The sequence below is a fragment of the Ranitomeya imitator genome, chromosome 1 (genome assembly GCF_032444005.1).
Source record: "Ranitomeya imitator isolate aRanImi1 chromosome 1, aRanImi1.pri, whole genome shotgun sequence".
Taxonomy (NCBI): domain Eukaryota; kingdom Metazoa; phylum Chordata; class Amphibia; order Anura; family Dendrobatidae; genus Ranitomeya; species Ranitomeya imitator.
In genome coordinates, this window is record NC_091282.1 from 1,247,513,532 (window position 1) to 1,247,801,889 (window position 288,358).

At 44.0% G+C, this 288,358-nt stretch overlaps 3 protein-coding genes across 3 annotated transcripts; 1 reads left to right on the forward strand and 2 right to left on the reverse strand.

Moving 5' to 3' along the window:
- The first annotated feature begins 1,349 nt into the window (after nucleotides 1-1,349).
- Nucleotides 1,350-146,537, forward strand: LOC138657402 (vomeronasal type-2 receptor 26-like). Its single transcript, XM_069745168.1, has 9 exons — nucleotides 1,350-1,474; nucleotides 2,112-2,162; nucleotides 25,722-26,013; nucleotides 69,764-70,570; nucleotides 79,824-79,939; nucleotides 81,589-81,845; nucleotides 143,316-144,166; nucleotides 145,921-145,973; nucleotides 146,486-146,537. The coding sequence occupies exons 1-9, from the start codon at nucleotides 1,350-1,352 to the stop codon at nucleotides 146,535-146,537; spliced, it is 2,604 nt and encodes an 867-aa protein (XP_069601269.1).
- A 41,300-nt stretch (nucleotides 146,538-187,837) lies between these two features.
- Nucleotides 187,838-206,634, reverse strand: LOC138657408 (vomeronasal type-2 receptor 26-like). Its single transcript, XM_069745177.1, has 5 exons — nucleotides 206,587-206,634; nucleotides 205,708-206,523; nucleotides 195,215-195,241; nucleotides 190,958-191,081; nucleotides 187,838-188,763 (listed from the first exon to the last, which is right to left on the reverse strand). Exons 1-5 carry the CDS (start codon nucleotides 206,632-206,634, stop codon nucleotides 187,838-187,840), a joined length of 1,941 nt encoding a protein of 646 aa, XP_069601278.1.
- Nucleotides 206,635-258,587: 51,953 nt separating this feature from the next.
- Nucleotides 258,588-263,631, reverse strand: LOC138657413 (vomeronasal type-2 receptor 26-like). Its single transcript, XM_069745191.1, has 2 exons — nucleotides 263,559-263,631; nucleotides 258,588-259,489 (listed from the first exon to the last, which is right to left on the reverse strand). Exons 1-2 carry the CDS (start codon nucleotides 263,629-263,631, stop codon nucleotides 258,588-258,590), a joined length of 975 nt encoding a protein of 324 aa, XP_069601292.1.
- Between the last annotated feature and the right edge of the window lie 24,727 nt (nucleotides 263,632-288,358).

Genomic DNA, 288,358 nt, shown 5'->3' on the forward strand with positions numbered 1-288,358 from the left:
TTTCTTTCCCGTCCCTTCCTTCTTTCCTTTACTTTCCTTCTTTCCTTTCCCGTTCCTTCCCTCTTTCCTTTCCCATCCCTTCCTTCTTTCCTTTCTTGCCCCTTCCTTCTTTCCTTTCCCATCCCTCCCTTCTTTCCTTTCCCGCCCCTCCCTTCTTTCCTTTCCCGTCCCTTCCTTCTTTCCTTTCCCGCCCCTTCCTTCTTTCCTTTCCCATCCCTTCCTTCTTTCCTTTCCTTTCCTTTCCTTTCCCTTCCCTTCCATTCCATTCTTTCCTTACCCTTGCCCTCCTTTTTTCCATTCATCTTCCTTCCTTCCTTCTTTTTTTGCTGTGTGTTATCCTAGCTCTAAACACTATTTTGGGGCAAAAAATGTAAAAATACAGGTCACATATTGAACAGTCTGCCATCGCTGTCAGACACCTTCACATTGTGGCCTACACATTGTGGCAATTCAGGCCTACATTCCACTGTGTTTGATGTCTGTTACCCTAGTTCTGTACACTATTTTGGGCAAAAAATACAGGCCACATATTGAACAGTCTGTTATCTCTATCAGATTCCTGCTCTATCTGTGATCTACAAATAGTTGCTTTTCAGGCCTACATTCATTTTTTTTTTGCTTTCTGCTACCCTAGGTCTATACAATATTTTGGGGTAAAAAGTAAAAAAATACAGACTACATATTGAACAGTCTGATATCTGTGTGATATGCATCATCTCTCTGTGGGCTACAAAGTATGCTTTTGATGCTTCCATTCACCTTTTTTTGCTGTGTTTTACCCTAGCTCTAAAAACTATTTTGGGGTAAAAAGACCACTTATTGAACAGTCTGGTATCTACGTCAGACGCTTGGTCTATCTGTGCTCTACAAATTGTGGCATTAGATTAGAGGCTTGCATTCACCTTTTTTTTTTAAATGGTCAAGGCGCAAGGCAAGGGACGGGGAAGTGGACATGATGGTGATGGTGGATGCAGAGGTCGAGGCCGTGGGCTAGCTGAAAGTGGGCCACAACAAACACCCACATCTTATCGCTCGACCTTCATGTTCCTTCAGGTTGAAAAGGTTGCTGGTTGGATAGCGGATAATACTTCCAGTTACTTTGCCACCACCCCCAGCACGCTATCTTCCACACGGTCAAGTCTGAGTACCCATGAGTCTGGACCGCATATTCCTCACCCTGTTCCTCCTTCCTCACACAGTGCTGAGTGCCATGAGACAACTGATCCAACACTTGTACACTCTGAAGAGCTGTTCAATTTTCCATTTATCGATTCGGGCCTCTCACCCGGTCCACTTAAAGTGGGGCAAGATGAGATTCCATGTAGCAATGCCAATGTATTTGAGCAGCCATGGTCAGGTCACACAAAGGCGATGGTGGGAATCAGTCACAAGAGGTGGACAATGATGAGACACAATTGCCAGAAACTCAGGAGGATGACCAGGATGTAGAAGTGGAAGAAGAGGAGGTGATACAGTAACTGACCCAACCTGGCAGGAGGACTCACAGAGCGAGGACAGCAGCACACAAGGGAAGGGAGGCTCAGCATCCCAACAGGCAGGAAGAAGCAGTGTGGTGGCCACAGACAGAAGACAGGCAACTGTTCCCCGCAACACCAGCATGATGGAAGTTGCCAGTCCAACTCTTAGGTCTTCCCGAGTCTGGTTGTTTTTTAAAGACTCTGACGATAACCTCAAACAGGCAATTTGCACCACCTGCCTAGCCCGCATCAGCAGGGGTAGATCAACTACCAACCTGACCACTACCAGCATGATCAGGCACATGGCAGCAAAGTACCCGACTTTGTGGGCCGAACCACAGGCACCAGGAACAGTGTTTGCGGGTAACACTACTGCTTCTTCCACTGTAATGCGTGAAAGCCAATCATTCCTTGTCCTGGTGCATGCAAAGATGCCTCCTGCCCTGCACCTGTCATTACCCACGCTCAACTAGCACCATCATCAAACATGTCCACGTCCTTGTTTCGCAGCCATCAGTTGTCCATACCACAGTCATTGGAATGCAAGGGGAAGTAAGCATTCAACGGCTCACAGGCCACAGTACTGAATTCAAACATTTCTCGCCTGCTTGTGCTCGAAATGTTGTCTTTTAGGCTCATGGAGATGGAAGCTTTCTGCAACCTGATGGCGACAGCTGTCCCAAGGTATTCGGCCCCCAGCTGCAATTATTTCTCCCTGTGTCCCGTCTTGGAATTACACAAGCACATGTCTCACAATATTACCCATACCTTCAACAATACTGTTACTGGGAAAGTCCACCTACCCACTGACATGTGGACAAGTGCTTGTGAGCAAGGAAGGTACATCTTGTTGATGGCACACTGGGTTAACATAGTGGAAGCTGGGACCCAGTTGGACCTTGGGATGGTGCACTTCCTCCCAACACCGAGGATTGCGGGCCATATGTCAGTCTGGGTTGCCCCAACAGTCTACAGCTCCTGCACTTCCTCCTCCTCCTTGTCAGCCTCCATCTCCGAAAGTAACACATCAGTCACAAGCTAGAAGCACTGCAGCATTGCCTCAGCCAAGCGCCAACAGGCCGTGCTGAAGCTAATATGCTTAGGTGACAAACCACACAATGCTGAAGAGTTATGGACAGCTCTGAAAGAGCTGGCAGATCTATGGCTGACACTGCTGAACCTACAGCCAGGCATGGTTGTGTGCGACAATGAATCTGGTGGCAGCTTTGAGGTGAGGTGAGCTCACACACGTGCCATGCCTGGCCCATGTGCTTAACTTCGTGGTTCAGCGGTTTCTCAAAACCTACCCAGATCTGCCGGATCTGCTTGTGAAAGTAGGCTGCCTGTGTGCTCATTTTAAAAAGTCAGCTACAGCACCAGCTGCCCTTGCCATGCTTAAAGGGAAGGTACCGCATTTGTAGATCATTAATTAATCAATGTAATGTAACATAACATGCTGTTATAACCCAGATTTGAATGCATGTAAAACAGATTTCTTGTGTTATTTGAGTAGAAAGAAGGAACTGGGGGCTGACATCTTGGTTTTGCAGCAGTAGCACATCACTATCAGTGTCAGATTACGGCACCCCATGGACATAGGAGATAATAGACCAGCTCGGACCCTATCTGTAACATTGCAGCAGCATTAGCAGTGAGCTGGGCACGCCTCTGTGGGCTGCACAACTCACTGCTGTAGGTGTGACTAGCTGCCATTTTATTATAGTCCAGTGCTATTTGTTGAGCTCCACTTACTCTCTATCACAGGACAGAAGCACTGACTGCTCCTCTGTACTCCAGGCACTGCAGGTTCTGGGCAGACATCCTTTGCTCCTCACACGCTGCCCTGTGTGCTTCTCCTGCTCTGTCTCCGCCTCCCCACTTGTACACAGTCCCAGTGATCTCCGGTAAGCTGCACTCTCCCCCTGTGTCGCTCTCCTTCTCTGTGCAGCGTGGGGGGTCTCTGTGCGGCGTGGGGGGTCTCTGTGTGGCGTGGGGGGGTCTCTGTGTAGCGTGGGGGGTCTCTGTGTGCGGCGTGGGGGGGTCTCTGTGCGGCGTGGGGGGGGTCTCTGCGGCATGGGGGGGTCTCTGTGCGGCATGGGGGGGTCTCTGTGCGCTGTGGGGGGTCTCTGTGCGCTGTGGGGGGTCTCTGTGCGACGTGGGGGTCTCTGTGCGGCGTGGGGGGCTCTGTGCGGCGTGGAGGGGTCTCTATGCGTGTGTGCAAGCATCGTCCGATGGGACTACAAGTCCCATCGGACGATGCCTGCTATAAGGATGCCTGCTACATGCATGCTACCTACATACATACTGCATACATACTCCATACATGCTACATACATGCTACATACATGCTACATACATGCTACATACATGCTACATACAATACATTCATACGTACATTACATACATATAGACATACAGTACATTAAACATAGATTTCTGTTATGACCTGGTGGTTAGGAGCACCCGGAATGACCTGATAGTTAAACCTCATACAGGACGAGCTCTGGGATGTGGGAGCTCTGCTGACAACAAGCCCTAATCCTATCACACACACTAGAAATAGCCGTGGAGCGCTCCTGACCAGACCTAGGCGCCTCGTCACAGCCTAAGAACTATCTAGTCCTAGAGAAGAAAATAAAGCCTACCTTGCCTCAGAGAAATTCCCCAAAGGTAAAGGAAGCCCCCCACATATATTGACTGTGAGTAAAGATGAAAGTCACAAACGCAGAAATGAAACAGGTTTCAGCAAAGGGAGGAAAGGTAACTTTGCGATCAGCACAAAAACCTACAAAAGACCACGCAGAGTGTGCAAAAAAGACCTCCGCACCGACTCACAGTGCGGAGGGACCACTCTGCCTCCCAGAGCTTCCAGCTAGCAAGACAAAATCATGAAAACCAGCTGGACAAGAAAACAGTGAACAAATAATGACTATCAGGAACTTAGCTTCTGCAGGAGAAGGCAGGTCACCAGAGAGATCCAGGAGCAAACTGAACCAATGCAAAAACATTGACAGCTGGCATGGAGTAACGATCTGAGAGGAGTTAAATAGAACAGCCAACCAAAGGATAAACCACGTCACCTGTGTAAGGAACCCCAGAAGCAGCAGCTTCACTCACAGCCACCAGAGGGAGCCCATAGACAGAACTCGCCGAAGTACCATTCACGACCACAGGACGGAATTCGACAACAGAATTCACAACAGATTTCATACTCACCATTACTTGTCATTTTGTTCCCCGAAGCCAGTGTCATCTGTAAAAAAATATGAAAAAAACAAACAACCAATATACTCCCTGTCCGCAGAAATCCACGAGTGTCCCACGACGATCTAACGTGGAGAGCAGCAGCATCAGATAATGTGACTGCTCTCCAGGGGCTCCAGGAACACAATGATGGCAGGAAGGTATCCTTGCACCACTGTAAAAAAAATGTCCCTAGTCTCACTTTATGCCATTGCTGTATGAGAAATTTTCCCAGGCAGCAATTGCCATAAAGTGAGACTTTGTCCAAAGGTAACCTCTCAGTGATGCACTGCAGGAGCCATTGTCTCCTGTCAGTGTGTCACTGAGGGTCCTATAGAGCAGCGACATCACCCGATGTCACTGTTCTGTAGGGGAGATCATAGTAACATAGTAACATAGTAACATAGTTAGTAAGGCCGAAAAAAGACATTTGTCCATCCAGTTCAGCCTATATTCCATCATAATAAATACCCAGATCTACGTCCTTCTACAGAACCTAATAATTGTATGATACAATATTGTTCTGCTCCAGGAAGACATCCAGGCCTCTCTTGAACCCCTCGACTGAGTTCGCCATCACCACCTCCTCAGGCAAGCAATTCCAGATTCTCACTGCCCTAACAGTAAAGAATCCTCTTCTATGTTGGTGGAAAAACCTTCTCTCCTCCAGACGCAAAGAATGCCCCCTTGTGCCCGTCACCTTCCTTGGTATAAACAGATCCTCAGCGAGATATCTGTATTGTCCCCTTATATACTTATACATGGTTATTAGATCGCCCCTCAGTCGTCTTTTTTCTAGACTAAATAATCCTAATTTCGCTAATCTATCTGGGTATTGTAGTTCTCCCATCCCCTTTATTAATTTTGTTGCCCTCCTTTGTACTCTCTCTAGTTCCATTATATCCTTCCTGAGCACCGGTGCCCAAAACTGGACACAGTACTCCATGTGCGGTCTAACTAGGGATTTGTACAGAGGCAGTATAATGCTCTCATCATGTGTATCCAGACCTCTTTTAATGCACCCCATGATCCTGTTTGCCTTGGCAGCTGCTGCCTGGCACTGGCTGCTCCAGATCGTCATGGGACACTCGATATTAATTGGACTACGGCGGACAGGGAGTATACGGTTTATTATTTTACGTTTTTTGCAGGCGCTGAAGTATGGTAAGTATGGTTAAATGAAGAATATTAAAATACTTTTTTCCTAATGTGTGCGTGTTTTTTTTAACCCTTTCTTACTATTGGATTAATAACGGATAGGCGTCTTATTGACGCCTCTCCGTTATTAACCCGGCTTAATGTCACCTTACAATAGCAAGGTGACATTAAGCCCTTATTACCCCATATCCCACCGCTACACGGGAGTGGGAAGAGAGGGGCTATGTGCCGGAATTGGCTCATCCTACAGATGCGCCATTTCTGGGGCGGCTGCGGACTGGTATTTGTAGCCGGGGGGGATGGCAATATCCATGGCCCCTCTCTAGGCTATGAATATCAGCCTGCAACTGTCTGTGTAGCCTTTCTGGCTATAAAATATAAGGGGACCCCACGCAATTTTTTTTGGGGGGTCCCCCTATTTTAATAGCCAGTAAAGGCTATGCAGACAGCTGCGGGCTGATATTCATAGCAGGCAACAGATATTGGCCCCCGGCCGTCGGCTTTCCCCCTCTGGCGCAGAAAATTGCACGGGCGCCCACGTGTTTTTTTTTTGTTTTTTTTTTATTCAACCCTCATAAAGGCCTCTTTCACACTTGCGTCGGTACGAGTCCGTCGCTATGCGTCGGGCCGACGTACCGACACACGTTGTGAAATTTGTGCCCGATCTGGGCAGCGGATGCTGTTTTTCAACACTTCCACTGCCCATTCTGAAGTTTGGAAGGAGGGGGCGGAGTTTTGGCAGCCCATGCGCGGTAGAAAATGCCAGACGCGCTGGACAAAAAAAGTTCACTTGAACGTTTTTTCGTGCCGACGGTCCGCCAAAACACAACAGATCCGTTGCATGACGGACGCGACCACACGACGTGTGGCCATCCGTCACGATCCGTTGCTAATACAAGTTTATGGGGAAAAAAAGCATCCTGCGAGCACATTTGCAGAATCTGATTTTTTCCGCCAGATCCGTTTTTTCCACCGGATCCATTTTTTCCCGCCGGATCCGATTTTTCTCCACCAGATCCAATTTTTTTCCGCCTGATCCGTTTTTTCCACCACATCCGTTTTTCCCAGCCGGATCCATTTTTCCTGCCGGATCCGTTAATTCCCGCCGGATCCACTATTTTCCTGCCGGATCCATTTTTTCTTGCCGGATCCGTTTTTTTCCGCCGGATCCGATTTTTCTCCACCGGATCCAATTTTTTTCCGCCGGATCCGTTTTTTCCCCGCCGGATCCATTTTTCCTGCCGGATCCATTAATTCCCACCGGATCCACTTTTTTCCTGCCGGATCCGGTTTTTCCCGCCGGATCCGTTTTTTTTCCAAAATTTCCTTTTTTTTCTGCCAGATCAGTTTTTTTTCCATCATATCCTTTTTTCCCGCCTGATCCGTTTTTTCCCGCCGGATCCGTCTTTTTCCACAATTTCCTTTTTTTTCTGCCAGATCAGTTTTTTCCATCGGATCCTTTTTTTCCCGCCTGATCCGTTTTTTCCCGCCGGATCCATTTTTTCCCGCCGGATCCATTTTTTTCCACAATTTCCTTTTTTTTCTGCCAGATCAGTTTTTTCCATCGGATCCTTTTTTTCCTGCCTGATCCGTTTTTTCCCACTGGATCTGTTTTTTTCCACAATTTCCTTTTTTTTCTGCCAGATCAGTTTTTTTTCCATCGGATCCTTTTTTCCCCGCCTGATCTGTTTTTTCCCGCCGGATCCGGTTTTTCCCGCCGGATCTGGTTTTTCCCGCCGGATCCGGTTTTTTCCACAAGTTCCTATTTTTTATCTGCCAGTTCTGTTTTTTCCCGCCGAATCCGTTTTTTTTTACACAATTTCCTTTTTTTTCTGCCAGATCAGTTTTTTTTCCATCGGATCCCTTTTTTCCCGCCTGATCCGTTTTTTTCCGCCGGATCCGTTTTTTTCCACAATTTCCTTTTTTTTCTGCCAGATCAGTTTTTTTTCCACCGGATACTTTTTTTCCCGCCTGATCCGTTTTTTTCCGCCGGATCCGTTTTTTTTCCACAATTTCCTTTTTTTTCTGCCAGATCAGTTTTTTTTCCATCGGATCCTTTTTTTCCCTCCTGACCCGTTTTTTTCCGCCGGATCCGTTTTTTTCCACAAGTTCCTTTTTTTTCTGCCAGATCAGTTTTTTTTTCATCGGATCCTTTTTTCCCGCCTGATCCGTTTTTTTTCCGCCGGATCCGTTTTTTTCCACAAGTTCCTTTTTTTCTGCCAGATCAGTTTTTTTCTGCCGGATCCGTTTTTTCCCGCCAGATCCGTTTTTTTCCACAAGTTCCTTTTTTTTTCTGCCAGATCAGTTTTTTTTCCGCCGGATCTGTTTTTTCCCGCCGGATCCGTTATTTTCTCATTGAGTTGTATTAGCGCCGGATGGCCACACGTTTCATCCGTTTTTTGCAGGATCCGTCAAAACAGCTGTTTCCGCCGGACGGAAAACACATACAGAGGAACGGTTGAATCGCGATTTCACCCGCTGCTATTACGGGCACATGTCAGCTGTTCAAAACAACTGACATGTCCCAGCTTTGATGCGGGCTCAGCGCCGGAACCCGCATCAAAGAGGGGTTTCTGACCTCGGACGTACTATCCCATCCAAGGTCAGAAAGGGGTTAATAAATCAATGTAATGTAGCATAACATGCTGTTATAACCAAGATTTCATTGCATTTTTATTGCATTTGCACAATTCACAGCAGTGGGAGTGTTCGTCTACCACAGAGGTCCCCAACTCCAGTCCTCAAGGCCCACCAACAGGTCATGTTTTCAGGATTTCCTTAGTCTTGCCCAGGTAATAATTGCATCACCTGTGCAATGCAAAGGAAATCCTGAAAACATGACCTGTTGGTGGGCCTTGAGGACTGGAGTTGGGGACCTCTGGTCTACCATATTCATAGAGCCCTCCTCTGTCGATTTGTCTCCTGTCATTAGGGTCTGCTAACAGAAGCATTAAGGTACCGTCACACTACGCGACGCTGCAGCGATACCGACAACGATCCGGATCGCTGCAGCGTCGCTGTTTGGTCGCTGGAGAGCTGTCACACAGACCGCTCTCCAGCGACCAACGATCCCGAGGTCCCCGGTAACCAGGGTAAACATCGGGTTACTAAGCGCAGGGCCGCGCTTAGTAACCCGATGTTTACCCTGGTTACCATCCTAAAAGTAAAAAAACAAACGCTACATACTTACCTACCGCTGTCTGTCCTCGGCGCTCTGCTTCTCTGGTCTGGCTGTGAGCGCCGGGCAGCCGGAAAGCAGAGCGGTGACGTCACCGCTCTGCTTTCCGGCCACTGTGCTCACAGCCAGACCAGAGAAGCAGAGCGCCGAGGACAGACAGCGGTAGGTAAGTATGTAGCGGTTGTTTTTTTTACTTTAACGATGGTAACCAGGGTAAACATCGGGTTACTAAGCGCGGCCCTGCGCTTAGTAACCCGATGTTTACCCTGGTTACCAGCGAAGACATCGCTGAATCGGTGTCACACACGCCGATTCAGCGATGTCTACGGGGAGTCCAGCGACGAAACAAAGTTCTGGACTTTCTTCCCCGACCAGCGACAGCACAGCAGGGGCCTGATCGCTGCTGCGTGTCACACTGGACGATATCGCTAGCGAGGACGCTGCAACGTCACGGATCGCTAGCGATATCGTCTAGTGTGACGGTACCTTTACTGCTTCAGAACAGATCCTAGATTGAGAGGAGTAAAATGCATGAGAAAAGCCCGGGCGCTGCAGGCAGACTATCAGAGACTGCAAAGACATCAAGGAGGCACAGTGTGGGAGCAGCATTATCAGAGTGGAGCTGTCACTCATCCCTCAAGAAGATAAGAAGGAGATCTAGGTATGCAGAGAATAGCCAGGCATTATGGAGGGAGGGGAGAGATACTTTAAGGTACCTTCACACATAACGATTTCGTTAACGATATCGCTGCTTTTTGTGACGTAGCAACGATATCGTTGACGAAATCGTTAAGCGTGACAGCGACCAACGATCAGGCTCCTGCTGGGAGATCGTTGGTCGCTGGGGAATGATCAGGACCTTTTTTTGGTCGCTGATCACCCGCTGTCATCGCTGGATCGGTGTGTGTGACGCCGATCCAGCGATGTGTTCACTGGTACCCAGGGTAAATATCGGGTTACTAAGCCTTTTTTACTGCGTTTTTTACTGCGATGCGTTTTTTCCCCAGAAAAAATGCAACATATGCACAAAAATTGCGGAATGCATTATAAATGATGGGATGCATATGTATGCATTTTTAAATTGTTTTTATCGCATTTTTATAGCGAACAAATGCAAAAAAAATGCAAAAAATCCTGAACGTGTGCACACAACCTCAATGTGTATCTCCCCATCACACTCCATATGTGTCTCACTCATCATACTTCATGCCTCTTTCTCTCCCATCAGTCACTCTTAGCCATACAATGTATCTCTCCCCTCCCTCCATAATGCCTGGCTATTCACTGCAGACCTGGAGCTCCTTCTTATCTTCTTGAAGGATGAGTCCCAGACAGCTCCTAATGCTGCTCCATGCACACCAGATGTCTTCACTCTTCTTGGGTCCAGATGCTGCTGAGTCCACTGTGTTCTGCTCCTCTGTAAACAAGTTGTGACTCTGATGTAGTAACTGCTGGTAATAGCAGATCACAGGGCAGTCACACACAAAATGGCGCTGCCCTGTGATGCTGCTCTTCATTCTGCCCCAGGGATATTAGACCACCCAAAACGGGAGGGAAATGGTGATGTCATCAGTTACTGCCCCAATTTTGCTGCTGGTAAATCTTACTATAGCTGCTTGAGGTCTAAAACGGAAAATGCTCCCCCTAGTGGTAAATATGTACAGTTAGGTCCATATATATTTGGACAGAGACAACATTTTTCTAATTTTGGTTATAGACATTACCACAATGAATTTTAAACAAAACAATTCAGATGCAGTTGAAGTTCAGACTTTCAGCTTTCATTTGAGGGTATCCACATTAAAATTGGATGAAGGGTTTAGGAGTTTCAGCTCCTTAACATGTGCCACCCTGTTTTTAAAGGAACCAAAAGTAATTGGACAATTGACTCCAAGGCTATTTCATGGACAGGTGTGGGCAATCCCTTCATTACGTCATTCTCAATTAAGCAGATAAAAGGCCTGGAGTTGATTTGAGGTGTGGTGCTGCATTTGGAAGGTTTTGCTGTGAAGTAAACATGCGGTCAAAGGAGCTCTCCATGCAGGTGAAACAAGCCATCCTAAAGCTGCGAAAACAGAAAAAACCCATCCGAGAAATTGCTACAATATTAGGAGTGGCAAAATCTACAGTTTGGTACATCCTGAGAAAGAAAGAAAGCCTGGTGAACTCATCAATGCAAAAAGACCTGGGTGCCCACGGAAGACAACAGTGGTGGATGATCGCAGAATAATCTCCATGGTGAAGAGAAACCCCTTCACAACAGCCAACCAAGTAACCAACACTCTCCAGGAGGTCGGCGTATCAATATCCAAATCTACCATAAAGAGAAGACTGCATGAAAGTAAATACAGAGGGTTCACTGCACGGTGCAAGCCACTCATAAGCATCAAGAATAAAAAGGCTAGACTGGACTTTGTTAAAAAACATCTAAAAAAGCCAGCAAAGTTCTGGAAGAACATTTTTTGGACAGATGAAGCCAAGATCAACCTCTACCAGAATGATGGAAAGAGAAAAGTATGGCGAAGGCGTGGTACATCTCATGATCACAAAGCATACCACATCATCTGTAAAACACGGCGGAGGCAGTGTGATGGCTTAGGCATGCATGGTTGCCAGTGGCACTGGGTCACTAGTGTTTATTGATGATGTGACACAGGACAGAAGCAGCCGAATGAATTCTGAGGTCTTCAGAGCCGCCATACTGTGTGCTCAGATCCAGCCAAATGCAGCCAAACTGATTGGTCGTAGTTTCATACTACAGATGGACCATGACCCAAAACATAAAGTCAAAGCAACCCAGGAGTTTATTAAAGCAAAGAAGTGGAATATTCTTGAATGTCCAAGTCAGTCACTGGATCTTAACCCAATTGAGCAGCATTTCACTTGTTAAAGACTAAACTTCAGACAGAAAGGCCCACAAACAAACAGCAACTGAAAACCACCGCAGTGAAGGCCTGGCAGAGCATCAAAAAGGAGGAAACACAGCGTCTGGTGATATCCATGAGTCCAAGACTTCAGGCAGTCATAGCCCACAAAGGGTTTTCAACGAAGTACTAAAAATGAACATTTTATTTAAAATTATTGAATCTGTCCAATTACTTTTGGTCCCTTTAAAAACAGGGTGGCACATGTTAAGGAGCTGAAACTCCTAAACCCTTCATCCAATTTTAACGTGGATACCCTCAAATGAAAGCTGAAAGTCTGAACTTCAACTGCATCTGAATTGTTTTGCTTAAAATTCATTGTGGTAATGTCTATAACCAAAATTAGAAAAATGTTGTCTCTGTCCAAATATATATGGACCTAACTGTATATTTGTAGAAAAATATATAATATTTTTCATATAGAAATGTTTGCAAACAGTGCAAACATTGCAATAATACATTTTAATTACTATTTTAAGCTTAATTTCACAAAAAAAAATACAAGAAAACTGGTGGCACCTTCCCTTTAAGCAGCGATTGCAGCTTCCGGCTCACTGACTGGTGTATGATGTCCCCTCGCATTGGAACTCTACACTGCCTATTTTGGAAAGGATTTGTGAGCAGAAGAGGGCAGTTGATGACTACCAAAATCAGCAAGGCAGTTGTTATTTAGTCAGACTCCACACATAAGACCTCAGGAGTGGACATAGATATCAGACATATGTACCATCCTATAACCATTCAAATTCCCCATATAGATAATGGAAAAAATAGAGGCAAAAACCAAAAATAACGTCTCATTAGAATATAATATTTATTTAACAAACAACATTTAAAATTTCAAGGGAATATCATAAAAAATGCTTGAGGGTAGTACAAAGACTAAGAAGTAGGTACGATGAACATATATAATAATAGTAAGTATCAAGACAGGCATGTCTCCCTGTTGAGGAAGCAATTATGGCGAAACGGCGCTGTCTGGGTACCTGAGGGTGTACACACGAGGTCAAAGACTTTATGTACGTAGCAGGTTTTGATACTGTAACAGGCACAAGCCTCAGACTCCTTTTCTCCTTAATTACGGCCAGCATCCGCGTGTCCCTGTGCCCATGCCCATGTCATCCACCGATTCTAGGGTGGCAGACTGGGCGGTGGAGGCAAGTGACATCTGTGACCACACTCAGGATGCCATCCGGGTTTCCAAGGAGAGAATGAGGGTTTCGGTTGATACACACCGGCGCCCCGCTCCGACCTTTGCTCCTGGTGACTTAGTGTGGCTCTCCGCCCGTAACATCAGGCTGCGAGTTGAGTCCACTAAGTTTGCGCCTCACTACATTGTCCCGTTCAAGGTTCTGGAACAGGTCAACCCTGTGGTCTACCGTTTGGCTATTCTTCCACACCTTGGTATCACCGATACTTTTCACATTTCCCTCTTAAAGCCCGTTCATTTGTCCCGGTTCTCTGAGTCATCTGCTGGGACATCGGGTTCATCCACGGATGAGTTTGAGGTGAATGCTATCGTGGGGTCCAAGGTGGTACGTGGCAAGAAATTTTATCTGGTGGACAGGAAGGGTCATGGCCCAGAGGATAGAACCAGGGAGCCTGTGGAGCAGATTCGGGCTCCGCTGCTCTTGAGCTTTTGAGCGTAGCGAGGCTCAGGGGGAGCTGGGCCATGTGAGGAGTCGAGTTTCCTCTGCTGCACAGGGGGAATCTCGATCCCTGTCTGCTGCGGTCTCCCATTCTGCATCGGCCGCAGTGGAGCCTGCTCAGCGAAGACGTCGCTCCCAGCGTCTCGCTGAGACTGGTATGGTGCAAAGGGTTACTACTGCCTCTCCTATTGTACCCTGCACTGATCTGCAGTGAGCAGGCTTTTCTGAGTCTAAGTCCTACTTTGCACACACTGAGCATGCCCAGGGCAAGATCTCTCAGTGGAGATCTAGGGTCACATGCTCAGGAAGGTCCTGAAGGTGCTAGGACTAAATCCTGCTTTGCTCACACTGAGCATGCCCAGGGCAAGATCTCTCAGTGGAGATCTAGGGTCACATGCTCAGGTACTGCTGCAACTCCATTGGTCCTTCTTTGAAGGGTCCTGAACGTGCTGCAGCTATATAAGTTTCGCATGACCGCACGGACGTGCGCTAGTATACTATTGTTATCGTGTGTGTGTTGATGAGTGCAAGTCGTTCCTTAAAAAACCCATCCCTTGTGTATGACTGTTCGCGTAAGGTGTATGGCTGCAATCTAGCGCCTGGCTGAACTCACAGCTTTAACACACGAAGCAGCGTCTACTGCTGTGACCGCCAGTGCAGCGCCGTGCGCTATTAGTGCGCTTACCTTACCCAAGTCTGGGTGGTTAGTGGCGTCCACTAGTGTGGCACAGCATGCACTTCTGTGCATAATAGTTACCGCAGATACCCCAATTGTGGTGTCGATCGCAAGAGGTCTACACTAACTCTAATCCTGTGTCCTGGGATAGAGTTCTGTGGTTCCTTGCTTGCGCTCTCTGTGCGGTACCGCGACCCTGTGACTTAACAGTGATCGCTTCCTTCACACAGGGTGAAGTTAACCCGCGTGTGAAATCTCATTGTACCGCCATATAGTGCCGCCATTCACTTAGCAGCAGGTTCTTTCCTGCACGGTGGATCCCGGGTGGCGAACGCACCAATCTTACCTAATAAATATATTCGGTGCGTTCCGCCAACCCTAACAGGGTGCATGTAACTTTAGGACAGGCATGGCTTGCATTCAATGCATAAACAAACAGTATGGGAGACACACTTTCTTCTAATGGAACAATTTTGTCATGTGGCCCTTAAGTACATTTCCTGAAAGGCTTTTTGGGGTGCATGTAACTTTGGTTCAGGGCAGGCCTTGCATTCAATGCAGCATTTTTTCAGGAGGCTCTCCTGTACATCTCGTGAAAGGGGTATTGGGGGCGTCCTAATTTTTGGCAGCCCAGCCACTCACTGCATAGGCATTAACAGTATAGGAGACCCAATGTTTAATAATGGCCCTTTAAGAATAATAATGCCACCTGATGCCCCTCATAGTAACATAGTAACATAGTAACATAGTTAGTAAGGCCGAAAAAAGACATTTGTCCATCCAGTTCAGCCTATATTCCATCATAATAAATACCCAGATCTACGTCCTTCTACAGAACCTAATAATTGTATGATACAATATTGTTCTGCTCCAGGAAGACATCCAGGCCTCTCTTGAACCCCTCGACTGAGTTCGCCATCACCACCTCCTCAGGCAAGCAATTCCAGATTCTCACTGCCCTAACAGTAAAGAATCCTCTTCTATGTTGGTGGAAAAACCTTCTCTCCTCCAGACGCAAAGAATGCCCCCTTGTGCCCGTCACCTTCCTTGGTATAAACAGATCCTCAGCGAGATATTTGTATTGTCCCCTTATATACTTATACATGGTTATTAGATCGCCCCTCAGTCGTCTTTTTTCTAGACTAAATAATCCTAATTTCGCTAATCTATCTGGGTATTGTAGTTCTCCCATCCCCTTTATTAATTTTGTTGCCCTCCTTTGTACTCTCTCTAGTTCCATTATATCCTTCCTGAGCACCGGTGCCCAAAACTGGACACAGTACTCCATGTGCGGTCTAACTAGGGATTTGTACAGAGGCAGTATAATGCTCTCATCATGTGTATCCAGACCTCTTTTAATGCACCCCATGATCCTGTTTGCCTTGGCAGCTGCTGCCTGGCACTGGCTGCTCCAGGTAAGTTTATCATTAACTAGGATCCCCAAGTCCTTCTCCCTGTCAGATTTACCCAGTGGTTTCCCGTTCAGTGTGTAATGGTGATATTGATTCCCTCTTCCCATGTGTATAACCTTACATTTATCATTGTTAAACCTCATCTGCCACCTTTCAGCCCAAGTTTCCAACTTATCCAGATCCATCTGTAGCAGAATACTATCTTCTCTTGTATTAACTGCTTTACATAGTTTTGTATCATCTGCAAATATCGATATTTTACTGTGTAAATCTTCTACCAGATCATTAATGAATATGTTGAAGAGAACAGGTCCCAATACTGACCCCTGCGGTACCCCACTGGTCACAGCGACCCAGTTAGAGACTATACCATTTATAACCACCCTCTGCTTTCTATCACTAAGCCAGTTACTAACCCATTTACACACATTTTCCCCCAGACCAAGCATTCTCATTTTGTGTACCAACCTCTTGTGCGGCACGGTATCAAACGCTTTGGAAAAATCGAGATATACCACTTCCAATGACTCACCGTGGTCCAGCCTATAGCTTACCTCTTCATAAAAACTGATTAGATTGGTTTGACAGGAGCGATTTCTTATAAACCCATGCTGATATGGAGTTAAACAGTTATTCTCATTGAGATAATCCAGAATAACATCCCTCAGAAACCCTTCAAATATTTTACCAACAATAGAGGTTAGACTTACTGGCCTATAATTTCCAGGTTCACTTTTAGAGCCCTTTTTGAATATTGGCACCACATTTGCTATGCGCCAGTCCTGCGGAACAGACCCTGTCGCTATAGAGTCACTAAAAATAAGAAATAATGGTTTATCTATTACATTACTTAGTTCTCTTAGTACTCGTGGGTGTATGCCATCCGGACCCGGAGATTTATCTATTTTGATCTTATTTAGCCGGTTTCGCACCTCTTCTTGGGTTAGATTGGTGACCCTTAATATAGGGTTTCCATTGTTTCTTGGGATTTCACCTAGCATTTCATTTTCCACCGTGAATACCGTGGAGAAGAAGGTGTTTAATATGTTAGCTTTTTCCTCGTCATCTACAACCATTCTTTCCTCACTATTTTTTAAGGGGCCTACATTTTCAGTTTTTATTCTTTTACTATTGATATAGTTGAAGAACAGTTTGGGATTAGTTTTACTCTCCTTAGCAATGTGCTTCTCTGTTTCCTTTTTGGCAGCTTTAATTAGTTTTTTAGATAAAGTATTTTTCTCCCTATAGTTTTTTAGAGCTTCAATGGTGCCATCCTGCTTTAGTAGTGCAAATGCTTTCTTTTTACTGTTAATTGCCTGTCTTACTTCTTTGTTTAGCCACATTGGGTTTTTCCTATTTCTAGTCCTTTTATTCCCACAAGGTATAAACCGCTTACACTGCCTATTTAGGATGTTCTTAAACATTTCCCATTTATTATCTGTATTCTTATTTCTGAGGATATTGTCCCAGTCTACCAGATTAAGGGCATCTCTAAGCTGGTCAAACTTTGCCTTCCTAAAGTTCAATGTTTTTGTGACTCCCTGACAAGTCCCCCTAGTGAAAGACAGGTGAAACTGTACAATATTGTGGTCGCTATTTCCTAGATGCCCGACCAACTGCAGATTTGTTATTCTGTCAGGTCTATTAGATAGTATTAGGTCTAAAAGTGCTGCTCCTCTGGTTGGATTCTGCACCAATTGTGAAAGATAATTTTTCTTGGTTATTAGCAGAAACCTGTTGCCTTTATGGGTTTCACAGGTTTCTGTTTCCCAGTTAATATCCGGGTAGTTAAAGTCCCCCATAACCAGGACCTCATTATGGGTTGCAGCTTCATCTATCTGCTTTAGAAGTAGACTTTCCATGGTTTCTGTTATATTTGGGGGTTTGTAACAGACCCCAATGAGAATTTTGTTACCATTTTTCCCTCCATGAATTTCAACCCATATGGACTCGACATCCTCATTCCCTTCGCTAATATCCTCCCTTAAAGTGGACTTTAGACAAGACTTTACATAGAGACAAACCCCTCCTCCTCTCCGATTTTTACGATCCTTTCTAAACAGACTGTAACCCTGTAAGTTAACTGCCCAGTCATAGCTTTCATCTAACCATGTCTCGGTTATTCCCACTATGTCAAAGTTACCTGTAGATATTTCTGCTTCTAGTTCTTCCATCTTGTTTGTCAGGCTTCTGGCGTTTGCGAGCATGCAGTTTAGAGGATTTTGTTTTGTTCCAATCTCCTCACTGTGGATTGTTTTAGAAATGTTCTTACCTCCCTTCTGAGTATGTTTTCCTGGGTCGTCTTTGTTCGAGTCTAATGTTTTTCTTCCCGTCCCCTCTTCTTCTAGTTTAACGCCCTCCTGATGCCCTCGAAAAATAATTTTAAGAGTCCCTCCTTCATAAATGAAACAAGATGTGTCTTCTTATGTGTCACACACCACATGGCCAGCAAATGTTGTTAAATGTTACGATGACATTTCCCAGTGAATGCATTTGCATTGGTTGAAAGCAATGTTAAAGTTGAAATACGCATCAAAAACGCTGCATGTGAACATAGCCCAAGTGTTGGAGGAACATTTTTTGGGGGTTAATTTCTTGACTTATGTACAAGTCATTACCCTGGAAGCAATGTTCCTTAACATATTTCTCAGCAAAATCCATTTTGGTTTCGTTTTTGTATGCTTTTTGGTTCACCTATAAAAATGGTGTGAAACTCTGACAACATTGTTTACATCTATGACCTAAGATTTAGAAATGCTTCCAGGTGCGATCCCCATGATGTCCCTGTGTCATTTGAGTAGTCTTTCCATCATTTTCAGATGTTTTTAGACCTTAAAAGGACCCCTGGGGATGATCGCAGTAAAAATGCTCAGGTCTCCCATAGACTTACATTGGGCTTGTTGTTCTGTCCCAGTACCCGAGTATTGCAAATTGCTCAACCCGAGCAATGAGCAACCAAGCATTTAGTGCTCACTAATCATCACTGTTGACGCTTCACTGGAGCAGTGCTGCAGAGCTTCCAGCTTATGACTGATGTGGACAACGTGCTCTGAGATAGCACAATGGAAATGAATATGAGGAGGAGCAAGAGAGGGTCTTGGAACTGCGGTAGAAAGTGGATGAAACATGGATTGTAGTACAAACCGCTATCCTCGGTGTTGGGAGCTCAAGCATCATGCCAGGGTATGACTCAGCCCTGGCCTTCTCAATGTTCACCAAGTGTGCCGACAGGAAAATGTAGTCTCCCTATCCAAAGGCACTTGTCCACGTATCAGTTGTTGAGTGGACAATGCCAGCAAGTGCGTTGCTGGAAGTGGCGACTGGAGACTGATTACCAAGGAATGGCTGCCATCATGAGTCAGCGGAAATCCTCCGTGTCTACCATATTAAATGGAACATTTCCACGGTAAGCAGCCTGGAAATGTGCCCATTTAACATTTGGGCCTGTGAATGGGTGGCTGGGAACTTGCTTTTTCATTCCAAGATCTGGGGCAAGGACAGCAGAACGCTGGGCTGGGACAAGGATTTAGAAGTGTCTGATGATGTTAAGTCAGAATGTGCAAGAATAAATGAAGGGCAAGGGACATCTGCACCAATGTTTTGGACAGGGAATTAGGAAGCACCTAGTACAGGGAAAGAGGCAGTGGTGTCACTCGAAGGCACCAAGGATGGATCCAGGCGTACAGTACACCAGGAGCTTAGATGACATGTGCCTGATCATGCTGGTGGTGGTTAGGTTCAAATTGTTCATGCCCCTGCTGATCTTGGCATGGCATAGGTTGAAAATTGCAATATTATTAGTCTAAGAACTCTCTTTAAAAAATTCCCACACTGAGGAACACCTAACTTGTTGACGGAGAAAAGCAGAATTGTCTGTGTTTTGTGGAACAGTTTCCCGCCTTGTCAATCTGGTCACCCCTCTGCCTCTTGCTGTCTGTTTTGGTAATGCCGATCTCTCCCCTTAGCGCTGCTGGCCTCGCTATGCATGCCAGCTTCATCGGTTGGATCGGTGACTTTGTCATCCATCACCTCGCCTTCCACCATCGCACACTGGCCCTCCTGACTTTGTGACTTAACAACAACAAAAATTAGCGGCAACTGTGCCTCATCATCATCTTCCTTCTTATCCCAAATTTGCTGTTCCCCACCATCATGTTCTTGAGACCATGGCTGCTTTATGGTTTATGCATCACTAATCAGCATGTCCTCCTGTCCCTCTTGGAACATGCAGGTTGAGAGTCCACAATGAAGAAATGATGTTGTAAAATGCTCCTCGGAGTGTCCTAGTCTCCTGGGACTCCACATAGTGGAAGGAAGGAAGATGAGGGTGAGCATTAAATGATCCAGACTTTAGGTTTGTGATACTGGACCGTGTGCAAGACTGGGTGGTTTTGCCAAGAATGCTTAAAGCATTATCTGCTATCACACCGACCACTGGTTTCCACTGCTCTGGCTTCACAAGTGGTATACCATGCCTCTCTGCAAACTGGGACAGGAACCTATGGGTCATGTTGAGGTATGGTGGTTGTGCTGAGTGACAAGCATAGTTGCAGCTACCCCACGTCCTTGGCATCTGCGGGCACTATCATCATCACCTCCACTTTCTTGTCCCTTAACACAAGATTCCTGCATTTTTTAATTGCTAGGTTTCTTGAAACCAAGTATATTTTCAATAAAAGAAAACATTGCCCACCTGCAGCAATCAAAGCTGGTTTTGTGAGTTTACTCCACCGTAATGTACGAGAAATAGCGCAAAAGTGTATGAATGTCAATCAAATTTAATGCAGAAAAATGTTTCATTGCTTTATAGATCACAGAATTTTTAAACATTTTTCTCAGTTTTAGAGATCACAGAAATGTGATAATCGAGTCATAACCGGCTATCATCGAGCATGTTCTGTCATCCTTATTAGATACTGCTATGGCCGTCGTCACACTTGCGAGTTTTACGGACGTAAGAGCGCAGAAACTACGTCAGTAAAACTCGCAAAAAATACGGCACAATTATTCTCTATGCCCCTGCTCCTATCTGCCGTATTAAACTGATCCGTATTATACGGCTTTCTACGGCCGTAGAAAATCGCAGCATGCTGCGTTTGTCACCGTATTGCGCAAATAAAATGTCAATGAAAGTCTATGGAAGCCCCAAAAATACGGATCACACACGGACCAGCAGTGTGACTTGCGAGAAATACGCAGCGGTGTTAGCGAGAAAAGCCGGTAATTCATTGCGGTGTACAGTAAAATCACACTGACAGGTTACAATACAATAGGTAGAATAAATGTGTACACATAGAATAGGTATATACAGTGGGGCAAAAAAGTATTTAGTCAGTCAGCAATAGTGCAAGTTCCACCACTTAAAAAGATGAGAGGCGTCTGTAATTTACATCATAGGTAGACCTCAACTATGGGAGACAAACTGAGAAAAAAAAATCCAGAAAATCACATTGTCTGTTTTTTTTAACATTTTATTTGCATATTATGGTGGAAAATAAGTATTTGGTCAGAAACAAAATTTCATCTCAATACTTTGTAATATATCCTTTGTTGGCAATGACAGAGGTCAAACGTTTTCTGTAAGTCTGCCACACACTGTTGTTGGTATGTTGGCCCATTCCTCCATGCAGATCTCCTCTAGAGCAGTGATGTTTTTGGCTTTTCGCTTGGCAACACGGACTTTCAACTCCCTCCAAAGGTTTTCTATAGGGTTGAGATCTGGAGACTGGCTAGGCCACTCCAGGACCTTGAAATGCTTCTTACGAAGCCACTCCTTCATTGCCCTGGTGGTGTGCTTTGGATCATTGTCATGTTGAAAGTCCCAGCCACGTTTCATCTTCAATGCCCTTGCTGATGGAAGGAGGTTTGCACTCAAAATCTCACGATACATGGCCCCATTCATTCCTTCATGTACCCGGATCAGTCGTCCTGGCCCCTTTGCAGAGAAACAGCCCCAAAGCATGATGTTTCCACCACCATGCTTTACAGTAGGTATGGTGTTTGATGGATGCAACTCAGTATTCTTTTTCCTCCAAACACGACAAGTTGTGTTTCTACCAAACAGTTCCAGTTTGGTTTCATCAGACCATAGGACATTCTCCCAAAACTCCTCTGGATCATCCAAATGCTCTCTAGCAAACTTCAGATGGGCCCGGACATGTACTGGCTTAAGCAGTGGGACACGTCTGGCACTGCAGGATCTGAGTTCATGGTGGCGTAGTGTGTTACTTATGGTAGGCCTTGTTACATTGGTCCCAGCTCTCTGCAGTTCATTCACTAGGTCCCCCCGCGTGGTTCTGGGATTTTTGCTCACCGTTCTTGTGATCATTCTGACCCCACGGGGTGGGATTTTGCGTGGAGCCCCAGATCGAGGGAGATTATCAGTGGTCTTGTATGTCTTCCATTTTCTAATTATTGCTCCCACTGTTGATTTCTTCACTCCAAGCTGGATGGCTATTGCAGATTCAGTCTTCCCAGCCTGGTGCAGGGCTACAATTTTGTTTCTGGTGTCCTTTGACAGCTCTTTGGTCTTCACCATAGTGGAGTTTGGAGTCAGACTGTTTGAGGGTGTGCACAGGTGTCTTTTTATACTGATAACAAGTTTAAACAGGTGCCATTACTACAGGTAATGAGTGGAGGAAAGAGGAGACTCTTAAAGAAGAAGTTACAGGTCTGTGAGAGCCAGAAATCTTGATTGTTTGTTTCTGACCAAATACTTATTTTCCACCATAATATGCAAAAAAAATGATAAAAAAACAGACAATGTGATTTTCTGGATTTTTTTTTCTCAGTTTGTCTCCCATAGTTGAGGTCTACCTATGATGTAAATTACAGACGCCTCTCATCTTTTTAAGTGGTGGAACTTGCACTATTGCTGACTGACTAAATACTTTTTTGCCCCACTGTATATATATATATGTCAGTGAGACACATATATGTATATATATTAATATTTCTTCCAGCGCTAGACAGCTTTAAAGCCGGTAATTCAATTACCGGCTTTTGCTATCTCCTTCCTAAACCTGACATGATATGAGACATGGTTACATACAGTAAACCATCTCATATCACCATTTTTTTTGCAGATTCCACACTACTAATGTCAGTAGTGTGTATAAGCAAAATTTGGCCGTTCTAGCTAGTAAATTAAGGGGTTAAATGGCGGAAAAAATTGGCGTGGGCTCCCGCACAATTTTCTCCGCCAGAGTAGTAAAGCCAGAGACTGAGGGCAGATATTAATAGCCTGGAGAGGGTCCACGGTTATTGGCCCCCCCTGGCTAAAAACATCTGCCCCCAGCCACCCCAGAAAAGGCACATCTGGAAGATGCGCCTATTCTGGCACTTGGCCACTCTCTTCCCATTCCCGTGTAGCGGTGGGATATGGGGTAATGAAGGGTTAATGCCACCTTGCTATTGTAAGGTGACATTAAGCCAAATTAATAATGGAGAGGCGTCAATTATGACACCTATCCATTATTAATCCAATACTAGTGAAGGGTTAAAAAAACACAAACACATTATTAAAAATTATTTTAATGAAATAAAAACAAAGGTTGTTGTATTATTTTATTTAATGCCCAATCCAATCACTGAAGACCCTCGTTCTGTAACAAAAAAAACATAATAAACCAACAATATCCTTACCTTCTGCAGATCTGTAAAGTCCAACGATGTAAATCCATCTGAAGGGGTTAAAATATTTTGCAGGCAGGAGTTCTGCTAATGCAGCGCTACTCCGGCCTGCAAAATCCCAGCGAATGAAGTTAAAGTAGGTCAATGACCTATATTTACCTTCATTTGCGGTGAGGCGCCCTCTACTGGCTGTTCCTAGATCGTGGGAACTTTCCTAGAAAGCTCCCAGGCTCGAGTTCATAAGAGGCGCCCTCTGCTGGTTGTGCTCTTATGATCTCGAGCCTGGGAGCTTTCTAGGAAAGTTCCCACAATCTAGGAACAGCCAGCAGAGGGCGCCTCACCGCAAATGCAGGTAATTATAGGTCATTGACCTACTTTACCTTCATTCGCTGGGATTTTGCAGGCCGGAGTAGCGCTGCATTAGCAGAACTCCTGCCTGCAAAATATTATAACCCCTTCAGATGGATTTACATCGTTGGACTTTACAGATCTGCGGAAGGTAAGGATATTCTTGTTTTATTATTTTTTTTTTATTTACAGATCGAGGGTCTTCAGTAGTGTTGAGCATTCCGATACCGCAAGTATCGGGTATCGGCCGATACTTGCGGTATCGGAATTCCGATACCGAGATCCGATACTTTTGTGGTATCGGGTATCGGTATCGGATCCATAGGGATGTGTAAAATAAAGAAATAAAATAAAAAATATTGATAGATTCACCTCTCCGGCGGCCCCTGTATATCACGCTGCTAACCGGCAGGCTTCTTTGTTTAAAATGAGCGCGTTTAGGGCCTGCGAATGACGTCGCGGCTTCTCATGTGACCGCCACGTGACCAATCAGAAGCCGCGACGTCATTCTCATTCACTAAACTCCTAATTCTAGGAATTTAGGACCTGCGAATGATGTCGCGGCTTCTGATTGGTTGCGTGGCGGTCACATGAGCTTCCTCTCCTTCAGACCCTGGGAACCATCAGGATACCTTCCGATACTTGGTGTCCCATTGACTTGTATTGGTATTGGATATCGGTATCGGCGATATCCGATATTTTTCGGGTATCGGCCGATACTATCCGATACCGATACTTTCAAATATCGGACGGTATCGCTCAACACTAGTCTTCAGTGAGTGGATTGAGAGTAGAATAAATTAATACAACAACCTTTGTGTTTTTTTCCATTAAATTATTTTTTAATAATGTGTGTGTGTGTTTAATTTTTTTTTAACCCTTTACTAGTATTGGATTAATAATGGATAGGTGTCATAATTGACGCCTCTCCATTATTAATTTGGCTTAATGTCACCTTACAATAGCAAGGTGGCATTAACCCTTCATTACCCCATATCCCACCGCTACACGGGAATGGGAAGAGAGTGGCCAAGTGCCAGAATAGGCGCATCTTCCAGATGTGCCTTTTCTGGGGTGGCTGGGGGCAGGTGTTTTTAGCCAGGGGGGGGGGGGGGGCAATAACCATGGACCCTCTCCAGGCTATTAATATCTGCCCTCAGTCACTGGCTTTACTACTCCGGTGGAGAAAATTGCGTGGGAGCCCACGCCATTTTTTTCCGCCATTTAACCCTTTAATTTACTAGCTAGAACTGCCAAATTTTGCATAGACACACTACTAACATTAGTAGTGTGGAATATGCAAAAAAAATGGTGATATGAGATGGTTTACTGTATGTAAACCAGGTCTCATATCATGTCGAGTTTTAGGAAGGAGAAAGCAAAAGCTGGTAATTGAATTACCGGCTTTCTGCTATATCGCGCTGGATGAAATATTAATATGTATACACATATGTGTCTACTGACATATATATATATATAGACAGTATATATGTTTTGTTTTGTTTTTTTTAAACATGGATCCCTTGTATAGCCGTATGTCGGTTTTGCAAGCCTGCGATAAAAACACGCAGTACGGCTGCCATACGGATTACATACGGAGGATGCCATGCGCAAAAAATGGTGACACACCCTGCCTACGGAGGAGATACGGACCACTATTTTCGGGACTTTTCAGCGTATTACGGCTGTAATATACGGACCGTATTTTCATACGCTGTGTGTGACGCCGGCCTAAAGCTGTATTTATGTTATAGAGCTTGAAAAGAGTTCAGTAAAGCTCTTGGAGTTCTCACAGTGTTACACACTTCTCAATCGGGCAAGTGATGTCTGGGCAGTAAATGCTAAGCTGGTAAATTTGAATTAAAATATGCTAATTTCTTTCTTTCTTTTCTTCTTTCCTTCCTTCCTTTCATTCCTTTCTTTTTATTTTCATTTTTTTTTAATTTCTATATCTCTTTCTTTTGTTCATAATTTCTTTTAGAACTTTATTTTTATAAAGTCTCCTTTTTTAATCTTTCTACAGGCCTCTGCCTCGTTTCTACAGATATCTTATGGCCTTTATTTTTGCCATTGATGAAATTAACAAGAATCCTGATATTTTACCAAATCTGACTCTGGGATACCATGTGTACGACTCTTGTAACTCTGTAAATAATGCTGTATATAGTGTTCTACAGATTCTGTCTGGTCCTGGAGATCCAATTCCTAATTACTTTTGTAAGAAGTTTGGAAACTTGGCTGGTGTTATTGGAGATCTGAATCCAGGCATATCTTTAACCTTAGCACAGGTATTGGGTGTTCTCGGATACTCACAGGTGAGTTACATAACAACATGATGGCTCTCTTACTATTATCTTTGGAAAATGGATTAAGTCCATATATTTTTGAACATTAAGGACATAAACAAGACAGAGCAATGATTTCAGGCAATAGTTTATTCTGAAGAAATATTTGTATTGCCATTAATGGGAATTTTGAAGAGGGTAAAAGTCATGTCTGAATGAGGCCTAACAGCTCACTAAGTTATTAATCAATTATTTTTCTCTTCCGTAAAGCCTCTTTCACACGTCAGTGTCTCCGGTACGTGTAGTGACAGTTTTCTCACGTACCGGAGACCCTGACACACGTAGACACATTCAAATTAATGGGTCTATGCACATGTCTTTGTGTTTTCACGGACTGTGTGTCCATGTTGAAAACACAGAGACATGTCCGTTTTTCTCCGGCAGCACGGTTCGCAAAGCATAACACACATGTGCACATGGAGAACAGTGTGCACTCTCCCCCGTGTGCACATACCACCCACAGGAGAGACAGCGCTACAGTAAGCGCTATCCCCCCTGCGTGTGGTGCTGAAGGCGGCATTCATCTCTTCTCCCCTGCAGGAGAGAAGAGATGAAAGATAAAGTTTTTTTTTATTAAAATAAAGTTTGGGGGTCACCTCCCACCCCCCATGCGACCGTCCGCTTGTCCAGAAATACTCACCCATCTCCTGCGTTGCCTGCTCTCAGCACCGGCAGCCTGTCCTGTGTGAGCGGTCTTGTGGTACCGCTCATTACAGTGATGAATATGCGCATATTCATCCCTGTAATGAGCGGTACCACGTGACCGCTCACACACGACCGGATCCCAGCTGTTGTGAATGTTGCTCTTGGGCTCCCTCCGGTGGTTATGAGTGGTAGTGCTGCGGTAGTTGGATCGCAGCATTTATCAGGTGTATCTATTTTTTGCAATTTGGGCTGGGCTATATAGCCTTGCTTGATCCTTTAGTTAGTGCCAGTTGTCCATTGTTTTTGGAGGATTCACATCCCTTCTGGTCTCTCCTGTTTGCTGTGCTTTTCTTCTAAGATAAGTCCTGGCTTTGTTTTTGCTGTCTACCTGCTGTGGACCTTATAGTTCTGTGCATTTTCATGTTTTTGTCTTGTCCAGCTTAGTCTGTGAAGGATTTTTTGCAGCCTAGCTATTTCTCTGGAGATGCAGATATACCCTCCATGTCTTTAGTCAGATGTGGTGTTTTGTATTTTCTGTGGTGGATATTTTCTAGTGTTTTAATACTGACCGCATAGTACTCTGTTCTATTCTTTCTGGTTAGCTAGTATGGCCTCCTATGCTAAATCCTGATTTCATTTCTGCGTATGTTATTTCCCTCTCCTCTCACAGTCAATATTTGTGGGGGGCTGTCTTTCCTTTGGGGTTTTGCTCTGAGGCAAGATAAGTTTCCTGTTTCTGTCTTTAGGGGTAGTTATTTCTTAGGCTGTGTCGAGGGGTCTAGGGAGTGTTAGGTACCCCCCACGGCTACTTCTAGTTGCGCTGTTAAGTTCAGGGTTTGCGGTCAGTACAGGTTCCACCTTCTCCAGAGTACGTCTCATGCTGCTCCAAGGCCACCAGATCATAACAGCCGGCACTGAGAGGAGGCATCGCAGGAGCTGGGTGAGTAGTTCTCGGCAAGTGAGCAGGTGCACGGGGGATGGTGTTATGAAAGGTAATTCAGTACCACAATGGACATAGAGGTCAGCGCACATACAGTGACCTGGCAATAACCTCAAAAAAACAAGAACGAGCTCTGAGACGTGGGAACTCTGTTGACCGCAATCCCTAATCCTCTCCAACCACACTAAAGGCAGCCGTGGATTGCGCCTAACGCTCCCTATGCAACTCGGCACGGCCTGAGAAACTAGCTAGCCTGAAGATAGAAAATAAGCCTACCTTGCCTCAGAGAAATATCCCCAAAGGAAAAGGCAGCCCCCACATATAATGACTGTGAGTTAAGCTGAAAAGACAAACGTAGAGATGAAATAGATTTAGCAAAGCGAGGCCCAACTTTCTGAACAGAGCGAGGATAGGAAAGGTAACTTTGCGGTCAACACAAAACCCTACAAAAACCACGCAAAGGGGGCAAAAAGACCCTCCGTACCGAACTAACGGCACGGAGGTACACCCTCTGCGTCCCAGAGCTTCCAGCAAGCAGGAAAAAACAAATAGACAAGCCTGACAGAAAAAAACAGCAACAAATAGCAAAGAATAACTTAGCTATGCAGAGCAGCAGGCCACAGGAACGATCCAGGAGGAGACAGGTCCAATACTAGAACATTGACTGGAGGCCAGGATCAAAGCACTAGGTGGAGTTAAATAGAGCAGCACCTAACGACTTCACCATATCACCTGAGGAAGGAAACTCAGAAGCCGCAGTACCACTTTCCTCCACCAACGGAAGCTCACAGAGAGAATCAGCCGAAGTGCCACTTGTGACCACAAGAGGGAGCTCTGCCACAGAATTCACAACAGGATGGTAGGCGGGAGGTGACCTCAAACTTTATTTTAAACAAAAAAAACTTGATCTTTCATCCCTTCTCTCCTGCAAGTGCTGCTTTCAACCGAGCAGGACAGAAAGGATGAATGCCGGCTTCAGCACCACAAGCAGGGGAAAATGCTTACTGTAGCGCTGTCTCTCCTGCACGGTCCGTGTGGTCCTCAGGCGGCACACGGGCGGCACACAGCTGCTGCACATGTGCCACACTGATGTGCCATGTGAGCACAGGGACACGGATAACTCCGGTACCATTTTCTCCGGTACCAGAATTATCTGGATGTGTGAAACCGGCCTAAAAGCAAGGATTGTTATTCATCTGTACTTCAGAGTCTTGAATCCAAGTTAAGCCAGTATACGTGGAGGGGGATTTCAGAATTGTTGACAATAACAAGCTGGATGGTTCCTCTCCTCTTGAGTCTCCAGGACATGTGGTGACGATGGTTTCCATAAAGAACTTCAAAGACTTAACTGACCAAATTTGCCGAACTCCATCTGAAATTAGCCTTGCTCTGAGAAGACGGCAGCATTAATGGATTGTGTTGATATATACTGCATATACTCGAGTATAAGCTGAGATTTTCAGCCCATTTTTTGGGCTTAAAGTCCCCCTCTCGGCTTATACTCAAGTCATACCCGGGGGTCGGCAGGTGAGGGGGGGCCGGGGGCTGTCTAAAAATACTCACCTACTCCTGGCGCGGTCCCTGCACGTCCCTGCTTCTTCCAGCACTGCATATTCTTCCTGTACTGAGCGGTCACATGGTACCGCTCATTACAGTAATGAATATGCGGCTCCACTTCCTATAGAGGTGGAGCCGCATATTCATTACTGTAAATGAGTTGTAACTGTGACCGCTCAGTATAGGAAAAATATGCAGCGCTGGGAGAAGCAGGGACTGCATCGCGCCAGGAGCAGGTAAGTATAGGGGAGCGCAGCACTGCGCAATATTTACCTCTCCTCATTCCGGTGCAGCTCCGTCTTCAGCGTCCTCTGGCTGTGACGCTCAGGTCAGAGGGCGCGGTGACGTTGTCAGTGCGCGCCCTCTGCTGAACGTCAGTGCTGAGGACGGAGCCGCACGCGAATGAGGATTAGGTAAAAGTGCCGGGGTCCTGAGTGACGGAGAGGTGAGTATATGATTTTTTTTTATCACAGCCACAGCATATGGGGCAAGTGACTGTATGGAGCATCTTATGGGGCCATAAAGATTGTGCAGCACTATAAGGGGCAGTGACTGTATGGAGCATCTTATGGGGCCATAACACTTGTGCAGCACTATATGGGGCAAGTGGCTGTACGGAGCATCTTATGGGGCCATAACACTTGTGCAGCACTATATGGGGCAAGTGACTGTATGGAGCATCTTATGGGGCCATAACACTTGTGCAGCACTATATGGGGCAAGTGACTGTATGGAGCATCTTATGGGGCAATAACACCTGTGCAACATTATAAGGGGCAGTGACTGTATGGGCATCTTAAGGGGCCATAACGATTGTGCAGCACTATAAGGGGCAAGTGGCTGTACGGAGCATCTTATGGGGCCATAACGATTGTGCAGCACTATAATGGGCAGTGACTGTATGGGCATCTTATGGGGCCATAACGATTGTACAGCACTATAAGGGGCAGTGACTGTACGGAGCATCTGTCTGGGGCCATAACGATTGTGCAGCACTATAAGGGGCAGTGTCTGTACGGAGCATCTGTGTGGGGCCATAACGATTGTGCAGCATTATATGGGGCAAATGACTGTATGGAGCATCTGTATGGGGCCATAACGATTGTGCAGCATTATATGGGGCAGTGACTGTACGGAGCATCTTATGGGGCCCTTATTACCCTTTATGCAGTTTTATATGGGGCATATTTTAATATGGAGCATTTAATGGGGCCCATCAAACTGTATGGAGCATTATATGGGGCTCCTGATTCAATATGGATATTCAAAAACACTTAACCTACCGATGTCTCAATTAATTTTACTTTTATTGGTATCTATCTTTACTTTTGACATTTACCGGTAGCTGCTGCATTTTAGATCCTAGGCTTATACTCAAGTCATTAAATTTTCCCAGTTTTTTGTGGCAAAATTAGGGGGGTCGGCTTATACTCGGGTCGGCTTATACTCGGGTATATACGGTAGGTTTTTCTTTGCTTGATAGATGTTTTGTGCATTGTATGGTGAATTTTGTTCACAACCAATGAAATATGGAAAGATAAGAAAAAAATCTGCTCACTCCATAATGTAAAGAGATTCCACTGTCTGCAAATCAAGTTGTTGCACGGAATAAAGCAGACAGTCGGCCCCAATACAAACATCAAAGTAGGGATATCCAGCAACCATCCAAGGAGAGATTAGAAATCACAGATTATCCCACTTGATTAAAATCCAATATTTCAAAACTACTTGTTGAGCAGAATTTTCCTCCCAAAATGTGATTTGTGGCAAATAAATTTGCTCAGATCTCAATACTGGAAAGCTTGTAATTTCTGGGAACATACAGTACATGTGGGGAGAAGCGAAAGAGAACCATGCTGACCGTAAGAGCTTCCATTCTACAGAAGAAACTTACCCAGGGAATCTGGAGACGGAAAATGACTCTGCTCTACAAGCTGTGCTCCACTGTGAGCCGCTGATCTCCGATGGCCCAGGTGCTGACCAACATTGTACAAGGTGCGATAATCTGCTAGATGTCATAGCTGCAGGGCATTATGGTGAAGCCCCCACGACAATGACATTTTCCCATTCTTCGATGGTTAAGCAGTGTGGGAAATTGTGCTGGGCAAGTTTTTGTGTTTTGCAAATCACAAATCAAATCTTAAAATGTTCAAATTCCTGTGAAACTGCTCATTTCAGCAAGTTCAACTCTAACTAGATTTGCTTATCTCTATTATATCAAATCATCATCTGGACTAAAACTCCATTTAGTTTCCACTGAATATACTTTTGCTACATAGTTCCCTTTTCCATCAATCCTAATGAAATTTTCTCAAACCCAATAAAATTGATTCCTTTAGGTGTATTGTGTTTTTTGAGGAAATTATGTGAAAAAGGATGTACAATTTTGGGGCTTACACACAATCTTGGCGGTAAAAATGTAAATTATTTGTTCTTCACTGTTCAATGGTATAAAATTCTGTGACACAACTGCACCAGTGGTGTCAATATGATCACTGCACCCCTAGATGAATTCATTGAGAGGCGTAGTTTGTAAAATGGGGTCACTTATGGGGGTTTGGCACCTCAGGGGCTCTGCCAATGTGACATGGCACCCTCACTCCAGTGCAGCAACATCTGCCCTGTAATATGGTGCTCCTTCCCTTCTGAGCTTTGTACTGCGCCTCAAAAGTAGTTTTCGACAACATATGGGCTATCGGTGAACTCAAGAGAAATTTCTCAAATTTTGCGGACCATTTTCTCCAGTTGCTCTTGTGAAAATAAAAAAATTGGGGCTAGTGTGATTTTTTTTTTATTTTCACAGCTCGTTATAAACTTCTATGAAGCACCTAGAGATTCAAGGTGCTCAATACACATCTAGATAAGTTCCCTGAGGGATCTAGTTTCCAAATGAGGTCACCTGTGTGGGGTTTCCACTGTTAAGGCACATCAGGGGCTCTCCAAACACGACATGGCTTCTGCTAATTATGCAGTTATGCACTGTTATTGTTTTCCTATTTTAGCCTGAAGGGCCGTGTTTACTTTCCCTTCTTGTTGGTTTATGCTGCATAATAATAAACCAACCAAAGATTTAAAGAGACAATGTTAGGCGCTGGGATTCTCTCATTGGACAGGGTAGATCCCAAACCTTCCCTGCATCTGCAGTCTCTCATCCAGCTTTGGCTGCTGCGGGTGCTGCTGAGCATAGATGTCGGTACCAGCAGGCTTGGACTGGCCCACAGGGTAACAGGGGTATCCCCCGGTTGGCCTCTGTGTGGATCTGGGCCCCCAACCCCACTCTATGGGCAGTATTTGGCATAATTCACACGATTCACTCTGTACAGGAAAAAGCAGCATCTCATCATTCATTAACCACGCTACCCAGTTTATTATTATATAGAGATATAGGTAAATTTGTGAATGAAGGTAGTATAATATTTGCATGCAGGTGAAAAGTGGGCCCCCTCAAAGTCAATATTTTGGGTGAGCCCTAGTCACCCCAGTCCAACACTGGCTACCAGCATCTTGCTCAGGCTCATGACATTCGTCTGGTTACTGATGGGTCTTCTGCCAAGCCTATGGTAACCAGCGGTCGGCAGCGACGAGTGAACCCTCTGGAGACTAAGTCCAGAAATCACCCTACTGATGATGTGATGTGATGTGGCAATGTCTCATTAGTTATCAGTCATCAGCTGCTCTGGTGATGTGGCAGCTCTGGATTGGTCCATGGGCTAGTTCCTGTCCGACTGGACTTGAGCTTTACGTATAAAAGGCTCTCAGTGTGCTAGTATCAACCTCTTTCCATGCGAGAATGAGACATTGCAACAGTGTGGTTTTTGTCAGCATGTGCTCAGGGTCGGTGGTAAGCCGTTAGAATTCCGGCACCTCCGGAGAGGAGTTTGTTTGTATGGATTCAGGGCTGACGTCTAGCCATTAGAATGCCAGCACCTCCGGAGAGGAGTTGTTTGAGTGCTGCTGTTGACTGCTTGACCACTGTTTGCTACTTGCCCCATTAGTGGGCTTCGATCCTCTGTGAGGTTAACAGGGATCGTGTCTAGCGTCATATATTCTTTGTAACTGTGTGCGAGTGTCACAGCTCTATTGCAGAGCAACTGCTTTGTTACTGTGTGCAAGTGACACATGTCTATATCAGAGCATCTATTCCCTGATATAACCCCTTAAAGCGGTGCAGGGCTTCATGGGGTTTATCAACTATTACCCCCAGTTAATTCCCCACTTTTCTACCCTAGCAGCTCCATTGGTAGCCCTCACCATGAAGGGAGCTAACCCTAAGCAGTGGTCTGAGGAGGTGTCTAAGGCCTTTTACTTCCCTAATGTCCCACTTCACTAGGGCACCAGTGCTACACTAAAGAGCAAAAGTTTGGACACACCTTCTCATTTAAAGATTTTTCTGCATTTTCATGACTATGAAAATTGTAAATTCACACTGAAGGCATCAAAACTATGAATTAACACATGTGGAATTATATACTTAACAAAAAAGTGTGAAACAACTGAAATTATGTCTTATATTCTAGGTTCTTCAAAGTAGCCACCTTTTGCTTTGATGACTGCTTTGCACACTCTTGGCATTCTCTTGATGAGCTTCAAGAGGTAGTCACCGGGAATGGTTTAGACTTCACAGGTGTGCCCTGTCAGGTTTAATAAGTGGAATTTCTTCACTTATAAATGGGTTTGGGGCCATCAGTTGTGTTGTGCAGAAGTATGGTGGATACACAGCTGATAGTCCTACTGATTAGACTGTTAGAATTTGCATTATGGCAAGAAAAAAAGCAGTTAAGTAAAGAAAAATGAGTGGCCATCATTACTTTAAGAAATGAAGGTCAATCAGTCTGAAAAATTGGGAAAACTTTGAAAGTGTCCCCAAGTGCAGTTGCAAAAACCATCAAGCGCTACAAAGAAACTGGCTCACATGAGGACCGCCCCAGGAAAGGAAGACCAAGAGTCACCTCTGCTTCTGAGGATAAGTTTATTCAAGTCACCAGCCTCAGAAATCGCAGGTTAACAGCAGCTCAGATTAGAGACCAGGTAAATGCCACACAGAGTGTTAGCAGCAGACACATCTCTACAACAACTGTTAAGAGGAGACTTTGTGCAGCAGGCCTTCATGGTAAAATAGCTGCTAGGAAACCATTGCTAAGGACAGGCAACAAGCAGAAGAGACTTGTTTGGGCTAAAGAACACAAGGAATGGACATTAGACCAGTGGAAATCTTTGCTTTGGTCAGATAAGTCAAAATTTGTGATCTTTGGTTTCAACCACCGTGTCTTTGTGTGACGCAGAAAAGGTGAACGGATGGACTCTACATGCCTGGTTCCCACCGTTAATCATGGAGGAGGAGGTGTGATGGTGTGGAAGTGTTTTGCTGGTGACACTGTTGGGGATTTATTCAAAGTTGAACGCATATAGAACCAGCATGTCTACCACAGCATCTTGCAGCGGCATGCTGTTCCATCCGGTTTGCGCTTGGTTGGACCATTATTTATTTTTCAACAGGACGATGACCCAAACACACCTCCAGGCTGTGTAAGGGCTATTTGACCAAGAAGAAGAGTGATGGGGTGCTACGCCAGATGATCTGGCCTCCACAGTCACCATACCTGAATCCAATCGAGATGGTTTATGCTGAGCTGGACCGTAGAGTGAAGGCAAAATGGCCAACAAGTGCTAAGTATCTCTGGGAACTCCTTCAAGATTGTTGGAAGACCATTCCCGGTGACTACCTCTTGAAATTGGCCTTCTTGGAGTTGAGACACCTTCTTGAGGAAGCTTGGCACCCCATCAAGGTTTTCACAGATCACAAGATTCTGCTCTACTTGCAGACGGCTCAACAGCTGAATTCTCACCAGGCCAGGTGGTCCTTAATCTTCTCCAGATTTAACTTCATTTTTTGTCTGGGGAGAAAAATTTATGAGCTGATGCCCTATCACATTCCCTAGTTTCATCCGAAGAGGAGGACGAACAATTGTCCCTTCGAAGATTCTCTGAATGGTGATGCTGGTGTCGCTAGAGCAGGTGGCTCCAGGCAAATCCTATGTTCCACCTAACTAGCAGCCGGAGGTACTCTCTTGGGCACACACTTCCAAGCTGGGTAGGCATTTCGGCATCAAGAGGACCACTGAGCTTCTGATGAGGTCTTATTGGTGGCCTCAGATGGCGCGTGATGTAAGAGACTACGTTCAAACTTATGTCTCATGTGCCAGGAATGTGATTTTCTAGATTTTATTTTTGATGTTCTAGACTATCTCTCAATGTTAAAATTAACCTACCCATAAATCATAGACTGTTCATGTCTTTGTCGGTGGGCAAGTTTACAAAATCACCAAAGGATCAAATACTTATTTCCCTCACTGTAGCTTCTAACAGGAAATCGCTGTTGACCAACAAAGTTGCTGATCTCTTTAATATACTAATATATAAATATATATACAGCGCAAAAAAAAGGGGGGAATACTAAAATCCCACATTCTAGCTATCACTGAATGAAATATTCCAGTTGTAAATCTTTATTCATTATATAGAAGAATGCATTGAGAACAGTAAAACCTAAAAATTATCAATGCAAATCACGACTAACATCCCATGGAGGCCTGGAGTTGGAATGATGCTCAAAATCAAAGTGGAAAATCAATTTGCAGGCTGATCCAACTTCAGTGGAAATGCCTCAAGACAAGTAAATAATGCTCAGTATTGTGTGTGGCCTCAACGTGCCTGTATGACCTCCCTACAATGCCTGGGCATGCTCCTGATGAGGCGGCGGATGGTCTCCGGAGGGATCTCCTCCCAGACCTGGACTAAAGCATCCACCAACTCCAGGACAGTCTGTGGTGCAACATGATGTTGGTTGATGGAGCAAGACATGATGTCCCAGATGTGTTCAATCAGATTCAGGTCTGGGGAACGGGTAGGCCAGTCCATAGCTTCAATGCCTTCATCTTGCAGGAACTGCTGACACACTCCAGCCACATGAGGTCTGGCATTGTCCTGCATTAGGAGGAACACAGGGCCAACCGCACCAGCATATGGTCTCACATGGGGTCGGAAGATCTCATCTCGGTACCTAATGGCAGTCAGGCTACCTCTGGCGAGCACATGGAGGGCTGTGCGGCCCTCCAAAGAAATGCCACCCCACATCATTACTGACCCACTGCCAAACCGGTCATGCTGAAGGATGTTGTAGGCAGAAGATCGCTCTCTATGGCATCTTCAGACTCTGCCACGTCTGTCACATGTGCTCAGTATGAAACTGCTTTCATCTGTGAAGAGCACTTGGCGGCAGTAGCAAATTTGCTAATCCTGGTGTTCGGTGGCTAATGCCAAGCATCCTGCACGGTTTGGGCTGTGAGCACAACCCCCATCTGTGGACGTCAGGCACTCAGACCATCCTCATGGAGTCGGTTTCTAACCGTTTGTGCAGACACATGCACATTTGCAGCCTGCTGGAGGTCATTTTACATGGCTCTGGCAGTGCTCCCCTGTTCCTCCGTGCAAAAAGGCTGAGGTAGCAGTCCTGCTGCTGGGTTTTTGCCCTTCTATGGCCCCTCCACATCTCCTGGTGTACTGGCCTGTCTCTTGGTAGTGCCTCCAGCCTCTGGACAATACGCTGACAGACACAGCAAACCTTCTTGCCACAACTCGCATTGATGTGCCATCCTGGATGAACTGCACTACCTGAGCCACTTGTGGGGGTTGTAGAGTCCGGCTCATGCTACCACGAGTGTGAAAATACAACCAACATTCAAAAGTGAACAAAACATCAGCCAGAAAGCATTTGTACTGAGATTTGGTCTGTGGTCCCCACCTGCAGAACCACTCCTATATTGAATGTATCTTGATAATTGCCAATAATTTCCATCTGTTTTCTATTCCATTTGCACAACAGCATGTGAAATTGATTGTCAATCAGTGTTGCTTCCTAAGTGGACAGTCTGATTTCACAGAAGTTTGATTTACTTGGAGTTATATTCTGTTGATTAAGTGTTCCCTTTATTTTTTTGAGCAGTGGATTAAACCCATATTCTGACTACTGGTACTACCCAGAATAAAGAGGCGATCCATTTATATATTAAAACCATAAATATTTATTATTCAAAATTAAAAACAAGAAAATAGAATTAGGGAATGCCTCATAAAGTGGACACTAAAACATTCTGTCATTAAAAATATGCCACAAAAATGATCTTTTGAGTAAGTTGTGGTTATCAAAAAGGGGTTCTCTTTGGGTTTAGTCGTGTGACTCCCCTATATGATGAATCACCACATAACAAAAATAGACTCTACCCTATGTTCTAGTAGGAATATGTAACCAATCCATACAATATTGTGACGCCCAGGAGACCGGGATACCCAGCACCGGACCAATGGAGTCTGTCTCTTGAGGGGGATGTCACGGGTGGCTTGACCCGGTGCTGTGGCCTCAGGCAATGCACAGTGTAAGGGGTATCATGAGGGGACAGGCACTTACTTGATCAGCAGCACGTTCTCCCAGCGGTGACGATCCCGATCCTGGATAGATGGCTATTGTCCAAATGAAAGACTGAGGCACTGAAACGTTTAACCAGTTTACTTTAACATAAAAGGATTTACAACCAGTCCTGTCACCGGAGTCTGTATGGGAACTCTGAGTTACTTTGACCCTGCCGGGGTCTTCGCCTCTTATTGTGCGCAATTTCTGTGTGGCCCTGCTGCTGTATGTGAACTGGCTGCCGGCCCAATCTGTCCCCTCCGGGTCCTGGTTCGACGGGCAACCCGAGTCCTTTTATCGGCTTACCCCCTCCAGGAGTACCACTGAACTCTGTGTCTGTTGCTGCGTCCGGCCCTAGTGAAGCTGATATCACCTCACGTTTTTCCGGTTGCTGTATTATATATAATGAATACAGCCACTGATCCGGTATCCGTCTTTGCGCCTGTTCTGGGTAGTGATTAATGCTACCCGGTTCTCACAATGTCCTTTTTCTCTATCCCTCTTCTCCTCAGGCCGGTGATTTAGGCCTGGTAACAGTCACAGGGCTGTTAGAGATTCAACTGTATGACCTCTCACTTTCAGCTCCTTGGCCCAACTGCCATTTCTTCTCTCAGACCAGAATGGATCAAGGGGAGTCTCTGGAGCTCCCCCTTCTGGCCGGAGGTGGTAGTGCAGTCTTGCTATTTTAGTATTTGTACTTACTGCCAGTAACTATTTTTGTGGCAAATACCCCTAGGGGTGCCACATTAGCAATGTCAATTTAAATCACAAACAATGGGGGAATAAAATATCATTTTAGCAGTGTACAATAACACCAATTACCCTGCCTTCTGAAAAAAGGGAGGGGAGGGCTTATGACAATGATAATATAATATATGGTATATTACCAAATATCAGAAATCTAGCGTACAGTGACACATTTTTTATCCTTGTGTAAGTTAAGACACATATCACAAATGGCAGAAAAAGATAATGCCAGATAGGCATTAAATACTGACAACCTCAGTGTTTCTCCATACAAATTTTTTTTTTATAAAGCCCAAGATAATTACCTGTAAACAATGTGAACAGTGAAGAAGCTAGTGGTGAAATGTGCATTGAGGTGAGGGGATGCTACACCTTACTAAGTTCTCTCATACTGCCTTCAAATTTTTTAAGCTCCCCCTTTTCCAGAAGGTGAGGTAATTGGTTTCATTGTACACTGCTAACCTAATATTCTGCTCCTCCCTTGTTGGTGATTTAAATTGATAAAAAAAAAACAGCAAAACAAGGCAGAGCTTCTTACCTGCCTAGGCCTCTAAACAAATGCACTATCAGGATGTAGTGGACCCATGTGGTTAAGATGGAGACAACACAGGTGCAGCATAACCGATGAGGCAGTCACTCTCAACCTACCAAACTAATGGAGGGGGTGGCTGCTTGGCACAATGCTGCACATAAAAGACTTGTATGTGGCGCTGTTCACACAATGGAGATGCACAGCATCCATGCAAGCCTAGTAGTGACACCCCTCTATTAGATCAGGCGGGCCTGCCCAGCGCTATCCAAATGCACCCCATGTGAACAGACACCACAGTTTACAAGACAAAAATGGGCCCAACTGCACCCCGAAAAAAAGTGCAAAAAACACAAAAAAATATAAAAATTTTTGTGAGGTATTAGTTTTGTGAGACTCGTAAGCGTGGGGACCCTTGACGCGGGTTACGAGCTTGCGTATTTTGGCCAAAGTATAAACTAATACCTCACAAAAATTTTTATATTTTTTTGTGTTTTTTGCACTTTTTTTCGGGGTGCAGTTGGGCCCATTTTTGTCTTGTAAACTGTGGTGTCTGTTCACATGGGGTGCATTTGGATAGCGCTGGGCAGGCCCGCCTGATCTAATAGAGGGGTGTCACTACTAGGCTTGCATGGATGCTGTGCATCTCCATTGTGTGAACAGCGCCACATACAAGTCTTTTATGTGCAGCATTGTGCCAAGCAGCCACCCCCTCCATTAGTTTGGTAGGTTGAGAGTGACTGTCTCATCGGTTATGCTGCACCTGTGTTGTCTCCATCTTAACCACATGGGTCCACTGCATCCTGATAGTGCATTTGTTTAGAGGCCTAGGCAGGTAAGAAGCTCTGCCTTGTTTTGCTGTTTTTTTCTATTTTTTGGAGGATCTCTGAATCCTCTTCTTGTGCTCTTGCTGATTTAAATTGATATAGATATTATATGTATTGGTTCTAGTGTGTGAAAAAGTGTTTGCCCCCTACCTGATCTCCTATTCTTTTGCATGTCTGTCAAGCAGTGAACCTGTCAGCAGGATTTTGCTAAGTAAACTACAGGCATTGTCAGGTTGGCATTGTTGCACTAATTCAAATGATACCTGGGGTCAAGAAATCCGTCTTGTGGTTCTTGTCTTGTGGTTCTTGTGTAATCAGTGTTAGAATTTTGCAGCTAATGATATGCACGTGTTCTGTGGCTGAACTGTAGGCAAAGCCTTATCTTCCTACTCTAAGCCAGAGAAACTAAGGAAAGACCTGCCTGCAGGCCTCCCGAAGTACAAACTGTCTTTTTCTGTCTCTAGGATGAGGAACATGTTTGTGCTTCGGGACGGCCTGTGGGCAGGTCTTTCCTTTGTCTCTCCCTGGTTTCTCTGGCTTGGAGAAGGAAGATAAGACTCTGCTTACAGTCCTGCCATAGAGCACGGGAATCTCAATAGCTGCAAACTTTTAACACTGATTACACAAGAACCACAAGACAGATTTCTTCACCCCAGGTATCATTTGAATCAGTTTAACACTGCAAACTTGACTTTGCCTGTAGTTTACTTATCAAAATCCTGCTGACAGTTCTCTTTAAATATTTCAGATCACCAGAAAATGTAAATACTAGACAAAGATAACACAAGTAACACAAAATGTAGTTTTTAGGTGAAGATCTTTATTATTAATGGAATAAGAAATCCAAACCTACAGGGCCCTGTGTGAAAAAAGTGATTGCTCCATAAACCTAATAACTGGTTGGACCACATTTATCAGCAACAACTGTGAACTTTGCCAAATCTGCTCATCTCAAGTTAACCCCTTAATCCCATATGACTTACTATCCCATCGAGGTGACCTGGCACTTAATTACCAGTGACGGGATAGTACGTTATATGCAATCGGCCACGCTCACGGGGGGAGCGCGGCCGATTGCGGCCAGGTATCAGCTGATTATCGCAGCTGACATCCGGCACTATGTGCCAGGAGTGGTCACGGATCACTCCTGGCACATTAATCCCCAGAACACTGTGATCAAACATGATCGCAGTGTTCTGGCGGCATAGGGATGCATCACGCAGGGAGGGGGCTCCCTGACTGCTTCCCTGAGACCCTCGGAGCAACGCGATGTGATCGCATTGCTCCAAGGGTCTCCTACCTCCTCCTCCCTGCAGGCCCCGGATCCAATATGGCCGCGCGGTGCTTCCGGGTCCTGCAGGGAGGTGGCTTGTAAGCACCTGCTCAGAGCAAGCGCTTGCAAGTGTCCCTGCAGTGCCTGTCAGATCGCTGATCTGACACAGTGCTCTGCAAAGTGTCAGATCAGCAATCTGACCATATAACATGATGCCCCACTGGGGCAATGTTATAGTGTAAAAGAAAAAATATTCACATATGTAAAAAAAAATTCCTAAATAAAGAAAAAAAATGTATTGGTCCCATAAATACATTTCTTTATCTAAAAAAAAACAAAACAATAAAGTACACATATTTAGCACCACGGTCTCTGTAACGACCCCACCTATCAAACTGTCCCACTAGTTAACCCCTTCAGTGATCACCATAAAAAAGAGGTAAAAACAATGCTTTATTATCATACTGCCAAACAAAAAGTGGAATAACACGCAATCAAAAATACGAATATTAATAAACATGGTACCGCTGAAAACGTCATCTTGTCCCGCAAAAAATGACCCACCATACAGCATCATCAGCGAAAAAATAAAAAAGTTGTAGTCCTCAGAATAAAGCAATGCAAAAATAATTATTTTTTCTATAAAATAGTTTTTATTGTATAAAAGCCCCAAAACATAAAAAAAGATATAAATGAGGTATCGCTCTAATCGTACTATCCCGAAGAATAAAACTGCTTTATCAATTCTACCAAACATGGAACGGTATAAACGCCCCCCCAAAAGAAATTGGTGAATAGCTGGTTTTTGGTCATTCTGCTTCACAAAAATCGGAATAAAAAGCGATCAAAAAATGTTACAAAATAGTACCAATAAAAACGTCAACTCGCCCCGCAAAAAACAAGACCTGAAATGACTCTGTGGACCAAAATGTCGACAAATTATAGCTCTCAAAATGTGGAGACGCAAAAACTATTTTTTGCAATATAAAGCGTCTTTTAGTCTGTGACAGCTGCCAATCACAAAAATCTGCTAAAAAACCCGCTATAAAAGTAAATGAAACCCCCCTTCATGACTCCCTTACTTAGGGAAAAATAATAAAATAAAAAAATTTATTTATTTCCATTTTACTGTTAGGGTTAAGGTTAGGGTTGGGGCTAGTGTTAGGGTTAGGGCTAGGGTTAGGGTTAGTGCTATGGTTAGGGTTAGGGCTAGGGTTAGGGTTGAGGCTAGGGTTAGGGTTAAGGTTGGGTCAAGGGTTAGGGTTATGGTTGGTGCTAAAGTTAGGGTTAGGGTTGGGGCTAAAATTAGGGTTATATTTTGAAATTACATTTACGGTTGTGATTAGGGTTAGGGGTGTGTCAGGGTTAGGGGTGTGGTTAGGGTTAGGGGTGTGGTTAGGGTTATGGTTGGGGTTAGGGGTGTGTTGGAGTTAGGGTTAGGGGCATGTTCGGGTTAGGGGTGTGGTTAGGGTTTTGAGTAGAGTTGGGATTAGGGTTAGGGGTGTGTTTGGGTTAGGGTTTCAGTTAGAATTGGGGGCTTCTACTGCTTAGGCACATCAAGGGCTCTCCAAATGCGACATGGAGTCCGATCTCAATTCCAGCCAATTCTGCGTTGAAAAAGTAAAACAGTGCTCCTTCCCTTCTGAGCTCTCCCGTGTGCCCAAACAGGGGTTTACCCCAACATATGGGGTATCAGTGTACTCAGGACAAATAGGACAACAACTTTTGGGGTCCAATTTCTTCCAATTTCTCCTGATACCCTTGGGAAAATACAAAACTGAGGGCTAAAAAATAAATTTTTAGGAAAAATGTGATTTTTTATTTTCACGGCTCTGCGTTATAAACTGTAGTGAAACATTTTGGGGTTCAAAGTTCTCACAACACATCTAGATAAGTTCCTTGGGGGTCTAGTTTCCAATATAGAGTCACTTGTAGGGGGTTTCTACTGTTTAGGTACATTAGGGGCTCTGCAAACGCAATGTGACGCTTGCAGACCATTCCATCTAAGTCTGCATTCCAAACGGCGCTCCTTCCCTTCCGAGCTCTGCCATACTCCCAAACGGTGGCTCCCCCCCACATATGGGGTATCAGTGTACTCAGGACAAATTGGACAACTACATTTGGGGTCCAATTTCTCCTGTTACCCTTGGCAAAATACAAAACTGGGGGCTAAAAAATAATTTTGGTGAACAAAAAGAATTTTTATTTTCACGGCTCTGCGTTATAAACTGTAGTGAAACAGTTGGGGGTTCAAAGCTCTCACAACACATCTAGATAAGTTCCTTAGGGGGTCTTCTTTCCAAAATGGTGTCACTTGTGGGGGTTTCAATGTTTAGGTACATCAGGGGCTCTCCAAATGCAACATGGCGTCCCATCTCAATTCCAGTCAATTTTGCATTGAAAAGTCAAACGGCGCTCCTTCCCTTCCGAGCTCTCCCATGCGCCCAAACATTGGTTTACTGTTGTGAATTCTGTTATCAAGCTCCCTCCTGTGGTCATGAATGGTACTTCGGCTGGTTCTGTCCATGGGCTTCCTCTGTTGGTTGTGAGTGGGGCTGCGGCTTCTGAGTTTCCTTCCACAGGTGACGAGGTTAATTCGTTAGCTGGCTGCTCTATTTAACTCCACTTAGATCATTGCTCCATGCCACCTGTCAATGTTCCAGTATTGGTCTAGTTCACTCCTGGATCGTTCTTGTGACCTGTCTTCCCAGCAGAAGCTAAGTTCCTGCTTGTTTTTCTTTAGTTTGCTATTTTTCTGTCCAGCTTGCTATTTTGATTTTTGTCTTGCTTGCTGGAAGCTCTGGGACGCAGAGGGAGCGCCTCTGCACCGTGAGTCGGTGCGGAGGGTCTTTTGCGCCCTCTGCGTGGTCTTTTTGTAGTTTTTTGTGCTGACCGCAAAGTTACCTTTCCTATCTTCAGTCTGTTCAGTAAGTCGGGCCTCACTTTGCTAAATCTATTTCATCTCTGTGTTTGTATTTTCATCTTTACTCACAGTCATTATATGTGGGGGGCTGCCTTTTCCTTTGGGGAATTTCTCTGAGGCAAGGTAGGCTTTATTTTTCTATCTTCAGGGCTAGCTAGTTCCTTAGGCTGTGTCGAGTTGCATAGGGAGCGTTAGGACGGAGCAATCCACGGCTATTTCTAGTGTGTGTGATAGGATTAGGGATTGCGGTCAGCAGAGTTCCCACATCTCAGACCTCGTCCTATATTATTTGTAACTATCAGGTCATTCCGTGTGCTCTTAACCACCAGGTCCATTATTGTCCTTACCACCAGGTCATAACAGTACAGGTGGCCCAAAGTATTAATGCATCTCAATAGAGGGATAAGAGAAGTTCTGAGACCATTTTTTTTCTTTGCAGTGTGTTTTGTCTCTCTTTTCCCCTTTCCCTCTGGGTGGTTCAGGATACAGGTGTAGATATGGACATTCAAGGTCCATCCTCTTGTATGAATAATCTCACTGCAAGGGTACAAAACATTCAAGATTTTGTGGTTCAGAATCCGATGTTAGAGCCTAGGATTCCAATTCCTGATTTGTTTTTTGGGGATAGATCTAAGTTTCTGAATTTAAAAAATAATTGTAAATTGTTTCTTGCTTTGAAACCTCGCTCCTCAGGTGACCCTGTTCAACAAGTGAAAATCATTATTTCTTTGTTAAGTGGCGACCCTCAAGACTGGGCATTTTCCCTTGCGCCAGGAGATCCGGCATTGCATGATGTTGATGCGTTTTTTCTGGCTCTCGGATTGCTTTATGATGAACCAAATTCAGTGGATCAGGCAGAGAAAATCTTGCTGGCTCTGTGTCAGGGTCAGGATGAGGTAGAGATATATTGTCAGAAGTTTAGGAAGTGGTCTGTACTCACTCAGTGGAATGAATGTGCCCTGGCAGCAATTTTCAGAAAGGGTCTCTCTGAAGCCCTTAAGGATGTCATGGTGGGATTTCCCATGCCTGCTGGTCTGAATGAGTCTATGTCTTTGGCCATTCAGATCGATCGACGCTTGCGTGAGCGTAAAGCTGTGCACCATTTGGCGGTATTATCTGAGCATAGACCTGAGCCTATGCAATGTGATAGGACTTTGACCAGAGCTGAACGGCAAGAACACAGACGTCGGAATGGGCTGTGTTTTTACTGTGGTGATTCCACTCATGCTATCTCCGATTGTCCTAAGCGCACTAAGCGTTTCGCTAGGTCTGCCACCATTGGTACGGTACAGTCGAAATTTCTTTTGTCCGTTACTCTGAATTGCTCTTTGTCATCCTATTCTGTTATGGCATTTGTGGATTCAGGCGCTGCCCTGAATTTGATGGACTTGGAGTTTGCTAGGCGCTGTGGTTTTTTCTTGGAGCCCTTGCAGTATCCTATTCCATTGAGAGGAATTGATGCTACGCCTTTGGCCAAGAATAAGCCTCAGTACTGGACCCAATTGACCATGTGCATGGCTCCTGCACATCAGGAGGATATTCGCTTTTTGGTGTTGCATAATCTGCATGATGTGGTCGTTTTGGGGTTGCCATGGCTACAGGTCCATAATCCAGTATTGGATTGGAAATCAATGTCTGTGTCCAGCTGGGGTTGTCAGGGGGTACATGGTGATGTTCCATTTTTGTCTATTTCGTCATCCACCCCTTCTGAAGTCCCGGAGTTTTTGTCGGATTACCGGGATGTATTTGATGAGCCCAAATCCAGTGCCCTACCTCCTCATAGGCATTGCGATTGTGCTATCAATTTGATTCCTGGTAGTAAGTTTCCTAAGGGCCGACTGTTCAATTTATCTGTGCCAGTGCACGCCGCTATGCAGAGTTATGTAAAGGAATCCTTGGAGAAGGGTCATATTCGCCCATCGTCATCACCATTGGGAGCAGAGTTCTTTTTTGTGGCCAAAAAGGATGGTTCTTTGAGACCTTGTATTGATTACCGCCTTCTTAATAAGATCACAGTCAAATTTCAGTATCCTTTGCCGCTGCTGTCTGATTTATTTGCTCGGATTAAGGGGGCTTGTTGGTTCACCAAGATAGATCTTCGTGGTGCGTATAATCTTGTGGGTATTAAACAGGGCGATGAATGGAAAACAGCATTTAATACGCCCGAGGGCCATTTTGAGTACCTGGTTATGCCATTCGGGCTTTCCAATGCTCCATCAGTATTTCAGTGCTTTATGCATGACATCTTCCGAGAGTATCTGGATAAATTCCTGATTGTATATTTGGATGATATTTTGGTCTTTTCGGATGATTGGGAGTCTCACGTGAAGCAGGTCAGAATGGTGTTCCAGGTCCTTCGTGCGAATTCTTTGTTTGTGAAGGGGTCAAAGTGTCTCTTTGGAGTTCAGAAGGTTTCATTTTTGGGTTTCATTTTTTCCCTTTCTACTATCGAGATGGACCCTGTTAAAGTCCAGGCCATTTATGATTGGACTCAGCCGACATCTGTGAAGAGTCTGCAGAAGTTCCTGGGCTTTGCTAATTTTTATCGTCGCTTCATCAGTAATTTTTCTAGTGTTGCTAAACCGTTGACTGATTTGACCAAGAAGGGTGCTAATGTGGTCAATTGGTCTTCTGCGGCTGTGGAAGCTTTTCAGGAGTTAAAGCGTCGTTTTTCTTCTGCCCCTGTGTTGTGCCAGCCAGATATTTCGCTCCCGTTTCAGGTCGAGGTTGATGCTTCTGAGATTGGAGCAGGGGCTGTTTTGTCGCAAAGAAGTTCTGATGGCTCGGTGATGAAACCATGTGCCTTCTTTTCTAGAAAGTTTTCGCCTGCTGAGCGCAATTATGATGTTGGCAATCGAGAGTTGTTGGCCATGAAGTGGGCATTCAAGGAGTGGCGTCATTGGCTTGAAGGAGCCAAGCATCGCGTTGTGGTCTTGATGGATCACAAGAATTTGACTTATCTCGAGTCTGCCAAACGGTTGAATCCTAGACAGGCTCGTTGGCCGCTATTTTTCTCCCGCTTTGATTTTGTGGTTTCGTACTTTCCAGGCTCTAAGAATGTGAAGGCTGATGCCCTGTCAAGGAGTTTTGTGCTCGACTCTCTGGGTGTTCCTGAGCCGGTGGGTATTCTCAAAGAGGGGGTAATTTTGTCTGCCATCTCCCCTGATTTGCGGCGGGTGCTGCAAAAATTTCAGGCTGATAGACCTGATCGTTGCCCAGCGGAGAAACTGTTTGTCCCTGATAAATGGACTAGTAGAGTTATCTCTGAGGTTCATTGTTCGGTGTTGGCTGGTCATCCTGGAATCTTTGGTACCAGAGATTTGGTGGCTAGATCCTTTTGGTGGCCGTCTTTGTCGCGGGATGTGCGTTCTTTTGTGCAGTCCTGTGGGACTTGTGCTCGGGCTAAGCCCTGCTGTTCTCGTGCCAGTGGGTTGCTTTTGCCCTTGCCGGTCCCGAAGAGGCCCTGGACGCATATCTCTATGGATTTTATTTCGGATCTCCCTGTCTCTCAAAAGATGTCGGTCATTTGGGTGGTTTGTGATCGCTTCTCTAAGATGGTCCATTTGGTACCCTTGTCTAAATTGCCTTCCTCCTCTGATTTGGTGCCATTGTTTTTCCAGCATGTGGATCGTTTACATGGCATTCCGGAGAACATCGATTCGGACAGAGGTTCCCAGTTTGTTTCGAGGTTTTGGCGAGCCTTTTGTGCTAGGATGGGCATTGATTTGTCTTTTTCCTCGGCTTTCCATCCTCAGACAAATGGCCAAACCAAACGAACTAATCAGACTTTGGAAACATATCTGAGATGCTTTGTTTCTGCTGATCAGGATGATTGGGTGTCCTTTTTGCCTTTGGCTGAGTTCGCCCTTAATAATCGGGCCAGCTCGGCTACTTTGGTTTCGCCGTTTTTCTGCAATTCTGGTTTCCATCCTCGTTTCTCTTCAGGGCAGGTTGAGTCTTCGGACTGTCCTGGTGTAGATACTGTGGTGGACAGGTTGCAGCAGATTTGGACTCATGTGGTGGACAATTTGACATTGTCCCAGGAGAAGGCTCAACATTTCGCTAACTGCCGGCGCTGTGTGGGTCCCCGACTTCGTGTTGGGGATTTGGTTTGGTTGTCGTCTCGTTATGTTCCTATGAAGGTTTCCTCTCCTAAGTTTAAGCCTCGTTTCATTGGTCCGTATAAGATTTCTGAGGTTATCAATCCTGTGTCGTTTCGTTTGACCCTTCCAGCTTCATTTGCCATCCATAATGTATTCCATAGGTCGCTGTTGCGGAGATACGTGGCGCCTGTGGTTCCATCTGTTGATCCTCCTGCTCCGGTGTTGGTTGAGGGGGAGTTGGAGTATGTGGTGGAGAAGATTTTGGATTCTCGTATTTCGAGACGGAAACTCCAGTACCTGGTCAAGTGGAAGGGTTATGGTCAGGAAGATAATTCCTGGGTCTTTGCCTCCGATGTTCATGCTGCCGATCTGGTTTGTGCCTTTCATTTGGCTCGTCCTGGTCGGCCTGGGGGCTCTGGTGAGGGTTCGGTGATCCCTACTCAAGGGGGGCGGGTACTGTTGTGAATTCTGTTGTCAAGCTCCCTCCTGTGGTCATGAATGGTACTTCGGCTGGTTCTGTCCATGGGCTTCCTCTGTTGGTTGTGAGTGGGGCTGCGGCTTCTGAGTTTCCTTCCACAGGTGACGAGGTTAATTCGTTAGCTGGCTGCTCTATTTAACTCCACTTAGATCATTGCTCCATGCCACCTGTCAATGTTCCAGTATTGGTCTAGTTCACTCCTGGATCGTTCTTGTGACCTGTCTTCCCAGCAGAAGCTAACATAGTAACATAGTAACATAGTTAGTAAGGCCGAAAAAAGACATTTGTCCATCCAGTTCGGCCTATATTCCATCATAATAAATCCCCAGATCTACGTCCTTCTACAGAACCTAATAATTGTGTGACGCTGTAAGAATCTGGCTGCACTCGGATGTCACCCGAGTGCAGTCCGATTAGAGCATGTATATTCAAACGGAGAGTGGACCCACTGGACCGTGATGACGAACCCCTCTCGGACGAGCTGACCAGGTGGACCGCCCCCTATACAGGGAGAGTTAGGGGCAGGCCCGTGAGGGACTATCGCCACGGAAGCTGGAGGGTCGACTGAGAACAGATGGGAACACAGCAGGCACAAAGGGAAAGAGGGAACAGAAAGGAAATACTGAGACAAGGGAGAAGATGGGAACGCTACAGAGGCACGGAGACTGGCAGGACAATATGGAGAGACCGAGGCTGACGGGAGCAAGGAAAAGATATAGGAGCTGGGCAGGTACTGCAGAGGAAAAGGAACTGAAGGAACAAGACAGGAACACAGGAAACAGGCAGGCACTGCAGAGGGCGGAGGAGACCCAAAGTCAGAGAGCTAGGAACCCTCAGAGACCACAGGTGGCCAGAAGCACTTGTAAACACAAATGAACATCAGGCACAGAGAAGCAGCAGGAAGCAGTTTACATAGCAGCATGGGAGCTACTTCCGGGTTACATAGTAACATAGTAACATAGTTAGTAAGGCCGAAAAAAGACATTTGTCCATCCAGTTCAGCCTATATTCCATCATAATAAATACCCAGATCTACGTCCTTCTACAGAACCTAATAATTGTATGATACAATATTGTTCTGCTCCAGGAAGACATCCAGGCCTCTCTTGAACACCTCGACTGAGTTCGCCATCACCACCTCCTCAGGCAAGCAATTCCAGATTCTCACTGCCCTAACAGTAAAGAATCCTCTTCTATGTTGGTGGGAAAACCTTCTCTCCTCCAGACGCAAAGAATGCCCCCTTGTGCCCGTCACCTTCCTTGGTATAAACAGATCCTCAGCGAGATATTTGTATTGTCCCCTTATATACTTATACATGGTTATTAGATCGCCCCTCAGTCGTCTTTTTTCTAGACTAAATAATCCTAATTTCGCTAATCTATCTGGGTATTGTAGTTCTCCCATCCCCTTTATTAATTTTGTTGCCCTCCTTTGTACTCTCTCTAGTTCCATTATATCCTTCCTGAGCACCGGTGCCCAAAACTGGACACAGTACTCCATGTGCGGTCTAACTAGGGATTTGTACAGAGGCAGTATAATGCTCTCATCATGTGTATCCAGACCTCTTTTAATGCACCCCATGATCCTGTTTGCCTTGGCAGCTGCTGCCTGGCACTGGCTGCTCCAGGTAAGTTTATCATTAACTAGGATCCCCAAGTCCTTCTCCCTGTCAGATTTACCCAGTGGTTTCCCGTTCAGTGTGTAATGGTGATATTGATTCCCTCTTCCCATGTGTATAACCTTACATTTATCATTGTTAAACCTCATCTGCCACCTTTCAGCCCAAGTTTCCAACTTATCCAGATCCATCTGTAGCAGAATACTATCTTCTCTTGTATTAACTGCTTTACATAGTTTTGTATCATCTGCAAATATCGATATTTTACTGTGTAAACCTTCTACCAGATCATTAATGAATATGTTGAAGAGAACAGGTCCCAATACTGACCCCTGCGGTACCCCACTGGTCACAGCGACCCAGTTAGAGACTATACCATTTATAACCACCCTCTGCTTTCTATCACTAAGCCAGTTACTAACCCATTTACACACATTTTCCCCCAGACCAAGCATTCTCATTTTGTGTACCAACCTCTTGTGCGGCACGGTATCAAACGCTTTGGAAAAATCGAGATATACCACGTCCAATGACTCACCGTGGTCCAGTCTATAGCTTACCTCTTCATAAAAACTGATTAGATTGGTTTGACAGGAGCGATTTCTCATAAACCCATGCTGATATGGAGTTAAACAGTTATTCTCATTGAGATAATCCAGAATAACATCCCTCAGAAACCCTTCAAATATTTTACCAACAATAGAGGTTAGACTTACTGGCCTATAATTTCCAGGTTCACTTTTAGAGCCCTTTTTGAATATTGGCACCACATTTGCTATGCGCCAGTCCTGCGGAACAGACCCTGTCGCTATAGAGTCACTAAAAATAAGAAATAATGGTTTATCTATTACATTACTTAGTTCTCTTAGTACTCGTGGGTGTATGCCATCCGGACCCGGAGATTTATCTATTTTAATCTTATTTAGCCGGTTTCGCACCTCTTCTTGGGTTAGATTGGTGACCCTTAATATAGGGTTTTCATTGTTTCTTGGGATTTCACCTAGCATTTCATTTTCCACCGTGAATACCGTGGAGAAGAAGGTGTTTAATATGTTAGCTTTTTCCTCGTCATCTACAACCATTCCTTCCTCACTATTTTTTAAGGGGCCTACATTTTCAGTTTTTATTCTTTTACTATTGATATAGTTGAAGAACAGTTTGGGATTAGTTTTACTCTCCTTAGCAATGTGCTTCTCTGTATCCTTTTTGGCAGCTTTAATTAGTTTTTTAGATAAAGTATTTTTCTCCCTATAGTTTTTTAGAGCTTCAATGGTGCCATCCTGCTTTAGTAGTGCAAATGCTTTCTTTTTACTGTTAATTGCCTGTCTTACTTCTTTGTTTAGCCACATTGGGTTTTTCCTATTTCTAGTCCTTTTATTCCCACAAGGTATAAACCGCTTACACTGCCTATTTAGGATGTTCTTAAACATTTCCCATTTATTATCTGTATTCTCATTTCTGAGGATATTGTCCCAGTCTACCAGATTAAGGGCATCTCTAAGCTGTTCAAACTTTGCCTTCCTAAAGTTCAATGTTTTTGTGACTCCCTGACAAGTCCCCCCAGTGAAAGACAGGTGAAACTGCACAATATTGTGGTCGCTATTTCCTAAATGCCCAACCACCTGCAGATTTGTTATTCTGTCAGGTCTATTAGATAGTATTAGGTCTAAAAGTGCTGCTCCTCTGGTTGGATTCTGCACCAATTGTGAAAGATAATTTTTCTTGGTTATTAGCAGAAACCTGTTGCCTTTATGGGTTTCACAGGTTTCTGTTTCCCAGTTAATATCCGGGTAGTTAAAGTCCCCCATAACCAGGACCTCATTATGGGTTGCAGCTTCATCTATCTGCTTTAGAGGGTTACAGTCCTCCAGGATGACGGAGAGGACAGGAAAGAGCGCCAACAGAGGAATCAGATGTGCGCACGCGCAGAGCTGAATGCGGCGCGCGCGCGCACCCGGCGAGCTGCAGTGGGAAGAGCCGGCGGCAGCAACGGCATGACAGTACCCCCACCTTTACGCCCCTCCTTTTTAAGACTAGAAAGAAACCGGGACAAAATACGAGGAGCCCGAATGTTCTCTCGAGGCTCCCAGGACCTCTCCTCAGGACCAAAACCCTTCCAGTCAACCAAAAACAAAGTTCTCCCTCTAAGTTTTTTCATGGCTAAGATGTCCCTAACCTCAAAGACATCATCCTCGGAAACAGGCGAAGGAGAACAAAGGTTAGAAGAATGAAACTGATTAAAAACTACAGGTTTAAGGAGAGACACATGAAAAGAATTAGAAATACGCAGAGAGACAGGCAACTTAAGTTTGTAAGAAACGTCATTAATACGAGACAAAACTTCGAATGGACCGATATAGCGAGGACCCAGCTTATGTGAAGGGATTTTGAGACGGATAAATTTAGAAGAAACCCAAACCTTGTCCCCAGGATGGAATATAGGAGAATCAAGACGTCTTTTGTCCGCATGTCTCTTCATCCTAACTTGAGTCAACTCAAGGGCGGACTTGGTCTCCTGCCAGACCCTGGAGAACTCTCTAGACAGAAGATCAGCCGCTGGTACAGTAGAGACAGGAGGAACCGGAAGAGGAAGACCAGGATGTTGACCGTAGACGATAAAAAATGGAGATTTGTTAGTAGCTTCGCTGGGATGGTTATTGTAAGAAAACTCAGCCCATGGCAGTAAGTCAGACCAATCATTCTGATGAGAATTGGAGAAATGGTGGAGATAAGTTACCAAGGTCTGATTAGTACGTTCCACCTGGCCATTGGACTGTGGATGGTAGGCCGAAGAAAAATCAAGCGAAATGTTCATAGATCTGCAGAGGGATCTCCAGAAGCGGGCGGTGAATTGAACACCTCGGTCAGAAACAATATGTAAAGGAAGACCATGAAGACGAAAAATATGGTGAACAAAAATCTTTGCCAATTCGGGAGCAGAAGGTAAACCTGGGAGAGCGATGAAATGAGCCATCTTGGAGAAACGGTCCATGACCACGAAGATGACGGTGGAACCAGAAGAATGAGGCAGATCAGTGATGAAATCCATAGATAAATGTTGCCACGGAGAGGAAGGTACTGGCAAAGGATGTAGAAGCCCAGAAGGTAGTTGCCTGGGAATCTTATTCTTGGCACAGGAAGGACAAGAGGCGACAAAACTTTGGACATCCTTAGACAACGTTGGCCACCAGTTAAAACGAGAGATCAAACGAAAGGTTTTTTTGAAACCAACATGTCCAGCCAGTTTGGAGGCGTGACCCCAAAGTAAGACACGTCTCCTGTTCCCTTCAGCGACAAAGGTCTTACCCGGAGGCAACAAAGTAAGAGAGACTGGAGCAACTGTGATGACTCTGGCAGGATCAATGATGTGTGCAGGCTCGTCCTCCAAATCCACCACCTGGAATGACCTAGACAGAGCGTCGGCTTTGGAGTTTTTATTTCCTGGCAAAAAACGAAGTTCGAAGTCAAACCTGGCGAAAAACAAGGCCCACCTGGCCTGCCGAGGATTAAGTCTTTGCGCAGAACGAATATACACCAGATTCTTGTGATCGCTGTAAATTATAAAACGATGTAAAGCCCCTTCTAAGAGGTACCGCCACTCCTCTAATGCCAACTTGATTGCCAACAGTTCTTTATCACCGATGGAATAATTTTTTTCCGAGGAGGAGAAGATCTTTGAGAAAAAACCACAAGGCACAAGACGACCAGAGGAGGATTTCTGCGAGAGCACAGCTCCAGCTCCAATTGCAGAAGCATCTACTTCAAGGATGAAGGGTTTATTGGCCACTGGACGATGAAGAATAGGAGCTGAGGCAAAGGCTTGCTTGATGGACCGGAAAGCCTCTTCGGCCTCAGGCGACCACAGATGAGCATTGGCACCCTTCCGAATCATGGAGGAGATTGGAGCTGAAAGAGAGGAAAAGTGAGGTATAAACTGCCGATAGTAGTTAGCAAATCCAAGAAATCGCTGAATTGCTTTCACTCCAAGAGGACGCGGCCAGTTGAGCACGGCAGAAACTTTTCCCGGATCCATACACAAACCAGCGTCGGAAATGATGAAACCCAAGAAGGGTAGAGATGACTGTTCGAAGACACATTTTTCCAGTTTTGCATACAGCCGATTCTCTCTCAAACGCTGAAGTACTTGCCATACATCTCTTCTGTGAGTAGACAGATCTGGAGAGAACACAAGGATATCGTCCAAGTACACTACAACACAGGTGTAAAGTAGATCCCGAAAAACATCATTTACGAACTCCTGGAAGACTGCGGGTGCATTGCATAAACCGAAGGGCATAACCAAATATTCATAATGACCATCTCTGGTATTAAACGCAGTCTTCCACTCGTCACCAGAATGGATACGGATCAAATTATAAGCTCCTCTGAGATCCAATTTGGTAAAGATTCGTGCTCCACGCAGACGATCAAAGAGTTCTGGTATGAGAGGAAGTGGGTACTTGTTTTTGATCGTGATGGTGTTGAGACCCCGGTAGTCTATACAAGGGCGAAGAGAACCGTCCTTCTTTTTAACGAAGAAGAACCCAGCTCCTGCAGGTGAGGAAGACTTTCGAATGAAGCCTCTGGCCAGATTCTCTTGAATATATTCGGACATGGCTTGCGTCTCGGTAGGAGACAATGGGTAAATACGACCCCTAGGTGGAGTAGAACCAGGAACAAGGTCTATCGGGCAGTCATAAGAACGGTGCGGCGGCAAAATCTCCGCTTCCTTCTTGTTAAAGACGTCCGAGAAAGCGCAATAGGCAGGAGGAATTCCCATGGATTCCGAAGCAGACCAAGAGGAGGACGCAGCCTTGACGGGAAGCAGGCACCTGTTCAGACAAGACTGTCCCCACCGTAGAACATCTCCAGTACGCCAGTCCAGCGTGGGTTCATGATCTCTCAACCAAGGAAGACCCAAATGGAAAGAATGAGACAAAGAAGGTAAAACATAAAAGGCCAGTTTCTCACGATGAAGTGCTCCAATCTGAAGTTCGACTTCCTCCGTAACCAAATTGACGGTCTCCCGCAAAGGCTGACCATCGACAGAAGCTATTTGTCTAGGAGTCTCCAAGGGTCTAACAGGTATCCCAAGCCTGTTAACAACCTCGAGCTGAACAAAGTTCCCAGCCGCTCCTGAATCAACATAAGCCTCCAGAGAAAAGTGATGGGAACCTAAATGAAGAATAACAGACAAAACCAGAGGCGGAGAGGAATCATAACCACCTAGGAAGGCCTCTCTTACCTGTCCTAGGCGGATGCGTTTCCCGACTTCTGAGGACACGCGCGTAAGAGATGAGAGGCACTGCCGCAGTAAAAACAAAGACCTTGTGCGAGTCTCTCTTTGCGGCGTTGCTCAGAAGACTTAAGGCGATCGACCTGCATGGGTTCAGGAGAAGATGAAGAAGCCACCGGGGCTGCTTGAGAAAAGGAAGTCCCTCGAGCAACAGTGGTCTGGCGAAGAGGTCTCCTCTCTCTGGCAAGCTCACGAGTGCGCTCCTGAAAGCGCAGATCAATGCGTATGGCCAAGGAGATAAGATCATCCAAAGAGGTGGGAGTGTCCTGTCCCGCCAACTCATCCTTAATCCGTGAAGACAAACCACGCCAAAACGCTCCAACCAAAGCCTCATTATTCCACCCAAGGTCTGAGGACAGAATCCGGAAACGGATGGCGTACTGGGCTACTGAGAGAGTACCCTGGTAAAGGTTAAAGAGGGACTCAGTGGTAGAGACCAGACGACCAGGTTCATCAAAAACCTTACGGAAGGTATCCAGGAACGGATTGAGTTGGGAGACCAAAGGATCATCACGCTCCCAGAGGGGATTAACCCATGCCAAAGCCTCACCCTCCAAATGGGATACTATAAAAGCAACCTTAGCTCGGTCGGTAGGATAAAGTAGCGGAGACAATTCAAAATGCAACTGGCATTGATTAAGAAAGCCACGGCACGCTTTAGAATCCCCACCATACCGAGGAGGTCTAGCAAGTCGGGGAGAGGGTTGTGGCGCAGAGACAGGAGTGGAACCAGAGGCCACATTCTGGAGGGAGCGAAGCCGATCATTAATGGAGGCCATAAAATTCAAAATATGGGACCGAGTGTCCCGTTGTTGATCTAGCTCCTGCTGAAGGGCAACCAACTGCGGAGCAATACCAGGATCAGAAGGCTGTAAAGCCGCTAGGCGAGACTCCATATTCTTTAAAAATGACATGATCCTAGTCTGGTTTTCACGCAAAAAGAGTAACTCCTTTTGAGTGGCAGAGACTCCAGCGGGGTCCATGGCCTGATGTTACTGTGACGCTGTAAGAATCTGGCTGCACTCGGATGTCACCCGAGTGCAGTCCGATTAGAGCATGTATATTCAAACGGAGAGTGGACCCACTGGACCGTGATGACGAACCCCTCTCGGACGAGCTGACCAGGTGGACCGCCCCCTATACAGGGAGAGTTAGGGGCAGGCCCGTGAGGGACTATCGCCACGGAAGCTGGAGGGTCGACTGAGAACAGATGGGAACACAGCAGGCACAAAGGGAAAGAGGGAACAGAAAGGAAATACTGAGACAAGGGAGAAGATGGGAACGCTACAGAGGCACGGAGACTGGCAGGACAATATGGAGAGACCGAGGCTGACGGGAGCAAGGAAAAGATATAGGAGCTGGGCAGGTACTGCAGAGGAAAAGGAACTGAAGGAACAAGACAGGAACACAGGAAACAGGCAGGCACTGCAGAGGGCGGAGGAGACCCAAAGTCAGAGAGCTAGGAACCCTCAGAGACCACAGGTGGCCAGAAGCACTTGTAAACACAAATGAACATCAGGCACAGAGAAGCAGCAGGAAGCAGTTTACATAGCAGCATGGGAGCTACTTCCGGGTTACAGTCCTCCAGGATGACAGAGAGGACAGGAAAGAGCGCCAACAGAGGAATCAGATGTGCGCACGCGCAGAGCTGAATGCGGCGCGCGCGCGCACCCGGCGAGCTGCAGTGGGAAGAGCCGGCGGCAGCAACGGCATGACAAATTGTATGATACAATATTGTTCTGCTCCAGGAAGACATCCAGGCCTCTCTTGAACCCCTCGACTGAGTTCGCCATCACCACCTCCTCAGGCAAGCAATTCCAGATTCTCACTGCCCTAACAGTAAAGAATCCTCTTCTATGTTGGTGGAAAAACCTTCTCTCCTCCAGACGCAAAGAATGCCCCCTTGTGCCCGTCACCTTCCTTGGTATAAACAGATCCTCAGCGAGATATTTGTATTGTCCCCTTATATACTTATACATGGTTATTAGATCGCCCCTCAGTCGTCTTTTTTCTAGACTAAATAATCCTAATTTCGCTAATCTATCTGGGTATTGTAGTTCTCCCATCCCCTTTATTAATTTTGTTGCCCTCCTTTGTACTCTCTCTAGTTCCATTATATCCTTCATGAGCACCGGTGCCCAAAACTGGACAGAGTACTCCATGTGCGGTCTAACTAGGGATTTGTACAGAGGCAGTATAATGCTCTCATCATGGGTATCCAGACCTCTTTTAATGCACCCCATGATCCTGTTTGCCTTGGCAGCTGCTGCCTGGCACTGGCTGCTCCAGGTAAGTTTATCATTAACTAGGATCCCCAAGTCCTTCTCCCTGTCAGATTTACCCAGTGGTTTCCCATTCAGTGTGTAATGGTGATATTGATTCCTTCTTCCCATGTGTATAACCTTACATTTATCATTGTTAAACCTCATCTGCCACCTTTCAGCCCAAGTTTCCAACTTATCCAGATCCATCTGTAGCAGAATACTATCTTCTCTTGTATTAACTGCTTTACATAGTTTTGTATCATCTGCAAATATCGATATTTTACTGTGTAAACCTTCTACCAGATCATTAATGAATATGTTGAAGAGAACAGGTCCCAATACTGACCCCTGCGATACCCCACTGGTCACAGCGACCCAGTTAGAGACTATACCATTTATAACCACCCTCTGCTTTCTATCACTAAGCCAGTTACTAAACCATTTACACACATTTTCCCCCAGACCAAGCATTCTCATTTTGTGTACCAACCTCTTGTGCGGCACGGTATCAAACGCTTTGGAAAAATCGAGATATACCACGTCCAATGACTCACCGTGGTCCAGCCTATAGCTTACCTCTTCATAAAAACTGATTAGATTGGTTTGACAGGAGCGATTTCTCATAAACCCATGCTGTTATGGAGTTATTATTATTATTATTATTATTATTATTATACATTTTTATAGCGCCATTTATTCCATGGCGCTTTACATGTGAATACGGGGCAAATATAGACAAATACAGGTATTTGTCAGGTACAGATATTTTTAAACAGTTATTCTCATTGAGATAATCCAGAATAACATCCCTCAGAAACCCTTCAAATATTTTACCAACAATAGAGGTTAGACTTACTGGCCTATAATTTCCAGGTTCACTTTTAGAGCCCTTTTTGAATATTGGCACCACATTTGCTATGCGCCAGTCCTGCGGAACAGATCCTGTCGCTATAGAGTCCCTAAAAATAAGAAATAATGGTTTATCTATTACATTACTTAGTTCCCTTAGTACTCGTGGGTGTATGCCATCCGGACCCGGAGATTTATCTATTTTAATCTTATTTAGCCGATTTCGCACCTCTTCTTGGGTTAGATTGGTGACCCTTAATATAGGGTTTTCATTGTTTCTTGGGATTTCACCTAGCATTTCATTTTCCACCGTGAATACCGTGGAGAAGAAGGTGTTTAATATGTTAGCGTTTTCCTCGTCATCTACAACCATTCTTTCCTCACTATTTTTTAAGGGGCCTACATTTTCAGTTTTTATTCTTTTACTATTGATATAGTTGAAGAACAGTTTGGGATTAGTTTTACTCTCCTTAGCAATGTGCTTCTCTGTTTCCTTTTTGGCAGCTTTAATTAGTTTTTTAGATAAAGTATTTTTCTCCCTATAGTTTTTTAGAGCTTCAATGGTGCCATCCTGCTTTAGTAGTGCAAATGCTTTCTTTTTACTGTTAATTGCCTGTCTTACTTCTTTGTTTAGCCACATTGGGTTTTTCCTATTTCTAGTCCTTTTATTCCCACAAGGTATAAACCGCTTACACTGCCTATTTAGGATGTTCTTAAACATTTCCCATTTATTATCTGTATTCTTATTTCTGAGGATATTGTCCCAGTCTACCAGAGTAAGGGCATCTCTAAGCTGTTCAAACTTTGCCTTCCTAAAGTTCAGTGTTTTTGTGACTCCCTGACAAGTCCCCCTAGTGAAAGACAGGTGAAACTGTACAATATTGTGGTCGCTATTTCCTAGATGCCCAACCACCTGCAGATTTGTTATTCTGTCAGGTCTATTAGATAGTATTAGGTCTAAAAGTGCTGCTCCTCTGGTTGGATTCTGCACCAATTGTGAAAGATAATTTTTCTTGGTTATTAGCAGAAACCTGTTGCCTTTATGGGTTTCACAGGTTTCACTTTCCCAGTTAATATCCGGGTAGTTAAAGTCCCCCATAACCAGGACCTCATTATGGGTTGCAGCTTCATCTATCTGCTTTAGAAGTAGACTTTCCATGGTTTCTGTTATATTTGGGGGTTTGTAACAGACCCCAATGAGAATTTTGTTACCATTTTTCCCTCCATGAATTTCGACCCATATGGACTCGACATCCTCATTTCCTTCGCTAATATCCTCCCTTAAAGTGGACTTTAGACAAGACTTTACATAGAGACAAACCCCTCCTCCTCTCTGATTTTTACGATCCTTTCTAAACAGACTGTAACCCTGTAAGTTAACTGCCCAGTCATAGCTTTCATCTAACCATGTCTCGGTTATTCCCACTATGTCAAAGTTACCTGTAGATATTTCTGCTTCTAGTTCTTCCATCTTGTTTGTCAGGCTTTTGGCGTTTGCGAGCATGCAGTTTAGAGGATTTTGTTTTGTTCCAATCTCCTCGCTGTGGATTGTTTTAGAAATGTTCTTACCTCCCATCTGAGTATGTTTTCCTGGGTCTTCTTTGTTCAAGTCTAATGTTTTTCTTCCCGTCCCCTCTTCTTCTAGTTTAACGCCCTCCTGATGAGTGTAGCGAGTCTTCTGGCGAATGTGTGTTTCCCAGGTTTGTTGAGGTGTAGTCCATCTCTGGCGAGAAGTCCATCGTACCAGTAATTCACACCGTGGTCCAGGAATCCGAATCCTTGTTGTCTGCACCATCGTCATTGTTGTCTGCAGCCAGTTGTTTGCATCAAGGATCCTGTTCCATCTCCTGGTGCCATGCCCGTCTACTGGAAGGATAGAAGAAAAAACTACCTGTGCATCCAGTTTCTTTACTTTCTTCCCCAACTCTTCAAAGTCTTTGCAGATTGTCGGTAGGTCTTTCCTTGCCGTGTCATTGGTGCCAACATGTATCAGAAGAAATGGGTGGACGTCCTTGGAGCTGAAGAGCTTTGGTATCCTATCGGTCACATCCTTGATCATCGCACCTGGAAGGCAGCATTCTTCTCTTGCAGTTATGTCCGGTCTGCAGATGGCTGCTTCTGTGCCTCTCAGTAGTGAGTCTCCCACCACCACCACTCTTCGTTGCTTCTTGGCTGTACTTTTTGCTGTCACTTGTTGCTGTGTGCCCTTTTCTTTTTTGCTTGCTGGTATTGCTTCATCCTTAGGTGTGCCATCTTCATCCTCTACAAAGATTTGATATCGGTTCTTCAGTTGTGTGGTTGGTGATTTCTCCATGGTCTTCTTGCTTCTTTTGGTCACATGCTTCCACTCATCTGCTTTTGGAGGTTCTCTGACACTTTTTTCACCTTCTGTGACCAGTAGAGATGCTTCTGTTCTGTCTAGAAAGTCTTCATTCTCTTTGATGAGTTTCAAAGTTGCTATTCTTTCTTCCAGACCCCGCACCTTTTCTTCTAAAAGGGCCACTAGTCTACACTTCTGACAGGTGAAATTTGATTCTTCTTCTGGTCGGTCTGTGAACATGTAGCACATGCTGCAGCTCACCATGTAGGTTGTCACATCTGCCATGTTGCTCCTAGATCCTGCTGACTTGCTGTGTGTTTTCCTTCTTGTGTAATCTACTCAGCCAAGCTCTCTTGCAATAATATCCTACAGGCAAAAATTTGGCGATGCTTTCCAAGCAGCTGGTCCCGGCTGTACCCAACGATCTTCTAGCTTAGGGAGACTTCGCTTTTCCCAGAAGGCACCTGGAATATGCAAATTAGCCTCCTCAAGCTTGAATCCCTGGTTTGGCGATGCTTTCCAAGCAGCTGGTCCCGGCTGTACCCAACGATCTTCTAGCTTAGGGAGACTTCGCTTTTCCCAGAAGGCACCTGGAATATGCAAATTAGCCTCCTCAAGCTTGAATCCCTGGTTTGGCGATGCTTTCCAAGCAGCTGGTCCCGGCTGTACCCAACGATCTTCTAGCTTAGGGAGACTTCGCTTTTCCCAGCAGGCACCTGAAATATGCAAATTAGCCTCCTCAAGCTTGAATCCCTGGTTTGGCGATGCTTTCCAAGCAGCTGGTCCCGGCTGTACCCAACGATCTTCTAGCTTAGGGAGACTTCGCTTTTCCCAGAAGGCACCTGGAATATGCAAATTAGCCTCCTCAAGCTTGAATCCCTGGTTTGGCGATGCTTTCCAAGCAGCTGGTCCCGGCTGTACCCAACGATCTTCTAGCTTAGGGAGACTTCGCTTTTCCCAGCAGGCACCTGGAATATGCAAATTAGCCTCCTCAAGCTTGAATCCCTGGTTTGGCGATGCTTTCCAAGCAGCTGGTCCCGGCTGTACCCAACGATCTTCTAGCTTAGGGAGACTTCGCTTTTCCCAGAAGGCACCTGGAATATGCAAATTAGCCTCCTCAAGCTTGAATCCCTGGTTTGGCGATGCTTTCCAAGCAGCTGGTCCTGGCTGTACCCAACAATCTTCTAGCTTAGGGAGACTTCGCTTTTCCCAGAAGGCACCTGGAATATGCAAATTAGCATCCTCAAGCTTGAATCCCTGGTTTGGCGATGCTTTCCAAGCAGCTGGTCCCGGCTGTACACAACGATCTTCTAGCTTAGGGAGACTTCGCTTTTCCCAGCAGGCACCTGGAATATGCAAATTAGCCTCCTCAAGCTTGAATCCCTGGTTTGGCGATGCTTTCCAAGCAGCTGGTCCCGGCTGTACCCAACGATCTTCTAGCTTAGGGAGACTTCGCTTTTCCCAGAAGGCACCTGGAATATGCAAATTAGCCTCCTCAAGCTTGAATCCCTGGTTTGGCGATGCTTTCCAAGCAGCTGGTCCCGGCTGTACCCAACGATCTTCTAGCTTAGGGAGACTTCGCTTTTCCCAGCAGGCACCTGGAATATGCAAATTAGCCTCCTCAAGCTTGAATCCCTGGTTTGGCAATGCTTTCCAAGCAGCTGGTCCCGGCTGTACCCAACGATCTTCTAGCTTAGGGAGACTTCGCTTTTCCCAGAAGGCACCTGGAATATGCAAATTAGCCTCCTCAAGCTTGAATCCCTGGTTTGGCGATGCTTTCCAAGCAGCTGGTCCCGGCTGTACCCAACGATCTTCTAGCTTAGGGAGACTTCGCTTTTCCCAGCAGGCACCTGGAATATGCAAATTAGCCTCCTCAAGCTTGAATCCCTGGTTTGGCGATGCTTTCCAAGCAGCTGGTCCCGGCTGTACCCAACGATCTTCTAGCTTAGGGAGACTTCGCTTTTCCCAGAAGGCACCTGGAATATGCAAATTAGCCTCCTCAAGCTTGAATCCCTGGTTTGGCGATGCTTTCCAAGCAGCTGGTCCCGGCTGTACCCAACGATCTTCTAGCTTAGGGAGACTTCGCTTTTCCCAGAAGGCACCTGGAATATGCAAATTAGCATCCTCAAGCTTGAATCCCTGGTTTGGCGATGCTTTCCAAGCAGCTGGTCCCTGCTGTACCCAACGATCTTCTAGCTTAGGGAGACTTCGCTTTTCCCAGCAGGCACCTGGAATATGCAAATTAGCCTCCTCAAGCTTGAATCCCTGGTTTGGCGATGCTTTCCAAGCAGCTGGTCCCGGCTGTACCCAACGATCTTCTAGCTTAGGGAGACATAGTAACATAGTAACATAGTAACATAGTTAGTAAGGCCGAAAAAAGACATTTGTCCATCCAGTTCAGCCTATATTCCATCATAATAAATACCCAGATCTACGTCCTTCTACAGAACCCAATAATTGTATGATACAATATTGTTCTGCTCCAGGAAGACATCCAGGCCTCTCTTGAACCCCTCGACTGAGTTCGCCATCACCACCTCCTCAGGCAAGCAATTCCAGATTCTCACTGCCCTAACAGTAAAGAATCCTCTTCTATGTTGGTGGAAAAACCTTCTCTCCTCCAGACGCAAAGAATGCCCCCTTGTGCCCGTCACCTTCCTTGGTATAAACAGATCCTCAGCGAGATATTTGTATTGTCCCCTTATATACTTATACATGGTTATTAGATCGCCCCTCAGTCGTCTTTTTTCTAGACTAAATAATCCTAATTTCGCTAATCTATCTGGGTATTGTAGTTCTCCCATCCCCTTTATTAATTTTGTTGCCCTCCTTTGTACTCTCTCTAGTTCCATTATATCCTTCCTGAGCACCGGTGCCCAAAACTGGACAGAGTACTCCATGTGCGGTCTAACTAGGGATTTGTACAGAGGCAGTATAATGCTCTCATCATGTGTATCCAGACCTCTTTTAATGCACCCCATGATCCTGTTTGCCTTGGCAGCTGCTGCCTGGCACTGGCTGCTCCAGGTAAGTTTATCATTAACTAGGATCCCCAAGTCCTTCTCCCTGTCAGATTTACCCAGTGGTTTCCCGTTCAGTGTGTAATGGTGATATTGATTCCCTCTTCCCATGTGTATAACCTTACATTTATCATTGTTAAACCTCATCTGCCACCTTTCAGCCCAAGTTTCCAACTTATCCAGATCCATCTGTAGCAGAATACTATCTTCTCTTGTATTAACTGCTTTACATAGTTTTGTATCATCTGCAAATATCGATATTTTACTGTGTAAACCTTCTACCAGATCATTAATGAATATGTTGAAGAGAACAGGTCCCAATACTGACCCCTGCGGTACCCCACTGGTCACAGCGACCCAGTTAGAGACTATACCATTTATAACCACCCTCTGCTTTCTATCACTAAGCCAGTTACTAACCCATTTACACACATTTTCCCCCAGACCAAGCATTCTCATTTTGTATACCAACCTCTTGTGCGGCACGGTATCAAACGCTTTGGAAAAATCGAGATATACCACGTCCAATGACTCACCGTGGTCCAGTCTATAGCTTACCTCTTCATAAAAACTGATTAGATTGGTTTGACAGGAGCGATTTCTCATAAACCCATGCTGATATGGAGTTAAACAGTTATTCTCATTGAGATAATCCAGAATAACATCCCTCAGAAACCCTTCAAATATTTTACCAACAATAGAGGTTAGACTTACTGGCCTATAATTTCCAGGTTCACTTTTAGAGCCCTTTTTGAATATTGGCACCACATTTGCTATGCGCCAGTCCTGCGGAACAGACCCTGTCGCTATAGAGTCACTAAAAATAAGAAATAATGGTTTATCTATTACATTACTTAGTTCTCTTAGTACTCGTGGGTGTATGCCATCCGGACCCGGAGATTTATCTATTTTAATCTTATTTAGCCGGTTTCGCACCTCTTCTTGGGTTAGATTGGTGACCCTTAATATAGGGTTTTCATTGTTTCTTGGGATTTCACCTAGCATTTCATTTTCCACCGTGAATACCGTGGAGAAGAAGGTGTTTAATATGTTAGCTTTTTCCTCGTCATCTACAACCATTCTTTCCTCACTATTTTTTAAGGGGCCTACATTTTCAGTTTTTATTCTTTTACTATTGATATAGTTGAAGAACAGTTTGGGATTAGTTTTACTCTCCTTAGCAATGTGCTTCTCTGTTTCCTTTTTGGCAGCTTTAATTAGTTTTTTAGATAAAGTATTTTTCTCCCTATAGTTTTTTAGAGCTTCAATGGTGCCATCCTGCTTTAGTAGTGCAAATGCTTTCTTTTTACTGTTAATTGCCTGTCTTACTTCTTTGTTTAGCCACATTGGGTTTTTCCTATTTCTAGTCCTTTTATTCCCACAAGGTATAAACCGCTTACACTGCCTATTTAGGATGTTCTTAAACATTTCCCATTTATTATCTGTATTCTCATTTCTGAGGATATTGTCCCAGTCTACCAGATTAAGGGCATCTCTAAGCTGTTCAAACTTTGCCTTCCTAAAGTTCAATGTTTTTGTGACTCCCTGACAAGTCCCCCTAGTGAAAGACAGGTGAAACTGCACAATATTGTGGTCGCTATTTCCTAAATGCCCAACCACCTGCAGATTTGTTATTCTGTCAGGTCTATTAGATAGTATTAGGTCTAAAAGTGCTGCTCCTCTGGTTGGATTCTGCACCAATTGTGAAAGATAATTTTTCTTGGTTATTAGCAGAAACCTGTTGCCTTTATGGGTTTCACAGGTTTCTGTTTCCCAGTTAATATCCGGGTAGTTAAAGTCCCCCATAACCAGGACCTCATTATGGGTTGCAGCTTCATCTATCTGCTTTAGAAGTAGACTTTCCATGCTTTCTGTTATATTTGGGGGTTTGTAACAGACCCCAATGAGAATTTTGTTACCATTTTTCCCTCCATGAATTTCAACCCATATGGACTCGACATCCTCATTCCCTTCGCTAATATCCTCCCTTAAAGTGGACTTTAGACAAGACTTTACATAGAGACAAACCCCTCCTCCTCTCCGATTTTTACGATCCTTTCTAAACAGACTGTAACCCTGTAAGTTAACTGCCCAGTCATAGCTTTCATCTAACCATGTCTCGGTTATTCCCACTATGTCAAAGTTACCTGTAGATATTTCTGCTTCTAGTTCTTCCATCTTGTTTGTCAGGCTTCTGGCGTTTGCGAGCATGCAGTTTAGAGGATTTTGTTTTGTTCCAATCTCCTCACTGTGGATTGTTTTAGAAATGTTCTTACCTCCCTTCTGAGTATGTTTTCCTGGGTCGTCTTTGTTCGAGTCTAATGTTTTTCTTCCCGTCCCCTCTTCTTCTAGTTTAACGCCCTCCTGATGAGTGTAGCGAGTCTTCTGGCGAATGTGTGTTTCCCAGGTTTGTTGAGGTGTAGTCCGTCTCTGGCGAGGAGTCCATCATACCAGTAATTCACACCGTGGTCCAGGAATCCAAATCCTTGTTGTCTGCACCATCGTCTTAGCCAGTTGTTTGCATCAAGGATCCTGTTCCATCTCCTGGTGCCATGCCCGTCTACTGGAAGGATAGAAGAAAAAACTACCTGTGCATCCAGTTCCTTTACTTTCTTCCCCAACTCTTCAAAGTCCTTGCAGATTGTCGGTAGGTCCTTCCTTGCCGTGTCATTGGTGCCAACATGTATCAGAAGAAATGGGTGGACGTCCTTGGAGCTGAAGAGCTTTGGTATCCTATCGGTCACATCCTTGATCATCGCACCTGGAAGGCAGCATACTTCTCTTGCAGTTATGTCCGGTCTGCAGATGGCTGCTTCTGTGCCTCTCAGTAGTGAGTCTCCCACCACCACCACTCTTCGTTGCTTCTTGGCTGTACTTTTTGCTGTCACTTGTTGCTGTGTGCCCTTTTCTTTTTTGCTTGCTGGTATTGCTTCATTCTTAGGTGTGCCATCTTCATCCTCTACAAAGATTTGATATCGGTTCTTCAGTTGTGTGGTTGGTGATTTGTCCATGGTCTTCTTGCTTCTTTTGGTCACATGCTTCCACTCATCTGCTTTTGGAGGTTCTCTGACACTTTTTGCACCTTCTGTGACCAGCAGAGATGCTTCTGTTCTGTCTAGAAAGTCTTCATTCTCTTTGATGAGTTTCAAAGTTGCTATTCTTTCTTCCAGACCCCGCACCTTTTCTTCTAAAAGGGCCACTAGTCTACACTTCTGACAGGTGAAATTGGATTCTTCTTCTGGTCGATCTGTGAACATGTAGCACATGCTGCAGCTCACCATGTAGGTTGTCACATCTGCCATGTTGCTCCTAGATCCTGCTGACTTGCTGTGTGTTTTCCTTCTTGTGTAATCTACTCAGCCAAGCTCTCTTGCAATAATGTCCTACAGGCAAAAATTCGTTTTCAGGCAAAAACTTCGCTTTTCCCAGAAGGCACCTGGAATATGCAAATTTGCCTCCTCAAGCTTGAATCCCTGGTTTGGCGATGCTTTCCAAGCAGCTGGTCCCGGCTGTACCCAACGATCTTCTAGCTTAGGGAGACTTCGCTTTTCCCAGAAGGCACCTGGAATATGCAAATTAGCCTCCTCAAGCTTGAATCCCTGGTTTGGCGATGCTTTCCAAGCAGCTGGTCCCGGCTGTACCCAACGATCTTCTAGCTTAGGGAGACTTCGCTTTTCCCAGAAGGCACCTGGAATATGCAAATTAGCATCCTCAAGCTTGAATCCCTGGTTTGGCGATGCTTTCCAAGCAGCTGGTCCCGGCTGTACCCAACGATCTTCTAGCTTAGGGAGACTTCGCTTTTCCCAGCAGGCACCTGGAATATGCAAATTAACCTCCTCAAGCTTGAATCCCTGGTTTGGCGATGCTTTCCAAGCAGCTGGTCCCGGCTGTACCCAACGATCTTCTAGCTTAGGGAGACTTCGCTTTTCCCAGAAGGCACCTGGAATATGCAAATTTGCCTCCTCAAGCTTGAATCCCTGGTTTGGCGATGCTTTCCAAGCAGCTGGTCCCGGCTGTACCCAACGATCTTCTAGCTTAGGGAGACTTCGCTTTTCCCAGAAGGCACCTGGAATATGCAAATTAGCCTCCTCAAGCTTGAATCCCTGGTTTGGCGATGCTTTCCAAGCAGCTGGTCCCGGCTGTACCCAACGATCTTCTAGCTTAGGGAGACTTCGCTTTTCCCAGAAGGCACCTGGAATATGCAAATTAGCCTCCTCAAGCTTGAATCCCTGTTTCAGTTCAGTTCCTGCTTGTTTTTCTTTAGTTTGCTATTTTTCTGTCCAGCTTGCTATTTTGATTTTTGTCTTGCTTGCTGGAAGCTCTGGGACGCAGAGGGAGTGCCTCCGCACCGTGAGTCGGTGCGGAGGGTCTTTTGCGCCCTCTGCGTGGTCTTTTTGTAGTTTTTTGTGCTGACCGCAAAGTTACCTTTCCTATCCTCAGTCTGTTCAGTAAGTCGGGCCTCACTTTGCTAAATCTATTTCATCTCTGTGTTTGTATTTTCATCTTTACTCACAGTCATTATATGTGGGGGGCTGCCTTTTCCTTTGGGGAATTTCTCTGAGGCAAGGTAGGCTTTATTTTTCTATCCTCAGGGCTAGCTAGTTCCTTAGGCTGTGTCGAGTTGCATAGGGAGCGTTAGGAGCAATCCACGGCTATTTCTAGTGTGTGTGATAGGATTAGGGATTGCGGTCAGCAGAGTTCCCACGTCTCAGAGCTCGTCCTATATTATTTGTAACTATCAGGTCATTCCGTGTGCTCTTAACCACCAGGTCCATTATTGTCCTTACCACCAGGTCATAACAGTTTACCCCCACATAAGGGGTATTCAGGCGTACTCAGAACAAATTGTACAACAACTTTTGGGTTCCTTTTTCTCCTGTTACCCTTGGTAAAAGAAACCAAATTGGAGCTTAGTAAATTTTTTGTGAAAAAATTTAAATGTTCGTTTTTTTTAAACATTCCAAAAATTCCTGTGAAACACCTGAAGGGTTAATAAACTTCTGGAATGTGGTTATGAGCACCTTGAGGGGTGCAGTTTTTAGAATGGTGTCACACTTGGTTATTTTCTATCATATAGACCCCTCAAAATGACTTCAAATGACTTGTGGTCCCCCCAAAAAAAATGGTGTTGTAAAAATGAGAAATTGCTGGTCAACTTTTAACCCTTATAACTCCCTAACAAATAAAATGTTGGTTCCAAAGTTGTGCTGATGTAAAATAGACATGTGGGAAATGTTACTTTTTAAGTATTTTGTGTGACATATCTCTGTGATTTAAGGGCATAAAAATTCAAAGTTGGAAAATTGCGAAATTTCAAAATTTTCGCCAAATTTCCTTTTTTTTACAAATAAACACAGGTAATATCAAAGAAATGTTACCACTACCATGAAGTACAATATGTCATGAGAAAACATTGTCAGAATCATCAGGATCTGTTGAAGCGTTCCAGAGTTATAACCTCATAAAGGGACAGTGGTCAGAATTGTAAAAATTGGCCCGGTCATTAACGTGCAAACCACCCTTGGGGGTTAAGGGGTTGATGTATCAAGAACAGCTGTAAAATTGTAATAAACATTAAATTGCAAGGGTGCTGGTTTATACAAGCAGTAGATTACACTATCCATCCATGAAAATGAGAAAAATTTAATGAGTGCTGGTGGTCTGATACCTAAGACCTCCGAAATGTTGGATTCTGGAAATTGGGAACCAGGCTGTGCAGAGCCCCTTCTTGAATTGAGTGAAGGTACACATTCTCAACCTCAGCTCTGTTCACCATCTATAGAACTGTATGGAATAGGCTATGGAGTAAAATATGTTGTGTTTAGTAATAATTAGTATGTTCCTATGTTCTTACTGCATTATTCAGATCAGTTATGGTACAATGGATCCTATTCTGAGCAATTCAAACCTCTTCCCATTGTTCTTCCAAGCACTTCCCAATTACTCAACCCAGTGTCTGGCCATTATACAATTACTCAGACATTATAACTGGACGTGGATCGGTGTTATTACATCTGATGATGATTTCGGAGAGAAGCAGAGCCAGGAATTAAAGATAAAGGCTGCTAATTATGAAATCTGCGTTGAATACATTGTTAAAATTCGTGATTCCGCACAAATATTCTCAAATTACTATGAAAACTTAAAAATCATTAACAAATCTTCTTCACAAGTCATTGTCATTTGTGGAACATTTTCTGTCTTCATTGTATTCTTTATTGAAGAAGAACTCAAAGCCCGTGAGAAGACCTTCATTATACCAGCAGGTTGGATTGCTAACATCGTACAACCTACAAAAACAAGGTCACCATTTCATGGAAGTCTGGTATTTTCTCCACCTGCTAAAAAGATGCAAGACTTGAGAAATTTCCTACAAGAAATTAGCCCAAGAAATCGTCCAGATGACATTTTATTGGAGACTATCATTGCATTTGCTTTTCAATGTTTCACTTCTGGTCAAAAGAGAAAATATCTTATTCATTTACCTCTTCACGAATGCAACAGAACAATTAAGTTAGGTGAACTTGGGAACAATCTATATTATCTTGAGAGATTTAGGGTCACTTATCTTGTGTATAAATCTGTCTACGCCATGGCACATGCTCTACATGAGATGCAATCACAGATAGCAAAAAATATAAAGTATAAACAAAATCAGAGACTGCTGCAAAAGGTAAGATATGACTTATGAAAAGCATATGGTTCAGTGTAAGATAAGAATGAGCTATAAAGCAGAATATAGCACTCCTGTTAATAGTATGCGCTAAAGTAGAGTCTCAAACCTCACTGAACTGACATATAGGAACTTGGCGCTCGAGAAGATATAATGTAGAAAAATGTTATTTGTATGAAGGCAATCCACAGTCAAAGTTTATGACTATGGTTGAGCGAAACGGATAGGACATTTTCATAAATCGCCGACTTTTGGCAAAGTCGGGTTTCGTGAAACCCAACCCGATCCCAATGTGGGATCGGCCATGAGGTCGGCGATCTGCGCGCCAAAGTCGCGTTTCGTATGACGCTTTAAGCGCCATTTGTCAGCCAATTATGAAGCGTGATGACTTAGGTCTCGGTCCCCACCATCTTAGAGAAGTGCATGGCAGTGATTGGCTTGCTTTCTGCGGTGTCACAGGGGCTATAAAGGGGCATGCATGCCGAACGCCATCTTACTTCTGACGATCTGAGCATAGGGGGAGGTTGCTGCAGCTTCGTCAGAAGCAGGGATAGCATTAGGCAGGAAATATTAACCCCCAAACCGCTTGTGCTGTAGCGATTTCCACTGTCCAACACCACCATTTCTTTGCAGGGACAGTGTTTTTTTTTGGGTGCATCAGCTCTGTAGCCTTATAAGGCTCCCTGATAGCTGCATTGCTGTGTGTACGCCGCTGTGCAAACCAACTGCTTTTTATAAAGCAAAAATCCTGTTGCTTCTTTCTGCACAGTTCTCTTGTTTCTTTGTCCACAGTCTTTTGTGTGCAGCAGTCCTTTTTATTGCTGCCATACTTGTCCTTTGATCATTGTAGGGAGATTGAAATTCTACTACAGCCCTTGTATTCTTTTATTTATCTGGCAGCCACGTTCTGCCTTGTACATTGTGTGTTGTCATATCCTGGGCCTGTTGTTACCTGCAGTCTCCCACAAAAAAAAGGCTGCTTTAAATTGCCACAAAGTGGATTAACGTGAGTTCTATTTGGCGTATATCTGCCACCCACATTCTGCTTTGTACAGTGTGTGTAGTTTAACACAGAGGGCCTGTTGTTACCTGCAGTCTCCCACGTAAAAAAATTAAAAAAGGGTGCTTTAAATAGGCACTAAGTGGATCTACGTGAGTTCTATTTGGCGTTTATCTGCTAGCCACGTTCTGCCTTGTACATTGTGTTGTGTAATACACAGGGCCTGTTTTTTCCTCCTATCTTCCCGCCAAAAAAGGGAGATATAAATTCTCCTATAGTTAATATACACCTTCTACCTTGTTTAACAGTAGCATATAATGGTTGTTATTTTGGTAACATTTCAGCAAAAATGAGGAAGTCTGGTGGAAGAGGCCATGGGCGGTCATTGCCAATTGGTAATGATGGTGGGGGTGGTAGTGGAGCATCTGGTGGTACTGAGAAAAGCAAGATAGCACCAAAGGCTCGAGGTGTAGAGGCAGCGTCATCGTCTGGCTACACAAGGCCTCGAAGGCTCCCTTATCTGGGAGTAGGAAAACAGCTTTTAAAGCCGGAGCAGCAGGAACAAGTTTTGGCTTTCCTTGCTGACTCAGCCTCCAGCTCTTTCACCTCCTCTTCAGAAGCTTCAAAATCTAAAACCAGCGAGCCGTCAGTGGATGCTCCATGTCCAGAAAAAGTTGCTTCCTTGTGTCCTTCACCCAAAACAAAAGTGAAGGATGCGGCAGGCAACACTACACTTTACTCCATGGAGCTCTTTACACATACCGTGCCTGGGTTAGAGAGGGAAATTGTTAAAAGCCCATTACAGGAAGAATCGGACATGGAGTGCACAGATGCACAGCCACAGCTTGATTATTATGCTGTTCCATTGACTCAGATCACTACTTTGCCCTCGCAGTGTACTGAGCCAGAATCTGACCCTGATGAGACTATGGTGCCCAGTCTGAAACCTATAGTACCTTACATGGTGACACAGAGGTCGGTGCACATGACATTGAAGAGGAGGTGATAGATGACCCAGTTGTTGACCCTGATTGGCTGCCATTGGGGGAAGAGCGTGTTGCAGCCTGTAGCTCAGAAGCAGAGGAGGATGATCTGCAGCAGCCATCTCCATTGCAAAAGTTGTCATCTGGCAGGCCCGCATCAGGCCCAAATGTGTGTCAAAACCCACAACAGGTGTAGAACAGCGTTACAATCCGGTGGCAGTAGCACTGTGTGCAAAGCCTAAAAAGGTATTCCATAGTAGGACAAGTGCAGTGTGGCAATTTTTTAACCAAGATCCAAATGATCAGTCCAAAGTTATATGTAAGAAATGCTCCAAGACCTTTAGCAGAGGGAAGAATGTTCTAAATTTAAATACAATGCGCATGCATAGACATCTAAACAGCAGGCACTTGGAAGCATGGACTAACTACCAAGCGTCCCGTACCGTTGGTGCACCTGCTCATATTGAAGCTAGTCAGCAACGCAATAATGGTTCCCTAACTGGAAGCCCACCGGTTATAAGTCTGACACCACCAGTAGCAAATGCGAAGGTATTGTTGCAAAGCCAAAGCAGTCAGGGAATCTCAAGGTTCTTGGTTGGAAACACTGTAGGTAGGCCCACATCAAGAATACCATCGCCAAGCCTCTCTCAATCTGCCATGTCCACCACCACCCCCGCTAGTTCCACCATATGCAGCTCTCCAGTTCAGCTCAGCCTAAAAGAGACTCTCGATAGGAAAAGAAAGTACTCTTCCTCTCATCTGCAAACACAGGGTTTGAACGGCTACATTGCTCGACTAATCTCGTTAGAGATGATGCCCTACCGTTTGGTTGAAAGCGAAGCTTTCAAATCCCTGATGGCCTACATAGTACTACGCTATGACCTACCCAGTCGACACTTCTTTGCGAGAAAAGCCATCCCAGCACTCCACCAACATGTCAAAGAACGCGTTGTCCATGCACTCAGGCAATCGGTCAGTAGTTTAGCCTCTGTCTGTCTGTCTGTGCCACACATTACAACTCTCCCCCCCTGAAACAAGCTAGGCCGTCGGGTTAGTCCTGGCAGCAGTTTTGAACCGCATTTTGCCACCTTTTTTATTTTAAGCCTCTGTCTGCCTGTCTGTCCGTCCATCCATGCCACACATTACAACTGTACTCCGCTTTACAAAGCTATGCTGCCTGTGTACTACTAAAACAAATTTTGAACTGACATTAGCCTACGTTTTTTATTTTAGGCCTCTGTCTGCCTGTCTGTCCATGCCACACATTACAACTGTCCTCCGCTTTACAAAGCTATGCCGCCTGTGTACTCCACTTACCTATTTTGAACTGCATTTTGCCTACTTACTTATTAAGGCCTACTAAGTGTGTCTGCCTCCCATTACTGTTGTCCTCCACTGAACAAAGCTGAGCCTCAATTTTCATCCGGTGTCAGATATTTAACTGCATTTGGCCTACTTCTTTGGTTGGGCCTACAAATGGTGTGAGCCGCAGCTTGGTGTTCTCCACAGAATAAAGGTGATCTTAAATTTTCAGGCTTTCAGCCTACATCAAATATTAAACAGCATTTGGCCTACTTGTTTGGTTGGGCCTACTAGCGATGTCTGCGGCTGCTTGGTGTTCTCCTCCACTTTACAAAGCTGAGTTTCAATCTTCTGGCTTTCGGCCTACATCATATATTACACTGAATTTGGGCTACTGGTTTGGTTGGGCGTGCTAATGGTGTCTGCGGCTGCTTGGTGTTCTCCACTTTACAAAGCTGAGCTTCAATCTTCAGGCTTTCGGCCTACATCACATATTACACTGAATTTGGGCTACTGGTTTGGTTGGGCGTACTAATGGTGTCTGCGGCTGCTTGGTGTTCTCCTCCACTTTACAAAGCTGAGCTTCAATCTTCAGGCTTTCGGCCTACATCACATATTACACTGAATTTGGGCTACTGGTTTGGTTGGGCGTACTAATGGTGTCTGCGGCTGCTTGGTGTTCTCCTCCAATTTACAAAGCTGAGCTTCAATCCTCAGGCTTTCGGCCTACATCACATATTACACTGAATTTGGGCTACTGGTTTGGTTGGGCGTACTAATGGTGTCTGCGGCTGCTTGGTGTTCTCCACTTTACAAAGCTGAGCTTCAATCTTTACAGGCTTTCAGCCTACATCACATAATACACTGAATTTGGGCTACTGGTTTGGTTGGGCATACTAACGGTGTCTGCGGCTGCTTGGTGTTCTCCACTTTCCAAAGCTGAGCTTCAATCTTTACAGGCTTTCAGCCTACATCACATAATACACTGAATTTGGGCTACTGGTTTGGTTGGGCGTGCTAATGGTGTCTGCGGCTGCTTGGTGTTCTCCACTTTACAAAGCTGAGCTTCAATCTTCTGGCTTTTGGGCTACATCAGATATTACACTGCATTTGGGCTACTGCTTTGGTTGGGCGTACTAACGGTGTCTGCCGCTGCTTGTTGTTCTCCTCCACTGATCAAAGCTGTGCCGCCTGTTTACTCCTGTTACCAATTTTGAACTTCATTTGGCCCACTTTATTACTTGGGCCTACTAACTGTGTCTGCCACTCATTACAGTTTTTTGCCACTGAACAAAAGCTATGCCGCCTGTTTAGTCCTGTTACCAATTTTTAACTGCATTTAGCCTACTTTATTCTTTGGGACTATATCTGTGTTTCCTCCTCATCCTGCCCATTGGCCAGCCACTGCTACATGAGTCTGTTGGTACATTGATCAAGACCACTAAATTCCCCTTGCACTCCACACAGCCAGAATCTGACCCTGCTGAAAGTCAGGTTCCCCTTCCCGCATACTATACCACCTTTCACGGGGGCAAAGAGGAAGGTGCAGATGAAAGTGCAGGTTCCTTCATCAGGTGGGGGGGGGGTGCATACTCATTCTCCCGTTGCACGCTACACAGCCAGAATGTGACCTTCCCGCATACCATACTACCTTACACGGGGACAAAGAGGAAGGTGCAGATGAAAGTGCAGGTTCCTTCATCGGGTGGGGGGGGGAATACTCGTTGGCGAAGTCACTGGCACAGGGCCCCTCATAGTACACAAAAGTTTCTCTGCCGGTGGGAGGCGCCCCTGCCGACAAACACACCGCCGTACTTTGAGGGGCCCTATGCCAGTGTCAATACGAACGAGTGGCCCCCTCTGCTTGCTCGGGATCACAGCACTTGAAAAGTTGAAATACTTACCTCTCCCTGCTCCACCGCCGTGAAGTAGTCCGCATTTCCTGGGTCCATTAAAATCTTGAGCCAGTCTTACCCCCCACTACTTTGGCCAAATGACCCCCTGTTTTCAATGCCTAGCTATTATTATAAAGTAAATTAAGATTGACAAGCTTAAGAAATAAGAATTCATGCTTTTGGCATAAAAATGGGCACTGTAGACACCTGTCCTCCACTCACTGTCGACTTTGATTCCCCATTGACTTGCATTGGGTTTCGTGTTTCGTTCGATCCCCGACTTTTCACAATAATCGGCCGATTTCACCTGACCCGACTTTTGACAAAGTCGGGTTTCGCAAAACCCGACTCGATCCTAAAAAAGTAAAAGTCGCTCAACTCTATTTATGACTAGAGAAGAGTGATCACTAAAATGCTTGGATGCTCATTAGTAGAGATGAACGAATATTTCAATTTTCGGTTCGGATTACGTTCACCGAATTTACAATATTCGCCTATTAATTCTTCGATTATTCGCTGAATTCGCTGAGTTTTTAGCAAGTGTTTTTGGACATTAAAACTACGTCTTACTTTGAACTTTTTTGGGTCACTGCCCCATCACTGCATAATGTGGACACGAGTGCACTACACAGATTTTTCACAACACCCTATCCAGCAGATGGACACCTACAAGGAGTGTTGACATTTAAAAAAAATGAGGGCCTTACACCACATAAGTGGCATCAATTTCACCACAGTAGAAATAGTATAGTTGGGGCCAACAGTTCTTCCACTACACCCAATCCAGCAGATGGACACCCAACCAGCAGTGTTCACATTTAAAAAAATGAGGGTCTGACACCACCGAAGTGGAATAACTGTCCAGAGAATAGAAATAGTATAATTCGGACCGACATGTCTTCCACTGTGCCAGTCCTGTCTGTGGCATCTGTCTGTCTTTTTCCAATTTCCACAAATTTGTGTTATCATCAGCAGCAGCAGCAGCCAATGAATCCACACTAAAGATATCACAGAGTGCAGTTACGTGACATTAGTGCATCACACTAAAAAATGCAATATCACCTAGTCTGTACAGTCAGCGATTGGAGTGCAACAGTCCTTGGAGAGCCATGACTTGTTCATCTTAATGAAAGTTAGGTGGCCTACACTTTCAGGGGACAGCGGGATGCGCTTATCCTTCAAGACACCAGATACTCCTGCACCATCCTCTCTTTTCGTTCTCCACGTGTAAGACTTGGACTCTGTTGTGCTGGTGAATGAGTTGGTCTAAAAAAAGTGTAAAAGAACTCACAGAAATTGCTTTTTCCACTTCCACCACTGCTGCTGCAGGAGCCGGAGGTTGGAAGTCTGCAGCTGTGATACAAACTGTGTACTTCACTGCTGTCTTGGGGAAAAGCTCTATTAAGGTTGTATAAAAGCGTGTTTCGATACTCCAGCATAATAATAATAATAATAATAATAATAATAATAATAATCTTTATCTATATAGCGCCAACATATTCCGCAGCGCTTTACAGTTTCAAACACAACAGTCATAAGTAACAACGTTAACAATACAATAATTAAAGCAAAATTAGCCGCACCTGCTCGTGAGAGCTTACAATCTACAATGAGGTGTGGGAGATGCAAAGTACAGGTGTGTATTTACAATGATGTATTTACAATGATGGTCCAGCCATCTTCAGGGTGTGGGGGATAGATGGAGATAGTGAATGGGCTACACACACACAAACATAAAATGACTTTGATTACTAAATGTGATAGGCCACTCTGAACAAATGTGTTTTGAGCGAGCGCCTAAAACTAAGCAAATTGTGGATGGTCCTAATATCTTGGGGTAGAGCATTCCAGAGGATTAGCACAGCACGGGAGAAGTCTTGGAGTCGGGAGTGGAAGGTACGGATTAGTGCAGAGGTTAGTCAAAAGTTATTTGTAGAGCGCAGTGGTCGGTTAGGCCGATAGGCAGAAATGAGGGAGGAGATGTATGGGGGTGCCGCACTGTGGAGAGCTTTGTTGGTGAGAGCAAGAACTTTGAATTGTATCGTGTAATGAATGGGTAGCCAGTGTAATGACTGGCGAAGAGCGGACGCATCCGAGTAACTATTAGCCAGATGGATGACCCTGGCTGCTGCCCCCTTTCTTGGGTGGGAATCATCTGGCAAAATTTGGTTTTACACCATGGATCTAATAAAGTGGCAACCCAATAGTCAGCATTATTCCTAATCATAACTATATGGGGATCATGTTGCAGCAAGAAGTTACTCATATATCGGGCTCTACCATGAGGCCCAAGCCCACGCTGTGTTGGTGGCTGGGTAACAATGAGCCTCGTTTCCTCCATCCCCTCCCGCCAACCATGAACAACAGATAGGGAATGATTATCCTCTTCATCCGACAGTTGCTCGCCCATCGCTAGAGATGGGTGTACCCGAACTGTAAAGTTCGGCTTCCATACCGAACAGCTACTGTTCGGGCATGGACACCAAACATGGACTTCTGCGGGAAGTTTGTGTTACTGTTCGGGTTTGGCTGCCCAAACACCAGGTGTTTGTTGCACTGTCATGTGCATGGCAGCGCGGCAAACACCGCTTCTGATTAGTGGTAAAATCATCCCCACCGGTCAGAGAGCCGCGGTTCCCACATTGTCAAAAGACAGCATGAGCGCTCAGCTGTGATAAAAGTTATAAAGTTGACCTCCGGTCACTGGTGTCAGCTGATGGGACTACTGATGCCATCATCCGACACCTGCTGCCGCTAATAGCAGTGAGAGCAGGAGTGGCGGATGGGAGTATTCATCAGCAGCTCCTGCACTGTAAATAAATAATAAAAAAAAATGGCGTTGATTTCCCTGTATTTTTGCTAACCAGCCAGGCAAAACTCACAACGGGGGGCTGCAACACTCAGCTGTCAGCTTCAGCAAGGCTAGTTTATCAAGAATAAAGGAGTCCTCATGCTGTTTTTTTAATTATTTAAATACACACGTGGTCAAAATTATTGGTACCCTTCGTTTACTGACAGAAAAACCCACAATGGTCACAGAAATAACTTGAATCTGACAAAAGTAATAATAAATAAAAGATCTATGAATATGAACAAATGAAAGTCAGACATTGCTTTTCAACCATGCTTCCACAGAATAAAAAAAAAAAAATAAAACTCATGAAATAGGCCTGATTAATGGTTTGCACCTTATGGAGAACACAATATATTTGCTCTCATTAATAGAGATGAGCGAATATGTTCGGAAAACGATCGCCAAACATAAATTCGGCACAAATATGGTACATTCGGATTGGTAACACAAGCATTCTTTTTTAAATCATAAAAAATGGGCAACATTTGGTAAAAGATAGAATAAAGGATGATAATTTATATGTGGCACTAAGTAAAATCACAGCGTGACAGGTTAGAGTAGAATAGATAGAACAGATATATACACATAGAATATATATATATATATATAATCAAGGCCAGACTGGCCATCGGGCAGTTCTGGCAAATGCCAGACGGGCCGGTGCCAGTAGTGGGCAGCAGCGTGCCGACTCACCCCCCCCCCAACTAGCGCCACCGCACTCAACTACACCGGAGTCAATGATGCTGGTATAGTTGAATGTAATGATGTCGCTCCCTCTCCCATCATTCGCCGCTCTGCCTCTGACATTGCGGGTGCGCGTACAGGCCGCCGAGACAGGAGCAGGGAGCAACGCGGACACGATGAAAGGTGAAGACTGGAGTGTTTTGTTTTTTTCTTACTGGACTGTGAGGCCATTCTTGGGGGGAGGAGAGATGCGGGCTGTGCTGTATACTACTATGTGGGCTGTGCTACATACTACTGTGTGGGCTGTGCTGTATACTACTGTATGGGCTGTGCTGTATACTACTATGTGGGCTGTGCTATATACTACTACTCAATAACAGAATAGGTGCTGCAGGTTTTAGAGACAACTGATCCTTCACTTGGACACTCCGAAGAGCTGTTCACTTTTCCATATAGCGATTTGAGTCTCTTGCACGGTCCACTTGAAGCAGGGCAAGATAAGATCGCATGTAGCGATGCCCAAATATTTGAGCAGCCACGGTCACACGAAGGTGATGATGGGAACGCGTCACAAGAGATGGACGATGATGAGACACAATTGCTAGAAAGCCATGAGCAGGACCAGGGTGTGGAAGTGGAAGATGAGTTGGTGTATGTTATAGTAACTGACCCAACCTGGCAGTAGGACATGCAGAGCGAGGACATCAGCACACAGGAGGGAGGTGTAGCACCCCAACAGGCAGGAAGAAACAGTGTGTTGGCCACAGACAGAAGGCGGGAAACCGTTCCCCGTACCACCAATGTGAGGGAAGTTGCCAGTCCAACTGTTAGGTCTTCCCGAGTCTGGTTGTTTTTAAAAGACTCTGCTGATAGCCTCAAACAGGTTATTTACATCACCTGGCATGCCCACATCAGCAGGGGTAGCAAAACTACCAGCCTGATCACCACCAGCATGATCAGGCACATGGCAGCAAAGCACCCGACTTTGTGGGCCGAACCCCAGGGTCCAGGAACAGTGTCTGCGGGTGACACCACTGCTTCTTCCGCTGTTGTGTGTGTAAGCCAATTCCTTGTCCATGGTGCCTGCAAAGATGTTTCCTGCCTTGCACCTGTCATTGTACACACTCAATTAGCACCATCATCAAGCACTTCCACGTCCTTGTCCCAGCGCAGCGTTCAGTTGAACACAATCCAGTTCTTGGAATGCAAGCATAAATACGCAGCCAATGTCCCACAGGCAATAGTAGTAAATTCTCTCATTTCTCTTCTGATTGCGCTCAAAATGTTACCCTTTAGGCTCGTGGAGACGGAATCTTTCTGCAACCTAATGGCGGTGGCCAGCCCAATGTACTCGGTCTCCAGGCGCCACCATTTCTCCTAGTGTGCCGTCTCGGCATTACACACGCATGTGTTCCACAACATTAGCCGTGCCCTTAACAATGCTGTTATTGGGAAAATCCACCTAAACAGGGACACAAGGACAAGTGCTTATGGGCAGGGATGGGACATCTCACTGACGGCATACTGGGTTAACATAGTGGAAGCCAAGACCCACTCGGACCTTGGGATGGAACACATCCTCCCCATGCCGAGGATTGCTGGCCCTACGTCAATCAGGGTTGCCCCCACAGTCTACAGCTCCTGCACCTCCTACTCCTCTTCAGCCTCCATCTCCGAAATTACCACATCAGACACAAGCTGGAATCACTGCAACACTGCTTCAGCCAAGTGGCAACAGGCTGTGCTGAAGCTGATACGCTTATGTGACAAACCGCACAGTGACTGAACTCACCAGCTGAAGTGAAAAATTACATGTCCTTTATTTCACAATTGTGAAAGGAATACTGGGGGAGATGTGGGGCGGCCAATGGCCGTTTCGGGATTACTCGCTTCTAAGGGTCTGCTTATCCTTTCTTTTGTCCATGGCATGATTGTGAAATAAAAGACATGTAACTTTTCACTTCAGCTGGTGAGTGCTGCATTTTTTTCTTCATGAAGTATTTGGACATTTCTTGCTTTTCATGCAAGAACCCGAGTATTAGCTGAATACTTATACCACAAAAAGTTCAGATAAATAGCTCTGTCTGCCTACAGTGGTGATTTGTGTTCCCTAGTTGCCGTTCATTTTTTCTTTTTTGTTGGACTTTAGATCTGTGGCTGACACTGCTGAATCTACAGCCAGGCTTGGTCGTATGTGACAATGGCCGGAACCTGGTGGCGGCTCCGAGGCAAGGTGAGCTCACACATGTACCATGCCTGGCCCATGTGCTTAACCTCATTATTCAATTATTTCTCAAAAGCTACCTGGAGCTGCTGGATCTGCTTGTGAAAGTGCACCGCCTGTATGCCCATTTTAGAAAGTCAGCTATTATTAGAGTCACCATTCCACTTCTCTGTATTCTGAAAAGCTCTCTGATCATAATGAAAGAAGATGCATTGCAGGCAGAGCACAATGAGATGGAGCAAGGAAACATACAGGGTGATGACACACAGACCAGCCTCATGTCATCCCAATGTGGATTGGTTGACAATGAGGAAGAGGAGGAGGAAGAAGAAGGTACTACAAGTACAACTGTCATACCATCTGTTAAGCATGGATGGCCTGAGGACAGGGAGGAGGAGAACATTGTCAGTAGAGCTGTGTCACTCGCACACAGTAATGGAATAGATGCCTGCAATAGAGCTGTGTGACTCGCACACAGTAATGGTATAGGTACTCTGCAATAGAGCTGTGTCATTCACACACAGTAACGAAAAAGATGCTCTGCAGTAGAGCTGTGCCACACGCACACAGTAACAGAAAAGGTATGATGCTCGATATGATCTCTGTTAACCTCACAGGGGAACGAAGCCCACTCACAGGGTAAAAAGCAATCAGTGGTCACACGATCAGCAAAAGCACACAACAAACTTCTCTCCAGAGTAGCCGGAATTCTAATGGCTAAACGTCAGCCCTGAATTCATACAGACGATATCCTCTCTGGAGAACCAGAATTCTAACGGCTGTTGTAGCTGTTTTCGTTCTGACCCAATGTCAGATGACAGATCACCAGTGAGGCCAAATTGTAGAATTATGTCCTTAATTGACAAGTGCTTGGAGACAAAAGAATCACACAAGTTGTTCTGTGTGATATTCACTTTTATCTGATATAATGCAGCAAAAGCCAGTATTTTATACCATTTACAACAAATGTAACTCTTAATGCAATTCATGTAGCCCCCACCATCACCCAGGGTCATACTGACCTTTATTCTCTCACGTACTCAGAGCATGTTGTGGCTCACTATTGAGAACATACATGATAAGAAGTGGAAAGGAGACTAGCAGACTACTACAACAACAGATGCTAAAAATTCTAACAAAGGCAAAAGGCACTTAAAGGCAAACTATTAACCCTTTTATATCAATTTCCCCCTTTTGTAAATGGTATAACCTCTGCCACGGGGTCAGCTGATGTCCACAAAGGAGCTACTGTCTCATGGGTCTAGTACCCACAAGGGAACTTCCTACCTATTTCGCCCATCCACCCTCAGTGTGGACACTCACCTTCCCCGTCAGCAGTGGCTACACGAGGCCTATGATACACTACAGAAGGTTCAGCCTTAGATTTTTTTTTTCTACACATACATTATTCCATAGCTTAGGTAATACATATATTAGCGCTTTTTACTGCTACATAAAACAATAAGCAAAGCAACAAAATTTGCATACTAGTCTGTATAATGCCAGAAATCCATCCTGCTAGGCCGCTAAGCCAATTGGCTGGATTTAAAAAGGAGTCTCTATATTGTATTAGTCTCATTAGGAACCTCAAGGGACCTGGAAAATTTGAGTCCAAGTTTCATTGTGTATGCAGTGTGGTGTTAATACCTTCCTTGGCTCCAGGGGTAAAGGCTAAGTACAGCATAGTCCTTGCAGATACTGGGCTGTGTATACAGATCCAACAGTCCAGCAGTTTTTGTCCTTCCACGTCTTTTATAAGAAAAGCAAGATGTTGAATAAGTTGTTGTCCTTGTCAACATTTAAAAGTGTATCCAGTGTCTCTGTAAGGTGCAAACATCCTACCACTGCCAGCAAGGTGATTAGAAGAACAGTCATTCTGCTGGTGGACAGATCTTTTTGCAGTGACTGGCATGGATCCAGGTGGGCTTTCCCTCAAGTTTCCCTGAGGTGAATGTGGTCAGCTGGACTTTAGAACGGGCCGTCAAACCGTGGATCTAGGCTCCTTCTCACGTGTCTGTGTATGACCACCAATCACCTGGATTCAGCTGATATACGTCTGTGTATGACCACCAATCACCTGGATTCAGCAGATGTACATCTGTGTATGACCACCAATCACCTGGATTCAGCAGATGTACGTCTGCACTGGCATTAGGATCTGGAATGGATGAAAACACATGTTTATGCACCACATTAAGTCTTTTCTGTAAGGCCTGGACATGGGCTGTCATAGCACCGTGTTGCATTTGTAGCACCTGTGGGAAGTACAGACCAGCCTTTGACAAACTACCAAACAGGACTTCAAAAGGACACAAGCCTGTCTTTCTATTTGGAATGTGTCTGACTGAAAAGAGTGCAAGAGGCAAGCACTCTACCCCGCTCTTTCCTGTGTCTGCCGTGGCCTTTGATTTTTCAGTTTAAGTGTCCCGTTTGGTCTCTCCACTTTCCCACTACTTTGTGGTCTATATGGTGCATGATATGCTTGCTGTACTCCCAGGGCCTGCATGACTTCCCTCATTATTTCTCCCGTGAAGTGTGTGCCCCTATCGCTCTCTATGGTTTCTTGGGCACCATACCTGCAGATCAGTTCTTTCATCAGTTTGTCTGCAGTCGCTTTAGCATTTGCACATTTTACCGGCCAGAGAAGAGATCTACACATACTAGGACATTTTTCACACACTCCTACCTTGGGTAGCTGTATGTAGTCAGTCTGCAGTCTCTGGAACGGGTAGAGAGGCCTGGGTGTCGCTTTCTTAGGGATTTTTACTGTTTTACCTGGGTTGTGCTGTGCACAGATGAGGCATGACTGTACGAGCTTTGCGGCTGCGTAACTGAAACCAGGAGCGATCCAGAAGGCATCTACCATGGACACATGTGACATTTTGAGGTGTGAGTGGGGCCATGTGTTGCTTGCGCCATAATTAGGAACAGGGACCATGGTATACACAATTTATCCTTATTATCCCATAATCTTTCTGAGTTCAGCTCAGCTCCCATTCTTCCACAGTGTTGTGTTTCTTCTCTGTTTGGGCAGCTGGAGGGATTTCAGGACATCTAGGCTCAGTGTGGCTGGAATACTCTGACTCCCCGCCACCGTCCACTGCTCCCTAGGCCGCCTTGCTGCTACTTTAGCAGTCTCGTCCGCCCTTCTGTTGCCCTGTACCTCCACAGAGTCACCGTTTGTGTGTGCTTTTACCTTGACGATGCCAACCTGGACTGGTAACATCAATGCCTCCACTAATTGTTTCACCAGCTCTGCAGTTTTAATAGGCTTACCGGCTGATGTAAGAAACGTTCTGCTTCTCCAGATAGGGCAATACACATGGGATATTCCCCATGCACAATTCAAATCTATGTAAATATTAGCGACTTTACCTGCAGCAGCTCTACCCGCCTCAGTGAGAGGCGTGAAGTCACCGCTGTGCTCTGCTTTACGGCCGGCCGGCGTTGACACAGTCAGTGCAGGAAGCTGACGCCGGGGGACGTGACAGACATCGGAATGTGAGTATGTACTGTTTTTTTTTTTTAACTTTTACAATGGTAACCAGGGTAATTATCGGGCTACTAAGCGTGGCCCTGCACTTAGTAACCCGATATTTACCCTGGTTACCAGTGAACACATCGCTGGATCGGCGTCACACACGCCGATTCAGCGATGACAGCAGGTGATCAGTGACCAAAAAAAGGTCCCGATCATTCCCAGCGACCAACGATCTCCCAGCAGGGGCCTGATCGTTGGTCGCTGTCACACATAACGATTTCGTTAACAATATCGTTGCTACGTCACAAAAAGCGTGACGTTGCAACGATATGGTTAACAAAATCATTATGTGTGAAGGTACCTTAAGTCCTTAGATCCCTTACTACATCTCTACTGTTTTCCTTGTACTCCAGCATACATGACACGTCGTCTTATTGTCCTAGTTTCTTCAACTCCTTTAACAACCTTCAGGAGGTCTTTTGAATCTACATTTCTCCATTCAGGTCTGGCTGTCTGTACTGCGTCTCGTAAGCCTTTTGTCATACCGTCAATGAATGTATTTACCAATAATTTAACATCAAGTGGGTTTACCCCATGTCTGCCCATTTCAGCTGTAACTGTCCAAAGTACATCTCTACTCTCTCTCCTTTTGTCACATCTGTAAAAGTCTTAATTTGCGTCCTAGTACGTCACCTGCTTTTGTGCTCACCAACTCTCTAGGTCTGTTCAGGTGCACTTATAAGTCCATCATATTGTCTTTGTCTGTAAAATGGGAAAGGTTGGTTCTCAGGGTCAGCCAATTGTTTTAGTGTAGCTAGCTAGTCAGAGGCCTTCCAGGGATAATACTCCTGTATCTGTCTCACCCTACCTGTTGTGGTTGGTTCTCTGGTGGTGGGGGTGACTAGATGTCCGGTTGGGGGTGACATGACATGCTGGTCTACAGCTCCTTCCCAAAATTATTACTGTCAGCTTACTCCCAAAAAGTCAATGTCCCCACTACCCACTAACCACAATCCTGTGTCAGCTTCTTATGTCACTACATGTGATCTTGTCTGGACAGGATTCAGTGCAATTCACTTAGGTCAAGTTGCAGAACAGATCATAGAAGTATTTCTCCAGTCTGGGTTTGTCTGACCACAATGTTTACAAGTCCATCTGTCTTGTCTGGGTCTCTGGTTATACAAAGGTATGACCATAGCAGTAATGTTTTCGGTCATAGTCGGACTTTTAAGCATCAAAACATTCATAATACACCTTACTTCCGTCCTGCTGCACTCTCCCAGACGTCATTTATTCACATGCTATTTTCTTCCCTTGTCTGTGCCTTTTTGTACATCCACACTCTGGCATTTTTGCCTTTTTCAATATTGGTCTAACATCTTTCACTGCTTCCTTTTTCAATCTGTACAGCAGTTCTGGATCCTATTGGGGGCCCTGACTGCACACAGAACAAGTTGCCCATGGCTTCAACTTATTCGCTCAAACAACTCACCTCTAAAAATGCCCTTTTTAGTGTGCCTTGCCTTAACCAGGCAGCCACATGTGACAAGTCAGAGCGAGTGTCAAGATTTAGCGGGAAAGGTTACATCCACCTATTACCCGGTAGACCTAAAGGATTTAGCGGGGAACGTTACATCCACCTATCACCTGGTAGATCAGCTGGCTAGCTCAGCTCCATGGAACGGCAAGGTTACATCCACCTACAGTATGTGCCATAAGCTGACTGTAGCAGGAAGACTCTCACCTACTACATCAACCATGCAGTTGTCTACCTCCTCTGTTGATCCTCAATTTGCTGTATATACATATCAATTACTCAACTTGAAGCAGGTGAACCTTTTACCAATCTTTCAATCACTTACAAGTTTCCTCTAATATAGGCACAGTTCTTTTACTTTCAATTTCCAACTTCAACTTATAATATTCCGTTCTACTTCAATACATACAGTACTATTGCTTTAAACTCAAATCTCACAGCGCGTAGTAAACCAAGGACACAATATAGAGAGTGCAGCTCCATGGCCCCCCTTCCTCTGGCCCACAGCACACGCACAGAGAGGAGAAATCACAAGCAATTTGCGCAGGGGTTTGACTCACCCTGTTATGAAAGGTAATTCAGTACCACAATGGACATAGAGGTCAGCGCACATACAGTGACCTGGCAATAACCCAAAAAACAAGAACGAGCTCTGAGACGTGGGAACTCTGTTGACCGCAATCCCTAATCCTCTCCAACCACACTAAAGGCAGCCGTGGATTGCGCCTAACGCTCCCTATGCAACTCGGCACGGCCTGGGAAACTAGCTAGCCTGAAGATAGAAAATAAGCCTACCTTGCCTCAGAGAAATACCACAAAGGAAAAGGCAGCCCCCACATATAATGACTGTGAGTTAAGATGAAAAGACAAACGTAGAGATGAAATAGATTTAGCAAAGTGAGGCCCAACTTTCTGAACAGAGCGAGGATAGGAAAGGTAACTTTGCGGTCAACACAAAACCCTACAAAAACCACGCAAAGGGGGCAAAAAGACCCTCCATACCGAACTAACGGCACGGAGGTACACCCTCTGCGTCCCAGAGCTTCCAGCAAGCAGAAAAAAACAAATAGACAAGCTGGACAGAAAAAAACAGCAAACAAATAGCAAAGAGGAACTTAGCTATGCAGAGCAGCAGGCCACAGGAACTTTCCAGGAGGAAACAGGTCCAATACTAGAACATTGACTGGAGGCCAGGATCAAAGCACTAGGTGGAGTTAAATAGAGCAGCACCTAACGACTTCACCACATCACCTGAGGAAGGAAACTCAGAAGCCGCAGTACCACTTTCCTCCACCAACGGAAGCTCACAGAGAGAACCAGCCGAAGTACCACTTGTGACCACAGGAGGGAGCTCTGCCACAGAATTCACAACAGTGAAGTCAGGTCACAAGAACGATCCAGGAGTGAACTAGACCAATACTGGAACATTGACAGGTGGCATGGAGCAATGATCTAAGTGGAGTTAAATAGAGCAGCCAGCTAACGAATTAACCTCGTCACCTGTGGAAGGAAACTCAGAAGCCGCAGCCCCACTCACAACCAACAGAGGAAGCCCATGGACAGAACCAGCCGAAGTACCATTCATGACCACAGGAGGGAGCTTGACAACAGAATTCACAACAGTACCCGCCCCCCTTGAGGAGGGGTCACCGAACCCTCACCAGAGCTCCCAGGACGACCAGGATGAGCCATATGAAAGGCACGAACAAGATCGGGAGCATGGACATCAGAGGCAAAGACCCAGGAATTATCTTCCTGAGCATAACCCTTCCACTTAACCAGATACTGGAGTTTCCGCCTTGAAACACGAGAATCCAAAATCTTCTCCACAATATACTCCAACTCCCCCTCCACCAAAACCGGGGCAGGAGGATCAACAGATGGAACCATAGGTGCCACGTATCTCCGCAACAATGACCTATGGAATACGTTATGTATGGAAAAAGAATCTGGAAGGGTCAGACGAAAAGACACAGGATTAAGAACCTCAGAAATCCTATACGGACCAATAAAACGAGGTTTAAACTTAGGAGAGGAAACCTTCATAGGAATATGACGAGAAGATAACCAAACCAAGTCCCCAACCCGAAGTCGGGGACCCACACAGCGTCTGCGATTAGCGAAACGTTGAGCCTTCTCCTGGGACAAAGTCAAATTGTCCACTACATGAGTCCAAATCTGCTGCAACCTGTCCACCACAGTATCCACACCAGGACAGTCCGAAGACTCAACCTGCCCTGAAGAGAAACGAGGATGGAACCCAGAGTTGCAGAAAAACGGTGAAACCAAGGTAGCCGAGCTGGCCCGATTATTAAGGGCGAACTCAGCCAAAGGCAAAAAGGACACCCAGTCATCCTGATCAGCAGAAACAAAGCATCTCAGATATGTTTCCAAGGTCTGATTGGTTCGTTCGGTCTGGCCATTAGTCTGAGGATGGAAAGCCGAGGAAAAAGACAAGTCAATGCCCATCCTACCACAAAAGGCTCGCCAAAACCTCGAAACAAACTGGGAACCTCTGTCAGAAACGATATTCTCTGGAATGCCATGTAAACGAACCACATGCTGGAAAAACAATGGCACCAAATCAGAGGAGGAAGGCAATTTAAACAAGGGTACCAAATGGACCATCTTAGAGAAGCGATCACAGACCACCCAAATGACTGACATCTTTTGAGAGACGGGAAGATCCGAAATAAAATCCATAGAGATATGTGTCCAAGGCCTCCTCGGGACCGGCAAGGGAAAAGCAACCCATTGGCACGAGAACAGCAGGGCTTAGCCCGAGCAAAAATCCCACAGGACTGCACAAAAGTATGCACATCCCGCGACAGAGATGGCCACCAAAAGGATCTAGCCACTAACTCTCTGGTACCAAAGATTCCAGGATGACCAGCCAACACCGAACAATGAACCTCAGAGATAACTGTATTCGTCCACCTATCAGGGACAAACAGTTTCTCCGCTGGGCAACGATCAGGTTTATTAGCCTGAAATTTTTGCAGCACCCACCGCAAATCAGGGGAGATGGCAGACACAATTACTCCCTCTTTGAGGATACCCGCCGGCTCAGATACACCCGGAGAGTCGGGCACAAAACTCCTAGACAGAGCATCCGCCTTCACATTTTTAGAGCCCGGAAGGTATGAAATCACAAAGTCAAAACGGGCAAAAAACAACGACCAACGAGCTTGTCTAGGATTCAACCGCTTGGCGGACTCGAGATAAGTCAAGTTCTTATGATCAGTCAAGACCACCACGCGATGCTTAGCTCCTTCAAGCCAATGACGCCACTCCTCGAATGCCCACTTCATGGCCAGCAACTCTCGATTGCCCACATCATAATTTCGCTCAGCAGGCGAAAACTTCCTGGAAAAGAAGGCGCATGGTTTCATCACCGAGCAATCAGAAATTCTCTGCGACAAAACAGCCCCTGCTCCAATCTCAGAAGCATCAACCTCGACCTGGAACGGAAGCGAAACATCTGGTTGACACAACACAGGGGCAGAAGAAAAACGACGCTTCAACTCTTGAAAAGCTTCCACCACAGCAGAAGACCAATTGACCAAATCAGCACCTTTCTTGGTCAAATCGGTCAATGGTTTAGCAATACTAGAAAAATTGCAGATGAAGCGACTATAAAAATTAGCAAAGCCCAGGAACTTTTGCAGACTTTTCAGAGATGTCGGCTGAGTCCAATTATGGATGGCTTGGACCTTAACAGGGTCCATCTCGATAGTAGAAGGGGAAAAGATGAACCCCAAAAATGAAACCTTCTGAACACCAAAGAGACACTTTGATCCCTTCACAAACAAGGAATTAGCACGCAGGACCTGAAACACCTTTCTGACCTGCTTCACGTGAGACTCCCAATCATCCGAGAAGATCAAAATGTCATCTAAGTACACAATCAGGAATTTATCCAGGTACTCTCGGAAGATGTCATGCATAAAGGACTGAAACACTGATGGAGCATTGGCAAGTCCGAATGGCATTACTAGATACTCAAAATGACCCTCGGGCGTATTAAATGCAGTTTTCCATTCATCGCCTCGCTTAATACGCACAAGATTATACGCACCACGAAGATCTATCTTGGTGAACCAACTAGCCCCCTTAATCCGAGCAAACAAATCAGATAACAATGGCAAGGGGTACTGAAATTTAACCGTGATCTTATTTAGAAGGCGGTAATCTATACAAGGTCTCAGTGAACCATCCTTCTTGGCTACAAAAAAGAACCCTGCTCCTAATGGCGACGATGACGGGCGAATATGCCCCTTCTCCAAAGACTCCTTCACATAATTCCGCATAGCGGCGTGCTCAGGCACAGATAAATTAAACAGTCGACCTTTCGGGAATTTACTACCAGGAATCAAATCGATAGCACAATCACAATCCCTATGCGGAGGTAGGGTATCGGACTTGGGCTCATCAAATAAATCCCGGTAATCAGACAAGAACTCAGGAACCTCAGAAGGGGTGGATGACGAAATAGTCAGAAATGGGACATCACCATGTACCCCCTGACAACCCCAGCTGGACACAGACACAACCCCAGCTGGACACAGACATGGATTTCCAATCTAATACTGGATTATGGACTTGTAGCCATGGCAACCCCAACACGACCACATCATGCAGATTATGCAACACCAGAAAGCGAATAACCTCCTGATGTGCAGGAGCCATGCACATGGTCAGCTGGGTCCAGTACTGAGTCTTATTCTTTGCCAAAAGCGTAGCATCAATTCCTCTCAATGGAATTGGACACTGCAAGGGCTCCAAGAAAAACCCACAATGCCTAGCATACTCCAAGTCCATCAAATTCAGAGCAGCGCCTGAGTCCACAAATGCCATGACAGAATACGATGACAAAGAGCATGTCACGTGGGCATGGTGATGACCCCTTAGGTTGCAGTTCCTGATGTGCTCGATCAAATTTAAGGGGCGTAGAGACTGTATCTCCTAGGATGGAATTAAAGATGACCTTCAGGATTAGTTTAGTATTTTCCTGTTCATTAGATTCGGGAGCACCTCTCACCCTAATGTTACATCTCCTGCCCCTATTATCTAAGTCCTCCGGTTGCATTTGAAGAGTTGTTTGATTGAACTCAGCCATATGGGATCTGGTTACATCATGTTCTCCTTCCAAACAGTCAATTCTTCCTGACAAAAGCTGCCAGTCCTGTCGCATATAAGCAATTTCAGGCCTGTATGTGTCTTTAATGTTATTAGTGTTAATAATGCTTTAAAATCTTCCTTTGAGGGGAAATGTGAAAAGAACCTTAGCCATTGTAAGGGAAGGTGCTCATCCAGGTGTTCTCTTTCCTCACCTGAAGACCCCTACAAATAATCACTTTCATCTTCCTCATGGATAGAACCTTTTCTGCGTCAGGGCGCGGCTTCAAGCAAGACTATTTTTCCATGGCCCGGCAGCATGGAGTGGGACAGGGGTGGGACTTTGGTCATATGGGGGCAGTGATATGGAGGGGGTTGGAGTTTAGTTTAGTGCATACTTATCATTTAATTATAACATTTAAGATGTGAATGTGACTCAACTCACTATAGGTTTAGAATGAGCGGGAGCACTGGGCTTGTTTCCCTGGATCAGTGGGAGCACTGGACTTGTTTTCCTGCAACAAGACGGTCCCATCTAAGTGTAAGTTCACATTAGCGTTGCGCCGCTGTTGCGTCGGCGACGCAGCGGCGACGCAGCGGCGACGCGCCCCTATGTTTAACATAGGGGACGCGTGCGTCTTTTTGGTTGCGTTTTTCGCCACGTGCGTCGTTTCCGACGCTGGCGTCGGACGCACGAAAACGCTACAAGTTGCATTTTCTGTGCGTCCGATTTTGGTCAAAAACGACGCACGCGTCGCAAAACGCGCGCGTTTTTGCGCGCGTTAGCGCGCGTTTTTCGATGCGTCGCGCGTTGCGTCGCCGACGCAGGGCGGCGCAACGCTAGTGTGAACGTACCCTAAGGGTGATGGGAGACACTGAAACCTGAAGTGTCTTCCTTATGTCCAGCCATAATCTCCTTTTTGCTGCTGTCATTGCAGAATGATTGTATTTCTTTACAATTAGTATCCATCTTCAAAATCCATGTGCAGGTCCAGGGTAACCCAGCCCCACATGGGGCAATTTTTTTTGTTTTTAAATAGTTTTATAAATGTGTGTGTTTTTTGGAGTTAAATAAAATTTGTAATATAGTTTAATTAGTGGTGGTCCCTGGATTCAGTATGCCTCTTTTTTCTATTCTATTGCATTTAATTTTTTTACATACTCCAGGTAGATCCCTTATATTGTTTTCCATTATTGCTGATGGTGCCCTACGTCCCTTCTTGGACCTTGAATGAAGGTTTAGGCTTGGTCACTTCCAAAATCCCTGCTAATATTTGAAACATATGAAATATCCCTGTTGTCACTCCCGTCCCCACACTTCCAGTTTGGCTTTGAATGCAGCAACTTTATCTGCCGACTTGAAGGCAGTTATCATTCTCCCCTGAAGAGACAGATTGAGTTTGCTCAACAAGTTGAATATGTCACATAAGTAAGCAAGTTTTGTGACCCATTCCTTACTTCTGAAATGTGCTGCAAGTGGCGATTGATTTTCTGGAAGAAATCTATGAAACGGTTCTCGTAATTCAAAAACTCTGGCCAGTGCTCTACCTTTAGAAAGCCATCTGACTTCTGTGTGTAAGAGAAGACTTCCCCTGACGAAGCTGTCCTAGAACAGCGACACGCGTTGGGCTTCTCCTCCGGTCGCATTTGCCCTGTGACTATTCAGCCTCACAGCCTCCTGCAGCAGGATTTATCCTATGGTGCTTTCTCCAGCACTATTTTCACCTTTTGACCACTCCTAGGATCAGACTATGCAGGGTATTTCAGGGTATATATTTGGACATCCTCCCCTGTCCCTTTCTCTGGATATCTAGGGCAGTTTATTTTATCTGCTCCTCTGGGTCTGGGGTTTTTTGCTGGAAGCTGCATATTGTGGTGGGGTGTTGCATGCTATTTGCATGCTGTGTGGCTTGTATTATACTTGACTGTGTGCATAATTGTTGTTATATGGTTGTATACAGCGTGTTCATTCCAAATTTTGACTATATATAGTTACATTAATAATATTAAGTGCAGAGGGCAGGGACACGTCTGTAAGATTTCATACGTTTATATATCTATGTATATTTTGGCATACAGTGTTCACAGGGGCATCTGCACGGAGGTTATGTGTGATTTTAGATGTTTTTAATTATGTTCCCAATAAAGCTTATATTATTTTTATCATAACTTTGGTGGTGTGCAGATATTTTGATGGCTCTTGTTTCTTGTGCTTTTGTCAGTTTGCATTATTAGCCATCAGTCTTGCACCCCCTCTATATATCTGCATATTGCAGTGGTGCGTCAGCTATCCCATATGTAAGAGAAGACGTTTGAGCTCCGCGTCCATCTCCATACAGAGCTGCTCAAACAGACGTGAGTTATGAGCGTTTAGGACCTGAGGAATGACGTCGTGGCTTCTGATTGGTCGCGTGGCGGTCACATGGGCGGCACGCGACCAATCAGAAGCCGCGACGTCATTCCTCAGGTCCTAAACGCGCTCATTTTAAACAAAGAAGCCTGCCGGTTACCCGCGGTGATGTCCAGGGGCCGCCGGAGAGGTGAATATATCAATATTTTTTATTTTAATTCTTTATTTTACACATTAATATGGATCCCAGGGCCTGAAGGAGAGTTTCCTCTCCTTCAGACCCTGGGAATCATCAGGATACCTTCCGATACTTGATGTCCCATTGACTTGTATTGGTATCGGATATCGGTATCGGCGATATCCGATACTTTTCGGGTATCGGCCGATACTATCCGATACCGATACTTTCAAGTATCGGACGGTATCGCTCAACACTACTGATATGTAATCATCCAAAGACTTGAATAGTTCTGCACCTATGGTGTTGGCTGGCAACAATAATGCACATAACATATCCTCATGCACATCCTCCTGAAAAATATACCGCACCAAATCAAGCATCATTGCTTTGTTGTCAACATCAGTAGACTCATCAACCAGGATTTCATACTATGGTGACGTATTAATCCTCTCTAACAATTGTACCTTGATATCTTCTGCTATTTCATTAATTCGTCCAGTCACAGTGACAGTGCTCACTGAAAGAGGAACCTGTGCCACCTTCATAACTGCAGCCTCTCTAAAAAGTTCATGGCAAATGTCCTTAGCGGCAGGCAGGATCAACTCTTCACCAAGAGTGAAGGGCTTCTTAGCCTTAGCAATGTGGTTAGCCACCAAAAATGATGCTCTCGGTGCAGACACATTTGCTGATGTGGTGGCATTCAATAATTTCTTCTGTCCTTTGAGTTCCTGCTTTTTTCTTTAAAAAAACTCCAAAGGCTTGTCTTTCGATGCAGGGTGCTTGGTCTGTAAGTGGCAAACCAGTTTTGAAGGCTTCGTGGCCTCGTTGGATAGCTGGGCACCACATATCACACAGAGTGGGCCTGTGAATCGCCTGTTGCGATGAACCCATAAGTTAAGTAGGACTCATTGTATTTTCTTTTAAATGCAGCGTTCTTTTTTTTAGCAGTCGTGGAGTCTTTATCTGTCTCATCATTGGGTCTTTCTCCCTTTTCAAAGAAGCTCTGTAGCAATGTTTGTTTTTTACTCATTTTACAGGGGTTTGAGGCAGAGGCGTAGTGGGCCCCTAATGCTGAAAGATGGCTACTGCTACTGATGACAGTCACTGCTGATGATGACTGGAACCTACAAGGAAATGGAGCATTGAGCACTTAGAAAAAATTGTACTGGAGTAATGTAAATGCCGATTGTTTTTTAATCATGGTGTAAGAAATTTTGACAAATATTCAAAAGGTGTACCACACGTGTAATCCCCCATGTGTAGCAAGATAGTCCCACACATATAATCCCCATGTATAGCAAGATAGTCCCACACATATAATCCCCATGTATAGCAAGATAGTCCCACACATATAATCCCCGCATGTATAGCAAGATGGTCCCACACATATAATCCCCCATGTATAGCAAGATAGTCCCACACATATAATCCCCATGTATAGCAAGATAGTCCCACACATATAATCCCCGCATGTATAGCAAGATAGTCCCACACATATAATCCCCGCATGTATAGCAAGATAGTCCCACACATATAATCCCCCATGTATAGCAAGATGGTCCCACACATATAATCCCCCATGTACAGCAAGATAGTCCCACACATATAATCCCCATGTACAGCAAGATAGTCCCACACATATAATCCCCATGTATAGCAAGATAGTCCCACACATATAATCCCCCATGTACAGCAAGATAGTCCCACACATATAATCCCCATATATAGCAAGATAGTCCCACACATATAATCCCCATGTATAGCAAGATAGTCCCACACATATAATCCCCATGTATAGCAAGATAGTCCAACACATATAATCCCCGCATGTATAGCAAGTTAGTCCAACACATATAATCCCCGCATGTACAGCAAGATAGTCCAACACATATAATCCCCCATGTACAGCAAGATAGTCCCACACATATAATCCCCATGTACAGCAAGATAGTCCCACACATATAATCCCCATGTATAGCAAGATAGTCCCACACATATAATCCCCCATGTACAGCAAGATAGTCCCACACATATAATCCCCATATATAGCAAGATAGTCCCACACATATAATCCCCATGTATAGCAAGATAGTCCCACACATATAATCCCCATGTATAGCAAGATAGTCCAACACATATAATCCCCGCATGTATAGCAAGTTAGTCCAACACATATAATCCCCGCATGTATAGCAAGATGGTCCAACACATATAATCCCCATGTATAGCAAGATAGTCCAACACATATAATCCCCATGTATAGCAAGATCGTCCAACACATATAATCCCCATGTATAGCAAGATAGTCCAACACATATAATCCCCATGTATAGCAAGATAGTCCAACACATATAATCCCCATGTATAGCAAGATGGTCCCACACATATAATCCCCATGTATAGCAAGATGGTCCCACACATATAATCCCCATGTATAGCAAGATAGTCCAACACATATAATCCCCGCATGTATAGCAAGATGGTCCCACACATATAATCCCCCATGTATAGCAAGATAGTCCAACACATATAATCCCCATGAATAGCAAGATCGTCCAACACATATAATCCCCATGTATAGCAAGATAGTCCAACACATATAATCCCCATGTATAGCAAGATAGTCCAACACATATAATCCCCATGTATAGCAAGATAGTCCAACACATATAATCCCCATGTATAGCAAGATAGTCCAACACATATAATCCCCATGTACAGCAAGATGGTCCAACACATAAAATCCCCGCATGTATAGCAAGATGGTCCCACACATATAATCCCCCATGTACAACAAGATGTTCCAACACATATAATCCCCATGTATAGCAAGATGGTCCAACACATATAATCCCCATGTATAGCAAGATGGTCCAACACATATAATCCCCATGTATAGCAAGATGGTCCCACACATATAATCCCCATGTATAGCAAGATGGTCCAACACATATAATCCCCATGTATAGCAAGATGGTCCAACACATATAATCCCCATGTATAGCAAGATGGTCCCACACATATAATCCCCGCATGTATAGCAAGATAGTCCCACACATATAATCCCCCATGTACAGCAAGATAGTCCCACACATATAATCCCCATGTATAGCAAGATAGTCCCACACATATAATCCCCATGTATAGCAAGATAGTCCCACACATATAATCCCCATGTATAGCAAGATAGTCCCACACATATAATCCCCGCATGTATAGCAAGATAGTCCCACACATATAATCCCCATGTATAGCAAGATAGTCCCACACATATAATCCCCGCATGTATAGCAAGATAGTCCAACACATATAATCCCCATGTATAGCAAGATAGTCCCACACATATAATCCCCCATGTACAGCAAGATAGTCCCACACATATAATCCCCATGTATAGCAAAATAGTCCCACACATATAATCCCCGCATGTATAGCAAGATAGTCCAACACATATAATCCCCATGTATAGCAAGATGGTCCCACACATATAATCCCCCATGTACAGCAAGATAGTCCCACACATATAATCCCCATGTATAGCAAGATAGTCCCACACATATAATCCCCATGTATAGCAAGATGGTCCCACACATATAATCCCCCATGTACAGCAAGATAGTCCCACACATATAATCCCCGCATGTATAGCAAGATAGTCCCACACATATAATCCCCCATGTACAGCAAGATAGTCCCACACATATAATCCCCATGTATAGCAAGATAGTCCCACACATATAATCCCCATGTATAGCAAGATAGTCCCACACATATAATCCCCCATGTACAGCAAGATAGTCCCACACATATAATCCCCATGTATAGCAAGATAGTCCCACACATATAATCCCCATGTATAGCAAGATAGTCCCACACATATAATCCCCATGTATAGCAAGATAGTCCAACACATATAATCCCCGCATGTATAGCAAGATAGTCCCACACATATAATCCCCATGTATAGCAAGATAGTCCCACACATATAATCCCCATGTATAGCAAGATAGTCCCACACATATAATCCTCATGTATAGCAAGATAGTCCCACACATATAATCCCCCATGTATAGCAAGATGGTCCAACACATATAATCCCCATGTATAGCAAGATAGTCCAACACATATAATCCCCATGTATAGCAAGATCGTCCAACACATATAATCCCCATGTATAGCAAGATAGTCCAACACATATAATCCCCATGTATAGCAAGATAGTCCAACACATATAATCCCCATGTATAGCAAGATGGTCCCACACATATAATCCCCCATGTACAGCAAGATGTTCCAACACATATAATCCCCGCATGTATAGCAAGATAGTCCAACACATATAATCCCCATGTATAGCAAGATGGTCCCACACATATAATCCCCATGTATAGCAAGATAGTCCAACACATATAATCCCCATGTATAGCAAGATAGTCCAACACATATAATCCCCATGTATAGCAAGATCGTCCAACACATATAATCCCCATGTATAGCAAGATAGTCCAACACATATAATCCCCATGTATAGCAAGATAGTCCAACACATATAATCCCCATGTATAGCAAGATAGTCCAACACATATAATCCCCATGTACAGCAAGATGGTCCAACACATAAAATCCCCGCATGTACAGCAAGATAGTCCCACACATATAATCCCCATGTATAGCAAGATAGTCCAACACATATAATCCCCATGTATAGCAAGATAGTCCAACACATATAATCCCCCATGTACAGCAAGATGTTCCAACACATATAATCCCCATGTACAGCAAGATGGTCCCACACATATAATCCCCCATGTACAGCAAGATGTTCCAACACATATAATCCCCATGTACAGCAAGATGGTCCAACACATATAATCCCCATGTATAGCAAGATGGTCCCACACATATAATCCCCATGTATAGCAAGATAGTCCAACACATATAATCCCCATGTATAGCAAGATAGTCCAACACATATAATCCCCATGTATAGCAAGATGGTCCAACACATATAATCCCCATGTATAGCAAGATAGTCCAACACATATAATCCCCATGTATAGCAAGATAGTCCAACACATATAATCCCCATGTATAGCAAGATAGTCCAACACATATAATCCCCATGTATAGCAAGATAGTCCAACACATATAATCCCCATGTATAGCAAGATAGTCCAACACATATAATCCCCATGTATAGCAAGATAGTCCAACACATATAATCCCCATGTACAGCAAGATGGTCCAACACATAAAATCCCCGCATGTATAGCAAGATGGTCCCACACATATAATCCCCCATGTACAGCAAGATGTTCCAACACATAAAATCCCCGCATGTATAGCAAGATGGTCCCACACATATAATCCCCCATGTACAGCAAGATGTTCCAACACATATAATCCCCATGTACAGCAAGATGGTCCAACACATATAATCCCCATGTATAGCAAGATGGTCCAACACATATAATCCCCGCATGTATAGCAAGATGGTCCAACACATATAATCCCCATGTATAGCAAGATAGTCCCACACATATAATCCCCATGTATAGCAAGATAGTCCCACACATATAATCCCCATGTATAGCAAGATGGTCCCACACATATAATCCCCGCATGTATAGCAAGATAGTCCAACTCATATAATCCCCATGTATAGCAAGATAGTCCAACACATATAATCCCCATGTATAGCAAGATAGTCCAACACATATAATCCCCATGTATAGCAAGATAGTCCCACACATATAATCCCCATGTATAGCAAGATAGTCCCACACATATAATCCCCGCATGTATAGCAAGATGGTCCAACACATATAATCCCCATGTATAGCAAGATAGTCCAACACATATAATCCTCATGTATAGCAAGATAGTCCAACACATATAATCCCCATGTATAGCAAGATAGTCCAACACATATAATCCCCGCATGTATAGCAAGATGGTCCAACACATATAATCTCCATGTATAGCAAGATAGTCCAACACATATAATCCCCATGTATAGCAAGATAGTCCAACACATATAATCCCCAGGTATAGCAAGATAGTCCAACACATATAATCCCCATGTATAGCAAGATAGTCCAACACATATAATCCCCATGTATAGCAAGATAGTCCCACACATAAAATCCCCGCATGTATAGCAAGATGGTCCCACACATATAATCCCCCATGTACAGCAAGATGTTCCAACACATATAATCCCCGCATGTATAGCAAGATAGTCCAACACATATAATCCCCATGTATAGCAAGATGGTCCAACACATATAATCCCCATGTATAGCAAGATAGTCCCACACATATAATCCCCATGTATAGCAAGATAGTCCCACACATAAAATCCCCGCATGTATAGCAAGATGGTCCCACACATATAATCCCCCATGTACAGCAAGATGTTCCAACACATATAATCCCCATGTATAGCAAGATGGTCCAACACATATAATCCCCGCATGTATAGCAAGATGGTCCAACACATATAATCCCCATGTATAGCAAGATAGTCCCACACATATAATCCCCATGTATAGCAAGATAGTCCCACACATATAATCCCCATGTATAGCAAGATAGTCCAACACATATAATCCCCATGTATAGCAAGATAGTCCAACACATACAGTGGGGCAAAAAAGTATTTAGTCAGTCAGCAATAGTGCAAGTTCCACCACTTAAAAAGATGAGAGGCGTCTGTAATTTACATCATAGGTAGACCTCAACGATGGGAGACAAACTGAGAAAAAAAAATCCCGAAAATCACATTGTCTGTTTTTTTAACAATTTATTTGCATATTATGGTGAAAAATAAGTATTTGGTCAGAAACAAAATTTCATCTCAATACTTTGTAATATATCCTTTGTTGGCAATGACAGAGGTCAAACATTTTCTGTAAGTCTTCACAAGGTTGCCACACACTGTTGTTGGTATGTTGGCCCATTCCTCCATGCAGATCTCCTCTAGAGCAGTGATGTTTTTGGCTTTTCGCTTGGCAACACGGACTTTCAACTCCCTCCAAAGGTTTTCTATAGGGTTGAGATCTGGAGACTGGCTAGGCCACTCCAGGACGTTGAAATGCTTCTTACGAAGCCACTCCTTCGTTGCCCTGGCGGTGTGCTTTGGATCATTGTCATGTTGAAAGACCCAGCCACATTTCATCTTCAATGCCCTTGCTGATGGAAGGAGGTTTGCACTCAAAATCTCACGATACATGGCCCCATTCATTCTTTCATGTACCCGTATCAGTCGTCCTGGCCCCTTTGCAGAGAAACAGCCCCAAAGCATGATGTTTCCACCACCATGCTTTACAGTAGGTATGGTGTTTGATGGATGCAACTCAGTATTCTTTTTCCTCCAAACACGACAAGTTGTGTTTCTACCAAACATTTCCAGTTTGGTTTCATCAGACCATAGGACATTCTCCCAAAACTCCTCTGGATCATCCAAATGCTCTCTAGCAAACTTCAGACGGGCCCGGACATGTACTGGCTTAAGCAGTGGGACACGTCTGGCACTGCAGGATCTGAGTCCATGGTGGCGTAGTGTGTTACTTATGGTAGGCCTTGTTACATTGGTCCCAGCTCTCTGCAGTTCATTCACTAGGTCCCCCCGCGTGGTTCTGGGATTTTTGCTCACCGATCTTGTGATCATTCTGACCCCACGGGGTGGGATTTTGCGTGGAGCCCCAGATCGAGGGAGATTATCAGTGGTCTTGTATGTCTTCCATTTTCTAATTATTGCTCCCACTGTTGATTTCTTCACTCCAATCTGGTTGGCTATTGCAGATTCAGTCTTCCCAGCCTGGTGCAGGGCTACAATTTTGTTTCTGGTGTCCTTTGACAGATCTTTGGTCTTCACCATAGTGGAGTTTGGAGTCAGACTGTTTGAGGGTGTGCACAGGTGTCTTTTTATACTGATAACAAGTTTAAACAGGTGCCATTACTACAGGTAATGAGTGGAGGAAAGAGGAGACTCTTAAAGAAGAAGTTACAGGTCTGTGAGAGCCAGAAATCTTGATTGTTTGTTTCTGACCAAATACTTATTTTCCACCATAATATGCAAATAAATTGTTAAAAAAACAGACAATGTGATTTTCTGGATTTTTTTTTCTCAGTTTGTCTCCCATAGTTGAGGTCTACCTATGATGTAAATTACAGACGCCTCTCATCTTTTTAAGTGGTGGAACTTGCACTAATGCTGACTGACTAAATACTTTTTTGCCCCACTGTATAATCCCCATGTATAGCAAGATAGTCCCACACATATAATCCCCATGTATAGCAAGATAGTCCCACACATAAAATCCCCGCATGTATAGCAAGATGGTCCCACACATATAATCCCCCATGTACAGCAAGATGTTCCAACACATATAATCCCCGCATGTATAGCAAGATGTTCCAACACATATAATCCCCATGTATAGCAAGATGGTCCAACACATATAATCCCCGCATGTATAGCAAGATGGTCCAACACATATAATCCCCATGTATAGCAAGATAGTCCCACACATATAATCCCCATGTATAGCAAGATAGTCCCACACATATAATCCCCATGTATAGCAAGATGGTCCCACACATATAATCCCCGCATGTATAGCAAGATAGTCCAACTCATATAATCCCCATGTATAGCAAGATAGTCCAACACATATAATCCCCATGTATAGCAAGATAGTCCAACACATATAATCCCCATGTATAGCAAGATAGTCCAACACATATAATCCCCATGTATAGCAAGATAGTCCCACACATATAATCCCCATGTATAGCAAGATAGTCCCACACATATAATCCCCATGTATAGCAAGATGGTCCCACACATATAATCCCCGCATGTATAGCAAGATGGTCCAACACATATAATCCCCATGTATAGCAAGATAGTCCAACACATATAATCCCCGCATGTATAGCAAGATGGTCCAACACATATAATCCCCATGTACAGCAAGATGGTCCAACACATATAATCCCCATGTATAGCAAGATGGTCCAACACATATAATCCCCATGTATAGCAAGATAGTCCAACACATATAATCCCCGCATGTATAGCAAGATGGTCCAACACATATAATCCCCATGTACAGCAAGATGGTCCAACACATATAATCCCCATGTACAGCAAGATAGTCCCACACATATAACCTCCCATGACATAATCAGGTTCCTCGCATCATGTTCTCATACACTTTATGCAGTATTAGCCCTCTGTGTCTGTACTGCTACATACTTAGGCAGATAACTGGTTCATGCAGCTTTACATGAACACCCGAGCCTTACACTATGGCCGGTCCGAATAACTAAAGCAATTGTTACCATCCACCTCTTGTGTCTCCCCTTTTCCTCATAGTTTGTAGCCTGCGAGCAGCAGGGCCCTCATTCCTCTTGGTATCTGTTTTGAACTGTATTTCTGTTATGCTGTAATGTCTATTGTCTGTACAAGTCCCCTCTATAATTTGTAAAGCGCTGCGGAATATGTTGGCGCTATATAAATAAAAATTATTATTATTATCCCACATGTGCAGCAAGATGGTCCACACATGCTGTATAATCCCCCATATATAGCATGATGGCACCACACAAATAATCCCCCCATGTATATCAAGATGGTCCCACACATATAATCCCCCATGTATATTAACCTACCTTTGCCTGACATTGCCATCTCCGTGTGCGGTTCCACCATTACTCCCAAGCAACATGCCCGCTGCCTTGGGATTATACTTGATTCCGAGCTTTCATTCACCCCCCACATCCGATCACTGGCTCGCTCTTCTTACCTGCATCTCAAAAACATTTCTAGAATTCGCCCTTTTCTTACTTTCGACTCTGCAAAAACTCTGACTGTTTCACTCATTCATTCTCGTCTGGGCTATTGTAACTCTCTACTAATCGGCCTCCCTCTTACCAAACTCTCCCCGCTCCAATCTGTCCTGAATGCTGCTGCCAGGATCATATTCCTCACCAACCATTACACCGATGCCTCTACCTTGTGCCAGTCATTACACTGGCTACCCATCCACTCCAGAATCCAGTACAAAATTATTACCCTCATCTACAAAGAGGCAGCAGGGTTAGGCTGAGGGGGTAATAGTCCCAACTGCCAACTGCTGTTTCTTTTATCACTTAAATATAGCTCTCATCATTCTTCCCTTATAGCGCTGATCGCCGGCAGGGCTGGGGAGAATGATGAGAGCCGTGTTTAGCACCTGGCAACGGGGAACAGTGCATACTGTAACGCTTCTTTCCTGGTGCTCATCCGTGTGGTACTGATGCAGCACACGGGCGGCACACAGATGCCACACGTGTGCCACAAGTTTTACACACACGGACACTGACATCTCCGGTAACGTTTTTCTCTGATACCGGAAAAATTAGGACGCGTGAAAGAGGCCTTATAGCGGGTTTTTATGGCCGCTGTCACACACTAAAATACGCTTTTTATTTAATAAAATAGTTTTTTCATCACCACATTTTGAGAGCTATAATTTTTCCATATTTTGGCCCACAGTGTCATGGGAGGTCTTGTTTTTGAGGGACAAGTTGATGTGTTTATTGGTATCATTTTTGGGCCATGACATTTCTTGATCACTTTCTATTCAGATTTTTGGGAGGCAGAATGAACAAAAAACAACAATTCTGGAATTTCTTTGGGGGGAAGGGGGGTTATGCCGTTCCATGTGTGGCACAATTGATAAGGCAGTTTTATTCTTCCAGACAGTACGATTATAGCGATACCTCATTTATATTATTTTTGTTTTGTTTTGGTGCTTTTATGTAATAAAAACTATTTTGTATAAAAAATAATTGTTATTGCATCGCTTTATCCTGAGAGCTATAACTTTTTTATTTTTCCGCTGATGCAGCTGTATGGCGGCTCGTTTTTTGTGGGACAAGATGACGTTTTCAGCGGTACCATGTTTATTTATATCCGTCTTTTTAGTCTCGTGTTATTCCACTTTTTGTTCGGCGGTATGATGATAAAGCGTTGTTTTTTGCCTTGTTTTTAATTTTAATTTTTTTATGCTGTTCATTAAAGGTGTTAACTAGTGGGACAGTTTTACAGGTCAGGTCATTGCGGACGCTGTAATAACAAATATGTGTACTTTTATTGTTTATATATTTTTCTCATTCAAATATTTCTTTAGAGATAGATTATATTTGGATTTTGTTATTATTATTTTTTAATTTTTTTTTATATTTTTACAATTTTTTTTTCTTTACTTTTTCTAACTTTTTTGTTTTGTCTCACTGTGGGGCTATCATTTTTTGCAGGATGATTGCTTCTATAGCATGGAGAGGAAGCAGCATCTCCATGCTGCAGAAACTGGCAGCTCTGCACTGACAGGCAGACTTGCTCATCAGGCATTGGGCATGATCTGCAAATATTCTATGTCTGGTGACCCGGATGTTGTTATCACGCCACGGGGTCCCCGATCCAAAGGCAGAGGGGCTGTCATCCCTCTGCCGGCTTACAAAATACTGCAATCGTGTTAAATCGCAGCATTTTGGGGGTTAATGTGTGGCTCCTGCACTTAGTGCCAGATGTCAGATGTCAGAATCAGCTGACGCCTAGTGGTTATCACCTGTGTGCGTGGGCAATCGCCATGATGTAATATTCCATCCCTGGTCAAAATAGGCCCAGGGCACATGGACGGAATCTTACGCCTGATGTGAGAAAGGGGTTAAATTAGTCATACCATCTAGTGCCTGTTTGTATTTTCTATGCGCTGTTCTGTTGCCACCAGTGCCGAGGGTCCATGCTCAGTCTGGCCTTTACTTAATGTAAATCAAGTCATCTACACTGTAGCAATGCTGTTAGTAGGGCTGTCATTGCTTGGCATACACTGCAATACATCTCCTTGCTAGCTAGTCTTAATGCTCTTCTGTTTGGCTTCTTCCACTTCCACTGCAAAGACATGCCAGTCCTAAATTTCCTGGCTGCTTGTCCACTGTATTTTAAAATGCTAGCCTGTACTGCTGCTACCATTGCAGTGCAGTGCCATTGACAGACATTTTTTGGCCTGCCCATCTGTCACGGAGGTGTCAGAGGCTGCAGACTGTTGAACTCTATATGTCTGCAGAAGGTCTCAGTAGTTTGCTTTGCAGAGGAGTGTCCACCTCCCCCAGTGCTAATGGCCACACCTAGACCTCCGTGTTGGTATACTTCCTGCTGGCTGCTTGTCAACTCTATTTGCATTTCCATGTTGGGGCTTGGAGCAATAGCAGTCGGTTATTGTCCTTTTTGAGTTTGGAGGATGTTGGTGTTTCTCTCTGAGTCTTCCCAAGCCAAGTGTTCCCTTGTTTTGATTGTCTATCCCAGTTGCCTTTAGCAAAGTTAGCAAGCAAGGCCAAAAAAAGACATTTGTCCATCCAGTTCAGCCTATATTCCATCATAATAAATCCCCAGATCTACGTCCTTCTAAAGAACCTAATAACTGTAAAATAAAATATTGTTACACTCCAGGAAGACATCCAGGCCTCTCTTGAACCCCTCCACTGAGTTCGCCATCACCACCTCCTCAGGCAAGCAATTCCAGATTCTCACTGCCCTAACAGTAAAGAATCCTCTTCTATGTTGGTGGAAAAACCTTCTCTCCTCCAGACGCAGAGAATGCCCCCTTGTGACCGTCACCTTCCTTGGTATAAACAGATCCTCGGAGAGATATTTGCATTATATTTGTATCCTCACCCATCCCTTGTAGATTGTGAGCCCTCGCGGGCAGGGTCCTCTCTCCTCCTGTACCAGTTATGACTTGTATTGTTTAAGATTATTGTACTTGTTTTTATTATGTATACCCCTCCTCACATGTAAAGCGCCATGGAATAAATCGCGCTATAACAATAAATAATAATAATAATAATTGTCCCCTTATATATTTATACAAGGTTATTAGATCGCCCCTCAGTCGTCTTTTTTTAGACTAAATAATCCTAATTTTGCTAATCTCTCTGGGTATTGTAGTTTCTCCATCCCTTTTATTAATTTTGTTGCCCTCCTTTGTACTCTCTCTAGTTCCATTATATCCTTTCTGAGCACCGGTGTCCAAAACTGTACACAGTACTCCATGTGCGGTCTAACTAGGGATTTGTACAGAGGCAGTATAATGCTCTCATCATGTGTATCCAGGCCTGTTTTAATGCACCCCATGATCCTTGGCAGCTGCTGACTGGCACTGGCTGCTCCAGGTAAGTTTATTATTATTATTTATTTATATAGCACAATTAATTCCATGGTGCTGTACATGAGAAAGAGGTTACATACAGAGTTATAGATATCGTTTACAGTAAACAAATTTACAATGACAGACTGGTACAGAGGGGAGAGGACCCTGTCCTTGTGGACTTATCATTAACTAGGATCCCCAAGTCCTTCTCCCTGTCAGATTTACCCATTGGTTTCGCGTTCAGTGTGTAATGGTGATATTAATTCCTTCTTCACATTTGTATAATCTTAAATTTATCATTGTTAAACCTCATCTGCCACCTCTCGGCCCAAGTTTACACCTTATCCAGATCCATCTGTAGCAGAATACTATCTTCTCTTGTATTAACTGCTTTACATAGTTTTGCATCATCTGCAAAAATCAATATTTTACAGTGTAAACCTTCTACCAGATTGTTAATAAATATGTTGAAGAGAACAGGTCCCAACACCGACCCCTGCGGTACCCCACTGGTCACAGTGACCCAGTTAGAGAATATACCATATATAACCACTCTCTGCTTTCTATCACTAAGCCAGTTACTTGCCAATTAACACGCAATTCCCCCTGACCCAGTATTCTCATTTAGTATCAAACGCTTTGGAAAAATCGAGATATACCACGTCCAATGACTCACCGTGGTCCAGCCTATAGCTTACCTCTTCATAAAAACTAATTAGATTGGTTTGACAGGAGCGATTTGTCATAAACCCATGGTGATAGTGAGGATTGACTAGCGGTCATCCTGTCCTCCCGGGTGCAGGACTTATTGTCAGGGTCAGGCAGGGATTAGGATTCCTGCTTGGTAATAGGTGTGAAACCTATATAGGGACGATAGGACAGACAGGGTGACGTTAGATCGGTCTAGGGGTCTCAACACATCCCTTCTCTAGTGTTTGGTTCCTCTTCCCTTATTCCTTTTTGTTGCACTTAGTGTGTCCTACACTGTACGGGACACCATCATAATGCTCTATCGACCATCTGCCACTGCCACTGCTCAACCACACATCTCTAGTCTGCCCAATATGTTGCATAGTAGCAGACTGTACTTCAGATGTGAAACGTGTTCTCTCTTTGGAAGGCGCACAAACAACGAACAGCAAGGAGTGGCAGACACCGATAGTAGGTCCCAAACCAACTAGTACGCCAAAAGCAGTTGTTCCATTTAACCACAATTTAATGAGAGCCTGAAGATAGAAGCTCAGGAAAGGCAACCTGGGGAACACCTTGGAGTGTAACACACCATCTCTCTCCACCCCATACCCATTTTGTAGGCCTAATGCAGTGTACTTTTCTACAACTACTAAACGAGAGTCGGAAGACCGAAGCAATGGCAAGGAAACCTGGGGAACACCTTGGAGTGTAACACACCATCTCTCTCCACCCCATACCCAATTTGTAGGCCTAATGCAGTGTAGTTTCCAAGAACTACTAAACGTGAGTCGGAAGATCGAAGCTCAGGAAAGGCAACCTGGGGAACACCTTGGAGTGTAACACACCCTCTCTCTACACCCCATACCCAATTTGAAGGCCTAATGCAGTGTAGTTTCCAAGAACTACTAAACGAGAGCCGGAAGATCGAAGCTCAGGAAAGGCAACCTGGGGAACACCTTGGAGTGTAACACACCCTCTCTCTACACCCCATACCCAATTTGAAGGCCTAATGCAGTGTAGTTTCCAAGAACTACTAAACGAGAGCCGGAAGATCGAAGCTCAGGAAAGACAACCTGGGGAACACCTTGACGTGTAACACAACGTCTCTCTACACCACGGAAGGGCTGATTCTTAGGAAGGAAGGCTGTTGGAAATAAGCATTGCGCGTCCGAGGGTGATTATATTCTTATTAGGTATATACTCACCCTCGGACGCGCCCTGCTTCTTTATTTGGAATGAATGTTTATTTGCAATGTGGTGTTGACTTTCTCTATTATTTTGGTAATTAATGATTTTATTATTTTCATTGTTTTGCATCTTCTCGGCAATAATATAAAGAAGACGCGACAGGACAACACTCGGTGGATGCCATATCTGTGTTTTCAATTTAAAAAACCTTTCAGTTAAATACTTGCAGGATAAAGTAATTGTAGCTGGTGGCCATTTTTAGTACTGTACCAGATTTTAGTTGTGTGTTTGTTTTTAATGTTAAAATGTCTGCATTTGATATCTCACCAGTATTTTCTTTTTTATAAGCAAAATACTTTTTTTTTTATTTTATGATGTTGGTTCAAGGGGTACACGGGCAGCAGTAGACAGGTCAGTGGAGGCCTAGTGGAAGGAGGGACCGCAGACAGGCTTCGAAGCCCTAACATAATAAATTGGGCTGCCTGTAGGCAGTTTAAAATTGGTTCCAGGGGAACACGGGCAGCAGTAGACAGGTCAGTGGAGGCCTAGTGGAAGGAGGGACCGCAGACAGGCTTCGAAGCCCTAACATAATAAATTGGGCTGCCTGTAGGCAATTTAAAATTGGTTCCAGGGGAACACGGGCAGCAGTAGACAGGTAAGTGGAGGCCTAGTGGAAGGAGGGACCGCAGACAGGCTTCGAAGGCCTAACATAATAAAATGGGCTGGCTGTAGGCAATTTAAAATTGGTTCCAGGGGAACACGGGCAGCAGTAGACAGGTCAGTGGAGGCCTAGTGGAAGGAGGGACCGCAGACAGGCTTCAAAGGCCTAACATAATAAAATGGGCTGGCTGTAGGCAATTTAAAATTGGTTCCAGGGGAACACGGGCAGCAGTAGACAGGTAAGTGGAGGCCTAGTGGAAGGAGGGACCGCAGACAGGCTTCAAAGGCCTAACATAATAAATTGGGCTGCCTGTAGGCAATTTAAAATTGGTTCCAGGGGAACACGGGCAGCAGTAGACAGGTAAGTGGAGGCCTAGTGGAAGGAGGGACCGCAGACAGGCTTCGAAGGCCTAACGTAATAAAATGGGCTGGCTGTAGGCAATTTACAATTGGTTCCATGGGAACACGGGCAGCAGTAGACAGGTCAGTGGAGGCCTAGTGGAAGGAGTGACGGCAGACAGGCATCAAAGGCCTAACATCATAACATTGGGCTGTTGGCAATTTAAAATTGGTTCCAGGGGTACACGGGCAACAGTGGTCTGGTCAGTGGAAGTCTAGTGGAAGGAGTGACAGCAGACAGGCATCAAAGGCCTAACATAATAACATTTGGCTGTTGGCAATTTAAAATTGGTTCCAGGGGTACACGGGCAACAGTGGTCTGGTCAGTGGAAGTCTAGTGGAAGGAGTGACGGCAGACAGGCTAAGAAGGCCTAACATAACAAAATTGGGCTGGCTGTAGGCAAGTTTAAATTGGTTCCAGGGGAACACGGCCAGCAGTGGCCTGGTCAGTGTAGTAGTTGTAGAAAGAACGGACCGCAGACAGGCTTCGAAGGCCTAACATAACAAAAATGTCAAAACAATGGTATTGTCAGTGCCAGGCATTGAAGGATGTCAGCGCATAGACTAAACATTGGTGAAGCTGTGAGAGATAATTTTGCTAGTGGTAGAGCACTGTTTGAGCTGGGGGGGGAACTGTCTTGTGGCCGGCGGTACAGGCCCAGGGCCCCTCATATTACAATGGTGTGTCTGACGTTGGGTGCGCACCACCACCGCCAGAGACACTTTATTGTACTATGAGGGACCCAGTGGCAGTGCCGTCGACCAAAAGCGGGCACACCCACCTCTTCAGACAAACAGCACTCTCACGGGTGCTGGCGCAAAGTGGCGATACCACGGCCCCGTGTGGGGAGTTTGGCCATTTTGTTAGGAGTAAACATGTCGTATGCTGGACAATCAGGTGCAGAAAATTACGAGATTGGAAAAGTCATTCAGAAGAGTCCACAGGCAAGACCTTTTCATAGGAAAGTTAGGTGTCAGCCGGGCAAGGTGGGGCAAAAGATTTCGAAATCCAGTTGTGGTTCATTTTAATGAAGGTTAGATCATCTACATTTTGGGTAGCCAGACGAGTCCTTTTTTCAGTTAGTATTGAACCTGCAGCACTGAATACTCTTTCTGATAGGACACTAGCTGCCGGGCAAGCAAGCTCCTGCAATGCATATTCTGCCAATTCTGGCCAGGTGTCTAATTTGGATGCCCAGTAATCAAATGGGAATGACGGTTGAGGGAGAACGTCGATAAGGGATGAAAAATAGTTTGTAACCATACTGGACAAATGTTGTCTCCTGTCACTTTGAATTGATGCTGCAGTACCTGTCCTGTCTGCGGTCATAGCAAAATCACTCCACAACCTGGTCAGAAAACCCCTCTGGCCAACGCCACTTCTGATTTCTGCCCCTCTAACACCTCTGGTCTGCTGGTCCCTGGAGCTCGTGTGAGAACGATCACGGGCGCTGTGTGCAGGGAATGCCAGAAGCAAACGGTCAACAAGAGTTGATTGTTTTGTTGCTAATATTAGTTCCAAGTTCTCATGTGGCATAATATTTTGCAATTTGCCTTTATAGCGAGGATCAAGGAGGCAGGCCAACCAGTAATCGTCATCGTTCATCATTTTTGTAATGCGTGTGTCACTTTTGAGGATACGCAAGGCATAATCCGCCATGTGGGCCAAAGTTCCAGTTGTCAAATCTGCGGTTGTGCTTGGTTGAGGGGCAGTTGCAGGCAAACCTACGTCACTTGTGTCCCTCAAAAAACCAGAACCCGCCCTTGCCACGCCACCAATTTCCAATGACCCCGGGAAAGCTTCCTCATTAAAAATATACTCATCCCCATCATCCTCCTCATCCTCCACCTCCTCTTCGCCCGCTACCTCGTCCTGTACACTGCCCTGACCAGACAATGGCTGACTGTCATCAAGGCTTTCCTCTTCCTCTGGTGCAGACGCCTGATCCTTTATGTGCGTCAAACTTTGCATCAGCAGACACATTAGGGGGATGCTCATGCTTATTATGGCGTTGTCTGCACTAACCAGCCGTGTGCATTCCTCAAAACACTGAAGGACTTGACACATGTCTTGAATCTTCGACCACTGCACACCTGACAACTCCATGTCTGCCATCCTACTGCCTGCCCGTGTATGTGTATCCTCCCACAAAAACATAACAGCCCGCCTCTGTTCGCACAGTCTCTGAAGCATGTGCAGTGTTGAGTTCCACCTTGTAACAACGTCTATGATTAGGCGATGCTGGGGAAGGTTCAAAGAACGCTGATAGGTCTGCATACGGCTGGAGTGTACAAGCGAACGGCGGATATGTGCGCAAAGTCCACGCACTTTGAGGAGCAGGTCGGATAACCCCGGATAACTTTTCAGGAAGCACTGCACCACCAGGTTTAAGGTGTGAGCCAGGCAAGGAATGTGTTTCAGTTGGGAAAGGGAGATGGCAGCCATGAAATTCCTTCCGTTATCACTCACTACCTTGCCTGCCTCAAGATCTACAGTGCCCAGCCACGACTGCGTTTCTTGCTGCAAGAACTCGGACAGAACTTCCGCGGTGTGTCTGTTGTCGCCCAAACACTTCATAGCCAATACAGCCTGCTGACGTTTGCCAGTAGCTGCCCCATAATGGGAGACCTGGTGTGCAACAGTGGCAGCTGCGGATGGAGTGGTTGTGCGACTGCGGTCTGTGGACGAGCTCTCGTTTCTGCAGGAGGACGAGGAGGAGGAGGAGGAGGAGGGGGTGCGAACGGCTACAGCCAACTGTTTCCTAGACCGTGGGCTAGGCAGAACTGTCCCAAACTTGCTGTCCCCTGTGGACCCTGAATCCACCACATTTACCCAGTGTGCCGTGATGGACACGTAACGTCCCTGGCCATGCCTACTGGTTCATGCATCTGTTGTCAGGTGCACCTTTGTGCTCACAGATTGCCTGAGTGCATGGACGATGCGCTCTTTAACATGCTGGTGGAGGGCTGGGATGGCTTTTCTGGAAAAAAAGTGTCGACTGGGTAGCTCGTAGCGTGGTACAGCGTAGTCCATCAGGTCTTTGAAAGCTTCGCTTTCAACTAACCGGTAGGGCATCATCTCTAACGAGATTAGTCTAGCTATGTGGGCGTTCAAACCCTGTGTACGCGGATGCGAGGCTAAGTACTTCCTTTTTCTAACCATAGTCTCATGTAGGGTGAGCTGGACTGGAGAGCTGGAGATCGTGGAACTAGCGGGGGTGCCGGTGGACATGGCAGACTGAGAGACGGTGGGAGATGGTATTGTTGCCGCCGGTGCCCTAGATGCAGTGTTTCCTACTACGAAACTGGAGATTCCCTGACCCTGACTGCTTTGGCCTGGCAAAGAAACCTGCACAGATACTGCAGGTGGTGCAGAAAATGGTGGCCCTACACTGCCGGAAGGGATGTTGCGTTGATGAGTAGCTTCATTGGCCGAGGGTGCTACAACCTTAAGGGACGTTTGGTAGTTAGTCCAAGCTTGCAAATGCATGGTGGTTAAATGTCTATGCATGCAACTTGTATTGAGACTTTTCAGATTCTGCCCTCTGCTTAAGGTAGTTGAACATTTTTGACAGATTACTTTGTGCTGATCAATTGGATGTTGTTTAAAAAAATGCCAGACTGCACTCTTTCTAGCATCGGATACCTTTTCAGGCATTGCAGACTGAGCTTTAACCGGATGGCCACGCTGTCCTCCAACAGGTTTTGACTTTGCCACGCGTTTTGGCCAAGATACGGGCCCGGCAGATGGAACCTGTTGCGATGTTGATGCCTGCTGCGGCCCCTCCTCCTCCGCTTCAGAACTGCTGCCGCCTGCACCCTGTTCCCCCAATGGCTGCCAATCGGGGTCAAGAACTGGGTCATCTATTACCTCTTCTTGTAGCTCGTGTGCAACTTCGTCTGTGTCACCGTGTCGGTCGGTGGTATAGCGTTCGTGATGGGGCAACATAGTCTCATCAGGGTCTGATTCTTGATCAGCACCCTGCGAGGGCAATGTTGTGGTCTGAGTCAAAGGACCAGCATAGTAGTCTGGCTGTGGCTGTGCATCAGTGCACTCCATGTCAGATTCAACTTGTAATGGGCATGGACTGTTAACTGCTTCACTTTCTAAGCCAGGGACGGTATGTGTAAAGAGCTCCATGGAGTAACCCGTTGTGTCGCCTGCTGCATTCTTCTCTGTTGTTGTTTTTGCTGAAGAGGACAAGAAAGTGACTTGTCCCTGACCGTGAACATCCACTAACGACGCGCTGCTTTTACTTTTACCAGTTTCACGAGAGGAGGCAAAAGAGCTAGAGGCTGAGTCAGCAAGATAAGCCAAAACTTGCTCTTGATGCTCCGGCTTTAAAAGCGGTTTTCCTACTCCCAGAAAAGGGAGGGTTCGAGGCCTTGTGTAGCCAGACGACGAACCTGGCTCCACAGCTCCAGACTTAGGTGCAATATTTTTTTTCCCACGACCAGCTGATGCTCCACCACTACCACTACCCTCATTACCAGCTGACAATGAACGCCCCCGGCCACGACCTCTTCCACCAGACTTCCTCATTGTTTTAAAAACGTTACCAAACGAACGGTATTTGTTGCTGTCACACAACTTACACGGTGAGCTATAACTTCAGTATGATTTAGCTACCCCTTTACAGGTGGGTGAGACCACAACGAAAATCAGCCACAATGTTACACACTCTGTTGTTGTTGGCAACAAATGAGATGGCACACACGCAGGACTGTCACTGAAGCGCAAATATAAATATTTATCTCCCACTGATTTGTGTTTGTTTTTTTTAAAAGGGAGACTTCAGAAAAAAAAAAAATTCAAAGAAAATTATTTTTTACAGAAGAATTTGAAATAAAATAAATGATTGTTTCAGGGAGAATTTAGGAAAAAAAAAAAAAAAAAGGCTTTGTAGGGCCCACTGAGTGAGAGAGGACGCACACAGGAGTCAGGAGTGGCACACAAGCCCAGAGGCCAATATTAATCTCCCACCGATTGATTTAGTTATTTTTTTTGGTAGATTTTGGAACCCAAATCAAGCAAAAAAATTAATAGGCTTTCTATGGCCCACAATTGGGGAGAGAGAGAGAGATGGCACACCCAGGAGTCAAGACTGGCACACAAGCAGAAGGGGCAATATGAATCTCCCACAGATTTTTTTTTTTTTTTTTTTTTTTCAGGGAGACTTGAGAGAAAAAAAAATACAAAAAAAATGATTTTTTTCAGGAATAATTTAGAAACCAAAGAAAATAAAATGATTGTTTCAGGGAGAATTTAGAAAACAAATAAAACAAAAAATAGACTTTCTAGGGCCCACTGAGTGACAGATGACGCACACAGGAGTCAGGAGTGGCAGACAAGCCCAGAGGCCAATATTAATCTCCCACTGATTGATTTAGTGATTATTTTTGGTAGATTTTGGAACCCAAATCAAGCAAAAAAATTAATAGGCTTTCTATGGCCCACAATTGGGGAGAGAGAGAGAGATGGCACACCCAGGAGTCAAGACTGGCACACAAGCAGAAGGGGCAATATGAATCTCCCACAGATTTTTTTTTTTTTTTTTTTTCAGGGAGACTTTAGAGAAAAAAAAATACAAAAAAAATGATTTTTTTCAGGAATAATTTAGAAACCAAAGAAAATAAAATGATTTTTTCAGGGAGAATTTAGAAAACAAATAAAACAAAAAATAAGCTTTCTAGGGCCCACTGAGTGACAGATGACGCACACAGGAGTCAGGAGTGGCAGACAAGCCCAGAGGCCAATATTAATCTCCCACTGATTGATTTAGTGATTATTTTTGGTAGATTTTGGAACCCAAATCAAGCAAAAAAATTAATAGGCTTTCTATGGCCCACAATTGGGGAGAGAGAGAGAGATGGCACACCCAGGAGTCAAGACTGGCACACAAGCAGAAGGGGCAATATGAATCTCCCACAGATTTTTTTTTTTTTTTCAGGGAGACTTTAGAGAAAAAAAAATACAAAAAAAATGATTTTTTTCAGGAATAATTTAGAAACCAAAGAAAATAAAATGATTTTTTCAGGGAGAATTTAGAAAACAAATAAAACAAAAAATAGGCTTTCTAGGGCCCACTGAGTGACAGATGACGCTCACAGGAGTCAGGAGTGGCACACAAGCCCAGAGGCCAATATTAATCTCCCACTGATTGATTTAGTGATTTTTTTTGGTAGATTTTGGAACCCAAATCAAGCAAAAAAATTAATAGGCTTTCTATGGCCCACTATTTGTGAGAGAGATGGCACGCTCAGGACTGGCACACAAGCCCAGAGGCCAATATTAATCTCCCATTTTTTTTTTTCCAGGGAAAATTTATAAACCCAATAAAAAAAATAATAATAAATAGGCTTTCTATGGCCCACTATCTGAGAGAGAGAGATGGCACGCTTAGGACTGGCACACAAGCCCAAAGGCCAATATTAATCTCCCACTGATTGATTGATTGATTTTTTCAGGTAGAATTATGAACCCAAATCAACCAAAAAAATAAATAGGCTTTCTATGGCCCACTATTTGTGAGAGAGATGGCACGCTCAGGACTGGCACACAAGCCCAGAGGCCAATATTAATCTCCCACTTTTTTTTTTTTCCAGGGAAAATTTATAAACCCAATAAAATAATAAAAAAATAGGCTTTCTGTGGCCCACTATCTGAGAGAGAGAGAGATGGCACGCTTAGGACTGGCACACAAGCCCAAAGGCCAATATTAATCTCCCACTGATTGATTTAATGATTTTTTCAGGTAGAATTTAGAACCCAAATCAAGCAAAAAAATTAATAGGCTTTCTATGGCCCACTGAGTGAGAGATGGCACACACAGGAGTAAGGAGTGGCACACAAGCCCTGAGGCCAATATTTTTCTCCCACTGATTGATTGATTGATTTTTTCAGGTAGAATTATGAACCCAAATCAACCAAAAAAATAAATAGGCTTTCTATGGCCCACTATTTGTGAGAGAGATGGCACGCTCAGGACTGGCACACAAGCCCAGAGGCCAATATTAATCTCCCATTTTTTTTTTTTCCAGGGAAAATTTATAAACCCAATTAAAAAAAATAATAATAAATAGGCTTTCTATGGCCCACTATCTGAGAGAGAGAGATGGCACGCTTACGACTGGCACACAAGCCCAAAGGCCAATATTAATCTCCCACTGATTGATTGATTGATTTTTTCAGGTAGAATTATGAACCCAAATCAACCAAAAAAATAAATAGGCTTTCTATGGCCCACTATTTGTGAGAGAGATGGCACGCTCAGGACTGGCACACAAGCCCAGAGGCCAATATTAATCTCCCACTTTTTTTTTTTTTCCAGGGAAAATTTATAAACCCAATAAAATAATAAAAAAATAGGCTTTCTATGGCCCACTATCTGAGAGAGAGAGAGATGGCACGCTTAGGACTGGCACACAAGCCCAAAGGCCAATATTAATCTCCCACTGATTGATTTATTGATTTTTTCAGGTAGAATTTAGAACCCAAATCAAGCAAAAAAATTAATAGGCTTTCTATGGCCCACTGAGTGAGAGATGGCACACACAGGAGTAAGGAGTGGCACACAAGCCCTGAGGCCAATATTTTTCTCCCACTGATTGATGTAGTGATTTTTTCAGGTAGATTTTAGAACCCAAATCAAGCAAAAAAATAAATAGGCTTTCTATGGCCCACTGAGTGAGAGATGACACAGACAGGGATGGCACTCTAGCAGAAATGTCAATCTTAATCTCCCACAAAAAAAAAAAAAAAAAAGGAACTGTCCTTCAATTACTATCTCCCTGCAGTAATCTCAGCCAGGTATGGCAGGCAGCAATAAGGAGTGGACTGATGCACAAATTAAATAAAAAGTGTGGACAAACAAACAAGATAGCTGTGCAGAAAGGAAGGAACAAGAGGATTTGTGCTTTGAAAAAAGCAGTTGGTTTGCACAGCGGCGTACACACAGCAATGCAGCTATCAGGGAGCCTTCTAGGGCAGCCCAATGAGCTACAGCGCTGAGGAAAAAAAAAAAAAAGGAGCTTCCACTGTCCCTGCACACCGAAGGTGGTGTTGGGCAGTGGAAATCGCTACAGCACAAGCGGTTTTGTGGTTAATGGACCCTGCCTAACGCTATCCCTGCTTCTGACGAAGCGGCAGCAACCTCTCCCTAAGCTCAGATCAGCAGCAGTAACATGGCGGTCGGCGGGAACTCCCCTTTATAGCCCCTGTGACGCCGCAGACAGCAAGCCAATCACTGCAATGCCCTTCTCTAAGATGGTGGGGACCAGGACCTATGTCATCACGCTGCCCACACTCTGCGTTTACCTTCATTGGCTGAGAAATGGCGCTTTTCGCATCATTGAAACGCGGCTTTGGCGCGAAAGTCGCGTACCGCATGGCCGACCACGCACAGGGGTCGGATCGGGTTTCATGAAACTCGACTTCGCCAAAAGTCGGCGACTTTTGAAAATGTTCGACCCGTTTCGCTCAACCCTAGTGACAACCCCATGCTTTTTCACTTTGGAAACAACCAGCCTGCTCCTACACCTTAAAAAAGGGATAATTTTTGGATGTCTCTATAAAAAGATTGCATAATTGTCATTTTGTGAATAGCAAACCTGTTGCAGTTTCCAAAAGGGATATTTATTCATTCTTAATTAAGAAACCAGTACATCTTCATCTAACAGAAAACACAGTGTTCGATACTTTCCAAAAAGGGATAATTTTTACTCTCTCCATGTAATACAGCCACAGCTTCTTCTTTTTGTATCACCTGTGTATAAATACAAGCAAGGCAGGAGTCTGTCCCACAAAATGGATAATTTTTAAACAGTTTATACAATTTAAGTAGCCTACAAAATTTAAAACTACAGTATGAAGTTAAATAATCTGCTCATTAGCACCATTTACCATGTTTTCCCATAGGCAAATACATTGAGTACAATTAATAGGACTGTATGTGCATTAGAGAGTTCCAAATAAGTTGAATACAAACCTCTGATAGGAAAGAGTGTTATATATGTATTAACTGGTCAATTAGAGGCTTTTCAGTAATGCAAGATGAAATCTTTTGTCAGATTCGAGCTCCAAACAATCCGCTCAACTCTACATGTAATGTATTATTCATTTTCCCAGTATCTTAGAAGACTGCAATTTAGAGATCAGTTTGGAGAAGACGTTAATTTTAATGAGAACAGAGAAATGTCTACAATCTATCACATTTTTGATTTGAAATATTCTGATGAAGGAATAATTATCTCCAGCGATATTGCACATTTCAATGCATCATCCCAAGAAGGAAGTCAGCTGGTGTTCAAGGAACAAGACATATTTTGGAAAAATGTCAATGTAAATTATTTTTTAAAACTTTTTACATAATTATGTAATGAGCATCTATTTTATTTTGTCAGCTTCTGTGCCCGGACTGGATGAGTATAGTTTACTTATAAAATATAAACCAAAAAAAATATTTCCATTGTCATTAATAAGTCAGGGTATGATGTTTGTACTAAAGCAGACATATCAGATGATCACATTTTTAGACATTGTAAACTAGACTTGATAGTCTTAAAATTTATCACAATGGTACAGATTTGACTATAAGTTAAGGCAAGAAAGATTTATGCACACTCTTTGTTTCAGTGGTGTAAAAAAATTATTTTACTAATTTGTGGGTGCAGATAAAGACAGAATATAGTTAATAGTTGAACGACAAACTTTGACGTTTCGATTCTGTCAGGGTCTTTTTCACTAAGTCGATGTAAAAGAGGAGGATAATATAAGTCGATATATATATATCTACTATATAATTGTCCAAGGGTCACTTCCGTCTTTCTGTCCTTCTGTCTTTCTTTCTTTCTGTCACGGATATTCATTGGTCGCGGCCTCTGTCTGTCATGGAAATCCATGTCGCTGATTGGTCGCGGCAAAACAGCCACGACCAAGCAGCGATGGGCACAGTCCGGAAGAAAATGGCCGCTTAGTCCCCACAGTCAGTGTCCGACACCCGCATACTCCCTTCCACTCACAGCTCACACAGGGTTAATGCCGGCAGTAACGGAACGCTTTATGCGGCGGGTAACGCACTCCATAACCGCTGCTATTAACCCTGTGTGACCAACTTTTTACTATTGATACTGCGTATGCGGCATTAATAGTAAAAAGACCTAATGTTTAAAATAATAATAAAAAAATAAAAAATCGTTATATACTCACCGTCCATCGGCCCCTCCTCACGACACTCCAGTGACCGCGCCATGCATTGTGATCTCACAAGATGATGACGTAGCGGTCTCGCGAGACCGCTACGTCATCATCTCGTGAGACCACAATGCACTCTTGAGACCGGAGCGCGCGAGGAGCGTCGGTAACCGCTTCATGGATCCAGGGGCCACTGAAAGGTGAGTATATAACTATTTTTTATTTTAATTCTTTTTTTAACAGGGATATGATGCCCACATTGCTATATACTACGTGGGCTGTGCAATATACTACATGGAATATGCAATATACTACGTGGGCTGTGCAATATACTACATGGAATATGCAATATACTCCGTGGGCTGCGCAATGTACTCCGTGGGCTGCGCAATATACTCTGTGGGCTGTGCAATATACTACATGGAATATGCAATATACTACGTGGGCTGCGCAATAAACTCCGTGGGCTGCGCAATATACTCTGTGGGCTGCGCAATATACTACGTGGGCTGCACAATGTACTATGTGCGCTGCGCAATGTACTACATGGGCTGGCAAATATACTACATGGGCTGGGCAATGTACTACATGGGCTGCGCAATGTACTACGTGGGCTGCACAATGCACTACGTGGCTGGGCAATATACTACGTGGGCTGCGAAATGTACTACGTGGGCTGCGCAATATACTACGTGGGCTGCGCAATGTATTACGTGGGCTGCACAATGTACTACGTGGGCTGCGCAATGTCCTACGTGGGCTGCGCAATGTACTGCGTGGGCTGCGCAATGTACTGCGTGGACTGCGTAATGTACTACGGGGGTTGCACAATGTACTACATGGGCTTCGCAATGTACTACATGGGCTTCGCAATGTACTACGTGGGCTGCGCAATGTACTGCGTGGGCTGCGCAATGTACTACGTGGGCTGCGCACTGTACTACGTGAGCTGTGCAATGTACTACATGAGCTGCGCAATGTACTACGTGGGCTGGGCAATATACGAAGTGGGCTGTGCAATATACTACGTGGCTGTTCTATATACTACGTGGGCTGTGCCATACACTACATGGGCTGTTACACACTACGCATACATATTCTAGAATACCCGATGTGTTAGAAACGGGATACCATCTAGTATATATATATATATATATATATATATATATATCTACTGTATAATTGTCTAAGGGTCACTTCCGTCTTTCTATCTGTCCTTCTGCCTGTCATGGATATTCATTGGTCATGGCCTCTGTCTGTCATGGAATCCAAGTCAGAAGACTCGCTACACTTATCAGGAGGGCGTTAAACTAGAAGAAGAGGGGACGGGAAGAAAAACATTACACTTGAACAAAGAAGACCCAGGAAAACATACTCAGATGGGAGGTAAGAACATTTCTAAAACAATCCACAGCGAGGAGATTGGAACAAAACAAAATCCTCTAAACTGCATGCTCGCAAACGCCAGAAGCCTGACAAACAAGATGGAAGAACTAGAAGCAGAAATATCTACAGGTAACTTTGACATAGTGGGAATAACCGAGACATGGTTAGATGAAAGCTATGACTGGGCAGTTAACTTACAGGGTTACAGTCTGTTTAGAAAGGATCGTAAAAATCGGAGAGGAGGAGGGGTTTGTCTCTATGTAAAGTCTTGTCTAAAGTCCACTTTAGGGGAGGATATTAGCGAAGGGAATGAGGATGTCGAGTCCATATGGGTCGAAATTCATGGAGGGAAAAATGGTAACAAAATTCTCATTGGGGTCTGTTACAAACCCCCAAATATAACAGAAACCATGGAAAGTCTACTTCTAAAGCAGATAGATGAAGCTGCAACCCATAATGAGGTCCTGGTTATGGGGGACTTTAACTACCCGGATATTAACTGGGAAACAGAAACCTGTGAAACCCATAAAGGCAACAGGTTTCTGCTAATAACCAAGAAAAATTATCTTTCACAATTGGTGCAGAATCCAATCCAGCACTTTTAGACCTAATACTATCTAATAGACCTGACAGAATAACAAATCTGCAGGTGGTCGGGCATCTAGGAAATAGCGACCACAATATTGTGCAGTTTCACCTGTCTTTCACTAGGGGGACTTGTCAGGGAGTCACAAAAACACTGAACTTTAGGAAGGCAAAGTTTGACCAGCTTAGAGATGCCCTTAATTTGGTAGACTGGGACAATATCCTCAGAAATAAGAATACAGATAATAAATGGGAAATGTTTAAGAACATCCTAAATAGGCAGTGTAAGCGGTTTATACCTTGTGGGAATAAAAGGACTAGAAATAGGAAAAACCCAATGTGGCTAAACAAAGAAGTAAGACAGGCAATTAACAGTAAAAAGAAAGCATTTGCACTACTAAAGCAGGATGGCACCATTGAAGCTCTAAAAAACTATAGGGAGAAAAATACTTTATCTAAAAAACTAATTAAAGCTGCCAAAAAGGAAACAGAGAAGCACATTGCTAAGGAGAGTAAAACTAATCCCAAACTGTTCTTCAATTATATCAATAGTAAAAGAATGAAAACTGAAAATGTAGGCCCCTTAAAAAATAGTGAGGAAAGAATGGTTGTAGATGACGAGGAAAAAGCTAACATATTAAACACCTTCTTCTCCACGGTATTCACGGTGGAAAATGAAATGCTAGGTGAAATCCCAAGAAACATTGAAAACCCTATATTAAGGGTCACCAATCTAACCCAAGAAGAGGTGCGAAACCGGCTAAATAAGATTAAAATAGATAAATCTCCGGGTCCGGATGGCATACACCCACGAGTACTAAGAGAACTAAGTAATGTAATAGATAAACCATTATTTCTTATTTTTAGGGACTCTATAGCGACAGGGTCTGTTCCGCAGGACTGGCGCATAGCAAATGTGGTGCCAATATTCAAAAAGGGCTCTAAAAGTGAACCTGGAAATTATAGGCCAGTAAGTCTAACCTCTATTGTTGGTAAAATATTTGAAGGGTTTCTGAGGGATGTTATTCTGGATTATCTCAATGAGAATAACTGTTTAACTCCATATCAGCATGGGTTTATGAGAAATCGCTCCTGTCAAACCAATCTAATCAGTTTTTATGAAGAGGTAAGCTATAGGCTGGACCACGGTGAGTCATTGGACGTGGTATATCTCGATTTTTCCAAAGCATTTGATACCGTGCCGCACAAGAGGTTGGTACACAAAATGAGAATGCTTGGTCTGGGGGAAAATGTGTGTAAATGGGTTAGTAACTGGCTTAGTGATAGAAAGCAGAGGGTGGTTATAAATGGTATAGTCTCTAACTGGGTCGCTGTGACCAGTGGGGTACCGCAGGGGTCAGTATTGGGACCTGTTCTCTTCAACATATTCATTAATGATCTGGTAGAAGGTTTACACAGTAAAATATCGATATTTGCAGATGATACAAAACTATGTAAAGCAGTTAATACAAGAGAAGATAGTATTCTGCTACAGATGGATCTGGATAAGTTGGAAACTTGGGCTGAAAGGTGGCAGATGAGGTTTAACAATGATAAATGTAAGGTTATACACATGGGAAGAAGGAATCAATATCACCATTACACACTGAATGGGAAACCACTGGGTAAATCTGACAGGGAGAAGGACTTGGGGATCCTAGTTAATGATAAACTTACCTGGAGCAGCCAGTGCCAGGCAGCAGCTGCCAAGGCAAACAGGATCATGGGGTGCATTAAAAGAGGTCTGGATACACATGATGAGAGCATTATACTGCCTTTGTACAAATCCCTAGTTAGACCGCACATGGAGTACTGTGTCCAGTTTTGGGCACCGGTGCTCAGGAAGGATATAATGGAACTAGAGAGAGTACAAAGGAGGGCAACAAAATTAATAAAGGGGATGGGAGAACTACAATACCCAGATAGATTAGCGAAATTAGGATTATTTAGTCTAGAAAAAAGACGACTGAGGGGCGATCTAATAACCATGTATAAGTATATAAGGGGACAATACAAATATCTCGCTGAGGATCTGTTTATACCAAGGAAGGTGACGGGCACAAGGGGGCATTCTTTGCGTCTGGAGGAGAGAAGGTTTTTCCACCAACATAGAAGAGGATTCTTTACTGTTAGGGCAGTGAGAATCTGGAATTGCTTGCCTGAGGAGGTGGTGATGGCGAACTCAGTCGAGGGGTTCAAGAGAGGCCTGGATGTCTTCCTGGAGCAGAACAATATTGTATCATACAATTATTAGGTTCTGTAGAAGGACGTAGATCTGGGGATTTATTATGATGGAATATAGGCTGAACTGGATGGACAAATGTCTTTTTTCGGCCTTACTAACTATGTTACTATGTTACTATGTTACTAAGTCACTGATTGGTCTCGCCAGCTGCCTGTCATGGCTGCTGGGACCAATCAGGGACGGCCACAGTCCGATTAGTCCCTCCCTACTCCCCTGCAGTCAGTGCCCGGCGCCCGCTCCATACTCCCCGCAGTCATTGCTCACACAGGATTAATGCGAGTGGTAACGGACCGCATCATGCCGCGGGTAACTCACTCCATTACCGCCGCTATTAACCATGTGTGACCAAGTTTTTACTATTGATGCTGCCTATGCTCTCTGGTCATAGGGAGAGTGATGTCATGCTTGGAAGCGAGGTAAGATCTCTTTCATCAGGGAACCACAAAGCACACAACATGTTTACACTCCAGGTCAGAAGGGGCCAGAAGGAGCTCTGATCCAACTTACAGGGTGGCTCCCCTATATATATATATATATTCTGGTCTGGAGGGAAAGTCAGGCAGTCTGTCAGAGAGACAGAGAAGAAAGCAGTCAGACAGTGAGTGTCAGAACGACTGAAAGGGCCGTGCAGTTAAAAGTGTGCTGCAGCTCCTGGACAGAAAGAAGACAAAAAGAAGAACACATTGTAGTGAGTGCACAGGAGAGCGGAGCACAGGATTGAAAGAACTGGGAAGAATAGCTGCGACTGAGCTACCTCCCTGCAGAGTGCAGACACCGGTAGCCGGAAGACCGAGGTTGTGAGGGACTCAAATACTTACAGCAGAAACCAGCAGGACAGCTGGACTACACCTCACCTGTCCACCCTAACACCTGAAGACACAGTGGTGCATAGAGCCCGGGTCATGATAGAGACCCTGTAAAAAGGCTCGAGCCACCTGTCATACAGGTTAATGTCGTAACCTTTAGGGAGGACAGAGAGAACAGTGAGGACCTTGACAGAAGCCACAGGCAGCAAGGGACTACACCACCGCACTAGTAGGAAGGCTTCTAACTCCACCTGGTAAAGGGGACTCTGAACTCACTTCCAAGCCGGCCAGACCCTGTCTGTACCTGTGATCTGGTGCCGTGGACTGTGGCTGCCTGAAGTCTTCAGTAAACCAGGTAAAGAGACCGCAAAGCTGTGTCCTCCATTTCTTTCTACACTACTCATCATCTCCATCTACACACTGGGAACCCTGGGGACCTACTTCACCTGTGGGAACCTATACCATCCTAACTGCCATAACATCACCTCAATGGAACCCTTTATCCAGCGCTGGTCACCCCTGACAGAATAACACAGGTGGCATCACAAACACAAATTTTATTCATAAAACCCTCTTTAAAGGCTTTCCCTTTTACATGGGTGCCCAGGTCCATGGACCGGGTCTTAGCCACGTGACACATCCCTTTAAGTACCGGACCCGGTACCAAGTACCCCACGGCCCTGGCGGGCTACCCATTTTGGCATCAGCGGACTGGTTGTTGTGCGCCCAAGAGACTGTTGTGAGACTGTTAAATTGTTAATTGGAAGAGTTCAGCAACCAACTCATGTGGATGCAGCTGAGCACAGTGATATAGTGGAAAGTGGTGCTGAGGGTGAAACTGCAGGAGCAGCGTCTTATCCGGCACCCCCTGATTCCAGCGGAGGAGACCGGCACCAGAGACACCGCAGCGGCAGGTAAGAAGACCGACCCTGCCCCGGTAGCCGATGAACTCCTATTGGGCCCGTTTGCTGCACCGCTGTAAACCCAACCTGGTTCAGATCCTTGGGGAATGGCATCCAGCCTTGGGCATAGAATGCTACCTGGGAGCCCCGATTTAGACTGCCAGTCTGCCAAGAGAGGTATATGCTGAGAAAACAGTATACCGCTGGGTGACCCCAGAACAGATCTAACTGGGTTCCCGGGATCTAACTGGGTTCCCGGGGTGGAGAGTAAGTAAGGTGAAGTGATGGAGGTCCTTATGTGGGGAGAATATAAGCAGCAGCTTGCCTTTATGTGGGAAGAGGAAGATAAGAAATGCCAGGCGCAAGGCGTTTGATGAGAAAGATCTGCAAGCTAAGGCCCATACCCGCAGAGACCAATGAGCAAACCAAGCTCCACTGAGGCAGGGCACTGTAATGGCCTTCAGACAAAAAAGGGGCTGGGGATTGATAAAGGAGCCAGACCTGTTATCAGAGGTGTTTGTCAACAGAAGAGATGTGGAATCTCACCTCAGGGAAGGACACCCAGACAGGGACTTGTATCCAGGGGACAGTATAACTTACACTGGGCATTTTGATGACAAGGGATGGTACGCCTTGAAAGTTAGGAAGTGCAAAGACTGCTCCTGATTTAAAGGTTACCAGACCTAAGACACCAGCAGCGCCATCTAGTGCCAAAGTGGTCGCAGCTACCGCTTCAACTGTGACATCAGCCCCTAAAGCCTTCACCAAAACTACAGTTTGCACCATGACAACTACTGAAACTGCAGTGGCTACAGCACCAGTTACTATGCATACCCAGGTCAGTTGTTTTACAGAGACCTGAAGAAAAACTCATTTGGCGTGGCCCAAGGGCCTACGTTGGGGGTTTACGAACGGGTCCCCCACATTGTTGCTGCTGTTAGAGTGTTACTAATTGACTTGAATATTTACTGCACAATTAAATGCAGGGTATGTATACTATACAGGAAATTCAGCGATCTTTGCACAATTACAGCATCATGTATTGGTTCATGTGGGACAAGCTGCTCAGAGGCAACGAAAAGCTGTCCTCGGTGGGAGGTGTATCAAATGGGTACTCTGTATGCCCCCAGCCTCACTCCAATGATGCCGGTAAGCTGCTCTGAGTGCCACACTGCTGTGAAGATGGTTGTTCCTCCTCATCCTTCCAAATTGTCCCCTGGCTGTACAGTTGGGTACCTGGCCACTGTTAGGACAGTTACCCATCTCCAAGACATGTGTGGATGACAAGTCTGATAACGGTGTGAATTGGCCCTGTTCCCACTGCTCCTCTTCCTCCAGTGCCACCACCTCATCCATAATAATTTTGAATAGCTTTTTCCAGCCGTCATATAAGTGGTATATTAATGCTAATGATGGCTGTATTGGTGGAGTATTCAAAGCAGCGCAACATGCCACACACGTCCCGCATGGTGGCCCACTAATTGGTGGTGAGGTTGTGTTGTCCTACACAATGTGCATGCCGTAGATGAAATTTCACTATTCCCTGGTGCTGCCCATACAGCCTTTCCAGCATTCCATTCTACATTTATGCTTTTTTTCAGTCAAGATGGGGTGCAGAGTGTACATTGATGAGAAAGAAATATTTTTTTAGAATTTACCAAATAGCTGCAGTGAAACAGAGTGAACAATTAAAAGGGGTCTGAATACTTTCCGTACCCACTGTACATTTTTGTCTTAAAATTCTTTCACCCATGACAAAAAAAAAGCTTAACCCTAAATAAAGAGGTCTCTATCTAAGTACAGGCCACATATTGAGCATTGTGGTTTCTCTGTCAGACCCCTGATCTTTCTGTCTGTACAAATTTGGGCATTTCAGGCCTACAATCACTTTTCTTTGCAGTGTGTTACTGGTTTATACGGTATTTTTCTGTTTAAATTAAAATATTCAGGCCATATATTGAACAGTCTGGTATCTCTGTCAAACGCCTCCTCTATCTGTGGGCTAAAGATTGATGGCTCCTTTGAACTGGTTTTCCTGTGTCTTACCCTAGTTATTAACAACAGTTTAAAAAAAAAATTACCTACAGTCCAGATAATTTAAACTGTGGTTTTTACGTGCACTGATCACATATACATTTGTTCCAAATTCAGTCATTTGTAGTGAATGTGAAAAATATTGTGGTCATCCATTTAAAATGGGCAAGGCGCGTGGCAGGGGACGGGGAAGTGGACGTGATGCTGATGGTACATGCAGAGGCCATAGCCAAACAATATGGCAGTACCAAATGAATAATGTGAACTTGATTTTCCTGTGGCCATCCAGTACGTGGGTTCAAAGGCTAATTGGGGTGCGTGTAATTTGGGGCAGGGCAGGCCATGCATTCAATGCATAGGCAAACACTATGGGAGACCCACTTTCTTATAATGGAAATTATTTTTCAGGAAGCCCTCCTGTACTTCACGGGAAAGGGGTATTCGGGTGTGTTGTAATTCTTGGCAGCCCAGCCACTCACTTCATAGGCAATAACAGCATAGGAGGCCCACTGTTTAATAATGGCCCTTTAAGAAGATTAATGCCACCTGACGCCCCTCCAAAAAAAGGCTCTGTGACATTAAGAGCCCCCTTCTTCATAAATGACACAAGATGGTTCTGCTTATGTGTCACACCCCACATGGCCAGCTAGGGGTGTTACATGTTACAATGACATTTCTCAGTGAATGCATTTGTAGTGGTTGAAATCAATGTTAAAGTTGAAAAATGCTTCAAAAACGCTGCGTGTGAACTAAGCCTAAGTGGGAGAGGTACATTTTTTTTTTGGGGGGGGAGTCTTTATTTTGCCTAACATACAAATTATTACCCTGGAAAGGATGTTCCTTAACATATTTCCCAGGAACATCCATTTTGGTTCGTTTTTGTATGTTTTTTTGTGCGCCTGTTAAAATGGCATCACACTGACAACATTGGTCACAGCTGAGACCTAGGAGTCAGGAATGCGATCCCCATGATGTCCCTGTGTCATTTGAGCAGGGTTCCCATTGATTTCAGATTTTTTTAGACCTTAAAAGGCCCCCCGGGGGGATCCCGGTAAAAATACTCAGGACTGCCATAGACTTACATTGGGGCTCATTGTTCGGGTCAAGTACCCGAGTATTCCAATCTGCTCGACCAGAGCAACGAGCACCCGAGTATTTTAGTGCTCGTTCATCACTAATTGTAATCAAATGTAATCAAAATCAAATTTGCATTATATTTTAAGTTTAAAATCATTCATTTGTTATTTATTATGATGATTTTACTTCTTTATTTTGTATCTCTGTCTCTGATTTCTACTGTGATAGGTTCCCGTGTCTACTTGCTCTGAACAGTGTCCTCCAGGTTTCAAAAGAACTCTAAAGCCAGGATCACATAAATGCTGCTTTCTATGTATGAAATGCTCAGAGGGAGAAATATCCAATAAAACAGGTAAAAATCTTAACATAAATTAATTCAATCTAAATGCGACAACATTATGATTTTTTTAAAAAAAGAGGAAAGTCACGTACAAAGATTGAATGCACTTCCTAAATTTTAATAACATGAATATTTATTATAAAACAAACACAAAAATGTAGAAAAAAAACATAAAAACATTTTAAAAATTTCACATTGCATCAGAACAACCCATATGACCAGCATGATAATCGGTATAGCCCTGTAAATGTAATAAATATCCAAAATAATGTAAATGGACATTAACCCTAAAGTGCTGCCAAATAGTATTCAATAAGAAAAAAATGATTCAATACACACATCCAGGTGATAATACATAAATATTGCAGTATTGAAACATTAAAAGTGTACTAAGCAGTAACATTCGCAGTAAACCCCTGATGAAATCAACTCCTGTGGCTATACACCAGGAAACCTTAGAGGAAGCCACCATTTATGGTGATACACCTGTGCTCCTGATTTCTACGATTTTTTTCTATGCGCTATTTGACTCAGGTGGTTATGCATGTGGAAATTTATTGCAGAATGAGTCTGCTGAAATTTAAATTTTTTTTTTACTTTGATCCAGCAAGAGTTAATGTCTGTCTTTTGCTGGCAGTTTCTATTAAGCTGGTCACCTGTTGTTGGGTGGTAACCACTCCCACCTCCCTTTAAATAGTCACATGACCCACAGGCTGATTGTTGGTTATAGAGTTTTCTTCTATGCAGACCAGCTAGGTGTGTGGAGCTCACCTGTGACTGTGGTATTGCCATTGTTGGAGGTCTGTTATCCTGGTGCCATTTACTCTGCTACTGTGGAGCTTAGAAGCACATTCTGTGCTGACTTGTATCCTTTTGTCTGTCCCTTGTTTGTCTCTTTTCCTGTGTAATATCATCTGCAGTGGTGAGGCTGTTGTCGTTGCCAGCCAGTGCACTAGCAACAGTTAGCGACTAAGCACGTGTGACGGTGGTGGGAGGAAGGACCCACATAGGGCATTAGGGAAGCTTAGTGACAGGCACAGGGTTGTGTCAGGAGGTGTCCCATCCCCTGCTTCTGACTGTTAGGAGCTTCCTCTTTTTTTTCCATCCCATTTTACTCATATGCTGTGTCATCTGCCGGACATACCATTGACAGTATTGCACCTTTTTCTTTGTTAAATAACATTTGACATTGCTTTAGGGGTACTGTCCACTTACATTGATTTTAAATATTCATTATGTTTACATGGCTCTATTGGTTGTCATGTTGGTCATAGAGATTGTATCTATTGATTAAAGTTTACTTTGAGGAAAAACCCCTTTAACTTTAACCCCTTTCTGACATCAGACGCACTAGCCCGTCGAGGTGACCTTGGGCCCGTATGACCATTGATGGGATAGTATATCATATGCGATCAGCCACGCTCATGGGGGGAGCTGATTATCACAGCTGACATCCGGCACTATGTGCCAGGAGTGGTCATGGACCGGTCCAGGGACAAATTGCACAACTTTTGGGGTCCAATTTCTCCGGATACCCTTGGAAAAATCCTAAATTGGGGTCTAAAAGATAATTTTTGTTGAAAAAAAATATTTTTTGATTTTCGCAGCTCAACATTAGTAAAACAATTGGGAGTTCAAAGTGCACACCACACATCAAGATAAGTTTCTTAGGTGCTCTAGTTTCCAAAATAGGGTCACTTGTGGGGGTTTTCCACTGTTTAGGCACAGCAGGGGCTCTGCAAATGCAATATGGCGTCCGATCTCAATTCCAGCCAATTTTGCATTGAAAAGTCAAATGGCGCTCCTTCCCTTCCGAGCTCTGCCATGCTCCCAAACAGTGTGTTACAGAACCCCCAGCACCAAGAATATGTTATGCTATATATATATTATGTATAATAGGTTCCATGTGAAATGCATCAGTCCACAGGCTGCGCCCCTGGGCAGAGAGGAGACGATATACCCCTTCTGTCCTCCCCCACCTTTGTAATTCCCACAGTAAATACCAGCAGGCTCCGGCCCCCTGCGGCTATTGAAATGTATGTCTGGCTTGTTTTTTCTATTGGCCTGCCCTGTGTATCTGTGTTATATATTCTGTGTGTTGTAAATAAAGTGTGTTCTTTTAGACTGGAAATACCTGGAGTAGCAGTCAGCTTTTATATGCTCCCATGTAATCAAGAAATCCTAGCCAGCGTCCTTCATTCAGAATCCAGCAAAAGCAGAGTGGACCTCTGAAACACGGGGTGGTACTGAAAAAGGTACCTCAGCTTGGTAGTCCCTGTTACACTGGTGGCAGCAGTGGGATGTGATACCCCTTCTACAGGAGGAAAGGAAAGAATGGAAGACAACTACCAGAAGTTAAAGAGGACTACACTAAAAGATCTGGTGGAAGCCCGAGGGTTAATCGCCAGCAACAAAACAAAAGCGGATTTGATAGCAGCCATCATGGAACACGACAGTGCAGCGCCCCCCAATGTGAACGTGGAGGAGACTGAATTCCAGAGGGAGGTAAAGAACAGACTGGCGTTCTATGGCCCAAACCCTGCAGTAGAGATCATACGAGAGGTGATTGCTGATGTGCGTACTGATCTGAAGGAAGAGATGGCCGAGCGGACCAGGATAGAGCTAACCAAGATGGAGATGGCAGAGCGGACCAAAGTGGAGCTGGCCAAGATGGAGATGGCAGAGCGGAGAGAGGAGAGTCAGCGAGCAGGGGGAGCTCTGGCCTCCGACCAGGTACCTTCAACAGTAAGCCACAAAAAGATCCAGTATAATGCCGTCCGACAGTTGGGGGAGGCAGAGGAAGACATTGATGGCTTTCTGCAGGACTTTGAGCGGCAGTGTGCCTTTCATCAAGTGAAGCCGGAGGAATGGGTTCAAATTCTGGCCAGCAAGCTGACAGGCCGGGCAGCGGACACCTATCGCACGGTACCTGATGAGGACTGTATGGACTATGAGCGGATCAAAGAAGTGATCTTGGCCCGGTATGCGCTGACACTAGAGGCATACCGCCAAAAGTTCCACGGACTTATAAAACGAGTAACCGATACCAACGCTGAATGGGCCTGTAAATTACGGCGGTCACTGCTACAGTGGGTACAAGGGAGCCAAGCAACCACTAAGGAGGACGTCCTCCAGCTCTTCTTGTTAGAACGATTTTTTAATGGACTAAATCCCGAGACACAGGAATGGCTTCAGGACAGGCGGCCAATGACTCTTGAGGAAGCTGCTCGTCTGGCCGATGAACATCATGACGCCAGGAGGCCTCAGTTGTCCGGATCAAAGATGGTCACTAGGGGTCCGCCCATGGACCTGGAGGGCCCCAAACCACCGAAGATTGTAGGGGGACCAGCTAGAAACCCGGCCTACCACAGTTCCCCTGGGGCACGATGCCACACCTGCCGTCAGCTGGGCCACCTGCAAAGACAATGTCCCAACCGGACTCAGCATACCCAGTGGCCAAAGGCGGGAACAGCTACCTTCCGCCGGGCCGCTGTACACTGCTACCAAGGCAAAGCTGACCCGGCATTGAGGGCTACAACTAACCAAGGGGTGGAAGACATGGAGGAAGTGCTGCATGAAGTAGACCCCGTGCAGGCAGCCCGGGCAGATAATCGACAACAGCATTGACAGGTCGTGTGGGTTAATGGGAAATGCATGCAGGGACTAAGAGATTCCGGAGCAACTTTGACCCTTTAAGCTTCATCTCGTCCGGGACCAAGAGAAGACGGACCGGACAGTGGCAGTCTGTGTAGCAGGAGGAGCCATACTGCCCACTGCCAGGATTCCCCTGAACTGGGGAGTTGGGGATGGCCTTGTTGAGGTCGGCTTGATGGAGGATTTGCCTGCAGACGTTTTGCTGGGAAATGACTTGGGGCCCATGTTGTCTGCCTTCTCGGTTGCCCCTCTGGCTGAGACATATCCTGAGACCACCCGGAGACAAGCTCGAGCTGCTGAGGCGGAATCACACTCAGAGGAGGCCCAGGTAAGACATCCCAGCCCTACACGTATTCCCATAGCCAGACACATTTCTTGGGCCACCCCAGATGAATTTAAGAAGGAGTTACTTGAGGATCCTTCATTGGAACGATATCGTGGGAAGGTACAGGAGGGGAGAGGGGTACTGGAAGGGGAACAGTTTATATGGAAGCAGGGACTCCTCTACCGGATCACAGAGCAGCACCACACAAGGACCAGCTCCATTATAAAACGACATCTGGTAGTTCCCAAGAAGTATAGGCAGGAGTTACTGCGAATCTCTCATGACATACCCTTGGCCGGGCACTTCGGCGTCAGTCGCACCAGGCATCGTCTGACACAAAACTTCTTTTGGCCGGGGGTAACCTATGATGTCCGTCAATACTGCCAGACCTGTGACAGTTGCCAGCGCATTGGCAAGAGGGGAGATCGATGCAAGGCCAAATTACGCCCCCTCCCCATTGTGGAGGAACTATTTAGCCGAGTAGCGGTCGATCTGATAGGGCCGTTAGCCAAACCCAGTCCGTCAGGGAAAAGGTATATATTGACAGTGGTAGATTATGCCACACAGTATCCAGAGGCGGTTGCGTTACCTAACATACTGGCAGAGACGGTGGCGGCTGCCCTGCTCCAGGTTTTCTCACGGGTAGGATTTCCCCAGGAGATTATCTCAGACCAGGGTACCCAGTTTACAGCAGAGGTGACCAACCAACTGTGGAAGCTGTGTGGCGTAAAGTCCATTAGAAGCGCTCCGTACCACCCGCAAACCAATGGGTTGTGTGAACGCTTTAACGGGACGTTAAAACAACTCATTGGGACTTTTACCAGGACCTACAGGGACTGGAAGAAATTCTTGCCTCACCTCCTGTTTGCCTATCGAGAGGTGCCCCAAGAATCCACGGGGTTCTCTCCATTCGAACTGGTATACAGGAGACGGGTAAGGGGACCCCTAGACTTTGTGCTAGAACACTGGGAAGGGGAGGGCATCATAGAAGGGGTTCCTATTGTACCCTATGTGCTGGAATTCCGGGACCGCCTAGAGGAGCTGACCCAGGCTGTACGTGGGAACATGCAGATGGCCCAGCGTCGCCAGCGCGTATGGTACGATCGGAGGGCCAGAGAGCGCACCTTGGAAATAGGGCAGAAGGTCCTGGTGTTAGAGCCCACTAGGCAGAACAAGTTCCAAGCTGCTTGGCAGGGGCCCTACCAGGTAGTGGGGAAAATAGCTGACACACCACCTATAATGTTGCCGATTGTGACGACCCCAGGTTTATCCGCATGTTCCACGTGAATATGCTGAAGCCCTATCGGGAGCGCCCTGAAGAGGTAGTGGCCATCTGTGCACCTGAAGCAGAGGATTTAGCCAGACTTCCCTTGCCTGATGTCTTAGGGGAGAGGACTCAGTCTAAAACATGGGACCAGGTACACTTGGGTGAAGACCTAGGCCCCCGGGAGAGACAGCAGGCGGAGGAGTTGTTGAGGCAGCGACAGAGGATGTTTTCGGGGAAACCCAGGTACACTCACCTGGCACAACACAAGGTTGAGACCCGGGATCAGACCCCCCTGCGACAACCCCCCTTCCGTGTCCCTGAGTCTGTACGAGAAGGGATGCGACAAGAGATACAAGAGATGTTGCGTTTAGGGGTCATTGAAGAGTCAGATAGTCCCTTGGCATCCCCCGTAGTGTTAGTGCCCAAGAAGGATGGGACTACACGGTTTTGTGTAGACTATCGTAAGCTCAATGAGAAAACAGTGATGGATGTGTATCCCATGCCGCGTGTGGATGAGTTGTTAGACTGGCTGGCGGGGGCAAAGTATTTGACCACCATTGATCTATGCAAAGGCTACTGGCAGATTCCCCTTAGTCCTGATGCTATTCCCAAGTCGGCATTTGTCACCCCGTTTGGCTTATTCCAGTTTCGAGTTATGCCATTCGGGATGAAGACTGCCCCGGCGACCTTCCAGAGGCTGGCTGACCGGCTTCTGGATGGTCTCCAGGACTATGCGTGTGCCTACCTGGATGACATCGCCATCTACAGCGCAACATGGGAAGAGCATCTAAATCACCTAGAGACAGTATTAGACAGGATCCACAAGGCCTGAATCACCCTGAACCAAAACAAGTGTCACGTGGGCAAAGCAGAGGTTCAGTATTTAGGGCATTGGGTGGGAAGTGGGAAACAGCGACCAGAACCAGCCAAGATTGAGGCCATAGCCAAATGGCCCACCCCACGCACTAAAACCCAGGTAATGGCGTTTCTAGGGACAGCGGGGTATTACAGGAAATTCATCCCCAATTACAGCAGCGTGGCCAAGCCCCTCACTGATCTGACCCATAAGAACCAACCCCACCAGGTAACCTGGACCCCAGAGTGTGAGGAAGCCTTCCGCCAGCTAAAGGACGCCCTCACCAATACCCCTATATTGGCAGCACCCGATCCAACTAAACGTTTCCTGGTTCACACAGACGCTTCTATGTTTGGATTGGGGGCAGTACTAAGCCAAGTCAGGCCGGACGGCCAAGAACACCCGGTAGCTTACCTGAGTCGGAAACTACTGCCCCGTGAAGTAAGCTATGCGGCCATCAAGAAGGAGTGCCTGGCAATAGTATGGGCACTCAAAAAGTTACAACCATATTTGTATGGACGACAGTTTTCCCTCCTAACGGACCATAATCCCCTAGTCTGGCTTAATCGGGTCTCCGGAGACGCCAGATTACTGCGGTGGAGTGTAGCCCTACAACCTCTGGACTTCACTCAGAATCTGGAATCCACTACAGACCCGGCAAACAAAATGGTAACGCCGATGGACTAAGTCAACAAACGGAACTTGTACCAACCCCATAAACTTCGGTCATCCCCAAACCGATCCGTTAAGTATCAGACTGTGTATGCCGATCGCGTCGCTGAAAAGGGGAGCCGTGTTACAGAACCCCCAGCACCAAGAATATGTTATGCTATATATATATTATGTATAATAGGTTCCATGTGAAATGCATCAGTCCACAGGCTGCGCCCCTGGGCAGAGAGGACACGATATCCCCCTTCTGTCCTCCCCCACCTTTGTAATTCCCACAGTAAATACCAGCAGGCTCCGGCCCCCTGCGGTTATTGTAATGTATGTCTGGCCTGTTTTTTCTATTGGCCTGCCCTGTGTATCTGTGTTATATATTCTGTGTGTTGTAAATAAAGTGTGTTCTTTTAGACTGGAAATACCTGGAGTAGCAGTCAGCTTTTATATACTCCCATGTAATCAAGAAATCCTAGCCAGCGTCCTTCATTCAGAATCTAGCAAAAGCAGAGTGGACCTCCTGAAACACGGGGTGGTACTGAAAAAGGTATCTCCGCTTGGTAGTCCCCGTTACACAGTGGTTTACCCTTGGTAAAATAAAACAAATTGGATCGGAAGTACAGGTCCTTCTCAAAAAATTAGCATATAGTGTTAAATTTCATTATTTACCATAATGTAATGATTACAATTAAACTTTCATATATTATAGATTCATTATCCACCAACTGAAATTTGTCAGGTCTTTTATTGTTTTAATACTGATGATTTTGGCATACAACTCCTGATAACCCAAAAAACCTGTCTCAATAAATTAGCATATTTCACCCATCCAATCAAATAAAAGTGTTTTTTAATAGCAAACAAAAAAACCAACAAATAATAATGTTCAGTTATGCACTCAATACTTGGTCGGGAATCCTTTGGCAGAAATGACTGCTTCAATGCGGCGTGGCATGGAGGCAATCAGCCTGTGACACTGCTGAGATGTTATGGAGGCCCAGGATGCTTCAATAGCGGCCTTAAGCTCATCCAGAGTGTTGGGTCTTGCGTCTCTCAACTTTCTCTTCACAATATCCCACAGATTCTCTATGGGGTTCAGGTCAGGAGAGTTGGCAGGCCAATTGAGCACAGTAATACCATGGTCAGTAAACTATTTACCAGTGGTTTTGGCACTGTGAGCAGGTGCCAGGTCGTGCTGAAAAATGAAATCTTCATCTCCATAAAGCATTTCAGCCGATGGAAGCATGAAGTGCTCCAAAATCTCCTGATAGCTAGCTGCATTGACCCTGCCCTTGATGAAACACAGTGGACCAACACCAGCAGCTGACATGGCACCCCACACCATCACTGACTGTGGGTACTTGACACTGGACTTCAGGCATTTTGGCATTTCCTTCTCCCCAGTCTTCCTCCAGACTCTGGCACCTTGATTTCCGAATGACATGCAAAATTTGCTTTCATCAGAAAAAAGTACTTGGGACCACTTAGCAACAGTCCAGTGCTGCTTCTCTGTAGCTCAAAATTGGCTTTACCTGGGGAATGCGGCACCTGTAGCCCATTTCCTGCACACGCCTGTGCACGGTGGCTCTGGATGTTTCCACACCAGACTCAGTCCACTGCTTCCTCAGGTTCCCCAAGGTCTGGAATCGGTCCTTCTCCACAATCTTCCTCAGGGTCCGGTCTCCTCTTCTCGTTGTACAGCGTTTTCTGCCACATTGTTTCCTTCCAACAGACTTACCATTGAGGTGCCTTGATACAGCACTCTGGGAACAGCCTATTTGTTGAGAAATTTCTTTCTGGGTCTTACCCTCTTGCTTGAGGGTGTCAATGATGGCCTTCTTGACATCTGTCAGGTCGCTAGTCTTACCCATGATGGGGGTTTTGAGTAATGAACCAGGCAGGGAGTTTATAAAAGCCTCAGGTATCTTTTGCATGTGCTTAGAGTTAATTAGTTGATTCAGAAGATTAGGGTAATAGGTCGTTTAGAGAACCTTTTCTTGATATGCTAATTTATTGAGACAGGTTTTTTGGGTTATCAGGAGTTGTATGCCAAAATCATCAGTATTAAAACAATAAAAGACCTGACAAATTTCAGTTGGTGGATAATGAATCTATAATATATGAAAGTTTAATTGTAATCATTACATTATGGTAAATAATGAAATTTAACACTATATGCTAATTTTTTGAGAAGGACCTGTAATATTTTTGTGAAAAAAGTTACATGTTAATTTTTTTTTTTAAACATTCCAAAAATTCCTGTGAAACACCTGAGGGGTTAATAAACTTCTTAAATGTGGTTTTGAGCACCTGGAGGGGTGCAGTTTTTAGAATGTTATCACTTTTTGGTATTTTCTATCACATAGACCCCTCGAAGTGACTTCAAATGTGATGTGGTCCCTAAAAAAAAGATGTTGTAAAAATGAGAAATTGCTGGTCAACTTTTAACCCTAATAACTACCTGAAAAAAAAAATTGGGGTTCCAAAATTGTGCTGATGTAAAGTAGACATATGGGAAATGTTACTTATTAAGTAATTTGGAAAAATTTGAAATTTTCAAAGTTTTCGCCAAATTTCCTTTTTTTTTTTTTTTCAAAAAATAAATACAGGTAATATCAAAGAAATTTTTCCACTGTCATGAAGTACAATATGTCACGAGAAAACAATGTCAGAATCACCGGGATCCGTTGAAGCGTTCCAGAGTTATAACCTCATCAAGGGACAGTGGTCAGAATTGTAAAAATTGGCCTGGTCATTAACGTGCAAACCACCCTTGGGGGTAAAGGGTTTAAAAAAAAATTGAAGGATGTAATTCTCAAAATGGAGTCTTTATAAAATGTATTTTTATTATTCTGAAAATGCAAAACCTGTGTAAACCAAAATTAGTCCCTTAAAACATATAAAGAAAAAGTAATCTCAATCTGCACTTCCAGGCACAAACTACCATCTGTCCTTAGATTATAGAAATAACATTAGATTTTGGATTTGTGCCACTTTGAGGACACTTCTGAACTCAAGGGAAAATAAACGTCTTTTAAAAGATGCCATTTTTAAATACTGCAAGCATTATGCAGACGGACACTTAATTTTAAGTTTCACATTAGGTATTATCTTTGCCATTTGGCCCACTAGCTTTACCTCATTATAAACTCCCCTGATGAATCCCCAACAGTGGCGAGGAAATGCGTAGGGAGACCTTATTATTATTATTTATTTATATAGCACCATTAACTCCATGGTGCGGTACATGAGAAAGGAGGTTACATACAGAGTTATAGATATAGTTTACAGTGGGGAGAGGACCCTGTCCTTGTGGACTTACATTCTATGGGATAGTGGGGAAGAGGCAGAAGGTAGGGGCGAGGTGGCAGCTCTGGCGAGGCGGTGGCTCTGGCGATGGCAAGGCGGCAGAATGGTTATTGCAGACTGTAGGCTGTCTTGAAGAGATGGGTTTTCAGGTTCTGTCTGAAGGAGCCGAGGGTGGTGGATAGTCGGACGTGATGAGGCATGGAATTCCATAGGATTGGGGATATTCGGGAGAAATCTTGGAGGCGGTTGTGTGAGGAACGAATAAGTATGGAGGAGAGTAGGAGGTCTTGGGAGGATCGGAGATTATGTGAGGGAAGATATTGGGAGATTAGTTCAGAGATATAGGGTGGGGACAAGTTGTGGATGGCTTTGTAGATCAGTGTTAGTAGTTTGAACTGGATTCGTTGGGGAATTGGGAGCCAGTGGAGGGATTTGCAGAGGGGAGAAGCAGGGGAGTAGCGAGGAGAGAGGTGGATTAGCCGGGCAGCAGAGTTGAGGACAGACTGGAGTGGTGCAAGAGAGTTAGCGGGGAGGCCAAAAAGGAGGGTGTTGCAGTAGTCAAGGCGGGAGATGATGAGGGCATGCACAAGAGTTTTGGTAGATTGTGGGCTGAGGAAGGAACGGATTCTGGCAATATTTTTAAGTTGGAGGCGGCAGGAGGTGGCAAGAGTTGGGACGTGCGGTTTGAAGGTCAGGGCAGAGTCGAGAGTTAACCCGAGGCAGCGGATTTCAGGTGCGGGAGAGAGCGTGATGCCGTTTACCATAATAGGTCAGATAGGGGGATATGTGAGATGGGGGAAAGATGATGAGTTCAATTTTGTCTACATTGAGTTTTAGAAAGCAAGAGGTGAAGAAGGAGGATATGGCTGACAGACACTTCGGAATTCTGGACAGCAGAGAGGTGCCATCTGGGCCAGAGAGGTAGATCTGAGTTACTTATATTATAGTTCTTCTCTGGTGGCGGTTTATCCATAGCGGGGTTCACTTGGGGCCTGTCCTTGTTAGGACAGTAGTACTACAAGTGCACAACAGGGAGTTAGGGGAAAAATTACCTTATACCCCAACCCCCCGTGTATCATTTGTTCCTGAGATGACCTTTTAGGGGTACTTGCTGTGGATCCTTGTCCGTTTCTGATGGTGAGACCAAACCATTTTTAATAGAGCACTGGTTTGCACAAGCACTTTCTTATGCGTCATGTGTGTGTCCATTTTATTTTAGTGATTAAAAGTTAAGTTTTACCTACTGGGTGACTCTCCTAGCTATACTTTTCTTTTATAATTAGCCATGAAGTTAAAAGAACTGAATTGATCATATCCAGAGATAAATTCCTTGAGTATTGTAGTTTTCATAATGCGGTAGTTTTCAAGTTTGGGAACATTCTTTCATTTTGGCATCACTTGCTCTTTCTATATGGCAAAGTGAATAAAGCAAAATTCTTGATAAATATTTTCAAAATTGCATTATTTTTTTATGTCAAACTGAAAAAATCAAAAGATAAAAATATATATAATAACATTGATACAACAAACTGTATATACTGTATCTTGTAAATTGGGGTTTCATAGAGAAAATAAGTTTTTTATTTTAATACAAAAACATAAACTTTTTTTTACCTATACTTATCATTAAAATAAAGTACAATGTGTGGTGAGAAAAACAATGTCTGAATTATTTGGATGAGTGAAGCAGTTGCGTTTTGATGAACTTACAGATACCAAATTTCTAAAATCTGGTTTCATCATAAACCTTTAAAATGGCTTATTATTATTATTATTCATTTTTATAGCGCCACTTATTCCATGGCGCTTTACATGTGAAAAAAGGGGCATACATAGACAAGTACAATAAACATGAGCAATACAAGGCACACACAATTACAGAAGGAGAGAGGACACTGCCCGTGAGTGATCACATTTGTTCCAAAGATACAGTATTAAAGGGAACCTGTCACCTCAAATTGGCGGGATATGCAAATGCCTTTTTTTCGGGTCCAATGGGCGTTGTTTCGTCTTCATTTCTCCACCCCATATCCATCCCTGTTGTTCACAATATGGTCGTGAATTAGAGTACTTGTCCTCCATCATTCGCATGTGCGCAATGCAATCTTCGCTCGTGCATGCGTGGTATGCTTTGCCCAACTGCAGGCAAAGTTGAAAAGAATTACTGTGCATGCGTCCATGCTGTTAGGGCTAGCGGAACGAACTGAGTAAATATAGATGTTTATTATTAATGCATACGCTGCCGGGGTCCACCGTGCAGGAGGAACCTACTGCTAGTGAATGGTGGCACTATTTGGCGGTATAAGCTAGCTCTGTTACGTCACAGAGTCGCCGTGAAAGGAAAGCACTGTGCCCTGTTAGACTCACAGGAGCACAAGCTAACTGCCGACCTGGTAGCAGTCAGTGGTCATGCAAACACACAATCTCCTCACTGGAGGTGCTAGTATTCTAGGGGCTTATTTCAGCAAGGTCCCTGAATACATACACAACACACAATCTACACACCGGAGGTGCCAGTATTCTAGGGGCTTATTTCAGCCAGGTCCCTGAATACATACACACATAACCACACTGGCGCAAAGCACATAACTTAGATTGATACGAGCGCATGGCCGTGCGGTCATGCAAACCTTTTATAGCTGCAGCAAGTACAGGACCTTCCCAGAAGGACCAATGGGAGGCTGCCACAGAAGTTGAGCACCTTCAGGACCTTCCTGGAGGACCAATGGGATTTGCTGCAGTATCTAAGCATGTGATCCTTGATCTCCAAGGAGAGATCTTACCCTGGGCATGATCAGAAGAGGAAAAGTAGGACTTAGTCCCAAAAAGTCTGCTCACCGCTGCCCAGTACTGACTTCAATGGCAGAAGCTGGAAAGGCAGCAGTAACCCTTTGCACAGAGTCAGACTGAGTGAGACGCTGGGACCGACGTCTCTGCTGAGCAGACTCCACTGCGGCTGGAGAAGAATGGGAGACTGCAGCAGAGATGGCTCGAGATTCCCCCTGTGCAGAGGCAGGAACTCAACCCCTAACACATGCACTATGTCCCAGAAGTATTTTGCTGTGTTCTGGGACAAAGTGCACGGGTGCATGCGCAGTAATGCTTTTTGACTTTTCCCGCAGTTGGGCAATACATACTGCGCATTCGCGAGCGAAGATTGCATTGTGCACGTGCGAACTATGGAGGACAAGTACTATAATTCACGAACATATTGCGGACAACAGGCATGGATGGGGTGGAGAAATGAAGACGAAACACCGCCCATCGAACCGGAAAAAAAGCATTTACATATCCCGCCAATTTGAGGTGACAGGTTCCCTTTAAGTCTTAGTGTTTTCTTTCTTCTTTTTTAGACAGTGTGTCATGCCATAAATGCCCAGAAGATCAGTGGCCAAACGACTTCAATCAATGTGTACCGAAACCTATTGAATATTTGTCCTACAAAAATGACCCTGCAGTTCTTGTAATTTGTGCAATTTCTGTCTTATGTTTTCTTAAAACATCTGCAATTTTGGGAATCTTCATTCTATTTCAAGACACTCCAGTTGTTCAAGCAAATAACCATAACCTGAGCTTCATTCTCCTGGCTTCCATCATGTTGAGTTTCCTCTGTGTATTTTTGTTTTTGGGTCGTCCTACACATGTCACCTGCATGCTTCGTCAGACTTCATTTGGGATCATCTTCTCTGTAGCTGTATCTTCTATTCTGGCTAAAACCATCATGGTCTACATGGCCTTCAAGGCCACCAAACCTGGAAGTTCCTGGAGAAGATTGATTGGCGTGAGGATTACGAACTGTGTGGTCTTCTTCTGCTCATTTATCCAAGCGTTACTCAGTATCATTTGGTTATCTACTTCTCCTCCATTCCCAGAGATGAACACTCACTTATATCAGGACAAGATCATATTTCAGTGTAATGAAGGGTCAATGTTGGCCTTTTCCATGCTCCTGGGTTATATGGGACTACTGGCTGCCATTAGTTTCATTGTTGCTTTCTTGGCCAGACATTTACCAGATTGTTTTAATGAAGCTAAGAACATCACATTCAGCATGCTGGTGGTCTGCAGTGTCTGGGTGGCTTTCATCCCATCCTACATGAGTGCTACTGGGAAAAATACTGTTCTTGTAGAAATATTTGCTGTGATATCTTCAAGTTCTGGCATTTTAGGCTGCATATTCCTCCCTAAATGTTACATCATACTGGTGAGACCAGAGTTAAACTCAAAACGTAGTTTATCCAGGCAAATGAAGGCAAACTCTAGCACTTGAAATTCTTGCGCATAGACATTTGTCATATAGTTTCTATAAAATGTCCTCATAAAGAATATGTAAGTAAAGCGGCACCTTGGCTTCATTTAAAGCCATTAAAATTAACACGAGAAATGGATATTTAGAAAGTAAGAGCTCTGTACATTTATCCTTGTCTAAGGAAAATAAGGTATCTGGATACATCAATGCATGCGAGTATAATGAAAGAAGGGTATGTGAGATAGCGCTACCTGAGTGGATTGGGGGACACTCGCTTGGCATGGGATTGAAGCACTCGGGCACGGTTTCTCCACATAAACAGTCTATCCGGTTTATTAATCTTCATTAACCACACCACAAACAGTTCATTATTTACATCAACAGAACACATTAACCACCGACAGGCTGTTCCAATTGCAGATACGTCTCTTCCCGTAACCCCCTTTCTTTGGAGTTACCTTACAGGAGCTCTGGCTTCACACACTGACTCTTGTCAGTGCTGGTTCCCAGGGGAAAGCTGCCTCACTGGAATCACCGTCCTTGTGACCAGGGCTCCTCAGATAGTCCAGACCCGCAGTAAGAACTGTAGCTTCCCCAACACAGTAGTTGTCCCAGGCTCTGCAGATACAACCTCTCCGTGCGCTTTTCAGGAAGACCAGTCCCAGGCTCTTCCAACACACACAGGCCTTCAGTCCATGGTCACACCATGTGCTTCCAGGAACCCAGTCCACTCCAGGACATTCCAACACACTGACCCTTTAGTCCTTAACCTCAGCAGGTGCTTCCAGGAATCCAGTCCACTCCAGGACATTCCAACACACAGGCCATGCACTCTGAACCATGTGACCCCCACCCTGATCACATTACATAGTTGTAACCACTCCCATAGCTGGAGGTGTGTCTGTCTAGTTAGTCCCATCCACCTCACCAGCTAACCCTGCAAGCCTCCCTTTACAAACTATACAAATACTTGTGGGACTACAGGTCACAGACTAACAATACTACAGGCTTGCAGCACAGACTCCCTCTGTGACACATACCGGCCATTTACAATCATGCCGGACACTGTTTCATTATCATCTTACAGATATGCCTCCATTCGTATCCTGAAGAGCGCATACAGCGCCCCCTGGCTGTAACATGGGTCACTGCATCACAGGTAGTAAAAGTTAGGGATATCCAAAATGTTCCTGCTCAGCACCCAGTAAGTGGAGCAGATAGACAAGAGGTATAGGTAGATACAGTTCTATTTTTTAGCCCCCTGGGTACAGTACAAATACAAGTTATAATATGCTGCTATCATTGTTGTGTTGAGCCAGGCCTGCAACTAAGTGCAAGGAGAAAGTGCCTAGTTGAACACAATATAAGTTTGTGATAAGTTGTTTAAATTGTTTTGGGGAGAATTGTGTGTATGTTTTTCTGTGTGTGATTGAAGTTTTTGATTAAGGAAGAAAAATAAAAGAAATCTAATATTTTATATTCCCTTGCAACCAGGCATTCCTCACATGTATTCAGCCAGGCTAGCAGCTGTAAATTATTCAGCTGAGGCAATGAAAACTAAATCTCCGAGCACTTACAAATACTTGGAGATCACCCCAGCATGCTCGGGAAAACCCGAGCAACAAGTATACTCGTTCATCACTACTGGGCACCTGTATTTGGTTTGTACAGTCATTATGTGCTAACAGAGTCCCTTTAATACTTTTTAGGCAGCTCTGATTGAGGCCAGTACTGTGGATGTGGTCAAGTTAAGGACGAATTGGTAAGTACAGTAGCTGGGCAATAATCAGAAAAAGAAGAGGTGGAAAAAGTTCTTTGGAGGCGATCCTGAGCACTCTAGTAAATATGCATTCTTGGCTGATATTGGGAATGCAAGCACAGGACTAGGATCAGATCAGCAGGACGTTGCTCCTAGCATCCTGGAGGATGACTGCTGTAAGAAAAAGGGAAATATATTGCTTCTAAAATGAATTGCAACCATTTTTCTACATAGCTTCCTCATTTCAGGGGTTCAAAAGTAATTGGACAAATTAACTTTATCATAAATAAAATATTCAGTTTTAATAATTTGTAGAGAATCCTTTGCAGGCAGTGACTGCCAAAACTCTGGAAGCCACGGATGTCACCAAACGCTGAGTTTCCTCCTTTGTGAAGCTTTGTCATCTTTACTGAGGTTGATCCTAGTTTCATCTGTCCAAAGAATGCTTTCCCATAACTGGACTAACTTCTCTAGATGGTTTTTGGCAAAGTGTAATCTGGCCTTTTAATTTTCAGGCTGATTAATGGTTTGCACGTTGTGTGGAACACTCTGAATTTGCTCTCATGAAGTCTTTTCTTTATGGAAGACTTAGAGACTGAAACACCTGCTTCCTGGAGAGTTTTCTCCACTTGGTGGATGTTGTGAAAGGGTTTTTCTTCCCCATGGAAATGATTCTACACTCATCCAGCACTATGTCTTCCGTAGACGCCAACATTTTCTGAGTTCTCAAGCTCACTGCTCTTTTTTTGCATAATTTACTTAGCTGTATAATAATTTTGCTATCTCTTTGATTTTTTTTTCAGCCTATTTCTCTTCTGTCTTGAGTGCAATTGTCCGCATGATATAGGTTCACAGCAACAGCTTCCAAATGCAAATGCAACAGGATGTGAATATGTGGCACCCCTGAAGGTCCAGATGCTACAGAGGTGCTGCATCTCAGCCAGAGATGTGGCATCCCAACTCTCTGGTAAGGAGGGGACATTGTACAGAACTCCAACACTCACAACTAACAGACACCAGTTTAGACGAGGCATCTGGGTGTACACTTAGGGAGGATGCCTCGTCCCAGTCTGGATAGGAAAGAGTGTTGGAAAGTGTTTGGAGAAGGTAGGAAAGAGGGGGGAGTTAAACACACACAGAGTGAGACAGTAGGGAGGCTGAGAAAGGAAGTGGAGCTGAGCAGACGTGGGGGTCTGCAGTTCCTGACTGGCTGAGCGGAGAAAGAAAGCAAGAAGCTCTCAGGAAGCAAGAAGGGGTCTCAGGGGCATGTGAAGTGCTGAAGCCACTTGTGGGGCCCGCATCCAGGCTTACTAGCATCAGGTGGAGGGACCAGGCTGCAGTAGGAGAACCAGCCCCTGAATTAGTGGGAAAAATTCAGGCTCCCGCTAACAATCCGGAGGCTGCTGTGATTGCAGGTGCAGCAGCCACATTTGCACCTATTCTCCGAAAAGGTGAACACAGTGGGTAGAGGGGACAGAGAGTACGTCACCCGATAAGACCTGCGTTCACCGGCTTGGGACAGTGGGTGGCAAGCACAGGGTGGAACACCCACCAGGGCCGTGGGGTACTCAGCTCCGGGTCCGGTACTTAAAGGGATGTGTTATGGCAGCGGCGACCTGGTCCATGGCCCTGGGTGCCCATGTAAAAGGGGATTTGAAATGGGAAATAAAGTTTGTGTTCATGACGCCACATGTGGTATTTGGTCAAGGATGACCGATGCTTCTTAAAGGGGTACTCTGGGGTGATGTTGTGGCAGCAGGGATGGTATAGCTTCCCACAGGTGAAGCTGAGTCCACAGGGCACCTGGTGTATAGATAAAGATGGTAGATAGTGTAGCAAGAAACTGAGGACAAAGGGTTGCAGTTTCTTTACCTTTTTACTGTAGAATTAAGGCAGCCACAGTCCAGGTTAGCGGATCACAGGTGCTAGTATAGTCCGGCCGGCTTGGAAGCGAGTTGGGAATCTGTTGTGAATTCTGTGGCAGAGCTCCCTCCTGTGGTCACAAGTGGTACTTCGGCTGATTCTCTCTGTGAGCTTCTGTTGGTGGAGGGAAGTGGTACTGCGACTTCTGAGTTTCCTCCCCCAGGTGATCTGGTGAGGTCGTTAGGTGCTTCTCTACTTAACTCCACCTAAATCTTTGATCCTGGCTTCCTGTCAATGTTCCAGTGTTGGACTTGCTTTTCCCTGGATCATTCCTGTGGCCTGCTGCTCTGCATAGCTAAGTTCTTCTTTGCTATTTGTTTGCTATTTTTTCTGTCCAGCTTGTCTAATTTGTTGCTGGAAGCTCTGGGACGCAAAGGGTGTACCTCCGTGCCATTAGTTCGGTACGGAGGGTCTTTTTGCCCCCTTTGCGTGGTTTTCTTTAGGGTTTTGTGTAGACCGCAAAGTTACCTTTCCTATCCTCGCTCTGTTAAGAAAGTCGGGCCTCACTTTGCTGAATCTATTTCATCTCTACGTTTGTCTTTTCATCTTAACTCACAGTCATTATACGTGGGGGGCTGCCTTTTCCTTTGGGGTATTTCTCTGAGGCAAGGTAGGCTTATTTTCTATCTTCAGGCTAGTTAGTTTCTCAGGCTGTGCCGAGTTGCATAGGCAGAGTTAGGCGCAATCCACGGCTGCCTCTAGTGTTGTTTGGAGAGGATTAGGGATTGCGGTCTGCAGAGTTCCCACGTCTCAGAGCTCGTTCTATGATTTTGGGTTATTGTCAGATCACTGTATGTGCTCTGACCGCTATATCCATTGTAGTACTGAATTGCCTTTCATAACACTACAGGAAGCCAAAAGTACTAATGATCCTCAATAGAGGGAAAAAAGAAGTTCTGAGACCATTTTTTTTTCTTTGCACTGTGTTTTGCCTTTTTATTCCCCTAGACATTTGGGTGGTTCAGTACACAGGTGTAGCGATGGACATTAGAAGTCTGTCTTCATTTGTGGATCAGCTCTCGGCAAGAGTACAAAAGATTCAAGACACTATTGATCAGAAAGCTATGTTGGAACCAAGAATTCCTATTCCTGATTTGTTTTTTGGCGATAGAACTATGTTTCTGAGTTTCAAAAATAATTGTAAATTATTTCTGGCCTTGAAACCTCGCTCCTCTGGTGATCCAGTTCAACAGGTTTTGATTGTTATTTCTTTTTTGCGCGGCGACCCTCGGGACTGGGCATTTTCTCTTGCGCCAGGAGATCCTGCATTGAGTAATATCGATGCGTTTTTCCTGGCGCTCGGATTGCTGTACGATGAACCTAATTCAGTGGATCAGGCAGAGAAAAATTTGCTGGCTCTTTGTCAGGGTCAGGATGAGATAGAGGTATATTGTCAGAAATTTAGAAAGTGGTCCGTGCTCACTCAATGGAATGAATCTGCGCTGGCACCTATGTTCAGAAAGGGTCTCTCGGAAGCCCTTAAGGATGTCATGGTGGGATTTCCTATGCCTGCTGGTTTGAATGAGTCTATGTCTTTGGCCATTCAGATCGGTCGACGCTTGCGTGAGCGTAAATCTGTGCACCATTTGGCGGTATTACCTGAGCTTAAACCTGAGCCTATGCAGTGCAATAGGACTTTGACCAGAGTTAAACGGCAAGAACACAGACGTCTGAATGGGCTGTGTATCTACTGTGGTGATTCCACTCATGCTATCTCTGATTGTCCTAAGCGCACTAAGCGGTTCGCTAGGTCTGCCACCATTGGTACGGTACAGTCAAAATTTCTTCTGTCCGTTACCTTGATCTGCTCTTTGTCATCGTATTCTGTCATGGCATTTGTGGATTCAGGCGCTGCCCTGAATTTGATGGACTTGGAGTATGCTAAGCGTTGTGGGTTTCTCTTAGAGCCCTTGCAGTGTCCTATTCCATTGAGAGGAATTGATGCCACGCCTTTGGCCAAGAATAAGCCTCAATACTGGACCCAGCTGACCATGTGCATGGCTCCTGCACATCAGGAGGTTATTCGCTTTCTGGTGTTGCATAATCTGCATGATGTGGTCGTGTTGGGGTTGCCATGGCTACAAGCCCATAATCCAGTATTAGATTGGAAATCCATGTCGGTGTCCAGCTGGGGTTGTCAGGGGGTACCTGGTGATGTTCCATTTCTGTCAAATTCGTCATCCACCCCTTCTGAAGTTCCAGAGTTCTTGTCTGATTACCGGGATGTATTTGATGAGCCCAAGTCCGATGCCCTACCTCCGCATAGGGATTGTGATTGTGCTATCAATTTGATTCCTGGTAGTAAATTCCCAAAAGGTCGACTGTTTAATTTATCTGTGCCTGAGCACGCCGCTATGCGCAGTTATGTGAAGGAATCCCTGGAGAAGGGGCATATTCGCCCGTCATCGTCACCATTAGGAGCAGGGTTCTTTTTTGTAGCCAAGAAGGATGGTTCGCTGAGACCTTGTATAGATTACCGCCTTCTAAATAAGATCACGGTTAAATTTCAGTACCCCTTGCCATTGTTATCTGATTTGTTTGCTCGGATTAAGGGGGCTAGTTGGTTCACCAAGATAGATCTTCGTGGTGCGTATAATCTGGTGCGAATCAGGCGAGGAGATGAATGGAAAACTGCATTTAATACGCCCGAGGGTCATGTTGAGTATCTAGTGATGCCATTCGGACTTGCCAATGCTCCATCAGTGTTTCAGTCCTTTATGCATGACATCTTCCGAGAGTACCTGGATAAATTCCTGATTGTGTACTTGGATGACATTTTGATCTTCTCGGATGATTGGGAGTCTCATGTGAAGCAGGTCAGAACAGTTTTTCAGGTCCTGCGTGCTAATTCTTTGTTTGTGAAGGGATCAAAGTGTCTCTTTGGTGTGCAGAAGGTTTCATTTTTGGGGTTTATCTTTTCCCCTTCTACTATCGAGATGGATCCTGTTAAGGTCCAAGCCATCCATGATTGGACTCAGCCGACATCTCTGAAAAGTCTGCAAAAGTTCCTGGGCTTTGCTAATTTTTATCGTCGCTTCATCTGCAATTTTTCTAGTATTGCCAAACCATTGACCGATTTGACCAAAAAGGGTGCTGATTTGGTCAATTGGACTTCTGCTGCTGTGGAAGCTTTTCAAGACTTGAAGCGTCGTTTTTCTTCTGCCCCTGTGTTGTGTCAACCAGATGTTTCTCTTCCGTTCCAGGTCGAGGTTGATGCTTCTGAGATTGGAGCAGGGGCTGTTTTGTCGCAGAGAGGTTCTGATTGCTCAGTGATGAAACCATGCGCTTTTTTTTCCAGGAAGTTTTCGCCTGCTGAGCGAAATTATGATGTGGGCAACCGAGAGTTGCTGGCCATGAATTGGGCATTCGAGGGGTGGCGTCATTGGCTTGAAGGAGCTAAGCATCGCGTGGTGGTATTGACTGATCATAAGAACTTGACTTACCTTGAGTCTGCTAAGCGGTTGAATCCTAGACAGGCTCGTTGGTCGCTGTTTTTTGCCCGTTTTGACTTTGTGATTTCGTACCTTCCGGGCTCTAAAAATGTGAAGGCGGATGCTCTGTCTAGGAGTTTTGTGCCCGACTCTCAGGGTTTGTCTGAGCCGGCGGGTATCCTCAAGGAAGGAGTAATTATGTCTGCCATCTCCCCTGATTTGCGGCGGGTGCTGCAAAAATTTCAGGCTAATAAACCTGATCGTTGTCCAGCGGAGAGACTGTTTGTCCGTGATAGGTGGACCAATAAAGTTATCTCTGAGGTTCATTGTTCGGTGTTGGCTGGTCATCCTGGAATCTTTGGTACCAGAGAGTTGGTGGCTAGATCCTTTTGGTGGCCGTCTCTGTCGCGGGATGTGCGTGTTTTTGTGCAGTCCTGTGGGATTTGTGCTCGGGCCAAGCCCTGCTGTTCTCGTGCCAGTGGGTTGCTTTTGCCCTTGCCGGTCCCGAAGAGGCCTTGGACACATATCTCTATGGATTTTATTTCTGATCTTCCCGTTTCTCAAAAGATGTCAGTCATTTGGGTGGTCTGTGATCGCTTTTCTAAGATGGTCCATCTGGTACCCTTGTCTAAATTGCCTTCCTCCTCTGATTTGGTGCCATTGTTCTTCCAGCATGTGGTTCGTTTACATGGCATTCCAGAGAATATCGTTTCTGACTGAGGTTCCCAGTTTGTTTCAAGGTTTTGGCGAGCCTTTTGTGGTAGGATGGGCATTGACTTGTCTTTTTCCTCGGCTTTCCATCCTCAGACTAATGGCCAGACCGAACGAACCAATCAGACCTTGGAAACATATCTGAGATGCTTTGTTTCTGCTGATCAGGATGACTGAGTGTCCTTTTTGCCTTTGGCTGAGTTCACCCTTAATAATCGGGCCAGCTCGGCTACCTTGGTTTCGCCATTTTTCTGCAATTCTGGGTTCCATCCTCGTTTCTCTTCAGGACAGGTTGAGTCTTCGGACTGTCCTGGTGTGGATACTGTGGTGGACAGGTTGCAGCAGATTTGGACTCATGTAGTGGACAATTTGACCTTGTCCCAGGAGAAGGCTCAACGTTTCGCTAATCGCAGACGCCGTGTGGGTCCCCGACTTCGTGTTGGGGATCTGGTTTGGTTATCTTCTTGTCATATTCCTATGAAGGTTTACTCTCCTAAGTTTAAACCTCGTTTCATTGGTCCGTTTAGGATTTCTGAGGTTCTTAATCCTGTGTCTTTTCGTCTGACCCTTCCAGATTCTTTTTCCATACATAACGTATTCCATAGGTCATTGTTGCGGAGATACGTGGCACCTATGGTTCCATCTGTTGATCCTCCTGCCCCGGTTTTGGTGGAGGGGGAATTGGAGTATATTGTGGAGAAGATTTTGGATTCTCGTGTTTCTAGACGGAAACTCCAGTATCTGGTTAAATGGAAGGGTTTTGCTCAGGAAGATAATTCCTGGGTTTTTGCCTCTGATGTCCATGCTCCCGATCTTGTTCGTGCCTTTCATGTGGCTCATCCTGGTCGGCCTGGGGGCTCTGGTGAGGGTTCGGTGACCCCTCCTCAAGGGGGAGGTACTGTTGTGAATTCTGTGGCAGAGCTCCCTCCTGTGGTCACAAGTGGTACTTCGGCTGATTCTCTCTGTGAGCTTCTGTTGGGGGAGGGAAGTGGTACTGCGGCTTCTGAGTTTCCTCCCTCAGGTGATCTGGTGAGGTCGTTAGGTGCTTCTCTACTTAACTCCACCTAATGCTTTGATCTGGCTTCCTGTCAATGTTCCAGTGTTGGACTTGCTTTTCCCTGGATCATTCCTGTGGCCTGCTGCTCTGCATAGCTAAGTTCTTCTTTGCTATTTGTTTGCTATTTTTTCTGTCCAGCTTGTCTAATTTGTTGCTGGAAGCTCTGGGACGCAAAGGGTGTACATCCGTGCCGTTAGTTCGGTACGGAGGGTCTTTTTGCCCCCTTTGCGTGGTTTTCTTTAGGGTTTTGTGTAGACCGCAAAGTTACCTTTTCTATCCTCGATCTGTTAAGAAAGTCGGGCCTCACTTTGCTGAATCTATTTCATCTCTACGTTTGTCTTTCATCTTAACTCACAGTCATTATATGTGGGGGGCTGCCTTTTCCTTTTGGGTATTTCTCTGAGGCAAGGTAGGCTTATTTTCTATCTTCAGGCTAGTTAGTTTCTCAGGCTGTGCCGAGTTGCATAGGCAGAGTTAGGCGCAATCCACGGCTGCCTCTAGTGTTGTTTGGAGAGGATTAGGGATTGCGGTCTGCAGAGTTCCCACGTCTCAGAGCTCGTTCTATGATTTTGGGTTATTGTCAGATCACTGTATGTGCTCTGACCGCTATGTCCATTGTAGTACTGAATTGCCTTTCATAACAGGAATCCCCATAACAAGGTTGGGTTGGATGCCGACCTTCTAGCGCTGTGTTGTAGTCCCTTGCTGACTTAGGCCTCACACAAAGTCCTCACGTGTTCTTTGTCCCCTTTAGGTAGGACAATACCCGTATGACTGGTAACTCGAGCCTTTTTCCAGGATCTCTATCACGACCCGGGCACTATGCGTTACTGTGTCTTCAGGTTTGTGGTGGACAGGTAACTTGCAATCTGCTGTCCCACTGTTTTTTTGCTGTGATACGTAAAGTACTGCACAACCTAGGTCTTCTGGCTACCGGTTTCATGCGCTTCAGCGTGGAAGAAGTTCAGTCGCAGCTTCTCCCCACTTTTTCACTTTGCATGTGCTTCTTTTTTCCTTCACGCTCTCTACAATCTGTTCTGCTTTCCTTTCTCTCTTTTTCCAGTAGCTGCAGCACCTCTTGTGGCTGCATGGCCCCTCTCTCAAAAATAACATCAAATAAGAGTGGAAAAGTGTAAATGAATGCAAAGCTCACAGGAATGAACAAGAAATAGAAAGAGCAAGAACTAAAAAATATGAAAAATAATCCAGAGAGTAAAGTGTTGTACAACTGCAACAATGAAGAAGATGAGAGAAGTAGTCTGTGAATAATACAGTAATTTAACCCCTTCACCCCCAGAGCTTTTATAGTTTTCTAGTTTTCGTTTTTCGCTCCCCTTCTTTCCAGAGCCAAAACATTTTTTTTTCCATCAATATGGCCATGTGGGGGCTCATTTTTTGCCTGATGAGTTGTACTTTTGAACAATACCATTGATTTTACCATGGCATGTAACAGAAAATGGGAAAAAAATTCCAAGTGTGATGAAACTGCAAAAAAAAGTGCAATCCCACACGTGCTGTTTTGTTTGGCTTTTTTGCTAGGTTCACTAAATGCTAAAACTGACCTACTGTTATGATTCTCCAGGTCAAACATGTCTAGGTTCTATTTTATCTAAGTGTTAAAAAAAATTCCAAAATTTGCTACAAAAAAAAATTGCGCAATTTTCCGATAACAGTAGCGTCTCTAATTTTCTTGATCTGGGGTCGGGTGAGGGCTTATTTTTTGCATGCCAAGCTGACATTTTTAAGTATATCATTTTGGTGCAGATACGTTCTTTTGATCGCTCGTTATTGCATTTTAATGCAATGTCTCGGCGACCAAAAAAACGTAATTTTGGCATTTAGATTTTTTCTCACTACGCCATTTAGCAATCAGGTAATCCTTTTTTTATTGATAGATTGGGCGATTCTGAACGCGGCGATACCAAATATGTGTATTGATTTTCTTTTATTGTTTTATTTTGATTGGGGCGAAAGGGGGGTGATTTGAACTTTTAAATTTTTTTATATTTTTAAACACATTTTTTAATTTTGGCATGCTTCAATAGCCTTCATGGGAGGCTAGAAGTATACACTACTCGATCGCCTCTGCTACATAGAGGTGATGCACAGATCACCTCTATGCAGCAGAATTACAGGCTTGTTATGATTGCCGACCACAGGGTGGCGCTCATAGAAATCTGCCATCAACAACCATAGAGGTCTCGAAGAGACCTCTGGTTGTGATGGCAATGAACCGATGACCCCCAATCATGTGACGGGGTCAGCATGTGAGTCCTTCCGGCCATGTGGACGGGAGCGCTATTTCAATGCCGCTGCCAGAGTTTGACGGTGGCATTTAACTAGTTAATGGGTGCGGGTGGATCGCGATTCCACTTGTGCCCATTGCGCGCACATGTGAGCTGTTGAAAATATCCCATGCTAGAATTCATATGAGGTTATGTCAGTAGGGGGTGCAGCACCGCAAATCTAGGTAGCAACGTTCCCCTGCATTCCATTGATTCCCCAGTTTTTACAGCCAGGGGCAGCTGCATTAGCAGGCTCCTGGTTTTAAAATTATTTAACCCCTTCAGATGTATTTACCTCATTGGACATGACTGTACGGTGGACAGGTATGGGATATTGTTGTTTTTTTATTTTAACTTTTTTCAGAAGACAAGGGTCATCACTTGGATTGAGCATATAATAAAGCTATTACAACACCATGCCTATTTATTTCATTAAAATACTTTTTTCCTAATGTGTGTGTGTTTTAATCATATCCTGTCGGGTTTGAAAAGGAGGTAGCAAAAGCCGCAATTGAATTACCGGCTTTTCTGCTATCTAGCTCTGTATTAAAGATTTGTGGATTTTGGGAAGCATGTAGAATGTCCCTGTTCTTGGACTTTCTGGTATCAGGTCATTGGTTCTTATGGATTCGTCGGGCAGACAAGATACCAACTTGTTTAGTTCCTTGGACATTCTACATGCTTCCCAAAATCCACAAATCTGGAAACCCAGGAAGATCAATAATTTCATGTGTGGGCACAGGTATCTGGATGGGTAGAGGGTATTCTTAAACCCATGGTAAAAGATACACCCAGCTTCATTCAGGACACAACTGGCCTATTGAATAAACTATCAGCAATAGGTGTTCTACCAGAAGGAACATTTGTGGTGAGCTTTTGAAATAGTTCAGTACTCCATTTAAAATGGGCAAGTCAAGGGACAAGGGATGGGGAAGTGGACGGGATGCTGATTGTGCATGCAGAGGACGAGGCCGTGGCCAAGCTGAAAGTGAGCCACATCAAAGACCCACATCTTCTCGCTCGACCTGTTCAGTATTTCCTTTCAAGATTCCGGACTCTCGGCCGGTCAAATTGAAGTGGGGCCAGATGAGATCGCATGTAGTGATGCCCAAAGCTTTGAACAGCCACTGTCACACGAAGGCGATGGTGGGAAAGTGTCACAAGAGGTGGACAATGATGAAACATAATTGCCAGAAAGTCAAGAGGAGGAGCAGGGTGTGGATGTGGAAGACAAGGTGGTAGATGACATAGTGACTGACCCAACCTGGCAGGAGGACATTCAGAGCAAGGAAAGCAGTACACATGGGGAAGGAGGCATATCATCCCAACATGCAGGAAGAAGCAGTGTGGTGGCCACAGACAGAAGGCGTGCAACCGTTCCCGTAACACCAGCATGAGGTAAGTTGCCATTCCAACTGTTAGATCTTCCCCAATCTGGTTATTTTTAAAGACTCTGCCGATAACCCTAAACAGGTCATTTGCAGCACCTGCCATGCCCACATCAGCAGGGGTAGCAAAACTACCAGCCTGACCACCACCAGCATGATCAGGCACCTGGTAGCAAAGCACCCCAGGCTCCAGGAACACTGTCTGCAGGTGACACCACTGCTTCTTCCACTATTTTGCATAGAAGCCAATCACCAGACCACGGTGCATTTGAAGATGCCTCTAGCCCTGCACCTGTTGTTGCCCACAGTCAAGCAGCACCATCATCAAGCCCATCCACGTCCTTGTCCCAGCAAAGCCTTCAGTTGTCTATACCCCAGTCATTGGAATGCAAGCGGAAATACACAGTCAACGCCATACAGGCCACAGTTCTAATTTCTAATATTTCTCTTCTGCTTGCTATCGAAATGTTGCCTTTTAGGCTCATTGAGAGGGAAGCTTTCCTTAACCTAATGGCGGTGGCCGTCCCAAGGTACTTGGTCCCCAGTCACCACTCTTTCTCCAGGTGTGCCATACCAGCATTACACCAGCATGTGTTCCTCAACATTACCGGTACCCTCAACAATGCTGTTACTGGGAAAGTCCACCTAACCACGGACACATGGACAAGTGCTTGTGGGCAGGGACGGTACATCTCACTGATAGCACACTGGGTTAACATAGTGGAAGCCAGCACCCAGTCAGACCTTGGGATGGAACACATCCTCACCACACCGAGGATTGCGGGCCCTACATCAATCAGGGTTGCCCCAACATTCTACAGCTCTTGAACCTCCTCCTCCTCCTCTTCAGCCTCCATCTCTGGAATCAATACATCAGTCAGAAGCTGGAAGTACTGCAGCACTGTCTTAGCCAGTGATGCCCATAGTATATTTTAACAAATTTACCCTCCATGGGGAAACATTTGTCAGCATATACACTTAGTGTATTGGCATTACAAGTCTAGGAGACCAGCTCATTTTAATTGGTCCTAAATTTTAATGAGGCCTTCAGCAATGTCTCCTCATTCTCCACCACTCGATCACCAGGCTTAACGTCTTCTGTGCTGCTACAGACAGTCAATTTTTGGGCAATGGTGTCTATGATGCCCATAGCATATTTTTAACAAAGTTACCCTCCATGGGGAAATGTTTGTCAGCCCATAAATATAGTGTATGGGCATTACAAGTCCTTGAGACCAGCTCATTCAATTGGGCCTAGTTTTCAATGAGGCCTTCAGCAATGTCTCCTTTTTCTCCACTACTGGATCACCAGGCATATCGTCTACTGTGGTGCTACAGGCTGTTAGGAGTCGAGTTTCCTCTGCTGCACAGAGGGAATCTCGATCCGTGTCTGCTGCGGTCTCCCATTCGGTATCGGCCGCAGTGGGCTCTGCTCAGCGGAGACGTCGCTCCCAGCGTCTCGCTGGGGCTGATTCGATGCATAGGGTCACTACTGCCTTTTCTGGCTTTCCTATGGTACCCTGCACTGATCTGCGGCGAGCGAGCCTCTCTGGGACTAAGTCCTTGTTTACTCACACTGAGCATGCCCAGGGCAGGGTCTCCCATTGGAGGTCGAGGGCCACATGTTCGGTCACATGCTCAGGTGCTGCAGTGCATTCCATTGGTCCTTCTGGAAGGTCCTGAAAGGGCAAAACATGCTCAGGTACTGCAGCACTTTCCATTGGTCCTTCTGGAAGGTCCTGAAAGGGCAAAAACTTCAGTAGCAGCTTCCTGTGCTGCAACTATATAAACTGCGCATGACCGCACGGCCATGCGCTAGTATTGTCTTATGTTATGTGCTTTGCGCCAGTGTGGTCACATGTATGTGTGTTCAGGGACCCGGCTGAAATAAGCCCCTAGAATGCTGGCACCTCCGGCGAGGAGATTGAGTCTGAGTGTATTCAGGTACCCGGCTGAAATAAGCCCCTAGAATGCTGGCTCCTCCGGCGAGGAGTTTTGTGTGTTTGTGTGACCACTGACTGCTCTCTGTTTGGGCAGTTAGCCTGTGCCTCTGTGGAGTCTAACAGGGCACAGTGCTTTCCTTTCACGGCTACTCAGTGAATTAACTGAGTTAGTCTATACCGCCATATAGCTCCGCCGTTTGCTAGCAGCAGGTACTCCTGCACGGTGGACCCCGGGCTGCGAACGCACCAATATCAATAAACATCTCTATTTACTCGGTGTGTTCCCCTAGCCCTAACAGAATACTAGCGCCAGGGTCTGGCTAGTAAATGGCGGACATTCAGCAATCTTTGCGGTATATCCAGCAGCTGGAGGGTAGGTTGGTGGCTCTCGAGAGCTCAACCTCAGCTGTGGATGTTACCGCAGTTGCTGTACAGGCTGCTAGCGTGGCTGCAGCAACCTTGTCCACTGCCACCTCTGTTCTGACGTTATCTCGCCTCCCGCTGCCAGAAAAATTTTCTGGAAATAGCAAAACTTGTAGTGGATTCGTGAGTCAGTGCTCTATTCACCTCGAGCTCCTGGCTGCACGTTTTCCTACAGAGCGGGCTAAGGTGGGATTTATTGTGTCTCTTTTGTCGGACAGGGCGTTGGAGTGGGCTACGCCGCTGTGGGAGCGTGGTGATCATGTGGTGCATAGTGCTCCGTTGTTCCTGAGCACTCTGAAAAAGGTCTTTTTAGGACCTCAAGTCACCCATGACACAGCGCTCAAACTACTGGCATTAACTCAGGGTGAGTCCTTGGTCAGCCAATTTTCCGTCCGCTTCCGTACTTTAGCTTCCGAGCTGGAGTGGTCGGATAAAGCCCTTACTCCCATATTTTGGAGGGGCCTGGCTGACCACATTAAGGACGCTCTGGCCACTAGGGAGATTCCTGCCACACTGGAGGAGTTAATAACTGTCTCTACTCGTATCGACCTCCGTTTTAACGAGCGGAGGTTGGAGCAAGCCCAGTGTAGGCAGAGGTTTCGGCTGGCTCCCACCTTCGCCAAACCTTTGGAATCTCCAGTCCAGGCATCCGAGTCACATGAGGCCTTAGAGGTGACACGGGCGTGATCCAAGTCTCAGTCTGCCCGTGCACATAAGGTCCGTCATGTTTGCCAGCAGTCAGGACACCTTGCCTCCAAAGGTCCTCAGCGGTCGGGGAAACGTCAGCGTCTAGTGGCAGTTGGAGGAGGTACACTAGACACGGCGACGTTTGCCTCAAAGTTGTCCTTCAAGGGGACAATTACCATAGGCCCATCCACTCTTATGGTCGAGCTATGCGTGGATTCTGGGGCAGAGGGTAACTTTATGTCTTCCGCTTTTGCCCAGCGTCACACAATACCCTTGGTGATGCTCGCCAAGCCGGTAACCGTTTGAGTGGTAAATGGGTCAACACTACCTTCACAGATTACCCACCAAACCATTCCTTTCACGCTATCTGTGTCTCCATCACATCAGGAGATAATCTCCCTATTAGTCATTCCTGAGGGAATTGATGAGGTCCTGTTGGGGATACCATGGCTTTGCTACCATTCTCATATTGAGTGGTCCTCTGGGAGAATTTTGGGATGGAGTAAATCTTGCGAGGGTAGATGTCTGAGGGAGTGCGTTCAGGTTGCTACTACACAGGTACCCGCAGATCTTTCCTCTCTCCCCAAGCACTATTGGCCCTATGCAGACGTGTTCTCCAAAAGAGCTGCGGAGACCCTTCCGCCTCACTGCCCCTATGACTGTCCTGTTGACCTCTTGCCTGGTGCTGAGCCTCCCCGGGGTCGAGTCTATCCATTATCTCTCCCGGAGACGGAGGCAATGTCCCAGTACATCCAGGAGAATCTGGCAAGAGGATTCATTAGGAAGTCAGTGTCACCGGCAGGGGCAGGGTTCTTCTTCGTACAGAAGAAGACTGGAGACTTACGTCCATGCATAGACTACAGGGGTCTTAACGCCATCACCGTTAAGAACAAGTACCCACTACCCGTGATATCTGAGCTGTTTGATAGGCTACGGGGAGCGAGGGTATTTACAAATTTAGATCTGCGGGGTGCTTACAACCTGATTCGCATCCGTGAGGGGGATGAATGGAAGACGGCTTTTAACACCAGGGATGGGCACTATGAATATCTGGTGATGCCCTTCGGGCTCTGTAATGCCCCAGCCGTTTTCCAAGACTTTGTGAACGACATCTTCCGGGATATGCTCACCACCTCGGTCGTAGTCTATCTGGATGATATTCTCATCTTCTCTCCAGATATTGACTCCCATCGGAGAGATGTTCGCAAAGTCTTCGACCTCTTACGGGCAAACTCCCTCTACGCCAAGTTGGAGAAGTGTGTGTTTGAGCAGGAGTCCTTGCCTTTCCTTGGTTATATCATCTCTGCCCAGGGTTTGGCTATGGATCCTGCCAAGCTACAGGCTGTAATGGACTGGCAGGAACCCCATTCTCTTAAAGCGGTGCAGCGCTTTATGGGTTCATTAATTACTATCGCCAGTTCATTCCACACTTCTCAACTTTGGTAGCTCCCTTGGTTGCCCTCACCAAGAAGGGAGCAAATCCCAAGTTGTGGTCAGAGGAGGTCTCCAAAGCCTTTCTCTCGATCAAGTCACACTTCGCTAGCGCTCCCATCCTACATCGCCCCGATGTTGATAAGCCATTTATCTTGGAGGTGGATGCCTCATCCGTTGGTGCTGGAGCAGTCCTTTTCCAAAAGGATGCTCAAGGTCGGAAGCATCCTTGCTTCTTCTTCTCCAAGACCTTCACACCAGCGGAGAGGAATTATTCCATCGGGGACAGGGAGTTGCTGGCCATGAAGTTGGCTTTTTCGGAGTGGAGACATCTCTTGGAGGGAGCTCGCTTTCCCTTCCAAGTCTTCACTGACCACAAGAACTTGGTGTATCTGCAAACGGCCCAGCGGCTGAATTCTCGCCAGGCTAGATGGTCCCTGTTCTTCTCCTGGTTCCATTTTACTCTCCATTTTCTCTCCGGGGAGAAGAACGTTCGTGCTGACGCTCTCTCCCGCTCCGTGGTGTCATCGGAGGAGGAGGAGGAGCCTCGGCTTATTGTCCCTTCTGAGAGCCTGAGAACTGTAGCTCCAGTTTCGCTAGAGTCTGTGCCCCCGGGTAAGACTTTCGTACCAGCTAACTTGCGACCGGAGGTTCTCTCTTGGGCTCACTCCTCCAGAGTGGGTGGGCATTTTGGGACCAAGAGGACATCTGAGCTTCTGGCGAGAACATACTGGTGGCCGCATATGGCCCGAGATGTTAAGGACTATATTCAGGCGTGCGTTTCTTGCGCCCAGAATCGGTCTTCTCAGCAACGGCCTGCTGGGTTGCTTTACCCTCTACCGGTGGCAGACAGGCCCTGGGAGATGGTCGGGATGGACTTTGTGGTGGGTCTACCCAAGTCGCGTGGCTGCTCCATTATTTGGGTTGTCACCGACCATTTCTCCAAGATGGTGCATTTGGTGCCGCTTCCTCGGTTACCCTCAGCACGGGCCTTGGCGGTGTTGTTCATTAAACACGTTTTCCGTTTGCATGGTATGCCTGATAAGATTGTCAGCGATCGGGGTCCCCAGTTCGCATCTCGGTTTTGGAGAGAGCTCTGCCGTTTACTCAGCATAGAGTTAAACCTCTCCTCTGCATACCATCCCGAGACGAATGGGTTGGTGGAGAGAACCAACCAGACTCTGGTGACATATTTGCGACATTTCGTCTCTGCTAGGCAGGATGACTGGGCATCTTTTCTACCTTGCGTGGAATTTGCCCTGAACAACGCCGTAGCCGATTCCACTGGTCAAACTCCTTTTCTCCTTAATTACGGCCAGCATCCGCGTGTCCCTGTGCCCATGCCCGTGTCATCCACCAATTCTAGGGTGGCAGACTGGGCGGTGGAGGCACGTGACATCTGGGACCGCACACAGGATGCCATCCGGGCCTCCAAGGAGAGAATGAGGGTTTCGGCTGATACACACCGGCGCCCCGCTCCGGTCTTTGCTCCTGGCAACTTAGTGTGGCTCTCTGCCCGTAACATCAGGCTGCGAGTTGAGTCCACTAAGTTTGCTCCTCGCTACATTGGCCCGTTTAAGGTTCTGGAACAGGTCAACCCTGTGGTCTACCGTTTGGCTATTCCTCCACGCCTTGGTATCACCGATACTTTCCACGTTTCCCTCTTAAAGCCCGTTCATTTGTCCCGGTTTGCCGAGTCATCTGCTGGGACATCGGGTTCATCCACGGATGAGTTTGAGGTGAATGCTATTGTGGGGTGCAAGGTGGTACGTGGCAAGAAATTTTATCTGGTGGACTGGAAGGGTCACGGCCCAGAGGATAGAACCTGGGAGCCTGTGGAGCACATTCGGGCTCCGCTGCTTATCGCAGCTTTTGAGCGTAGTGAGGCTCAAGGAGGGGGGGGCCCTAAGAGGGGGGGTAATGTTAGGAGTCGAGTTTCCTCTGCTGCACAGGGGGAATCTCGATCTGTGTCTGCTGCGGTCTCCCATTCGGTATCGGCCGCAGTGGGCTCTGCTCAGCGGAGACGTCGCTCCCAGCGTCTCGCTGGGGCTGATTCGGTGCATAGGGTCACTACTGCCTTTTCTGGCTTTCCTATGGTACCCTGCACTGATCTGCGGCGAGTGAGCCTCTCTGGGACTAAGTCCTTGTTTACTCACACTGAGCATGCCCAGGGCAGGGTCTCCCATTGGAGGTCGAGGGCCACATGTTCGGTCACATGCTCAGGTGCTGCAGTACATTCCATTGGTCCTTCTGGAAGGTCCTGAAAGGGCAAAACATGCTCAGGTACTGCAGCACTTTCCATTGGTCCTTCTGGAAGGTCCTGAAAGGGCAAAAACTTCAGTAGCAGCTTCCTGTGCTGCAACTATATAACCTGCGCATGACCGCACGGCCATGCGCTAGTATTGTCTTATGTTATGTGCTTTGCGCCAGCGTGGTCACATGTATGTGTGTTCAGGGACCCGGCTGAAATAAGCCCCTAGAATGCTGGCTCCTCCGGCGAGGAGATTGAGTCTGAGTGTATTCAGGGACCCAGCTGAAATAAGCCCCTAGAATGCTGGCTCCTCCGGCGAGGAGTTTTGTGTGTTTGTGTGACCACTGACTGCTCTCGTTTTGGGCAGTAAGCCTGTGCCTCTGTGGAGTCTAACAGGGCACAGTGCTTTCCTTTCACGGCTACTCATCGAATTAACTGAGTTAGTCTATACTGCCATATAGCTCCGCCGTTTGCTAGCAGCAGGTACTCCTGCACGGTGGACCCCGGGCTGCGAACGCACCAATATCAATAAACATCTCTATTTACTCGGTGCGTTCCGCTAGCCCTAACACAGGCAGTCTTATTTTTGGGCAAGGGTTTCTATGATCCCCATGAAATATTTTTAACAAATTTACCTCCCCATGGGCAAATGCTTGTCAGGCCATGCATTCCATTACAAGTCTCAGAGACCCACACCTCTAAATTGGGCTTACTTCTTGACTCTGTTTCCTGTAATGTCTCTTCCTTATCTCCGACTACATGACCTGGGTGAACGTATTCTGAGCGGTTATAGGCCAGTGAATGTTGGGCCAGAGGGGCTGTGATGGCAATAGTATATGTTTAAAAAATGTAACCCCATTGGGGAATTGTTTGTAAGCTGATGCCCTCCTTTACAAGTCTCAGAGACACACACCCCTACATTGGGCCTACTTCTTAACTCAGTTTCCTGCAATGTCTCTTCCTTACCTGCCACTAGATGACCAGGGTTATAAGCCATTGAATTTTGTGCAAGGGGGCTTTGATGGCAATATTATATTTTTTAAAAAGTATCCCCATTGGTAAAATCACATCCTTGTTGGCAAAGACTCCATAAATTTTGTGTACCTTAAAGAGCTCACTTGAAAAGCTCCTTTTTGTGTAGCCTGGGTGCTCACATTGGACACAATATAAATTGATAAAGCAATGCTGTTAGTTTGGCTCAGTAGTTCATTATAAATATTTCTTTCTTCACTATATTAGTTTCTCTCCTTGAGAGCCATAACTTTGACTGCATCAAATGGTAAGAGTTCAATACAAAATAGTGATGACTGAATGCTTGTAGATGCAGAGGACTTAATCAATTTTGGCTGAGATAACTTGTATGAGGGATACTGCATGTTCCTTCTTTCTTTCTAGGATAATAAACAGGAATAATAATCAATGCTCTTTTTATCTGTAAAGTAATTTTTTTGAAAAGGATGTCAGATTATCTTTTGTGTCTCCAAAATTTACTACACAGCCAAATGGAACAGTTATTGAAAATTGAGCATGGTCACAGATATTTTTTAGCACATCTTCACATTCTTGCAGTTCTCACTTTTATATCCGGAATAAATAGTAGCAGCTATTTTAAACATTACTTACCTATAGACACTGGTCAAGAAGATTGTCATGACTATCCAGAGTACTCAATGGGTTAAGCTTAAGTTTTTCAAGAAAGGCTGAATATAGATATGATATCTGTTAATAGTGTAGTGCAAATATACAAATGTCAATTTTGAATCCAGATTGAAATATACCGAATGCATTCAGACAATTACATAGCTGCATTTCTTGTAAAACATTTACGGATGTGACAGACAATGCTCATTGTGACACATTCTTGAGAAATGTTTGTTTATTCACTTCACAAACAGTTCTAAGATTCTATGTGTCTGTTGTTTGGCATTGCAAAATATCAAGGTTTACTGAACCTCTGACTGTGGTGGTTTTATCTAAATTCTCGTGGCTTTTATATTCTAAGGGTTTATGGCCCTTCCTCTGATGACTCCATGATATCTCAGTTTCATCCGACCTTGAAAGCTGGCCACTTGAAGGGTTGGGTGAAACTAGAGTTACTACATAGTGTAAATCACTATATAAGACCAGAGAAACATAACTAAGACAGATGCAAAAACTGGGGTACCTGTACATGTGCAAGAAGTATCGTTTCTCCATGCGGTGAGTGACATGATAAGCATGTCGAGGACAGGGCTCGTTAAAGGGTCGACATTGACTGTTAGGATTGCTACTTCCAATAGGTGGCACTAGAGTTCTAGTCCCCTTCTTCTCTGAAGAGACAATTTGCATATTTTCTGGATTAAATTACTCATCCATACTGTTAAATGTGGTTAGTGTTACATTACGGTGGCATATAAAACATTACTTTAAATAATAAAAATCCCAGTTGAGATTAACAGTAACACCAAGATGGTGAAGCAGTGTGAGAAAAGTACTTCTACTTCAAAGTGGTATTCTTTCAGAGGCAGTCTCCCTTATGGAGGACTATACTGACACATTTTCATCGAGGACTATGTTAAGGCAAGTTTTATGTCCAGGTCTTCCATACTGTATGTATACAGCTGCTGGTGAACAAGAATATAATAATCCTGGAGAAAATCTGTGGTTTAGTGGGTCACAGAGACCTGTAAATGTATTTGTCAGGGCATTGACACGAACACGAGACTGGTGATACACCATAAAGAAAAGCTGTGAAATTTCAGTGGAAACACATTCCTCTTACCAACTCCACAGGCTCCCAGCCTGAAGAAAGAATGTGTCAAATCTTACTAAATTGCTTGATATTGTTAAATTTCCCTTTTTTTTCTGTATGAATTGAATAGAATTCTATCCTAAATTATACAGCAATGGCATTTATATTTCCATCTGTATCTACAATTTTGTAATGTGCAATATGATGGGGTGATATAAATGATTATTTTATATTGAGATATATTATATTATTATTATTATTATTATTATTATACATTTGGAATCAGGTTCCTAAAACTCTTCCACATTAATTATATGGTCACATTCACACAGTGCAGTATAGTGCTAAGGTTGTTATTATTATTATTATTTATTTATTTATTTATAACATCTGATTGATAGCTTAGAACCAAAATCTTAGCAAATATAAAAATATGATTAATACAATCCAATAACTTAAATAGCTAAAATATACATTTTACTTATCACTTCTGTGTCATTTATAACATTGCACTTTATTTTTAAAAAGCACTATTCATCATTTTTCTTATGTCACAGACAGGTCAAAATACATTTGGTGACAAATTCCCATTGGAAAAGTCAAGAGTTGTAAACAAGTAAAAGTTTTGTCTTTGTTCTCCAAAGTCATCATTAAAGCGATATAAGGTTTCTTCCCTGTCATTATGATTCTGAATGAGCGGCATATGGCGGGTAATTCTACACTTTGCGGCATTGTGAGATGTGACGAGGGGGCCGCTCCTTTTACCTGGGTAATTTTCACTTTCTTTTAACTGTGATTCACTTTGTAATTATATATCCAGGTAACTGACTCCTGGATGTAATACTGACTTATCCATGTAGTGAGGAGCGCGGGAGGCGAGCGGAGAGAGATAGATGTGGCTGCAGCTCAAGAAAGGTTATTATGTGATTAATACTAAAAATTTACTAAATAAATATCTAAAGTGATTAATAGTGTTGAGCGATACCGTCCGATACTTGAAAGTATCGGTATCGGATAGTATCGGCCGATACCCGAAAAGTATCGGATATCGCCGATACCGATACCCGATACCAATACAAGTCAATGGGACACCAAGTATCGGAAGGTATCCTGATGGTTCCCAGGGTCTGAAGGAGAGGAAACTCTCCTTCAGGCTCTGGGATCCATATTAATGTGTAAAATAAAGAATTAAAATAAAAAATATTGATATGCTTACCTCTCCGGAGGCCCCTGGACATCACCGCTGGTAACCGGCAGCCTTCTTTGCTAAAAATGAGCGCGTTTAGGACCTGAGAATGACGTCGCGGCTTCTGATTGGTCGCGTGCCGCTCATGTGACCGCCACGCGACCAATCAGAAGCCGCGACGTCATTCTCAGGTCCTAAATTCCTAGAATGAGGAGTTTAGGACCTGAGAATGACGTCGCGGCTTCTGATTGGTCGCGTGGCGGTCACATGAGCGGCACGCGACCAATCAGAAGCCGTGACGTCATGGAAGTCCCTAAACGCGCTCATTTTAAACAAAGAAGGCTGCCGGTTACCAGCGGTGATGTCCAGGGGCCTCCGGAGAGGTGAGTATATCAATATTTTTTATTTTAATTCTTTATTTTACACATTAATATAGATCCGATACCGATTCCCGATACCACAAAAGTATCGGAACTCGGTATCGGAATTCCGATACCGCAAGTATCGGCCAATACCCGATACTTGCAGTATCGGAATGCTCAACACTAGTGATTAATACTAAAGTCTAAATTCTGACCAGTGTCACTTTAAGTGGTAAAAACTCTGAAACATATCCCAGTGGATCTGTTTTATCATGACACATTGCACATCATACTAGTGGTATATTTAGGTTGATATGATTTGTGTTTATTTCTGAAAAAAACCAAATTTTGATAAATTTTAAAAAAATATGAAATTTGTTGATTGTGTCATTTTTATGCCCGTTGGATAGTCATAACACGAAAAATAATTAATACGTAACATTTGCCACATGTTTAATTTATATCAGTATTACTTTTAAAAAATATTTCTTTGTTAGAAAAGTAACAGAGTTAAAAGTTTGGCAGCAATTTTTAATTTTTACAATAAAAATTACAAACACCTATGTTTATTATCGAGCAGATTTAAAGTGTCTTTTTGGGGCCTATAAATAAAAAAAAATGCCCAAAAGTGAGTCCATTTGAAAAACCTTTCAAAATCACATTTAGGAAGTGACTTAATCCTTCAGTGGTTTCATAGGACTTAAGACAAAGTGGAAGCAAAAAATAAAAAATTTGTTATTTTTCACAAAAGTTTGTTAACTCATGTTTAATGTATTTGTCTATATTTGCCCCGTATTCACATGTAAAGCGCCATGGAATAAATGGCGCTATAAAAATGTATAATAATAATAATAATAATAATAGTTATAGCCCCAATTTTTTTCATTTTCCCAAGGGTAACAGGAGAAAATGGACCAGACAATTTCTCCTGGGTACGTCAATACACAATATGTAGGCAGAAACGACTGTTTGCGCACATGGCAGGGCTTGGAAGGGAAGGAGCGCTATTTGAATTTTGGAGCACTATTTGGCTGCAATAGATTGCGGACACTCTAGGTTCCAAAACAGTACAAACTCCCACCATTTTGGAAACTACACCTATTAAGGAATTCATCTAGTTATGTGATGACCCTCTTGAACCTACAGGTGATTCTTCAAATTTTTTAACATTTGGATATGAAAATAAAAAAATACATTTTTCAACAAGAATGTTGTTTTAGCCTCAATTGTTTTTTAAATGTTCACAAAGGTAGCAAGAGAAAATGGACCCCACACTTTGTTGTGCAATACGACAATATCTCATATGTGGCTGGAAACTAATGTTTGGGCACATGGAAAGTTTCAAAAGAAAAGGAGCGCTAATAGAATTTCGGAAACACAAATTTGGCTAGAATAGATTGCAAATACCATGTCACATTTGAAGATCTCCTGACATGCCAAAACGGCACAAAACCCCCTGTAAGAGAAACCAATTTACAAACAACACCCCTCATTGAAATAATTTAAGAGTGCAGTGAGCATATTGACACCACTAGTGCTTCATAGAAATTTATACCATTTAGCAGTAAAGAAAAATACCATATATATACTCGAGTATAAGCCGACCCAAGGTAGGCCGAGGTACCTAATTGTACCTCAAAAACCAAGAAAACTTATTGACTCAAGTATACGCCGAGAAAGGAGATGCAGCAGCTACTGGGTTCGCGATTCTCCCCTCTCCCCACGAGTATACTTTCTCCCCATCGGTCCGCGAGTCTCGCAAGGGGGTGCTCCTTACCCACTTCTTCACAGCAGCGGCGGTGGTGGAGCAGCTCCATCCTGTCATGTATGTAGTCCTGAAGGTAGCAGTGTGTCGGTAATGTATGGAGCAGCAGTAGCAATTGTGGAGGCACGCGGTAGCCATACGGCAGGTGGAGGTTGCGGGCAGCCTGTATTTTCACTTGCCACACTTTTCTTGTTCTAAGAGGGCCTGGAAGACATGCTGTTTAGTGATGCACAAAACTTTAAGCAGCCACAGTCACAAGAATATGATGGTGGGGAAAGGCAAATTTGGTCTAAGGAGGTAGATTATGATGAGACATCGTTGCTGAAAACTCAGATTGTTGTTAAGTCTCCAAGTCAGAAGGACCAGGGTTGAGCAGTAGAAGATGAGGTGATGGATGACACAGTCACTGACCCAATCTGGGAAGCTGGCATACAGAGCAAGGTCAAAAGCACTGAGGGGGATGGATCGGCAGCACCCAAACATGCAGAAGGCAGGCAATTGTTGCGCAGAGCATCGGCACTCCTGAATTTCTCTTTGAATCTGGGACATTTTTAAAGAGAGTTCTGAGACAAAAAAATGGTCATTTGCAACCGGTCCCATCCCAAGATCAGCAGGGACACGACCACTAAGAGCCTAACCACCACCAGGATGATCAGCCACATGTCATCTAAGTGCCCATCTCGGTGGGTCGAATGCCTTAGTCCACAGTTGGTGCCAAGATGTGACACCACTGCCTCTTCCCCTGTGCTGTATGATGAGCGCGGGGACTTGTTTGATGAGGGGATGGGGTGAGGAGAGGTCAGAGTAGTGACAGACTTCATTTTTATATATATTTTTTTATAATTATTTTTATTAACTTAATGTGTAGTGATTCCGGAAGCCAATTAGAGCACAGAAACCATCCACAATGTCCAGACACAAGGGCTTCCGTCATTGGCTACCAAAGTCACATGTTTCTCTCAAAATGAAAAGTGGACATGTTCTTTTTGAGCCATTTTGTCAGTGTAATAGCACAGAGAGCATGCTCCTGCTGCTGCAAATAGTCAGATAATTACCGTATTTACTCGAGTATAAGCCGACCCCCCTAATTTTGCCACAAAAAACTGGGAAAACTTAATGACTCGAGTATAAGCCTAGGGTGGGAAATGCAGCAGCTACCGGTAAATGTCAAAAGTAAAAATAGATACCAATAAAAGTAAAATTAATTGAGACATCAGTAGGTTAAGTGTTTTTGAATATCCATATTGAATCAGGAGCCTCATATAATGCTCCATAAAGTTTGATGGGCCCCATTAAATGCTCCATATTAAAATATACCAAAATATACCCCATATAATCCTGCATAAAGTGTAATAATGGCCCCATAACATGCTCCATAAAGATATTTTCCCCATACAATGCTGCACAAACGTTAATTTTGACCCCATAAGATGCTCCATACAGACACTTGCCCCATATAGTGCTGCACAAACGTTATGGCCCCATAAGATACTCCATACAGACACTTGCCCCATTTGCTGTTGCTGCAATAAAAAAAAATCACATACTCACCTCTCCATCGCTCAGGCCCCCAGCACTTTCAATATTCACCTGACTTCGTTCCGGCGTCGCTCCATCTTCAGCGTCTTCAGCACTGACGTTCAGGCAGAGGGCGCGCACTAACAACGTCATTGCGCCCTATGACCTGAGCATCACTGCAGAAGACACTGAAGATGGAGCGACACCCGGAACGGGGAGCCGGATGAATATCGCGCAGCGCTCCACCTTATCTGCTCCTGGCACGGTCCCTGCAGGTCCCTGGTTCTCCGGTGCCACAGCTTCTTCTTGTACTGAGCGGTCACCATTACCGCTCATTACAGTAATTAATATGCGGCTCCACCCCTATGGGGCGCCGGAGAGCCAGGGACCTGCAGGGACCGTGCCAGGAGCAGGTGAGTATAATTAGACAGCTCCCGCTCCCCCCTCCCCTGACCCCTGGGTATGACTCGAGTATAAGCCGCAAGGAGGACTTTCAGCACAAAAAAATGGGCTGAAAATCTCGGCTTATACTTGAGTATATACGGTAGCTACACGGTTTATTGTCAGCTAGTTCAGCTAGGTAGGATCCTGCGTAAATTGACCTTCTAGCATCTAAATCATTTGTGCTAATCATGTGGTGCAGCCAGGACAGCCCAAATTTCAGAAACTAAATAGTTTGTGCTATTATTGCAGTGCAGCCAGGAGAGTCCACATATAAGAATCTAAATCCTTTCTGCTAATAGTGCAGGCTAGAGACGAGCGAACCTTTCAAGGTTTGGTTCGGTTTGGATTCGGCTAATGGTCCAATGTTCGCTAAACAGTTTGCTGAACATATCTGAACCCCAGTGACTTCAATGGGAGACCAAACCAAATGCATAGACAACACCATCTGTGGTGCAAAAAAGCTGCTAAAACAGGGCAAATTAGGGGCAGACATTAGGAAAAGTGGCATCAATTGACCCAGAGTGCAAAATAGTATAATTGTGCATGGCTCCATGGGACAGATACTGGACCAGTATTTCTAATGGATGAGTGACAGGTGTTGGCTTACTGTTCTGAGAGGTCTGCCAAATTCAGGTAACACACATGAAGGAAACCAAACTTGGATTCCTAACTTTTCCCAAAATTAGGGGTAGACAACAGGAATAGTGTCATTTACCTACAGTAGAAATGTGATAATTGCACAGCAGCAGTCAGCCATTGGCCATAAATGAGGTATCAGGGTGTGTGCCAGCATTTATAATTTTTAATGTAAGTTTAGATTAAGACTAGGTGGGTGAGGGACCGGTGTAAGCCTGATTTGCTGGGAGCCTTGATACCTCATGGAACTGCTCAAACTGCTTTTCTGCTCAGCCAAACTCAGGTGGAACAAAAATCTATTTTATTGACTACTATTATTAGAAACATTTAAGGATAGTAACACAGATAGTTGGCTGTATGTAAGTGCAGACCTGCTGGTGTGGGAGCCCTATTGATCCAGACAACACACATGAAAGAGACTCAGCTTGGAATACAATCATGACCCCAAATTATTGCCACACACCACTATAGTGGAATAAATTTACCTAGAGTAAAAATAGTATATCTGAGCAGTTTTACTTAAACTTCTGTTACTGTACGGTCTACTTGACTCCATTTTTTTGGCAGATGCACAGCGTTATTATGATTATTATTTATTGTTATAGCGCCATTTATTCTATGGCACTTTTAATTTGAGAAAGGGCATACATAATAAAAACAAGGACAATAATCTTAAACAATACAAGTCACCAACTGGTACAGGAGGAGAGATGACCCTGCCCATGAGGGCTCACAGTCTACAAGGTATCGGTGAGGGTACAATAGGTGAGGGTAGAGCTGCTTGTGCACCTGTATGGTGGAGCGATGGTTAGTGTAGGCTGTAGGCTTGTCAGAAGAGGTGGTCCTTCAGGTTCCTTTTGAAGGTACCCATGGTAGGCGAGAGTATGATATACGATACGATACGATACGATACACTTTATTGATCCCGTGGGAAATTATGGTATCACAGCAGCACAACTTAAATCATAAAAATCATAAAGGAATTCCATAGTTGACATGACAGTTTGTTGACAGAAGAACATTATACATTATACATTAGAATAGGACATACACAACGAGTGAACTGAAATGTAGAGAAATAAGTAGACATTCACCTTGGTGGTTTAACCCTAATGTTATTGTTGTACATTCCCATGGCAGTTGGCACAAACGATTTCCTATATTTTTCCTTCTTACACCTCAGAAGTATTAGCCGGTTACTGAAGGTGCTCTTCTGTCTCATGAATAGCTCATATAATGGATGTGCATTATTGTTCATAATTGTCATACACTTTCTCAGAGTTCTTTTCTCCACTACCTCCCCAAAAGAGTCCAGATTGTAGCCCACAGCAGAACTTGCCTTCTTAATAATCTTATTCAGCTTATTAGCATCAGAGGCCCGCACACTACTACCCCAGCACGTGATTGCAAAAAAGATGGCACTTGCCACCACAGACTGGTAGAACATTTCTAACATTTTGCTACACACATTAAAAGACCTCAGTTTCCTTAGGAAATACAGTCTGCTCATCCCCTTCTTGTAGACAAACTCTGAGTGGCATCTCCAGTCCAGTTTGCTATCCAAATGGACCCCCAAATATTTGTAACTCTCCACCTGCTCTACCTCCTGACCAGCAATAGTGATCGGTAAGCATTCCAACTTTATCCTGCTATAGTTGGCCACCAACTCCTTGGTTTTCTTAACATTTAGCTGCAGATAGTTACCATTGCACCAATCCACGAAATTCGACACCACCCTTCTATATTCCTCATCCCCCTGATCTCCCCTAATGCATCCCACAACCACAGAGTCATCCGAAAATTTTTGAAGATGGCAAAGTTCAAATTTATACTGAAAGTCTGAAGTATACAGTGTGAATAGAAAGGGCGCAAGCACCGTTCCCTGGGGGGCACCTACACTGCTCAATAATCTGCTTGACACCACTGCTCCCATCTGTACAAACTGTGGCCGATCTGATAGGTAGTCAGTTATCCAATTTCTCATCCCCTCCTCCACCTTCATATCAGTCATCTTTTTGTGTAGTAAAAGTGGCTGCAGGGAGTTAAATGCACTCGAGAAATCGAAGAACATCGCTCGCACCGTGGTTCCGTCAATCTCCAGAAATGAATGTACCCTATGTAACAGAGAAAGGATAGCATCATCCACCCCCAATCTATGTCGGTAAGCAAACTGAAGGGGATCGATAAAAGCATTGACCCTTGGTCTTAAGTGAGCAAGCACTAATCTTTCCAAGGCCTTCATAGCGTGAGATGTTAAGGCTACAGGACGATAGTCATTTAGGGTTGCAGGAGAAGTCGTTTTGGGTACCGGCACCAGACAGGAAGTTTTCCATAACACCGGTACCCTCTGTGTTTGTAGACTTCCATTAAATAGGCGCGTAAAGACAGTACACAGCTGGTCTGCACACACTTTAAGGACACGTGAGCTGAGTCCATCTGGTCCTGCAGCTTTACCAATGTTAAGTGACTTAAACTGCCTCCTCACATCATTTTCGGATACTCTAAAATAGGTCTGCTCATCCTCCAATATCGATGTTGCAGAATTTGCACCCAGTTCCCATCCACTATCAGTTGGCACATGTACACATGTACTGCTGAACCTGTTGAAATACTCATTCATCTCATTAGCCTTGTCCATTGTTCCTGGATCATTTTCAAGCCTCAGCTTAAGCCCAGTCAGTAATTGATATGATGGGGTACATAGTTCCAGAGTAGAGGGGATCTATGGTAGAAATCTAGTAGTGATTGAGAGAAGAGGAGATAAAATGGGAGTAGGGAAGGAGATTTTTATCACAAACAGAGGTACCGATAATAACCGGGAGTCTATGTCACAGATATATGGTGTAGACAGGTTTTGGATCGCTTTGTATGCCAAACTTACGGTTTTGAACAGCAGTCTCTGAACAATGGGGAGTAAGTGCAGGGATGTACAGAGGGGAGAAGCCTGGGAATAGCAAGGCGACAGGTGGATCAGTTGGGTAGCAAAGTTTAGGATAGATTGGATGGGTGTTAGAGTGTTAGAAGCATAGCAACAGAGGATGAGGTTGCAGTTGGCGAGGTGGGAGATGATGAGGGCATGCACTAGTGTTTTTGCAGATTCATGGTTGAGAAATGTGTGGATCCGGGAGATATTTTTGAGTTGGAGTCGCAAAGATGTGGAAAAAGCTTGGATTTCTGATTTGAAGGAGAGATCAGACTGAAGTTTGAGAGACTGGGGACAGTGGGCAATCATTGACTTTGATGGATATGCTGTTAGGGTGGGTTGAATGAGATAGAGGAAAGATGATGAATTTGGTTTTATCCAAGTTAAGTTTTACAAATCTAGCAGAGAAGAAAGATTAAATAGCAGACAGACATTGTGGGATTCTGGTTAGTAATGAGATGATATCAGGTCCATTGAGGTAGATCTGTGTGTCATCAGCATCAAGGTGATAGTGAATGCCGTGAGACTCCAAGAGCTATCCCAGGCCGAAGTTGTAGATTGAGAAGAGCAAGAGTCCTAGAATTGAAACTTGGGGGACACCAACAGATAGGGGGTGAGATGAGGAGGTGGTGTGTGATTGGGAGACACTGAATGTGCAGTCTGTTAGGTAGGAGGAGATCCAAGATAGGGCTAAGTCTGTGATGCCAAGAGATGAGAGAATCTTTAGTAAAAGGGAATGGTCCACTGTGTTAAAGGCAGATAACAGGTCCAGGAGGAGGTGGACAAAGTAGAGTCGCTTGGATTTGGTGGTTAGTAGTTCATTGTTTACTTTAGTCAGCGCAGTTTCTGTGGAATGGTGCAGTCGGAAGCCAGATTGTAAGCAGTCAAAGAGGGAGCAGGATGATAGGTGGGATTACAGTTCAAAATGGATGTGCTGTTCCAGTATTGTTGAGGCATAGGGGAGTAGTTATATGGGCTGACAGCTAGAAGCAGAGGATGGGTCAAGGGAAGGCTTTTTGAGGATAGGAGTGATTGAGGTATATTTAAAGCATGAGGGAAGGACAACAGTTGTTAGTGAAAGGTTGAAGAGGTGGGTTAGGGTTGTGGTGAAGGCTGTGGTACCTGAGTCAAGTTCACAGGTGGTGAGACATGATTTGGAGAGGAAAGAGGAAAGTTGATCTTCTGTGATGGTGGAGAAGTTGTTTTTGGAGGAGGAGAGTTGAGTATTTATGAAAAGGGCCTGTGGGGACTTTAGGCAAAAGCTTTGCCTTATGTTGTCAACTTTTGCTTGAAGAATGAGGCAAAGTCTGCAGCTAAGATGAGTGGAGAAAGACGTGTAGCAGGGGTCGGAGTAGAGATGTGAAAGTACTGAATACCTGTTTAGAACTGTGAGACAGGGATGATTTGAGAGATGAGAAGCAGGTTTGTTTTGCTGCAGAGAGTAATTGTGTAGCATTTTGACAACTTGTGTTAATTAATGGGCTACTCGACTACCTTTCGAAGCTGCACAGCAGTAGGCTTTGTAGAGGAGGATCAGAAAAAGCATGTGCTCCAGTTTATGCAATCTCTGCATCAAGTGGCATCTCCTGCTTAACATCACACACAGTAAAGACCTCAAAAGTGGCATTCCAATTACCATTTTTTCCCCGCATCACAACTCTCCAACTGCCCAATAGAGTGGGGGGAACCACAGATGGGCAAGTCTGCAGAGCTGTTTCCACATTCTTTTCCTTGGGCATCTGAGGTCTGCTTCAAAGATTCACAGACTCAAGAGGAGGAAAGCATCTGCACCAATGGTCAAAATTGTTTTCAGTTGGATCTGGGGCTGAACGAAGTAGGGTACCAGCGGAGTCCACACCCTCATCACAAGAAGTACACCCTCGGAGATGGAGATTATCCTATCCTGATGAAACTCAGATACATGGGGTGCACAAGACTGTACTATAAAGTCAGGGCATGAAGAGAAGGAAGGTGATTCTCAGAGAGAGGAGTGGGAGAAAAGAGAGGATGGCGAAGTGGCTGTAGATCACACTTGGTGTGACCCCAGAGGCATGCAGCTGAGAAGCTAATCAGAGGAGGTGGAGGAAGAGGAAGACAAATAGATTAAATTGCAGCCTTCCACAAAGATAATGCAATACTGAGTGATGCAATCACGACAAGCACTGAATCCTCAGTCACAACTCTGGCTGTGGCAAGCAGTAGTCATGGGTCTGAGGTTTACAGGAGTGGCAACGGGTGACTAGCCTGGCCCTTTTTTGAGTCCTTAAAGAATGATACAACTCTCGTTATCTTCCACCTTTCAAACAAATTGGCTATTATATGCATGAACCAGCACATGCGCGATAAACATGTGTTAGTCTTACTGCCCTAAAATGCGGACTAGCGGGCCCTGCCAAACACTGGCCATCCCATCAACCATATCTGCTCTTTCTTTCTCCTCCATCAATGAGGCAAGCATTCTTGCAAAGGTTTCCGTCCGCAGAACTTCCAGTGACAGCTCGTCAGCTGTTACGGAAGTGGACATGCCAATAGATAAACCATTATTTCTTATTTTTAGGGACTCTATAGCGACGGGGTCTGTTCCGCAGGACTGGCGCATAGCAAATGTGGTGCCAATATTCAAAAAGGGCTCTAAAAGTGAACCTGGAAATTATAGGCCAGTAAGTCTAACCTCTATTGTTGGTAAAATATTTGAAGGGTTTCTGAGGGATGTTATTCTGGATTATCTCAATGAGAATAACTGTTTAACTCCATATCAGCATGGGTTTATGAGAAATCGCTCCTGTCAAACCAATCTAATCAGTTTTTATGAAGAGGTAAGCTATAGGCTGGACCACGGTGAGTCATTGGACCTGGTATATCTCGATTTTTCCAAAGCGTTTGATACCGTGCCGCACAAGAGGTTGGTACACAAAATGAGAATGCTTGGTCTGGGGGAAAATGTGTGTAAATGGGTTAGTAACTGGCTTAGTGATAGAAAGCAGAGGGTGGTTATAAATGGTATAGTCTCTAACTGGGTCGCTGTGACCAGTGGGGTACCGCAGGGGTCGGTATTGGGACCTGTTCTCTTCAACATATTCATTAATGATCTGGTAGAAGGTTTACACAGTAAAATATCGATATTTGCAGATGATACAAAACTATGTAAAGCAGTTAATACAAGAGAAGATAGTATTCTGCTACAGATGGATCTGGATAGGTTGGAAACTTGGGCTGAGAGGTGGCAGATGAGGTTTAACAATGATAAATGTAAGGTTATACACATGGGAAGAAGGAATCAATATCACCATTACACACTGAACGGGAAACCACTGGGTAAATCTGACAGGGAGAAGGACTTTGGGATCCTAGTTAATGATAAACTTACCTGGAGCAGCCAGTGCCAGGCAGCAGCTGCCAAGGCAAACAGGATCATGGGGTGCATTAAAAGAAGTCTGGATACACATGATGAGAGCATTATACTGCCTCTGTACAAATCCCTAGTTAGACCGCACATGGAGTACTGTGTCCAGTTTTGGGCACCGGTGCTCAGGAAGGATATAATGGAACTAGAGAGAGTACAAAGGAGGGCAACAAAATTAATAAAGGGGATGGGAGAACTACAATACCTAGATAGATTAGCGAAATTAGGATTATTTAGTCTAGAAAAAAGACGACTGAGGGGCGATCTAATAACCATGTATAAGTATATAAGGGGACAATACAAATATCTCGCTGAGGATCTGTTTATACCAAGGAAGGTGACGGGCACAAGGGGGCATTCTCTGCGTCTGGAGGAGAGAAGGTTTTTCCACCAACATAGAAGAGGATTCTTTACTGTTAGGGCAGTGAGAATCTGGAATTGCTTGCCTGAGGAGGTGGTGATGGCGAACTCAGTCGAGGGGTTCAAGAGAGGCCTGGATGTCTTCCTGGAGCAGAACAATATTGTATCATACAATTATTAGGTTCTGTAGAAGGACGTAGATCTGGGGATTTATGATGGAATATAGGCTGAACTGGATGGACAAATGTCTTTTTTCGGCCTTACTAACTATGTTACTATGTTACTATGCTTTTTTTTACCAACATCAGACAACGGAAACATCACATGTTTCTCAATCCACCATAACAACCCTTCCTGCACCTCTCTCACAAAACAGCAGTTTGTTGTGTTCACCCTACTCCACCCTGTGTCAACACAACAAAGAAGCCTACGTATGGAGATCAATATATGAATAGATATGTATGGAGTACCAATAGAAAAAGACCAAAAAATAATATAACAGATGTAATAATAATAAGGAGCTAATAGTAAAAAACGAAGTCAAACAATGACAATCTAATAAAATGCCTTTATTAAAAAATATATATAAATATACAGTGGGGCAAAAAAGTATTTAGTCAGTCAGCAATAGTGCAAGTTCCACCACTTAAAAAGATGAGAGGCGTCTGTAATTTACATCATAGGTAGACCTCAACTATGGGAGACAAACTGAGAAAAAAAAATCCAGAAAATCACATTGTCTGTTTTTTTTATCATTTTTTTTGCATATTATGGTGGAAAATAAGTATTTGGTCAGAAACAAACAATTAAGATTTCTGGCTCTCACAGACCTGTAACTTCTTCTTTAAGAGTCTCCTCTTTCCTCCACTCATTACCTGTAGTAATGGCACCTGTTTAAACTTGTTATCAGTATAAAAAGACACCTGTGCACACCCTCAAACAGTCTGACTCCAAACTCCACTATGGTGAAGACTCATTCTAGGAATTTAGGACCTGAGAATGATGTCGCGGCTTCTGATTGGCCGCGTGGCGGTCACATGAGCGGTACGCGACCAATCAGAAGCCGCAACGTCATTCTCAGGTCCTAAATTCCTAGAATGAGGAGTTTAGGGCCTGAGAATGACGTCGCTGTGACGTCATGGAAGTCCCTAAACGCGCTCATTTTAAGCAAAGAAGGCTGCCGGTTACCAGCGGTGATGTCCAGGGGCCTCTGGAGAGGTGAGTATATCAATATTTTTATTTTAATTCTTTATTTTACACATTAATATGGATCCCAGGGCCTGAAGGAGAGTTTCCTCTCCTTCAGACCCTGGGAACCATCAGGATACCTTCCGATACTTGGTGTCCCATTGACTTGTATTGGTATCAGATATCGGTATACTTTTCGGGTATCGGCCGATACTATCCGATACCGATACTTTCAAGTATCGGACGGTATCGCTCAACACTACTAATAACAATAAACTTTATTTATGTAGCGCAAACATATTCTGCAGAGCTTTACAAGTCAGCAGTTCATATAAAACAGTAGAGATGAGCAAATATTTCAATGTTCCGTTTGGAATACAATATCCACATTTTTAATATTCGACAATTAATTCGACGAATATACTCCGAATATAGCTGAACGCCATTCATGTCAATGGGAGACAAAAACGAACTAATGCACAACACCTTATAACGGCCCCAAATATTGCCAAAACACATCAAATGAGTGAAAGACAATAGGAATGTGGCCTCAATTCACCCACAGTACAAATTTTAGCATGGCACTGCAGCAATCAGACAGGAATGATGTATTGGAGTCTGGGACAGCATTTACAGCTTTCAATTGAACGTCAAAGGAAGATGAGGTGGGTGAGGGATCGGTGTAGGCCTCCTTTGCTGGGAGCCCTGATGCCACATGCAACACCTCTACCTGCTTTCATGCTGAGTCACACTCAGGTGCAAAAAAAAATCAGTTTTACCATTGTCAGAAAAATGTAAGGATAGTAACACGGGTTGTTGAGTCAAAAGGAAGTGGAGGCCTGACGGTCTTGGAGGCCTACTGCTACAGGCAACAAGCATGAAGGAGACCCAACCAGAGAGTGCAAAATATTTTCCTGCACTTTTACCGAATGTTACTGATTTTTACCAATTTTATAAAATTTTGCTCGCGTTTGCGATCACGAATGTGTTATATTCATGCAGAATTTATGCTTGGCGATCGTTTTGCAAATAAATTTGTTCATCACTATTTATGGCCATATGATATTTCAGTTTTTCTTTTTTAAATAAATTTGCAAAAATTACTACATTTCTGTTTTTTTTCAGTCAAGATGGGGGGCAGAGTGTACATTATTGAGAAAAAACATGAACTTTTTTGAATTTCCATATGGCTGCAATGAAACAAAGAGTGAAAAATGTAAAGGGGTCAGAATACTTTCTGTACCCACTGTATATTTTTTTTTAATGTGCCTTAGGTCTGCAGGCAGTTTCATATTACCACAGCACTAAATGACAAGGAGGAATACAGCAGGCTGTTTCACATTTAGCTAGTGCAAAAATATTAGTTAGAATGCTATACTCGTGCATGGAGCACAATAGAAGCAGTGCACAACACACTTGTAGGACATGTGCTCTGCTGGCTTTGTCTTTGGACCTCAGTAATGGCCCCCTAAAAAAGTGCTGGAAAGTAAATTTAACAGCCACACTGGACACTAGCTAGCTACACTATCTGACTGATAGACAACCGCCTAGCTAACTAGCTAAAATCTTACCTCTAACATTGCCAGCTTCAGGAGCAGCCTGTCTGCGCTTCTAAAATGTCAAAATGGCGCTAAAACAAGATGTCTGCTATTTATATGGAGAGGGACATGTGATTTAAGCAGCCAGTGACACAAGCTGTTGTGTCGGGACTTTGGGGGGTGTCTACTGCGCCCTTATTGGCTCGCCAAAATGTGCACACAAAGTTAGGGGAAAAAATTAATTACTGTTTACAAGAACGCCGCGCCTCTGAGCTCTGCAAACCTCCTCCCCTCATCAAACATGTGCCAAATGCTCATGATACATCGCCATTATTGTTGCTAAAGTGCTGAAAATACTTTTGTGGCAACGCAAATATTTTCCCACACTTTTTACCGAATGTTACCGATCTTTTCCGATTTTACAAAATTTTGCTCTTGTTTCCGATCGCAAACCCGAATGCGCCATGTTCGGTCAGAATTTGTTTGGTGATCATTTTCTGAACAAATTCGCTCATCACTATAAAATAGTCATAATTTATAAAGTTAACAATAATCCAATAATTAAAGCAAAAATAATGACGACCTTGGTCTGCCATCTTGAGGAAATGGGGGTAGATGAAGGCTGCCTGAGATAGTCACCAACCAATATTTGTAGTGCTTTTGCGTGCTGTGGAGTTTGAAGGCAAGTTATGTAGAGAGAAGTAGAGAATGGGCTATATATAAAAATAACTTTGATTAGGGAATCTGATAGGCCGCTCTAAACAGATGTGCTTTTAGGGAGTGACAAAAAATGAGTAAGTTGTCGTTAATCCTAATTTCTTGGGGTAAAGAGGAGAAAAGGTGATTGGTTGTTTCCCAGACTACTAAAAACCACACACAGGCCCAGAAAATTATTTCTTTGGTCTAGAAATGGCAATTGCAAATGTAAAGAAGTGGCCCAGGCACTCACCGCCCCATTTATGCCCTTTATTTGGAAATCACATAAAAAAACAGCAAGGAAGTGTGAAGAGGAGACGCAATGGATGCTGATCGTTTCCCGCCGGTATGGGCTTCTACGGGTTTGAGGACGCATTTATAAAAAAATGGAAATTTGCTGAAAATTTTCAAAATTTCGCAATTTTCAAAATTTTTATTTTTATGCCCTTAAATCAGAGAGTCATTCCACACAAAATCATTAATTAATAACATTTCCCACATGTCTACTTTACATCAGCACAATTTTGGAGACAGATTTTTTTTGTTAGGAAATTATAAGGGTTAAAAGTTGACCAGCGATTTCTAATTTTTACATAAAAACTTGCAAAACAATTTTTTTTAGGGATCACAGCACACTTGAAGTGACTTTGAGGGGTCTATATGACAGAAAATACCCCAAAATGACACCATACCAAAAACTGCACCCCTCAAGGTACTCAACACTACATTCAAGAAGTTTATTAACCCTTCAGGTGCTTTACAGGAATTTTTTGGAATGTGAAAGGAAAAAATAAGCATTTACTTTTCTTTCACAAAAATGTTCCTTTAGATCTATTTTTTTACTTTCACAAGGGTAACAGGAGACAATGGACCATACGTTTTGCTGTGCAATTTCTCTTGAGTGTGCTGATACCTCATATGAGGGGGAAATCTACTGTTTGGGTGCACGGCAGGGCTCAGAAGGGAAAGAGTGCAGTTTGACTTTTTGAATGTAAAATATGCTGGAATAATTAGCGGTTGCCATGTCGTGTTTGAAGAGCCCCTGATGGGCCTAAACAGTGGAAACCCCACTCAAGTGACACCTGTTGGGTAACTAGAACCCTCAGGGAAATTATCTAGATGTATCTAGATGTGTATTGAGCACCTTGAACCCACAGATGCTTCACAAAAGTTTATAAGGTAGAGCCGTGGAAATAAAGAAAAATAACATTTTTACCAAAAAATCTGTTTAGCTCTAAATTTTCCATTTACATAAGGGTAAAAGGTGAAATTTCTCCAAACAGTTTGTTTTGCATTTTCTCCTCGCATCACTTAGTAGCAAAGCCACAAAAGAGGACTAAAAATCCTCCAAAAATTCAAAAATACAGAAAAAAGGGCAGCACCTCTTACCTGCCCAGGTCTCTGAACAAATGCACTTCAGGATGCAGCCAGCCCATGTAGCAAAGATGTTGGCAACACAGGTGCAAAATACCAAATAGTCAGTTTTTGTGTCACCATATTTTGGGAGCTGTAATTATTCAAATTTCAGCCGACAGAGTCATATGAGGGATTGTTTTTGCGGGACGAGCTGAGGATTCTATTGGTACCATATTCAGGCATTTTTTGATTGCTTTCTATTTCGATTTTTGGGACACAGACTGAACAAAAACCAGCAATTCAGTTCCCATGTGGTAAAATTGGTAAGACAGCTTTTCATTCTTCGGGTCAGTACGATTACAGCGATACCACATTTATACAGTGGGGCAAAAAAGTATTTAGTCAGTCAGCAATAGTGCAAGTTCCACCACTTAAAAAGATGAGAGGCGTCTGTAATTTACATCATAGGTAGACCTCAACTATGGGAGACAAACTGAGAAAAAAAAATCCAGAAAATCACATTGTCTGTTTTTTTATCATTTTTTTGCATATTATGGTGGAAAATAAGTATTTGGTCAGAAACAAAATTTCATCTCAATACTTTGTAATATATCCTTTGTTGGCAATGACAGAGGTCAAATGTTTTCTGTAAGTCTTCACAAGGTTGCCACACACTGTTGTTGGTATGTTGGCCCATTCCTCCATGCAGATCTCCTCTAGAGCAGTGATGTTTTTGGCTTTTCGCTTGGCAACACGGACTTTCAACTCCCTCCAAAGGTTTTCTATAGGGTTGAGATCTGGAGACTGGCTAGGCCACTCCAGGACCTTGAAATGCTTCTTACGAAGCCACTCCTTCGTTGCCCTGGCGGTGTGCTTTGGATCATTGTCATGTTGAAAGACCCAGCCATGTTTCATTTTCAATGCCCTTGATGATGGAAGGAGGTTTGCACTCAAAATCTCACGATACATGGCCCAATTCATTCTTTCATGTACCGGATCAGTCGTCCTGGCCCCTTTGCAGAGAAACAGCCCCAAAGCATGATGTTTCCACCATCATGCTTTACAGTAGGTATGGTGTTTGATGGATGCAACTCAGTATTCTTTTTCCTCCAAACACGACAAGTTGTGTTTCTACCAAACAGTTCCAGTTTGGTTTCATCAGACCATAGGACATTCTCCCAAAACTCCTCTGGATCATCCAAATGCTCTCTAGCAAACTTCAGACGGGCCCGGACATGTACTGGCTTAAGCAGTGAGACACGTCTGGCACTGCAGGATCTGAGTCCATGGTGGCGCAGTGTGTTACTTATGGTAGGCCTTGTTACATTGGTCCCATCTCTCTGCAGTTCATTCACTAGGTCCCCCCGCGTGGTTTTGGGATTTTTGCTCACCGTTCTTGTGATCATTCTGACCCCACGGGGTGGGATTTTGCGTGGAGCCCCAGATCGAGGGAGATTATCAGTGGTCTTGTATATCTTCCATTTTCTAATTATTGCTCCCACTGTTGATTTCTTCACTCCAAGCTGGTTGGCTATTGCAGATTCAGTCTTCCCAGCCTGGTGCAGGGCTACAATTTTGTTTCTGGTGTCCTTTGACAGCTCTTTGGTCTTCATCATAGTGGAGTTTGGAGTCAGACTGTTTGAGGGTGTGCACAGGTGTCTTTTTATACTGATAACAAGTTTAAACAGGTGCCATTACTACAGGTAATGAGTGGAGGAAAGAGGAGACTCTTAAAGAAGAAGTTACAGGTCTGTGAGAGCCAGAAATCTTGATTGTTTGTTTCTGACCAAATACTTATTTTCCACCATAATATGCAAATAAAATGTTTAAAAAACAGACAATGTGATTTTCTGGATTTTTTTTTCTCAGTTTGTCTCCCATAGTTGAGGTCTACCTATGATGTAAATTACAGACGCCTCTCATCTTTTTAAGTGGTGGAACTTGCACTATTGCTGACTGACTAAATACTTTTTTGCCCCACTGTATCTTGTTTTTATGTTTTGGCGCTTATATGCAATAAAAACTATTTCATAGAAAAAATAATTATTTTTGCATCGCTTTATTCTGAGAGCTATAACTTTATTATTTTTCTGCTGATGGAGCTATATTGCAGCTTGTTCTTTGCTGGACAAGATGACGTCTTTAGCGGTACCATTTTTATTTACATCCATCTTTTGATTGTTTTTTTTTTTTGCACTTTTTTTTCAGCGGTATGATGATAAAGCATTGTTTTTTGCCTCTTTTTTACCGATTTTTCATACATTTAGGCTATGTGCACACGTCAGGATTTCTGGCAGAAATATTACTGACAAAAACCTGACATTTCTGCCAGAAATCCGCGTGCGCTTTTTTTTGCGAGTTTTTGATGCGGTTTTGCACGTTTTTGATGCGTTTTTCTTGCGTTTTTTCCAAATTCATAGAATAGCCGGAAAAACGCAAAAAAAACCCCTCAAAATTAATGAACATGCTGCATTTTTTTACCGTGATGCGTTTTTTTCGCGGGAAAAAAACGCATCATGTGCACAAAAATTGCAGAATGCATTCTAAATGATAGGATGCATATGTCTGCAGTTTCTAATGCGGTTTTATCGCGAAAAAACGTGAAAAAACCTGAACGTGTGCACATACCCTTAGTGTGACTCCTGCCTATCTGACAAATCTGCAGTTTCCTCTCAGCGTCCAGCTCACAGGCAGTCAGGGTTGTAATATTGCTACTATACAGCAGAGCTGAGAGGGAAGCAAACTATATGCTTGCAAGAAGGCAAATTTAATTTCTCCTGTTCTGTGTTGGTTACTTGTCTCACTGGTAACGCCCCCTTCATGTGAAATAATCTCTGGGGGCAGAGTTATCTTCTAGGCACCATCATCCCAGAGCCTGGAAGAGATCATTTACATAAAGCGATAAAAGATGATTTCTCAGCAACAAGGCATCTAATGAGACAAATAAGGATGACCTTTTTCAGCAGTCTATAACCTGTATGCCCATATTAATAGTTCAGATAGATCAAATGTGGTGACAGATTTCCTTTAATGACTTTTGGTGTGTCTTTTATCTGCCGTGAGCCAGAGCAAGAAATATACCTTTCTGTCCTTTTCTTCTATGATTATAAGCTATAATCAGTCATACTCTCTCTTGGCTAACCAAGCCCCATCCACTTTTCAAGAAGTTAGCGGGGCTGACGAAGACGAGGGTATTATTTGCAAAATTTTTGTTCAAACTTTTTGCCATATTCCAGGCAACTTTACGGCAGAAAAATGGTGAAAACATTGATTAATAGTGAACATTGTCTTGCTTTATTAATGACCTATAATAAAGTCTCTTTTCAGAATCTTTAAATCAAAGATTTGCCTTTAAGACAGCATTAAGTTTGTTAGATGCTTAAAAGATTTATTAAATGTATGGTCCTTTGAAGGTTTTCACTGCTGCAAATTTCTAAAACCATTGATCACTAGTGTTGAGCATTCCGATACTGCAAGTATCGGGTATCGGCCGATATTTGCTGTATCGGAATTCCGATACCGAGTTCCGATATTTTTGCGATATCGGAAATCGGTATCGGAGTGTGCGGTGCGTATGGTTCCAAGGGTCTGGAGGAGAGGAAACTCTCCTTCAGGCCCTGGGATCCATATTAATGTAAAAAATAAAGAATAAAAATAAAAAATATGGATATACTCACCCCTCCGACAAACCCTGGCTGTCACCGCTGCAAGCGTCCGCCTCCGTTCCTGAGAATGCAGTGAGTGAAGGACCTTCGATGATGTCATGGTCACATGAGCAGTCAGGTGACCGGTCACCTGACCGCGACGTCATCGAAGGTCCTTCACTCACTGCATTCTTAGGAACGGAGGCGGACGCTCGCAGCGGTGACAGCCAGGGGCCATCGGAGGGGTGAGTATATCCATATTTTTTATTTTTATTCTTTATTTTTGACATGAATATGGATCCCAGGGCCTGAAGGAGAGTTTCCCCTCCTTCAGACCCTGGGAACCATCCAGGATACCTTCCGATATTTGTGTCCCATTGACTTGCATTGGTATCGGGTATCGGTATCCGATATCCGATATTTATGGGATATCGCCTTGAATATCGGAAGGTATCGCTCAACACTATTGATTACACATAACAAAATTCAAAACAAGACCTAAAACGAAAAAGAATTGATGGGCCATTATGAAAATAAAGAAACTTCACATTGGAAATATCTGAATACATTACATTGCTAAACATGATTTATGTGGTTAGATTTTCTCCTCCATATTTAGGCTTTTTTAACAAATTGTCCTTGGAATTTAAGTCTGGTCTCAGGATAATAATATAACATTTAGGGTAAAATATACAGGCCAAAATGCCAACACTTGAAGACAATATAGCAAATATCTCTACAAGAACTGAACTTTTTCCAGTTACACTTAAATATGCCGGAATAAAAGCCACCCAGACGCTGCAGACAACCAACATGCTGAATGTGATGTATTTAGCTTCATTAAAGCTATCTGGCAAATTTCTCGCCAGAAAAGCAACCGAGAAGCTCACTGCAGCAAGAACACCAATATAACCCAGAATTATGGAAAATGCTACTATTGAGCCTTCATTACACTGAAGAATAATTTTGTCCACATACAAGTCAAAGTTGTTTTCTGGAAATGGCGGAACAGTAGATAACCAGATAATGCAAAGTACAACTTGGGTAAATGAACAAACAAAGACTAAACAGTTGGTGATTTTTACTCCAATAAATTTTCGACACTTGCTCCCAGGTTTGGTGGCTTTGAAGGCAGAGTAGACCATAATTGTCTTAGCCAGAATAGAAGAGATGGCTACTGAGAAGATGATCCCAAATAAAGTCTGACGAAGCATACACGTGAGTCTTGTAGGACGACCAAGGAACAAAAATATACAGAGGAAGCTTAACATAATGGAGACAAGTAGGAGGAAGCTTAAGCTTTGGTTAGATGCTTTTACGACTGGTGTATCTCTACATAAAGTGAAGATTCCTAAGATAAATGAAGTTTTGAGGAAAAGAAAAATAACAATGAGAGTTATTATAAGAGTTATTGTGTCGTTGATATATGATAAAAATTCTGTCTCCTTTGGCGCACATTGATTGTTGTCATTTGGCCACTGGTCTCTTGGACACCGGATGCATGATCGATTGTCTAGAAGAAGGATATAAAAAAAAACAAGATAAAAGATAAAATCTATAAAAGTGCAGTGAGAATTATTTTCCATAGATTTTAGTTTTGATACTGGGTAAAACTAGAGATCCTTAGCTAAGGCTATTTCTGTTTACTAGAGGATCTGACAATGTGGAGATTTGCAACTTCTGCCGGAGAGAAAAAAAAGTTGGGTCATTTTGCCAGGTTAAGCCTTTCAAATTAAATACATGGAATCAATGGCAGTAAGATGTGACTTGATATGCCATCAGGGTCTGTCGTTAGAAAACCACAAGTGCTAATTAATATTACTTGAAATAGTAAATAAATGAGTCTGAAATTTACAGTTACATCTACAGTCCTCTATAATATAAGACGTCGGGTAATGCGATCCCTAGTCTGACAACGAGTCCAGTACGTGCGCCCAAGTGTAGGACGAAAGACATGCGGTAGTGTATCTAGAGTCCGACAGGCTCTGGTGCAAAATTTAGTTATGAGCCCACTCCAGTATGTTCATCAAATGTACGGGCCCCTCTAGTGTTCTTGATCCTATAAAACATGTGGTCACTCACCCCATTTAAAACATGACAATAAGATAATTTTCTAAGTAGTACTTCTAAGTAGTAGTCATACTGCTACCAAATAACAAACATCACATATTGTTACAGAACAGGCGCACTATAACAAAACTACATACAATGAGCATATATTATCCCCCTATAGTGTCTGAGCATAAACACCATCCTTTTACTGAAAAATCTATTAAAGCAAGACCAATGTACCAAGAAGATTACATACAATGGATAAATACCACCGCACCATGACCGGTGCACATATCCAGGGCCGGTTATTCTTCTTATAGATAGATGCCTCTGCATTACTAACCTCTGGCCTGCATGTCAGTGACTATAAAAAAGCTGACACAAATCCCACAAATATTACCCCACTTGCCACCGCACCAGGGCAAGTAGGAAGAGCAGGGTAAAATGCCAGTATTTTCTTGGGCGGCTGCCAGCTGCTATTTTTAGGCTGTGCGGACCAATATTTATGGCCCCTTACCAGCCTTAGAATACCAGCCCCCAGCTGACTGCTTTAGCTTGGATCATTGTCAAAAATGGGAGGGACCCCACATAGGTTTTTAAAAGTATTTATTTAAATAATTTAAAAAATAACATCTTTGAGTCACCTCTCTTTTTGTTAACCAGCCATGATAAAGCTGACAGCTGAGAGTTTAAGCCCGCAGCTGTAAGTTTTTTCTGCTCTGTTTATCAAAAATAGAAGAGATCCCATGTCATTTAAAAAAAAAAAATATTTATCTATAGCGCTATCGCCAGATGTTATCAGTGACAGCAGGCGTAGGCTGATGGGAGTAGTGCTCTGTCATTAGCCGACGCCTGTGACCGGCGGCAAACTTTTTCCAACTGTCACAGCTGCTGGCATATGCTTTCATAGAGAGCATGAGAACAGAAGTTCTCTGATCAGTGAAAATAATCTTACTGCCAATCAGAGCTGCCAGTGTTTCTCGCGCTGTCATGCAAATAACAGTGTGGGAAACACCAATGTTTGGGCTTCCGAACCAAACAGTAGAACTGACTTCATGGAGAAGTCCGTGTTCGGGATCCGTGCCCAAAGCCTAAGTGTTTAGAATGGACCCCAAACGTTAGTGTTAGTGTTCTGTTTCAACCACCTCTACTCGTTACCTATCATTTCTCCAATAACAAGCAGCGTTATCTTCCTGCTGCATAGCTCATGCAAGGTGGTGGTGCAGCACATGGCAGTAATTTCAGCATCAGCTGCTGGCCTCTGTTAGGCCCGCGGCTTGTACAGTTATTACAGTGGAGAGTGCTTTCTGTGCGGCTGTACATTTCAACTGAATGTGCATATAGGATGCGTGTTCAGCAGAAAACTCCACTGTAGTTAGTTGGCCCCCAGGTCCTCTTCTAGGACCGTGACCATGTCCCCGAAACTCCCTGATGACATCTTTACCTGCAAATTCTCTTCAAACAGATGTCTAACCCTTTCCAGCCAACAGCACAACTACAAATGTAAAATAACCAGTTATGCACAAAAGGATGGTTGTCAAATAAATGTCAGATAGTATAAAAAGCTGATAAAATGAAAAAATGACTGTGTAAAATTTACTGATTCCTATAACGTAATATAAGCAAATTCTCCTTGAATGAAAAGTAATTATTACCCGTCTCATTAGATATTTCCCCATCAGAACACTGCAGACATTCGAAGCAGCACTTATGGCTTCCGTTCATTAGGATCCTTCGATAACCTGCTGGACAGTCCTCAGTGCACTTAGAGACTGGAATCTAAAACATAAATGATTACTTTTTTTTAATACAATATAAGTGTTCTTATATTGCGGAAGATAAAAAATAAAACATTAAATATATCATAGAAAGAGCAACATGCGGCAACACTCACCGAGCCTGTGGTAGGAATTCGACTTTATTGAAGCATCTTTGTAACAATCTTCGCGGCACGGGGGAGTAGGGAAAGAAGAGGTGTGAGCAGGGAAGGAACGACGGCCGTTTCACGCCAAAGCCGGCGCTTGCAAAGATGCTTCAATAAAGTCGAGTTCCTACCACAGGCTCGGTGAGTGTTGCCGCGTGTTTCTCTTTCTATGATATATTTCATGCACTGTTTTCTAACGCGAGCACCTCCTGAGTACGTCAGTTCTAGTGGCCAACTGCACACCGGGTTCCAACACGGGCTGGGCGGCTTGGTTTTTTCTTCTCCCGTTAAAACATTAATTATCTGAAACATTTTTTCAATGTATTCAGCTTCGTTCATTGCTGACATTTGGCAAATTGCAAGAGCGGCTATGCGCAGTCCAGTGGTGGGAGTCAAGTGTCACTTCCCCCAGTGATTACATACTGATGATATATGGATAGTTCATTAATATGTACGGTACATCTTGGGCAATTCCTTTTAAAAAGCAACATACTTTAAAATGTAACTGTCACTGTTTAAAAGTTTCGATATATGACATGTTCTGCACAGTGCTGCTAATCGATGGTGGTCCGGGTCCTAAATAGAAAGTCTTTGAATAGGTATATAGCTCTATGAGAGTGAATTATGGACCCACAGAGTTAATATTGAACCCGTGTACTTTATGTGTGTGTAGCTGACACAAGAACTGTGAACTTGAGAGAAAGATTTTGACAGATTGGCGAGAGTCTCAGGACCCAAATCCCCACCAATCAGTAGCACTCCACAGTACCTGTAATACAGTCATGGCCAAAAGTGTTGTCACCCTTGAAACCATTATTAGTACATGGATACAGCACCCAAGCGACCATCAGTACATGAATATATCACTAGGCCCACCATCTGTACATGAATATGCAGTCATGGCCAAAAGTGTTGGCACCATTGAAATTGTTGCAGAACGGTCCACCAGTGAATAATTCAGCCACCATTTGCCAGGAAAGATGCGGACTAAGCTTGCAAGACGGGGAGATGACATATGACGTACGTAATACATTACATGTCATTAAGGGGTTAAGTTTGGTAGAGACCATTTCCAGGATTATTATTTGTGTATTTATTAAGCCAGCTTCTAAAATCTGACTTTTGCCTTTTAGTAAAATATACAAATTTGAAGATCTTTAAGTATTTTGAATGTTCAACCAAATACATTAAAGTAATCATTTATGAACAGAGATTATAATACTGACCTTCTCATTTTTCCAAAATATTATGTTAGACTGTATGAAAAGCTGATCTTCTTCTTGCACAGATAGATTAAATCTTCCAACATGTTTTAAAGTAAACTGAGATTGAAACAATATTTTAAAATTATAAATGTGATAGTACGAGGTCATTTCTCCTTTGTCATTAAAGTAAATTTCTTTTCCCTTCAAATCTTGGAAATTTACTTTTCTTAAAAAATGCTGAAATAAATGAAACAAATAAGAATAGGGAAAATAAACTTGGGAAATAAAAGAACACTGTTGGATATTAAGATTTTAGATTTTAAAGGCGTCTGTTCAATACGTGAGTATTTATGAAGTAAGTGTCACCACTGTGGGATACATCACAATTTCTGTAGTTACCTGTTTGAAAAAAAAAGCTTTTCTATATTAATGGGAATTGTGCCATACTATTGGCCATTTCTACCTTAGGCTCATGTCAAATGCAGTTTTGCTACTTCACTGGTTATTCTACTATACCTTTAGTTTATGAACCTTTTGGTTGACAAATTATTTCAAAAAAATATGTATTTAAAACACATCAGAAAAATATACAGAAAAAAAAGATTTCAAAGGCCCCGTTCCCCAACAAAATATCAAATCTTCATAAAATTATTACTACTTTATCATGAAAAGCCAACCGATATATCCATATGTAGTCATGTGACCAGGATTAGACTACAAGGAGTTCTAAATCGTTATGCAAAATGGATTTATGTGTCATAAAGATGTAATTTTTTTCCCATAATCTCATGGATGGTTTATGTTCAGAGCTTTTTAGATCAGTGAAATCAATGTCAAACCCCTGTGACAAATACTTTGCCATGTGCCCAATTAGAGGAAAACTACTTAAGGAAGATGTTCCACATTATTAAGCAGTCCACAGTTTTCAAGCAATAGGGGAAAGAAAAAGGATCTCTCTGTTAGGAGTCGAGTTTCCTCTGCTGCACAGGGGGAATCTCGATCCGTGTCTGCTGCGGTCTCCCATTCTGCTTCGGCCGCAGTGGGCTCTGCTCAGCGGAGGCGTCGCTCCCAGCGTCTCACTGAGACTGATTCTGTGCAGGTGGTTACTGCTGCCTTTTCTGGCTCTCCTGTTGTACCCTGCACTGATCTGCGGCGAGCGGGCTTCTCTGGGACTAAGTCCTTATTTGCACACACTGAGCATGCCCAGGGCAAGATCTCCCGTTGGAGATCGAGGATCACATGCTCAGGCACTGCAGCACATCCCATTGGTCCTTTTGGCAGGTCCTGAAAGGGCAAAACTTCTGTAGCTGTTTCCTGTGCTGCAGCTATATAAACTGCGCATGACCACACGGCCATGCGCTAGTATTGTCTTGATATTATGTGTGTGTGTAGATGGATGTATGTCGATGGATGAAAGCTCCTAAGTATCCCTCCCTAGAGTTGTTGACTGCTCGCGGATGATGGTAGCTTTCTAGCGCCCGACTAGCCATCTGCATATAACACACATCACAGCGTCCTGTTGCTGTGCCCGCCAGTACGGCGCCGTGCACTTCCTCTGCGCTTTCCTTACCCAAGCCTGGGTGGTTAGTGGCGTCCGTCCGTGCGGCACCGCACGCACTCTCGTGCCTATAGATTCTATTTTATAAGTTTCCTTACACACCCAGTTGCAGTGCTGTGCCAGCAAGTGTCTAATCGGACTTCAATCCTGTGTAGGGGTTGAGTTCGCTGACTTCTTGCTCGCGCTCTATGTGTGGTACTGCGGTCCTGTGACACAACAGGATCGCTTCCTTCACGCAGGGTGAAGTTAACCCATGTGTGTATACTTAGTACCGCCATATAGTCCGTCTTACTAGCAGCAGGGTCTTTTACCTGCACGGTGGACCTCGGACTGCGAACACACCTAGTTTCATATCATCTATACTTGGTGCGTTCCGCCGGTCCTTAACATAATACTAGCGCCAAGGTCTGGCTAGTAATGACGGACGATCAGCATTTACAGCGGTACATCCAGCAGCTGGAGGGAAGGTTGGCAGCTCTTGAGCGTTCAACCTCAGCTGTGGATGTTACTGCTGTCGCTGTTCAGGCTGCAAGTGTGGCTGCAGCTACCTTGTCCACTGCCGCCCCTGTACCGACGCTATCTCGCCTCCCGCTACCAGAGAAATTTTCTGGTGACAGTAAGTTCTGTAGGGGTTTCGTGAGTCAGTGCTCAATAGATCTCGAGCTTCTGGCCTCTCGTTTCCCTACAGAGCGGGCTAAGGTGGGCTTTATCATATCTTTACTGTCGGACAGGGCGTTGCAGTGGGCTACGCCGCTGTGGGAGCGTGGCGATCATGTGGTGCAGAGTGCTCCGTTATTCCTGAGCACTCTGAAACAGGTCTTTTTAGGACCTCGTGTCACCCATGATATGGCGCTCCAACTGTTGGCATTGACTCAGGGCTCGTCCTTGGTCAGCCATTTTGCCGTCCGCTTCCGCACTCTAGCATCTGAGCTGGAGTGGTCGGATAAACCTCTTATTCCTATATTTTGGAGGGGGCTGGCTGACCACGTTAAGGACGCCCTGGCCACTAGGGAGATTCCCGCCACACTGGAAGAATTAATAACAGTGTCTACTCGTATTGACCTCCGTTTTCACGAGCGGAGGTTAGAGCGAGCCCAGTGTAGGCAGAGGTTTTGGCTGGCTCCCACCTTCGCCAAACCTTTGGAATCTCCAGTCCAGGCTCCTGAGTCCCATGAACCTAAGGTAGTGTCTCGAGCGGGATCTAAGTCCCGGACCGCTCGTGCACTCCAGGTTTGCCATGTTTGCCAACAGTCAGGACATCTTGCCACCAGAAATGAGGAAACGTCAGCGTCTAGTGGTAGTAGGTGGCGGTGCACTAGACACGGCGACGTTTGCCTCCAAATTGTCCTTTAAGGGGACAATAACTTTTGGCTCATCCTCCCACTCAGTAGAGCTCTGCGTGGATTCTGGGGCGGAAGGCAATTTCATGTCTTCTGCCTTCGCCCAGCGTCACGCAATACCCCTGGTTATGCTATCTCAACCAGTAACGGTACGAGTGGTGAATGGGTCGACACTCCCCGCACAGATAACACATCAGACCATCCCTGTTACTCTGTCCATGTCGCCATACCATCAGGAGATTTTTTCTCTGCTCATCATTCCCGAGGGGATTGATGAGGTCCTGTTGGGGATACCTTGGTTACGGTTCCACTCTCCTCACATCGAGTGGTCCTCAGGCAGAATTCTGGGATGGGGTGAATCATGTGGGGGTAGGTGTTACCGAGAGTGTGTTCAGGTTGCTACTACTGAGGTACCCGCAGATCTTTCCTCTCTCCCCAAGCAATACTGGTCTTATGCAGACGTGTTCTCCAAAAAGGCGGCGGAGACCCTTCCGCCCCATCGCCCTTATGACTGTCCTATCGATCTCTTGCCTGGTGCAGAGCCTCCCCGGGGTCGAGTTTATCCATTATCTCTCCCGGAGACGGAGTCCATGTCTCAGTACATTCAAGAGAATCTGGCAAGAGGGTTCATCAGGAAGTCAGTGTCACCTGCTGGGGCAGGGTTCTTCTTCGTGCAGAAGAAGAATGGGAAACTACGTCCATGCATAGACTATAGGGGTCTTAACGCTATCACCGTTAAGAACAAGTATCCTTTGCCCTTGATATCTGAGCTCTTTGATAGGCTTCGGGGAGCTAGAGTGTTTACTAAATTAGATCTGCGGGGTGCTTACAACCTGATTCGCATCCGTGAGGGGGACAAATGGAAAACGGCGTTTAACACCAGAGATGGGCATTATGAGTATCTGGTGATGCCCTTCGGGCTCTGTAATGCCCCAGCCGTTTTCCAAGACTTTGTCAACTACATCTTCCGGGATATGCTTTCCACCTCGGTTGTAGTCTATCTGGATGATATTCTCATCTTTTCTCCAGATATTGACTCCCACCGGAGAGATGTTGGCAGAGTCTTCGACCTCTTACGGGCAAACTCTCTCTATGCAAAGTTGGAGAAGTGTATGTTTGAGCAGGAGTCTTTACCGTTCCTGGGCTATATCATCTCCGCCCAGGGATTGGCTATGGATCCTGCGAAACTACAGGCTGTGATGAACTGGCAAGAGCCCCATTCTCTTAAGGCGGTGCAGCGCTTTATGGGGTTCATTAATTATTACCGCCAGTTCATTCCCCACTTCTCAACTCTGGTAGCTCCCTTGGTGGCCCTCACCAAGAAGGGAGCGAGTCCCAAATTGTGGTCGGAAGAGGTCTCCAAGGCCTTCACTTCTGTTAAGTCTCATTTTGCTATCGCTCCCATCTTACATCGCCCCGATGTGGATAAGCCATTCCTAATGGAGGTGGATGCCTCATCCGTTGGTGCTGGAGCAGTCCTCTATCAAAAGGACGCTCAAGGTCGGAAGCATCCATGCTTCTTTTTCTCTAAGACCTTCACATCAGTGGAGAGAAATTACTCCATCGGGGATAGGGAGTTGCTAGCAATGAAGTTGGCCTTTTCAGAGTGGAGACATCTTCTGGAAGGTGCACGGTTTCCCTTCCAGGTTTTCACGGACCACAAAAATTTGGTGTATTTACACACAGCCCAGCGGCTGAATTCTCGTCAGGCCAGATGGTCCTTATTTTTCTCCCGGTTCCATTTTACTCTGCATTATCTCGCCGGGGAGAAGAATATTCGTGCCGACGCTCTCTCTCGCTCCCTTATGTCAACTAAGGAGGAGGAAGTGGAGCCTCGGCTTATTGTCCCTTCTGAGAGCCTGAGAACCGTCGCGCCGGTTTCGCTAGAGTCTGTGCCTCCGGGCAAGACTTTTGTGCCCATTAATTTGCGACCGGAGGTTCTCTCTTGGGCTCATTCGTCCAGGGTGGGTGGACACTTTGGGACAAAAAGGACATCTGAGCTACTGGCGAGGACGTACTGGTGGCCGCATATGGTCCGGGATGTCAGGGATTATATTCAGGCGTGTGTCTCCTGCACCAAAAATAAATCTCCGCGTCAAAGGCCAGCTGGGTTGCTCTATCCCTTGCCGGTGGCAGATAGACCCTGGGAGATGGTCGGGATGGACTTTGTCGTGGGTTTACCCAAGTCTCGCGGCTGTACCATCATTTGGGTCATCACCGATCATTTCTCAAAAATGGTGCATTTGGTGCTGCTACCACGGTTACCTTCTGCACGGGCCTTGGCAGCGTTGTTCATTAAACACATCTTCCGCCTACATGGTATGCCTGACAAAATTGTCAGTGAGTGGGGTCCCCAGTTTGCGTCTCAGTTCTGGAGAGAGCTTTGTCGTCTTCTCAGTATCGAGTTGAATCTCTCTTCCGCTTATCATCCCGAGACGAATGGGTTGGTAAAGAGGGCCAACCAGACCTTGGTCACATACCTGCGACATTTTGTTTCAGCCAGGCAGGATGACTGGGCATCCTTGCTATCATGGGCAGAGTTTGTGCTGAACAACGCTGTAGCCGACTCCACTGGACAAACCCCATTCCTTCTCAACTATGGTCAGCATCCACGGGTACCTGTGCCTATGCCCTGTCTTCTGCAGACTCCAGGGTGGCAGACTGGGCTGTGGAGGCACGGGATATTTGGGACCGCACTCAGGATGCCATTCGGGCCTCTAAGGAGAGAATAAGGTCCTCCGCCGATGCTCATTGGCGCCCCGCTCCGACCTTTGCTCCTGGCGACTTGGTGTGGCTCTCCGCCCATAACATCAGGCTGCGAGTTGAGTCCACTAAGTTTGCTCCTCGCTACTTGGGCCCCTTCAAGGTCCTCAAACAGGTTAATCCTGTGGTCTACCGTCTGGCCCTTCCTCCACGCCTTGGTATCACCGACACCTTTCATGTATCCCTCCTTAAGCCCGTATACATGTCCCGGTTTTCTGAGTCATCTGCCGAGACATCGGGTTCGTCTACGGACGATTTTGAGGTGAACGCTATCTTGGGGTGCAAGGTGGTACGTGGCAAAAATTTTTTTTGGGTGGACTGGAAGGGTTACGGCCCTGAGGATAGGTCCTGGGAGTCTGCTGAGCACATTCGGGCTCCGCAGCTTATTGCTGCCTTCGAGCGTAGCGAGGCCCAAGGAGGGGGGGGCCCTAGGAGGGGGGTGATGTTAGGAGTCGAGTTTCCTCTGCTGCACAGGGGGAATTTTGATTGGTGTCTGCTGCAGTCTCCCATTCTGCTTCGGCCGCAGTGGGCTCTGCTCAGCGGAGGCGTCACTCCCAGCATCTTGCTGGGACTGATTCTGTGCAAAGGGTTACTGCTGCTTTTTCTGGCTCTCCTGTTGTACCTTGCGCTGATCTGCGGCGAGCGGGCTTCTCTGGGACTAAGTCCTTATTTGCACACACTGAGCATGCCCAGGGCAAGATCTCCCGTTGGAGATCGAGGGTCACATGCTCAGGTACTGCAGCACATCCCATTGGTCCTTTTGGCAGGTCCTGAAAGGGCAAAACTTCTGTAGCTGTTTCCTGTGCTGCAGCTATATAAACTGCGCATGACCGCACGGCCATGCGCTAGTATTGTCTTGTAAATATGTATGTGTGTAGATGGATGTATGTCGATGGATGAAAGCTCCTAAGTATCCCTCCCTAGAGTTGTTGACTGCTCGCGGATGATGGTAGCTATCTAGCGCCCGACTAGCCATCTGCATGTAACACACATCACAGCGTCCTGTTGCTGTGCCCGCCAGTACGGCGCCGTGCGTTTCCTCTGCGCTTTCCTTACCCAAGCCTGGGTGGTAAGTGGCGTCCGTCAGTGCGGCACCGCACGCACTCTCGTGCCTATAGATTCTATTTTATAAGTTTCCTTACACACCCAGTTGCAGTGTTGTGCCAGCAAGTGTCTAATCGGACTTCAATCCTGTATAGGGGTTGAGTTCGCTGACTTCTTGCTCGCGCTCTATATGCGGTACTGCGGTCCTGTGACGCAACAGGATCGCTTCCTTCACGCAGGGTGAAGTTAACCCATGTGTGTATACTTAGTACCGCCATATAGTCCGTCTTACTAGCAGCAGGGTCTTTTACCTGCACGGTGGACCTCGGACTGCGAACGCACCTAGTTTCATATTATCTATACTTGGTGCGTTCCGCCGGTCCGTAACACTCTCTGCTGCCAAAAGTGTCAAATAGTGTAATGCCGAGGGCAAGGTATGAAAATAGGTATTTTGTGAAACTTTCAGGGTGATCATTGTACTGGGAAGAGATTTTGTGGCTTATACAAAGCACGGGCAGGTTTGTGCAGATGAAAGCATAATAAAGAAGGTTCCCACCAGGCAAATTCATCGAATTAAGAGAGCAGCTTCTAATTACCATTACAAAGCAGCAAACAGGTATATGAAGCTGCTGGCGCTTCTGGAGTCCTGTGTGTGTGTATCTCAAGGTTTAGGATGCTCCAGGTGTTTGCAGTTGTGCGTAAACCTACTATGAAGCTACCCTTAAACAGTGCTCACAAACAAAAATGTTTGCAGTATTCTCAGACATGCATTATACTAATTGTTAAACAGTCTTGTCTACTGATAATGGCGTGTAACATTTGATGGTCTAGATGGATGGAGTAGTGGATGGTTGGTGGATGGCCACCATGTCCTAAGAAGGCTGCAAAGTCTGCAAATAGGTGGAATAGTCATGTTTTGGGCTGGAGTCATATGGAGCGAGCTGGTAAGTAGTCAGATGCTGGGATGTGCTTGTCATGGTCAGGCTAGTATTAGTCCGGCCCCTGCTGAGCTTGATACAGCACATATTGCAAATTAATGTTTTTGTCTTCTGCACTTTTAGTAAATAACCACTGGACTGGGGAACACCTAACCCTAGGCCCAGGATCTGGTCATGTGTAGGTGCTCTGGGGAACAGTTGACTACCTTCTCACTTCCTCTTCTTGCCTGTTACAGTGATGCTGATCCTTCACCCTATGTGCTGCTGTGCTCGCTCTGCATGCCACCTTTCCAGGTTGGGTCAGTGACTTCATAATCCACCACCTCATCTTTTACTTCCTCACTCTGGTCATCCTCCTGACTTGTTGACTTAACATAATGTGTTGGCAACTTTATCTCATCATCATCCTACTCTTGAGACAGTAATTGCCATTCCCCATAGTCGGCTTCTTCTGACAATGACTGCTGAAATATGTATTTGACATGGCACATGAGCTCCTAATACTCCTCTGGAAACTTGCAGAGTGAGAAGCCTGAATCAATAAATGGAAAGGTAGAGAGCTCCTCAGTGTCCAAGTGTGGGGTCATTTTTCTCATGGGAACTCGTCATTATGGGAGGAAGGAGGATCATGGTGAGAATTATGGGGTTCAAACTCCTGGATAGTCAGACTGGAACGTTTGGAAGACAAGGTGCTGCTGTGAAGCAGACAGGAAGTACTATCTCCAATCAACCCGACCACCTGTTCACACTATTCCTGCTTCAAGAGTGGCGTCCTGTGCCCCACTGCAAAGTGGGATAGGAAGCTAGATATCATCGACAAGCATGTTTGTTGTGCTCATTTTCACCTGTCCCACGGCCTCCACCTCTGTGTACACCGTCAGCAGCATGTCCACTTTCCTGTCCCTTTCAACTCACCTTGTGCATTTTAAATGATGTACACAGCTAAGAGTGGTATTATTAGAGAATAGAATCTATTTCAATTGGCCCTGAAAGAAATTTTGGGTATCATTGATTAATCACACTAATCATGCAAAAATGGAAACTGTTTTCCCTACCTTGGGTTTTATGCTGGCTGTGTTAGTTCTTTATTTTTGACTATTTAAAACACAGCAAACATACACAAATTATGCCGTACCAGGCAATTTTGTCAAACCGAAGTAAATAGTAAGGAGGAAACCATAGAAGATCCTAGATGACCCTACTTCACCCTAATTCGCCCCTTCCTTGCCGTCGAGGTTGGCACTCTAACTTGGTTGCAAAGTGGCACCACTCATCACTGACTAACCCTAAATACTCCCTAAGAAACCCAGGCTGCTCAAATAACAAAAAGGGGCCCAAAGTACCAACGATATCACTAATTCCTTTATGAGTTAAATTGCCCCCAAAATAGCAACCAGTTCTTGATGGGACCGAGGTGTTCAGGGGAAGATAAGAGAAGGTTAAGAGTAGGGACTGTAAATATGATGAAAGCAAAGGAGGGTGCCCCCTTATTGTACTAACCATGCAGTTTTGAACCAAAACTTTGGAATCCGTATCCTCAATACCATTAACATAACAGAAAAAAAAAATATTCAATATAATTAAACAACAGATATCCAGAAACAATAAAATGAGATGATTTAAGGATGCTAATGGGGTTGGGACTCATATATCTCACCCTCCAGTATCCCTAGTCCATTGTCTCTACTTTGCTGTGGAGGTTGGCACCCTAACCTTGTACGCAAAATTTTGCCCCCGCTCAATGATGGCTTACCCTCACTTCCCCTAAGTACTATACCATTCCTATTCTCTACCAAAAAAAACATTAATCGTGGAGGTGGGGTTAAAAAGTGGAAGGGGTAAGAAAAAAGTGTGTAAAGGTGTAAAGGGCAGTGTGGTAGCTCAGTGGTTAGCCTTGCAGCGCTGGGGTCCTGGGTTCAAATCCCACCAAGGACATCTGCAAGAAGTTTATATGTTCTCCCCGTGTTTGCGCGGGCTTCCTCCCACGTTCTAAAGACATACTGATTAGGGCTCACAATCTAGATTCCCTATCGGGACAGTTACAATAATGTTTACAAAGCTCTGTAGAATTAATGGTGCTATATAAATGAGTAAAATAAATAAATAAAGGGTTAATGCTTTAAAGAATGAAGCCTTGTAACACACCTCACACCCCAGGGGTATGGAGCACATGGTGTCAGGGCAATAAACGTCTGGCAAAGTGCTATAATGTCAGAAAAGAAATCAGGGGTTAATTCATTTTTTTTCTATGTTAATTCTTACTAATTAGCTAGTTGCGGTATTGCATGCAATGTTTTTGTCGCAAGGCATTTTGGGAAAGGTTCCAATTGGTTGTGCCTGAGGTGAGATCAGCCTTCTGCGAATGATGCAATTTTCCAGAATGTGAAAAGGAAGCTGGCAATTTTTGTTTTTTACATTTTGCGCAAATGCAATGGTAAAGTTTTCAAATTCCAAAGGACATCAGAATTTTGTAGAATTCAACAAAAATTTGATTAGCATGCAAAAATTTGTTGGCATTAGTGTCGAGCAAGTCTACCGTAATTGAAATCTGAATCTGCAGTTTGTGTGAATTTAGAAAAAAAAGCGCCTGTCCTGCTGCTTTGCTCCACTATAGTTCTTTCTTTTCATTGTTGCCATCTTCTACATATTCTAGAGCTCGAACAACCAAAGAAGAATGCAGTCACTGAATCCACTAAAAGAATATCTTTATTACAAAACAATTAACATACAAAGAACCAAATAAATAGTGCAAATGGGACCAGCAGATGACAAAATATATGCCACAGGCAACATACAAGAGCAGTCACCCAAGGTACGGTGAACCCAGCAAAGGTCCAGAACCACCCAGCGGCGTAATAGAGCACACATAGCCTCATGCCAACCACCCACTATTCATAGAAATATCAGCAGTGCTGCCATAGAAGGCTAAATAGTATCACGAGTAGTGCACAGAAATATAAAGAGAGGCATGTGGACACAGTAATCCACTGTGCATATTACCTGCTGCGATGGGTCCGGACCAGCGCGGGGGACACCGAGACACCCCGCGGTGTACCCCACGCTGGTCCGGACCCATCGCAGCAGGTAATATGCACTGCTGATATTTCTATGAATAGTGGGTGGTTGGCATGAGGCTATGTGTGCTCTTTTACGCCGCTGGGTGGTTCTGGACCTTTGCTGGGTTCACCGTACCTTGGGTGACTGCTCTTGTATGTTGCCTGTGGCATGTATTTTGTCATCTGCTGGTCCCATTTGCACTATTTATTTGGTTCTTTGTATGTTATTTTAATTGTTTTGTAATAAAGATATTCTTTTAGTGGATTCAGTGACTGCATTCTTCTTTGGTTGTTCTAGTATAGTTTTGGCAGTTATCCATATTGTCCATGGATGGTGGGTGTGTGTTCAGTAATATATACCATCGTGTGTAATATAGCACTCTTTCACACCACCAATGATGCTTATTAGAATACTTTTGTATATTCTAGAGCTCGGCATCTTCTGCAGTTCTTGCTTGAATTGGCCACAAAATTATGACATTATGACCTAGTCAAAGCAGAGACGCCAATGATGCTGAGTGACTGGACAAAAGTAAATAGATCAAAACCATATGTGTTTTCATTTTTTAAACCCTTCTTAGCACTTTATAGAGTAGATTGTTTGCTGGTCAACCATCCATTTGCTGGATTCATGTGATCAAATTACAGAAAAAGTAAAATTGAGGAGCATTAAAAATCACTTGTGAAGTTTGAGATACTTATTTCTAGTTAGCACATTCTTGTGGTTTGGGCATTTTACACACCCACAATATTGAATGTAGACTTGTGTGATATGTGTGAGCTCTCCACAACTAAGGCTATGTTCACATGGAGTCTTTTTGAATGTTTAAAACCACAAGGTATTGAAGAAGAAACCGTTCCAGGAAACTCTTCTTTTTAGGTCAGTTTTACAGATAACATGAAGCTTGTTTGAAGCATTTCCTGAAGCTGTTTTAAAAGTTGTATTCAACTTTTTTTGTCCTAATGCGATACCAGATTGAAGATTTTCTTCAAAATCCATTTCAAAGAAAGTACTTGCATTTCCAAATATCTTCGGAAAAAAAAGCTCATAAATCTATGATTATAAAATGAATAGGAGATTGCATTTTGACTAGAAATGAAAAGTAAGAATTGTTCAAGTATTTTTGAAGAAAACGTCGAAGAGGATTTACTAAAAAATAAATTCTCAAAAATTGTGCGAAGATAACCTTACAGATTTTCCCGATTTCCTTTTGTTTGCAATTGGTTTCTAAATCTTCTTTTAAAATCATTTTTGTGCACATACAACCGACATGGAAATAAAAGGTATTACTATTTGATGAATAAGATGAACTGCATAGTAGTTTGCTTAGCGTAAGATTAACAAAACCTTTGAAATTCAAAGTCAAATATTTCCCCATAATTTGATTCATGGCGAATCAATTTGAAGCAAATAAAAAAATTCTCCAACTGCCCTGGGACGATATGTAAACTCTGACATCTCTAGGACTGTGTCCAATTAATCTCTAGCACTTTAGTGAAAACACAGTGAACGTAATAACAAAACAATCTCAACATATATGGCTATAGGTAAATGGATAGTAATGTTCTTTTGTTTATTCAGTTTTCTGTGTCTTTCTCTCCATTTCTTTACAGCTAAGCATGGAGATGTTACATGGATGCTGCATTCCCTGCATTTGCTTTTATACATGCTATTAAAATTTCTCCAAATTGACTGTGTTATATCACATTATATGATCACTGTAAGGCACTATAAGGAAGCCGGCCAGCTGTGCCTTAGGTCATGTGAGCCTTTTTGTGGCTGATATAATTTTAATGTCATGGTATAAGACATGGTTCATGTCCTGCTCTCTCAGGGTTAATGTTGCTTGCCTCTCTTTGGATATTGGATCACACTGCAGACTAGGATTCCTTGTCAGCTATACTTTCATTTAGTCTGTGTGCCTGACCCCTTGAGTGTGTGCTCAGTTTGCATTTGCTTGCTTTGCACTCTGAGCGTTACTTTGCTTGTTTGTTCTTCTGGTTTTCTGACCTTTGGCTCCCTTTCTGACTATTCCTCTGAATTATCCCTTGGTTATCATTATCTCCTGGTTTTGATCTTGGCATGCTTAACTACTCTCCAGTGTATATTGTATACTCTGCACCCCGGCATCTGGCTCCGCCCTTGACCACCTCCTTCCCTGTCACATGGTTCAGGTCCTGTTTGCCACCTGGTGAGTTCCACACTGCTCTGCTCTCAGCTCCCTTGCTGCGGTGTGTAGCTCTTCCCGCAGCAGTATACCCGGGAGTCGTGATGATTAGGAATGTGTAAAATGGATGTGGCCATTTTGTGATTCACTTGAGTTAAATAATTTTTTTTTTAATTCATTGGGTTAAATGAAACTCTAAAAAAATTATCCAAATTTGATTTGCATCAAATTGACCCTATCATCTCTATTAGGAAGTAATATTATTGTGATAGATTCCATTTATGGTTCTTGTGTATCTACTTTCTGAAAAAATATGGATATTGGTTTAATTAGTAAAAGTCTTTTATATTTTCTGACTTTCGCAAAAGAAAAGTGTCCAATACACCTGAAAGGAAAAAGGATAAATTACCTTCAACATGTATTTACAATTAAATTGTCTTGGCCAATGAAGAAGGCCTTCATGTAGCGCATGAGCCAAGGCATAGACAGCGGTATATACAAGGTAGGTGGTTCTGAATGTTTCAGTGTAGTAATGATTGCTGCCAATTTTTGTTAATTTCATTGTCTTGTTGCAATTCTTAAGTTTGTGTCGATAATAATTCTCAGCAAAGATTTTTAGGATGGGGTTTGAAGGTTTACAGCTCAGGAATACCATTAGAATATGTTCAAGTAAAGGATCATTTGGACGATTTTCAAGACTAATATCTTCTAAAAAGGTTTTTAGTTGTGGGATCTTTAAATTTGGTGCTGAAAATATGAGGCTTCTATCACATGATGCTTTATGTTTTACTGATGAAAGAATGTGAATATTTGACCCCGCTGGTATAATCAGAGTCTTCTCCTTTCCGGAAATGCTTTGTTTTTCAATAAATTTCACAGTGAGAAATGAAATTGTGCCACAAAGTACAATAATGTTTGAGGTTGATTTTTGAAATATCCTTCTGTTACTTTCATTCATGTTTTCTTCATTTGTGAAATAATCAGTTTTCATTTTTATAATAAACTCAATGCAAATATTATAAACTTCTGCCTGTTTCATTAACTCCTGACTTTGTGTGTAACCTCCATCATCATCAGAGGCAAGAACGCCAATCCATGTCCAATCATAATGTTTGAGAAGTTTAACTATTGCCAGAAATTGAGTTTGATCACTGGGAAGAGTTTGGAAGAAGGATGGATACATCTGCTTATTGGATAAAAGAGGATTTGTGGCACCATAGCTGATCTAGAGAAATAAAACAGCAATTATGCGCAACAAAATAGAATTGAATGTTAACCCCTTCCTGACCTTTGACGCCACGTAGGCGTCATGAAAGTCGGTGCCAATCTGACCCATGACGCCTATGTGGCGTCATGGAAAGATCGCGTCCCTGCAGATCGGGTGAAAGGGTTAACTCCAATTTCACCCGATCTGCAGGGACAGGGGTATTGGTAGTACAGCCCAAGGGGGGTGGCTTCAACACCCCCCCCCCCCCACCGTGGCTACGATCGCTCTGATTGGCTGTTGAAAGTGAAACTGCCAATCAGAGCGATTTGTAATATTTCACCTATTAAAACTGGTGAAATATTACAATCCAGCCATGGCCGATGCTGCAATACCATCGGCCATGGCTGGAAACACTGGTCTGCCCCCCCCACCCCACCGATCGCCCCCCCAAGCTACCGATCGCCCCTCCAAGCCACCGCTCTGTCCTGTACACTGCTCCGCTCCCCTCCGTCCTCCTGTCCGCTCCCCCGTGCTCTTGTCCGCTCCCCCCATGTTCCAATCCCACCCCATGTGCTCTGATCCAACCCTCCTGCACTCCGATCCACCCCTCCATGCTCCGATCCACCCCCCCGTGCTCCAATCCACCCCCCATGCTCCGATCTACCCCCCCGTGCTCCAATCCACCCCACCGTGCTCCGATCCACCCCCCCATGCTCCGATCCACCCCCCCATGCTCCTCCTCACCCCATCATACTTACCGAGCCTCCCGGGGTGTGTCCGTCTTCTCCATGGGCTCCACCATCTTCCAAAATGGCGGGCGCATGCGCAGTGCGCCCGCCGAATTTGTCGGCCGGCAGATTCGTTCCAATGTGCATTTTGATCATTGTGATAAAACCTATCACAGTGATCAAAATAAAAAAATAGTAAATGACCCCTCATTTGTCACCCCCATAGGTAGGGACAATAATAAAATAAAGAATTTTTTTTTTTCCACTAAGGTTAGAATTAGGGTTAGGGTTTCGGTATGTGCACACGTATTCTGGTCCTCTGTAGATTTTTCCGCTACGGATTTGATAAATCCACAGTGCTAAACCGCTGCGGATTTATGGCGGATTTCCCGCGGTTTTTCTGCGCATTTCACTGCGCTTTTACAACTGCGATTTTCTATTGGAGCAGTTGTAAAACCGCTGCGGAATCCGCAGAAAGAAGTGACATGCTGCTGAATGTAAACCGCTGCGTTTCCGTGCAGTTTTTCTGCAGCATGTGTACAGCGATTTTTGTTTCCCATAGGTTTACATTGAACTGTAAACTCATGGGAAACTGCTGTGGATCCGCAGCGTTTTCCGCAGTGTGTGCACATACCTTTAGAATTAGGCTATGTGCACATGGTGCGGATTTGGCTGCGGATCCGCAGCAGTTTGGCCGGTGCGGATTCGCAGCAGTGTTCCATCAGGTTTACAGTTCCATGTGCACCTATGGAAAAGCAAATCCGCTGTGCCCATGGTGCGGAAAATACCGCGTGGAAACGCTGCGTTGTATTTTCCGCAGCATGTCAATTCTTTGTGCGGATTCCGCAGCGTTTTACACTTGTTCCTCAATAGGAATCCGCAGGTAAAATCCGCACAAAAAACACTGGAAATCCGCGGTAAATCCGCAGGTAAAATGCAGTGCCTTTTACCCGCGGATTTTTCAAAAATGGTGCTGAAAAATCTCACACGAATATGAACGTGGGCACATAGCTTTAGGGTTAGGGTTGGAATTAGGGTTGTGGTTAGGGTTGTGATTAGGGTTATGGCTACAGTTGGGATTAGGGTTAGGGGTTTGTTGGGGTTAGTGTTGGAGGTAGAATTGAGGGGTTTCCACTGTTTAGGCACATCAGGGGTCTCCAAACGCAACATGGCGCCACCATTGATTCCAGCCAATCTTGTATTCAAAAAGTCAAATGGTGCTCCCTCACTTCCGAGCCCCGACGTGTGCCCAAACAGTGGTTTACCCCCACATATGGGGTACCAGCATACTCAGGACAAACTGCACAACAATTACTGGGGTCCAATTTCTCCTGTAACCCTTGGGAAAATAAAAGATTCGGGGCTAAAAAATTATTTTTGAGGAAAGAAAACGTATTTATTATTTTCACGGCTCTGCGTTATAAACTTCTATGAAGCACTTGGGGGTTCAAAGTGCTCACCACATATCTAGATAAGTTCCTTGGGGGTCTAGTTTCCAAAATGGGGTCACTTGTGGGGGATTTCTACTGTTTAGCCACATCAGGGGCTCTGCAAATGCAACATGACGCCCGCAGAGCATTCCATCAAAGTCTGCATTTCAAAACGTCACTACTTCACTTCCGAGCCCCGGCATGTGCCCAAACAGTAGTTTACCCCCACATATGGGGTATCACCGTACTCAGGAGAAACTGGAAAACAAATATTGGGGTCAAATTTCTCCTGTTACCCTTGGGAAATTTAAAAAATTCTGGGCTAAATAATTATTTTTGAGGAAAGAAAACATATTTATTATTTTCACGGCTCTGCGTTATAAACTTCTGTGAAGCACTTGGGGGTTCAAAGTGCTCACCACACATCTAGATAAGTTCCTTTCAGGGTCTAGTTTCCAAAATGGGGTCACTTGTCAGGGGTTTTTACTGTTTAGCCATATCAGGGGCTCTGCAAATGCAACGTGACGCCTGCAGAGCATTCCATCAAAGTCTGCATTTCAAAACGTCACTACTTCACTTCCGAGCCCAGGCATGTGCCCAAACAGTGGTTTACCCCCACATGTGGGGTATCAGCATACTAAGGAGAAACTGGAAAACAACTTTTGGGGTCAAATTTCTCCTGTTACCCTTGGGAAAATAAAAAATTGCAGGCTAAAAAATCATTTTTGAGAAAATAATGTTTTATTTTTTATTTTCATGGCTCTGCGTTATAAACTTCTGTGAAGCACTTGGGGGTTCAAAGTGCTCACCACACATCTAGATAAGTTCCTTTCGGGGTCTAGTTTCCAAAATGGGGTCACTTGTGGGGGGTTTCTACTGTTTAGCCACATCAGGGGCTCTGCTAATGCAACGTGACGCCTGCAAAGCATTCCATCAAAGTCTGCATTTCAAAACGTCACTACTTCACTTCCGAGCCCAGGCATGTGCCCAAACAGTGGTTTACCCCCACATATGGGGTATCAAGTTACTTAGGAGAAACTGGGCAACAAATATTGGGGTCTAATTTCTCCTGTTACCCTTGGGAAAATTAAAAATTGCAGGCTAAAAAATCATTTTTGAGAAAAGATTTTGTTTATTTTATTTTCATGGCTTTGCGTTATAAACTTCTGTGAAGCACTTGGGGGTTTAAAGTCCTCACCACACATCTAGATTAGTTCCTTTGGGGGTCTAGTTTCCAAAATGGGGTCATTTGTGGGGGATCTCCAATGTTTAGGCAAACAGGGGCTCTCCAAACGTGACATGGTGTCCGCTAATGATTAAAGCTAATTTTCCATTTAAAAAGCCAAATGGCGTGCCTTCCCTTCCGAGCCCTGCCGTGCGCCCAAACAGTGGTTTACCCCCACATATATCAGCGTATTCATAACAAACTGAACAAAAACATTTGGGGTCCAAATTCTCCTATTACCCTTGGCAAAATAGGAAATTGCAGGCTAAAAATCATTTTTGAGGAAAGAAAAATTATTTTTTATTTTCATGGCTCTGCGTTATAAACTTCTGTGAAGCACCTGGGAGTTTAAAGTGCTCAATATGCATCTAGATAAGTTCCTTGGGGGGCCTAGTTTCGAAAATTGGGTCACTTGTGGGGGAGCTCCAATGTTTAGGCACAGAGGGGCTCTCCAAACGCGACTTGGTGTCCGCTAACAATTGGAGCTAATTTTCCATTCAAAAAGTCAAATGGCGCGCCTTCCCTTCCGAGCCCTGCCGTGTGCCGAAACAGTGGTTTACCCCCACATATGAGGTATTGGCGTACTCGGGAGAAAATGCCCAACAAATTTTAGGATCCATTTTATCCTATTGCCCATGTGAAAATGAAAAAATTGAGGCGAAAAGAATTTTTTTGCGAAAAGAAAGTACTTTTTCATTTTACGGATCAATTTGTGAAGCACCTGAGGGTTTAAAGTGCTCACTAGGCATCTAGATAAGTTCTATGGGGGGTCCAGTTTCCAAAATGGGGTCACTTGTGGGGGAGCTCCAATGTTTAGGCACACAGGGGCTCTCCAAACACGACATGGTGTCCGCTAACGATGGAGATAATTTTTCATTCAAAAAGTCAAATGGCGCTCCTTCCCTTCCGAGCCTTACCATGTGCCCAAACAGTGGTTTACGCCCACATATGAGGTATCGTGCTCAGGAGAAATTGCCCAACAAATTGTCGGATCTATTTTATCCTGTTGCCCATGCGAAAATGAAAAAAAAATTTTGTGAAAAAAAAGTACTTTATCATTTTTGCGGATCAATTTGTGAAGCACCTGGGGGTTTACAGTGCTCACTATGCATCTAGATAAGTTCCTCGGGGCGTCTAGTTTCCAAAATAGGGTCACTTGTGGGGGAGCTCCTATTTCTAGGCACACGGGGGCTCTCCAAACGTGACATGGTGTCCGCTAAAGAGTGGAGCCAATTTTTCATTCAAAAAGTCAAATGGTGCTCCTTCCCTTCCAAGCCCTGCTGTGCGCCCAAACAGTGGTTTACCCCCACATATGAGGAATCAGCGTACTCAGGACAAATTGGACAACAACTTTCGTGGTTCAGTTTCTCCTTTTACTATTGGGAAAATAAAAAAATTGTTGCTAAAAGATCATTTTTGTGACTAAAAAGTTAAATGTTCATTTTTTCCTTCCATGTTGCTTCTGCTGCTGTGAAGCACCTGAAGGGTTAATAAACTTCTTGAATGTGGTTTTGAGCACGTTGAGCGGTGCAGTTTTTAGAATGGTGTCACTTTTGGGTATTTTCAGCCATATAGACCCCTCAAACTGACTTCAAATATGAGGTGGTCCCTAAAAAAAATGGTTTTGTAAATTTCGTTGTAAAAATGAGAAATCGCTGGTCAAATTTTAACCCTTATAACTTCCTAGCAAAAAAAAATTTTGTTTCCAAAATTGTGCTGATGTAAAGTATACATGTGGGAAATGTTATTTATTAACTATTTTGTGTCACATAACTCTCTGGTTTAACAGAATAAAAATCCAAAATGTGAAAATTGCAAAATTTTCAAAATTTTCGCCAAATTTCCATTTTTATCACAAATAAACGCAGAATTTATTGACCTAAATTTACCACTATCATGAAGCCCAATATGTCACGAAAAAACGTTCTCAGAACTGCTAGGATCCGTTGAAGCGTTCCTGAGTTATTACCTCATAAAGGGACACTGGTCAGAATTGCAAAAAACGGCAAGGTCATTAAGGTCAAAATAGGCTGGGTCATGAAGGGGTTAAATTAAATGTACAAAGACCTCAAACCCTAAGTATATATATACTCCGGTCCGTGTCATTAGCAAGCACACTGGAGGTCTCCACACCTCCAGTCACAGACACAGAATGAGACACTCGGTCTCTATTTTATCTCCTAAACCACGCCCCTAGGGTGACAATATGGGAGCAATAATTCCCACCCATCTCTTTTGACTGCTCGTAAAATCCAGCCGTGGAATGGCTTAATAACTCTTTTAGCACTATAAGTGCTGGAGCATGCTTTCCAAGCTAACATCACTGAATCTATCAACCATGATGATACATATCTCCCCTCAAGGACATGCCCGGCGGCCATCTTAAATACCTCCCCCTATGCCCAAAGCCGGGTGGTATTAGGTTTGTGCTATCAAACAGTGGACTTTCGACAGAGCCTTAGCATTGCCATGCAGTTTCCTTGGCCTATGCATCACATGGAAGTTAAAATCCTGAAGTGCTAGGAACCACCTGGTAACCTGGATATTGTTCCCCTTCTTCTCCCTCAACCACTTCAGTGATGCATGGACTGACACTATTCGAACTTCCTGCCTAAGACGTAGTACCTTAGAGTGTCCAATGTCCACTTTATGGCTAAACATTTCTTCTCCACTATGGAGTAATTGGTCTTGCAGGATGCCAGCTTTCAACTCAGATACATTATGGGGTGCTCATCCCTGTTCAACTCTTGTGATAAGACTGCACCCAGTTTGACATCTAATGCATCCGTCTAGACCATAATCTCCTTGGAGAAATCCAGTGCTACCAGCACTGGCTGTTTACACAAGGCTAGCTTAATTTCCTGGTAGGCTGTCTTAGCCTCTGGAGTCATAGCCGACTTTGTCCCTTTGAGGAGGTCCATCAGAGAGGTAGCTATCATGGCAAATTTAGGGATAAATCAAAGGTAATAGCCCACAATGCCCAGGAACGGTCTCACCTGCTTCTTTGAGAGGGGTTGTGGCCACCTCTGGATTGCCTCATCTTTATTTATTTTTACAGTTGTGTTCAAAAGTTTACATACCCCAGCAGAACTTTTGATTTCCTGGCCTTTTTATTAGAGAATATTAATGATAATGAGTCGCCCGCCAGGGCCGTGGGGTACTTGGTACCCGGTCCGGTACTTAAAGGGGATGTCACGGTGGTGGCAACTTGGTCCGTTGCCCTGTTAGCCCATGTTAAAGGGATTAGTCTTTAAAGGGGTTTTGAATAAAGTTTGTGTTTGTGACTTCACCTGTGGTATTCGGTCAGTGGGGACCAACGCTGCTTAAAGGGGTCCTCTGAGGTGATGTAACAGCAGCTAGATGGTATAACTTCCCACAGGTGAAGTTGGGTACCTAAGCTCCCGGTGTGTAGCTGGTGATGGTGGGTAGTGTATTGAGAAACAGAGGACACAGGTTTGCAGTCTATTTACCTGGTTGACTGGAGACTTCAGGCATCCACAGTCCAGGACACCAGATCACAGGTAGAGGCAGGATCTGGCCACCTTGGAAGCAAGTTTAGAGTCCCCTTTACCAGGTGGAGTTAGAAGCCTTCTTACCAGCGCTTTGTGGTAGTCCCTTGTTGCCTGTGGCTTCTATCAAGGTCCTCACAATTTTCTCTGTCCTCCTTAAAGGTGGGACACAAACTCGTATGACAGGTGACTTAAGCCTTTTCAAAGGGTCTCTATCACGACCCGGGCTCTATGTGCCACTGTGTCTCCTAGGTATTAGGGCAGATATGTGTAGTCCAGCTGTCATGCTGGTTTCTGCTGTGCCTCCTAGAGTCCGACACAACCTCGGTATTCTGGCTACCGGAATCAGCACTCTACAGGGAGGTAGCCCAATCGCTGCTGTCCTCCACTGGTGTCACTCTCCTGCACTTCGCTCTCCTGCATGCTAACTACACACTGTTCTTCCTTCTCAGTTTCTCTGTCCAGGAGCTGCAGCACCATCTTTGCTGCAAGGCCTCATCAGTCTTTCTGACTGCTCTTTTCCTTCCTCTTTCTGCCAGGAGCTACAGACTCCCACGTCTGCTCAGCTATTCTCCTTTCAAACCAGCTCTGCCTCAGCTGTATTTCCATGACAAGCTCCTCTCTGGCCTTCCCCAACTCTCCTCTCCTCTTAGCCTCAGACTTCTCCAGTCTGCTGTCTGCCTTTCTCTTTCTCCTCCTACTCACTGACTTTCCCTCCAAGCCAGAATATATATATATATAGGAACGTTCCCCTGAAAACCAGGTTCAGAGCTCCCCCTTCTGGCCTGGAGTGTGAACATGTTGTATGCTTGTGATTACCTGATGAAAGCGTGACATCACTCTCCCCGTGAGGAAAGCAATGCCACTGTAACAACCTGGATCCTGGGGTGTTTCACTTACCCTGGAAATTTTCCTCCACTCATGGTTAGTGGTTGGGTTAAGCCATTTATTGTCAAACTACTGTTTTCTCTTTTTAAATCATAATGCCAGTTCTATTCTATGTGCATGTATCTATTCTTTTTATTCTATTATCACCTATTCTATTCTATACTGTTCGCGGCAGATCTATCCATGTTTGAAGAATATTTGCTTTTAAAAAGATGTATACAGTTGTGTATTACAAAGTGATCTTAACATGAGCTTTTACATACAGAGAACTGCTGTATCTAAAAGCACATGTTAAAATCGCATTGCATACGGATGCCATACGGATGTCACATGCTTACTTGATGTGAGGAAATCGCATAGCAAATGGATTACCCACGGATCACTGTTCGGAGAACATTGGTGCGATTCTCGTCCGTCAAAATCGGACTAATTTTTTATAGGTTAAGTGTGACTCCAGCCTAACACTGTGCATACGCCCCTGACGAAACCTGAGTGTTATATGCATTGGGGATGGGGAACCATACTATACACAACCCTACGTGGGTGTATCACTTGATGAAAGTATTATGCCTGTTCTGTGGTCTTTTTTCTTAGTACATACCATTCTAGTTGTAAAAACTGAGAATTCAGGCTGACACATTCTTTTCTGTGTATCCTGGACATTTTTTACACGTTATTTATGTATAGTTATCACCCAATTTTTGGATACTCTGCATTTATTAATGTTGTATTGTTTTAATATTTTCAATAAAATGTATATTTTATGAGACTTGCAAACACTTTTGTTGCCTTTCGTTGTTATTGATTATCTCATAGTGCATCTCTGTACGTGGTTTCTACCCATGCTCACAATTGTGTTGGTATTAAAAATAACACTATATGTCTGAGAAATGGAAGCATACAACATTTTGAAAAGCTTTCGTTCACTTTTAAACCCCACAAAAATTTGTATGTGCTGCTAACGACCAGCCCTTAGAAGAACTGTTATGATGATGGCCTAGCTTCTGCAACAGTATCAACACTACAGGCTTCTGGTTCATTATACTTTGCACGTAGGCCTAGACAAGCACTCACTCCCTCCAATACGAAGTGTCACAGAGCTGTGCAATGGCGTCAGGGTGCTGAGCGAGTCTGCGCCTGTCATTTTATAACCTCTGATAATGTCACACCAATCACAGTAATGCCACAACCAAGATGGCTACGGCATTACAGTGACCCACAGCAATCCCTGCATGCTTATTGGCTGCGTAACAGGTTCCAAAGATGATGGGTGGCGATTTGAGTTTAAACTCGAGCACCGCCCATTACTTGCCAAGTAACGAGCACATCCGAGCGCCGTGATCCTTGAGTGATAACCGAGTACCACTGAGCACGTTCACTCATCCCTATTAACAACTTTACAACATATGACGTATATTTGTGTTACATGTTGTGCATCCCATTTGAGCCAGCAACTTTTCCGGCACATGACAGGTAATTTAATCAGCTGTTATGTGCCCCTAACAGCTGCGGGTGGAATCACGATCCACTCGCGGCTGTTAATAAATGCTGCTATTAGTCTCTGACATTGGAATTTAACATGATTGCGCCGGAAGTGCGTCAATAACTCTGCCTATCGGCGCCCCTTTCACATGACCGCCAGGCGCTGAAGGGTTGGCATGACAACCTGGAATTTCCAGGAGACTTCTGTGGTTTGCATTGCCGATTTGCTATGAGAGCCGCCCCATGGCCGGCATTCATAGCAAATGATAATTTCTCCAACACACAGCAGGGCTGAAGTTCCGCTTCGTGTATCACAAGTGATCAGAAGATCACAGCTTCAAGTCTCCTAAGGAGACTATTGAAGCAAGTAAAAAGTGTAAAAAAAAATATTTTAAACATATTAAAAAAAATTAAAAAAAATTTTGAAGTTCAAATTATCTTATTCAAAATAAAACAATTAATACACAAATTTGGTATCACCGCGTTCAGGAACAGCTGAGCTATCAAAATATAAAAAATAATTAATCCGATCTGTAAACGGCGTGATGAGAAATTAATTAAAAATGCCAGGATTACGTTTTTTGGTTGCCGCAACATTGCAGTAAAATGCAATAACAGGAGAACAAAAATTTGTATCTACCCCAAAATTGTATTAGTAAATACAACTCAGCACCTAAAAAAAACCCACTCCCAGCACCAGATCCTGAGAAATGGAGATGCTACATGTCTCGGAAAATAGCGCCATTTTTTAAATTTAAAAAATTAAAATAACCTATACATGTTTGGTATCTGCAAACTCATAATGACCTGGGGAATCTCAGTTTTAGCATTTAGTAAACATGGTAAAAAACATAAAAGAAATTGCGGAATCGCACTTTTTTTGCAATTTCACTTTACTTGGATATTTTCTTCCTGTTCTGCAGTACACTATATGGTAAAATCAATGGTGTCGTTAAAAAGTACTACTTGGCATGAAAAATGCAAGCTGTTACAATATCAAATTGATGATCAAAACAAAAACATTATGGTTCTTGGAGGAAGGGGAGTGAAAAGCGACAACAACAAAAAATGGAATATGGCCTGGGGGTGTAGGGTAAAAGTTTTGAAATATTTTTCTTTTTCAAGAAAAAAAGCAATATAACTGAAAATGCAATGTGGCAAACTGTTGCTGTGGGGTGTGCGGTTAATATATTGAACAATTAAAGCAGGTGTTCAACAATGTTTAATGTTTCCACTATACAAAATATTTTTTTTTAAATTGGATCTCCCTGTACTTTCTAAAAGGGAAATGGGACACAAAAAGATTGATCATTTTGTGCCCCAAGAGAGAGTCTCTGCAACAGGCCCCAGTGTTCGGATGGCAAGCACGGGTTTAAACGTAGAGTACTACAACAAACAAGTGTGCAACAAAAATTTGGATTTTTAACAACACACACTTTGAGAGGTAGACAGTTGAATGTATAAACTACTCAAAAAAATAAAGGATTGAGAAAGGATTTGTTTTATCCGAAACCTTGCCACTCCACAGGGCATTAAAGTCCTTTTTTCACATCTTTTTGTGCTGTTTCCCTTTTCGTTTTCTGTCTGGAAGGCCATTGGAATGCTGGTCAGGAAAGCGGGCACGCTTTAAGGTATTTTTTCTGGTGCTGTTCCTCTTTTTCTACCTATATATATATATATATATATATATATATATATATACATATATACCCCAATGCATATATACATACTTTTGATCACCTTTTCTTAAATTTTCTTGCATAGTGGAGTAATAAAAAAAAACTTGAATTCTGGCATTGCTTTTTGTATTTTTTTTGCAATCTCCATGCAGGATAAATACAGATATAGCTTTATACTATGGGTTACACTCATTTACACTGAGGCCCAGAGGAAGTGATAATTCCAACTCCAGTATCGTAAAGTGTCCGAACACTACTTCTTATATACAAATGCTACACAGAAACTGTGAATGGAGACATTAAATCAGTTAATTTCGTCTGCTTTGATGAATTTCTGAGTGCAGAACACTGGAAGAAAGGAGCATCGGGAAAGAATAGAAATTATAAGACAATAATCCCTGACTAGATGCCTATCAAATGCTATACCTACTGCCACACCTCACCCTACACGAATTGCGGATATGAGCAGTATTATGGTAGAATATAGAAACATGTTTTAACTGGCCCTGAAAAGATTTTTTCTTGCATGTGGCAGCAACAAAGTCTGGAGGAATGCAAGTAAGACTGGCAGCTTTGATGAATTTCTGAGTACAGATTACCATAAAAAATATGAATCGGTCAATGGGTTCATGGGAGAAAGCAACAGCAAGGCTTGGAATTTATAAGGCAATAATTTCTGATTTGATGCCTGTCATATGCTATACCTACTGAAACACCTCATTGTAGACAAATTGCAGATAGGAGTGGTAATATTGTAGAATATAGAAGGGATTTTAACCGGCCCTGAAAAGATTTTTTCTTGTACGTGGCAGCAACAAAGTCTGGAGGAATGCAAATAAAACTGACAGCTTTGATGAATTTCTGAGTACTGATTACCGTAAAAGCATGAATTGGTCAATGAGTCCATGGAAGAAAACAACAGCAAGGCTTAGAATTTATTAGGCAATAATCCCTGACTTGATGCCTGTCATACGCTATATCTACTGCAACACCTAGATAAATTGCAGATAAGAATGGTATTATTAAAACAGAATAGAATCTATTTGAATTAGCTCTAAAAAATGATTAGTTTAATGGAACAGCATCAAGGACTTTTATTTCATCAACCCTGCTGGGAAATATAGTGGAGCGTTTCGCATCTACTCAGCTTGACATGGAGACCAGGATCTTCCGTACTTATCGTACAAAGTCTCTTATCCTGGCTTCAAAATCCGGTGTGCAGTGCGAAAATTTCCTATGTGACGACCACCTGACAGCCCAAAACAAGGCACTAGATCATATACTAATAGACTCCATAGGCTCTTTTAATTTAATTTTTTTTTTTTGCTCAACTGGAAGGTGGATCCACAGAAAAGCATTTTTTCCCTAATTACTAAGGAGTGGGTCTCCTACATTGGCAAAGCGTATGCACTAATTGCAAAAGATGCCAAAAATTAGAAAGGGGCACTCCAATACCCTTTCGAAGAGACGTAGTGGAGGGTTTAATAAAACATTTTGCCCAATGTTATGGAGTGGGTATTCTAGAGTGGTAATACCCATGCACTAAGTGCATGGGCTGAAAAAACATTTACTGCTGGGGGATATACATGTATGTAAAAGAAAGTTTGAGGTAGGTTTTTAAAAGTTGTCAATGCAGGTATCATAAAATGAAGAAAAAATTCCGGCTCAACGAGGCGTGAAATGTAAAAACGAAATACTTTATTCACTTCAATCAGAAGCGGAGGATGATACATCAGCACAATACAATAAAAACACTATCTACGCGTTTCAGGTGACAGGGCACCCTTAATCATGATGTCTGGTATGCAGCCTGTTCGATGCTTTTTATACTAGCACTCGGTAGGCACACCGGTGCAATGGCTAATTGAAAACACCTGATAGTGTGAAAAAGCAAACAAAGAGACACACATATAATTTGGCTATATACAAATAAAGGATATGAGACACTACAGCATGATTGCCCAATAATGTGAGAGGAAATAAAATAGAAAGAAAATGATAATAGATGACGGAGATATACAAAATAGCATATACAAAAATGGTATAAAAGAATTTTCTTTTTTTACACTGTATCAGGCTCTTCAAAGAATGGTAGCGAAAACAGAATTGAAGCAATACCCAAATAGGAAGCCTGGAAAAATAATGATATATATTCTCCATAGTAATTATTCAAAATGTACCATGACATAAGAAGAAAAGGAGGAAAAATATAGAAATGGGGACAGTGATGATAATGTGTGCAAACTGTAAAGCGCTGCGGAATATGTTAGCGCTATATAAAAATAAAGATTATTATTATTATTATTAGAAATAAAAATACAAATATAATATAATAAGTACTTAACCCCTTTACCCCCAAGGGTGGTTTGCACGTCAATGACCAGGCCAATTTTTACAATTCTGACCACTGTCCCTTTATGAGGTTATAACTCCGAAACGCTTCAACGGATCTTAGCGATTCTGAGATTGTTTTCTTGTAACATATTGTACTTCATGATAGTGCTAAAATTTCTTCGATATAACTTGCGTTTATTTGTGAAAAAAAACGGAAATTTGGCGAAAATTTTGAAAATTTCACAATTTTCCAACTTTGAATTTTTATTCTGTTAAACCAGAGAGTTATGTGACACAATATAGTTAATAAATAACATTTCCCACATGTCTACTTTACATCAGCACAATTTTTGAAACAAACTTTTTTTTTTCAAGGAAGTTATAAGGGTTAAAATTTGACCAGCAATTTCTCATTTTTACAACCAAATTTACAAAACCATTTTTTTTAGGGACCACCTCACATTTGAAGTCATTTTGAGGGGTCTATATGGCAGAAAATACCCAAAAATACCCATTCTAAAAACTGCACCCCTCAAGGTGCTCAAAACCACATTCAAGAAGTTTATTAACCCTTCAGGTGATTCACAGCAGCAGAAGCAACATGGAAGGAAAAAATTAACATTTTACTTTTTAGTCACAAAAATGATCTTTCAGCAATAATCTTTTTAATTTCCCAAGGGTAAGAAGAGAAAATGGACCTCAAAAGTTGTTGTCCAATTTATCCTGAGTACGCTGATACCCCACATGTGAGGGGGAACCACTTTTTGGGCGCATGGCAGGGCTCAGAAGGAAAGGAGCGCCGTTTGACTTTTTCAAGCTAAATTTGGCTGGAATTGAGATCGGACGCCATGTCGCGTTTGGCGACCCCCTGATGTGCCTAAACAGTGGAAACCCCCCACAAATGACCCCATTTTGGAAACTAGACCCCCTAAGGAACTTATCTAGATGTGTCATGAGCACTTTTATCCCCCAATTGCTTCACGAAAGTTTATAACGCCCGGGCGTGAAAAAAAAATTCCTATTTTTTCCACAAACATGATCGTTTAGTCCCCAATTTTTGATTTTCTCAAGGGTTAAAGGAGAAATTGGACCCCAAAAGTTGTTGTCCAATTTGTCCTGAGTACGCTGATACCCCATATGTGGGGGGGGGACCACTGTTTGGGCGCATGGCAGGGCTCAGAAGGAAAGGAGCGCCGTTTGACTTTTTCAAGCTAACTTTGGCTGGAATTGAGATCGGACGCCATGTCGCGTTTGGCGACCCCCTGATGTGCCTAAACAGTGGAAACCCCCCACAAGTGACCCCATTTTGGAAACTAGACCCCCTAAGGAACTTATCTAGATGTGTCATGAGCACTTTTATCCCCCAAGTGCTTCACGAAAGTTTATAACGCCCGGGCGTGAAAAAAAAAATTCCTATTTTTTCCACAAACATGATCGTTTAGTTCCCAATTTTTTATTTTCTCAAGGGTAAAAGGAGAAATTGGACCCCAAAAGTTGTTGTCCAATTTGTCCTGAGTACGCTGATACCCCATATTTGGGGGGGACCACTGTTTGGGCGCATGGCAGGGCTCAGAAGGAAAGGAGCGCCGTTTGACTTTTTCAAGCTAACTTTGGCTGGAATTGAGATCGGACACCATGTCGCGTTTGGCGACCCCCTGATGTGCCTAAACAATGGAAACCCCCCACAAGTGACCCCATTTTGGAAACTAGACCCCCTAAGGAACTTATCTAGATGTGTCATGAGCACTTTTATCCCCCAAGTGCTTCACGAAAGTTTATAACGCCCGGGCGTGAAAAAAAAAATTCCTATTTTTTCCACAAACATGATCGTTTAGTTCCCAATTTTTTATTTTCTCAAGGGTAAAAGGAGAAATTGGACCCCAAAAGTTGTTGTCCAATTTGTCCTGAGTACGCTGATACCCCATATTTGGGGGGGACCACTGTTTGGGCGCATGGCAGGGCTCAGAAGGAAAGGAGCGCCGTTTGACTTTTTCAAGCTAACTTTGGCTGGAATTGAGATCGGACACCATGTCGCGTTTGGCGACCCCCTGATGTGCCTAAACAATGGAAACCCCCCACAAGTGACCCCATTTTGGAAACTAGACCCCCTAAGGAACTTATCTAGATGTGTCATGAGCACTTTTATCCCCCAAGTGCTTCACGAAAGTTTATAACGCCCGGGCGTGAAAAAAAAAATTCCTATTTTTTCCACAAACATGATCGTTTAGTTCCCAATTTTTTATTTTCTCAAGGGTAAAAGGAGAAATTGGACCCCAAAAGTTGTTGTCCAATTTGTCCTGAGTACGCTGATACCCCATATGTGGGGGGGACCACTGTTTGGGCGCATGGCAGGGCTCAGAAGGAAAGGAGCGCCGTTTGACTTTTTCAAGCTAACTTTGGCTGGAATTGAGATCGGACGCCATGTCGCGTTTGGCGACCCCCTGATGTGCCTAAACAGTGGAAACCCCCCACAAGTGACCCCATTTTGGAAACTAGACCCCCTAAGGAACTTATCTAGATGTGTCATGAGCACTTTTATCCCCCAAGTGCTTCACGAAAGTTTATAACGCCCGGGCGTGAAAAAAAAAAATTCCTATTTTTTTCCACAAACATGATCGTTTAGTCCCCAATTTTTTATTTTCTCAAGGGTAAAAGGAGAAATTGGACCCCAAAAGTTGTCCAATTTGTCCTGAGTACGCTGATACCCCATATGTGGGGGGGGACCACTGTTTGGGCGCATGGCAGGGCTCAGAAGGAAAGGAGCGCCGTTTGACTTTTTCAAGCTAACTTTGGCTGGAATTGAGATCGGACGCCATGTCGCATTTGGCGACCCCCTGATGTGCCTAAACAGTGGAAACCCCCCACAAGTGACCCCATTTTGGAAACTAGACCCCCTAAGGAACTTATCTAGATGTGTCATGAGCACTTTTATCCCCCAAGTGCTTCACGAAAGTTTATAACGCCCGGGCCTGAAAAAAAAAATCCTATTTTTTTCCACAAACATGATCGTTTAGTCCCCAATATTTTATTTTCTCAAGGGTAAAAGGAGAAATTGGACCCCAAAAGTTGTTGTCCAATTTGTCCTGAGTACGCTGATACCCCATATTTGGGGGGAACCACTGTTTGGGCGCATGGCAAGGCTCAGAAGGAAAGGAGCGCCGTTTGACTTTTTCAAGCTAAATTTGGCTGGAATTGAGATCAGACGCCATGTCGCGTTTGGAGAGCCCCTGATGTGCCTAAACAGTGGAAACCCCCCACAAGTGACCCCATTTTGGAAACTAGACCCTCTAAGGAACTTATCTAGTTGTGTGGTGAGAATTTTGAACCCCCACGTGCTTCACTAAAGTTTATAATGCCCAGGCGTGAAAATAAAAAATCCTATTTTTTCCTACAAAAATGATATTTTAGTCCCCAATTTTTAATTTTCCCAAGGGTACCAGGAGAAATTGGACCCCAAAAGTTGTTGTCCAATTTGTCCTGAGTACGCTGATACCCCATATGTGGGGAGGAACTACTGTTTGGGCACACGTTGGGGCTCGAAAGGGAAGTAGTGACGTTTTGGAATGCAGACTTTGATGGAATGTTCTGCTGGCATCATGTTCCATTTGCAGAGCCCCTGATGTGACTAAACAGTAGAAACCCCCCACAAGTGACCCCATTTTGGAAACTGTACCCCCTAAGGAACTTATCTAGGTGTTTGGTGAGAAATTTGAACCCCCACGTGCTTCACTAAAGTTTATAATGCCCAGGCGTGAAAATAAAAAATCCTATTTTTTCCCACAAAAATGATATTTTAGTCCCCAATTTTTAATTTTCCCAAGGGTACCAGGAGAAATTGGACCCCAAAAGTTGTTGTCCAATTTGTCCTGAGTACGCTGATACCCCATATGTGGGGAGGAACTACTGTTTGGGCACACGTTGGGGCTCGAAAGGGAAGTAGTGACGTTTTGGAATGCAGACTTTGATGGAATGTTCTGCTGGCATCATGTTCCATTTGCAGAGCCCCTGATGTGACTAAACAGTAGAAACCCCCCACAAGTGACCCCATTTTGGAAACTGTACCCCCTAAGGAACTTATCTAGGTGTTTGGTGAGAAATTTGAACCCCACGTGCTTCACTAAAGTTTATAATGCCCAGGCGTGAAAATAAAAAATCCTATTTTTTCCCATAAAAATGATATTTTAGTCCCCAATTTTTAATTTTCCCAAAGGTAACAGGAGAAATTGGACATCAAAAGTTGTTGTCCAAATTGTCCTGATTACGCTGGTACGCCATATGTGGGAAAAAACTGTTTAGGCACACGTTGGGGCTCGAAAGGGAAGTTGTGACGTTTTGGAATGCAGAAATGGTCTGCGGTCGTCATGTTCCGTTTGCAGAGCCCCTGATGTGCCTAAACAGTAAAAAAAAACCACAAGTGACATCATTTTGGAACCTAGACCTCCCCCAAGGAACTTATCTAGATGTGCCCCCTTTTTGGAACTAATGTACGCTTTCTTGTAAAGTAAATTAGTAGTGCATGGAGGTGTGGTACAATCTGAAGCAATCCTTCATACACAGGCCAGGTTTTTCGGGGCAGGTGTCGCATTGATAAATGGTGTCCTTGCGTATTCCCCTTTTGTAACACACTCGGCACCTTTTTTGCGGCTTACCTTTTCTGCCGGTTGGCGGGACCACCCCCGGAAAATGCTGGCCTGGTACGATACGAGCACCTTCAGTTCCGGAAGTACTGGGGCCCTCTCCTTCCGGAGTACCAAATATCAGGGCCTTAACCACTACCTCCTGGAACTGAAGGTACGACGTATCGGTGTGGCGTGCACATCGTAACAGCAGGAAAGCGTTGAGCATTGCCATTTGTACGATGTGGACGGCCAACTTTTTGTACCACACCTTGGCCTTTCTCAAAGCACTGTATGGTTGGAGGAGTTGATCAGAGAGATCAACCCCCCCCATGCTTTTGTTGTAGCCCAGTACACAGTCCGGTTTGCAGACCTGTGTAGAGGTACCCCGTACAGTGCTGAGGGCTCTGCCATCACCATGTATGGTGGTCAAGAGAAGGACATCCCTCTTGTCCTTGTACTTGACCACCAGCAGGTGGTCGCTACATTGGGCCTTGCTCTCACCTTTTCTGAGCATCTGCCGAAGTAGCGTCTTTGGGAGGCCTCTCTGATTTTTGCGCACAGTACCGCAGGCTGCGGTACCTCGCGCAGAGAGGGATTTGTAGAGTGGGATGCTGGTATAAAAGTTATCAGTATAGAGGTGATAACCTTTATCCAGCAGTGGGTGCACCAAATCCCACACGATCTTCCCACTCACTCCCAGGACAGGAGGACACTCAGGGGGTTCAATCCTGCTGTCCTTCCCTTCATACACTCTAAACCTGTGGATGTACCCTGAGGCACTCTCACACAGCTTGTAGAGTTTGATTCCGTACCTGGCCCTTTTGTTGGGCAGGTATTGACGGAATCCGAGCCGCCCCTTAAAATGGACCAAGGACTCATCCACGCAGATGTCCCTTTTGGGCACGTACACTTCAGAAAACTTTTTGTTGAAGTGTTCGATGACCGGCCGAACTTTGAACAGATGGTCAAAGTTGGGGTCATCTCGTGCGGGACACTGTGCATTATCGGAATAATGCAGGAATTTATGGATGGCCTCAAAACGTCTCCGAACCATGGCCATTCGGAATACTGGAGTGTTATATAAAACATCTACACTCCAATATTGCCGCATTTCTGGCTTCTTCACGATCCCCATGTGGAGGACCAGGCCCCAAAACTGCATCATTTCAACTGCGTCTACAGGAGACCAGTTGGAAAATGATGTACCGGGGTTTTGCTCCAAAAATTGACGAGCATACAAATTAGTTTGCTCCACCATGAGGTTAATAAAATCCTCAGAGAAAAAGACTTTGAAAAAGTCTGTTTCTGTGAGGCCCGTGGTGTCAAACTTGATTCCTGATTCTGCCACAAAATCAGGAATCAGTGGCTCGTAATTTTCGGGGGGCGAGGTCCATGTGGGTTCCGCAGTGGGGAGCGCTGGTTCAGGAGTGGTGGGGGCTGCCTCATCTTCTGTCCTGGGGCGTCTGCGTGGTGGTTCCGCAGGACCCGAGGAGGAAGATGAGGAGGAAGAGGAGGAGGAGGAAGAGGATGAAGAATCAGAAAAGTAAAGAAAAGTGGGATCCTCTCCCTCGCTATCAGTGTCGGAGGCAAGGAAAGCATATGCCTCCTCCAATGAATAGCGCTGTTGGGACGAACGGGACGAGCGGGACATTTTTGTGTGAATATGGTGATTGGGTGCACTTTATTGATAACTGTATGTGTATGTGTGGGGGGATAGTGATTTGTGCAAACTTATCTGAAAAGAAAATGCTAAAAGGAGAAGAAAAACCTGTACAAAAAAAAAAGGCAGGTACAAACTCTGATAAGAGAACTGCATCACTTATCAAAGTTTGGCGGCTGCGGGATGTGTGTACGGAGGTTGCGCAAAAAGGCTGAGGGGAAAAAAGCGAGCGCGAGAGTTGATCGGTGAACTGCGTCACCAATCAACGCTCGGCGGCTGTTAAATGGGCGCACGGAAGGAGGTGCAAAGGGGGGTAAAAAGAGGGGGAAGGGAGATGGGGGTGGAATTGGGGATTGGGCAGGGATCAGTGATCAAAACGTACGGTTGTAGTCAGGTGGCGCAAAAGGGGGGTGAAAAAAAAAAAAAGGAAAACGGCAGGCACAAACTCTGATAAGTGAACTGCGTCACTTATCAAACTTTGGCGGCTGCGGGATGTGTGTACGGAGTTGGCGCAACGGGGGTGAGGGAAAAAAAGCGAGCGCGAGCGTTGATCGGTGAACTGCGTCACCAATCAACGCTCGGCGGCTACTAAATGTGCACAAGGAGGCGGCACAAATGGGGGTGGAGGGGGTAAAAAGAGGGGGAAGGGGGGATTGGGGTGGATGAACGGGGATTGGGCACGGATGAACGGGGATTGGGCACGGATGAACGGGGATTGGGCAGGGATCAGGGATAAAACTTACGTTTAGTTGGCTTCTTTCTTTAGCAGGGATTGTGGTGTTACAGGCTGCTGTGGCACCACAATACCCAGCACAGAAGGTAGATCCAGCAGAGAGATCAAGCCAGGAGATCCAGCAGTATGACCGCTCTGTAGGAATCCTCAGCTAGAATGAGGACCCTGCAGAGCGGTCATACACAGGTCAGGCAGGTGACACAGACAGGTCACAGAGCGGTCATGCTGCTGCTGTGACCTGTCATTGGTGGGATCGACCATAACATCGATCCCACCAATCAGAGCTTTCCTGGTGACCTGGCTGTGACCTGCCTAGGATCGGATCTGTTCGCGCCATCCTAGGCAGGTCACAGCCAGGTCACCTGCAGGGCACAGAGCGGTCACAGCGTGATCGCCGCTGCGCCCTGTGATTGGCGCGATCGACGATGACATCGATCGCGCCAATCGGCTCCTGCAGGCCCTGCTGGGCCTGCACTGTGTCCGATCCTATCCTATCCTAGGATCGGTGCTATTAGAGCACCGATCCACGCAGGTTCCGGCAGGGCACAGCGCGGTAATACCGCGCGGTGCCCTGCGATTGGCGCAATCGATGCGATCAGCGATCGCGCCAATCCGGGGTGTTCTTGCCGGTGCCTGGATTAAAGTTTAAGTTCCACTACTGTCATCCGGTTGTGTGCAGATATCTGACCCAAAACAGTCCTTGTTCATTTTGATAAGAGTCAGCCTGTTATCATTCTCTGTGGATGGGTAGATGTGTCTATCAGTTATAATACACCGGGCGTCACTAAAATCCTGCTCTGACAAAATGCCAGCAGCAGTGCAGGACTGGACCTCCAAGGTGTAAAGAGACAATTTATACCATGTGTCTAGCTTGGATACTCAATAGCTGTAAGGCAAAGAGGAAGCACAAAGGACACTGGTACAATCGGCAAGGTCAGAGTACCCCATGCATCAGGGCCTGGGTGATGAGGGGGTCTGAGAAAACTGCCGCAGACCTTTGAGAGTGTTTTCCTGCCTCTGCTGCATCTGGTGTGTGTCTACCTAGTCTCCACTCCTTGGTTGTCCAAGGAACTGTGACCTCTGCAGCCAGCATTGTCAGATGGAAAAAAATTTAAATAATTCTTCAACTAGGGCCTTCTGGTACTGCAACATTTCATTAGACCTCTTTGCCATGGGAAGGAGAGATGTAAAGTTCTCCTTGCAGCATGGGTCTAGAATGGTGACCAATTTGTAGTTTGTGTGGGCCAAAATACGTAAAACACGAGAGTCACGGGAAAGGCAGTAGAACGTAAACTCAGCCATGTGTGTCAGACTGCCAGCAGCCAAGACTTCCCTGTCCCCACCACCCAGAGGGTGACTGTCCCTGTTGTCTTTCTCTTGTCCTCCTCCTTTCTTTCCTTCAGCCCATCCACACTGAGCAAATGGGATGAAGGTTGTATGGATTCTGCTGTCTGTAGCACAGGCAGCCAGCTCCTGTTCCTCCTCCTTCTCCTTCTTATTATCACCCAATTCACGTTGAGAAGATGAGATGAGGCTGGTGTCATGGTGGGTGAGGGGGAAGCTAGGTGCACAACAATGGGCAGAGGATGGTGTAGTACAATCTTTAGGAATGGAGGGCGTGGAGACCTCTAGATAGATCTGACAACACCCTGTCTGCCCTAATGTCCCTAAATATGTTTAACACCTATTGCCGAACACAAACCTAATCCCTGACTGCCCCAAGCGATAGGCCCAGGATAGGGAGGAGACGGGGTGTGCGAGTCGGCCCCCACTACCACTAAAGACAAAGAAGGAAGAGAAATGTGAGACAGAGGCAGAATGTGAGACACAGGGGGCAGAATGTGAGACACAAGGGGGCAGAATGTGAGGCAAAGGGGGCAGGATGTGAGACACAGGGGGGCAGGATATGAGACACAGGGGGCAGGATGTGAGACACGGGGTCAGAATGTGAGACACGAGGCAGGATGGATGATACGGGGCAGGATGGGAGACACGTGGCAGGATGGAGACAGATGGGGCAGGATGGAGACAGATGGGGCAGGATCAGGGTGCAGGATGGATACAATGGAGGCAGATGTGGTGGTAGGATCATGGGATAGATGGGTCAGGATCATGGGACAGATGGGGCAGGATGGGGAGATCATATGGGGCAGAATGGATACACATGAGGGCAGAATGGGAAAACATATGGTTGGAGCCAGGAGAGTGATATACGGGGCCAGGATGGGCAATATTATTACCATAGGGGCTAATTATGGAATATTGTTACTGCAGTGATTTGTTTATTTTATTTTTTGAGGATACTGTTTTAAATGGGGGGGCAGTCCTGTTACTGTGCAGAACAACACCATGTCGCCTCTTTTTCTTCATCAGGTGTAGTGTAGAAGTTGGGAAAAATTAAGTAATGTGTTCTGCAAGTGGAGCTCTAGATAAAAGTGTTATTTCCTGCTGAGACGAGTCATGGCTGGAAGATGTGATGGCGGTCTGTGCTGGATTAAGATGAAAAACAAAGCTGAAGTACTTTGCCTAGAGATGTCACTGGTGAGTCAGTGTGTTACCTATACACTATATACAGAGTTCCTGTGTATAATGTCAACAGTGATCACTGTATTACCTGTACACTGGCACTATATACAGTGGTCCTGTGTACACTGTCACTGATGATTACTGTATTACCTGTACACAGACACTGCATACTAAGTACAGATCTCCTGCGTACAATGGCACTTTTGGTGATAGTATTGTGTTTTTTTTATTAATGATCAGTATTGTAGTATTCAGTCACTATGTGGTGGTAATATGTTGTCCGGCCATGATGTGGCGGTATTTGTCCCTTGTATGTGCTATTATTTGGTCACTGTGATAGTAATATGTGGTCTGATCATGGTGTGGCGGTATTTGTTCCCTGCATGTGGTATTATTGGTCACTATGTGGTGGTAGTATGTGATCTTGACATGGTGCAGTGGTATTTGTTCCTTGTATGTGCTATTATTCGGTCACTGTGGTGGTAATATGTGATCTGGACATGGTGTGGCAGTATTTGTTCCTTGTATGTGTGGATTATAGGTCAATATGTGGTGGTAATATGGTGTCTAGGTATGGTGTGATGGTATTTGTTGCTTTGGATGTGACATTGTGTTAGGGCTAGCGGAACGCACCAAATAATAAGAAAGATAGAACAAGGTGCGTTCGGAGCCCGGGGTCCACCATGCAGAGATGGAACCTGCTGCCAAGTAATGATGGACTATATGGCGGTACAATGTGAATACACACACGGGTTAACTTCACCCTGTGTGAAGGAAACGAACCCTGATAAGTCACAGGGCCACGGTACCGCACACCAGAGCGCAAGCAAGGAGTCACCGAGCTCAGTCCCAAGACTTGGGATCCAAGTCTGTCTGAACTTCTTGCGCTTGACAAAGCTAATGGGGTGTCAGCGTAACCAAAATAATAATTAAAGCTGCACGAGAGTGCGAGCAGTGCCGCACTGGCGGACGCCACTAACCACCCAAGCTTGGGTCAGGAAAGCACTGTCAAAGTGCACGGCGTCGCACTGGCTGTCACATGTGCTAATGGCTTAGTCGAGCGCTAGATAGCAATCATCCACCTTCAGCGAGCAGTCATCCAATAGGGAGGGGATTTTAAAGAACGACTTTCACTCACAACACACACACGTTTACAATTGTACACTAGCGCATGGCCGTGCGGTCATGCGAACCTTATATAGCTGCAGCATGTACATGACCTTCCCAGAAGGACCAATACATAGTAACATAGTAACATAGTTAGTAAGGCCGAAAAAAGACATTTGTCCATCCCGTTCAGCCTATATTCCATCATAATAAATACCCAGATCTACGTCCTTCTACAGAACCTAATAATTGTATGATACAATATTGTTCTGCTCCAGGAAGACATCCAGGCCTCTCTTGAACCCCTCGACTGAGTTCGCCATCACCACCTCCTCAGGCAAGCAATTCCAGATTCTCACTGCCCTAACAGTAAAGAATCCTCTTCTATGTTGGTGGAAAAACCTTCTCTCCTCCAGACGCAAAGAATGCCCCCTTGTGCCCGTCACCTTCCTTGGTATAAACAGATCCTCAGCGAGATATTTGTATTGTCCCCTTATATACTTATACATGGTTATTAGATCGCCCCTCAGTCGTCTTTTTTCTAGACTAAATAATCCTAATTTCGCTAATCTATCTGGGTATTGTAGTTCTCCCATCCCCTTTATTAATTTTGTTGCCCTCCTTTGTACTCTCTCTAGTTCCATTATATCCTTCCTGAGCACCGGTGCCCAAAACTGGACACAGTACTCCATGTGCGGTCTAACTAGGGATTTGTACAGAGGCAGTATAATGCTCTCATCATGTGTATCCAGACCTCTTTTAATGCACCCCATGATCCTGTTTGCCTTGGCAGCTGCTGCCTGGCACTGGCTGCTCCAGGTAAGTTTATCATTAACTAGGATCCCCAAGTCCTTCTCCCTGTCAGATTTACCCAGTGGTTTCCCGTTCAGTGTGTAATGGTGATATTGATTCCCTCTTCCCATGTGTATAACCTTACATTTATCATTGTTAAACCTCATCTGCCACCTTTCAGCCCAAGTTTCCAACTTATCCAGATCCATCTGTAGCAGAATACTATCTTCTCTTGTATTAACTGCTTTACATAGTTTTGTATCATCTGCAAATATCGATATTTTACTGTGTAAACCTTCTACCAGATCATTAATGAATATGTTGAAGAGAACAGGTCCCAATACTGACCCCTGCGGTACCCCACTGGTCACAGCGACCCAGTTAGAGACTATACCATTTATAACCACCCTCTGCTTTCTATCACTAAGCCAGTTACTAACCCATTTACACACATTTTCCCCCAGACCAAGCATTCTCATTTTGTGTACCAACCTCTTGTGCGGCACGGTATCAAACGCTTTGGAAAAATCGAGATATACCACGTCCAATGACTCACCGTGGTCCAGTCTATAGCTTACCTCTTCATAAAAACTGATTAGATTGGTTTGACAGGAGCGATTTCTCATAAACCCATGCTGATATGGAGTTACACAGTTATTCTCATTGAGATAATCCAGAATAACATCCCTCAGAAACCCTTCAAATATTTTACCAACAATAGAGGTTAGACTTACTGGCCTATAATTTCCAGGGTCACTTTTAGAGCCCTTTTTGAATATTGGCACCACATTTGCTATGCGCCAGTCCTGCGGAACAGACCCTGTCGCTATAGAGTCACTAAAAATAAGAAATAATGGTTTATCTATTACATTACTTAGTTCTCTTAGTACTCGTGGGTGTATGCCATCCGGACCCGGAGATTTATCTATTTTAATCTTATTTAGCCGGTTTCGCACCTCTTCTTGGGTTAGATTGGTGACCCTTAATATAGGGTTTTCATTGTTTCTTGGGATTTCACCTAGCATTTCATTTTCCACCGTGAATACCGTGGAGAAGAAGGTGTTTAATATGTTAGCTTTTTCCTCGTCATCTACAACCATTCTTTCCTCACTATTTTTTAAGGGGCCTACATTTTCAGTTTTTATTCTTTTACTATTGATATAGTTGAAGAACAGTTTGGGATTAGTTTTACTCTCCTTAGCAATGTGCTTCTCTGTTTCCTTTTTGGCAGCTTTAATTAGTTTTTTAGATAAAGTATTTTTCTCCCTATAGTTTTTTAGAGCTTCAATGGTGCCATCCTGCTTTAGTAGTGCAAATGCTTTCTTTTTACTGTTAATTGCCTGTCTTACTTCTTTGTTTAGCCACATTGGGTTTTTCCTATTTCTAGTCCTTTTATTCCCACAAGGTATAAACCGCTTACACTGCCTATTTAGGATGTTCTTAAACATTTCCCATTTATTATCTGTATTCTTATTTCTGAGGATATTGTCCCAGTCTACCAGATTAAGGGCATCTCTAAGCTGGTCAAACTTTGCCTTCCTAAAGTTCAGTGTTTTTGTGACTCCCTGACAAGTCCCCCTAGTGAAAGACAGGTGAAACTGCACAATATTGTGGTCGCTATTTCCTAGATGCCCGACCACCTGCAGATTTGTTATTCTGTCAGGTCTATTAGATAGTATTAGGTCTAAAAGTGCTGCTCCTCTGGTTGGATTCTGCACCAATTGTGAAAGATAATTTTTCTTGGTTATTAGCAGAAACCTGTTGCCTTTATGGGTTTCACAGGTTTCTGTTTCCCAGTTAATATCCGGGTAGTTAAAGTCCCCCATAACCAGGACCTCATTATGGGTTGCAGCTTCATCTATCTGCTTTAGAAGTAGACTTTCCATGCTTTCTGTTATATTTGGGGGTTTGTAACAGACCCCAATGAGAATTTTGTTACCATTTTTCCCTCCATGAATTTCAACCCATATGGACTCGACATCCTCATTCCCTTCGCTAATATCCTCCCTTAAAGTGGACTTTAGACAAGACTTTACATAGAGACAAACCCCTCCTCCTCTCCGATTTTTACGATCCTTTCTAAACAGACTGTAACCCTGTAAGTTAACTGCCCAGTCATAGCTTTCATCTAACCATGTCTCGGTTATTCCCACTATGTCAAAGTTACCTGTAGATATTTCTGCTTCTAGTTCTTCCATCTTGTTTGTCAGGCTTCTGGCGTTTGCGAGCATGCAGTTTAGAGGATTTTGTTTTGTTCCAATCTCCTCACTGTGGATTGTTTTAGAAATGTTCTTACCTCCCTTCTGAGTATGTTTTCCTGGGTCGTCTTTGTTCGAGTCTAATGTTTTTCTTAGGAAGCTGCCACAGAAGTTGAGCACCTTCTGGACCTTCCTGGAGGACCAATGGGATCTGCTGCAGTATCTGAGCATGTGACCCTCGATCCCCAACGTGAGATCTTGCCCTGGGCATGCTCAGAAGGGGAAAAGCAGGACTTAGTCCCGAAAGCATCTGCTCGCCGCTGCCCAGCACTGGCTTCAATGGCAGAAGCTGGAAAAGCAGCAGTAACCCTATGCACAGAGTGAGACTGAGCAAGATGCTGGGACTGATGTCTCTGCTGGGCAGACTCCACTGCGGCTGGAGAAGAATGGGAGACTGCAGCAGAGATGGTTCGAGATTCCCCCTGTGCTGAGGCGGGAACTCGACACCTAACACATTGTTGGTCATTTTAAAAATTGAAAAATAAATAAAAATATACCTAAATTGTATTGCATATTTTAGCAAATTTTTAATAGGTCAGCGTAGAGTAGGGCCCGGCCAAAAGTGTCTACCTTGTTGTGGTGGCCAATTAGAAAATTATTTTGGCAAAAACAAAAGCTGCTGGCTATACGTGTGATCTGGTGTTGGGAACTGTTAATGTGTGATTGGTCAGAAGCGAAGTTTTTCCAAGAGAGAGCGGTTGAACTGTGGACAGTTCGAGGGGTGGAGGCGGGGCTGGGGTGGAGTCTGGGCGGAGTCTCAAGGGGGCCCAAAAATGTTGCCAGTATGGGGCCCCAAAGTTCCTAGTGGCAGCCCTGCTTAGGTACATAGACATTTTCAGTTTGAAACGCTACAGCAGAGTGTGGTTGTACACAACATGTTCTCCTATTCTAAAAAACTCACTGCAACCATATATTATGTGGTATCTAACTTAAAGAGGTTATCCTGTCCAAATCGATAAGTCTGGTCCAGTCACTCTGTGTGGCTGACTGCAAACTTATGAATCCCCACAGCACATGCATTGTACACTGTGAGGATTCTCTAAGACTTGAGGGTATGTATGAGTTATATATACTCCTGCCCAGAGTCTAAATAGTGAGTGCAACCTTGCTCCATACACTTATATAGAGCGAGGCCGCACCCCAACTAGAGATAAAGCCATGCAGTGGGCATGGCGGAATAGAGGGCACTGCTTAATTTCATACAAATGAAGCAAGGCCGCACACACTAGCCGGGCTTTGGCCGGTAGTATGTATAATTCATAAATACCCTCCAATCCTGGCTCAAAAACCAGCAAATGCTCTCGGCACACAGTGACGGTGGAGTGGCTGTAGACTTATCAATTCGGACCAGACAATCACTTTAATTCAACAGCTAAACTTCTACTCCAACAGCTACTACAGGAGAAATGCAGAGCTCTTCTCAGCTTGACCTAACAGCAACGTGTCCTCAGGGCTTCCATGCGCCTAAGCCACATTTCAGTTAATGAATAGATTATTTATATGAAAAGCTCTTTTTGATAACTAGTGATGAGCTAGCTCTGCTCCGTGGTCGATCGAGCATCAGGGTGCTCGGGAACACTCATTACTTAATCCAATGTTGCAGGTGCTCGAGCACTATGCTCAAGTTCTCTCCCATTTTTCCATGGCTTTTAGGCAGCCAGTAAACATGCGAGAATTGCCTGTTTTACATGGTAATGTCATAGCCATGGTGGGTCTTACGTAGATCTGCAGTTAAAATAAAAACAGCATATGTTTTGTAAGTGCACTTTCGTAGGTATTCTTTGCCTGGTTTTAATAAATTAATTATTAAGAAAAAATAACTGTGTTTCAATCAATTTTTGATAACAAGCCAATGGAAAGCAGGCAGCTGTAGGCTAATATTGTCAGGCTGGAACGTCGCTAGTTATTGAGCCCTTCCCAGCCTAAAAATTTAAGCTTGCAGCCACCCCAGAATTGGTGTGATGGCGATGAGGGTAATGGTAGTAGGGTTTGATGAAAGTTGTAATTTGTCAGAAATATCAGCTGTCATCAAGCCCTGGGGTTAGTAAAGGAGAATTGTCTATCAGACACTCCCATTACTAACCCAGTAATAAAAAATAAAAACACATTCAGAAAAAAAAACTTTATTTAAATAAAGACTTCCCCACACCATCCCTAGTTCACCAGTTTATTAAAAATGAAAGTAAAGAAATCCCATTCAGTTGAGCAGTAATCCACCAAATCTGTAGTAGCTCAGAAAAGGATATCAGAAAGACACAAAACAATTTAAATAAAGACAATATACACAACTTCATTCACCAATTTCTTTATTTCTGTCTATTTCTGTCTTTTAGGCATTCTTTTCTGGTCTACTTTGGATTCAGTATATTGTTGCTCACCTGAATAGGATTTTTTTTTAATAAATTGGTGAACGAGGGATAGTGTAGGGGAGTCTTTATTCAAATAAAGTGTGAGGTTTTATTTTACATTACCACGTTAGTAGTGGGGGTGTCTCATAGACATGTCTCCATTACTAACCCCAGGGGTTTATGGTCGCTGTGATTTTGAAAAATCACAGCTGTCATCACCCCAACTGCTATCACCCCCATTGTCACCACACAGGTCAATCAGGAAGAGACAGGCAAAGCTGCGGGCTGAAATTGTTAGTCTTGAATGGCCAAATAATAAGGGCTATTCCCAGCCTGATAATATCAGCTCACAGCTATCTGCTTTACCTTGGCTGGCCATGAAAAATGAGAGGGGGGGGACCATGCGTCATTTATTAAAATCATTTATTTATTAAAACCAGGCTAAAAGCCCTTACAATGCATGTGCTTTTTTTAACTGTGGATTTTAATTTTCTTTTTCATTTTTACTTACATACAAGTCAATCTAATCAGTTTTTATGAAGAGGTAAGCTATAGGCTGGACCACGGTGAGTCATTGGACGTGGTATATCTCGATTTTTCCAAAGCGTTTGATACCGTGCCGCACAAGAGGTTGGTACACAAAATGAGAATGCTTGGTCTGGGGGAAAATGTGTGTAAATGGGTTAGTAACTGGCTTAGTGATAGAAAGCAGAGGGTGGTTATAAATGGTATAGTCTCTAACTGGGTCGCTGTGACCAGTGGGGTACCGCAGGGGTCAGTATTGGGACCTGTTCTCTTCAACATATTCATTAATGATCTGGTAGAAGGTTTACACAGTAAAATATCGATATTTGCAGATGATACAAAACTATGTAAAGCAGTTAATACAAGAGAAGATAGTATTCTGCTACAGATGGATCTGGATAAGTTGGAAACTTGGGCTGAAAGGTGGCAGATGAGGTTTAACAATGATAAATGTAAGGTTATACACATGGGAAGAGGGAATCAATGTCACCATTACACACTGAACGGGAAACCACTGGGTAACTCTGACAGAGAGAAGGACTTGGGGATCCTAGTTAATGATAAACTTACCTGGAGCAGCCAGTGCCAGGCAGCAGCTGCCAAGGCAAACAGGATCATGGGGTGCATTAAAAGAGGTCTGGATACACATGATGAGAGCATTATACTGCCTCTGTACAAATCCCTAGTTAGACCGCACATGGAGTACTGTGTCCAGTTTTGGGCACCGGTGCTCAGGAAGGATATAATGGAACTAGAGAGAGTACAAAGGAGGGCAACAAAATTAATAAAGGGGATGGGAGAACTACAATACCCAGATAGATTAGCGAAATTAGGATTATTTAGTCTAGAAAAAAGACGACTGAGGGGCGATCTAATAACCATGTATAAGTATATAAGGGGACAATACAAATATCTCGCTGAGGATCTGTTTATACCAAGGAAGGTGACGGGCACAAGGGGGCATTCTTTGCGTCTGGAGGAGAGAAGATTTTTCCACCAACATAGAAGAGGATTCTTTACTGTTAGGGCGGTGAGAATCTGGAATTGCTTGCCTGAGGAGGTGGTGATGGCGAACTCAGTCGAGGGGTTCAAGAGAGGCCTGGATGTCTTCCTGGAGCAGAACAATATTGTATCATACAATTATTAGGTTCTGTAGAAGGACGTAGATCTGGGGATTTATTATGATGGAATATAGGCTGAACTGGATGGACAAATGTCTTTTTTCGGCCTTACTAACTATGTTACTATGTTACTATGTTACTATTATACAGAAAAAAATCCTAACATTTAGTGTTGAGCGATACCGTCCGATATTTGAAAGTATCGGTATCGGATGGTATCGGCCGATATCCAAAAAATATCGGATATCGCCGATACCGATATCCGGTACCAATACAAGTCAATGGGACACAAATATCGGAAAGGTATCCTCTATGGTTCCCAGGGTCTGAAGGAGAGGAAACTCTCCTTCAGGCCCTGGGATCCATATTCATGTGTAAAATAAAGAATAATAATAAAAAATATTGATATACTTACCCTCGGACGCGCCCTGGTTGTAACCGCTGCAACCGCCATGATTCCCTAACTAAGAATGAGCGCGTAAAGGACCTTCGATGACGTCGCGGCTTGTGATTGGTTGCGTGACCGCTCATGTGACAGCTCACGCGACCAATCACAAGCTGCGACATCATCGAAGGTCCTTCACGTGCTCATTCTTAGGAACAGAAGCATGGCGGTTGCAGCGGTTACAACCAGGGCGCGTCCGAGGGTAAGTATATCAATATTTTTTATTTTTATTCTTTATTTTACACATCAATCTTCATCCCGATACCGATTCCCGATATCGCAAAAATATCGGAACTCGGTATCGGAATTCCGATACAGCAAATATCGGCCGATACCCGATACTTGCGGTATCGGAATGCTCAACACTACTAACATTTCTTCCTGCAAAATCAATTTTATCTTTGGTTTTGTATGTTTTATTGTCAGGCCTTACAAGTGGAAAAATACTCTGACAAGATTGTCCGCAGGAGCGACCTGTAAGTCGGAGATGCATCCAGGCATCCTCTCCATGCTGTTTCCATTCCATTTGAGAGGTTTCCATCCATTTCAGTATTTTCCATGCCCTCCTCTTAGCCTCTTCTGAAAAAATGCTTGAGTTTCCCAGTGACTTTCATAATTGTTGTTGCGCAAACATTTTAGTGCTCAATCATCACTATTGATAACCAAAATTTTGTTTCTGATTTTGTTATGATTCGTATGAATAAAATATATTTACCTGGGTGTAACCATAAACATTTAAATGTTCTATTATCTGTATTGACGTCTTCGATGACTGATCACCAACTACACCCACCAGTTTGCCATTACGAAGGCAAGAATAGTTGGGGACCATGTCTCCTGGACCGGATAAGATCTGTAGTAAGTTCTCTATGGCTTTATTTTCGTTGTTGCAGGAATCAGTCACATGGTATCCAAGGGTCACATTAGGTAAAATATATGGATTCTTGTTAATCTCATTTATGGCGAAAATAAAGGCCAGAATATATCTATAGAAGGACGGTAAAGGACTGTAAGTGGATAACAAAGAGAAAACAAACATTACTTAAGACTATATTGAGATCGAATAATAAATTAATAAATAAATAAATAAATTATTCTTTAAAACACTTGCTAAAACTTATCTTCCTTGATTCTCTGTTTGCATATTTCTCTTTCTACTCTGGTTAGAGCCTGTTTATGCTCTGCTCTGAAGGGAGTAGTACACAACGTTGTAGGAAATCTTCCGTTTCTTGGCAATTTTTGGCATGGAATAGCCTTCATTTCTAAGAACAGGAATAGACTGTCGAGTTTCACATGAAAGTTATTTTTTTCTGGCCATTTTGAGCGTTTAATGGAACCAACAAATGAAATGCTCCAGATTCTCAACTAGCTCATAGGAAGGTCAGGTTTATAGGTTCTCTAATCAGCCAAACTGTTTTCAGCTGTGCTAAAATACTTGCACAAGGGTTTTCAATGGTATTCTAACCATCCATTAGCCTTCTTACACAGTTAGCAAACACAAAGTACCATAAGAACACTGGACTGATGGTTGTTAGAAATGGGCCTTTATACACCTATGAAGATATTGCATTACAAACCAGACATTTGCAGCTAGAACAGTCATTAACCACATTAACAATGTATAGAGTGTATTTCTGGATCATTTAATGTTAGCTTCATTAGAAAAAACTGTGCTTTTCTTTAAAAATCAGGACATTTCTAAGTGACCCCAAACTTTTCAACGGTAATATATATATATATATATATATATATATATATATATACAGTATATATATATATATATATATATATATATATATATACAGTTAGGGCCAGAAATATTTGGACAGTGACACAAGTTTTGTTATTTTAGCTGTTTACAAAAACATGTTCAGAAATACAATTATATATATAATATGGGCTGAAAGTGCACACTCCCAGCTGCAATATGATAGTTTCCACATCCAAATCGGAGAAAGGGTTTAGGAATCATAGCTCTGTAATGCATAGCGTCCTCTTTTTCAAGGGACCAAAAGTAATTGGACAATGGACTCTAAGGGCTGCAATTAACTCTGAAGGCGTCTCCCTCGTTAACCTGTAATCAATGAAGTAGTTAAAAGGTCAGGGGTGGATTCCAGGTGTGTGGTTTTGCATTTGGAAGCTGTTGCTGTGAGCAGACAACATGCGGTCAAAGGAACTCTCAATTGAGGTGAAGCAGAACATCCTGAGGCTGAAAAAAAATAAAAAATCCATCAGAGAGATAGCAGACATGCTTGGAGTAGCAAAATCAACAGTTGGGTACATTCTGAGAAAAAAGGAATTGACTGGTGAGCTTGGGAACTCAAAAAGGCCTGGGCGTCCACGGATGACAACAGTGGTGGATGATCGCCGCATACTTAATTTGGTGAAGAAGAACCCGTTCACAACATCAACTGAAGTCCAGAACACTCACAGTGAAGTAGGTGTATCTGTCTCTAAGTCAACAGTAAAGAGAAGACTCCATGACAGTAAATACAAAGGGTTCACATCTAGATGCAAACCATTCATCAATACCAAAAATAGACAGGCCAGAGTTAAATTTGCAGAAAAACACCTCAAGAAGCCAGCTCAGTTCTGGAAAAGTATTCTATGGACAGATGAGACAAAGATCAACCTGTACCAGAATGATGGGAAGAAAAAAGTTTGGAGAAGAAAGGGAACGGCACATGATCCAAGGCACACCACATCCTCTGTAAAACATGGTGGAGGCAACGTGATGGCATGGGCATGCATGGCTTTCAATGGCACTGGGTTACTTGTGTTTATTGATGACATAAGAGCAGACAAGAGTAGCCGGATGAATTCTGAAGTGTACCGGGATAGACTTTCAGCCCAGATTCAGCCAAATGCTGCAAAGTTGATTGGACGGCACTTCATAGTACAGATGGACAATGACCCCAAGCATACAGCCAAAGCTACCCAGGAGTTCATGAGTGCCAAAAAGTGGAACATTCTGCAATGGCCAAGTCAATCTCCAGATCTAAACCCAATTGAGCATGCATTTCACTTGCTCAAATCCAGACTTAAGACGGAAAGACCCACAAACAAGCAAGACCTGAAGGCTGCGGCTGTAAAGGCCTGGCAAAGCATTAAGAAGGAGGAAACCCAGCGTTTAGTGATGTCCATGGGTTCCAGACTTAAGGCAGTGATTGCCTCCAAAGGATTTGCAACAAAATATTGAAAATAAAAATATTTTGTTTGGGTTATGTTTATTTGTCCAATTACTTTTGACCTCCTAAAATGTGGAGTGTTTGTAAAGAAATGTGTACAATTCCTACATTTTCTATCAGATATTTTTGTTCAACCCTTCAAATTAAACGTTACAATCTGCACTTGAATTCTGTTGTAGAGGTTTCATTTCAAATCCAATGTGGTGGCATGCAGAGCCCAACTCGCGAAAATTGTGTCACTGTCCAAATATTTCTGGCCCTAACTGTATATATCATGACTATGAAAGTTGTACATTCACACTGAATGCATAATGAATGACCAAGAAGGAGAGTGATGGGGTGCTACGCCAGATGACCTGGCCGCCACAGTCACCAGACCTGAACCCAATCGAGATGGGTTTGGTGTGAGCTGGACCGCAGAGTGAAGGCAAAAGAGCCAACAAGTGCTAAGCATCTCTGGGAACTCCTTCAAGATTGTTGGAAGACCATTCCTGGTGACTACCTCTTGAAGCTCATCATGAGAATGCCAAGAGTGTGCAAAGCAGTCATCAAAGCAAAAGATGGCGACTTTGAAGAACCTAGAATATAAGACATAATTTCAGTTGTTTCACACTTTTTTGTTAAAGGGCCACTATCACCCCCCTCCAGCCGTTATAAATTGCATTACTGCTGCACAAGGTGGCTCTTTTAGTTTATAACGGCTGGAGGTGGGTGACAGTGGCCCTTTAAGTATATAATTCCACATGTGTTAATTCATAGTTTTGATGCCTTCATTGTGAATGTACAATTTTCATAGTCATGAAAATACAGAAAAATCTTTAAATGAGAAGGTGTGTTCAAACTTTTGGTCTGTACTGTATATATTTAGTCGTACTCAAAAGTTTACATAACCCAGCAGATTTTTTGCTTTATTGGTCTTTTTTTCAGAGAAAATGAATGATAACACCAAAACTTTTTCTCCACTCATAGTTAGAGGTTTGGGTGTAGCCATTTATTGTCAAACTGCTGTGTTTTCTCTTTTTAAGTCATAATGACAATCAAAACGTCCAAATGACCCTGATCAAAAGTTTACATATCCAATTTCTTTATACCGCGTCTTGCCTCCTCTAACATCAATGACAGCTTGAAGTATTTTGTGGTAGTTGTGGATGAGGTTCTTTATTTTCTTAGATGGTAAAGCTGCCCACTCTTCTTGGCAAAAAGCCTCCAGTTCCTGCAAATTCATGTCTAGCATGAACTATGTGCTTGAGATCTCCAGAGTGCCTCAATGATATTGAGGTCAGGAGACTGAGATGACCACTCCAGAACTTTACCTTTTTTCTGCTGTAGCCAATGACAGGTCGACTTGGACTTGTGTTTTGGATAGTTGTCATGTTGAAATATCCAAATACATCCCATGCGCAGCTTACAGTCTGATGATTACAAATTTGCCTCCAGTATTTGCTGATAACATGCTGCATTCATCTTTCCTTCAAGTTTGACCAAGTTTCATTTGCCTTTGCAGCTCACACATCCCCAAAACATCAGAGATCCACCTCCATGCTTTACAGTAGGAATGGTGTTCCTTTCATCATAGGCCTTTTTGACCTCTCTCCAAATGTAACATTTATGGTTGTGGCCAAAAAATTCAATTTTGGTCTCATCACTACAAATTACCCTGTTCCAGAAGTTTTGAGGCTTGTCTCTGTGCTGTTTTCCGTATTGTAGGCGAGATACTTTGTGGCATTTGCGCAGTAATGGCTTTCTTCAGGCAACTCGACCATGCAGCCCATTTTCCTTCAAGTGCCTCCGTATTGTGCATCATGAAACAACCACACCGCTAGTTTTCAGAGAGTCCTGTTTTTCAGATGATGTTATTTGTGGACTTTTCTTTGCATTCCGTGCAATTTTCCTGGCAGTTATGGACAAAATTTTTGTTGGTCTACCTGACAATAGTTTGGTTTTTACAGAGCCCCTGATTTTCCTTTTGTTAATTACAGTTTGATCGCTGCTGACTGGCATTATCAATTCCTTGGATATCTTTTTGTATCCTTTTCCTGTTTTATACAGTTCAACTACCTTTTCTCATAGATATGTTGATATTTTCTTTGCTTTCCCCATCAATCACAATCAAGAAACATCAGTGGCTGGTTGAAAGGCTCAAGAGTGTGTCTGGATCCCCGAAACTCACTCAGCTTTTATGCACACACACTGATTACAAGCAAACAGGTCACAGGTGAGGATTTTATCTTTAGTAGCAATTCAAACCCAATAGTGTCAACTTCGGTGCATGTTATCAGGCCAAAATCACCAGGGTATGTGAACTTTTGACCAGGGTCATTTGGATGTTTTGGGTTGTCATTATAATTTAAAAAGAGAAAACACAGTAGTTTGACAATAAATGGCTTCACCCAACCACTAACCATGAGTGGAGAAAACATTTTGGCATATTCTCAGAAAAAAGGCCAATAAAGAGAAGTTTCTGACATGGTATGTAAAATTTTGAGCAGTATATATACAGTATACATATATCAGGGGTGTTAGGACATGTGACACAAATACTCATTTCATCTCTCTTGATATTAAACAGTATGATGAGGAACATACAGGACAGCCAATGCATATCTCTCCCTCTCCTCGGTCATCTTTCCATCGTCCTTCAAACACTCTATCATTACTCCACTACTAAAGAAACTCACCCTCGTCCCATACTGCACAGACCAGTCTCCAACCTCCCCTTCATCTCTAAACTCTTGGAGCGCCTGGTCTACTCTGACCTCACCCGTTACCTCTCCACTCATTCCCTCCTAGACCCTTCACAGTCTGGCTTCCGCCCCTACACACGACAGAAACTGCACTCATCAAAGTGACCAATGACCTTCTGACAACATAGTGTAACGGTGACCACTCTCTGCTCATTTTTCTCGACCTCTCTTCCGCTTTTGACACTGTTGACCACCATCTCCTACTCTCTAGACTCCAGTCACTAGGTATTAAGGACTCTGCTCTCTCCTGGCTTTCTTCCTATCATTCTGATCAGTCCTTCAGTGTATCGTTCGTTGGCTCCACTTCATCTCCTCTTCCTCTCACTGTCGGGATACCTCAGGGCTCAGTCCTTGGCCCCTTCTCTTCTCTCTCTACACGGCCCCAATTGGACAGACCATCAGCAGATTTGGCTTTTAGTACAATCTTTATGCCGATGACACACAACTATACACATCATCCCCTGACCTTACCCCCGCTGTACTACAGAACGCCAGTGACTGTCTGCCCGCAGTCTCTGACATCATGTCTGCCCTATATCTGAAACTCAGTCTCTCCAAAACTAAACTTCTTCTGCTCCCACTGTCTACTAACCTCCTCAAACCTTACATTTAACTTTTCATAGGTGGCACCATAATAACACCCCGCAGTAGGCGTGCTGTCTTGGTGTTACGTTTGACACCAAGCTCTCCTTCACTTCCCATGTACAATCTTTTGCCCGCTGTTGCCGCTTACACCTAAAGAACATCTATAGAATCTGCCCTTTTCTCACCATGGAAACAACAATATCCCTCACTGTTGCCCTGATACACTTTCGCCTGGACTACTGCAACTCTCTATTAATTGGCCTCCAGCTTACTCGACTTTCCCCTCTTCAGTCCATCCTTAATGCAGCAGCCAGGGTCATCTATCTAGCTAATTGGCATTCAGATGCAGCCGCTCTTCGCCAGTCGTTACACTGGCTGCCCATTCATTAAAGGATCCAATTCAAAGTACTTGTTCTCACCCACAAAGCTCTCCACAGTGCGGCACCCCCTTACATCTCCTCCCTCATTTCGGTCTATCGGCCTAGCCGTCCGCTGCACTCTGCAAATGACTTCTGACTAACCTCTGCACTAATCCTTTCCTCCCACTCCCATCTCCAAGACTTCTCCTGTGCTGCACCAATCCTCTGGAATGGTCTACCCCAAGAAATTAGGACCATCCACAAATTGCATAGTTTTAGGTGCTCCCTCAAAACATATTTCTTCAGTGTGGCTTATCACATTCCCTAATAAAAGTCATTTTATATGAAAGGGCGCAAGTGTGGCCCAATTCACTATCTCCATCTATCCCCCACTCCCTGATGATGGCTGGAACTTCACCGTAAATACACACCTGTACTTTGTATGTCCCCACCTCATTGTAGATTGTAAGCTCTCACGAGCAGGGTCGTCTTATTTCGCTTTAATTATTGTATTGTTAACATTGCTACTTATGACTTTTGTGTTTGAAACTGTTAAACTATAAAGTGCTGTGGAATATGTTGGCGCTATATAAACAAAGATTATTATTATTATTATTATTATTATTATTATTATTATTATTATTATTATATCAAACACTCCGCTTCTGCATTGACAATCTTTCAAGCTCCCAGTCACACTTGTTTGAATGAATTTTATCATGGAAAAATAAAAGAGAAATTTTTCACATGCACTATGCAGCAACCAATAATACCAACGCTTCGCAACTACATTCAAAGCTTCTAAAATTGGAGTTACTGATATCGTACTCTTAATTATCTGCTATTGATGACATAATTAAAACCTAGGCCTGGACAAATCTTTCAGACACCACTCTTTGTCTATGCCCATCTGTTCCTCAGCTGACATTGGAACAACAGGAAATTAACCCATGTGTTCCGCTGAAAATGGAACATTTCATAGCTGTAGAGAAAGACGTAGACCGCACACAAAGATAACACACTGATCTAAAGCCGCTAGGCAAACAATTACAAAATTGAACATAAGGTTGCAATATACTTACAGTTTACAGACTCCATCAATTGGCTGTTTTTGGTCGTTATCATAATAATAATGTACAGTGAATATTCCTCCGATGATCATGTCTCCATCCTGGAAATAATTTGTATTTAACCTAGGATAGTCTTTTGTAATAACACAGTTTGGTCCTGAGCTTAGCTTCTGGCACTGTGTTACTATAAAGACGATGAAAATAATAACTATTACTACTAGCGACTTCCCCGACATCTCTGCAGGTAGGAGGCTCATCCATGGAATATTCCCTGGAATATAATCTAATCATAACACATACATCTGTGCTGCAGCTTTCTGAATGTTGTATACAGCTCTAGGTTCCTGAACGAGCCATCTTATATAGTGTGGATGGTGCTTGTGAGAGATTGGGAGGGAATATTATTAGTACAATATTAATATAAAATCATGTTCTCTATACAGTCATATGGGAATCAAGCAAAAAGCAGAATTGTACTGAAGACTTACAAATATTTCCATAATAGAATGTATTATATTAAGCTTCAATATTTTGTTATCATCAGTGTTTCAAAAACATATCTTGAAATACAATAAATGTTCCATATTCTGTTTTCTGATGGTTCAGTCCCTTTTACTTTTCAATTTCAGTTAAATCTTTCAATTTAAGATGTAAATTGATAATTGATATCAATATTAAAGCAATTGTTAATCAGAATGATTGATAGTGATAAAATTATGTATATCCAGTCCACATGATGATTATGAATATATATAGAACATATAATACAGGATGTTTCATGTTCTATTTTGCATGAATTTTAAAAATCTTTCAGAAAGCTGAACCCTTTAATTTGTATTCAAGGAAAGAGTCATATCGATACAAAACCACTGTCTCTTACGAGCGGAGAAATAAATCTGTAAATAGTATGTAACATTTTTATACATAGACAAAAAAAAACTGGTTATCCTCCTGGTAAAAATCTAAAATATACACAGGTTTCACAGTGTTTCCCTGAAAGACCTAAACCAAAAATACACCCTAGTATGATTTTACAGGATATTTGGAGTATGGTTGAAATATAAGCCCTACTCCAATAATAAGCCCTAGTTTGAGGCAGGGCTAGCCTTTAGGGCGGGGGAGGGAAAGCTGGTTAATTGCCCAAGACCCTCACTTCCTTATGGGTCCCCAGCATTTCTATTCCATGGTTAAAACTGCTTAAGGACTTTGATGACATCATTGTAATCTGACCATAACATCATCAAAATTCATTTGACTGCAGGAATCTAGAAGAATCAGAGTGGACAGTCTGATATACAGGGCCGGGCATTGTGTGCATATACTTGTGTAAGTACAGCCTGTATGATGACATGATTATATTTGAATAAATTTTGTTTTTTTTTCTTCAAGAATAAATGTGGATTGCTTTTTATGGAAAAAAATAGAACATTCTCTGAAAATAAGCTCTAACCCATCTTTCGGAGCAAAAAAAATCTTCTTTTTGGAGGAACACAATATATACAAGGAATCTGGACCCCACAGTTCTTTTACTGGATATCTCCTTTGATATTAACATCGGCTTAAGTAAAGCTGGAACAACTACAACTAAACAAAACCATCAATAAAAGAATGTCAATGACTTGGGAAAAGATGCATTAAAAAATATATTGTCAGACTAGGTATGGTTGGTAATAGATCCAAATAGAACCATAATCTATCACCATGGATATTCAGGAATGTATCAGCGTTAGAGATGAGCAAATCTGATGAAATTCCATTCTGTAGATTTACTCGAATTTGTCCAGAAAAGTTTATTTCTATCGAATTACTTTGGCAAGAATCTAATAGCCAGTAAGATCCCAATATTACGCTCCGAGGTCTCTCCAGTACCCAGTAAATTTTATTTAGATAGGTTAATAGAGAAGGGGTGACCCGTGGATGTTTGGGTTCGGCAGATTCGGTATAACTTTTAAAAAAAGTTGGGTTTGGGTACCAAAACAGTATTCAAATTTGATCCTGAACCCGAACCCCATTCAAATGAATGGCAGCCTAAACATCCGGTGGTTCCCTTGCTGTCATCTGTGTGACATCATGGGAAACACAGGCTCCGACCAACAGGTAACCTTACTGAAGTCCCTGCTGGTAAAAGCTGCTTGGTTTTGCAGTCCCCATGCTGTCACACAGAGGACAGCGAGTGAACAAGCAGTTGTGAAAAGTTTTCAGCCAGTCAGGCATTGGCTTATGTCTGGCTGGTGAATATTCTCATAATAGTACACCTGGTCTCGCTGGTATTAGCTTATGAGAACATTCATCAGTCAGCGCTAGGGTTGAGCGACTTTTACTTTTATAGGATCGGGTCGGGTTTCAAGAAACCCGACTTTCTCAAAAGTCAGGTCGAGTGAAATCGGCCGATCCTATAGAAAAGTCAGGGTCGGGGTCGGCCGAAACACGAAACCCAATGCAGTGCATTGGGTTTCTAATGGTTCCCAGGGTCTGAAGGAGAGGAAACTCTCCTTCAGGCCCTGGGATCCATATTTAAGTGTAAAATAAATAATTAAAATAAAAAATATTGCTATACTCACCCTCTGACACGCCCTGGTACTAACCGGCAGCCTTCCTTCTTTAGAATCAGCGCGTGAAAGACCTTAGATGACGTCGCGGCTTGTGATTGGTCATGTGAGCGATCACATGGGCGGTCGCGCGACCAATCACAAGCTGCGACGTCATCTAATGTCCTTCAAGCGCTGATTCTAAGGAAGGAAGGCTGCCGGTTAGTACCAGGGCGCGTCAGAGGGTGAGTATATCAATATTTTTTATTTTAATTCTTTATTTTACACTTAAATATGGATTCCGATACCGATTTCTGATATTGCAAACATATCGGAACTCGGGATCGGAATTCCGATACCAGATTCAGAAGATCGCCGACCTCATGGCCGACCCCACACAGGGGTCAGGTCGGGTTTCATGAAACCCGACTTTGCCAAAAGTCGGCGACTTCTGAAAATGGCCGACCCGTTTCGCTCAACCCTAGTCAGCGCCTGTGTTTAGTAAGAAAAATGTTGATGAGATATATAATTATTGCAGTTCATGTGTAGCTTACTGTACATGTATTCAGCTAATAAAGAAATAAAATAAAAACTAGCTTGGGGTTCTCCTTCTTTTTAAAAAACAACTGAGGAAAAGCAGGCAGCTGGGGCTGGTTTTATTATTCTGGGTAGAGAGCAATAAACATGTAGGTTACTAATATCAGCTCACAGCTGTCTGCTTAGCCTTTACTGTTTTTTTAAAAAGGGGTGATTTCACAGAAAAGGACTTGAGGTTCCCCTTATTTTTAATAGCCAGCAAAGGCTTAGCAGACAGCTGCAGGCTGATAGTAATTAGCTGGAAAGTTGTCATGGATATTGTCCCCCTCCCAGACTAATAACATCAACCTTCAGCCACCCCAAAAATTGTGCATCGATTAGAAGCACAAAACCTAGCACTTAGCCTCGGCTCTTCCTGCTTGCCTTGGTGTGTTGGCAAGTGAGATAATGATTTTGCGGTTGACGGCAGCTGTCTAATGTCCAATAACATTTTAGCCCAGGAGTTAATAATGGAGAGGCATCTATCAAACACCCTCATTAATATCACCGTACTGAAAAGTAATACACACACAGGGAAATGTCCTTTAAATGGGCAAAGCACTGCTGTTGCCCATTTATTACCTTAAAAAAATAAAATAATTCAAAAGGGTCCTTTGTGAATCCATCCCATATCCCACAAATATACTCAACTCTGCTACATTTAGACAGTGTGCTGAGCTGTGAGATGAGTAATGAAACCGCTCAACACGCCAGCCGGAACACACTGACAGTAGCCAAGCAATCCGGCTGCTGCAAAGAGTGCTGACATGAGTAGTGTTGAGCATTCCGATACTGCAAATATCGGGTATCGGACGATATTTGCTGTATCGGAATTCCGATACCGAGTTCCGATATTTTTGTGATATCGGAAATCGGAATCGGCGTGTGCAGTGCGTATGGTTCCAAGGGTCTGGAGGAGAGGAAACTCTCCTTCAGGCCCTGGGATCCATATTAATGTAAAAAATAAAGAATAAAAATAAAAAATATGGCTATACTCACCCCTCCGAAGGACCCTGGCTGTCACCGCTGCAAGCATCCGCCTCCGTTCCTGAGAATGTAGTGAGTGAAGGACCTTCGATGACGTCGCGGTCAGGTAAGCGGTCACGTGAGCGGTCAGGTGACCGCAACGTCATCGAAGGTCCTTCACTCTCTGCAATTCTCAGGAACGGAGGCGGACGCTTGCAGCGGTGACAGCCAGGGTCCTTCGGAGGGGTGAGTATAGCCATATTTTTTATTTTTATTCTTTATTTTTTACATTAATATGGATCCCAGGGCCTGAAGGAGAATTTCCTCTCCTTCAGACCCTGGGAACCATCAAGGACACATTCCGATATTTGTGTCCCATTGACTTGTATTGGTATCGGGTATCGGTATCGGCGAGATCTGATATTTTGCCAGTATCGGCCGATACCATCCGATACCGATACTTTCAAATATTGGAAGGTATCGCTCAACACTAGACATGAGTAATGTTCTAGCAGTTCACAGCTGATGAACTGTGATTATCTTACTGATGTCACCGCTTGCAGAGTGAGAAATGTATCCTGCTGTGAGAGTTGATGTCAGTAAGATTACTGCAGTTCATCGGCTATGATCTGTATAACCTTATTGACGTCATTGCTTTCAGCATTAGAAATGTCTCACTCTACAAGCGTTGATATCAGTAAGGATACCGCAGTTCATAGCCAATGAACTGCGATAACCTTGCTGATATCAGCGCTCGTCGCAACAGCCAGATTCACACGTTACTATCAGTGTCTGCGGGCTGAGTGGTCACAGTACTGATGTCACTGCTTAGCACTGCATCTGGATGTAGAAGAGTTAGGGATTGCTGTGGGATGTGGGATGGATTTATGGTGGATCCCTTTGGATTTGTTTATATTTAAAAGGTAATAAATGGGTAAAAGAAGGTCGAGGAGTGCTTTGTGCAAATAAAAGATTTTTTCTTGTTGTGAACTGAGGTGTTGTCATTAACCCCTTTACACCCCCCAAGTCTGTTTGCACCTGATGACCGGGCCAAATTTTACAATTCTAGCCTGTGTAACTTTATGAGGTAATAACTTTGTAATTTTTCAATGGATCCCACTGATTCTCAGACTCTTTTTTTGTGACATATTGTATTTCATGACGCTGGTCAAAAATTTTAGATATGACTTGTGCTTATTTGGGAAAAATTGGAAATTTGGCAAAAAAATTAGAAAATTTAGCAATTTTCAATTTTTCATCTTTATGCTCTTAAATCAGAGCTATGTCACACAAAATAGCTAATAAATTACATTTTCCACATGTCTACTTTACACCAGCACCATTTTTGAAACATAACTTTATTTTGTAATTAAGTTAGAAAGGTTAAAAGTTGACTAGCGATTTCTCATTTTTCCAACAAAATGTACAAAATCATTTTTTAAGGGACAATATCAGATTTGAAGTGATTTAGAGATTCTGATATCACAAAAAAATTCTTAAAAGTGACACCATTCTAAAAACTTCACTTCTCAAGGGGCTCAAAACCACATTCAGATATTTATTAACCTTACAGGTACTTCACATGAATTAATGGAATGTGGAAGGAAAAAATGAACATTTAACTTTTTTTCACAAAAATTTTAATATAATTTTTTTTTTTGCAATGGTAACAGGAAAAAGTACATGCTAAAATTTGTTGTGCAATTTTTCTTGAGCACGCCGATACCCCATATGTGGGGGGAAAGCACTATTTGGGCCCACAGCAACGTTCAGAAGGAAAAAGCACTGTTTGACTATTTGAACGCAAATTGGTTGGTATCGATAGTGGATGTCATGACCCTTTTGGAGAGTCCCTGGTGTGTCTAAACAGTGGATAACCCCACAAGTAACCCCATTTGGGAAGCTAGACCCCTCAAGTAACTTTACCAGATGTATGTTGAGCATCTTGAATCTCCAGGTGCTTCACAGAAATTTATAACATTTAGCCATGAAAACAAAAAAATAAAATGTTTGCAAACAAATGTTCTTTTAGCCAAAATTGTTTTATTTTCACAAGGGTAACAGGAGAAAATTGGCCCCAAAAATTATTGTGCAATTTTTCATGAGCATGCTGATATCACATATGTGGGGGAAAAGTACCTTTTGAGTACACGACAAGGCTCGCAAGGAAAGGAGCAGCGTTTGACTTTTTGAATGCAAAGTTGGCTCAAATTATTAGCAGACGCCACTTTGTGCTTGGAGAAACCATGATGTGCTTAAACAGTGGAAACCCCAAACAAGTGACCCCATTTTGGAACCAAGACCTTTCAAGGAATGTATCTAGATGTGTGCTGAGCACGTTTAACCCACGGGTGCATCACAGAAGTTTATATTGTTATGCTGCGAAAATAAAAAATCTAATTTTTCTCACAAAAAAAGTTATTTGAGACCCAATTTTTTATTTTCACATGAGTAACAGGAGAAATTGCACCGTGCCATTTGTTGTGCAATTTCACCTGAGTACGCTGATTCTCTATAGGTGGGAGAAAACTACTGTTTGGGCACACGGCACGGCTCAGAAGTGAACGATCACCATTTGACTTTTTGAAAGCAAAAATTGCTGGAAACATTAGGGAACGTCATGTCTCATTTGAACAGCCACTGATGTGACTAAATAGTGGAAACCTCCCACAAGTTACATTATTTTGAGAAATGAACCCCTCAGGGAATGTATCTAGATGAGTGGTGAGCACCTTGAACCCCCAGGTGTTTCACGGAATTTTACAATGTTCATCTGTGCAAATGAAAAATAAAACTTTTCCCACAAAAATGTTGTTTTAATACCATTTTTTTAATTTTTTTTCATAAGGATAGCTGGAGAAAATGGACCACAACATTTTTTTGTGCAATTTCTTGAATATGCTCATACCACATGTTTGGTGGAAATCTACTTTTAGGGACAGTGCAAAGCTCAGAAGTGAAAAAGCGCCATATTGGACTTCAGATTTAGCTGAAATAATTTGGCAGAGCACAAGAACAGCAAAAACAACCAGATATAACTACATTTTACAGGCTATACTCCCCGATAAATTCATTTATGGGTACAGTGATCATATTGATCATAAAAATGTCTTAAAACATTATTTCTCTCAGTATTCTGGCATTTGGCAAATAATAATTATGGTAATCCTAATTGCCCTAAAATGGCATAGGTTTATTCTGATTTCATGTCAGATATTGAAAAACACATGTAAACGTGTCTTTTTATATATAGTGTATGGAGACTTCTGGTTTCAAATGTATGTGTTATTATTAGCTACACATGATCTTATCATTTTACCATTTATTGCCTTTATCTTTTATACACAGTGTGTAAAGTTATTAGGCAATATGTATTTTTGATGATTCATTTTATTATTGAACATCTACAGTGCTGCTGGTCAATCCAAAGGGTTAATAAACCATCATATTTCAGAAAGCAAAAGTGAGGTTTTGTCTTTATTAAGAGAATATCTACGTGGGCAGAATAATAACCAAACAGCTCAAAATTTACAAAAATACATCTCTGACATTTCCATAATAAATATCAGTGACCAATACTGAATAGCCATATATCCATGGAGTTTGTCTGTTTCTTACTCTGCCGATGATTATGTTTCTGGCAGCGCCAACCACAGCCTACCAGACACTGAGCAGAGAGGGGACCGTTCTCCTTCACCGTAAATTTCCCACTTAAGAAGGGCCGACAAGTTCTCAATAGGGTTTAGGTCCTGTATGGAAGGAATTATATAATTATTATTTCCTCTTTAAGACTTTTACTGGCAGCCGAGTTGTGGAGACTTCAAAACATGAGATGGAGCATTGTTCTGTGAAAAATATCATGGTTTTCTTGAAAGATGCAGAGTGTTTTCTGTACCACTACTTGAAGAAAATGTGTTCTAAAAGTTGGCAGTAGCTTTGAAGGTTGATTTTGAGCCCATATTCAATCCAATAAAGTCCATCTAGCTCATCTTTAACAATACCAGGCCAATCCACCACCCCATTTGCACCCTACTGGTTTTTGAGTTGAAATGAAAGTCTGTGTCTGTTACTTATACAGCCCATCGAACTGCTACGTCAGAAGTCAGTCTCTTCTCATCAGCCCACTTATCCTTTCAAAAAACTTTCTTCAGGTATTTCTTACCCCAGTTCTGATGTTTCCACTTCTGTGTCTTGTTCAGTGGTGGTTGGATCTCAGTCTCTTTACCTGGGCCTTGAGCAATGAACACCTTGTATTTCTGTCTCTTGCTCAGTGGTGGTCCGGATTCAGAAATCCTTACATTGGTCATGTCGCTGAGCACTGTGCACCTTGCACTTCTGTGTCTTGTTCAGTGTTGGTCTGATGTTAGCCTTCTTGAACTTGGCCGTGTCTCTGAGCATTGAACACCTTGTACTTCTGTGTCTTGCTCAGTGTTTGTTCAGGTGTCAGCCTTATTTAACTTGGTCGCGTTTCTGAGTACTGAACACCTTGTACCTCTGTGTCTTGTTCAGTGTTGGTCAAGCGTCAGCCTTCTTTACCTTGGTTGTGTCTTTGAGCACTGAACACCTTGTACTTCTGTGTCTTGTTGAGTGATGGTCGGGTGTCAGCCTACCTTACCTTGGCCATGATTCTGAGCACTGAACACCTTGTACTTCTGTGTCTTGTTCAGTGTTGGTCAGGTGTATAGTTGAGCGAATTTGGTCACCGAATCTGAATTTGCAATATTCGTGCCATATTCGAACCCTATTCGTGCCGAATGCATGTCTGATGATCGGTTCAGAACATATTCAGTAATTTCTGCTCCCATTGATTCTAATGACATTTGGCTGTGTTCGACCAATATTGCAAAAACAATATTCGCTTCCGATCATATTCATAACCGAATCTGAACAGATTCACTCAACTCTAGTCAGGTATCAGCGTTCCTACTTTGGCCTTATCTCTGAGCACTGAACAACTTGTACTTCTGCGTCTTATCCAGTGTTGGTCAGGTGTCAGCCTTCTTTACCTTGGTTGTGTCTCTGAGCACTGAGCACTTTGTACTTCTGTGTCTTGTGCAGTGTTGGTCAGGCGTCAGCCTTCCTTACCTTGGCCGTGTCTTTGAGCACTGAACACCTTGTTTGTACTTCTGTGTCTTGTGAGTGGTGGTCGGGTGTCAGCCTACCTTACCTTGGATGTGTCTCTGAGCACTGAACACCATGTACATCTGTATCTTGTTCAGTGTTGGTCAGATGTCACCCTTCTTTACCTTGGTTGTGTCTTTGAGCACTGAACACCTTGTACTTCTGTGTCTTGTACAGTGTTGGTTGAGTGTCAGCCTCCTCACCTTGGCCGTGTCTCTGAGCACTGAACACCTTGTTCTTCTGTGTCTTGTGAGTGTTGGTCAGGTGTCAGCCTCCTCACCTTGGCCGTGTCTCTGAGCACTGAACACCTTGTACTTCTGTGTCTTGTTCAGTGTTGGTCAGATGTCACCCTTCTTTACCTTGGTTGTGTCTTTGAGCACTGAACACCTTGTACTTCTGTGTCTTGTACAGTGTTGGTTGAGTGTCAGCCTCCTCACCTTGGCCGTGTCTCTGAGCACTGAACACCTTGTACCTCTGTATCTTGTTCAGTGTTGGTCAGGTGTCAGCCTCCTCACCTTGGCCGTGTCTCTGAGCACTGAACACCTTGTACTTCTGTGTCTTGTTCAGTGTTGATCGGGTATCAGCCTTTCTTACCTTTGCCATGTCTCTAAGCACTGAGAACCTTGTACGTCTCGCCTCCAGAGACGTTGCGGTTCTGGAATATGACAAAACTGAAGGAAAATGGCTTTCTCGTCACTTCATGTTTGTTTGTTTTTTCAGTTCTTTGGCAGTCAATGCAGAGTTTTTTTCTCAACACTGTTTTTGTGACCCTGTTAAGTATTTGCAGCGAAAAGTTTGATGTTTCTGTGATCGCACCAATATCCTAGCCATTTCAGGAGTACCTGAACACTCTGCAATACGTATGTATCAGTTAAATCTCTTTTTTTTGGTCCATTTTGCCTGAGAAACACAAGCTCTTTAATAATTCTGCACACCTTGATAAAGGTTGTTGATGCCCTGAGTCTGCACCTCCTCGGTACACAAATGTGCATCACCTGATTGGCTTCAAGCCAATAAGCATTTAAGATTATTCAACACGGAGATTAAAAATCTACAGGAAGATGATAATATGATCAGAGTACTCACTTTTTTATTCATTGTGCACACATTGTTTGCATATATACAATTATTTTCCATATGACAAAATCAAGCTGTTATATGGACCAAGCCATTGGCTAATTTATGTTTCGGGAGCCACACATGCTGATGACTTAATAAAGTAACACAATTTTGGAGTGCCTTGTTTTCTCCCCTTTAATCTCTCCCCTAAAATAGAGCATCCGACCTATACAGACAATGTCAGCCATATTATGTGGTTGGAGTTGTGTTGTGTCTGACCAACCAGTGTAATGCAGTATTTACATCTTCAAAAACAATCACTTGTGATGATGATGATGATTAGAGAAGAGCGAACTTGTTCGGAAAACGCTCCCAATCTCAAATTCAGCACGATCATAGCACATTCAGATTCGTATTTGGTTTCCCAAGAATTTTTCGTCATTTGGCAAAATTTGGTCACAGTTCAGTAAATCATTGCGTTTCCACTAATGCTATTGTTATGACTTTGGCTAGAATAGTGGTGTTGTATGATTCATGGGGGAACGTGTTTGATGAGGGGAGGGGGGTGTATTTAGATCAGAGGAGTGTATTTTTTTTTCACTTTTTTTCTTTAATAACTTAATGTACATACATTCCACCAGCTAATCAGGGTGCAGAACACATCCACAATGTCATGACACAAGGTCTTCTGTGATTGGCTGCCAGACTTATAGGTTCGTGTTCATATAAAAAGTGGACATCTTGTCTTGCTTCGCCATTTTCTCAGAGAGGCCGTTCCTGCTAATGCTGCTGCTGAAAGTGAGCATGTCAGTTAGCTAGATAGGATCCTGTCCTGTGTGAAATCGATCTTCTAGCATCTAACTAGACTGTGCAAGAACTGTGTTGCAGTCTCAGGAGGCCCCATTTGCTAATTGAAATCACTTGTAATAAAGCTGTGTTGCAGTGAGAAATCAGAAGGCCAGTTTTCCACTTAAAAATCATTAGGTCTAATATTGTGGTGCAGCCAGAAGGCCCGATTTGCTAATCCAATTCATTTAAAATCATGATTGACCAAGAAATCAAGAAACCAAAAAGCCACATTTCCTCTTAAAGGGAACCTGTCACCCACCCAGGGCGTTTTTAAGAAAAGGAGTTATGTTTCTTATCCCTAGGAACACAGAAATGCAGACTTTTATAAATTGCCAGCCTTACCTCTATTGTGTCCTGGAGGTATGTTTTCTCCCCTGGTGGTGGGTTACCTCAGAGCCGTCAATCATCTGCCTCTTGCATCTGTGCGCCGCCTCCTGTGTTCATGTTACTTGACGTCACCGCTCTGCTTTCCGGCCGCTGTGCTTACACAGGGCAGAGAAGCAGAGCGCCGAGGGACAGACAGCGGAAGGTAAGTATGAAGTGTTTTTTTTTTTTACTTTTACGCTGGTAACCAGGGTAAACATCGGGTTACTAAGCGCGGCCCTGCGCTTAGTAACCCGATGTTTACCCTGGTTACCAGTGAAGACATCGCTGGATCGGTGTCACACACGGCGATTCAGCGATGTCTGCGGGAGATCCAGCGACGAAATAAAGTTCTGGCCTTCTAGCTCCGACCAACGACATCACAGCAGGATCCTGATCGCTGCTGCCTGTCACACTGGACGATATCGCTATCCAGATCGCTGCTGCCTGTCAATCACAACGATATCGCTAGCCAGGACGCTGCAACGTCACGGATCGCTAGCGATATCGTTCAGTGTGACGGTACCTTAAGTATAACATGTAATTTATGCTGTACTGCTGCTGTGATTACTGTTGCCGGCCCCACACTGACAGAAGTATCCAGTCTGCCCTATCACATTTTCACATAATGTGTCTCCTAGAACTGCACATCCATGCCAGCCTCACATCTCCTGGTAGTCATCTAGGTGTATAAGTGTTATACTTTAATTCTGCTGCTAGGGCTGCGGTTACTGACCCTACTCTGCCAGACATTTATTTGCAAGTAGGAGTATTTTCATGATTTTTTGACAAGCCATTGCTTATTTATTTTGAAAGCAATTAATCTGTTCCTGCTCCCTGAAAACACGGATAATTTTTAGACAACTAGGTAAAAACCTTTATTAGTTTAAACATTCCATCCACTTTTCAAAAGAAATATTGCTGGTGAGGACTGGTGTATTAAATCCAACATTTTTGTACAAAACTTTTCCTACATTTTTACACCATAAAAAGTGCAAAATCTACTTGATGCATTGGTGACTTTTAGCTTGACCTGCAAGATGCTTTCTTTTCATAATTTTTACAACAAACATTTGCCTAAAATATTGCAATAAGCTTATTAAGATAAATTGAATGTATTTTATGTATTTATAGAATTCTACAAACATCTAAAATGGAAATTGTATAATTGGTCGTTATGAAAATAAAGAAACTACACAATGGAAATATCTGAATACATTACATTGCTAAACATGATTTATGTGGTTAGATTTTCTCTATCATATTTAGGCTTTTCTTTTTAACAAATTGTCCTTGGAATTTAAGTCCGGTCTCAGGATAATAATATAACATTTAGGGTAAAATATACAGGCCAAAATGCCAACACTCGAAGACAATATAGCAAATATCTCTACAAGAACTGAACTTTTTCCAGTTACACTTAAATAGGCCGGAATAAAAGCCACCCAGACGCTGCAGACAACCAACATGCTGAAAGTGATGTATTTAGCTTCATTAAAGCTATCTGGCAAATTTCTCGCCAGGAAAGCAACCAAGAAACTCACTGCAGCAAGAATACCAATATAACCCAGAATTATGGAAAATGCTACTATTGAGCCTTCATTACACTGAAGAACAATTTTGTCCTCATACAAGTCAAAGTTGTTTTCTGGAAATGGCGGAACAGTAGATAACCAGATAATGCAAAGTACAACTTGGGTAAATGAACAAACAAAGACTAAACAGTTGGTGATTTTTACTCCAATACATTTTCGACAATTTCTCCCAGGCTTGGAAGCTTTGAAGGCCGAGTAGACCATAATTGTCTTAGCCAGAATAGAAGAGATGGCTACTGAGAAGATTATCCCAAATAAAGTCTGACGAAGCATACAGGTGACTCTGGTAGGATGATCAAGGAACAAAAATATACAGAGGAAGCTTAACATAATGGAGACAAGTAGGAGGAAGCTTAGGCTTTGGTTAGATGCTTTTACGACTGGAGTATCTCTAAATAAAGTGAAGATTCCCAAGATAAATGAAGTTTTGAGGAAAAGAAAAATAACAATGAGAGTGATTATAAGAGTTATTGAGTCATCGGTATATGATAAAAATTCTGTCTCCTTTGGTGCACATTGATTGTTGCCATTTGGCCACTGGTCTCTTGGACACCTGATGCATGATCGATTGTCTAAAAGAAGGATATAAAAAAATCAGTATTGACACTGTGCAAATCTAGAGATCCTTAGCTAATGCTATTTCTGATAACTAGAGGATCTGACAACGTGGAGATTTGTAACTTCTGCTGGAAAGAAAAACAATGTTTGGTCTTTTTGCCAGGACAAGCCTTTCAAATTAAAGACATGGAATACATATCAGTAAGATGTGACTTGATATGTTATCAGGATCTGTTCTTAGAAAACCACAAGTGCTAATGGATATAGTAAATAAATGAGTCTGACATTTACAACTACATCTACAGTCCTCCTCTTTAATATAAGGCATTGGGTAATGCGATCCCTAGTGTGACAACCAGTCCAGTACGTGCGTTCAAATGTAGAAAGAATGACATGGACTAGAGTATCTAGAGTCCAACAGGCTCTAGTGCAAAATTTAGTCTTGAGCCCACTCCAGTATGTTCATCAATTTTACGGGAGCCTCTAGTGTTCTTGATCCTATAAAAACATGTGTGTTCGCTCACCCCACTCACTAGTCATAAGATATAAAATATATGCATCTCATAGATAACATGACAATAAGATCATTTTCGAAGTATCACTTCTAAATAGTCGTCAGGCTGCTATCGAATAACAAACATCACATATTGTTACTCAACACCATCCTTTTACTGAAAAATCCATGATAGCAAGGCACAGTATACCAAGAAGATCACATGCGGAGGATAAATACTACGTCACCATGACCAGACCACATATTCAGGGCCGGTTTTAGACAAAGTCGGGCCCTGGGCAATAGAATAAAGTGGGGCCCCAAATGCTAACATATTCCACCATCACACATAAGCATTTCAGTTCTATGTACATGCGCTGAGTTCAGGCCGTTAGATGAGCGAGATCAGCAATATTGAAGTCGTTTGACATTTGCCTATTAACACCGGCTGAGGAAGAATGATGGGAACAGAACAATCACTATTAGATCAATTTTTCCTTTTTTATTTTTCTGTCGGTGAGGCCATGTTAGGGCTTGTTTTTTGTGGGACGAGTTGTAGTTTTGAACAACACTATTTGTTTTACCATATCTGATACTGATCAGAACAAACTGAACCAAAGCAATAATACATACAGTACAGACCAAAAGTTTGGACACACCTTCTTATTTAAAGATTTTTCTGCATTTTCATGACTATGAAAATTGAACATTCACACTGAAGGCATCAAAACTATGAATTAACACATGTGGAATTATATACTTAACAAAAAAGTGTGAAACAACTGAAATTATGTCTTTTATTCTAGGTTCTTCAAAGTAGCCACCTTTTGCTTTGATGACTGCTTTGCACACTCTTGGCATTCTCTTGATGAGCTTCAAGAGGTAGTCACCGGGAATGGTCTTCCAACAATCTTGAAGGAGTTCCCAGAGATGCTTAGCACTTGTTGGCCCTTTTGCCTTCACTCTGCGGTCAAGCTCATCCCAAACCATCTCGATTGGGTTCAGGTCTGGTGACTGTGGAGGCCAGGTCATCTGGCGTAGCACCCATCACTCTCCTTCTTGGTCAAATAGCCCTTACACAGCCTGGAGGTGTGTTTGGGGTCATTGTCCTGTTGAAAAATAAATGATGGTCCAACTAAACGCAAACTGGAAGGAATAGCATGCCGCTGCAAGATGCTGTGATAGCCATGCTGGTTCAGTATGCCTTCAATTTTGAATAAATTCCCAACAGTGTCACCAGCAAAGCCCCCCCACACCATCACACCTCCTCCATGCTTCACGGTGGGAACCAGGCATGTAGAGTCCATCCATTCACCTTTTCTGTGTCGCACAAAGACACGGTGGTTGGAAACAAAGATCTCAAATTTGGACTCATCAGACCAAAGCACAGATTTCCACTGGTCTAATGTCCATTTCTTGTGTTCTTTAGCCCAAACAAGTCTCTTCTGCTTGTTGCCTGTCCTTAGCAGTGGTTTCCATGCAGCTATTTTACCATGAAGGCCTGCTGCACAAAGTCTCCTCTTAACAGTTGTTGTAGAGATGTGTCTGCTGCTAGAACTCTGTGGCATTGACCTGGTCTCTAATCTGAGCTGCTGTTAACCTGCGATTTCTGAGGCTGGTGACTCGGATAAACTTATCCTCAGAAGCAGAGGTGACTCTTGGTCTTCCTTTCCTGGGGCGTCCTCATGTGAGCCAATTTCTTTGTAGCGCTTGATGGTTTTTGCACTGCACTTGGGGAAACTTTCAACGTTTGCCCAATTTTTCGGACTGACTGACCTTCATTTCTTAAAGTAATGATGGCCACTCGTTTTTCTTTACTTAGCTGCTTTTTTCTTGCCATAATACAAATTCTAACAGTCTATTCAGTAGTTCTATCAGCCGTGTATCCACCAGACTTCTGCACAACACAACTGATGGTCCCAACCCCATTTATAAGGCAAGAAATTCCACTTATTAAACCTGACAGGGCACAAGTGTGAAGTGAAAACCCTTCCTGGTGACTACCTCTTGAAGCTCATCAAGAGAATGCCAAGAGTGTGCAAAGCAGTCATCAAAGCAAAAGGTGGCTACTTTGAAGAACCTAGAATATAAGACATAATTTCAGTTGTTTCACACTTTTTTGTTAAGTATATAATTCCACATGTGTTAATTCATAGTTTTGATGCCTTCAGTGTGAATGTACAATTTTCATAGTCATGAAAATACAGAAAAATCTTTAAATGAGAAGTTGTGTCCAAACTTTTTGTCTGTACTGTATATACCAACTGATACTAAGTGAATAAATGTCATCAATATTGATGATATATCTGTGCAAAGGAGGAGGAATGGCAGACCATTCTGATAGTTACATTGGAGCCAATAGAGAAACAAACAAATCTAGGTCACAACACAGTGAACAGGAGGTGAAAGATAAAACACCTTTATGAGATCAATTTGGTGAGTTGATACATACATACGATTATCCCACTACTAGTTCGTAACTGATGAAGGTCCGGACATAGGACCGAAACGTTTTTGGCTACTACGATTAAAATTCTATAAGCATTAAGTTGAGTGCCAGGTTCTTTCTTTTAATAATTTGGAACCGTGCATTTTGAGTTTGTATTCATTTTGGAGATTATACTGTTATCATTGGGAGGTTTCTTCAATAAAATTCAATGTATAATCTAACGGGTGATGACTTTTATTAAACTAACTGTCATTTGCCCCGAACATTTAGGAAAATCCGTGAAAAAAATCATTTGCATAATAATTTGAAACATGGTGCAAATATGAGGTTAGTAATGGTGAGGCATCTTATAGACGTCTCTCCATTACTAACCTGTGGGCTTGATGTCAGCGGCCATAAAACAGCTGACATAAACCCCACAAATATTACCCCACTTGCCCCCACACCAGGGCAAGTGAGAAGAGCCGAGCAAAGTGCCAGAAATTTCTGGGGCAGCTAATTTTAGGCTACAGGAGCCAATATGCATGGCCTCTTAACAGCCTGAAAATACCAGCCCCCAGCTGATTGCTTTAGCTTGACCCCACACCATTTTTTAAAATTATTTATTTAAATCATTTTAAAAAATGGCATTGGGACAACTCTATTCTTGTTAATCAGCCATGATAAAGTTGACAGCTGAGAATTTCAACCTGCAGCTGTCAGTTTTTCCTGCTTTGGTTATCAAAAATAGAAGAGACCAACATCATTTATTTTTAGATGTATTTATAGCACAGGTGCCAGCTGTTATCAGTGATAGCAGGCATAGGCTGATGGGAGTAGTACTCTCTCATCAGCCGACGCTTGTGACCGACGGTAAACTTTTTACCGCCGGTCACAGCTGCTGGCTTACATTATCACCTGACAGCATGGGAACTGCAGCTCTTTGATCAGCAGTAATAATCTTACCGCTGATCAGAGCCACCGATGTTTCTCGTGCTGTCATGCAATGACAGTTGTTGGAAACACCAGATGTTCGGGTTGCCGAACAGTAACACGGACTTCATAAAGAAGCCTGTGTTTGGGATCTGTGATGGAACACTAGGTGTTACGTATGGACCCTGAACTTTACAGTTCAGGTTTCCCCATACTCCTTACTTCTTACCTGTCCTTGCTCCAATAACAAGCAGCGTTGTCTTCCTGCTCCATAGCTCATGCAAGTAGATGGTGCAGCACATGGCAGTAATGTCTTATGCCACCTCTGAAGGGAATGCCAACATCAGCTGTTGGCCCCTGATAGGCCAATGGCTTGTACCGTTATTACAGTGGAGAGTGCTTTCTGTGCGGCTGAATGTGCATCTTAGGATGCATGTTCAGCAGAAAACTCCACTGGAGTCGGAGGGCCTCCAGGTCCTACTCTATGATGGCGAACATCTCCCTCAATCTCCCTGATGACATCATTACCTACCAACTTTCTTCTGACAGCTGTCTACCCATTTCATGCCAACAGCAGAACTACAAATCAGTTGTACACAAAAGGATGATTGTCAAATAAATGTATTTATTCAGAGAGTATAAAAAAGCTTATAAAATGAAAAAAAAAACTGTCTGTGTAAAATGTACTGATATCTGTAAATGTAATATAAGCAAATTATTCTGGAATGAAAAGTAATAAATACCTGACTCATTAGATATTTCCCCATCAGAACACTGCAGACATTGGAAGCAGCACTTATGGCTTCCGCTCATTAGGATCCTTCGATAACCTGCTGGACAGTCCTCAGTGCACTTAGAGACTGGAATCTAAAGCATAAATGATCACTTTTTTTAAATACAATACGTGTGTTCTCAAAAATGTGGAAGCTAAAAAACAATAATACATTAAATATCTGAAACATTTTTTAATGCATTTTGCTATTATAAAAAATTTGTTGCTTACATTTGGCTGCTGCCAGAGCAGCTATCAGCAGTTCAGTGGGGGTTGTCAGGTGTCAGATCCCCCATTGATTACTGTGAGGCGCTGACCATGGACTAAAGACTATTGGACATTTCTGTAAAGCGGAATAAACAGCTCTATGGGTTGCCGACTTTTTCCAGCATGGTGCACCAGTTGCATCAATATTATTGTTGTTTTATATTATAGATTTGCTTGTTGTGTTACAGTATATTAGTGATTTGCTTGCTTGTCAGTTTAGCCTCAGGAATCAATGTTTCCTTTTAAGGTACCGTCACATTCAGCGACGCTGCAGCGATCTAGACAACGAACCGATCGCTGCAGCGTCGCTGTTTAGGTCGCTGTTGAGACGTCAAACACAGCAACTCCAGAACGATGCAGGAGCGATCCAGTGACGTAACGGCGACTCACTTCTCGATCACGCTCCATGTAAAAACATTGCTGGCATCATTGCTTTTGCTGTCAAACATGACGATACACGCCGACCTGATGACCAAATAAAGTTCTGGACTTCTAGCTCCGACCAGCGATGTCACAGCGGGATCCAGATCGCTGCTGCGTGTCAAACACAATGAGATCGCGATCCAGGACGCCACGGATCGCTGTCGTTCTTGTTGTAAAGTTGCTGAGTGTGACAGTACCTTTAGTGACAGTAAGCAGAGGAAGACATGCAGGCTAGACCTTATGCACACATGAGGCCAAACCCATGATTAGTAATGAAGGAACCCTATATGTTTAAGAACATCCTAAATAGGCAGTGTAAGCGGTTTATACCTTGTGGGAATAAAAGGACTAGAAATAGGAAAAACCCAATGTGGCTAAACAAAGAAGTAAGAAAGGCAATTAACAGTAAAAAGAAAGCATTTGCACTACTAAAGCAGGATGGCACCATTGAAGCTCTAAAAAACTATAGGGAGAAAAATACTTTATCTAAAAAACTAATTAAAGCTACCAAAAAAGAAACAGAGAAGCACATTGCTAAGGAGAGTAAAACTAATCCCAAACTGTTCTTCAACTATATCAATAGTAAAATAATGAAAACTGAAAATGTAGGCCCCTTAAAAAATAGTGAGGAAAGAATGGTTGTAGATGACGAGGAAAAAGCTAACATATTAAACACCTTCTTCTCCACGGTATTCACGGTGGAAAATGAAATGCTAGGTGAAATCCCACAAAACAATGAAAACCCTATATTAAGGGTCACCAATCTAACCCAAGAAGAGGTGCGAAACCGGCTAAATAAGATTAAAATAGATAAATCTCCGGGTCCGGATGGCATACACCCACGAGTACTAAGAGAACTAAGTAATGTAATAGATAAACCATTATTTCTTATTTTTAGGGACTCTATAGCGACAGGGTCTGTTCCGCAGGATTGGCGCATAGCAAATGTGGTGCCAATATTCAAAAAGGGCTCTAAAAGTGAACCTGGAAATTATAGGCCAGTAAGTCTAACCTCTATTGTTGGTAAAATATTTGAAGGGTTTCTGAGGGATGTTATTCTGGATTATCTCAATGAGAATAACTGTTTAACTCCATATCAGCATGGGTTTATAAGAAATCGCTCCTGTCAAACCAATCTAATCAGTTTTTATGAAGAGGTAAGCTATAGGCTGGACCACGGTGAGTCATTGGACGTGGTATATCTCGATTTTTCCAAAGCGTTTGATACCGTGCCGCACAAGAGGTTGGTACACAAAATGAGAATGCTTGGTCTGGGGGAAAATGTGTGTAAATGGGTTAGTAACTGGCTTAGTGATAGAAAGCAGAGGGTGGTTATAAATGGTATAGTCTCTAACTGGGTCGCTGTGACCAGTGGGGTACCGCAGGGGTCAGTATTGGGACCTGTTCTCTTCAACATATTCATTAATGATCTGGTAGAAGGTTTACACAGTAAAATATCGATATTTGCAGATGATACAAAACTATGTAAAGCAGTTAAAACAAGAGAAGATAGTATTCTGCTACAGATGGATCTGGATAAGTTGGAAACTTGGGCTGAAAGGTGGCAGATGAGGTTTAACAATGATAAATGTAAGGTTATACACATGGGAAGAAGGAATCAATGTCACCATTACACACTGAACGGGAAACCACTGGGTAAATCTGACAGGGAGAAGGACTTGGGGATCCTAGTTAATGATAAACTTACCTGGAGCAGCCAGTGCCAGGCAGCAGCTGCCAAGGCAAACAGGATCATGGGGTGCATTAAAAGAGGTCTGGATACACATGATGAGAGCATTATACTGCCTCTGTACAAATCCCTAGTTAGACCGCACATGGAGTACTGTGTCCAGTTTTGGGCACCGGTGCTCAGGAAGGATATAATGGAACTAGAGAGAGTACAAAGGAGGGCAACAAAATTAATAAAGGGGATGGGAGAACTACAATACCCAGATAGATTAGCGAAATTAGGATTATTTAGTCTAGAAAAAAGACGACTGAGGGGCGATCTAATAACCATGTATAAGTATATAAGGGGACAATACAAATATCTCGCTGAGGATCTGTTTATACCAAGGAAGGTGACGGGCACAAGGGGGCATTCTTTGCGTCTGGAGGAGAGAAGGTTTTTCCACCAACATAGAAGAGGATTCTTTACTGTTAGGGCAGTGAGAATCTGGAATTGCTTGCCTGAGGAGGTGGTGATGGCGAACTCAGTCGAGGGGTTCAAGAGAGGCCTGGATGTCTTCCTGGAGCAGAACAATATTGTATCATACAATTAGGTTCTGTAGAAGGACGTAGATCTGGGGATTTATTATGATGGAATATAGGCTGAACTGGATGGACAAATGTCTTTTTTCGGCCTTACTAACTATGTTACTATGTTACTATGTATGTTACTATCCCATTGTTCTTCCAGCCAACAGTCCCATGGTGTGGATGGGGAAGGTAGACCCAGGGGAGCTGTCACTACAGGGGGGGTCACATGTTGTTCCAGGTGATGGGCTTACGGAATATGCTTCATTCTTTGAGCTAAAAGCAAAAGTTTTAGGGGGAGGAAGGAAAATAAGCCAAGTTTAGTCAGCTGGGATAGTGACGTTGAAGGGAGAAGATCGAGGATGTCATTCTAAAGCAAATGGATGGATGGATGGCCTATGGAGATTTGGAGATCGGTTGCCGGCTAGGCTGGACAAATGTGCTACTGGTAATGGATCTGTCATCTGGATTTCAGGAACTTTCTTAACTGGAACTGTTTCTGTTGGGACACGGGGGCTTTGTTTGTGTTACCTGTCATCTGAAGGAGCGTGGATTGTGACTACACTTTGTAGTATTTTGGAGTTATTGTAAAACCATGAACATAAGGAATAAAAAATAGTTGCATTGTTAACCTGCCTATGTGATTATTTACAGTCCACAACCTTAGATCTTCACAATTACATACTGATGACCTATGGATGTCTCGTCATCAAGATGTTTTGTCCTGGACAATCCCCTTTAAACAGCAACAGACGTTAAAGTGTGACTATCACTATTTAAAACTTTTCATATCTGACATGTGCTGCACAGTGCTGCTAATCGGTGGTGGTCCGGACCCTAAATAGAAAGTTTATGTATAGGTATATAGCTCTATGACAAGAAATTATGGACCCACAGATTTAACTTTGTACCTCTCTGTATGTATAGCTGATGCAATAACTGGGACTTAAGAGGATTTTGACAGATTGGTGAGAGTCTCGGGACCCAAATCCCCACCAATCAGCAGCACTGCACAGTACACGTAATACAGCCGTGGCCAAAAGTGTTGGATCCCTTGAAATTGTTCTGGAAAAGGAAATATTTCTCTCAGAAAATTATTTTGCAGTTACCCACGTTTTGTTATACAGATGTTTATTTCCTTTGTGCTTATTGGAGAAAAAATGCAAATTGGACAGAATTTCAAACAGAACTCCAAAAATGAGCAGGACATAATTATTGGCACCGTCACCTTAATATTTGGTTGCACCCTTGGGAATAAAGAACTACAATCGCTTCCTACAACCATCCACGAGCTTCTTACGTCTGTCAACTGGAATTTCGCACCACTCTTCTTACAAACTGCTCCAGGTCTCATATGTGAAGGCGACGTCTCCCAACAACAATTTTACGATCTCTCCACGGGTGATCAATGGAATTTCGATTTGGACTCATTGCTCCCATTTCATAACTCTCCAGCGCTTTGTTTCCATTCTATGATTTAATTTTTTTTATATTTTCATAGATCAGACTTTTACAAAAGCAATGATATCAAATATGTGTACTTTTTAAATTGCTTTTATTTCTTAATTTTTAACGGGGGAAATGGGCGTGTTTTAAACTTTTTATTTTCTTAATTTGTTCCTATTTTTTAAAAACATTTATTTGTTACTATTCCCCTTAGGAACCTTGAACCTGCAGTTGTCTAATCGCTTGTGCTATATACAGCAATGCCACAGTGTTGCTGTATATAGTAAACATCATGGTCTCCTATGAACACAGTCTTTCCTAGTGGATGATTGGTTAGAACAGCTCACCCCCATGATGATGTGCTGTCCCAATATAGCAGATTGAAAGCGGCATTTCACAGAATTACAGCCATGGGCGGAGCTCTGCTCCACCAGTGGCTGTTATGGGCAGATGATGGCTGAATAATTCAGCCATCATCTGCCGAGAAAGGATACAAGCTTGACGTGTGAGACAGGCAGATGGCAGATGATGCACGTAATAACATATATGTCATTTAGGGATTACATTTGGTGAGGACTATCTCCAGTATTATTGTTTGTGTATTTATTAAGTTATCTTCTGAAATCTGACTTTTGCACATTGGAAATCAGCCTTTTAGTAAAATATACAAATTTGAAGACTCTTTGCTTTTTGACATTTAAGAAAAGAATCATCTGGACAACATATAACATATAACTTATTGAATGTTCAGCCAAATATATTAATGTGATCACACATGAGCAGTGATTATAATACTGACCTTCTCATTTTTCCATAATGTTTCGTCAGTCTGTATGAAAAGCTGATCTTCTTCTTGCACAGATAGATTAAATCTTCCAACTTGTTTTAAAATAAACTGAGATTGAAGCAATATTCTAAAATGATTAATGTGATAGTACGAGGTCATTTCTCCCTTGTCATTAAAGTAAATTTCTTTTCCCTTCAAATCTTGGAAACAAAGTTTTCTTAAAAAATACTGAAACGAATGAAACATAACTAAGAATAGGGAAAATAAACGTAGCACATAAAAGAATATATTGGATATAGTTTGAGATTTGAAAGAGAAGAGGCTGAAAACATTGATATGAACTGGGTGTACTGTTTTAGTGTTGCCTCCTGTGCCTCATCTTCCTCCTTCCTCTGGCTTTTTCTATTCCTCGACACAGTGAGTTGCAATTGCAACCCATTGTGTAAATATTATGAGCCTAGATTTTTAAGACAATTGTTCAATGCTTGAGTGTTTATGTAGTAGTAAGTGTCCAAATCACTACTGTCATATTTTCAGTAGGAATTAGTTGAGTAACTCTTTGCTGCCATAAGGATAAATTCCAGGAAAATGCCAATATGATTTGTGGTATTTCCTGACGAAGGGGACATAAGAACCCCGAAACGCGTTGAATAAACCACTTTGAATCCTTGGCATTTTCCTGGAATTTATCCTTAGGGCAGCGCAGAGTTACTCCACCAATTCCAACTGACCATATGACTGTATCAGGTCGTGGATCGACCTGTGGATCTGCAGCAGCCGCCATTCCTACATGCTCTAGCAATTTTCTTGGTGTATCTACTCTGGTAACGTAGATAAGACCCTATTGCGCCTTTTTATCTCCCCTTTTTCTTTGCAATAGCATGTCACTACTGTGGCATTGCTTCATAACTTCTGAAGTTCCCTATTTTTTTTAAAAAAAAGCTTTGCTATTTTGCTGGGAATTTTGCTATACTATTGGCCATTTCTGCCTTAGGCTCGAGTCACATGCAGTTCTGCCTCATCACTGATTATTCTACTATACCTTTATTTTATGACCTCTTGGTTGACAAATTATTAAAAAAATTATGTATTTCATCCAGGTCATAAAAATTTAAATAAAAAAAATATTTTAAAAGTCCCTTCCTCCACAAAATATCAAATCTTCATGTAATTATTACTACTTTGTCACGATAATGTGAATATGCCATGTTGGAGTATCTACCTAACTTTACCGGGATCCAAGAAGTATCGTTTCTCCTTGTGGAGAGTGACATGATAAGCATGTCGAGGTGAGGAGACTTAAAGCCACAATGTTCCTCTGGGAAATATGCAAATTGTCTCTTCAGAGAGGAAGAGCACTAGAACTCTAGTGCCGCCAATTGGAAGTAGCAATCCTAACAGTCAATGTCGACCCTTTAACGAGCCTTGTCACATGACTTAGGATAATAGCCAAACCAGAATCTCAATTTGCAGACACTGTGTTTCATGTCACTCTCCGCAAGGAGAAACGATACTTCTTGGATCCCGGTCAGACGCCTCTCAATCAGCCAAACCAGATCTCCACTTTGCACTGATGAGGGGCAGTACCCCGAAACACAGTGTCTAGACTGCACTAAATCATTATGCACCATGGATTTACAGTACAGACCTAAAGTCTGCTGACTGGGCACTGGGTGACTCTGGTGTCTGTGGGGGCAGATGGTAATGGGCTGCTCCACAAGACTTTGAATCCCCAAAGCTTGAGGAACAAACCTCTGTGTCCAACAGTTCCTCCACTGCTTCTGCCTCCTCCACCTCCTCTAGGGCCTCCACCTGTGCTCTCAACTTCCTCCTTAATCAGACACACATTCCAGCAATGCAGATAGAATCTCCCCGTCTCTGTTGTGCACAGCAATGGCTCATCGCAATCAGGCAATGTATAAATTAATATGCCTTGGAGATCACAGTCACACAGCTCAAGATATGTGGACAGGTTTTTGAGCATTGGCTTTCTCCACTAAACCTGGACCCAGTGAAGGCTGTGTGCAATAATGGTACAAACCTGGTATCGGCCCTATGCCGGGGCAACCTCAAGCATGTGCCTTGTATGGCTCCAATCCTCAACCTGGTGGTACAGCAATTTCTTGTTCACTATCCTGGCCTGGATGCACTGCTGCAGAAAACCCAGTCGCTGTACGCTCTCTTAGAACCTATGGCACCATGCAGGTCATCAACTTGTATTGCTACAGAGGTCTTTTGGTCTACAGGTTGTTTGATTAGCAATGCTCCGACATGGTGCAATTCCACTGCACATGTCGCAGCACCTGTGGCAGCAGTGGCAAGCCTTGGTGCAGCATGTCATTTTAAATAGCCTGGGCCAACACAGTCTCGACATGGTGCAAATCACGCTTGTGGAGTGGGCACATGTGAAAGACCTCTGCACCCTTCTGCGCAGTTTTGAAATGGCAACTAAGATATTTAGCTCTTATAATGCCATAATCAGCATCACTATTCCAGTCATCTACATGCTGGAGCATTATTTGAATAGTCTCCGTGAGGAAGAGGAAGAGTTGGAAGCAGAGGAGGATAGGGAAGAATAACAATATCTCAAATTTGCGGACTGCCATTGTATAGTCGGGTGCCATGGGAGGGTTGCTTACAGCAATCAAGGGGGCTAATGATACCAGATGAACTGTTAGTGACAATGCATCCCAGTTGTAGACGTCCGACCCCTGGAACATCAAGGCATCATCACCAAAAGATTAGCAGCAGCAGTGTAAGTGGCATAAGGAATTTCTGTGAGTCGTTTAACACATTCTTTAGACCAGCTCGTGCACCAGCAGAACAGAGTACAAGTCTGGCACATTGTGAATAACTGGAGAGGATGGTGCAGGACTATCTGGAGCTTAAAATTAAAGCCCTCGGGGGGGGGGGGGGGGATTGGACCCTTTTACATTTTGATCTTCGAAAATGGATGAGTTGCCTGAGCTCGCCTGTCATTCCTTGGTCTTCAGCGCTTCTGGTGGTGTCCTGACAGATAAGCGCATTCGGCTTGTCCCTCAAAGATCACCTTACTATGATTAAAATGAACAAGTCATGGATCTCCGATAACTTGTGCATTCAAGTCGCATATTGGGCAGACTAGGCGATTATGTTGTTTTTAGTGTCTTGTATCGATGTTGCGTTATTGCAGACTGTGCCAACTTTGTGGTGTTTTTTATGCCTGCTGTCGCTACTGCTGCTGATGTTACAAACAATTTTTTGAAATGTGGAGACTCCAAGTTGGGTCTCCATCTTGTGGGTTGCCTGTGGTGGAAGTTGTGTCAGAGGCCTATTATAAGTTTTCTACTCTGTGGAAATTGATGCCACTTTAGTGCTGTGTGACAATTATTTTTTTAAATGTGGAGACTTCAAGTTGGGCTTCCATCTGGTGGATTCCCCTTGTAAGTAGGTCTCCCAGGCAAGCAGGAGACTACTTGTTTTACTTTCCCTACATTTTTCTATCAATAGTAGTCTATAAAACTGATGTTTTTTTTCCATTTGAGTGTGGCTGGAATAAAAAAAAATGGAGATGTTGCATGAGGTGTGAGGTCTCGCAGCTAAGAAGGCTTAGGCTGTGTGAACACGCTGTGGTTTTTTCGCGGTTTTTCCTGATAAAAACGCTATAAAACCGCAAAAAAACGCATACAATAAGCATCCCATCATTTAGAATGAATTCCGCATGTTTTGTGCACATGATGCGTTTTTTCCACGAAAAAAACGCATTGTGGCAAAAATCGCAGCATGTTCATTAATTTTGCGTTTTTTTGCGGATTTCCCACTACAAAATGCATTGGGAAATGTCCGGAAAAAAAAAGAGTCAAAAACAGGTCAAAACCGCGGCAAAAACGCATGCGGATTTCTTGCGGATTTCTTGCAGAAAATGTCAGTTTTTTCTCAGGAATTTTCTGCGAGAAATCTTGAACGTGTGCACATAGCCTTAGACTGCTCCCTTAACCACAAGGTCCTTATTAAAACTTAAATTCCAAGCTATAAATTCTGAGCCACACCCTGGTAGCCCATACATGGCCCATGGCTGACTGCTGCTGTGCCATTATGACTGGTTCTACTGTGGGTCAATTGACCAGTTAACTGCCTGTGTTACTGTTCTTACGTTTTTCTACCAATAGTACTGTATGAAACTAATGTTTGTGCCATCTGAGTGTGGCTGGAATAAAAAAAAAATGGAGGTATTGCATGAGGTGTGAGGACACTCAGCTAAGAAGGCTTACACTGCTACCCTTGCCAACAGGTCCTCATTAAAAGTTCAATTCCAAGCTGTAATTGCTGGGCCAGAGCCTTATACCTCATGCATGGCCCATGGCTGACTGCTGCTGTGCCATTTGCAAATTTCTACTGTGGGTCAATTGATGACACTTTTTCTGGTGTCTACCCCTAAAGCCTGGGTCACACTTGCGAGTGTGATGTGAGAAACTCTCATCAAAACTGGCACTGTCGCCGGCACTCGGGACCGAAGTGTGCGGCTGCATAGAAATACATGCAGCTGCACGCTCCGGTCCCGAGTGCCGGCAGCAGTGCCAGGTAGTGATGCGAGAGACTCACATCACACTCGCAAGTGTGACCCTGACCTAATTTTAACTATTTGAGAAGCTTTTTATTACCCATTAAGGTGTTGTCTATGCTTTTGGTTTTTGCCTCCCATTGAATCTAACAGTGTTCGGGTATGTTGGTTAAACTGTTTGGCAAACGGAGGTCCAAACCGAACCGAATCGAGCCTTGAAAGGTTCGCTCATCTCTTAATATGACCTAGTCAAAGCAGGAGACTTCAAAGATGCAGCGTGATTGCACAGAAGGAAACAGATATAAACCATGTGTATATTCATTTTTTAAACCCTTCTAAGCACTTTTAAAGAGTATATTATTTGCTAGCCAACCATCCGTTTGCTGGATTCATGTGATCAAATTGCAAAAAAAAAAGTAAATTTTGGTAGAATCCAAAATAGTTTGTGAAGTTTGAGGTACTCATTTCTAGTTAGCACATCCTTTTGGTTTGGACATTTTATACACCCACACCATAGAATGTAGACTTGTGTGATATGTGTGAGCTCTTCACAATTACGGCGATGTTGACATGGAGTTGTTTTAAATGTTTAAAACCACAAGGTATTGAAGAAGAAACTAGTTCAGGAAATTTTTTTGTCTAGTCCATTTTTGCAGATATCTTTTTGAATCATTTCCTGAAATTGTTTTCCAGGTTGTATTCAACCTTTTTGTCCTAATGAATTATTGAGAGCCATGTTTAGATTGAATTTTAGGGCATTTCCAAACATTTTCAGAAAAAAAATGCTCATGAAGTTCTTTTTATGAATAGAAAATTGCATTTCATATCAAAAATTAAAAAGCAAGAATTGTCCAAGAAAATTTTGGAGAGGATGTAACTTAAGAAATTTTTTTTTCAAAAATTGTGTGATGAACCTTACAGATTTTCTAGAGTTCCTTTTGTTTGCAATTGTGGCTAAGATGCATATTTGCATATTTGATGAATAAGGTGGACTACAAAGCAAATTGCTTAGGCTTCTTTCACACTTCAGTTGTTTGGCGTCAGTCACTTCCGACATAGTGACGGATCGACGGATCCGTCACAATTGTTGAGAAAACGGTTCTAACGGATCCGTTTTTTTGACGGATCCATTACTTGGGGGTTGTCTGGCAAAAGTATCTACTTTTTGGAGCATGCGCAAGTGAAAAAGCGGATTGGGGCGACGGATCCGCCGAACTGACGGTCGCGATGGATCCGTCGCCCGTAGGCAGCCATTCTATGGAATGGCGGACGCGATGGATCCATCGCGATCCGCCATTTTGGCGTTGACAAAAAACGTTATAATGTCCATCTTTGTCTAGATGACGTCCGCTAAATTTCGACGGATCCGTCGCACGGTGGATGGAACGGACGACCATCCGTCACAATCCGTCGCTAATGCAAGTCTATGGGAAAATAGCGGATCCGTCAAAAAAAATGACGGATCCGTTATTTGAGGAAAATGGCGGTTTTAGACTGACGCCAAACAACTGAAGTGTGAAAGAGGCCTTAGTGTGGGAAGTAGAGATTAGAGAAGCCTTTGAAATTCAAAGTCAAATTTTTCCCCAAAATTTGATTATTGTCAAATCAATTTGCAGCATGTAAAAAATACTCCGACTGCCCCGAGAAGATATGTAAACTCTGACATCTTTAGGACTGTGTCCAATAAATCTCTAGCACTTCTGTGTAAACACAGTGAAAGCAATAACAAAATGACCTCGACATATGTGGCTACTTGTAAATGGATAGTAACTGTTCTGTGTCTTTCTCTCTCTCTGTCTCTACAGCTAAGCATGGAGTGGTGACGTCCTTTTTCTATCCATATTAATCACAAAATGGTTGCTGCATTCCCTGCATTTGCTTTTATACATGCTGTTAAAATTTCTCAGAATTGGGTGTGTTATATCATGCGATGCGATCGCTGTAAAGCATCAGGGGGAGCTCACCCAGCTGCATCTTAGGTCAGGTGTGTTAGGGTTGGCGGAACGCACCAAATATATAATTTATTAAATGGAATTGGTGCGTTCGCAACCCGGGATCCACCATGCAGGAAAGCACCTGCTGCTAAATAATGGCGGCTCTATATGGCGGTATATACCAACTCTGTTAGCTTCACAGAGTAACCGCGAGAGGAAAGCTCTGTGCCCTGTTAGACTTTCACAGAGGCACAGGCCAACTACCCAGATGTGAGCAGTGAGTGGTCATGCATGCATACAAAACTCCTCGCCGGAGATGCCAGCATTCTAGGGGCTTATTTCAGCCGGGTCCCTGAACACATTCAAACACATGCCCACATTGGTGCAAAGCATATAGCATAAGACGATACTAGCGCATGGCCGTGCGGTCATGCGCAGTTTATATAGTTGCAGCACAGGAAGCTGCTACTGAAGTTTTTGCCCTTTCAGGACCTTCCAGAAGGACCAATGGAATGTACTGCAGCACCTGAGCATGTGACCGAACATGTGGCCCTCGACCTCCAATGGGAGACCCTGCCCTGGGCATGCTCAGTGTGAGTAAACAAGGACTTAGTCCCAGAGAGGCTCGCTCGCCGCAGATCAGTGCAGGGTACCATAGGAAAGCCAGAAAAGGCAGTAGTGACCCTATGCACCGAATCAGCCCCAGCGAGACGCTGGGAGCGACGTCTCCGCTGAGCAGAGCCCCCTGCGGCCGATACCGAATGGGAGACCGCAGCAGACACGGATCGAGATTCCCCCTGTGCAGCAGAGGAAATTCGACTCCTAACATTACCCACCCTCCTAGGGCCCCCCCTCCTTGAGCCTCACTACGCTCAAAAGCTGCGATAAGCAGCGGAGCCCGAATGTGCTCCACAGGCTCCCAGGTTCTATCCTCTGGGCCGTGACCCTTCCAGTCCACCAGATAAAATTTCTTGCCACGTACCACCTTGCACCCCACAATAGCATTCACCTCAAACTCATCCGTGGATGAACCCGATGTCCCAGCAGATGACTCGGAAAACCGGGACAAATGAACGGGCTTTAACCCCTTTCTGACATCGGACGTACTATCCCGTCCATGTGGGGTGGGCCCCTATGACCATGGACGGGATAGTACGTCCAGCGCGATCGGCGGCGCTCACGGGGGGAGCGCCGCCGATCGCGGCCAGGTGTCAGCTGTTTATCGCAGCTGACATCCGGCACTATGTGCCAGGAGCGGTCACGGACCGCCCCCGGCACATTAACCCCTGGCACACCGCGATTAAAGATGATCGCGATGTGCCGGCGGTACAGGGAAGCTTCCCGCAGGGAGGGGGCTCCCTGCGGGCTTCCCTGAGCCCCCCGCAGCAACGCGATGTGATCGCGTTGCTGCGAGGGTCTCACCTCCCTCCCTGCTCCCTCCAGCCCCGGATCCAAGATGGCCGCGGATCCGGGTCCTGCAGGGAGGGAGGTGGCTTCACAGAGCCTGCTTAGAGCAGGCACTGTGAAGGCTGCAGCGCTGCATGTCAGATCAGTGATCTGACAGAGTGCTGTGCACACTGTCAGATCACTGATCTGTGATGTCCCCCCCTGGGACAAAGTAAAAAAGTAAAAAAAAAAAAATTTCAAATGTGTAAAAAAAAATAAAAAAAAATATTCCAAAATAATGAAAAAAAAAAAAATATATTATTCCCATAAATACATTTCTTTATCTAAATAAAAAAAAAAAACAATAAAAGTGCACATATTTAGTATCGCCGCGTCCGTAACAGCCCGACCTATAAAACTGGCCCACTAGTTAACCCCTTCAGTAAACACCGTAAGAAAAAAAAAAAAAACGAAGCAAAAAACAACGCTTTATTATCATACCGCCGAACAAAAAGTGGAATAACACGCGATCAAAAAGACAGATATAAATAACCATGGTACCGCTGAAAACATAATCTTGTCCCGCAAAAAACGAGCCACCATACAGCATCATCAGCAAAAAAATAAAAAAGTTATAGTCCTGAGAATAAAGCGATGCCAAAATAATTATTTTTTCTATAAAATAGTTTTTATCGTATAAAAGCGCCAAAACATAAAAAAAAGATATAAATGAGGTGTCGATGTAATCGTACTGACCCGAAGAATAAAACTGCTTTATCAATTTTACCAAACGCGGAACGGTATAAACGCCTCCCCCAAAGGAAATTCATGAATAGCTGGTTTTTGGTCATTCTGCCTCACAAAAATCGGAATAAAAAGCGATCAAAAAATGTCACGTGCCCGAAAATGTTACCAATAAAAACAACAACTCGTCCCGCAAAAAACAAGACCTCACATGACTCTGTGGACCAAAATATAGAAAAATTATAGCTCTCAAAATGTGGTAACGCAAAAAATATTTTTTGCAATAAAAAGCGTCTTTCAGTGTGTGACGGCTGCCAATCATAAAAATCCGCTAAAAAACCCGCTATAAAAGTAAATCAAACCCCCCTTCATCACCCCCTTAGTTAGGGAAAAATTAAAAAAATGTATTTATTTCCATTTTCCCATTAGGGCTAGGGTTAGAGTTAGGGCTAGGGTTAGGGCTAGGGCTAGGGTTAGGGCTAGGGTTAGGGCTAGGGTTAGGGTTAGGGTTAGGGCTAGGGCTAGGGTTAGGGCTAGGGTTAGGGCTAGGGTTAGGGCTAGGGTTAGGGTTAGGGCTAGGGCTAGGGTTAGGGCTAGGGTTAGGGTTAGGGCTAGGGTTAGGGCTAGGGCTAGGGTTAGGGCTAGGGTTAGGGCTAGGGTTAGGGCTAGGGTTAGGATTAGGGTTAGGATTAGGGTTAGGGCTAGGGCTACAGTTTGGGTTGGGGCTAAAGTTACAGTTAGGGTTTAGATTACATTTACGGTTGGGAATAGGGTTGGGATTAGGGTTAGGGGTGTGTCAGGGTTAGAGGTGTGGTTAGGGTTACTGTTGGGATTAGGGTTAGGGATGTGTTTGGATTAGGGTTTCAGTTATAATTGTGGGGTTTCCACTGTTTAGGCACATCAGGGGCTCTCCAAACGCGACATGGCGTCCGATCTCAATTCCAGCCAATTCTGCGTTGAAAAAGTAAAACAGTGCTTCTTCCCTTCCGAGCTCTCCCGTGTGCCCAAACAGGGGTTTACCCCAACATATGGGGTATCAGCGTACTCAGGACAAATAGGACAACAACTTTTGGGGTCCAATTTCTCCTGTTACCCTTGGGAAAATACAAAACTCGGGGCTAAAACATATTTTTGTGGGAAAAAAAAAGATTTTTTATTTTCACGGCTCTGCGTTATAAACTGTAGTGAAACACTAGGGGGTTCAAAGTTCTCATAACACATCTAGATTAGTTCCCTGGGGGGTCTAGTTTCCAATATGGGGTCACTTGTGGGGGGTTTCTACTGTTTAGGTACATTAGGTGTTCTGCAAACGCAATGTGACGTCTGCAGACCATTCCATCTAAGTCTGCATTCCAAATGGCGCTCCTTCCCTTCCGAGCTCTGCCATGCGCTCAAACGGTGGTTTCCCCCAACATACGGGGTATCAGCGTACTCAGGACAAATTGGACAACAACTTCTGGGGTCGGATTTCTCCTCTTACCCTCGGGAAAATACAAAACTGGGGGCTAAAAAATAATTTTGGGGGGAAAGATTTTTTTTTTTAATTTTCACGGCTCTGCGTTACAAACTGTAGTGAAACACTTGGGGGTTCAAAGCTATCACAACACATCTAGATGAGTTCCTTAGGGGGTCTAGTTTCCAAAATGGTGTCACTTGTGGGAGGTTTCTACTGTTTAGGTACATTAGGGGCTCTGCAAATGCAATGTGACACCTGCAGACCATTCCATCTAAGTCTGCATTTAAATGGCACTCCTTCCCTTCTGAGCCCTCCCATGTGCCCAAACAGTGGTTCCCCCCACATATGGTGTATCATCGCACTCAGGACAAATTGGTCAACAAATTTTGGGGTCCAATTTCTCCTGTTACCCTCAGGAAAACACAAAACTGGGGGCTAAAAAAATAATTTTTGTGGGAAAAAAATTTTGTTTTATTTTTACGGCTCTGCATTATGAACTTCTGTGAAGCACTTGGTGGGTCAAAGTGCTCACCACACCTCTAGATAAGTTCCTTAGGGGGTCTACTTTCCAAAATGGTGTCATTTGTGGGGGGTTTCAATGTTTAGGCACATCAGTGGCTCTTCAAACGCAACATGGCGTCCCATCTCAATTCCTGTCAATTTTGCTTTGAAAAGTCAAACGGCGCTCCTTCCCTTCCGAGCTCTCCCATCCGCCCAAACAGTGGTTTACCCCCACATATGGGGTATCAGCGTACTCAGGACAAAGTGTACAACAACTTTTGGGGTCCAATTTCTTCTCTTACCCTTGGGAAAATAAAAAATTGGGGGCAAAAAGATAATTTTTGTGAAAAAATATGATTTTTTATTTTTACGGTTCTACATTATAAACTTCTGTGAAGCACTTGGTGGGTCAAAGTGCTCACCACACCTCTAGATAAGTTCCTTAGGGGGTCTACTTTCCAAAATGGTGTCACTTGTGGGGGGTTTCAATGTTTAGGCACATCAGTGGCTCTTCAAACGCAACATGACGTCCCATCTCAATTCCTGTCAATTTTGCATTGAAAAGTCAAACGGCGCTCCTTCCCTTCCAAGCTCTCCCATCCGCCCAAACAGTGGTTTACCCCCACATATGGGCTATCAGCGTACTCAGGACAAATTGTACAACAACTTTTGGGGTCCAATTTCTTCTCTTACCCTTGGGAAAATAAAAAATTGGGGACGAAAAGATAATTTTTGTGAAAAAATATGATTTTTTATTTTTACGGTTCTACATTATAAACTTCTGTGAAGCACTTGGTGGGTCAAAGTGCTCACCACACCTCTAGATAAGTTCCTTAGGGGGTCTACTTTCCAAAATGGTGTCATTTGTGGGGGGTTTCAATGTTTAGGCACATCAGTGGCTCTTCAAACGCAACATGGCGTCCCATCTCAATTCCTGTCAATTTTGCTTTGAAAAGTCAAACGGCGCTCCTTCCCTTCCGAGCTCTCCCATCCGCCCAAACAGTGGTTTACCCCCACATATGGGGTATCAGCGTACTCAGGACAAATTGTACAACAACTTTTGGGGTCCAATTTCTTCTCTTACCCTTGGGAAAACAAAAAATTGGGGGCAAAAAGATAATTTTTGTGAAAAAATATGATTTTTTATTTTTACGGTTCTACATTATAAACTTCTGTGAAGCACTTGGTGGGTCAAAGTGCTCACCACACCTCTAGATAAGTTCCTTAGGGGGTCTACTTTCCAAAATGGTGTCACTTGTGGGGGGTTTCAATGTTTAGGCACATCAGTGGCTCTTCAAACGCAACATGACGTCCCATCTCAATTCCTGTCAATTTTGCATTGAAAAGTCAAACGGCGCTCCTTCCCTTCCAAGCTCTCCCATCCGCCCAAACAGTGGTTTACCCCCACATATGGGCTATCAGCGTACTCAGGACAAATTGTACAACAACTTTTGGGGTCCAATTTCTTCTCTTACCCTTGGGAAAATAAAAAATTGGGGGCGAAAAGATAATTTTTGTGAAAAAATATGATTTTTTATTTTTACGGTTCTACATTATAAACTTCTGTGAAGCACTTGGTGGGTCAAAGTGCTCACCACACCTCTAGATAAGTTCCTTAGGGGGTCTACTTTCCAAAATGGTGTCATTTGTGGGGGGTTTCAATGTTTAGGCACATCAGTGGCTCTTCAAACGCAACATGGCGTCCCATCTCAATTCCTGTCAATTTTGCTTTGAAAAGTCAAACGGCGCTCCTTCCCTTCCGAGCTCTCCCATCCGCCCAAACAGTGGTTTACCCCCACATATGGGGTATCAGCGTACTCAGGACAAATTGTACAACAACTTTTGGGGTCCAATTTCTTCTCTTACCCTTGGGAAAATAAAAAATTGGGGGCAAAAAGATAATTTTTGTGAAAAAATATGATTTTTTATTTTTACGGTTCTACATTATAAACTTCTGTGAAGCACTTGGTGGGTCAAAGTGCTCACCACACCTCTAGATAAGTTCCTTAGGGGGTCTACTTTCCAAAATGGTGTCACTTGTGGGGGGTTTCAATGTTTAGGCACATCAGTGGCTCTTCAAACGCAACATGACGTCCCATCTCAATTCCTGTCAATTTTGCATTGAAAAGTCAAACGGCGCTCCTTCCCTTCCAAGCTCTCCCATCCGCCCAAACAGTGGTTTACCCCCACATATGGGCTATCAACGTACTCAGGACAAATTGTACAACAACTTTTGGGGTCCAATTTCTTCTCTTACCCTTGGGAAAATAAAAAATTGGGGGCGAAAAGATAATTTTTGTGAAAAAATATGATTTTTTATTTTTACGGTTCTACATTATAAACTTCTGTGAAGCACTTGGTGGGTCAAAGTGCTCACCACACCTCTAGATAAGTTCCTTAGGGGGTCTACTTTCCAAAATGGTGTCACTTGTGGGGGGTTTCAATGTTTAGCCACATCAGGGGCTCTCCAAACGAAACATGGCGTCCCATCTCAATTCCAGTCAATTTTGCATTGAAAAGTCAAATGGCACTCCTTCGCTTCCGAGCTCTGCCATGCGCCCAAACAGTGGTTTACCCCCACATGTGGGGTATTGGCATACTCAGGACAAATTGTACAACAATGTTTGGGGTCCATTTTCTCCTGTTACCCTTGGTAAAATAAAACAAATTGGAGCTGAATTAAATTTTTTGTGAAAAAAAGTTAAATGTTCATTTTTATTTAAACATTCAAAAAATTCCTGTGAAGCACCAGAAGGGTTAATAAACTTCTTGAATATGGTTTTGAGCACCTTGAGGGGTTTAGTGTGTCACACTTGGGTATTTTCTATCATATAGACCCCTCAAAATGACTTCAAATGAGATGTGGTCCCTAAAATTAAATGGTGTTGTAGAAATGAGAAATTGCTGGTCAAATTTTAACCCTTATAACTCCCTAACAAAAAAAAATTTTGGTTCCAAAATTGTGCTGATGTAAAGTAGACATGTGGGAAATGTTACTTATTAAGTATTTTGTGTGACATATCTCTGTGATTTAATTGCATAAAAATTCAAATTTGGAAAATTGCGAAATTTTCATAATTTTCGCCAAATTTCCGTTTTTTTCACAAACAAACGCAGGTACTATCAAAGAATTTTTACCATTGTCATGAAGTACAATATGTCACAAGAAAACAATGTCAGAATCACCAGGATCCATTGAAGCGTTCCAGAGTTATAACCTCATAAAGGGACAGTGGCCAGAATTGTAAAAATTGGCCCGGTCATTAACGTGCAAACCACCCTTGGGGGTAAAGGGGTTAAGAGGGAAACGTGGAAAGTATCGGTGATACCAAGGCATGGAGGAATAGCCAAACGGTAGACCACAGGGTTGACCTGTTCCAGAACCTTAAACGGACCAATGTAGCGAGGAGCAAACTTAGTGGACTCAACTTGCAGCCTGATGTTACGGGCGGAGAGCCACACTAAGTCGCCAGGAGCAAAGACCGGAGTGGGGCGCCGGTGTGCATCAGCCGAAACCCTCATTCTCTCCTTGGAGGCCCGGATGGCATCCTGTGTGCGGTCCCAGATGTCACGTGCCTCCACCGCCAAGTCTGCCACCCTAGAATCGGTGGATGACACGGGCATGGGCACAGGGACACGCGGATGCTGGCCGTAATTAAGGAGAAAAGGAGTTTGACCAGTGGAATCGGCTACGGCGTTGTTCAGGGCAAATTCCGCCCAAGGTAGCAAAGATGCCCAGTCATCCTGCCTAGCAGAGACGAAATGTCACAAATATGTCACCAGAGTCTGGTTGGTTCTCTCCACCAACCCATTCGTCTCGGGATGGTATGCAGAGGAGAGGTTTAACTCTATGCTGAGTAAACGGCAGAGCTCTCTCCAAAACCGAGATGCGAACTGGGGACCCCGATCGCTGACAATCTTATCAGGCATACCATGCAAACGGAAAACGTGTTTAATGAACAACACCGCCAAGGCCCGTGCTGAGGGCAACCGAGGAAGCGGCACCAAATGCACCATCTTGGAGAAATGGTCGGTGACAACCCAAATAATGGAGCAGCCACGCGACTTGGGTAGACCCACCACAAAGTCCATCTCGACCATCTCCCAGGGCCTGTCTGCCACCGGTAGAGGGTACAGCAACCCAGCAGGCCATTGCCGAGGAGACCGATTCTGGGCGCAAGAAACGCACGCCTGAATATAGTCCTTGACATCTCGGGCCATATGCGGCCACCAGTATGTTCTCGCCAGAAGCTCAGATGTCCTCTTGGTCCCAAAATGCCCACCCACTCTGGAGGAGTGAGCCCAAGAGAGAACCTCCGGTCGCAAGTTAGCTGGTACGAAAGTCTTGCCCGGGGGCACAGACTCTAGCGAAACCGGAGCTACAGTTCTCAGGCTCTCAGAAGGGACAATAAGCCGAGGCTCCTCCTCCTCCTCCGATGACACCACGGAGCGGGAGAGAGCGTCAGCACGAACGTTCTTCTCCCCGGGGAGGAAATGGAGAGTAAAATGGAACCGGGAGAAGAACAGGGACCATCTAGCCTGGCGAGAATTCAGCCGCTGGGCCGTTTGCAGATACACCAAGTTCTTGTGGTCAGTGAAGACTTGGAAGGGAAAGCGAGCTCCCTCCAAGAGATGTCTCCACTCCGAAAAAGCCAACTTCATGGCCAGCAACTCCCTGTCCCCGATGGAATAATTCCTCTCCGCTGGTGTGAAGGTCTTGGAGAAGAAGAAGCAAGGATGCTTCCGACCTTGAGCATCCTTTTGGAAAAGGACTGCTCCAACACCAACGGATGAGGCATCCACCTCCAAGATAAATGGCTTATCAACATCGGGGCGATGTAGGATGGGAGCGCTAGCGAACTGTGACTTGATCGAGAGAAAGGCTTTGGAGACCTCCTCTGACCACAACTTGGGATTTGCTCCCTTTTTGGTGAGGGCAACCAAGGGAGTTACCAAAGTTGAGAAGTGTGGAATGAACTGGCGATAGTAATTAATGAACCCCATAAAGTGCTGCACCGCTTTGAGAGAATGGGGTTCCTGCCAGTCCATTACAGCCTGTAGCTTGGCAGGATCCATAGCCAAACCCTGGGCAGAAATGATATAACCAAGGAAAGGCAAGGACTCCTGCTCAAACACACACTTCTCCAACTTGGCGTAGAGGGAGTTTGCCCGTAAGAGGTCGAAGACTTTGCGAACATCTCTCCGATGGGAGTCAATATCTGGAGAGAAGATGAGAATATCATCCAGATAGACTACGACCGAGGTGGTGAGCATATCCCGGAAGATGTCGTTCACAAAGTCTTGGAAAACGGCTTGGGCATTACAGAGCCTGAAGGGCATCACCAGATATTCATAGTGCCCATCCCTGGTGTTAAAAGCCGTCTTCCGTTCATCCCCCTCACGGATGCGAATCAGGTTGCAAGCACCCCGCAGATCTAACTTTGTAAATACCCTCGCTCCCCGTAGCCTATCAAACAGCTCAGATATCAGGGGTAGTGGATACTTGTTCTTAACGGTGATGGCGTTAAGACCCCTGTAGTCTATGCATGGACGTAAGTCTCCAGTCTTCTTCTGTACGAAGAAGAACCCTGCCCCTGCCGGTGACACTGACTTCCTAATGAATCCTCTTGCCAGATTCTCCTGGATGTACTGGGACATTGCCTCCGTCTCCGGGATAGATAACGGATAGACTCGACCCCGGGGAGGCTCAGCACCAGGCAAGAGGTCAATAGGACAGTCATAGGGGCGGTGAGGCGGATGGGTCTCCGCAGCTCTTTTGGAGAACACGTCTGCATAGGGCCAATAGTGCTTGGGGAGAGAGGAAAGATCTGCGGGTACCTGTGTAGTAGCAACCTGAACGCACTCCCTCAGACATCTACCCTCGCAAGATTTACTCCATCCCAAAATTCTCCCAGAGGACCACTCAATATGAGAATGGTAGCGAAGCCATGGTATCCCCAAGAGGACCTCATCAATTCCCTCAGGAATGACTAATAGGGAGATTATCTCCTGATGTGATGGAGACACACATAGCGTGAAAGGAATGGTTTGGTGGATAATCTGTGAAGGTAGTGTTGACCCATTTACCACTCGAACGGTTACCGGCTTGGCGAGCATCACCAAGGGTATTGCGTGACGCTGGGCAAAAGCGGAAGACATAAAGTTACCCTCTGCCCCAGAATCCACACATAGCTCGACCATAAGAGTGGATGGGCCTATGGTAATTGTCCCCTTGAAGGACAACTTTGAGGCAAACGTCGCCGTGTCTAGTGTACCTCCTCCAACTGCCACTAGACGCTGACGTTTCCCCGACCGCTGAGGACCCTTGGAGGCAAGGTGTCCTGACTGCTGGCAAACATGACGGACCTTATGTGCACGGGCAGACTGAGACTTGGATCCCGCTCGTGTCACCTCTAAGGCCTCATGTGACTCGGATGCCTGGACTGGAGATTCCAAAGGTTTGGCGAAGGTGGGAGCCAGCCGAAATCTCTGCCTACACTGGGCTTGCTCCAACCTCCGCTCGTTAAAACGGAGGTCAATACGAGTAGATACGGCTATGAGCTCCTCCAGTGTGGCAGGAATCTCCCTAGTGGCCAAAGCGTCCTTCACATGGTCAGCCAGCCCCCTCCAAAATACAGGAATGAGGGTTTTATCTGGCCATTCCAACTCAGACGCTAATGTCCGGAAGTGAACAGCAAAATGGCTGACCATGGTTGAACCCTGAGTCAAAGCCAGCAGTTGGAGCGCTGTATCATGGGTGACTTGAGGTCCTAAAAAGATCTGTTTCAGAGTGTCCAGAAACCTAGGAACACTCCGCACCACATGATCGTTGCGCTCCCACAGCGGCGTAGCCCACTCCAACGCTCTGTCCGACAGGAGAGAGATTATGAATCCGACCTTTGCCCGCTCAGTAGGGAAACGTGCAGCCAGAAGCTCGAGGTGTATACCACATTGGCTCACGAAACCCCTACAGGACTTACTGTCCCCAGAGTATCTCTCAGGCAAAGGAAGGTGAGATAGGGTCGGAACAGAGGTGGCAGTGGGTAAAGCTGCTGCAGCCACGCTAGCAGCCTGAACAGCTATTGCGGTAACATCCACCGCCGAGGTTGCACGCTCAAGAGACGCCAACCGGCCCTCCAGCAGCTGGATGTACCCCTGCAATCGCTGTTCATCCGCCATTACTTAGCCAGATCCTGGCGCTAGTATACTGTTAGGGTTGGCGGAACGCACCAAATATATAATTTATTAAATGGAATTGGTGCGTTCGCAACCCGGGATCCACCGTGCAGGAAAGCACCTGCTGCTAAATAATGGCGGCTCTATATGGCGGTATATACCAACTCTGTTAGCTTCACAGAGTAACCGCGAGAGGAAAGCTCTGTGCCCTGTTAGACTTTCACAGAGGCACAGGCCAACTACCCAGATGTGAGCAGTGAGTGGTCATGCATGCATACAAAACTCCTCGCCGGAGATGCCAGCATTCTAGGGGCTTATTTCAGCCGGGTCCCTGAACACATTCAAACACATGACCACATTGGCGCAAAGCATATAGCATAAGACGATACTAGCGCATGGCCGTGCGGTCATGCACAGTTTATATAGTTGCAGCACAGGAAGCTGCTACTGAAGTTTTTGCCCTTTCAGGACCTTCCAGAAGGACCAATGGAAAGTGCTGCAGTACCTGAGCATGTTTTGCCCTTTCAGGACCTTCCAGAAGGACCAATGGAATGTACTGCAGCACCTGAGCATGTGACCGAACATGTGGCCCTCGACCTCCAATGGGAGACCCTGCCCTGGGCATGCTCAGTGTGAGTAAACAAGGACTTAGTCCCAGAGAGGCTTGCTCGCCGCAGATCAGTGCAGGGTACCATAGGAAAGCCAGAAAAGGCAGTAGTGACCCTATGCACCAAATCAGCCCCAGCGAGATGCTGGGAGCGACGTCTCCGCTGAGCAGAGCCCACTGCGGCCGATACCGAATGGGAGACCGCAGCAGACACGGATCGAGATTCCCCCTGTGCAGCAGAGGAAACTCGACTCCTAACAAGGTGAGCCTTTTATGGTTGACATAATTTTTAGGAGTGTATAAAATGGAAAAGGCCATTTTTGGTGATTCATTTGAGTCAAATTGCAAATTATTTCAATTCATTGGGTTAAATTAAATTCTAAAAAAAAGTCATAAATTTGATTTGCATCAAAACTGACTCTATCATTTCTACTAGGAAGTAATATTATTCTGATAAATTTCATTTAAGGTTCCTGTGAATTTACTTTCTGGAAAAAAATACGGTTATTGGGTTCATCATGAAGTTATTTATATTTTTCTGACTACCAGATAAGAAAAGTGTCCAATACATCTGGAAGCAAAAATGCCAAATTACCTTCAACATGTATTTACAATTAAAATTTCTTGGCATATGAAGAAGGCCTTCATGTAGAGCGTGAGCCAAGGCATAGACAGCGGTATATACAAGATAGGTGGTTCTAAATGTTTCAGTGTAGTAATTATGGCTGCCAATA

Bases quoted from the DNA above. Each gene is read 5' to 3' on its own strand.
- LOC138657402 (XM_069745168.1), top strand. From the start codon at position 1,350: ATGGTCAGGTCACACAAAGGCGATGGTGGGAATCAGTCACAAGAGGTG. The intron at 79,940-81,588 runs GTATGTTATAGT...ATTTCTCAAAAG, and splicing joins GAAGTGGAAGATGAGTTGGT to CTACCTGGAGCTGCTGGATC. The intron at 81,846-143,315 runs GTACTACAAGTA...CTTCTTTTTTAG, and splicing joins AGAGGAGGAGGAAGAAGAAG to ACAGTGTGTCATGCCATAAA.
- LOC138657408 (XM_069745177.1), bottom strand. From the start codon at position 206,634: ATGGGTCAGATTGGCACCGACTTTCATGACGCCTACGTGGCGTCAAAG. The intron at 206,524-206,586 runs GTCAGGAAGGGG...TTATTTCTCTAG, and splicing joins ACGCCTACGTGGCGTCAAAG to ATCAGCTATGGTGCCACAAA. The intron at 191,082-195,214 runs GTGCACGAGCGG...TTTATGTTTTAG, and splicing joins GCAAACATGGCAAACCTGGA to ATTCCAGTCTCTAAGTGCAC.
- LOC138657413 (XM_069745191.1), bottom strand. From the start codon at position 263,631: ATGTGCTGCACCATCTACTTGCATGAGCTATGGAGCAGGAAGACAACG. The intron at 259,490-263,558 runs GTAAGAAGTAAG...TCCTTCTTTTAG, and splicing joins TGTTATTGGAGCAAGGACAG to ACAATCGATCATGCATCAGG.